This window comes from Phalacrocorax carbo, chromosome Z (assembly GCF_963921805.1).
Source record: "Phalacrocorax carbo chromosome Z, bPhaCar2.1, whole genome shotgun sequence".
NCBI classification, from domain to species: Eukaryota; Metazoa; Chordata; class Aves; order Suliformes; family Phalacrocoracidae; genus Phalacrocorax; species Phalacrocorax carbo.
Window position 1 is genome coordinate 51555925 of NC_087548.1, and position 221882 is coordinate 51777806.

At 39.8% G+C, this 221882-nt stretch overlaps 3 protein-coding genes across 8 annotated transcripts; all 3 read right to left on the bottom strand.

Moving 5' to 3' along the window:
• Positions 1-1223: 1223 nt before the first annotated feature.
• Positions 1224-43445, bottom strand: CTXN3 (cortexin 3). Its single transcript, XM_064438481.1, is given in 4 exon segments — positions 1224-5041; positions 5044-5240; positions 5242-5305; positions 40995-43445. Coding segments are annotated over 3 exon segments (324 nt in total). The 5' UTR covers positions 5298-5305; positions 40995-43445; the 3' UTR covers positions 1224-4970.
• Positions 43446-43803: 358 nt separating this feature from the next.
• On the bottom strand, positions 43804-81100 carry PRRC1 (proline rich coiled-coil 1). Of its 5 annotated transcripts, none has more exons than XM_064437809.1 (9): positions 81019-81100; positions 73535-73648; positions 69344-69730; positions 67913-68070; positions 64207-64309; positions 55757-55920; positions 54356-54459; positions 50127-50229; positions 43804-45627 (listed from the first exon to the last, which is right to left on the bottom strand). In XM_064437809.1, the coding sequence occupies exons 2-9, from the start codon at positions 73626-73628 to the stop codon at positions 45418-45420; spliced, it is 1323 nt and encodes a 440-aa protein (XP_064293879.1). In that variant the 5' UTR covers positions 73629-73648; positions 81019-81100; the 3' UTR covers positions 43804-45417. The 5 variants fall into 5 exon arrangements, with proteins under 5 accessions (XP_064293879.1, XP_064293881.1, XP_064293883.1 ...); XM_064437811.1 differs by lacking the exon at positions 81019-81100 and adding an exon at positions 80847-80907; XM_064437813.1 differs by lacking the exon at positions 81019-81100 and adding an exon at positions 80805-80824.
• A 7807-nt stretch (positions 81101-88907) lies between these two features.
• On the bottom strand, positions 88908-195193 carry MEGF10 (multiple EGF like domains 10). 2 transcript variants are annotated; one of them, XM_064438368.1, is made up of 26 exons: positions 195103-195193; positions 194606-194663; positions 169472-169603; positions 166592-166693; positions 165095-165195; positions 155017-155109; positions 140354-140600; positions 139650-139770; positions 137660-137796; positions 134015-134227; positions 127824-127998; positions 126842-126962; positions 124325-124488; positions 121064-121166; positions 111178-111324; positions 108806-108940; positions 108312-108440; positions 105126-105254; positions 103305-103433; positions 100641-100769; positions 99912-100148; positions 98476-98603; positions 98182-98305; positions 96191-96235; positions 94369-94575; positions 88908-93365 (listed from the first exon to the last, which is right to left on the bottom strand). In XM_064438368.1, the coding sequence occupies exons 3-26, from the start codon at positions 169585-169587 to the stop codon at positions 93205-93207; spliced, it is 3393 nt and encodes a 1130-aa protein (XP_064294438.1). In that variant the 5' UTR covers positions 169588-169603; positions 194606-194663; positions 195103-195193; the 3' UTR covers positions 88908-93204. The 2 variants fall into 2 exon arrangements, with proteins under 2 accessions (XP_064294438.1, XP_064294437.1); XM_064438367.1 differs by lacking the exon at positions 194606-194663.
• Between the last annotated feature and the right edge of the window lie 26689 nt (positions 195194-221882).

Sequence of the window (221882 nt, forward strand, 5' to 3'; positions counted from 1 at the left end):
GGATACTGTGACTAATGTCACAAGATTAAGGGCCTTTAGGTCTGCTTTGATTTACACTGGAGTCTGCAGTGATCACCAGAATCAGCCATGGAATTACAAAGATGAGAGGCTGGCATTATGTAGTTGTCTTTCTCCTGTCTCAGGCTGGGGGTTATTAGACATACTTCACTCTAAGATGTAATCCCGAGATGTTCTGACTCTGGCCTTTGTAATTTTTCTCCTCATATGGAACAGAGAATCCAAAAACTTTTTTTTTTTTTTTTGCCATGGCTTTATTGGGCGTAAAGCAATTTTCTGCTTAGATATAAGTCTCAGTATAACTTTTCTGTGTTTAAACTTCTAACACCAATTCTAAGAGGCAAGGTAGGATTTTAAAACAATGTATATAAAAGTAGAGAATCTCACTGAAAATCAAATCCATAAGATGGAAGTACAGTGTAGTTTAGGCACTAGTTATTAACTTGCTGGGACAGCAGCACTGCACCAAATCCCCCAGTTCCCTTGGAGATCTTGCACTGGTCTAAGCAGCAAGTTAGGTGCAGCTCCCCCACCACTGGTTCTCCCACAGTAGAAAACAGAGCTCATACAAAGCAGAAGTGTGATAGGACTTACTAAGTTTTACAGTTATTTAAGAAGTGAAGGATGCATTTATTACTAGCTTGCTGATGAGTGCACAGTGACCTCAACACGGGACAGAAGCCTGTGCTTCACAGATCCTGCCTTAGCACCGATAAGTCGTCTTTGTCTCTGCCTTGAAAAAGACCTTTCACTCCTCACTGCTCCTTCTAGGCCATGAAGATAACAATGCAGATATCTAAGTGTATGATGGGTTTGATTAGTTAGTGTGCCAAGAGGGAAAAAAGAAAAAATGCGATAGTGGCAGCTGTTTTTTTGGTGATGCTGACTGAAGAATAGGAGCCATGGCAGCCTCACACATCAATGCTGCAGAAATGGCACCAAATCTATGTATTAAAAAAAAAAGCCCAAAACTTTGCTGCAGAACTCCAGAAGCACTAAAACAGGATGTGAAATGTGGGAAACCAATAGCTTTATTTTTATGCAAATGACATCAGTATGAATAGACACTTGCTGTGTTTTACAGACTAAGCATATTTCAATAAACCAGGGCAAAAAAATATGAGATTTTGTGTTGGAGAAAATTTAGGTCATGGCCACAGAACCAGTCATGCTGTAGAGCAAAGGTTTTTGCCTTCTTTCCTGCAGTTCTTGGGGGTCATTGACCCGGGCAAGTTTGTTGATCTTTGCACCAAACGGAGTATAAATTCCTACCGGATAGTCTAAAGATCAGAACAGAGGTTGCAACTCCTAAGCTACACTTCTTGAAAGTGTCTCATGAGACCACATATTATATCTGTATCTCTAGTATCTCTCTGTAGAGCTACAGACCTGCAAAATCCCTGTGTACCCATCCCATTAGGCTCACAGGGTGACACATCAGGTGCCTCCAGGCCTTCTTCTGGGGGCATGTGTGGTAAAAGCTGACTGAGCTATGCTTCACAGACCACTTTGTCAAAATTAAGCATTACATGTTTGTTCAGAGAGTATTGCAGGCTGAACAAAAAGTAAAAATAAAACAAGTTTATGTTCCTATTTCCTCTTATTTACACAAAATTATCTTCTTGGAAAATTTAAAGTCCATGCAATTCTATAAACCCCATCTGTTGTGAGCAAGAAGGTATTTGCCCTGCTGCCAACTGCATCAGTTGATTGATGGGTTCTTTTTCTCTCCCACTGATCACAGCTGTACTGCTTCATCCCAGCTTCACCTACTTTTGAAAAAGAGCTTAGATCCTGCTAGAGGCATGGCAATGGCAGATGCATTTCACTGCAGGTCCAACAACATGTACAGATCCAGCAGTAACCCCTCCATGGCTCTTGCAGAGTGCACAGACCTGTGGGTTTCTGTGGAGGTATCAATCCTGACAGCTGAGCTACTTTAAAGGTAGTTCATGTCTGCACAAGCTGCACCCAAACCTCTGACTGCAGCGGAGAAGCAACATCGGGACTGTTCTCACAGACATGCACCCCAGACGTTGCTGAGAACAGAATCCCATCTCAGCTCCATGTTGTTAGGCCGGTGCTTTCATTTAAGGGTCATGACTGAGATATAAAAGTCTTGAAATCCTCATTGGAGTAATACAGCTTTATTCCCTGGTGTCTACCAGTAGAGAGTTTTATCTCTGTCTGTATTTGGCTTTATCTCTCCCCAGTAGCCCTTTGACTTAAACTCCTTGAGGTTAGATTGAACAAACTAACATAAATGTGGTATTTATTAAAAAATCACACATATTCCGTCTTTCTCCACAGTATGTAAGAGCATATTTCCTTAAATTATATCAAGAAATATTCATTCTAAAGAGTTTTTAAAGATTGCACAGGATTTTCTACAGAAACTGATATAATAAACAAAAGCCTATACCAGAGTGCTGCAGAGCTGCCTAAGCACAGCTGCATTAGCACACAGATGCTCCTTTTCTGGTCTCATTAATATTTCTGGTCATTCCACAGTGAATACATGTGCTTGTAAGGCACAGCGATGTGCCAGAGGCTACTTTGTGGACTGGAATAGTGGTCTTTCCATTCAAAGTCTGGTCTGGTTTCTCCAGGCAAAGGAAGAATAAACTATCATGAAACTGAATTGTCAGCATGTCTTCAGAAAAATTCTGTTAGACTTTGAGAGTGTGAAGGAAAACCTCTCTGCCACAGTGGGGGAACTGGTGTGAATTTCCTATCTTCACTATAGTCAATTTAGCAATATCCACAAATAGGCTGACTTAAAGTGACTGCCCAGCAGCACTAAATTCCCCTTAATAGACTGACTTATCCCAGTGGTTTACAAAAATATCTCCTTGGAATTCTTCCAAACATACCAGAGATGCTGGCCGGCTAAGTCTCCAAAATAGTCCTCAGTTAGCAACTTCCAAACTCCACACAAGGATCAAATGGCCTCGCTTGAACACTGTGCTACATTCCCTCGACCAGAGTCATCACCTCCCTCTTTAGGTGAGATTATGAGGAAAGTCTTTTTCTTTTAAAAGAAAATAAAATGTTTAGAGTCTTCAAACAAACATCCCCTGACACAGGAGAGAAATCCTAGGCCAGAGGGAGAAATGTCGTTACTGCAGCTTCACAAATATTGACAACGTGTTGCTTTAGGAAGCACTGCTGCAACAACAGGAACATTTCTTGTATGGGACACTGTTGTTACCTTTGGGAAACGATCTAAAAGCTTGACTTTGCTTTCATTTAGGTGGCCTGGCACTGATAGATACATAGCTAAAGCCAATACATCACGGCTTCTGGAGAGCACAGTTGTGTTCCCATCCCCTCCTGCCCACTCCATCCCGAAGGTTACCACCCCTGCAGCGAGCTGTGCTTGTATTTTGGCAGTGACAGATCACAGCCCAGCTTATTTCTGTGAACTCATCAGGGAGCTGTGTTTGGGCCTCTGGTTGCCCCCTGTGAACTGCGATAGCCAGCGTGTAGAGCCACGCCTCCTTCCACTGCCTCTGCTACAAATAGCTGCAACCTTTACCGATGGACAGGACAAGCAGTAAAGGGAAATAAATAGCTCTAAGTGCCACAGCTAGAGTCCGAGCGTCAGCTCGGATGAGTCAGCACAGCCCCAGCTGTACCAGCTACGGGGCTGGCTTTGTTTCTCCATTTACAGGCTGCAAGCCAAAGCACAGAGGAAAACTTCCCAACAGCTTGTCATTATTATAGTAAGAGTAAAATAGATAAATCTAAAGCTTTGTCAGAAAACAGGCAGCATGCACCTTCCCCTCCGCATTCCATGACATGTTTGAGAAGCCTGATAGCACTAGTACCTCTTCTGGGTTCAGGAGCATGGTCTTTTCCCTCCTGGCAGTACCTCAAATGTTGTTACCACTATAGTATTTCAATGCTGCTAAACAATGCCTTCAAACATCCACTTGGACTCTAAGTAGTTCTACTAAATTTTATGCAGTCTTTTAAATCTTTCTTTCCCTGATCAATAATGCAGATAGGTTTTTGTTTACATTGACTTCTAGGAATGGGGTTTCATTGTACAAATACGTTCAAAGACATTTACGGGTAAAGAGGGTGGTGGCTACTTATTGATTCTTAGAACCAATGTTTCAGTCATTCAACTGGAAACAAAACCAATGCAGTGTGACCTGCACACGAAATAAACAGACTGAGTGAATGCTGGAAATGCAGGGTTTGAAATACATGTAAGACTCAAATTTTTTTGCATAAGCTGTTGTGAGAACAATGCAAAAACCTATTTTAATAGAAATTAGTTTTGGCACAAAAAGACAAAGACAGGACAAAATCCTTACATATCTTATTCACAAAAAAGATTACAGTTAGTGATTTGTTAGTATTCTGTAGCTTAATCACTGCTTAATGTTAAGAAAGAGCATCTTATTGAATACCTAGGAAAACATTGAGGATTTTTTTTCTCCTGAAGTTTTCTAGCTCTTTCAGTCTTATCTTACAGTATGGGAAACTTCCTCACTTCAGAGCATGGGAGATAGGGTAAGAAGAGTCTTGTGGAGCTTGAAAAGTTAATTTACTACATACGGATCATAAAAACACATTCTCACCTCATTTTTAAGACACCTTCTTCCACAGACTCTTATTAATGATAAAAAGGCTATACAAGAAAAACATGCTCTGGTGTCTCTTAGCTGGTTATAAGAGATCACATACGCTACATATTTCAATGCATTCTGAAGAAAAGTTCTTCGGCAACCTTCACCTTTTCCCAGTGAGGAGATTCACTAAACTACTTTCAAAAATTTAAGTTGCTTTGGTATTTAATTAAAATAAAATTCATTGTGTGCATATTTGTATGTTACAACTCCTACAATACTTGCAAAAATGTAAATCAGAAACAAAATAAAGAGACATTCCAGGATTTTTCTTTATCAGAGTGCTAAGTAAGACTCCATAATTCTCAGTCTCTAAGCAAGAGCACAGTCAAACTGGCCTTTCTCCAGTCCATCAAGTCCATTAGTCCAGGCTGAGGTTGGATACTCTGGTAGGGGTTGAGCAGTATTCAGAAGCAGCGAACGATGAGGATTCCCAAGAAAATAAATAATAAAATCACAAAGGCAAATATTTTCTATTCCAGGGTCACGCTAGAATTTGGTGTCATGCTCCCAGAGGGCACCAAAGTGCCCGTGAATCTCTCTCCATCCAGCATCCAGAGAAGCTGAAATGAATAATCCCAGTTGCCTTCTTTTCATCATCAGTTTGCTGAGGTCAGAGTAGAAGCCATTTAGATGCATTCTGCTATCTGTTGGACAAGAGGGAAGCAACATTAACTGTGAATAGCTCTTTTGCTTGTTTACTGCAACACAACTTTCTCCTAATGGAGAAAATGAGATAGAAAAGAACTTGACAGCAGGTCTGCTTGCCTCTGTGTCATATATGAGAGACCTGTTAGAAATCCAGTACTGTTCTGCTGGCAGCTCAGAATCCAGACACCGATATTAGATGTCACTAGACCCTGAGCTGGCAGTAACCTCTACCTACATACCATATCACTGGGACTGGAGAAGGACATTTCTTTCCTGCAAGGGGGAAGATGAGGGGTTTAAGCACACTGCTCCAGTGGGTAGCCCACAGAAATGGCAAATTGCTTGCCTTGCTGCAGAACAGATGAACTGCAGTTGATGCTACCCTAAGTTGGGGGAGAGGGGTTTGAAAAAACAAATGTAATTATGGTTTTATATACAATGACCAAAAATATTTTGAGCTGGAATGGACCAAGATCCACTGCAGGCCAATCAAATGCACATGTCCCCATGATGGAAAGCAGAAACCATTCAAAGCCTACAACACTGCAGAATTTATAAATGAAAGGCATAAATAATATGTGCTTGAAATGAGAGAAGATTTAGGAAGGCAGCCTGAAGTCCAGCAGTAATTTACCTCAAAGCCAAATGTTTCCTCTTCTTACCTAAAATCAGAATCGGGCTTATAAACACAGTTAGCAAGAAAATGGTTTTTTTTAATGTCACTAGCTCTGACACATCAAGACAATTGCCAGGATTTGGGACTGAACTTGGCTGTTTCTACATAGCAGAGCATATGCTGTGCCACTGCCTGCCTGGCATGTCTGCTCCCTTGAATGTCTGTCTGGGTGTCTGCCTACCATCACTTCCTCCTCCCTTGCGCACTGGATTCTCCTTCCAGTGGGAGGGAATCACCGCTCGATGACATCGCATAGGCCTGGTCACTGGCACCATTGAAATTACCTGTAAAGTGTCCTCAGAAAAAGAAAAGCTTCAAAACTGGTTGAACGACAGCATTGTCTTAGCTGAACATGTAATGGTTTTGGTAAGAGGAAGGAAAAGAAATAGAACACAACGCAGTATATAGCGTGCACAGTGAAACATTCACATAATTATAACCACTTCATTGCTGGACTAGGGTCAGTAATGATCTATAAGCATGCCTCAGTAGCACCAGTTAATGGGTATAAGTAGATTAAGAAAGTGTCATACTGGAATAGTGCCAGGATTATTCTGAAAACTGCACCTTGAACAGCATAGAGAAAGTATTAAAGCAACAAAAATATTGGAACCGCAGGAACTGCATGGCTATTATTAAATGATTTAATTTATGATGGAAAGGATAGAAAGATAAAATTTTAACTCCCAGTATTTTGAAAGAGTGTCTCAGCTACTAGCTGATAGAAAAGTGCAGAGAACTGTCTAATAGAGCCAAAACTTTAGGAACTAGTTTAATAAAGCTGTCAGACTTTTTTTGGAGGCGTGAAACCTGGTGAAGGAAATAATTAATTCTGGCTATAAATAATCTTGTTATAAAAAAGAAACTTAAAAAATTTACTGACACAGAGTGTATCACTGTGGCAGTGATGCTACAATGAAGGCCAAAGGTAGTGATGCTCCCTTCTGAAAGACCTCTGGTAGTCTGACTTCAGAAAGCTCTTCAGCACATATATTATGTCATGGTTTTTAATGTTATTTAAGCATATGCCCTCAGCTATACACATATTATACACACTTAACAGTCTTTCCTAAAACTGCAGTCACACAATACACTAACTATGCTTGCGCTCACAGATCAGAGTGTTTTAGGAAAGGTTTTCCTGACATTTTCCTAGGCATTATCTGAATACAGTTAGCAACCGTGGGAGAAAATGCAGAAGATGGAAAATCTGTGACTGTCAGGAAAGATCAACTTTTGATATGCTGGTTTTAAATGTCAAACTTAGAATAGACAAAGGATTCTATGCATAGTATCTTTCCAGTTTTGAAGAAACTTGATTTTAAAAAGGTATGTGTGATTAGTGACTCAGTAATAGGCAAATGCAGTTCATTATTTTCCTTTTGGGATCAGAAGAGGCACCTAAGTGGGATAATAAAGACAATAGTTAGATATTAATTTTCATACCAGTGAGAACTATTGTCTGATTTTAGGAACATGTGAGATGTCTGATTATTTTACAGTTAGCAGCTTTTCACACTCAGAATCCTAATTTTTATGGTCTAGATTATACGCAGTAAAATACTAAGATGACACTGCAAAGCTGAAAGGAATGTATTTCCGAGGCTTTAGGCTTCAAGACAGCCTTCTGAGTGTGCTCATTACGCTGAACGATTACAAGCTTTTTGGGGCAGGCAGCTTGTTTGCACAGAAAGGCACAATACCTAGCATAACCACACCCTTTTCTGTCTTTGGGCTACTTCTTTTGCAAGCTAAAACTTAAACGAGATCATTAAACATTTCCTTTGTGACATAATGCTGTTTAACTATCCCCACTAATACAAGCACATGGGTGCTTGAAAGAAGAGGGTAACTAGGTAAAGGCATTAATTGGGTGGCTCCATAGAGATGAGTAATTAGGCTTGGAAGCACCTTGGCCACAGCAATGCGGGCTTCCACACTCCTGGCCTCTGGTCATTCACCTGGAGCGTCTGGTGCAAGGGAGTCCTGAGCCTCATACCTTCCTCCCTGTCCATCACTTTCTGTTTTGTCAGCAGAGCTCTGCTGGTGCTAGGCACCAGAGACTCTTTCCAACTGGAAGCATTCCCTATCTAGGAAACTATACAGACTGTACTTGGCAACATACCCTTAAGCTGTATTTTCTTGCATGAGAACCTCTGCACTCCTTGCAAGAGTTCCTCCAGCCTGGCCAAACTTCCATCCCACCGCAGTGGTACTGATCAAAGGCTAACAGGGAGCACAGAAGCCTGGAAGAGGGTGCTGAGGAGCTGAAAAAAAGAGGAAAAAAAGGCCCTGCCCCATGTCATGAAGGAGATTTCTGCTCAAGGATCCACCTCTAATGCAGATCCCAAGAGGCAAGAGATGAAAGCACAAGTGTGATGCACACTATAGGTATCCCCATTTCAGCACAAAGGTATCCATGCAGCCAAAATAAATAAATGGAAAATACAGACCATAACATGGGAAGTGGTCGAAACTAGATTATAGTGGTGATAACACAACCTGAATGCATTTCTTTTCAGCTTGTTCTAATCACTACGAGCTGAGCCAGGTTATAGCATGGGTGGAAAAGCCTCAAGGTTGTTTAAAAATCTGTTGATGTAACCAAGATCCCTCTAGAAGCAGACCTGCTTCTCTCCCTGTCCGCTCCCCCATCTCAGATAAATCGTAACTGATAGAACAAACAGATTATCCTTCATTTAAATGACTAGCCCTGATTTTTTTTTAAAATGCATAAATGCCCCCTTCAATTACTTTCTGTAATGGGTTCCTTGCAGATGTGTCTAATCCTTTGTTTAAAGAGTACACAGTTGCACATCATTCTATCCACATCAGGCTGTTATTATTTCTCCTTGCCAGTGTGCATGCATCCATTAGGGAGTTCAATTATAGCACTCCCTGAGGTGGTGCTTACAGTCTGAGATACTAAATTTATAAAGAAATAAAGAAACAGAGCAAAACCTGCATATCATTAGTGGCATTAAATTGACAGGTTAATCCTTGGCACATCCTAAGCCTTAATAGCCTTCATATAGTTTCAGGTGCCCACCTGCAGCCCAGTAGCTGAACTATGAGCATAGGGCCTAGTCAAATGCCACCAAAAGGTAACTTTTCTGGTTAAGCCAATAAGATTTTTAAGTTAAATTGTCATTGGATTAATTAGTTGATAGAGCTATCTACACATTCATATGAAAGATACAAATTTTCAGGTTTCTGAAAAGTTAAACTTGTTCAAAGCACCTTCGATTGATCTTCCTGTGCTTTCAGCATTTCATTCATTTCAAAGTTAACTTTAATTGAAAATTGCTGTATGTTAGAAGGATTTCCTTAGGGCTCACAGTTTAAAGCTTCTTCCTTTGAGAACAATAGGACTAATGGAGAGAATGGCTTTAAGAACTGCATCTCTAAGAACAATAGATTTACCATTACATTTGGCTTTGTTCTGTTGTTTGAACTGTGCCCTCTTTATTACCATGTACAATATAAACTGCATTTTGTATCAACACCCATACGTTTATATTGTTACCATGAAAGATTTGTATGTTGGTAAGTAGTCACAGCCAAAGAGACTGTAGGAAATTGCACTGCAGCTTGCCGAGGAGAATCTTACTTCTACCCATTTTGCCGATTTCTGTGTCCTACCTGTTCACAAACTTGCACATCATCCCACCCATGAAGCTGCAATATAGCATGAATACTCTGAGACACGGAGAAGCTCTGGAGCTGACATTCAGTTACCATAAATTATTCCAATACAGTCGGAGGTACACACAGATTAGTGTTGCTGGCCCTTCATCTTTCAAAATACTGAGGAAATAGTAACTCAAGACACTACTGAAGACATCTAGACTGAACTGTGACATACACAATCTATGTATGCATGGATTTAAAGCAAATATTTTATTTAAAAACATTAAAATTTGAACACCATATAGTGGCAGTGTCTGTTTCTTGCTATTTCTTGACAGATCATTCACTGCACAATGTTATGCGTAGCTCACATAAAACAAATAGAAAAGCCTCTGAAACAAGCAAGTTGGAAGGAGGAATCTGACTAGCAGAAAACTATTTGAGTCACAGGGGCTTGCAGCCTTGCTAACTAGACACAAGGCCAAATTTCCTGCTACTGCAGCTAGCTATACAGTTCTGCTGACATCTTGCCCACTTTCAATTTTGGCCCTGTGAAATTTGATTTATAAGAATTATAATTAATTTCTTAATTAATTAAGCAATAAATACATCAAGACATTAAACATCAAGATGTTTAAACACATTAAACAGGATATTTTCCTCTCTCTTATAAGTCAAAATCCAGGGACTTTCTTCTGCCCTTCTTGCTCACCTGATATTTACTGGTCTAATCTGTAAGGTCCTGTGCCTTCACTGGGCGCTTCACAACATATGCCTGATATGCAGGTATCCTATATTAGTGGAGCGATTGGTTTTCCATTATGAAATATCTCATGGAATGTAGCAAGCACACAGCTGTGCCAAGACCATGTGCATGATTTTCCTATACCACCCATACTAGTTTCACTGATTACTCACTTCCTTAGCTACAAAAACACATGGCAAGTTTCTTCAGGCTCAAACATCTGTACACAAACTATTTGAGCAAAGATAATTTCCATACACTCACAGCTCGGTTGCTGTGATTGACATTTAAACCTACCTTAAATAAACAAAACTTGATTACAAAATTACCAGGCTAACAAATTAAATTACAGGTGCCCTTCTCTTGTACCCAAATGTATCTTACGTTCCTTCATACTGTATCCTGTATTGTTGTTTGCTGCACAGTCTAAATGGATATATGAACAACGCCCTTTTCACCTATGCTTCATCCTTTTCTTACAAATTTGGTATCAAGCTGACATTGCCCCTCCTCTGCAGGCACATATCCTCATCATCTCTCAATAGCTTTTAAGGACAGATCTTTGTCTGCAAAAAGAGCCCCTTGGTGCACCATTCTGCTGTTGACGTTGTTAAAGCAAGTTGATGGAGTTAATTCTACCAATAAAACAATGCTAGAAAGGAATCTGTTGTTTTTTCTGTAGACCTCCTCCAATACCACGCACCTCATTTGTACTTAACCCACCATGGAATGTTTAAAATGCAAGCTTACCTTTAACATGTTAATGTGTACACATAGTATTTTGAATTCCTCTACATAAGCTGTGTCAGGATGATTTATATATAAAAAAGGTCAAAGTTATTCTAAAAGCTTGAATTACTCACTGCATTTGCTAAGTTGCTAGCTTTCTGAGATACTACTCGTGAAGATCTGATGATTTTCACAAATCTGGGAAACATCAATATATTTCACTATCCAGGAATCTGTGCAGTGGTTTCAAATATGCACCCAACAGAATATTTTCCTTCCTCTGTATACATTCTTCTTTTACTAAGAGGGTGTACAGATAGACAGGCACCAGTATTGCAACCCTTCTCCACAGTGAATATCTTAAATATATAGTAGTAATAAGATAGCCAAAAATGTTGAAGCTTTTAAAGCCAATAACATGGCTAATATCCTTATAGGCTGGATCCTACATGAATCAGCAAGTTGAAAATTTGTTGTCTTAACAGTCATAAATCCTTACCAAAAAACATTTGCAGCTCAAAAAGGCAAGAAATGGATTTTATACTACCCTTTCTGGCATCAGTAAAACATGAACTGTAGTATACCTTCCAGAAAGTAAACAGGGAATAAACAACAATATAATCAGTATACATTCATTTAATTACTGTTACTTTTAAGTCTAATACCAGTATTCCTGAACTGCTATGTAGGATATAATAAACAGTATTATCCAGGCATATGCAACATAAAGGTTATAACATTATTAAATAAATGAAGAAAATAATTAGACAATCAATTTCTGTGAAACAAATACCTTCATCTTGTCGAAAGGGAACAACCCATTTCCCACTGCAGCAGTTAGAGGTAATTACAAGTATCTTTAGTTTCCATTCTTCTGCACCTTTCTTGTATTTCTAAGCATAAAGGATCAGGGACTGCCAAAGAACTGGTGAATATCCAAGTTCAAAAACTGCCTTTTGAAGGCTTAAAATTTTACACAAGAAACCACAAACTCGAACGAGAATCCAACTTGGGTCTTAGAAGTAATTAGCTGACAATACTGTTGTTTTTTTGAAGTGAGGCTATAATTTCAGTTCTGCCTCAGTAACTCTTCAATGGATTCGGCTTGGCTGAGTACAGCAGTCGCCTCACAGCCTGTCTGAAACCATCTTCAGCAGAACACTAATATTCAAAAGGTGTACCAAAAAAACCCAAGCAAAAAAGCCACAGGGTATTCCCATACCTTTGCAAAATCAGACCTAGATTCTGCTAGTGTTTCTCTCTTCTCCTCTGTCGATTGTTGTCAGTAATCTGTCTTTTTAATGTCAGTTAACACTCCTTTTATCAGTCAATATGAATACTGATTACAATTTGTGATCTTTAGCCAAATACCTTAATCCCTTACACTTTTTTAGATGTGGTGGATTACATGAACACCAGTAATACAGTTTCTTTAGAAAATAAACTGACGTTGCAATGGGAGAGGACATAGTCAGTAACATTTACCGCATAACTTCTCGACTTATATCTAGGGATTTTTGCCCTGGGAGTTGTACTTGTCTCCACGTACTAAAGCTGTCCTTGATAGAGTTGCTTTTTGTTCTGAGGGAAAATATCTAACTAAAGCAAGAAGGTTCCTGTTTTCCTTTCCCATGAGAAAAATGAAGTTAGTTTTAGAATGTCAGTCAGATAGGCTGATTAAAAAACGTAAGTTGTTTTTTGGGGTTTTGTTGTTTGGTTTTATTGTTGTTTTTTTTTTCTGAGAGTTCCTACTTAAAATCAAGCAGACCCATACACATACACACACAGAGACCCCAAACCATTTTAGGGTGACAGAATGTCATTTGCTTTGATCTCTTACAGGGAACTTCAGTTTTCAGATATCCCATATTTTCATAGACCAAAAAAAGAATATGGGATATTATTCTCCTCTCATATTTCCTTCAGGCTTCTGGTATGGACAATAGATTTGAAGCTCACAAGAATTATCTTCCGTTCTCTGCCCCTTGAGGATTTTCCTGTGGAAGCATCCTTTATTATAAAACATTAACCCTGCCAACTGCATTGTGGTTGGCAGGGTCAATGTTGTGGAGCGTGGGACCATGGTTTTGTGCATGTAATAGGACAAAATACGCTTGCAAAGATGATGCAAAGCTGCCACCCAGATTACCACAATGCAGAGATGGTTGTTTTGTGGACTCCCATGCAGACAACCAGAGACATCCATGCACCCTGGGGGTGGTCTGTCTTAAACCCATTAACAGTCTGGCTTTTGATTCTTTATGCAACTATAAACAAACCTCCTTTTGCTGTCCCATGAAAACCTCCATGCAGGGCTCCCTCAGCACCTTGTCCTTTGCAGGATAAGCAGGTGACAAGGGCTATCCAGGGACCTAGGCTTGGCACACAAATATTTTATATGAGTGTGACTATTTCAGTTCCCAGCACGTTGCTTTGCAGAGTAGTTACACAAGTATACACCCACTAAGGTGTAGAACCATATATACCACCATCAATATCACACCACTGAGGTGTATAAACCACAATGCATATGCCATATGAATGTGTTACCCTCACATCAGGGTATACCTCTGCCTCTGCAGGAAAACATTTCAGGAAGGGATTTTCAGCTCCTTGTTCTCTTTTGCACACATGGACATAGGTCAGTCTGACACTGTGTTCTGCACCCTCTGAATCCCTCAGGACCTGTTCTTCTAGATGAGCTTCAAAAAGGGTGTCCTAGGGCCCCTTCCTATGCTTCCCTTAGTCCCTTCAGCATCTGTCATTCTATGACTCTAAAGAGCCAGCTTGTAATTTCCCTCTTTAATTCTTTGGGGATTTTCCACTTTCTGAAGCTGAACTCCACACAGCTAGATTTGATCCACCCCATTGCTATAGCAAGCAACTTCTGGAAGGATAACTGACAAAGTTTAGTAACCCTTTCTCATTTGGAAGATTAATTATAAGACTTGACAAAAGAGGCTGGACTACATTCCCAGAAGATTTCTGATATAGGGATTCCATAACATCAGACAGAAACTTTGTATTTTGCATTTAAGTTCTCTAAAATCACACAAAGCCTTACAGACTCAGTAGCACATTACTGCAGCAGTATGGGTCTGTGATCCAGGCAAGCTGGTGTGCCTTCTGGGGTGTATCTTTTTGTCATGAAGAAACTCCTCATCTCATACTTCTCTTTAAACAATTCTCATTGTGATACAAGTTGTCATCCACTCAGCTCCAAGACACCGAACAAGCCTGCAGGAAAGGAAGGAATGATTAATTTCTTAGAGGAAAACAGATCATAAGAGAGTGAACCTATAATCCAGCAACGAGGGAACTCCCACAGAAGGGGAGGTTTGCTCCTATCACTCTATACTCATTTTATACTAAGTAGCCATTGGATAAAAAAAAAACCCTAAATATCAGAAATAATCCTCAAAGCCACCTGGTTAACATATAAAAGCTGGACACTGCTGCCTCACTGTGAGAACTAGACCCCAGAGGAGTCATACACAGTGCTTTTTCTAGGATCCAGTCCCAATAAGGTTAAAGTAGGAGCCAGGAGTTAAGTGGAAAAGTCCTGGGGTATCTGACCAGGACGGTTAGAGAGGGAAGACAGGAGGACAGCCTAGTGAGTTCAAGCAGTTATTAGCCAGGGAGTGTTTTGTTTCAGAGTTAGGTTCCTATAGCCCCCTTAATATTGCTTTAGGCAGCTAAAGCTTTTGGGTGTCACTTTTGGGTTTAACAGGTGCTATAGGGTCAGTTCTTGTAGGCCTTGCAATGAGTGCATGATATCCTGGCTTCCAACCCCAGAGACTTCAAACTCTTACTTGCAAATTTTTACTTGATTTGGAAACAGTGTGATTTACATAAACCTTTGAAAAGAAATAATGTAAAATTCTGAAATAAAAATGAGAAATACATTGGTATTTCAGCTAATTTCCTACAGCAATCATTATGGGATGAATTTGTATCTCCAGCTATTTAATAGGAAAGTTCCTTTAGTGTTCTTCAAAGAAAGTTTTTCTCTGCCAATATCATTAAAATATTTTCCACAGCCTTGACTTGCTTTGCTATAAATTTGTGTTTCGCTCTTAACAACTTTTTGAAAAAGAAGACTTGAAAATAATTGTATTTAATATCTAGATGTGCTCCAGTTCCAAAATCTATATCGATTTCAAAAAGTGTAAATAAAGGCAGCCTTCCAGGCTTCAGGATGCGATCCTGAGATATTCACTGCGACTCTGGAGACACTCCTGCCAACTTTTCCATGTGGTTCTATTTTTGTCTACTCACAGACCTGTTACTTACTTTTTGGAGGTGGAGGTGGGGGCCCTGAACTGCTGCTTCCCACCCGCTGTACAAGTAGCGGTGTGCCACATACTCAGTTGCAGGCCCTCCACCACCATGCTTTCACAGAGAGGAAAAGACTGTGCAAATCTGGTTTTTTCTGCAGAGGTTGCTCTCCCAGTTGATATTACTGAGCTCTCCTAGCCCTCATAGCCAATGCCAAGACCTGACTTTCTGTGTCAGGCTGGCAGAGGTAAAGCGAGGGAGAAAGATTGCCGCTGACTCAGCAGCATTCGCATCCCAGCACAGCCTTCCTCTTCTCCCCTGGCAATGGGGGGTAGGCCAGGTGTATTTGGCCCACAGGTCACTAGTTAAGCTGCTTAACACACTGACACTTTTTGCCCCCTGCAGATGGCTTTAATTCCCACTAATATCTGGACGCATCTTCCCTGTGACACACGTTTGGCTGGAAGTACCAGCTGACTCTGGCAGGTGCTGTGAACATCCTGAACACAGGCACAGAGTCAGATCAGGCATCCTCAGAGAACATGGGGGGTTCCCATCCCCACTCTTCCTCCCAGGCCCTGCAGCACTACCACTGGCACTCCCTCACCTCCACCACAAAAGATATTTTGCAAAGTAAATCAGCTTGCTGTATGCATGACCTCTCTGATCAACTGCACTGCCTCTTCAGGGTAACTCCATTGCTTTTCTTGTTTTGTGCATGCATGGGGAAGCTTTCTTTGGCAGGCATGTGAAGGTTCATGGGTATCCTCCTTAACACAGGTCATTCAAAATAACAATGTAGTTTAGACATTTTCTGAGGGTAGTAGGCAAGCAACATCATAACTTCTCATTAGTAAAATTATCTGGAGCACACATGGCTTCCCTGTGGTAACCTCAGAAGGCAACCTTGATATGGCATGTCCTGTTTCCCTGCCTTGTGTGTTTAGCACACTTCTACACTGGAATTTCATTTCTGTCATCCAAATATTAGCCAGCATTTACCGTGGCAATTCCTTGAGCTCTCCCATATATGTGTGGTTTGGCAAACTAAAACTATTTTTGTGGAACCAAGTAAAACTGAAAATAAAAACCTGGAGCATTTCTAAAGGGTGCCCTCAGCCTAGACAGCAAGTATCTACCATTGCCAGGGCAAAGCAGGAAGGATAAAACGTCAGGGAGGGTAAAATATTCAGATGTCTGAAGGAACAGGCGTATTATAACTGAGATTTACTTTGGAGACTGTGTAGCTTCCCTGCTCTCCTGTCCTAACAAAAGTGCTTATTTCACATTTGCATCTACTGCTGTAAGCTTTAGCACCAACTGGTGCACAAACCAGTGAGCCTGGAATCCCAGGTTGGCCAGAGAAAGCCATGAGAGATTTTGTTTTGCATTCAGTGTAAATATCATCCATATTCTGATGGTCAATGCTGACATATGTTTATATGATCCTAATCTACAGAGACTTCTGTAATCTGGCTAAAATCAAGGTGAAAATAGCAAAAATCGGGGCAGGGAGGGCTGTTGTATTTGGAGAAGGGAGGGGAAAAGAGAACAAGGATAAGATGTGGGGTAACACCACCTTCTCTGAAGGTATCTAAAGCATCGGTATAATATAGATAGCTTTAAATCAAGCTCCCACATTCCTATTTGTGTGTTTTACTTTTATGCAGCTGTGCCCCATGGCGCACATTTCAGACTCCTCCTAAGCATCTCCATTACGGTTTTGCCACAAAAGCTGACAAACCCCATCCTCCTTCAAATTACTTGGAAGTTCAGATTGAGTCACTCACCAATGACAGACATCAAAGGCTGGCAGGAATGGGGATCAGCCACCACGGAGTGCAGTGTAATACCTATGAAGTACCATATGCCATCGTCTTAAACCAGAGGTGGCAATCAGAGCACTAACTCATTGTTCCCTAATACCTCAGAAGCTGTGTTTGCAAGTTATATCTCACTAACATAGATTTTTTTCCCCTTCATTTTTATTCTTTAGTGTGCACTGTAGCAACACCAAAAAAGAGCAAAATCCCTAATAGCATTTACATAATTCATCATAAGAGCCAAGATTTCAAAGTCAATTTCTTTGCATTTTCCTCTACTTCCCCATTTTGTTGTAATGCAGCCTAGATGTGACACCTAACAACATGACAGCACTTCTGCTGTCAAAACATAAAGGATTGTAAAAACTTCTACTTCCCTTCCTATAGTTGATTTATGCAAGCAGCTGTATAAAATTCGAATGGTGTCTCCACATAACAGAGTACTAGATAACTTGTGACTGGCAGCTCCAGAAAAACACTGATTTAAACTTACACCCTGCATGGACACAGCAGAATAAGAGACTGAATTAGGAAGCCTTCCAAAAGACATCGCTGCATTATATAGGAATTGTGATTTAGTATAATTCAGTTCAGTTATGTCACCCAAGGCAAATTTTATTATTAACTCATTAAAAAAAAGAGTAACATTACTGAACAGATTTTATTGTTCAAGAAATTATAAATGCTACCTGATAGTCCCATTCCCATTTTAAGGCTAGCTTGCCTTAAAATTAATCTCAGAATAAGATAAAGAGCTTTGGAATAACAAGCACGAAGAGATGTGTGAGAACTTAATGAGCAGGATGTGGGCTTTCTTGCTGTTTGATTTTGTCCTGATTTTCAATAACTTTGCAAAACTGAGGGCTACTGCTGAGAAGTGAGACAGGATTGTCTCAGCAGAGAGGTTGAGTGTACCGGTGATATAACTGCTGACCTTTAGAGCAATCTGGGATGATGAGTATGTTCTTCCCTTTCAAGAATCCTGCTTCCTTTAAAAAAGCTGCCCCTTTTCAGAATGATGTCAGCCTTTGAGAGTCTGTCATGAAAGGAAGAAGTAGATCTCTTAAATAAACCCATACAGTTAAAATTTCTATACAATGTGCTTGAGAATTCCAGCTGAGGAAGCTGGTAACGCCCAAGTGATTCTTATCCACTGTTTTGGTTAAATTAGGGCCTTAAAAGAATGAAAGTCATCCTGCTGGCTAATCCAGAAATGCCAAAGGTGACAGTCCTTTTTCAGTAGAAACCACAGAAGCTCCATAGGAATGTTTTACACACCCAGCAGTGCAACAGGTCACACTAATACTGCCAAAATGGAACTCCTTTTCCCACAGCTAAATGCTGTAATTGGTGTTATGTATTTGCATCAGAAAACAACAGAATATAATATCAGGTAATTTAAGTAAATGTTCATAAAAGCAGCTATTTAATGTAGAAGAAGAATACTTTCACAAAGGCTGCAAACAATACATTTCAAATGTGAGCATAATGATTTAATGTGACAAAAGATTAGTTATGCAATTCTCTTTTCCAAATAGCATAATAACTAGTATATTGTAATGCTACCTCTTACTGTCCTGTCTTGTGGGATTTATAATCCTCCAAAAATAAAATTAGTCTCCTTAATTAAAGCATGTAAGCCCACATAAAAAGGCACACACAGACAGACAACAGAACTATTTAACGCTGCAGTTAATTTACATTCAGGATATGTTCATATTTTTCATGATGGGGGCAACTGATTTAATTTCATTTTAAAAGGTGGTGGTAAAAAATGTAATGGGTTTCCTCTGAAAGGCCCTTAACTCATTAATTAAAATTAATCTGAAGGATTTGGCACAAAAGGTAGCATGCTCTTAAACTGTGACAAACAAGGAAAAAGTATGCCATGGCCTCAAATGTACATTGAAAAAGATATTTCAAAACCATGAAAGCTTCCCTATGTACTACTACATTTTTTCATGTCAACAAATTTGTCATTTACTGTAAATGACAAATGACAAAGTATATAGAAATATACTTACAAATTTATAACCTTTTACTTGAATCGTGTTATAACTGCTAATACATCCAAAAAACCCATCCTCATTCCTATTTTGAGAAGCAATTGGTTATATAGCCTTCACTTTGTTTAGGCTGGTATTTCAAAAATCAGCAATGAGCTCATATGACGCTATTTTTTCAGCCTTTTTCACTTTCTTTGAAACAGTAATGAAAAATTACCAAAATCACAAACAGAATCTAAGTTATTATAGACTGCTTTTGGACAGGCAGGAGTGAAAGGAAGTTAACCCTCCTTCTTTCCACTCCCTCCTATAATGTCATCCGTGTTGCCCATATCCCTTGGTACGTTCTTCCACTGCAGCCACCAGGCATGAGGAACTGATCACCTTTTCTCATGCGAAAATCTGTAGCCAGCTGTTTACCTCCCTACTTATACTGCAAGTATAAGTATTTCTCATGCCTGCATTCACAAAGCATTTATTTTTCCCATTTTCCATGACTGGATCTGGCATTTAAATGAGATAATTCTCTAGGGAAGGACAAATGTGGGAACTTAACAAACTTTCTTTTCTTTTAGGCTCCATTAAGTCAGTGTTTTCCTTCCCTTCTCCCTCTCTCTCTTTGAGAGAGACTTTTCACACTGCAGCAAAGTCAGTGTGTGAGCTACTGCCACAAAGGGGGGAACTCGCCCTCACCCCACCTTCCAGCCCTGAAGGCTGCCACCACTACCTTTGCATCAGACACAGCTGTGTCTGATGTATGCATACATATGTACAGCATAAATCAGGTGTGGAAAATCCATCTGGAGAATAAAAAAAAAGAAACAAAACAAAAATTGTTCTCATCAGATCAGTTAGCACCTCAAGAGAGATGGGCACGGGGAGGGCGGATCTGAAGACAGAGGAACAGGACTGCCTTTTCCAGCAGCAGCATATTATTAGATTGGCTTAGACGCAGCTTGAAATTGCATCCTAAGCCTTCCTGCAAAGCTGGGGAGGAAAAATGACTATGCAGTCATCCTCCTTAGAGACAGACAAAGGAAAAGATTAAAACAGATGGGGGGATCCATGGGTGTGCCACATCTGCGCTTACCTTGAGCAGCAGATATGCAGTAGGACTGTAATAGATCAAGATTGAGAGAGAGATGGTTAAAGATGGATCAGGGTGATTTCAGCAGTCTGCAGTTAGGCTGCACACATGAAGAGAGGTGAAAAGAAGCTGTAAGGAGGAGAAAGGGAGAAGCTGTAGGAAAGAAGGGGCTGAAGAGGGAGATTTGAAAGACAGTTAATTGCAAAACAATTATTTTAGTTAAGCACACATAAGAACAGGAGAGGATCTAATGACTGAGAAGAAGCGACAGGAGCCTTCTGAGTATCAGAATACTGGGGAAGAAGCCACAAGAAAACACAGCTAATAGGATGTGTGCATACATGCAAACAGAAATACACATTAAGGCGTTCAGGTTGTAATCATGCCATAAACTGAGGACATTTCTGCTTCAGGAGCAGAATTATTATGGCAAACTGCAAGACTCCCAGCCATCCATAGCCACACTTGTCTGTACTATTTGCACACTTGCTGTTAGCACAGCAGTCTAATTACCAACTGTGAAGTGCCCTGACCCTGGTGGAGCTGTCTGTACATCTCCTGTGATGGAGGAGAATAAGAAGATGGAAGCTCACCTTTTCCTAGAGGCACCATTTTTCTTATATTCTCACTGTAAAGTCACAAGTACAAAACTGAGGGGAAAACTCCAGTGCCAGAGTTTTGGGAGGTAGCTTCTCTATCACATACCTGTAGAGTGAAAAGTAGGATTGTGGTGTTTTAAAATTTAATATGATATGCTACATCTAAAGCCCCAGAAGGTTACTTTATCCATTTAAAGAAAAATAAAAGGAATATCCAAAGGTCTTCCTCATGTTCTCTACCCTTCTTAAATTACTTTAACAAGAAATGGAAACCATTTCATCTTGAAATAAGAAAGAAATTTTTTACAGTGAGAACCATCAATCACTGGAACAACCTCTCCAAGGGCATAATGGAGTCCCCATCACTGGAGGTTTTCAAGATGCAACTGGACAGGGTGCTGGATAATCTTATTGTTGCTCCCTTTCCAACAAAAAGTTGGACTAGATGAGATTTCAAGGTCTCTTCCCTCCTGGGCTATTCTGTGATTTTATAATGCTTTTGATACATCTGATATGTCAAAAAATAAAAACAAAGGAAGAAAGAGAAGGACGATAAGCCTTGTTCCAGGAGATCTCATTACACATCATAAACCTGCAAAAATGTCCACAATTTAAAAAAAAAACTTTTTCAATACTCTTAACTTGTTCTGAATAATCTTAACCACTGCATGATATAGTATCTTGAAAACCAACTTCCAGCATCTTGACCTTCAGCCTTGTAAAAGGCAGACTGCAGTCTCATTAAAGGCAGGCACAGGAATGGTTCTGGGGCAATTTCTAGCTGCAGCTTGCAGCAATGAATGCTGAAAATGCTACCAAAAGACTGTTTAATTGTCTTCATGAGCACAAGCATTTATCAGTAAAGCTTTCTGATGACATTAGATGTTTGCATCCCTTAAGGCTTTCCAGATGATAAAACCACATTTAACATGAATTGCACATAAACCTAAGAGATAAAGTAATATTGAAACAATTGTGAAGCTTATGAAAGAAGCTGGCTTAACAGAACTGGAGACTGCAAGCTTTCGTGTCTCAGGGTCTGCAGTGGTATGACAGTATGTCTCCCATGCTGCCTATCAAGGTAACTTTGCTCTGGTTTGGTGGGACCTCCAGTGGGGATGAAAAAAAGTTAATATTGATTCATTAACTCTAGTTCACTTCTTTATTGCCAGCAAACACCAAGACAAATGAGAAACTGTGCGAAATCCTATGTGACTTCAAATAGAGACCTCTTTTCTCATTTAAAAGAAAATATTAATTGGGCTACTTACTGTGTAGCTAATAGCATGAAACTCTCAGAAGCCAATACTGCTGATAACGCTAGTCAGCCAGTTTATTTGACAAATTTAGTCTTTTTTCTAACAGAAATGATTTGAAATTGTTCCTTTTGAAGGGGTGAGCAAGAACAACTCACAACTTAGCTATGCTTGGTCACATATCATAGCCTCTTCTCCCAGACTCAAAGCACATTAAGAGGCAGTGCTTTTCCCCTTCTCTGAGCAGTCTACATGCTCTGCGATCATCCCTTCAAGGGTTTTGCAACTGCTCATTCAAAACAACAATCCTATTAACCTTGCTTTCCATTTTCTCCCTATGCCCAGTCATTCTGAAAACGTATATGCATAGACCTCCATGTCTTGCCCTGCTATCCCCTGCCATCAAAGAAGCTTTGCCTGACACAGGTCCCATCAGCAGGCATTAACGAAGCTGCTGTCCTCTGCAGGGTTTAACCACTCTCAATTGCATCTACTTTTAGCAAACAGAGACACCTCAGCATCCTCTTAATCTATACCTATAGCAGAAAATCTGGGCAAAATAGTTGCACTTAAAGCATTTTCTTCAGGTTACCCTAGCTCAGTAGAGAGCAGCCATCCTGCAAAACAGCCTGTCTGCTTTTTGCTCATCAGTGCTGCATTTGCGTTTGTGAGGCAATGAAAGTGCCTTTGCAGCACTGACACTGCAGTTCACCTTGCAGTGATGCTTGAGCTTTTTCAGGGAAAGCTGAGGGAGCTAGTACAGCTACGGCACTGGTAGCACTTCACCTGAACTAAGACTCTCTGCTTTTTCAGCAAGCAAAACACACAAAAAACAACCTTGCTTTGCCACAGCTGCAACAACTGTAGATATTAGATACAGCTGCAAAACCATCTATTTCTGTTGTTTATCCTACTATGTTGCTTGTCCAAGTGTCTTTCATTTCAGTGACTTCTAAGTGCTCACATAAATATTTTGTCTTTGCCTTAAATTTTAATATCTTTAAGTTTCACCCTATTTGTCACAATGAGGGGGCATATTATTACATCCTCTTTGACTGTTTTTCAGTTCCAGTTCAGAAAAACCTGCTGTGCAGGTTTCTTGGCAGATTTGAACTATTTCATTTTTCTGCACATGACCATAGCAAAATGTTAAAGAGACAAGGCCTCTTCAATAAGAAGGGAAGGATACTCTATTTTGACAGGTATTTATAATGAGAAACTCTAAAAGTGTGTAAAAAAATAAAGCAAATTACTCTGAATGTACTTTTATTTCAGGAGAATTTTGTTTCCTCCAGAGAATTTTGATCCTGCAGATACTGCATTTTCCAGTGAAATGCACTTCTCTGCAAATTCTCAAAAAAGTTTTTATATTTTTTCACTAAAAATACCAAACTGACACCTTTAAAACACCAAAATAGGGATGCAAATCTCATTGTCCCATTCACAGCCTGTTCCTGTAATTGAAAACAAAACTAAACCAATCTCTTTTCAGTCCCATTATTTGAAGCCAACGTGAGATTTTCCTAAGGCAAAACCAATTACACCAAAATTATTCTGGCAGATGTTTGTCTATGATTCAACAAAGAATGCTGCTTCTCCTCCTCATTCATTTTGTGAGCCAGTTGTGTGCATTTGGATCCTGCTTGCCTGCTAGTTTTTGCATTTTGATGGCTAGAATCTTAATTTTTCTCAAAGTGGAAGCTGAAGTTCTCACATGGTCACACCTCAGTAGGAACTGGGCTTTAAGTGAAACATCAAACGACCATAGTAAAATTGCAGGAGTTGGCAGCATTGTCTTAGCTTGCTGAGAAAGAAAAGCAGGCAAGCTTTTGAGTAGCTAGAGGCTATCAAGTTAAGTTCTGGATCACACAGAGGGAAACCACACAACCTTGTTTTGAGATCCTCTCTTTTCACCTGAACCTAATTTGGCAGTCCTGGGGCTCAGTTGGTTTTCAGAAGAGCAGTATCATAGATCACTGTCATTGCTGTCCTTACGCATCAAGAAACACAGACACCATATTGTGAAACTTTTACACTGCTTCTTCAGATATAATTTTGTTTGGAAGTGCTTTGAACCCCACAGATGTCCTTTATAGTACACAGGCAAGCTTCACACAAATATTTAAACAAGAGCTGCGTACAACTTACCAAGAGTGACCAAATCTGTGACTGACTGACTTTAAGGTACAGTTGTAATGCTCTGATGAAAAAGTCTGTTTCTTCTGCTAAGATAGCCACTGGGCATCTGTGGATAGGTTCTCTGTTTTCCCAGTGACCTTATGACCAAAAGTAACATTTTAAAAGAAAACAACTTTTGGAGTCATCCAATATAATTTTGAAAATGTTCTTCCAGAAAAGTCCTATCTGTAAAGAAAATGTTGTAGTTTCCTGGGAGTTAGGGACAAAAAACCTAGTAAGGAATGCTAAGGCAGAACAAGACAACAATTGGATGCAGATCCTGCAGGACATATGTCAATCTTAAGCAGGTACCTGATAAAACTGTTTTTGCCCATAAGCGTATTGAAACTCACAGGCTCAAGTGTGACTACAATATAGTTGGAGACAACAATAAACTAGATATGGGCTTGAAGATGTGATGGAGAAAACGATGAAACTTTACACAGACATCCTCCCATCTGCAGACAACTGCTGATTCAGTACACAGCAATAAGCACTGAAGATAATTTTCAAGAGAAAACTGATCTCAAAGTAAAAAAAAAAAAAAAAAAAAAAGCAAAGCAGGGAAACAGGCTTGCTGCTTCCTTAAGAAAGGAGCAGCAACTTACAGAAAACTATGCATCAAGGGAGAAGAGAAAGGAAGCAAATCTTGACAAAACAGAGATTAGGGCTCAAGAAAAGAAGAACTGGGCAGGGAAAGGCTCAAGAGAGACCACAACACAGAACGGCCTTCTGACAAATGATGTTGTTAAAGCCCTGGCGCTAGGGAAGAATGTGACAAGCTTTTGTGTTGTGGAGGATGGACAAAGAAGAAAAGATTCATGTTCTCTCCAAGGGAAGTCATTCTCTCCTTGGAGGAAAACAACAAAATTAGGATAACAGAACAAAGGTCAATAGGTTGCTCTGTGTTTGGATCCTTGAGAAACGGTTGCTGGTAAGCTTTATCTTCTTAGGGATACACTCTACCTGAGTCCTTAAGTCACTTAAACTAAGCTGATGGATCTGGAAGAAGAACTAAGAAACCATCTAAATTTATTTCCTGTTTTCAGCTTATGCTCTTACCGAAGGCACATATAAGTACAATGGCCTTTTGTTGGCATAACATTTGGTGAGGAATAAAAGCAGATATTAGCCCTAGGAATAACTGGGCATGCCTGTTCTAGCAGCATTTCTTCTCCAGTCTGTATATGAAAGACAGTAAGAACACAAAAATCTGAAATACATTCATAAAATAAAACTAATAGGAGAGACAGAGCACAAAGATATTTGTGAAGAGAGAACAAGATGTCACATAAGACGGGAGAAAACTTGAGGACACAGGTCACTGAAATGGGCTTCAGTTTTAGAACAGAGGCCCCTCCTATGCACACAGGGAGAAATAAAATCTTCTGTCTGAAGCTGAGAATTGACTACCATGTGAAAGGAAAGACCTGGAAGTATGTATCTGATCACAGGATGAGTACCAGTGTTCTAGATAATGACTTAGAGCACTCAGATGAAGTTCTTGGTGTCCCTTTATATGGCTATCCATCTCTAGAGACCACAGATGAGCCTCTGAGTCCCATTAGCCCTTGCTGGTTATGGGTGAACCCAGCATCAAAAGATGGTTCAGATGTTTACCTGAATGACAAAATTAACCAATTAAATCTTTACTGACATCTGTGGGGAAAAATGTTATGCAAGCAATCAGAAAAAGCTGTGCAATAAGCCTTGTCAGTGATTTTTCATCATTTGCCACTTCCTCAGAAAGTCCATGAAGCTCTGGAAAAACACAAGATGACTGGAGGAAAACATGGTTCTAAATTAACACAGAAATGTAAGCAGAACTTTAGCATCAGGAGGGAGCCATCCTCTCTAGTTCCCATAGTCCATCCTAGGTGTCTCTGCTTAATAAACTAATTTGCCTGATTTTTCCAGTTTTACCTACAAAATTGGTTAATATTGAGATTGTAATTTTATTAGAAGTTAACATAAAATTTAAGATGAGATGCAGATTAGTACATTCTAATTTTATACTCATTATTGCAATCAATGAATGAGATATCAAAAATTCTGCAATGTGAACATGCTAAATACATATATTTTGGGGTTGCATATTGGTTCCTTTTATTTTAAAATTATGTTAAGACTATGTCATCATCATATGTCCCTATTTCAAAGTACCGGAATACTATTACTCCCTTATTTAACGTTTCTTGCCAGTACTTATATGAAGCCACGATACTCAATTTCTAATGACAAACTGTGGAGAAATATCCAAAAGGGAGTAGGACGACTTCTTTGTAAAATGGCTTCTGGGCTGACAGTGTGCATGACAGGGCATATACAGGTTTGTTAGTATAGATATATAACCAGCAGCAGAGTGAATCATTTAACTCATGGCACAAAATTCTACAAAACGAAAATTGATAACACAGTCTATCTCATTATGTATTTTGCTTACTTTTATTTTGGAAGATTGCTGTGAATTTTGAAGAGCATTTTTCTCCCAGAATTTCCCTCTGTGGAGAATTTCAGACTCATTCGTTTTCACCAAAGATTATTCCAGACAGCATGAAATTCTGACACTTGAAAAAATGCACTGGGGTAGGATGTGTGTCCCATCCTCCCTGCCGTTCCCCTCCTCTGCATGCCACCAAGGACACACGAAGAGATTTAAAAAAAAAACCACCCCAATTTGGCATGTATTGAAATTGTGTGTGTTGGACATGGGTGGTCCCTCTGGAGAGATCTGCTCTCAAGTGTGTGTTCACTGGCATTTTCCCGTAAGGATGGTGTTAGGAATACGGTTTCCTCACAACCGCTCTGGGATCAGGCAGCCTCTCAGTGTTTGTCTGGAATGGACAAGACCCGCGTGTTTCCTTGCCGGCTGTGCTTGGATCCAGGTGTTTCCTCTCGTTCAATGACTGTATTGTGACTGTTTGTTAACCATAACTTGTATTTCCACTGCAGTGACAGGATGGGAGTAAATGCTACAGATAGCGTCTGAAACGCTCATTTTTGTGTTGTTTCCCAAGAGTCCCAGTCCATACTGAAGGAAGTGGAAGTTTTGTATCAAAGTGTATGTTCCTGAGCAGGAATAGGCATGGGGTTAGTAGGAACAGAAAATAACCTGACATTTACTTTTTGATTAACAGAGAAATAATTAGCCTAGGCTGATGACTAAGCTCTGAATAACATTACCAGGTACATCTAGTCAAGTGAAATTAATGGGCTATCTGTAAGCTAAATGCACACTATTTATCTAAGTGTCTTTGCAAACAGCCACAACACCGACATCCTAAATAGACTTGCCTTTTCCCGTACGTATTTCTTAAAAATACTGAAGGCTGATGGTATTTTCATTTTCATCTAGTTCAAAATCTAATAAAGTCTCTGTTGTATAAGAGGAAAGAGTTTTGCAATTTTTTTTGTATATTATTTGACTTACAGGAGAAGCACTGTCAACCTAGAGAGGCTGATATTGGCATAGGAGTTTGGAGTCAGAGTTAGAAAAGAGAAAAGGGATACTGACAAATATGGCCAGTGGAAGTAATGGGCATGAATCTTACGTTCTACAGCCTCTATTTAAGATCTCCCAGTAAACAAGCATTATTTCCAGTATTTTCTCCAGAAGCCTGAAACAATGGGCTAAATACTCCGTTGTAGATTAGTTATGCTTCCCTGATTTTATATGCATTTAAACTACCTAAGGATCTACAAGGTGGTACTTCAGAGTGGCTTAAATCTGAAATATAGAGAGCTATTAAAAACAGCTGGTTTTAAATAATTTATTTAATTTAAAAATACCTGTCTACCACTGTTGATCCAGTGTTTTTTAATTTCTTTGGAACTACATGCTAAAAAATCCCCCCAAAAATAGAAAAAAATCCGAGAAGAAAAAAAAAGAAGCAAAAACATTTCTGAGGCCTTGAAAAGAGCTGAATGTTTCAATTAAAGAAAAATGTACAGAAGAAGATTCCCTCACAGAAGGAAGGATATGAGAGTGGGAGATTTACTGCAGATGGGAAGTTATATCATCTTGGGTGAATGATTTTTTTTATTTTTTTCATCAGAGTTTTTTTGTTTGTTTAGATATAAAGCAAAACTGACTAAAAAGCCTATTTTACTTTTTAAGACCTCCAAGGCAAGATTAAAACTACCTGCTCAAATAATTCCAGTATTTTAATGTCTCTTCTGGCCAAAACTTATTCTTTGAGCATTTCCAAACAATTTAAGAGGAACATTCAATCAGATTTTATTACATTCCCCTCAAACTGCAAGTGCACTTTTTACAAGTAGTTGACCCTGCTTCCAAGCTACAGGAGAGGACATAGATACCTCAGTGATCTTCAGGGTATTGTTTCAGGTGCAACACTTCCAGTGGGAAACAATTTTCTGAACACATCAAAATTTAGGCAGAAGTTACTGCACTGTTAACGTTAAAAGAAGCTAAATGTACTTTGTCATTACCATTAATGAGCTCTTGTGCTCAGATTCATGACTGACCAGGAGATCCCAGGTTTTTAAAGCATGGTTGGCATTTATTTGTCACATGCAGTCAGCTTATCTCCCTACTGCTGGCTAATGAAAGGAATATATTCCTCACAGGGCTAGACCCTGCAGTCCCCTGACATCCAGTGCCATCATGTGGAGACATTAACTGTTACTGTCTGGATGCCTGAGAGCATTGAGGAGATTTTGTCCAACGGCCCAGTGCTTTGGTTCTGTGGACACAGAGATCCTTAGACAGGATATTTGTGAATGACAGGTCTCCCAGATGTTTCTCTATCACTAGTGAACACCTAGGGACAAAGTAGTACATTCACTTGAAAACCTGTATTTGCAATAATGAAACCAACTTTAAAAAAACAGTTCACATTAGCAAGATGCTTGGCAATTAAGATCTTCCTTGGTTATAAGATCATCCTTAACACTAGGTATCTGTTCAGCTAGCTGCCACTTTTTCCCCCTAGGTTAAACTGCAGCAATCCTTTCCTAAACAAAGATGGAGTCTATTTTGCTCTAATCATCTAAAATGGTGTGAAAGCATCATCCTCTGGAGTTTACTGGGTACTACACTTTTCAGTGGCTTTCCTCAAGGATGAGCCTACAGAGTCCTTCCTCAAGAATTAAAAAAAATTGGGTTTATCTTTCATTCATATATATACACACACATATACATATGCACACATAAACACAGACACAAGAAAACGTTTAACCTCAGGCAGAATTTGGGGGAGATGCTGGTCTTCTTGTGGTCACCAGCCCTTTCGACTTTCCTGAGCCAGGATTTCAGCCTGTGTTGGTTCCAGAGTGAATGGTGGCCTAAAGACATCTCCATATGACAAGGTAGAAATAAAAGAGTAAAATAGTTTGTGCTGATTTCCAAATTGTCAGAAGTTTTAAGTTTTGAATAGTCAGGTGAAGGGCTAGAAAATACAGGTGACAAGTGTCCTATTAGCAAATGTCAGACACTGCAATGGACTGACTCTTTTTTTGGCCCATGTGCTTCCTGGCAAAGAACACACACATTTGGCTTTTGCATAGCAAGTCTTCTAGGGAGGTCAAAATGACCTGCAAACAAGCAACATACCAGTATTTCTTTAAAGTAGGTCCATTATGGGTTTTCTTGTCAGAATGCATTACTGAGAATAGCAAGAGCACATTAACTCTACTCAAGCTGATAGCCTGTGGTCTGCCTCTTTTCTATGGCTCAAACATTCAATTTGAAGATATAAACCAAAGAAAATGAGTGGTTATGTTTTATCAAGTGTCAAACGCCCAGAAAGTAGCCACACAATTTGCCACATGACTTTGGCAAGAGTTCTTTTAACTAAATAGGAGAATCAATTAGGGTCAAGTCTGTATGTTGGGAAAAACAAAACCTGAAATTCCTGCTGCAATGCTTTCTGCTCCACCAAAACACTGTGGAACACTGAAAGGCTGCTATGTAGAACATGCACAGAAACAAGCAGAAAAACAGTAATTCTACACTTGTCTTACTATATCTCTCCTCATATATGAAAGCATTAATAGTATCTCTCATGTCAGAAGTAATCATGTAAACAGGTTATCATCCCATTTAGCAGCATCTTAATGCATCCAGTGTGACCATCTTTCTTGCTGTGCCAAAACACTGTTTGTATGTCTGTGCTAGTCTGATTTAAGAGAAGAAAAGTAGAGGAAAGCCAGCTCTCCTTCCCACGTGCAGAGACTTTCCTTCACTTGGAGCCCAAGGCACCAGGCAAGGTTGTATGCTATAGTTTAGAACTGTGCTTGCAATGCAACCCCTTCTACACAGCTCTCACAGTCTAGGAGGAAAAAAAGCAAACCATTCAAATGAGAAGGTTGATTTGCTTTCTTTATACTTATGTATTTTTATATACTATAAACAATCTATAAAATATTTAATAATTGTTACGCATATATATGGTCATATATGTATATAAGTGTATGTATACATATGATGAAAGTAATAGAAACAACCAGACTTCCTGATGAGAATACAATTTCTGCTCTGTTTTACCCAAGCTTCTATATGTTGGGCAACTATAGCTTCTTCATCTGTGGGCCAGTTTAAACAAGGCCAGTAACTACAAGGTACCCAGGGTTGTGTCAGTGGTGAACAGATTAGGAGGATTCTTTGATGAAAAAGCATCAGTAAACTGGTCTTCAGGCAACATTTATATTAGTAAATAAGCAGAACCAAGGGAGAGGCTCAGCACGGCCCTGCAGAACGTTTAACCCGTAGCACACTCACAGGCATCACTGGCTTACGACATAGTGTGCTCTGCCTCATGAAGCCTGGCACGGTTTAAGTGTAGCACGAGTGCCAAAACAAGGAGGTATTTTGGATTGACCACTCTGTGGCCAGCGAAAGCACTGAAATGTTATTTTAGGGCTAAGCTTGAGAAACAGGCTTGTGCAGTGCAACCACAGAGGAAAGGATCCACAGCTGCAGTGCCACCCTCAGGCTATACGGTCCTGTGCTGAAACAAAACAATGCCAATGCACAGCACACCAGCTTCCCAGACAGGGATCCCTGACTAGTTTTCCTGCCATCTACCCTTCTCCCCCTGCCTCCCCTGTTCCAACAGCGGTTCTGTGGGTTTGAGTCTTGCACACGCAAAGGGGAGGCGTGTTACCAAACTTCAGGGGCAGTAAGATTAGGCAATATATACTTCTGCTCTGTTTCTCCTAGTCTGTCCCTGAGCTGGTTTCTCCCATCTAAAGTCACTTGACCCTTTTCCAATGCCCTCCCTCAGCCCTTTCATATTTCTTTCTTCCACCACAAACTCTCTTGTCAAGTCACCGAACTCAGACTGCTTGCCTGTGCTTAGTATCAGCCCTGCATGTATCCTATTTTTATTTGACACCATGCTTAATTTATTGTGATATCTCCTGAATGCCTGCTGATACTTTTTCTTTTAGCAGTCCTGTCTGATGGATCTATTTCCATAAACATTTATTTTAGTGATAATTTACCAGGCCTGGCCAGTATTTTCCTCTGCTTACTCAGCCAGTAACTGAGTACAAGACAAGCCTGTAATGATTGCAATTTAGGCCTGTTTAGGGAACTGGAACTACTGAAAATCAAGATCTGGATTTGCTGTGCAGCAGACTGACTCAAATTATTCCCCTCCACAATAAAAATGAGCGGAGCAGGATTGCCTCCTTGAGTTCATCCTCCAAAATCTCACTGAAAACAGGAACCACTTCTTTACTTGATCCTCCAGTAACACAGCTGCTTTCCAGTCCACTCTGAATCTCTACCCACAGTGCAACCTTGCAGGAATCTGAGATCCAAGGGTAACACAACATAGGGTGCAGGTTTTGGGGTGCAGATTTCTTCTTTTCTTAGTTGCTTTCTCACTATCTTGTCAGACAAGCAAGAAAAGGAATGCATGGAAAGCATCAGGCTATTTGGTATACAGCAGTAAAATCCAAATATTTCAGGTGTGGGGTACTTGACAGTAGCAGGCAAAAGGGTGAACATGAGAAAAGGAGAAAGCCAGGAGGCATTTGTTTTCAGACAAAACGAGAGAAATAAATAAGAGTACACCAGAGTATGTGGCCATGCAAATACAGACATTGCTCTGCAGACTGTGGTAGAGTCAAAAAAACCAAATACCTATTAACTTTTTAGTCACTCATAAATAAGAAATAGAATATAGGCTGGATTAATATCTGATTTCTAGTTTTTAAGAAAATTATGGAGAAATACTTGAAAATCCAATTTCTTAGTCAACCTCTTTAGAGTGACTTAGAGGATTTTGTTAGCAGTTCTCTTACAACATAAGATCACAACAGCCATACTGGGTCAGGCCAAAGATCCCTCCACTACGCATCCTACTTCTGATACTGGCCAGCAGCCGACTCTTCACCAAATAACACATGAACCACTCAGCACACAATTGTGCTCCTCATGTTAAGACCTTCCATTTTCTAGCAGATGTAGTTTAGAGATACAGTTGTCTCTGCATCTTTTTGATTAATGGCATTTTGTACTTCTCCATTAGTCCCTTTTTGAACCCATTTATAATTTTGGATTTACCAGGATTTAGTTCACAAAAGAGTATGTTTTATCTCTGCAGCTAATATGTACTGAAGTATATATAGTTGTTAATTCTGCTGGCTGCTTAGTCAAGCTGTAACTTGACGCAACAACAAAACCAAACCACAATTTGATGCTTTATCCATCCTTATTTTTTCAAGAATGATGTAACAGTCATTCAGAAAACACAAAAAATCAGGTTTTCTGCTTCTTTTTATGATAATTGAAATAAAGAATATGGTTCAAAAAACATCTAGATAAAGACCTACATGCATCTGCTCTGGAAATCCTCAGGTTTTATCTTCTTGCTTACTTGGCAGGTTTGAAGCATGGGAGCCAAACACCAGCAGATAATGGGTGTATATAGTACCAACTTTCCAAAAATGAGGTTTTGAAATCAAAGACATGTCTCAGACTAGAGCCCCGATGCATACCCCTCTGTGGCAGTTACTGCATGAACACTGCCCTCCTCTGTATGCAGTCACAACTCCTTAGCTGCATGTCCCGCTCTTACTCTTGCCAAGCGACAGTGGTTCCTTGCTATATAGGAAGACCTCCACAAGCAGCTGACAAAAAACCATCACACTGAAAAACAGCATCAGGACAATCTGAAGCTGTAAGCATCTGTCTGTAACTGTCAGATCAGCCCTCTTCACTGGTGTTAGATGCTGAAGGCAAAGGTAGAGGGCTGAAAGCATGCAGGTTTGACTGAATTGTTCTTCAAAGAGTAAGGGTAGAATGAAACATTGTCAAAGGCTGGAGGACTCAAGGTTCCTAACAGTATCCATGGAGAGGATGACAGCAGTAGGACTTCCCTAAAAGACAATAAAACTAGGTGAAGAGAACTAGAAGAAGAAATGAAGGTGAGGTAAGGGAGCTTCAGTGAATCAGACTAGGTTGAGGAGAAATTAACAGATAGAATAGGATGGCTAAAATAATACAACTCAGGAAACGAGAGTTAAAAACACAGCTGAACAACTCTGTCAGAAGCACAATTATTTTCTTCTTGTGCTTTGCTGCTTGTCAAAGATGTTTGCAGAGAACAAGAGTTTGACACTGTAAATAAAAGTAAACTACAGAAGTGTCCTGATTAAAAGAAAAAAAAAAACAACAAAGCCAACCCAAAAAAACCCAACAAAACCAGCAGTACTTAATTTTGAAACAGCATAACTAGTGTGAGAAAGCTAGGAGTCACAAAGACTATGTTCACATAAAATTCATATATATCACATGCTTTACATTATCTTTATGTTGAAGCTTTCATCAGCTGTGCTTGGAAAATAACACCAACACCCACCCCAAAGAAGCTGTTGTAAAATCTTCCATCCTGACTTTGGCTGGAGCAGAACATGGCAGATTTATGCAAGCATTCATGTTCAGTAGAGACACACCAGGTACACGCAAGCTGCACTGGCTGCAACCCCTGACACAGGGGTCTGGCACCTCTTGTGTTTTCCTTTGCCTTCTTGGCATTGGTATCCCTGGAGAGGATAACTACAGGACTGCTTTCAGAGCAGCTCATCTCCTTTTTTGAGTAGTACACAGAGGAAAATACACAGTGAGGAATTACACACCCAAAATTTAAAATGCCAAATGCTTTTAGCCCGGTACATGATATTTGCAACCCAAAAAATTCATATAGAAGTACAGCACCAAGGCTGTCATATGAAAACTGCTAAATGCATGCAAGAAGGAAGGAAGCGAACACAAGCACTTGCTCCATGGGAACATCCCACCACTAAAACATGGGCATAGTCAAACTGAAAGGGGTTTCTGTTGCATGTACAGTCATCTAGCTTGCTCAGCAAACAGCTCCACATCCCCTTAGGGGAACGTCAAACATTTCGATTCTTCCTTTTGTAACCTCTCATGAATATTATGTCTTCGCTGAATAAAGTAAGAGATAAAGAAATAAAACCTGCAGTGTGTTAGGGTACTTAGAAACATGGGGATGACTATGAATAAATACATAGACAGATACAGCTTCTCTTTGGACTGATACTTTTGCAAGCAACAGACACATACCTAGAGCGTGCAAAACCATATGGTGTTTATGACTGCTTACAGACAACTGTTATGTTTTCTGCCTCTGAGCTGTTTTCCTACAGTGCCTACTGCACCGAAGATGTGTAGAACATGCAATTTGCCAAGAAACATTTCACCCCCACTACACAAACTTAAGTGAGTAAATAAAGATAGGTACTGAAACTATATTATTGTAACTGTTTTATTCATACCGGTCTACTTGGAATTTGTTACAATCTCCTCTACAAGTAGCAATTTTCTGAGTAGGTCCTTTGAACGGCTTCAAAGAATTCAGCAGAAATATGCCTTTCTTTTAAAAACTAAATTTAAAGGTAATTAGGCAACTAATAGCAAGCTATACTGGCAAAGGCAGGATGTTCCGCTCAACTTGGTCCTGAAAACATGTCAACACTGACTGGAGACATATGCGGTTCAAAGTCGCTCACTTACTAATTTGGCTCTCAGTGGCGGTAAGATAACCTGCCCTCACAGATCCATGGGCTTTGTAGCACTTCAAAAATCCAAACCAAAACACCTTACCTCTAGTGATAATTTTCATTTTCACATGTATCAATTTAAGTTGAAATATTTTATGTCCTGTACTACTAAGTTGCATTGTCCAAGAAAATAAGCCCTGCAGATACAGAAGACTGTATCTATATAGGACAGAGAGAACTTACATTGTAATGCTTACAACCTTCTAAGTATTGGGATGTGCATTTTTATAAGTACTCTGAGATCCATAGGTGAAAAGAACCATGTGATGGTGTGACTAATGATTACAGTAACTCCCATTACATTAAAACCAAATACTCTTCAGACACCAGTTTGTTGATTTTCCTTTCGTTTTAAAATATTTTATATAAAAATAATGCAATATCTGCCTTGCATGTGCATAACTATACTCATTCATCCCAAAGCAACATCTCAAGTACACAACTGTTTGCAGGATAACCATTTGGCCTGTCTGGGATGACTTTCTAAAACCTGTTGCTCTGCAAGATACTGGTTTTTACCTCTTGTTGAATGGCACAGCTATTTCAGAATCACACTACTGGTCAAAATACTCTTCCTTACACACAGTAAAACTTCCTGCCCTTTTCCAAGAACTCATGGAACAATCACCACTTATTTGCAACAGTTGGTCCTGCGACTCTAAGAATTAGATCATGAAAATGATCCCTAAGTACTATGCGTTCATGTGTGGTCTACTGTAAAAGCAGGCAGAACAGCTGTCTGTTTGATAGTTAAGGAAAAAAAAAATCAGGGTGATTCTCACTCTGGTTAAATGCCATTCTTTTCACAGACTATCCCAAGCTGGTAAGTATAGCCAGTCAAGAGAGTCTAATTAAACCTGTATCTCTTGTCTACTCATTTTCTCACCAGAAGACACAATCCATTTTTAGTATACAATCAGGGCAACAGCTATACTCTTGTTACCACACTGAAAAGAAACAAGTATCCTGTTAGATGAGAAAAGTGTTTTCTTCCATTAGAAAACAGTCCTATAAAATTCAGAGCAGAATTGACTGAACTGCACAAGATGTAAGGTATGATCATACAGACACTGAAACTAAGTCTTTTCAAGTAAAAACTTCAAACTCAGATAATTTTTGATGCAATACAAGAGAAAACGGAGGGAGGAATTTAACTCAGTGGTTCAATGCATTGTTCACAACAAAGCTACCGCATTAGTTAAAGTTTGATCTTTATCAAATACATGCTGTTTGCATCCATCTGACAAAAACAGATAAAAAGAGTTTGAAAGTCTCAATGCATAATTTCTAGCACCAGATCTTTAAAAAAAGCCACCTTCACTCCTGTCACAGAGTATACTTTTACAGGAAGCATGTTTTTGTGATTAATCCAAAAATCCCCAGACATAACACAGAATTCTATGTAATTTTGCACTAAAGAAAGCCAACATAAACTTGGAAAACCAACTCATCTGCTCTCTCCTCTACTATATGAGGTACTTTCCTATTTTACAGGCAAGACTATGGCTATATTAACTCACACTTGTAGAACACAAAGATAGTAGGAAATAATTTCTCAACACAAAATATTTTAAATTTGTCTGCAACCTTTTTAGAGCTACACTTACTTTGATTCCATTATATGAAAAATCACCGCGTTAGCTGAGAAGCAGCGGATGAGTGGTTTTGGATCTGTTATTCCTCTGCAGCACTGTGTATTCACAATCTAATTGCCAGGCGATAGTCTGGCTGCTTTACAAAGTCAACTGGCTGGAATATCTAAAGCTTTGACAGAATTCTGCACAATGAGACAATAAATCAAACCGATTGGCATTTTTCCTTTTAGGAACTGTAGCTCCATACACCATTAGTTTTATGTGAATAGTTTTCCCTTAATTGTATAACTATGGATGGAACAGAGCCATAAAGTCAAAGCCAAATGGCTCCAAGATTCAGGACGTCCAAATGTGAGTTCTTGATAGATTACAGACAGACCTAATTGTTGAAGTTAAAAACCACGTTGGAAAATTAACCAAGTTTGAAGCTATTTTATTCTGGTTTTCAAGTCTGTTAACAACTTTTGATGGGATACAGAATGTTCTCATCTGCTACTCATTCCAGTGTCTGTTAACAGTAGGAAAGGACGAAAGGCTTTTTTTTTTTTAAGTTTGCTTTGTCAAAAATTATTAAATGTAATTGTAAACTAGACCCACAGAGTTCACTTTCAGAGTGAATGCTGTTCTGATGAACTCTTAGTTTCCATCTGCAAAGTCTACATCACATCATACTATTATGAAAAAATGCCAACTTTTATGAATAACCTTAAGAATTTTTACTATAATTCTCATTTTCACAGGTTTATACTTACAGAAGTTCTTCAAAAACCGCCCACTTGAAAAACACTCACTCTACCCTTTGCTGCATGCAAGGGTAAACATCAGAGGCAACCCGGAAACTTCATTAGACACAGATACTGAATCACAATTATGCTTTCTACTGCAAGACTTGCATGTATGTGTTGGTGTTCTTCTGAAGCCATCCAAAATCAGCAGTAGCAGGCACACCCAAGTTTCTTTAGAAGTATTTGGGAATTACACTGCATTCCCATCTGATTTTTCAGCTACCCTCTACCATTTCCTGCATCTAGGGCATTGAATAAAAGACAGCTAAGCTGCTATACCTTCTCCTCCATTACTCACTAGACAGTCCTACTTCTCTGGTACTCTCCTGACTGCTTTCACATCCTTTCATACTTCATTCTTTTCTTTGTCCTCTTCTGCACCTGCTCACTACCTTGCCTAAAATGAGCACCTGTCTAAAAAACAAGAAGGGCATTGGAAGGCATTTCTGAAAACCTTTTGTTAATGGAGAAAATTCTGGCAAGTATATGAGCGGTCATCGAGGCTGCTTTGTTTCTGATTTTGGATCGGGATGTTCCACCAAACTATATTCCCTGTTTCAGCAGGCCCCACATGCCCCATCCTTTCTTCACAGATGTTTATGGCAATTCTTGGGAGGGGCAGCTGGGTGAAAATTATCAGATTAGTTTCAACAAATGTGTGGGGAATTTTATAACTAAGATTTTTCTAACAGAGCTATGCCCTTGTGAATAGTGCTGTGATGAAAAAACTGAGGTGAGGCCCAGAGCAGTAACTTTCAACTCAGTCTAGCTGCAGCCAAAACAGAGCATGAGAGCTGCCCCAGGTAACTTCAGCTAGTGGTGAGTAGAGAGAGTTTATTCTGCTAGCAAATCACAGGGGAAGAAACCTCCACCGACAGGGCTGTAACACCTTAAGCCACTACAGCTGCTTTTAAAGTCTATGTCTGTCTAAGGTCACAGCATAAGAGCTGGGATAACTATATGCTTTCTAAGGCAGAAAGCTCTTCAGACTACTGACTCTGTGCAAATGAAGTCCAGAAAAAGAGTTTCATCAGAGCAAAGCAGTTTTTGCACACTTAAATTTCCAGTCCTTCTCTACTGATAACCCAGTCAGTCACACTCTCCTTCAAAATCCCCATTTGTGACGTCATGACTAAAATACATCTTACAGAGGGCATGCTAGCGTATTTGTTCTAGAAAGTACTTAGACAGTTATGCTTTTCAACTCCTTAAGGTAATAGTTATTCTCATTAATATGGCTGCTGCATCTTCAGTGAATCAGATCGCTTGCAACAGGACTGAATTTGACCCTGGCATGTATTTGCAGCACACATCTCATTTTAACCTTGGCTATTCTGTATTGTATATTCTTAGGGCAGGGCACCGTATCAAGATAAAGGTGGAAATGCAGCACACATAGCCACACTTTTGCCAACTGTAACTTTACACGAGTGTTTTTGCACTTTTACACTTTTATCTTTACATGCAAGTGTTTTGAAAAAGCAGTGCCAAGGGTTTCAAGTGCCAAAGTATCAGCAAGCCCAAAAGTACCCACAGCCCAAACACATCCCTGTGTTTTTCCTTCTGTTGTTATCTGCACTAACTAGAATAAAATTAGCACATACAAGATCATCTCTCCCGCCACCCAGGCACACTTTGTTTCACAGGTTATACCTGTAAACTGGCAGGCACTCGTTCCTCTTTTTGTGTATACTACTACTGAGACAAGTATCTGGCTTCTTTTTGCAAAGCTTTCAGCTTGGACCTCTGTTGGATAACTTTTAAGCAGGCTACAGGTATCTCCAAAAATATGGAGCATCCTTTTTTGTGCAGAATGGACATACTAACTATAGGACCAGAGCATTGGGAAAAAGAGATAAAACTAAGTCTAAGAACTTCACTCTCTTCTAAACACTCGTTTTTGATCCAGATGGGCAGGCAAACCGAGGGCTTGCAGCAAGCCTCTGAGAAACTTCCTTTCTCAGTTCTGGCCTCCCAGCTTTTTAGTCATGCAGTCAGGTCCAACTTTCACAATTCATTCATTCTGCTTCTGGCAGCCTCTCAGCCCACTGAAGTTTTCAGCCTCATCACCACATGGCAGTATTTGTGGAGACGTTCCTTAGCAGAGCCAGCCACCCTGTCACATTTTCTGCTTGGTTTCATTAAACATTATCCTCTTGTGGGGGGTTACTTGTGAAGTTGGACCAAATGGGTAGAGTACATTTATTTGAAAAAACTATAATCAGAATTTCCTAAGCACATTGACAATAAAAACTACCCAAAACTCCCACTACAAATGGGAAAGCTCAACAGCAGCCATAAGGAGTAACTTGTCACAGAAAATACGTGTGACAAAGTATGTCTTTTTAACAGGATGGCTGTTGACATAGTAGTTTTTCCCCTTCAAGAAAACCAATTAGAATAAAAACACGGGAAAAATAGCTTTAGCTTCTCTCTCATCTACTAAAATCTCACCTGCAGAAGCAAACAAATTCTTTAACGGACTCTTAGAGCTGGCATCACACATACACAATAAAGGAAATTCAGAGGCTTCTAAACTTGCCAGCAGGCACAAGCTCTCATTTCTTTGAACAATTTTGGTAAGTCCTGAAACTATTTTTCAGCCTCAGAATAAAAATCCAATATTCCTCCTGTACATAAAATCCTTGTACTGATTTTTCTGAAGACTGATCTGCCTCTTAATAGCCTATACAGATCTTCCTAAGTTCAACCTGAATTTATCACAGCTCTGCTAAATACTGCTTTCCGTAACAACAACTAAAATCTTGCCAATGTGCAAAGCACAAGTGAATTCCAACAGTCACATGTACAAAAGCAGTAAGTGTTGATGCTTAGGCATCAGCAGAGCTAATAAGCTACCTCCAACATTTTGAAGACTCTGCCTCAGTTTAAAGATCATGAAGATTTGCTTCAGTTTAATGCAAACTTGAAGAATTTGGCTGCATCTACCTGAAACACTCTTAAACATGGTAGTAGAACAGACAAATACATATTTTGACATGCACACAGGCATGTAAAGGTTTTTAATCAGGACATCTTTGTCAGAGTCACAGAATAGCAATTAGGCAGTGCTGAGAAGCACTGGTGCCATCATCTGTCACATTCAGCCCCAAGGAACTTAACTGACCACATGCTTGCAGTAAATGAAATTACAGGATCATTATAAAGATGTGCAGCAAAAACAATCAGTGCCACCAACACCATAGCAGAGCATGCAGTTATTACCACATTTTGGCTTACCTACAGATGCAGACCACCTCTCAGAGCTTGGTCTTCTGCTCTCTGCCAATTACGGTGCTTTTACATTTGACTGTAGTGAGGCAGGAGCTACAACAGAAGTCAGTCAGGCCAAATTATATTCTTTTTACAATGTTATTTATCGGCGTGTATTTCCTGCTGAGGCAAGTACCTCCAAAACGTCATGAGAGTACTGAACAAGCCCATGGTCATGGAAAAATTGCTTTCAGTACTGCTTGCTTCAAAAGGTACAGTAAACAAAACTAGAACAGCAATTCCAAATGTGGAAATCAAACACAGCAGTTAATATAGGTGGTCCCCCTTCCTTCTGGATGTGTCCCCAGGACCATTTTCAGCAGTCCCTGATATTCTCCATCTTCAAATGCGGGAGCTTTCCTGATCTTTTATGACACTCATATTTGGGCAAACTTATCTATCCATAAAGCAGCAGAAATGGCTTCTGCAGCTGCATCTACAGTGATGACTAGCATGTGAGAACTGTCTTTATATCTCCAAACGTGTTCTGATATATGTTTTTCTAAGTTGATTTCAATATAAATTTAACACAGGATGTCAGTGTCCTACCTGTTGAGCTTCCTTTCCTATTATTGCTCACAACATGACCTAGCAGATGATATAAAAGCTGAATGCTATCTTAATTTGCTCCAGAATACATCCACACCAACTGCAACTCAGACCCTGAAAAGGGTCTTCACTCAGTTTCAAATTTTATTAGCTTTCCAGAGCATACTGCAGGCATTTTTCCTTTCCTTGGCCCCTGAGGGAAGAAGCTGAGCTCCTGGCTTTCATGTGAAGATGCTATTGTTTTACACATAAGCAGGCTATGCTTAGTAAAGGGAGGGAACTAATCAAAAGTTACCAAGTTAAGCCATTTTAGTTCTTGAGTGAGCAGTCAAAACTACATCAAAAGACCTTCATCGAGCCAGAGATTTTGAACAGAGAAAGACCATTTCACTTTACCATGTCATATTCCAGCACCCAACCACAAGGAGAAAGTACACAGAGAGAAGAGTGGGCAGTTGCTCTCATTCTGGCATAAGGAAAGCAAATTTCTACAGGCAAATAGATACCTAAAATTTCTCTAAGGCAGGCCAGGGCAGCCTTGGAGTATGCCACATTAGTAGCCTCAAATGCTGGGCCAATGTCACCATAATGAACCATGTGCTGCAAAATGAGAAGCCGCCTACTGCCTTATCATTCTCATCACCTCTGAAAAACAGTGACGGCCAGGGCCAGGAAAGGGAGAACGAAAATGGAAATGCCCCTTCAGTTTTAATTTTAACCCATGCCAGAGCACATAAACCTACTGATGATTTCATGTCTTCTTCCTTTGCATCATGGAGTGTGTGGGAGATAACTTCCTGACGCAGCTGGTAAGCGAGCCAACCAGGGGAGGTGCCCCGCTGGACCTGCTCTTTACAAACAGAGAAGGCCTGATGGGTGATGTGGTGGTTGGAGGCTGTCTTGGGCTCAGCAACCATGACATGATAGAGTTCTTGATTCTTGGAGAAGTAAGAAAGAGGATCAGCAAAACCGCTACCCTGGACTTCAGAAGGGCAGACTTTGGATTGTTAAGGAGTCTGGTTAACGGAGTCCCTTGGGAGGCAGTCCTGAAGGGCAAAGGAGTCCAGGAAGGCTGGATGTTATTAAAGAAGGAAGTCTCAAAGGCGCAGGAGCAGGCCCTCCCCATGTGCCGTAAGTCGAGCAGGTGGGGGAGAAGACCGGCTTGGCTGAATAGGGAGCTTTGGCTGGAACTCAAGAAAAAAAGGAGAGGTTACTGCCTTTGGAAGAAGGGGCAGGTGACTCAGGAGGACTACAAGGATGTTGTGAGGTTATGCAGGGAAAAGATTAGGAAGGCAAAGGCCCAGCTGGAACTTAAACTGGCCGTCACCGTTAAAGATAACAAAAAATGTGTTTATAAATACATCAGTGACAAAAGGAGGGCCAGGGAGAATCTCCCTCCTTTGTTGGATGTGGAAGGTAACCTTGCCACAAAAGATGAGGAGAAGGCTGAGGTACTTAATGCTTTCTTTGCCTCAGTCTTTAATAGTCAGACTGGTCATCCTCGGGGTTGTCAGGCCCCTGTGCTGGGAAATTGAGATAGTATGCGGAAGGAAGTCCCAGTTGTTCACGAGGTGGCAGTCACCGACCCGCTCCTTCACCCAAGGATACTGAGGAAGCTGGCAGAGGAGCTCGCCAAGCCACTGTCCACCATTTATCAGCAGTCCTGGTCAACTGGGGAGGTCCCAGATGACTGGAAACTAGTGAATGTGACGCCCTCTACAAGAAGGGTCGAAGGAGGATCTGGGGAACTACAGGCCTGTCAGCCTGACCTCGGTGCCGGGAAATGTCATGGAGCAGATCCTCTTGGATGCCATTATACAGCACATGTGGGACAGCCAGGGGATCGGGCTCAGCCAGCATGGGTTTATGAAAGGGCGGTCCTGCCTCACTAACCTGGTCTCCTTCTATGATAAGGTGACCCACTTAGCGGATGAGAGGAAGGCTGCGGACATTGTCTACCTGGACTTTAGTAAGGCCTTTGACACTGTCTCCCACAGCATCCTCCTGGAGAAGCTGGCTGCTCACGGCTCGGACAAGAGCACTCTGGAGGTATTTAAATGAAGGGTAGATGAGGCGCTTGAGGATATGGTTTAGTGGTGGACTTGGCAGTGATAGGTTAGCGGTTGGACTCGATGATCTTAAGGGTCTTGATTCTATGATTCTATCGAGGATGCTGTAAGGAGGGGATAAAAGGGCAGCATTTAACATCTTATACACTGCAAACAAATTACAATAAAAGCAAAGATGCCTTTACTGAACAATGACAAATAGAAGCCTCTGTATCATCTTTTTAGTTTATGGTACAAAGAAGTGCTACCAATGAGAGACCTCAAGACTGCAAGAATGAGGTTCTCTTTGTTTTGGTGTTTTTTGTTGTGTTTGTTTTTTTTTTTCCAGGCAAGACAGGCATTTAAGTATGTGCCAAATTTGTAACAACCATGTAAAAATAATTTCAATAAACAGATGTTCATCAGCTATATTAAAAAATAAACGTTTAAAATAGTTACAATCCTCAAGGAAAAACATTTATTCAACTAATTTACAGAGTAAGCCAATTAAGGCAAAATATATTACTTGAAAATAGACAGGCTTTCACTGGGTTCAAATATGAGCTGGCTTAACAGTACATTGTATATAAAAGTGTCCTTAGAAAGCATCTAAGAAATGTAAAGGCAGAGCAATATAAGCTGAAAAACTGCTTCTTTAAGGCAAACAAAAAGTATTTGTTTATTCTTTGTTTCTTAAAAAAAGTATTATTACCAAAATATTTTCTTCACAATTCCTTCCATATTTCTAAATGAAGATTTAAGATTGTGTGAGCATGGATAGAGGGCATTTATAGCCATGAAAAAAAACAGACTCCACTGAAGACTTACATGAGAAACAGTGAGCTCATGACATTAAGGAGGGATTTAAGACTTTAAAATGTTTAGAAAACCCAGGACAGCAAAGCAAGTGATACACATCTTACCATTTTCTACATCAAATTGCTGAAAACCATAACTTGATAGAAGAAATTACATAAATCCATATAAAATATTAAGTTTGGAAGCACTGGAGTAAATGATGTTGTTGAAACTGCTGAGATAATTTCATGCATATGTGGTACCTGATCTAAAACTCAATGAAGCAACTTGAAATTTCTGTAGTGTTTTAATTACACATGAATTTCATTACTGTTACATCAAAAGAAAAAAAAGATGCAGCATGGAAAATGAGATTTCAAAATTATTTAGCAATTACTTCATCTAATGGGGCATGGATTTGTGCAATTCAGCAGCTCACTGTTATGTGTTTTAAAAACTACTCTGTGTCACTCCTGAGAACTTATGTACAGGCACCAAACCTATGAGGTGTTAAATACCACCTAAGCACAGGCCCCAAGAAAACCTCTAATACAGAAGGTAGTCTCTCTCGATTGAAATGCATATGTAATATACATGTTATGCATCAACATGTTTGTATTACTAATATAAGAGAAATAGCTAACCAATGAACCCCTTTAAAAAAGTATACTAACTGAAGTATCTCAGCAATGACTAGCAAGGTGTCAAATAATAGCACATTCCACTTTACAAACTGTAATGCTATTTGTCCCAGTTATAAATATACTTGTTCTGAATTCCTGTTTTGCGAATCATATTGGAAATCATATAGTAGTTAAAAATTGCAATTGCTCATTTCCACCATTGGAAATTACCTTCACTTCTTAAACAGTAAAATACAGTTTACAGTTAGATTACGAATCTGTGTTGAATCCACTGAGAATTAGAATATGTAGCTTTCTCTTCAATTCTAGAATCAAAACCAGTATTCCTTAGTGTCATGGGTCAGCCTTCCTTCAAACAGTCCTGGGTGGTAAGTGTTGCTTGTACATTCCTGCTAGAGCCTTAGCTGCACTGTAGATCATCTGTCGACGGGACATGCCAGTGAATACCATGTGCCAATCAGTCCTGTTGACGTTGAGTATACTCTTCTCAAGCACTTCGCCCACGGTCACCAACAGGCCTGACCATCTCAGATTGTAGTCCTGAGGAGTGAGACTCTTAGCCTGTGTAACATTTTGAGAAGGGATTATTGAAAGAGTTTGAAATGAGTAGTTTTGTTTCTATCTTCGCCACTACCAACTTCCATAAGTTATCATTCTTATATCAGTAGGACTACATGGCAAATTAAAGGGTATCAGAATCCAAATTTCAGACTCCTCCATAATTTGCCTGGTCAACTATACTTTTTGGATTTGGATGTATCGTGACCCAAATGACATCTGAAACATATAAAACTAAAATACGATGCTTAAGAGAGTAAAGACACTCTGCCACTACCAGGAAGTAGATCTCTCTTTTAAAGTAGCTCACAGATGGAATCAATAACTACACATATTTATACAATGACTCTTACCCTCCAAAGGTTTTAAAAACAGTTGACATGTCCGTCTGAAGTAGCCAAATACAAGAAGAAAGCTGAGCTTGGCAGAAATGAAGGACTGAGCTATATGCATGAGGGGTCACAGAGGGATTTCATACTGTAATTCCCTGAAGTTAAACAGAAGGGAAACAGTGGGGGAGGTACCACTGCATTTATCCGGTCTGATGCTCGTCCTAGGCAACCACCTGCAGCCACTGTCACATGCAATGAAGGTTAGAAGATTTTTAGCCTCAGTAAGGCGGCTCTTAGTATCACGCAGTTCTTCACAGCATTCCACATTGGGTCCAATTCTTCACACAGATTTTACTTTGACAAATATTTGAGCTAGTCTGTTTCCAGTGCATGTACAGCAAATCAAAGTCCATTAGTATGTGCTAGCCTTCCTAAAACTACTGTCTTGCAACAACAACAGCACATATAAGTTAGAATATGCAGTCTGGTCCAATAGCAAATCAACTTGTTATTATCAAGGGGTAGATAAAAGGCGGATTTCTTAAGCAAAGGAGCAGGAAATTTTCCTTATTAGCCCAAAGATATTGGCAGTAAGAAGTAGATAAGAAAGCACCTAGCTGCAAGTAGGGACTGAATACTGATTATGATGTCTCCACTATGATCCACAGTTGCACATAACTTCATAAATTAATTGATATTTTTTAATGCTATAAATCAGTAAAGTTCAAATAAAATTTTAAAAACCAGCCTTGCAGTAGTCTCCCGTCATCGTTGCAATTTCTGGCTCAGCAAAAGTTAAGATGACACCTGGTCTCTTAACAGAAAAAGGTTCTAAAAACAAGCCCTCAAATCCACCTTTTTACCTCCTCAAATCAAGCAATATTTAGTTAGGAACAGCCATGAATCTCATATTATGTGCTCAGAACACTCTATGCCATTGATAAAGACATTAACAAAAGAACATCTATTTTATGAAGACAGTTTTACTACTATTTCCAATATACAGAACAATAAAACACATAGCTAGCAAGAAGTTTGAGGAACGTAATTGCTTTTAGTTAAATCTTTTGTACTATGAATAATATTGCCTCTCCAACACATATTTCTTCTCTGTTCTTAGTCTGAAATACAACTATATAATTGCTGGGTTTTATCCTGTCATAAACTAGATTTTGCTTAAAGATATTGGACTGGTTTTATACAAATCTACATTTCTTGCACTCCCCTAAGAGAAACCCAGCCTGATTCTAGCAGACACATCATGGGAACAAAGGGAACAACTCTTACACCTACACAGCCAATAGCCCAATGATTCACGACCACTGAATCATAGAATCGTTAAGGTTGGAAAAAAGACCCTTAAGATCATCGAGTCCAACCGCTAACCTATCACTGCCAAGTCCACCATATCCTCAAGTGCCTCATCTACCCTTCTTTTAAATACCTCCAGGGATGGAGACTCCACCACCTCCCTGGGCAGCCTCTTCCAATGTTTGACAACCCTTTTGGTGTAGAAGTTTTTTCTAATGTCCAGCCTAAACTTCCCCTGGTGCAGCTTGAGGCCGTTTCCTGTCGTCCTATCGCTTCTTACCAGGGAGAAGAGTCCAACCCCCACCTCACTGCACCCACCTTTCAGGTAGTTGTAAAGAGTGATAAGGACTCCCCTCAGCCTTCTCTTCCCCAGGCTAAACCACCCCAGCTCCCTCAGCCGCTCCTCATAAGACTTGCTCTCTAGACCCTTCATCCAACTTTGCTGCCCTTCTTTGGACACACTCCAGCACCTTGACATCCTTCTTGTAGTGAGGGGCCCAACACTGAACACAGTACTCGAGGTGCAGCCTCACCAGTGCCAAGTACAAGGGCACTGTCACCTCCCTGCTCCTGCTGGCCACACTATTCCTGATACAAGCCAGGATGCCAATGGCCTTCTTGGCTGTCTGAGCACACTGCTGGCTCATGTTCAGCCGGCTGTCAGTCAACACCCCCAGGTCCTTTTCCTCCAGGCAGCTCTCCAGCCACTCCTCCCCAAGCCTGTAGCGTTGCGTGGGGTTGTTGTGACCCAAGTGCAGGACCCGGTACTGAGCCTTGTTGAATCTCATACCGTTGGCTCCGGCCCAACGATCCAGCCTGTCCAGGTCCCTCTGTAGGGCCTTCCTGCCCTCCAGCAGATTGACACTTCCACCCAGCTTAACTTAAAATATATAATTGCAAGACTAGGGAAAAAGGTTTGAAAAAAAGCCATAGTTTGCTGTTGATGTATATACAAGAGCAGTTTGCTTTAAATAAAATAGAATTTGAGCTATTTCAGGTTTAAAGGCTTACAGATTCACTGAATCTGTATTATACACCAAGCTATACACTAAATGGGTTGCATAAAAGTTAAAACAAGAACATTTTCTGCTATTTCAAGATAAACACTACTTTTCAAAGTTACAAAGTGTATTTACCTAGGAGAAAAAAAAATACTCAAGAACTTAAGCTATTAACTATATTTATATTTAAAAGCTATATTTATATTTAAAAACTATAGTTTTTAAATGACAACACAGAGAATATTCTGCAAAACAAAATTTAAAGACACCTATTGTGTATTATGTTAAAAAAAAATCACTTAGTTCGTATCAGTGCTCCATAGAGAATATGGTAATTATTTAAGTAGTGACTTCACATTGCTGTGCCTAGTTTCACAGCATCATAAAATGGTTTGGGTTGGAAACGACCTTTAAAGTTCATCTAGTCAATGAAGTTGTATCTGCTTAATTAACATTTTTTTCTTGAAGCTTCACATCTTTCTCCACTTTTTTTTGAAAAGCATTCTGGAAAACTATGGAGAGACAGCAATATTCCTCCTTTTGCGACTCAGCTTTTCAAAGTTGTAAGAACTCTTAAAAATAAGAACTAAAACCAATCCCACGAATGTTCACTCTATTGGAACTGGTACTAGGAAAAAAAGAAGTTACAGTAATTGTTTCCTCCGATCAAACCCCCAAAGTTTTGTTTTAAAATTCTACATGGAAACATTTATTTAAAAAGAATTTTCAGACCAGAGTTAACTAACATATGATTCACATCTGCTGTCAGGCAACATGCAGTGACTGGAGTTTGGAGTAATTTCCAGTGCGTGCCCAAAGAAATGTAAACAATCTCATGAAAAACTTCTATTGGTGGTATCTAAAAACTGCACAGTACTGCATTATTTTCAATGGGATGAACCATGATATTTCCAAGATTTAAATCTTTCCATTTCAGAAATTTTACATCCTTGTCAGAAAAGCACAGTCAGAAGAGGAAATCAGTCTTGCCTTTTAGGTGAGAGTTTATATGTTCCTGGCATAATTAAGCCCTAGCACAGATCTAAGGAAGGGGTATCCTTTATGTATTTATTAAGAATGAGTTTTCAAAATACTGATCAGTACAGTATGCTGTCTGTTTGCTGGTAATTAGCAACATAAATACCGAGGCTTTATGACCTTTATTAAAAGCTGAATGGTAAGAGGTCAATTTATGAACTTGGGCCTAAATGAAGTGTAAGGAACTTCACTGAATTTCTAATGTGTACATGTATGCACACAGACACTTCACTATTACATGGTTTTGTTGGCATTACCTGAAACTCCAATACACATGTGAAGTACCTTAAGGAAAGGAAACGAAGCCTTCGGATGGATAACAGTGCCTACTGCACTTCCTTGGCGCAGTTGCTTAGTGCATTACTTAAGCTGCAAAGACCTCCTTCCACACCTTATTTTATCTGTGTAAAGATTCATGAGGGTTAATTCTGAGTCACTGAACCAGAATGATGACAATATTTCAATGATTAAAGTTGTTTTTCCTTTTTGAGGGAGTACTTTGTGGTTAATTTCTTCTTGGTTAATATCTTCTTGTAATATTTTTCAGTTCGTTAATAGAAAAGTAAAACTAGTGCTTCCAAGTGCCATGTATTGCAGAATGAGATTCTTGATCAAGAACTGCTTTGCCACAAATGCCTGAAGATGTTTACATAATGCACAAACATGACTCACTCAATAAACAGCTTTTATCCCCATTTCATAAAGAAAAACGTTGAAGTGGAGCAACTGCCAGAAAGAACTGACATCATAAATGAAATTACAACTTAAGCCTTATGTCTCAACCAATAATCCAACATTGGTAAGAAAACTGAAAACTCACCTGCTGAACGTATTGCAAAGGCACTGGTGTTGCTTGGGTAAAAGCTTCCAGATGAATTCCATGAATTGGATCCTCAATAATCAGACATCCAATGTCAAACCACCTGCAATGACGTGCAAGTTACTTTACTTTTGAGTACTGAGTTTCACTCAACTGAAAAACATGTTGGCAGTTGAATTATGACCATTTTACAAACTACTAAAAAATGTAGTAATAATGTAATAATGAGTTTCATCAAAGTGTTTGGTTCCAATTGAACCAAACACACACCCACCATCAGTGAAGGAAGAGTTAGTATTTGACCTACTACAGGAGCTTGACCCCTACAAATCAATCGGCCCTGACGACATCCACCCAAGGGTGTTGAGAGAGCTTGCTGACATCATTGCGAGGCCACTCTCCATAATCCTTGAGAAGTCGTGGAGAACGGGGGATGTCCCAGACGACTGGAGGAAGGCAAATCTTACACCTATCTACAAGAAGGGCTCAAGGGAGGATCCAGGTAACTATAGGCCCATCAGCCTTACCTCAATCCCTGGGAAAGTTATGGAACAAATCCTCCTGAGGGCCATCACAAGTCAATTGAAGCACGTGATTGGGAAAAGCCAACACGGCTTCACTAAAGGCAGATTGTGCTTGACAAACCTGGTGGCCTTCTATGACAAAGTGACTTGCCTGGTTGACATGGGGCGGGCAGTGGACATTGTCTACCTGGACTTCTCCAAGGCCTTTGATACGGTCCCCATAGTCTCTTCCTGAAGAAATTGATGTGTTATGCCCTAGACAAGTGACCTGTGCAGTGGGTGGGGAACTGGCTGACAGGCCGCACGCGAAGGGTAGTGGTAAATAGCTCTTTCTCAAAGTGGCAACCTGTCACTAGCGGAGTCCCCCAGGGATCGATATTGGGCCCAATGTTATTCAACATCTTTATAAGTGATCTGGGTAACGGGATCAAGTGTAGCCTGATGAAGTTTGCTGATGACACCAAGTTGAGTGGGGAAGTAGACCCTCCAGAAGGGAGAGCTGCTCTGCAGGGAGATCTGGATAGCTGGAAGAGTGGGCCAACAAGAACCTTATGAAGTTCAGCAAGGACAAGTGTTAAGGTCATACACCTGGGAAAACATAATCCAGGAGTGCAGCACAGACTGGGATCCACCTGGCTGGAGAGCAGCTCTGTGGAAAGGGACCTGGGGGTCCTGGTGGACAGGAAGCTCAACATGAGCAAATAGTGTGCTGCTGTGGCCAAGGCGGCCAACAGGATGCTGGGTGGCATCAAAAAGGGCATCGCCAGCAGAGATAAAGAAGTCATTATCCCACTCTGCTCAGCGCTTGTCAGGCCACACCTGGAGTACTGTGTACAGTTCTGGTCTCTGCTATACAAAAAGGATGTGGACAGGCTGGAAGGGGTCCAGAGAAGGGCCACCAAGATGATCAAAGGACTGGGAAGCTGCCATATGAGGATAGGCTGGGAGAGCTGGGTTTGTTCAGCCTTGAGAAAAGGAGGCTCAGAGGGGATCTCATCACCATGTACCAATACTTAAGGGGTAGCTACAAAGAAGATGGAGACTCCCTTTTTACACAAAGTCACAAGGGGGAATGGACACAAGTTGCTCTTGGGGAGGTTCCGACTGGACACCACACGAAAATTTTTCACACTGAGGACAGTCAACCATTGGAATAATCTCCCCAGGGAACTGGTTGACATGGCCACGTTGGACACCTTCACAAGTCCTCTGGACAGGGTGCTGGGCCATCTTGTCTAGACTGTGCTCTTCCTAGAAAGGTTGGACTAGATGATCCTTGAGGTCCCTTCCCACCTGTGATTCTGTATTCTATTTTTCAAGTAAAATTTGCATATCAAGGTTTTTTGTATATAAAGGTATAGTGCATGTGCATGCATGTAAAATATGTAATATACATAAAAATATATAATACACCTGAATATTACAGATTGAAGAAACAAAGGCACCTGGTGGGGTGCACATGTGTGCAGATACATTTTTTTGGCCATATTTATTATGCTGCAGTTTTAATTCAATCTTTGAAAGAATGTTTCTCATTAAGATAAGCTTCCCTAATGATTGAAAAAAAAATCTATATATAATTCATGTTCTATATTCAGAAGATTTTTTTGGTGTGTTTAATCCTGTAAGACTAATTTAAATGATTTACTCAGAGAAACACTTCTGCACCTTTCAGAAAAGATGGTGCTTGCTATAGCAGACACAGTAAAGGCTATTGAAGCAGTATGCAAAATGGTTCTCTAGCTAGCTTGCAAAAACATTAAATCATTTCTCCCTATCAAACTAACACCACTGACATGATCCAAATAAGACCAAAGGCAATGCATCATCACTACCTCATTGTATTCAACTCCTACAACAGTTTTACAGTTGAGTTGCCATAGGAGAAACATACTCTAAGGAAAGCACAAACACAAAATCAAGCCAAGAATCATAAAAGATTTCAAGAGGAAAATTTTACTGTAGTTGCTGTTTCATATGTATTATACATTTGTCTACATATAAATTGTATTTTATTCTTTAAAGCATGTGAAGGAAGGATGTTGTGAAAAGAAATGCAAGACTCCAATTTTAAGAAATGACTGGCTGGGCCACATAAGTAAGAGTTTAGTGGAGCACAACAGGAAGAAGTACTTCACTTGCATCATATTAGTAGCAGGGAACAGAGCACTGGAATGGTCTGTGACAGAGGACTACTTCACTTCCAACTGTTGAGAAAACATCATGGTTAAAGATAATTTGCTCCCGATTAGGAAAGGAGTTAAGAGTCTGAAACGTAAAATACATAAAAAAAGAGTTTGTAACCTTTTCTGCAAATAGTATTCAGGACAGCTGAGAAGTTCAGCTGTGAGCAGTGACTGATCTGTTAAGTGATAGGTGCACAGCTCTTAGTATTGGTGGGTGGTTACTTGTAAACTCCTCTCCTTTGGACATGCCCAAGTATGGTAAACAATATCAGCAAAACACTGACCACATCCCCCATATTAGAACAGTAACAGCACAATGCTCACTTCAGAATACCAATTAATCAATTACTAGTACCACAACCTATCATTTCATTGCAGAAAAAAACAACGGCCAAAATCAGTTAAAACTGCTTTTATGAAAGCATGCAAGGAAGCTTTCAATGTTGCCTACTGAATAAAAATTAAAGTATGCATTAAGTTATTCTTTGTTTCTACTCTAACTAATTTCAAAGATCAAGACATTCTTGGGCTGTGTAACGTGCGGACAGAAGAGTTAGCATTCCTTTCAGTAACACTGCAGACCTGGGGGAGCTTTTCCATGTCAAGTAAGCAACATTTTCAGATTTAGGAATGAGTAAATTCATAGGACAAGAACAGCAATTATTTTGAAACAGAGATCTCACTGTCATAGATACTCCTTGGTGAAAATATGATAAAACATCTAAATCAGACTAGATGGAAATAATTACTAAACAAAAATTAAAACATTTCCTAATTCTATTTACTTTAGAAAATTCACCATCCATCTTCCACTAAGGATACTAAATGTACCTTTAGAGAAGGAGCAAGAGCAGAGTATGCATTAAAAAAAAAAAAAAAAAAATCAAAGCCCATCACATGAACAAAAATGCAAACATTAGGAAAAAAGTATCTAAGTTTACATTAAGAAAAACATGACATTGTCCTTAATGTTTTGGAAATCAATTATAAAGCTACTTCAAGAACTCTCAAAAAGCATCAAGTAGTAGCATATCTGAAAACACCATTATTATGTCTGTGAAGTGCAAATTAAATGCTGTAAGCACGTTCTCAGTGAAAGCAAAACAGATAACATTATCTGTTAAATAATATTACTACAAATACCAGAATACCTCCTGAAACTAATACAGTTGCAGAGAAAGATAGAGAATATGCACACAAAGTGAGCAAACTACTAGCCAAATTTCAACTTTTACAGCTCCTTAGTTTTGTCAGTTCAGTAAAAATTCATTGTGTTTTTATATTGTGAATCTTGAAAAACCTGACAAGGATTTTGGATATTAAAGTCTCAAGATGTCTGGACAAAAAGCTGATCATCATCAAAATCAAGTCTGCCAAAGCAATATTGAAGACACACTCTCTCCTTTCTTCTGCTCAGAGTGATACTACCCGCAACTCTACATAGGCCCTTTTGAGTCAACAAAGAATATTTCCTTCCCCTTCCCACCGCCCCTTCCAGGAATATATTTAAAGTTCTCACTTGTCAGGAAGCAGTTCCTCAATGAAGTTTTCTACTGATACAGCAGGCTGTTTTTCATGTATTACTCCTGTCCGACGCAAGCTGTCTATCCTTTCTTGGGCTCCCTAAACAGTAACAAAAGCTGTTAGACAACATTCTCTTTGAATCACCACATAATACAATGCTTACAGAAGAATGCAAAAAGAACTCTAAAACATACTTATGTTAAACAAAATATGACTTTGAAAAATTACTCTTATTTTAACATTAGAAAAACAAAAAACAAAACTCATGAAAAGGAATAATTGAATCCCAAACAGTAACAAAAACTGTGATAAAACTAATTAAATATTTATTATTTTTCCTTGAAAAAGACCTAGCTTAGCATACAAAGAATTCCTACACTGTAACTGTGCCAAATTTCACTATTAAAGCATCAGAATATATTCCTGTTACTCAAACTGACATTTTCGCAGCTTTAGATTTGTTGCATTTAGATCCTTTAAAAGCTTTAGACCAGCTGTGTCATACCAAGGGAGAGAATCTCTTTGTTGTGGTACCTATCCAGTTAAGATGTAGGAGTCATTTGCTCCAAACCTGTTATCACTCTGAGGTTGTAATAGAAATACTACTCCTATTACACGGCAGTAGCTAAACAGGTAACAGAACATATATATTCTCCTCCTTTACCTCAGTATAAAATTCTACTAGCTAATATATTGCTATGAGGATAGGCTTTGCTCAGCTGCGAACACTGCCACAGCAGTTAGGACAAAACACTTCCTTTTTAATTAGTAAATTATTTGCTTACATTTAAGAAACAGAATATGAAATAGTTGTTTCCAGGGTTTTTACTTACTGTCCAAGGAGGTGGTTGCACCTAGGTACACCTGACAAACACATACATTTTTAAAATCTCAAGAGACAACCCTAACCCTTCTTCTGGGCCAGCACAGCTGTTTGTAAGGCTGCACAGTGGATTCTTACTTCTGAAAGCAACATAGATCTGTTCAGAAAAATCCCTGACAAGTGTTGATCAAACTGTCTTTGATCTATAGAATGAAGGGGGAACGCAGTTTCAGTCTGTTTTATTTTCTAACATTCCCAACATGGTATGCTAGTAACAGACTAAGAAGAAATGCCTGATATACTTTGAAACTACAGTATTTTCACTATGTATGATAGATGTGATGGCAATAAAACTGACATAAATATACATTTCTTGTGAATGTGTTTGCAAAAAAAACCCCAAGAACTATTTCAATAAGAAGCTTTAAACTGATATAATGATCCAGATGGCAGTAAGAAGAAAAAAAAGGAAATTGAACTTCCCTTAATGGAAAATCAGAGTCTTCTGAGTGAATGTTTCTACACTCTCTCTTTGCACTGAAGGTACTTTAGTATTGTTATATATCAACTTACTTTTAAACCTGCAGCATAGCCCACAGGCTGTGGTGCAATGTTAGACTGCGCCGCCTCTCCAGTAACAACAGCCATTCCAAAGACTTCTTGAAAGGCATCTCGAATTGCTGCGACTTTCACCTCTTTATTAGAAGTAACCACTATGTCCAGTTCTCCCCCAGTTTCTGTAAAATATATATATATGCACACGTATTTTTTCTCATTCCCATTGTAAGCTAGTTCAAATACATTCTACATCTTAACAGTATGCTTCAGTTGGTCTTTCCTTTCGCAGGCACTGTACAAAAGTCCTTTCATGAAGCAGAAGTAACTTAAGTGAGGAAGCAAAAGTTAGATGAATAGCTAAGCGATTTGTGGATGAAAGGCAGACAACAGGAACTGACGGCTGTTCAGCACCTGAAAAAAAGCATACCACTCATTTAAGATGGCAATTCACAGATTTAGTAGAATAACTCCTGGTGTTCTCAGAAGTGGTAAGAAATGTTGGTGTGACACACAAACTCTTCCCTAAGAGAGAGACCAAGAACACAGATGAAGTTCATAAAATCCAGTGAACATCTGTCAAATTACATAAGCTTTAAAAGAAAGCCTTGCATTACTTTCTTGTTATCCTTGGCCTGTGAATTTGTGTCATTTTATTGCCCGTCTGCCTCCCCACAGCTTTATCCCATTTTTAGATATTAAATATCTAGGGAACCACAAAGTCCTAACTCTTTCTGAATGATTTCCATATGGCAGTATCTCCATAAAGAAGGATGAGTTTTCACAAAGCTTTTCTTAGAAAAAACAACGGAGTTCTCAAATTAAAAGAAATCTAAAGCTACCACAAAAGATTGATGAGCTCAATTATACATCAAATCTGTCTTTATCACAGCTGGATCATTTTTATTGTCAAAAAATTTGTGCAAAAACATCTCATAAAACTTGTCCCTGCTGTGACAAGTTTTCTTAAGAATAGCTTAAACTTTTTTCAAACACGGCATAGCACAGAGAAAGCTGCATAAGTAAATTGCATCAGGAAGTGTAAAGGACAGATTAATGGACAAAATGTCCAGGCACTAAAAGTAATAGGTATGGACATGCCTCTTGTCATCCTTAGTCCAATGGCTGTGGATGATGGAGGAGTACACGGAGAAAGGACTACAGAAGTCACCAGATCTATTGTCATTTACACACAGAATCAGAATACACATATAGGTTGGAAAAGACCTTTAAGATCATTGAGACCTACCGTAAACCAAACACTGCCAGTTCACCACTAAACCATGTCCCTAAGTACCACATCAAAATGTCTTTTAAATACCTCATGGGGCAGTGACTCCACCACTTCCCTGGGTAGCCTGTTCCAAAGCCTGACAACCCTTTCAGTGAAGTAATATTTCCTAGTATCCAGCCGAAACCTCCTCTGATGCAACTTGAATCCATTTCCTCGTGTCCTATCACCCGTTACTTGGGAGAAGAGACCAACACCCACCTCGCTACAACCTCCTTTCAGGTAGTTGTATAGAGAGCTATAAGGTGCCCCCTCAGCCTCCTCTTCTCCAGGATAAACACCACCAGTTCCCTCAGCTGCTCCTCATGAGAGCCTTCATCCAACTTCATTGTCCTTCTTTGGACACGCTCCAGCACCTCGATATCCTTCTTGTAGTGAGGGGCCCAAAACGAAACACAGGATTTGAGGAGCAGCCTCACCAGCGCCCAGTACAGGGGCATGATCACTCCCCTACTCCTGCTGGCCACACTATTCCTGATATATGCCAGGCTATTAGCCTTCTTGGCCACCTGGTCACACTGCTGGCTCATGTTCAGCTGGCTGTTGACCAACACACCCAGGTCCTTTTCCACTGGGCAGCTTCCCAGCCACTCCTCCCCAAACCTGCAGCATTGCATGGGATTGTTGTGACCCAACTGCAGGTCCTCAGACTTGGCCTTGTTGAAGATCATACAGCTGGCACTGGCCCATCGATCCACCCTGTCCAGATCCCTCTGCAGAGCCTTCCTACCCTCGAGCAGATCAACAGTCCCACACAACTTGGTGTCATCTGCAAATTTACTGAGGGTACACTCAATCCCCTTGTCCAGATCATTGATAAAGATATTAAACAGAACCAGCCTCAACACTGAGCCCTGGGGAACATCACTTGTGATGGGCCGCCAACTAGATTTAACTCCATTCACCACAACTCTTTTTGGGCCTGGCCATCCAGTCAGGTTTTCACGCAGCAAAGAGTACACCTGTCCAATCCATGAGCTGTTCTAGGAGAATGCTGTGGGAAGTGGGTGTCAAAGGCTTTACTAAAGTCTAAGTAGACAACAACCACAGCCTTTCTCTCATCTCCTAAGCAGGTCAGCTTGTCATAGAAGATGACCAGGTTAGTTAAGCAGGACCTGCTCTTCCTAAACCCATGCTGACTGGGCCTGATCACTTGGTTATCCTGTACCTGCCACGTGATGGCACTCATGATATGTTCCTTAATCTTCCCCAGCACCAAGGTCAGGCTGACTGGCTGGATCCTCCTTATAGCCCTTCTTGTAGATGTGCATCACGTTTGCCGATCTCCAGTCAACTGGGACCTCCCCAGTTAGCCAGGACTGCTGTTAAATGATGGCAAGTGGCTTGGTGAGCACCTCCACCAGTTCCTTCAGTACCCTTAGGATCTCATCCTGCCCCATAGACTCATGTGTGCCTGGGTGGTATAGCAGGTTGCTAACCATTTCCCCTTGGATTATGGGGGCTCCATTTTGTTCCCCGTCCCTGTCTTCCAGCTCAGGAGGTTGGCTACCCAAAGAACAACTGGTCTTACTATTAAAGATTGAGGCAAAAAAGGCATTAAGTACCTCAGCCTTCTCCTCATCCTTTGTCACTACATTTCCTCCAATATCTAATAAAGGCTGGAGATTCTTCTTAGCCCTCCTTTGCTGCTAATGTATTTATAGAAGTATTTTTTTTTGTCTTTTACAGCACTAGCCAGATTAAGCTCTAGCTGGGCTTTGGCCCTTCTAAATTTATCCTTGCATAACCTTGTTACACCTTTGCATTCCTCCTGACTTGCCTGCCCCTTCTTCCAAAGGTCATAAACTTATCTTTTTTTCTGAGTGCTAACCACAGCATGCTGTTCAGCCAGGCCAGTTGCCTTCCCTGCCCGCTTGTCTTTTGTCACATGAGGACAGCCTGCTCCTGTGCCTTTTAAGATGACCTCCTTGAAGAATGTCCATCCTTTCTGGACTCCTTTGCCCTTCGGGCCTGCCTCCCAGGGTTCTCTGTCAATCAGTCCTCTAAACAGGCTGAAGTCTGCCCTCCAGAAGTCCAAGGTGGCAGTTCTGCTGAACCCCCTCCTTACTTTTCTGAGAAGGGAAAACTCTTAGCATTTCATGGTCACTATGCCCAAGACAGCCTCCAACCACCACATCACCCACAAGTCCTCCTCTGTTTGTGAAAAACAGGTCCAGTGGGGCACCTCTGCTAGTTGGCTCACTTACCAGCCGTGTCAGGAAGTTATCTTCCACACACTCCAGAAACCTCCTAGACTGTTTCCTCTCCATTGTATTGTATTTCCAACAGACATCCAGTAGGTTGAAGTCCCCCACGAGGACAAAGGCTAGCGATTGTGAGGCTTCTTCCAGCTGCTTGTAGAATAATTAATCTGCCTCTTCATCCTGGCTGGGTGGTCTGTAACAGACTCCCACCATGATATCCATCTTGTTGGCCTTCCCCAATTCTCACCCATAAACACTCAACCCTATCATCACCATCATTAAGCTCTAGACAATTCAAATACTCCTTAATATACAAGAGCTACCAGACCGCCTCTCCTGCCTTGCCCATCCCTTCTGAAGGGTTTATAGCCATCCATTGCAGCCCTCCAGTTGTGAGAGTCATCCCACGATGCTTCCATGATGGCAACTCTATCAGTTTTCCTGCAGTAGAGTGGCTTCCAGCTCCTCCTCTTTGTTGCCCATGCTGTGTTCATTTGTGTAGAGGCACTTCACTGGGCTGTCATCCATGTCACCTTTTTATAGGAACACCCCTTGATTCCTTTGAGGTGTTTCACCGGTGTTCCCCTCTTGGCTCCTATTACCTCAGCAGCCCCTAGCTCATCTCTGTACAGCTTCAGCTGTGCTCCAGTGAACCCAGCACAACTCAAGAGACAGAGGCTGAATGCCCTCACTAGCATCCCATCCCTCTAACCCTGGTATGTCATCCCTCAGTGTGTCTCAGGCAAGCCTGATATTAACCCCATCCCCTTTCAAGTCAAAGCTCAGTCAGTGAGCCCTGCAAGCTCATGAGCAAAGACCCTCTTTCCCCTTTGAGAAAGGTGAATCCCATCAGACACCAGCAAGCCTGGTGCTGTGCCAACCCATCATCAAAAAAAACAAAACTGTGGCGATGACACCAGTCACAGAGCCATGTGTTAATAGGCTGGGTGCACCTGTTCCTTCCGGTGTCGCTACCATACATATCTCTTCTTGCTTCTGCTGAAGACAGAATATTGATCTAGATGAACCATTGGACTGGAGCATCTCTTCTATAAGGAAAGACTGACAGAGATGGGAATGTTCAGCCTGGAAAAAAAAGAAGCCTTAGGGGGATCTTATTGATGTGCACAAATATCTGAAGGGAAGCTGCAAAGAGGATGGAACCAGGTTTTTTCCAGTGGTGCCCAGTGACAGGACCAGGGGCAAGAGGCACAAGCTGAAACACAGGACGTTCCATATGAACATCTGGAAAAACTTCTTTACTGTGAGGGTGACTGACCACTGTCACAGGTTGCCCAGAGGGGTGGTGGCAGTCTCTATCCTTGGAGATATTCAAAAGCTGCCTTGACGCAGTCCTGGGCAATTGCCTCTAGGTGGCCCTGCTGAAGGAGAGGCATTGGACAAGATGACCTCCAGAGGTCCCTTGCAACCTACATCACTGTGATTCTGTGATCCAGCAGGGCATTTCTTATGACAACAGTAGCGAGCTAGTGAAAAAACAGCCTTTTAACTTGTAATTTCCCAGGCCTGCTGACTTTACAAAAACATGCTAAGTACCGCTTAAAAAAGAGCAGAGCCCACTGGTTTTGCTTCTAAACACTAACACTCCACCTAATTACACATGCTGACAAAGTCTGCAGTATTTATCCTGATGTAAGAAAAATTCCTCCATTGATAACAACAACACTGAAGCTTAAATTTTAAAGAAAAAACCAATCTGTTCTTTGGCTTGTATTACTTAGCAGACCTCAGTTACAGGAAACATCATCTTTTTATGAAGAATTGCCAGAGATATGCCAGACAGAACAGTAGTGAAACGTTCTATTTGGTTTTAAGGCTATTTTTAAACTTTTTGTTTATGAATTGTTTTACTGAATGGAATTGGATGTACACATCACTGAACTTTGGGCAATTGTTTTAAACACTTGGTAACAACAGGACTAAAAAAAAAAAAAAAATCATCGAGAGTATCTTTTTTCATTGACTCTTCCTTGACAGAAATGAAGTTAACATAAGTAAACAATTGCTTAAAATTGGCTGCAGGCTTTTGTGGAAGTTAGCCTTGTTTAAGTGCCCAGGGATAGAAAAACTCTTAAAGAGTTTTTAATGCAACTAAAAAATAACCCATAACATACCTAGTAAATTACTACATAGTGACTTCAGAATGCTAACTGTGCCCCATGTTTCTGTATTGCAACAGCAGATACAGATCATGTTCTTTTGCATTAAGGATCATCATATATCAAAAGCATATCTTTGATCCTCACAGATACTAAAGAAGGGTAAGAAAGACATAACATGCATTAAAAGAAAAAATTTATGACGAGATCTGTTGCTTACTATAGTAATATAGAAATATTAAAACCTAAAATATAAGAATTTTATATACCCTGGTAAATTCAGAGATACAGCTGTAACATTAAGTTAAGCTTCACTTAATTCACTTGAACATGAAATTTAGTTTTACCATCTGTATTATAAACTGAAATTTCAGTTCATGACATACAATTTAAGATACCCTGTTGTCTTCTGTTATAAAAGCATTAATGTTTATGCTTATAATGTGACCATTTCCTGTGCAGACAGAAATTTTCTATTCCAGGTGCTTGCCTCAGATGACAACTTCACAACGTGCCAGTTAAGAGAATTCAGCTCTTTTAAAGAGACTACAGAAATACTATTTGATCACATGATGAAAGAATTTTCAACAACCTTATCCAGAAGCTTTGGTCATTTCAGGCTTTGGTGTGAGGAATCTGAAATTTATTTGGAATTGCAGCAGTGGAGAACAGACAGAAGTGGGGCCACTTGTTGAAGACATGGCTTTTTTTTATCCCAGAAAATATTTCTAGAAGGAAGTATATACTAAATGTACAAACCTCTGCCCTATTTCCACAACCTGCAACTACAAAAAAAAAAGGTAATATATTAATGGCTAAGGTATATACAGATGCCTTCCCTTCCAACAGGACTTCAGAGAACTTAGAGTAAGCAAATTCAGTGGTTATCTCAAACTGAATCTTACAAGCAAAGCATTTTATTAGAATTATTGCCTCCTCTAGGTAATGTTTTTCTGTCCAATGAATATTGTGTCAAACTATCAAAACAGCCATTGGATACTGCCAGATCCTATTTTAAAATGGAGGGTCATGACTGCAATAGAAGCCTTAAATACAGTTTACCAAATTGTGCATAATCAACACTTACTGTAGCTTCGTATTGCATCCCACTACTCTTCTCGAATACTGGCTCAGTTGCTGGCTAGCCTTCTGTGCTGGCTTTGGCTGGGACAGAGTTAATTTTCTTCACAGTGGCTAGTATGGGGCTATGTTTTGGATTTGTTCTAAAACCAGTGTTGATAATGAAAAAATGTTTTAGTTGTTGCTGAGCAGTTCTTGCACTGGTCGAGGACCTTTCAGCTTCCCATGCTCTGCCAGATGCACAAGGAGCTGGGAAGGGACACAGGCAGGACAGCTGACCCCAACTGACCAATAAGATATTCCGTATCATATGATGTCATGCTCAGCATATAAAGCTTGGCAACAAAGAAGAAAGGAGAGGACATTTGGAGTGATGGCATTTGTCTTCCCAAGTAACTGTTACGCATGATAGAGCCTTGCTTTCCTGGAGATGGCTGAACACCTGCCTGCCCATGGGAAGGAGTGAATTAATTCCTTGTTTTGCTTTGCTTGTATGCACAGCTTTTGCTTTACTTATTAAACTGTTTTTATCTCAACCCGTGAGTTTTCTCACTTTTACTTTCCCCATCCCACCAGAAGTGAGTGAGTGGCTGTATGGTGCTTAACTGCCAGCTGGGGTTAAACCATGACACCTCCTCACTGATTTCATATCCTACTACCTCCTCACTAGTCAGCTGCTGTGATATTTTCCCCTAAATGTAAGACAATTTACTACTAATCAATAATTAGGTTTTCTTTCCCTTTTATGACACATATTTTCCACTGAATTAGTGAAATAGTGCAGCAATGCGGTTAGCTGAATCACAGAACAGGTCTAGCTGAAAAACAGCTCAGAAAAACAAAATTAAAAAACATTTTAACAGTTTCTTCTCAGCCTTGTCAGTTTCCTGACCACCCTCATCTACTACATGCAGAGAAAGGGCAGTACCAGACTGCTGAATGGCAAAAAAAAAAAAGCCAAAAAAACCAGCACTCTGGACAAATTACATCTTTTGTTTCCCCATTTTAGTGAAGTAGAAATCTCAGGTCAGTTATGTGTGACATGCAATGTACTCTAGTAAAACAAAAAATGGTGAATACCACAGTGCTTCTCCTTCCTATTAATTCTCAAGCTGTAATAGAAATGCTATGCTTTCTCTTCCAGGCTTAATGCTCAGCAATACTTCAGACTTCATTAGACCATTTCAGAGTTTTAACATTTCTACTAACTGATTCAGGAACTCCTTCAAGTTTGCTGAATTTCCTAAAAATAGTATAAATACTATTAGGCTAGGGAAGTGGAACATCTGAAAGTCAAAAGAAAGCCTCAAAAGCTATGGAAATACCTCTGTCCTATGCCTCTCTGAGTATGCCTACCTTTTGGCTTGTTTTAACTGATGCATGTGATCCAACAGAACACATACAGTGTCTTCTGAACTCAGTGCCCTAAGGCTTAAATAGAGACACAGTTGGGGAAAATAGTATGCAGCTTAGGGATTACAACCAAAGTCTCTTCACTTTTTTTTCTTTAACTTCCTCATCGTTTAGAATCTGAATTAAAGGGTATTACTATGCCACTGTCTGAACTACAGGAGAATACAAAATTCAAATTAATCTCAAGTCAGCCTCCAGAGTGAGTTTCACTCGGACAATACACTTGAGAAATCAGTACAGTATTGTGACTTTGAATTAGTACACTACATATACAAACTTTAAGTGCAAAAGTAGTGTGCCATTACATTGACCTCTCTAACATTTACATGTATTACTTAATAGTTTGTCACAAATACTTACTGATGTATGGAACCATGCCAGGATCCAGCGTTGTGATCATGGTCTCCACCGAATGCTTGGTTTTATCAAGAACAGACTTAACCATGGGATTCTCAGCTACACCCTGAATTTAAGCATAGAGATTTCCATATTATCATCTGTTTTCTTCCCAAGAAACTCAGAATGTTACAGTTAAAAACCAAACAAACAAAAAACAAATATTAAGCTGCTTTGTGTTTTCTTACCACATTTACACTTTGTAATGCCATTGTGTCTCACTCCCCAGCACAAATGCTACTGAACGTGACTATCAGCACATGACTTTTCAGTTACAACATAAAGGTCAAGTATTGTCTTTACCACCCTTTTCTCATTAATGCAGAAACAGCCCCACCACTGATGGTGGGCAACACACTTGATATAATCCTATTCTGGGACCAGAAGCCTTGAGCATTTAGCAAAGTTGTGGATTCTCAATGCTAATTATAGGTTACATCAAACTAGGTCGCTAGATTTAGACTGAGACAACTCAAGCTGAAGAGTATCTCTTTTCTAACCTTTTTAAAGACAATAGGATCTATTCTGAATCACCTATTATTAACTAATATTTCTAGAGCAATTGAGCTAAAATTCCTCAGTTTATAAATAGATTCTAAACATTGCCGGAAAAGTGTTCTACGTTCTCCAGCCAAATCATAGGTGGAGCTGCTGACAGACCTAAAAGTTCATAAAATATAAACACTGCCCTGTGTCTTGCAAATAGTCTTAATGAATGTCTGTATCTCATCAAAAGTTTATTTAAATTCACATAAGATCCCAGGGTGAAAGAAGAAAGATACCAATGCTGAATCATTGAGAGATAAAGCACTGGAAACTATTTTACAGAATTATTTTATAAAATTTCTTTAGTAAACACACTGCTTTCAGTCTAATATTAAAACTGCATATGTTTGTATTTGTTTCACTAAATGACAAGCATTACACAGGACAGCACTGTGCTTGCTCAATGCACCTACACAGTATTTCAGAAAACTGCAGAATCCAAGTAGTTTTAATTATCTCGGAACAATTTTTGCTCAGCAAAGCTTCTTTCCCATAAAACATAGAATGGGTTGGGTTGGGTTGGAAGGGACCTTAAAGGACACCTAGTTCCAATGCCGTGCCATATGCAGGGATAACTTCCACTAGATCAGGTTGCTCAAAGCCCCATCCAACCTTTGAATGCTTTCTGTTTCTTTGCAGAAAGCTTAATAAAGAAAAAAAGCACAAAACAAAAAACCCAACACACTCCTACAACGACTGAGAAATCGTATAGCTACTAATAATGATATCTTATCCCATGCCTCAAGCTGAAATAGTTCACTATTGGCTTCAGGTACCCTTCTCACCACTGTGCAGAACACTGAGCCTGACTGTAGAATTTGATAAAGAAAACAAAACAATCACTCACTCTAGCACAATTAAGCTTTTTCAAGCCAGAGCCCACTGTAGCCACTTGTTTCTCATTAATATAACGCAAGACTCTTCTGAACTGTAGCATTCTCTGAGTAACAAATATACTCTTGTGACTATTCATGTACCCACAGGATGCCATCAAGAACAGGGAAGTTTATATTCCTCCTTCAGCTCTCTCACAATTTGAAGTTTGTCTTTCTTTCAACAAAACTGAATTAGTGCTACGAGATCCTCAGAAACATTTTAAGTAGGAACTTCCAGTTCTAGCATCTTTCCAGTAATGCAAAGCCAAGAAGTACTCCTCCAATCAGCAGCCTAGCTGCCTAACTAACATGAAGTCATTATACATATCCTGCAGATAATCAGGCTCCTGAGCAGCAAGAAGTTGCTTCCACTACCAGTGGAAGATGCCTTTATGTTCATCAGCCTAGCACACGCAGGGAGAAATAATCCATGATTTTACACAAGTGCAAAATATGAAGTTATCACAGCACTGTGATCCATAATAGAGGTAAGTCTGGAATTTCTACTGAGTCAATTATAAGTCAACAGAAATCCAAATTGCTCAAACAGAGAATTTTCCATTTCAGCAAAGTGCAAACACAAATCTTTTGAAAATTCACATCCTGGACGGCTTCGTTGCTCAAACAGTCAAATAGGCAAGCTGTCAGGTGCAATGACTGCAATAATATCCAACTTTGCCTCTGATACATTATGTAGAAAGGTCCAATCCTGGAACTGTTACAAGACCACCCAGCCATCTTTGAGAGAGCAAAGGAACTGAAACAGATTCATTTGATTCTAGACGATTAATTTGTCAATTTTAGACTTCCATGGTCTTGAATACTATTTAGCTTGAAGGAAATCTGGATGAAAGGAGTGTGTTGTCTTAAGAACACTAGAGGAAAAAGGGAAGTTCAAACTACTTCAAGAATAGGAATAAAAATAACTGCTGCAATTACTGTATAAGCTCTTCAACAGGGAACCCAGGAGGCATTTCTGTAATAATTACCAGCCAGTCTCCCAGATTCTGGCTGATCTTTAATAAACAGAATTTGATGTGTGCTTACAAGGACTTGAGGGCCTCAGTGTCATTAATGATTCCTCATTCTTGCACCTATGAAATTCTTAAAAAGATGTCACTGAACACACAGAGCGCATACTTCAACCAAAATCTGCATATTATTATTGAAGTCACTGATACAGACCTTCTCCACAAATAGAAATAGGACACCTTTTGCATCCTAGAGGTATAAAGGCAAAAGTAATGTGAATGATATTGGCTTTTCAACTAATTCGCAACTGCAGACTCTGCTTCTTTCAAAAGGGCTACAGAATCATGTTACAAGAAAGATATCTTCTGAAACATTATCATCTATTGCAAATTTTAAGAGGAATATGATGACTGAGAGAAGGACATTATTACTTAAAGGAAGATGATGTGTTTTATGATCTTGAGAAAGTATCTCTCCTTGAAAAGAGCAGCATGACAACTCTGCTCTCACCGTACTGATGGAGGATTAATTTTGCTCTTTAAGACTATCATTGTCAGGACGCGTATTCCTTGAAGGCTCAGTATGCCACATTATACACAACTTTTTCTCCCAGCTTTTCATGCTCAAAATGGCTTGGAAGTCCCTCCAAAACTCTGCAATCCCATTGGGACACCAATCTTCTTCATTCTTCTTTTGCATTTTGTATGAGGTAGTACAGAAAATGTTGTTGGTCTTGCAGATGGTACAGCATTTGTGCACAGACCTTAGATCTTTTTGCCACAATCTTTATGATGCTACTTATATGTAGCATTTGTCACAGCTCCAAAAAGGTTACAGGCTAAAAAAAAAAAATCTACTAGTTGATGTTGCTGCTTATTTCATCTGTATAATAAGATCACAACAGAAGGAGTATCGGTTCTGCACTATATACTCCATGCCTTCTCGCTGTGAAGTAGAAGTCAGCTTTCAGGTCTTAAAAGAGGTTCTAAAACATCACCTGATTTAAAAACACATGACAGAACCTGTTAGGTATTAATATCTTCCCATCACAAGCACTAAAATTAACCTAGAACACCTACATTTGTGTAGTTCTCCCTCTTGTATACAGAGGAAGAGCAAATGCACAGTTTCAGCAAACACCACTATTAAAAACAGCCACCTTGCACATGAAGCCAAAGATGGTATTTTTAGCAACATGCATTTAAATAGTAACTGTTTTATTATAGTCAGTAAAAAACTGTAACTCCTCATGAAGGGTAACAGACAAAACCCCATACCTTTATAAACCCCCACAGTCCTCCAGCAGGTGCTCCACCTTGGGCAGTAGATACTCTGGGGTCTTCATGCTCCTCAGGGAAAGTGATTGCAGAACCAGTTCCAGAAGCCAAAGGTGATGAGAAAGTTGCTTGTTGAGTAATAGGATCTGCCAAAACACCTAGTAAAATGGCAAAATAAAACACAAGAGTTCATTTATTTTACTGCATTTAATTTCTTGTACTGTAGTAACACAATTGTTTAACAGGAAAATGAGCAGGAAGAATAGAAGAATACTGGGCTGATTCCCTTCATTTCTTGAAGGGCCCAGAACAATTCTGCTTGTTAAAGATTAGCAGATAGAACTACTGTAAATGAGTTCAACAATATCTGCTAATAGAACCAAGACTGCCTGTACATTATGTATAAAATTAAACAATGATTTTTTTTTTTCTTAGCAGGTTAGTTTAACAGTGGTGCTTTTTACTGTAATCACATTTTCATAATAAGCCCTCAGTAGAGGAAAAAGAGGAATGGGTGTTGCTCTCTGAACAAAGAGAGAGGAATGTTCTTGTGCAAAATAAAAGAGAGAAGTAGGAAATTTTCTAACCCTGAGTGCTGGAAATTAGAAGCAATAGAAAAAAGGAGCAAGCAAATGAATAGCTTTGCATATTTTAAAGTAAAACAAAAGAAACTCAAACAGCAGAGAATTTAAGCATGAGTCTTTGCCCCATTACTCAAGCTTCTTTTAACAGATTTTCCAATACTAGCCTTAATCAAGAGTTATTTTTAGACTGCACAACGGGTAGGTCTTTTTAGACATTTTCCTAATACAGACTGCTTAAAAGAGGTATCACCAATAATAGTAAGAGCCTGGCTCAATTGCAGTTGAAGAGCCAAGTTTCCATTCCACTAGCAGAAAATGACATCAGTTCAGCAACTACAGCAATTGCTTACATGGAAGGTATGTATTTTTAGCTGTCTTAATGTAATTTAGTGGCTGTAAACAAGAAAATAGAAGCTGGTGTCATGTGATGGACAGCTTATTACAGACAGCTTTTCAGAACAAAAATATGAAAATTATGAGATTACAGCCAAGACATCATATCAATCTGTAGAAATATAAAGGCTGAAGCTGACTCTCTGATCTAAACAAAAGACATGTATATATGTTTAGCTGGCCTTTCTCGAGCAAGTTAACAAAAAATAAAGCGCTCAAAGATTTTTCTGTGAGCCTGAACGCTAGTGGAACTCTACTAAAGAGGACACTCTGTCCTAGGCCATTACTGTATTTTAAAGGCTACTCTCCCTTCTTGAGTGCAGCTATGTTAATTAAGTGTACCTAGAATAATAAAGAAGCTGAGCTTGCAGGACTCTAGCAGGGTGGTGGAAAAAGCCACTCAGGAGATCCCTCACTGTCTCACAAACACAAAAGCATACAAGCAAAAAGTTACCTGTGACTGGAGGTGCAGAAAATGATGGCATCAGTGGGCTCTGTGGTGCTCGACCAGCATGACCTCTGGTAATATCATAGGTTGAAGACATGGAAAATCCCGAGATGGGGGGACCAGTGGGAGGTGCCGGAAGACCAGGGCCAGTAGTAGAGCTTAATGGATGAGGTGTAGAGAACTGGGACATGGGGGTACTAAAAGCTGAAGGGGCAACAGGAGGTGGGGCAGGAGCTACAGGTGGTGCAACAGTAGAAACCGTTGCAGAAGGCACAAGTGGAAGAGAAGCTGAAGTCATCATAGGAGGAGGAAGTGGAGACACTCCAGCTGGCAAGGGTGGCGAGTATGCACGAGAAGATGACAGGCTTGGTGTCACAAGGGGACTGGACAAAGCTAGGAAAAAAGAGAAGAAAGGCATTTTAGAAATGCTGAGCCTTAATCTCAGAGATTCAGTTAAATAATTTTTCAGATATTCTACAAATAAGTTTTGACCTGGTCTGCTTTTTTCCCCTCGAAGTGAATTTTAGTTCTGCTTCAGTTTGCACACAACACCAACTGTGCTCAATTTTCAGTGATAGTATCTTGTAAACCACATCTCTTTCTTGCATGACCGTATTAAGCTTAAAAATATAAGCCAACATTTGACTGCCCAATTTATAGCAGCTGAAGCCTGCTTCAGAAATTTCTAGCTAGTACTGCTCTTTCTGAGTGACTGCTTAATTAACAAGAATAATGATAATGCAGGAGTGCCCATCTTTAAGAATTACACTCGTAATACCTGGGAGGGTGGGACTTAGTTCAGAGGTATGGTTCTATGATATGGGCTGAACACCAGGCAGCCATCTCTCTTCCCTGGCACCCAGCCTCCTAATCCCTTTGCTTTCTCTGTTCTAGCCTGGCCCTCACCTCATCCTTGGATCTCTGCTCTCTAAACCATGTTTTGCTGCAAAATTAAGTCAGAAAACGAGAAATGACCATTTTTGATAGGACCAAGCTGTTGGATCATCTCAGGCATCTCACTGGCCTCAGCCTAAACATCAATGACACTCAGCTGATATGCCAAGTTGCACTAATGCAGTGGTCTCCAAATTTTATCATGCATACCGATCAGTAAAAAATTTTTGAACATGCACCCCCCAAAAATACATAAAATTTATAAATTATTTACATGTACCACTATACTAGTATATTATGCATATTATGAAACATACACAGCAGAATTTAAAAGGATGAGATGAAGGTGAATGAAAAAATCTAAAAATATTTTTACTTACAAATTTTTTCTGCTCTCACTGAAAATTGTATTAATATAATATAGTATGTTAACAATGGTTAACATACTATATAATACAATTCTTAATTTTTAGCATAAGTAATATGATTGAAGAAGCCTCATTATTTTTTAGATCTTGATTTAACACCTCATGATACAGCAATTTGAAGGTCTGCTTCTGTGTTCAGATTATTTAGATATTTGGCTTTAATGGCAGTCATAGCTAGAAAAGACACCTCAAAAATACATAGATCCAAATGGAAGAAGTACATTGTTGGCTGCATTTACTAAATTATGCTATTTGTTTTCTACTCCCACTTACCACTTTTGCAAAGGTTTTTCTTGAAATTCAGCTACCAATTCTCCATCTTCCCTGATGTCAATCAATTGCTCTTGCAACCTAATGAGAAGGTCTCGCACTTTGGTATTTTCAACAAATGGATTCAAAACCCACTAAAGCTCTTCACTGATGAGATTTCTGCACAGGTCAGGTCAGGAAGTTCTCTTTGCAAGTTTATGTGTACAGATCGGACAGTTTTTATATGTGACACTTGCATTATTTTGGACACATAATTGCATAATGATTGAAACATTTCCAAATGTCCATTTTCAAAATGCTCTCAAACCATGACTTTCTTACAAAAAGTAGTTTCTGCATCACTCCTTGTTAAAAATGCCACCTTCCTCTTGAAGGGACAAATTATGAGTGTATTTTTTTTTTTTAAGTATCTACTAGGTAGCACACTGCTGACAGTCTCTTGCCAACACAGCAAATGTCAAACCTGGGAGACTTGCCTTTTTGTAAAAGAAAAATGTTCATGTTACCTTTATGCTCAACAACTCTTTTAAACACCCTGCCACGTAACTGACAAAACTCTGTGCAATATAAAAAAATTTCATTGTTAGTCTATATCTCATTAAAAAGTATTGTTAAAAAAAAATCTACTATTTAAAGATCATTTTTGTAAAATTAACCACATCGATGATATCCTATAGAACTTTGTGCACTTCTGGCTCCAGTTTCTTTGCTGCAATAGATTACCTATGGATAAGGCAGTGAATAAATTTCATGTGTGGCAACATCTCTGTAACCTTATTCCAGGATCCATTTTTATCCTAGTTAAAGCAACTGCTCCATAAGTGGAGTCTGCACTTACAGTTTTAATAAAAACATTGCTTTTAAAGAAGTAACTTACTGTTGAGGATATATCTACTCTAGCACATCCCTCCTTTAGTGTTTGACAATAAAGTAGTTCTTCCTGTATTTTATTACTGAAACAGAATCTAGCAAAAACTACAAGCGGAGACATGTTAGGAACATCTGTACTTTCAGGCAACTGTACAGCAAGCCTCCCACACTGTGTAGTTTGTTATAATACTTGTTTCTTCAAATCTCCAGCAATGCTTTCTGTGTGTCCTCCAACAGTATTTGCTGCCAAATGCATTTTAGTTTGTCACCATATTGTTTTCCAAATTTCAGACATTTTTTTCAGGTCAGGAAGAACAAGTGTTTCCCTCACATACATCGCTTTTTGTCTTCACTATTAGGTAAGACTTCTACAACGAGGCATCTAAAGATTTATCATTAAGTTTACTGAAATTCTTTAAGTACCAGACTGAGTGCTGTATGACTTGAAACACTACCAAAAAAAGTAGTAAAGATTTTTTTTTCATGTTCTACTTAGTTTTTAGAAGTCTTGCTAATCACAGTGGCTTCACACTATCCTTAGCTGATATCTCAAGGCACAATACACACTTAGGGCAATGTTTATTGTTAACAATGGTGGATGTAAATTTACATTTCAAAGTCCTCTTGAAACTTTTGAATATTTTTTGTCAGGTTTTTCAGATCTGATTAGATTATTATGCATACTACAAGGTAAAAGTAATGGCAAAAAGTTCATACTAGGAGTCAGAGAAGTGTCAGCTCTTCCATTTTCTTGTTGTTTGCTTGTACTCGCATTATTAGCAATATTTTCAACCCGTGGTTTCTTTGCAGGAAATCTTTTTTAAGTAACTTGTCCATTCTGTGTTGGTTAGTATAGTTAAACTAGATAATATAATCCATAAATCCACTTAAGCGGGCACACAAACTGCAAGGTGTCATAATATGATGAAAGTGAGAAAACAAGTGAGAATGCCACTGTCAACCCCTTTCATTGTAGAACACACCCACTCTTCCTGCAGGACCAGTGAATGTCTGAAATATGGACCGAGTGAGAACACCAGTGTCATGCAGTTTATTAAATATTAGTAAAGCTTCATTTCTTTCTTATTTTTCAGATTACACATGAATGGAAGTTCTAATATTTTCTTCCTGTGCCCCAATGGATTGCCTTGCAAAACCCCTGGGGTAAGGGCACCCCACTTCAGAGTCCACTGCACTGGTGTGATTCAAGGTAACAATACCAGATGTATTAGTAATATCTTAAAAATCTTAATGCATGTAATAATCAGAAATTTAAGTATTCGGTATTCAGAATATGGCCTTATGATTCTTAAAAAATGACATAAAGCGCTTTGATTACCACCCACAATATTAAAAACCAAGTGATTATCCAAGTTTTCCACTATCCCCTACAAGAATGTAAATTTGTCTTGTTTTTAACTCCCTTCTATGCTGCTCATCTAACTGTGCACTGTAGTGGAAGGTATTATTTCCCTGTCCCCACATCCTTAAAAAAGTGTGCATCCACATGACTTCATAAAAAACTTTCAAGAATAAAGAAATGTTTACAATATTCTGTGTGTCAGATGCATATTAGATAAGAAGCACCCTTCCATGATTAAGGAACAACTTAAATTCTTCCAATTAGTCTGGAAAAGAGCACTGTAATTATGCTGATTGCTTTGTTTTAAAGCACAGCAATTCATCCAAAAAGACATGCATAAACGTGACCAAGTCGCTGAGGAAGTTTCTGTACCTAATGAGACAGGTGTAGCAGCAGCAGCAGCCCCTGCTGCACTTGGTGGGGGCGTACCAGGTGGAGTTGTCTCTATCCCACTCTCTTCCATCATTTTCCTTCAGCTACAAAAAGCTGTGAGAAAAAAAAAAATATCTTGAGAAATAAGGGAAAAAGATTCAAAATTAGAACATAAAGGCCACAACACAGCACAGCGTTTTACATTCCTGAACAGAGCACATAATTCAAATGCCAAGTCAGAAAAAAGAAAAAAATTGACTCATCTCAAGTACAGAATTATCCAGTATGTCTCATTTCTCCTGTATCTTCCCTTTATTTTTAGCACTGTGATAATACCTCAAACTCCAAGCCTCTTTCTAAAAACCTTACTGTGCATGGCCAGTTACTGCTTCCAATATAGACTGGTGGTACTTACATGAGTAATAATAGAGAAGTAATAACACATCACAAAACCCATATCCCACTGCACAAAAAACTTAACCACGGGGTAGTATTTTGCTGCCTTATTGAGCTGGAGTAAATCAAAATAGGATATGCTATTTTCAGAGCTGATGCATGACAAGATGCGAAACGTGGCAAGAGGCAAGGCAGAAGACCAAAGTCTCTCCCCTTCTGGCAGCCAAGAACCATGACTACCCAAGAACTTGTAGCCCTCTTGGGCTTAAGTACTTCAGCAGGTGCTCCTGAGCATCACACCTGAGCACAAGCACCTTGCTGAACGCCATGAACAGTGGCATAGCTGGCAATGACCCAGGAGTCCCAACTCTGTGACCTAAGGTCTAACCATGACCTTGTCTACCTTAAATCAGAAGTGTGTTCAGGTCAGCTAAATAAACCTACAGAAAAAAACAAATGAAACCAGTTTCAAAAAAAAAAACCACTTCCAACATGAATAAATTACACTGAAATTAATTCACGCTGAACAAGTTTCTGAGTACAGACAATTTCTGTAAAATCCAAATACTGTACTGCTCTGGTGACACTATCAGAAGCGAAAGTAATTGAAAACTTTAGTCTCCATTTTGAAGGCCAGATTATGTTGGAAGTACCTTTTAACATCTATATACTACCAAAGAAATATACTACTTCTGGAAAACTAAAGCTATATTTTTGTTTTTAAATCTTAATGTAAAAGGGCTTAGGAGAAGAAAAAGAGACAGGAAAAAATTAAGACTGTCATGAACATCTGGAGATTTTGTTTTTCAGTGCAGAGGCAGCTAACAAAAAAACGCTGCATCCTCTCAACTCTGGTAAAACAGACAGCAATGATTTGTACCGCTCCCTGAGGTAACAATTCTTAAGGAAATTTTAATGAAATAAAAATCCTATATAAAGTAAATATATGTATGAAAAATACACAGGTTCAAACATTTTCCACCATATCTACTACATCAGCAGCTATGAGGACTGCCAGCTTATTCCCTTCAACAATTTACAGAGGAAAAGGCTTAAACAATGTGTTCAGTAAAAATATCCATGCGTATATAAAAAGAGTTCCACTTACAAAAATACAAGGGGTTTCCTTTCTTTCAAAAAAAAAAATTCCCTCATCACCTTATTGTTGTTTTACATGTGTATACAACTCTGAAGTTTCATATGGAGGAAAAATTACTGTTATTACCAAATTGAAAAATCAAAAAAGTAGGATGTCAGTGTTAGTCTTGACAGGCTTACAAAGCGTCCCCAAAACAAATGAGAGCATCAAAATTACATAGGAGAAATTTTAGTCCCTCTGACAAACCAGTATGCCTTGTGTAAGTAATTCAAGATTAAATGTTTCAGCCCAGCCTCAGAAAGCAAGTAAATGTGATTCATGTGCAGAACGCTTCACGAAAACTTTTATGACAGCGGGATTTTAGGTTCTGAGTACATCTTCCACTCATTTTAAAGCTTTTCTTCAGATGGGATGAAAGGGTCAGTAATTGCCTGGTAGGGAACAGATGGTCCTTGCAGAATGAGTACTTATCATCCATTAGAAAGGAAGTACAGTGTCTTCCATTAAATTTCACTAAGCAGAAGAATTTGCAATAAGATTTTGTCTTTTAATAAAACTACAGTTTACATTCCCCCTCATAGAAGTATTTCTAAAGCCGTTCTTCTAATTTTACACTGCAAAGCAAGAAAGAATTTTCCATTGTGCAACTAAAATAATCACCAGCCAAAACCTCCTAGAAACATTTTATCAAGGCTTTTAATCTGCTGCTTGATTTCACCTAATGTCATGATTAAAAACTGCTGAGAGGTGCTTACTACTTAAAATAAATACTGTGGCCATGTAGAATGATGGAAAGTTCCGCAGAGCAGCTTTTCAAAAGCTCCATACAATGCTTTTTCAAAGCTTCACAGAGCTATTAAAGTGGGGAGGAAGGAACAACAAGCCCCAAGAAGTAACCTAACCAACATCTGGAAAGTCAGGAATTAGTAGAAATGCAAATAACTCTGTAGTTGCTTTTCTCTATTAACTTTACAATGAAAAAAAATGAAGCAAGCATTATAAAGAAACAGCAATCCCAAGCTTTCAAAAATTAGGAGTCAGTTGCTAAAATAAAAAAAAAAACCACCATGGAACTGCCTTAACATTGGAATTTTAAAAAAGCAACACAAAGATCAGTAGTTTCACATTTTCTCCTTTCACTTGTAAGCCTCTCTAGGAAAGCCAAGCATCTGCAAATCCAGCCTGGCCAGGAGATGGAAGCTTGAGAAGGGAATCGCACCAGTTGTAAGGCCAATTCCCACTCCCCCTCAGACTTTGCAAGTCCAGGAACACACCCCTAGCCAATGTGTCCCATTAAGCTGGATACCCTCAGAGTGATGCCCAGTCAGAAGCATACTGCTATCTGCCTTCTGTTATGGCTTAAAATTTTTTGTTTGATCCTAATACATCCTTTATCTTCCATATATTGTCCATGACAATCAACTGGGGTTTTGCCACCAGCTAGGGAAAAGACAACCTCTCCCTACCTTTTGCTAGAAGAATAGACAAATTCATTTGCTTACATAATGCACAGCCGCAATAGCCTCCCACAGTATTTTCCTCCCACTCTCAATTTTTTCCTTAACTCTTTTCCCATTCCATCTACCCACCCCCATACCAATTAGAGAACCCTGACACCTAAATGTTCCTATATTCTTTTCACTTTAGCTTACCCAACCACTCACACAACCATCGATCTTATTATGAAGTCCTGACCTGGCAGGGACTAACACAAAGCCTGCGCAAATAACACCTTTCCATACACTGAATTCTCAACATAAGCCAGTTGTAGTTTGCACGTCCTGCACGAAAAAGCATAAATAATTTTAAAAAATAAGGTTAAGGAGAAAGATAAGATATGGGAGGATGGAATACACAAAAGGAAAGGAAAGTAGAAAGTACAGTAAGTGCAACGAGAAGCTGCTAGCTCATCATGTTGAAAGAATCCAGGACTACATATAATTAAAACTGATCCTACAGGATATACATTTTAACCCTTGGATCTAAATGGCCTACCTGATGCCATTTACATGTGAGAAACTGGGAAGCATTAGGGTGGAAGAAGAACATAGTGAGGAAAAAAAGAAAGCAATCCACGGACTATAACAGTGTTCAGTGCTGAACAAAGTTTCCAATAATGGTTTCCAACTTCCCTTAGGGGAGTTACAGGGAAAAAGTTCCCCAGTACGATCAGCTTACAAATCCTTCATGACTGCTGGGTGTGGAACTGGACTGTCTTTTCAGTGATTAAAAAGAAGTAGTAATTCTACATAATCCAAGCCATAAACACATAATTGGCAGCAAGTAGTGCCTGAAAATTCATCCTAACATCTTAAGGAAGCAACTTTTGTGCCTTCTTGAAAACTAAAAACTTTTGAATTACTAAATTGAAGAGACAAAGGAGAAATGTGCAATTAGGTGAAAATAACAGCAGTACTGCCATCTAGTGATCTGTGATCAGAAATTGATTTCACAAATTTTACTAACTCACCACATTGAGCTACCAGAAAATATTGTCTTATGCTTACATGAAAGTAAAAAAGAAGGGATATGGAAAAGAGAAATACACAAAAACACAGAAAAAACACATTCCCAACAATCAGTCATCATTAAAATAACCCCTTTAAGTAGAAGCATGAGTTTTGTTGTTAGGCTTCCATCAATTATTTGGTTTTAAAAAAAAAAATCAGTACTAATGAAGATACTATAGGGATAATGTTAAACACCCACATTACACGAAGAAAACAGATTATAACCACAAGGTCTATCCCCAGGTGACTGGTAACTATATTTTACTGATTCTTACCAGCTGAATCTTATCTAGCAACCTCAAGCTGAATCTCAGTCATCAACCCAATTCCCAAACACAAGGTCAGTGCATATTGAAGGGAAAACCAGGCTAAAACTCCAACTGAAATTTTAACAGGTCTCATGTTAAAAGCAGGAATGAAATAATTTGATTTAGAGAACAAAAGGCTGAACTGGCAAATTGTTCATCTTTTGACTTAAATTTAATAGGAAGCAATTACATTTGCGCTGATATTTTGCGGTAATCTTAATGACATAACCATACTTCAACTATATTATTCAGGTTATTACTCTAAAATATAGAAATTCACAGTTAACGATAAATCTACCTACAAATGGACATTAGCAAATCTCACGTGGATAAAAAACATATTAGCTAGAAATCAGTCATACTTCAGAGTTTATGAGCCCATATTTTCAGTCACCCTTAATTAATCCCTTCTTGTATTTCAGTAGATATTGCTAATAAAAAACCCCCACAATATACTTAAGAACCCTAAGAGGCAAAACTATTCTCTAAACAGAGCCTAAAATGAAACAAAAACAGAGCTGGAATACTAAATTAAAATGCAGTTAAACTTCCCATCTTTAATCAGAACAGGTATAACTATTTTAAATTAAGTGTGTGGAACAGTACTGTTTACTCATATTGTTAATGGCTAAGCACAAGTTGACAACTGTCCGGAATAAGTAGCAGTCATTTATTTGACAAATCAGTTGTTTGGAGCCATTCCCAGTGCAAAAACCTCTTCAAATAAAATGCTACATCTTAGGTTGCATTAACTGATAGTCAGATTCACAGGCATACAGTTCTATTCAACATGAGAGAAGTCAAAGGGAAAAAAAGCCCAAGAACTCAAAGATGCAAACGAGAGAGATTAAAAACAGAATGACCAAGAAGAAAGCAAGAAAGAAAATTACAAAAGAAAAACCTTCAGCTACCAAAGATGGAGTGAAGCTGACATCGATCAAAATAAAACACTCATCATAAAAAATGAACAAACAGAACATCATAGAGTTGAACAGTTGGTATATTAAAGTTTCATCTGAAAATCTCCTCACATTGGTTTATTCCTTTCAGAAAGGACCAGCACAAAGTCAGGGATAAAACCTCCTTCAGACTCTCACCTGTTAGACACAGGCAGGTCCCAGAGAACACACAAAGCCTCACCGAAGCCAAACCAAGGGCACAGAGGGATCATTAGTTTAATCACCTGGTATTAAGTGACTTGTTCTAAAGGCCAAAGCCTTAAAGAGAGGTAATTAGGAAAGTGGGGGGTGAGCGTGTGTGTGTGTGTGTAAGACAAGACAACTCTCCTATACCTGGTTTATATTCATAGCATAAATAATCACAACACCCGTATCACTTTTTCACCTTTATAAAAAACCCAAAAGTCTCTTTACCAAGCATAATCCAGTATGCCTCAGACCTAACACAGTACCAAGATATGTCAAAACATCAGGCACACCAGAAGGGGTTGGCCTTGTCTCGAGACCACTGCAGATAGAGTTATCATAGTCCATTGATTCCATAAAAAATTGAAAGTTCCACTTTTCTAAAAGGCTCCTGATCTCTGAGAATTATTTTGTTTCCCACATTCTCGGTGCCACCTCCAGTTGCCAGGATTTGTTCCAGACCACACTCACCCTTACTATCAAATATTTGTTTTTAAATATCACAAAGCTTATATAGCTCCACGGACCACTTAGTCCCAGATCACTGATGACCACAGTTAGAGAACTAGTACCTGATCTAGTATACAATGTTAGATACGTCTAATAAAACCATCAAATAAACAGCTAAACAAAATTATGTACCAGTTTGCACTGATAGCTAGGATGTAATATAAATATGATGTGATGCAACAGCTCCAGCACTTTCACAGGTTTTTTCCCAAAAATAAATGTTTTTTCATGTGACAATAAAAATAAATCATCTAAATAAAGGGCAAATCACTTCAACAATGCCAGAGATAATAACTAATAAAACTCCTGAAGCGTTGCTTCTATCAGATACTAACACAGGTGAAGGATTCACACTGTCGATCACACTAATTCAAGCTGAAACCACACGGTTTTATTAGGACCAGCATTTCTATCCCCAGCTAGCAAGGCTGGAACATGCAGCCCCGAGGCCAGGCACCCAAAGTCTCCACACCGTGCCTGGAGGAAGCTTGGTCGCTCGGAGGGTGACTCAGAAAAGCAGAACAACATCCATGAGCGAGCACATACCGGGGCCAGCCGGCTGGAAAGCCTATGGAGTGCTGGTCCATGCCTGTGTTTGCAAAGGCACCAGTCACTGAGGCAGCAACGAGTCCTGCTGTAAGGGCTCTGATTTGCATTCACAGCCCACGACAAGACCCAAAGTGCGTTCCAGTCAGCACGGGGGACAGGAGCCGCTGCTGCCCTTTAGAAGGACAAGACGGTTCAGAACGAAAGAAATAAACCAGAGCGCTCACAGCAGGGCCGGGCCCCCGACTGCTCTTCGTGACCGTGCCGGCTGAGGGACCGGCGCCCTGCAGCCCCAGGTGTGCCGCCCGCGGGGGAAAGCGCCCCGCCGGCAGGTACCGGGGCGGCTCCCTCCCGGCGCTCAGCCCGGGGCCTCCTGGCACACGCGGGCCGCCAGAGCCAGGCGGAGCGCCGCGGATCCTGCCGGCCATCCCCGCCGCCGCCCCGGCCGGGAAGCACCTCAGCGCCACAGCCTCCCGCGCCGCCCCCCGCCCCAACCTCCGCACCTGCCCCAGCCGCTTCGGGCCCCAACGGCACCCAACGGCCGCAAGCGGCAGCGCCGAAAAGCCACTGCTGCGGGACGCCGCCGCCGCCGCCCGGCCTAGCGAAGCCCTCCAGCCACTCCCTCCCCACCGCCGGGGACGACGGGTGCCAACGCGTTCCCTCCGCCCGCCGCGACATGGCATGACAGGACACGACCCGACAGGTGGCCTCACTGAGCCCAACCGCCAGAGCCCGTCGCCGCCCGACCGCGCTCGCCTGGAGGGGAAGCCGCGCCCGCGGCTGCCCACAGGTACCCACCGGCTCCGCCGACTACAGCTCCCAGCAGCCGCAGCACCGCCGCGCCCCTCCACGCCCCACCCCGCCACGCCACGCCACGCCACGCCACGTCTCCGGCGGCGCTGCCCCAGCGACGGAGCGGGCCCCCCGCCCCTTCCACCGCCCCTTCCGCCGCCTTGCCGCCGCCGCCCACCTGGCCGCCCCTGGGTGCAGGGCAGCGACTCTTTCGACCCCGGCGGGGTCGCTGCTCCTTGCCCGCCGGTCGCTCCCGGCCCACAAAATGGCGGCGGCAGGAAGTGGGGCGACTCGCCTGCCACGTTCGCGGGCGGCCGCCGGCGGGGCGGGGCGCGGGCTTCGTATCCATTCCCCGCCTTCTCTACACCCGGTATTTGTGCGCCGTCTGAAGCGCACGACTGAGCGAGTGGCAGCAGTCCCTCTGCCGTCTTGGTCTGGCTACCTGGGGGACAAAGTGATGGACTTAAATTCTACAGCCTTAAGGAGCTGTAAAAAGTGCCATTAGGCACTCTTTCCTACATGTCTAATCGTGGTAATTGGTATTTTAGTTATATGTAACTACATATGTATTTATAACTATATATATATACGCTTGAGAGAGTCAACAGGACCTTCCAGTTTAGTGTCATCAGCAAACTTATTAATGGTGCATTCCACTCCTGCCTTCAAACAATCGATAAAAATATTGAATGGAACCGGCCCTGGAATTGAGCCCAGATGAACAGCACTGATGACTGTCCACCAGCCAGGTGTAGCCCCATTCACTATAACCTCTTGAGCCCTGCTGTTCAGCCAGTTCTTCACCCAGCACAGTGTGCACCTGCTTATCTCACAGCTGGGCAGCTTGTCCAGAAAGATGAGGTGAAGGACAGTGTCAAAAGCCTCCCTGAAATCCCGAAAAGCCACATCTGCTGCCTTCCCTTCACCTACTAAGCAGGTGACCTTATTAGAGAAGGGTATCAGATCAGTTCAACAGAGCTCTCCCTTTGTGAACCCATGTTGACTGTGCCTGCTCACTACATTGTCCCTGAAATACCTTTCAGTAGCACTGAGAAGGATCATCTCCATAATTTTTCCAGGTACTGCGGTTAGACTTAACAGGTCTGTAGGTCCCTGGGTCTTCCCTCATGCCCTTGTAAGCGGGACTAATGTGTGCCAGCTTCCAGGCAGGAGGGATCTCTCCAGATGTCACAGAATTACAGAATGGTAGGGGTTGGAAGGGACCTCTGGAGATCAACTTGTTCAACCCCCCTGCTTGAGCAGGTACACCCAGAGCAGGGGGCGCAGGAAAGCATCCAGGTGGGTTTTGAATGTCTCTAGGGAAGGAGGCTTCACAACTTCCCTGGGCAGCCTCTTCCAGTGCTCTGGCACCCTCACAGTACAGAAGTTTTTTTCTCATATTGAGGTGGAACTTCCTGTGTTCCAGCTTGCACCCATCATTGAGCACTACTGAAAAGAGCCTAGTCCCATCATCCTGACACCCGCCCTTTAGATATTTATAGGTATCGATGAAATCCCCCCTCAGTCTTCTCTTCTGCAGGCTGAACAAACCCAAGTCTCTCAGCCTTTCCTCATAAGGGAGATGCTCCAGTCCCCTGATCTTCTTCATAGCTCTCCGCTGGACTTTCTCAAGCAGTTCTGCGTCCTTCTTGAACCGGGGGGACCCAAAACTGGACACAGCACTCCAAATCCATTCTCACTAGGGCAGAGTAGAGGGGGAGGATAACCTCCCTCGATCTGCATTCAATCCTTTCAATGCAGCCCAGGATACCAATGGCTTCTTGGCCACAAGGGCACATTGCTGGCTCATGGTCAGCTTGTTGTCCACCAGCACGCCCAGGTCTTTCTCAACAGAGCCACTTTCCGGTATGTCAGCCCCCAGCCTGTACTGGTGCATGGGGTTGTTCGTCCCCAGGTGCAGGACCTTGCATTTGCTCTTGTTGAATTTCATCAGGTTCCCCTCACCCCAGCTCTCCAGCCTGTCCAGGCCTCGCTGGATGGCAGCACAGCCTTCCAGCATATCAGCCAGCTTGGTATCATCAGCGAACTTGCTGATGTTACACTCTATCCCATCATCCCAGTCATTGATGAATATATTAAATAGGACTGGACCCAGGACAGACCCCTGGGGAACACCACTAGTTACATGCCTCCATCCAGACTCTGCTCTGTTGATAACAGCCCTCTGAGTTCTGTTGTTGGGCCAGTTCTCTGTCCACCTCACTGTCCACTCATCCAACCCGCACTTCCTTAGCTTGTCTGTGAGGATGTTATGGGAGACAGTGTCAAATGGCTTACTGAAGTCAAGATAGACAACATCCACTGCTCTGTCTTTGTCGACCCAGCCAGTCATGCCATCATAGAAGGTTATCAGGTTGGCCAAGCATGGTCTTCCCTTGGTGAATCCATGTTGACTACTTCTGATAACCTTCTTGTCCTCTACATGCCTGGAGATGACCTCCAGAATGAACTGCTCCATCACCTTTCCAGGGATGGAGGTGAGGCTGACTGGCCTATAGTTTCCCAGGTCCTCCTTCTTGCCCTTTTTGAAGATTGGAGTGACATTTGCTTTCCTCCAGTCCTCGGGCACCTCTCCTGTCCTCCATGACCTTTCAAAGATGATGGAGAGTGGCTTGGCAACAACATCCGCCAGCTCATTCAGGACTTGTGGGTGCATCCCATTGGGGCCCGTGGATTTGTGAGGATCCAGTTTGCATAGGTGATCTCTGACCCAATCGTTCTCAACCAATAGTAAGTCTTTCGTTCTCCAGATGTCCAAGACCTGTGGTAGATGATAGAGAAGCATCCTGCTGTAACATCTGTACCTTCTTCAGTACTCTGGGATGAATCCCACTAGGCCCCATGGACTTGTGAACATTCAACAGATACAACTGACCCCTCATAATTTCAGGGTCCACAGATGGAAAGTCATGTTCCCACAGTCATGTTCCTCTAACTCAGAGGACCAGGTAGCCCAAGATCTATCATTAGTATTAAACACTGAGGCAAAAAAAGCATTGAATGCTTCCGCTTTTGCTGCACTCTATTTCCCAGGGGACCACCTTCATCAAGGATCAGCCCAATGTTTTCCTCCTCTTGCTGTTAACATACTTTAAAAGCCCTTTCTTATGCTCTGGTGCACACTGGCCAGTTTTAACTCAAGTTGAGCTTTGGCCTTACATGCCATTGGGACTTGGGTCTTTGGAGCCTGGCAGTAGCTCTTGGTGCCAAACCCAGCATCTGCTTTCTGCCCCTCCCCTCATCCTGCGTGGCTGGTCATGGAGGTGTGTAAGAGGAGAGCAAGATCCCCTGGGGAGCACGGAGAAGATACACTGCCATTGCTGCAGGGTTCACTCACAGCTGCGAGGAGCTGTGGTGGGGGGAGTTCTGCAGAAAGCCTGTGACGGGGAGGGCTGGGTGGTGGTGGTGAGGGGTGCTGGGGAACCGATGGAGCCTATGTGCCAAAGAGGGGTCCTTTCCAGGTGGGGGAGAAGAAATGCCAGTGCCAAGGCTGGAGCTGGAAGAGCAGGAAGAAAGCCTGTGCTTGAGGGCAGCAGCATGCCCACCTTTCTTAGCTTGTGTCCCCATAGCTCTTGACTGAGGGGAAAGAGGACCTGGCAAGGGGCAGGCAACACAACTCAATGGTGTTCAGATCAGTGCAAAGAGGCCCTTCAGGTCCATAGGACCAGGTCCTCTGGTGCTCAAATTGGGGAAAGGGGCCCTGCCAGAGCAGAGCCCCAAGACCCATGGCACTGTGCTCTGTGGAGAAATGTGCTCAGAGAACAAGGTCCAGCCCCATGATAGTGAAAGCAGGGCAACAAGGCTGTGTAAGACCAGAGGGAGAAGCCCCATGGCACTCTGCTAAGGACAAGGAGAGGAAGTGGTGGGCATAGCCCCAGGAAAAGGGGGAGAAAGCAGCATGGGTGGGGACAGCAATGCCACCTGCACTGGTAGTAACACTGAAGTTTTTTCTGCAGTATTGAAGCCTTTATTTTCTTTTTCTGTCTGACAATTACACTTAGAGGGCCCAGAGCCCTTAACAGCCAGCACATGCCCCAGCTGCTGGCCCAGCCCTGGTTTTGGCAGCTCCTGGGACCTCGTTCTAGTGCTGCCAGCGGGGGGGCCTCTTGGAGGGGGGAGAGGACTCCTGGGAGCTCCCCTGCGCCCTCCTCTTCGGGGGTCGCCGTGGCCTCCCAGGGGTGCCCTCACTGTCCTGGCTGGAAGTAGATGGATGTGCCACGGCTTCCTCGGGCCCCCGCTGGGGCTCTTCCTGCTCACTGGGGATGGGAATGGGGGCAGAGGGAGGTCTGCTGGGACCCCCACGAAGGGCAGCAGCTGAGGTGCTGGGGAGGTCATCCGTGTTGGCTCCTTCAGGGCTGTTGGAGGGGACCGGGCCAAGTGGGGGAGACCCAGCTTGGGAGGCAGAGGGGCCAGTGACAGCTGTGGTGCTGCCTTCCCACTCCTCGGCAGCACGACCATCCTCCAGGCCCAGCAGACGGCGGGCCTCCGCACTGCAGCATTGTACGACGACATCAATAATCCGGCGTACAAATGTCGCTGTGTGGTTTTGGAGGTAGGTCGACAGCAGCTGGACCAGTAGATATTCATCCAGCCCAAAGAAGACCAGGAGCGGCATGACTAGGTCCTCCACTATGGCTGCCTGTGCATGCTGGTTCCCAAAGATCACTCCCAGCTCCTGACGCACCCAAGGTAGAACAGAATGGAGGAGAGCTGGGTGGTCCTGGAAAAGGGATGCCCACCTGTTGGGCTCAATGCCACCCAGAGGAGCCCTGGGCACCAGCCCCACAGGCTGGTGTTCTGTTGTTGCAGGGCTGTGGGCAGCTGGATGGCCAGGAGCTCCTCCTGCTCGGCGGCCGACAACTGATGACACCATAGGTGCCATGACAACATGTTTCTTAAAGTAATTATCTGCCCTCTGCGAGTGCATGATGGAGCGGATCCTCCTCTTGCAGAGGGGGCACTCAGGCTTGCTCTTAGCCCACTTCACGATGCACAGGTAGCAGAATTGGTGGAGGCATGGCATCACGTAGCTGGGCTCCTCCCAGCTGTCCAGGCAGATGGGACAACGGTCCTCCAGCTCTGCAGCCATGCTCTCCACGAGCTGTGGTGGGCTGGGGGGAGCTGCAACGTTGAGGCACTCCCTCCCACTGACTCTGCAGCAGCAGGTATCACACTAGAAAAGGAAGAGTCCAGGGTCACTGGCTAGTGTGGGAAGGGGTTGACTAAATGCCCAGGTCCCTCCAGAAGGAAACCCTCCCAGCTCCCCACGGTGAGGTGTCCCATCCCTCCCAGCTCACCTTGCTGCCACAAGCACACCTCCTGCGTGCCCCAGTAGTGCCACCTGCACTGGTAGTAACACTGAGTCTGCCTCTGCTGTTCTGAGGCATTTATTTTCTGTTCCTGCCTGATAATTAGAGGGCCTGGAACCCTTGACAGCTGGTACCTGCCCCAGGTGCTGGCCCCGCCCTTGTTTAGGCAGCTCCTAGGGCCCCGTTCTAGTGCTGCCTGCAGGTGGACCTCTTGGAGAGCTGGGAGGAGTCTTGGGACCTCCCCTGGGCCCTCCTCTTCGGGGGTTGCCATGGCCTCCCAGGGGTGCAGTCACTGCCCCAGCTGGGAGTGGAGGGACCTGCCACAGCCTCCCCCCAGTCCTCCTGCCACTTCTCCTGTTCCCCATGGATGGGAACAGGGGCATTGTGGTGGCTGCTGGGCCCCCACAAAGAGCAGCAGCTGAGGTGCTGGGGCGCTCCTGCTCCTCCTGGTGGTCTTGCAGAGGCCTGGTGGAGGGGGCTGGGCCAGCAGCAGGAGATCCCTCTGGGAGGCAGAAGGATGAGGGGCATCCACAAGGCTGCCCTCCCGCTCCCCAGCAGCATGGCTGTCTTCCAGGCCCAGCAGCTGGTGAGCCTCCGTGCTGCAGCACTGCACAGCAACATTGATGAGCTGCTGTACGAATGTCGCCGCGCACTTCCTGAGTCTGTCCTGCAGCAGGTGAACCAGGGCCTCTTTGTTTAGCCCAAAAAGGTTCAGGACGCAGATAATAAGGTCCTCCAGCATGGCTGTGGTTGAAGGCTCTGCTGCAAAGATCAGCCCCAGCTGCTGTTGCAGCCAGGGCAGAAAGCATTGGAGGAGAGTTGGGTGGTCGCCGAAGAGTGATGCCCAGGTTTTGGGCTGGAGGCCACCCACTGGACCCCAGAGTGCTGAGTCCACCCCTAGTGGCCAGAGCGTTACAGGCTGGTGGGGGATGTGGGTGGCTGGTTGTCTTGGTGCTTCTCCTGTCTGGCGGGTGCCAGGCAATGCTGATGCCAACCCAGCTGCTCTGATGACCACCTCTTCAAAGTTATTGTCAGCCTGCACCGAGTGCACGATGGACTGCACTCTCCTCTTGCAGAGGGGGCACTTGGGCTTGCTCTCAGCCCACCGCACGATGCACGGGTAGCAGAACTGATGGAGGCACGGCATCACATAAGCATCATCATCCCAGCTGTCCAGGCATACTGGACAGCGGTCGCCTCGCTCCGTGGCCATGCCCTCCACGTGCTGCGGTGGGCTCTAGGGAGCTGGGGATGGTCAACACTCCCTCTCGCTGGCTCTGCAGCAGCAGGTGTCACGCTAGAAAAGGAAGAGAGGCCAGGGTCACTGGCTGGGGTGTGAAGCGGTGGCAGCAATGCCCAGATCTCTCCAGAAGGAAACCCTCTCAGCTCCCCACGGTGAGGTTTCCCCTGGTAGCTCACCTTGCTGCCACGAGCGCACCTCCTGCGTGCCCTGGCTGCCTGAACCTGGCAGGGCCGGGAACAATCCTCTGAGGGCTCTGGGGTCAGCCACAGAGAGCTGCAAGGAACAACTCCCCAGTGCAGACACCAGCACCGAGGCCTCACTCAGCACTCCAGCCTTGCGAACTGCTCAGCTGGAGTGTGGGCACCAGCCCCCTGTGTGCGACTCGGCGCCCGGGTAGAAGCAGCGAGGGACGCCTGGGCACAGTCCATCGCTAGGTGATGTCACAGCCCATCACCCAGTAACATCAGAACTTATTGCTTGGAATGTTACTGTCCATTGCTTGGGGATGTCACATTGGGTCATCCTGGCCCATGGTGCTCAGCCCGGCAGCGCTGCTGCCCTAGCAGACGTGTCTGGGGTTAAGCAACACCACTGCCCACTCCATCCCCCCATCTCTTGTCTTGCGCTTGGCATCGGTGTGTTACGCCAGCTGCCAAGGCCTGGGCTGTGTCTCCCCAGTGCCCTGTCTGGTTGCCCTAGGCATAGCAGGCGTCTGCAGGCACATGCACCAAGGGGGTTCACTTGGTAACACCTCGTGCCTCCCTGGCAGGCTGCAGGACAAGGTCCCACGGGCTCTCCCCACAGCCCACCACTGATGGCCAGCCCTCTGGGCTCCCCTGCTTCCTCCCACGGTGGGTCACAGGCAGCACTTGGTCAAGCCCTGGTGGGTTTTTCCCCTCATTCTCTCCTCCTCATCCAAATCATTCTATGTTTCTATGATTATATGATTAGTTCTTAATGTCAAATCTCTCATCCTTGACCAAACTGTGATAATAAAGAACAACTTCCCACACCATCTATATCTAGCCAGTGTTTCAGATTAGTCTTAGAGGGTCAGAGTTACAAACCAGAAATTACAATATGTTATCCCCTGAATGCCCTATTTGTACTTTTGTTACTGGCTTTTAAATGATTAATCCAAGGCTGTTATCCTATTGAAAAGGGGAAACGCCTTGGTTTTGGCAACTCAGCTCCCCATCTTTCTCAAAGTTAAAGCTTTAAGCATTCAAGAGATAGGCTTGAAAGAATTGCCCCGTTTACAGAATTAATTCCTGCATGAACAGACTAATCACAGAAGTTCAGCAGTTCAAAATCAGTCTTGATTTTCTGCAAAACATCTTGGAAACTACTTGCCTTCTATAAGAGAGAAAATAAAATACATTATTTAGTGGTCTAGCATGAGGAAGGATAACAATTTTGTATTTTCCATGCTATTTCAAGATCCATCCTAAGCAAATGAAAAACAAAAGAAAAAAATTCAAAGCATTTCCCAGCTTTCATTAGAAACTTTATTACATTAACCTACAGGTATGTGAAGTGAAATAAATGGTAGTGAAGGGCAGAATGATGAACATCAGTCATCTTTGGAAAATAGATATATTTTCACAACAAAACACTTTTTTGTTACAGCTAAGAAAAAAAGCCAGGCATACTTAATAGGTTTTCTTTAAAAATATATTACAGTTCAGTCATATCAAAGTGAAGTCTTATGGGCTAAAAAACTGAAGACAGAAGAGTTAGGTTCAGTGCTCTAGCACTAGTATAAGTATACCAAATGACAAGATGTTCTGCACAGTAATTCATAAACATGCACCCATTTGTTTTCAGTCATTCAAACTACTATATATACAATCTTTAATATAAAGCATTTTTGTCAAAATTAGCTCTATTCTTCAGTCTGGACTTTAGAGCTTCAGTATAAGGATTCTTATCTGGACACATATCTAATAAAAAATTCAGTTGTAGTAACAGTACTTGGAAAATTCAATGCATTTTAAATAACATATTCCCCACTTTTAATTTTGTTTTGTCCTAACTTCACTTCAGCTTGACTATGCAGATTGTCTCAGCAGAAAGTACGAATACAATGAAATCTTTCCCCTGTAATCTGCATGCGCATCTCAAATTAAAATTAATGGGGGTTTTCTGGGGAGATTAAGGTAAGGACAAATTTTATCTGTAACAGTGTGTTGTGATTAAAAATCTTTGATATAGTAAAAAGCCTTGAGGTTCATTATGCTTCTAAATGACCAGAATTAATATGCCTACATTATTTAAAACCTAAAGTTTATACTCACTAGTTACTTTAAAATTAGCTATTAACTTTGTGCAGCATTTTGCACTTTATTAAACTGATAACAAGTTGCTAGGGGGTAGCCATCTCAATTTTAAGTGCTATGTTTCTCATTATTGTAATGTGAATATATAGAGGTAAGGCATCTCTTTCCATTCCTGTCCGTGGTGAAGCCAATTCTCTGAGTAGACGGTATATGCTAGAATAATTATATCAATTTACTCATTAAATTCCCACCACAATTTAGTATGCATTTTCAGAAATATTTAAGTTCTCTAAAGAGCATACTGGGATCTACAAAAAGGGCTGTGTGACAGTCATGAGGACTGAGTTGGGTGTCTCTTAAATTGCCAGCAAAGTGTACTTCAGAGCAAGCCTCTCTAGTTATACAGGAGACAGCAGGATTGCTAATGCAAGTCCCATGTGCTTTTTTTCTCTGGAATGATACATGGTTATCATTTAACAAGAATGTATTACCCCTGAAGGCAATATGTTTTCTGAGTGTCTACCAACAATCATTCACTGGAGTAAATTCACAAGTCGTTTACTGACCTATATGTATTGCAAATCTGGCTCAGATATATGCAGACATTGCGTATGCTGACTACACAGCAGGAGTTTTACCCACATAAAGAAAGGCAGACTTTGGTTACAAGTATATTTAGAACATACACAATAGGCAAAATTATCTGAAACTCATCTGTTTTCATGAATATTTGGCTGAATATATCATTTGAGGATATGTGACATACTGGAAATTTTCAAACAAATATAATTTATTCAGCTCTTCAATTTTTCATAAAAAAAGAACTGTTTATATTATGGAGATTAATTTATCTACTGGTCTCCAAATTTCACACAGAGTAAGAAAATAAAATTTTGAGCTATCACAGTTGCTAAATACAGCATTTGCTATCAATGGCTTCAGAGAAGAAAGGTGTTATTTTTGAAGGCTGTTTCACAGAGTACAAATACATGTATATACCAGTAGGTCTCCATGTTATCAATATGCACACAAAGCCAATCAATACTTTGTCTTATGGAGGGATTAAATGGTAACTGTCTTTTGAAATCTTGTTGTTAATCTGTACTTGCAAAATCCAAAGATAATGGACATACAAGGAATGCCCAGGGAATTGCAAAACAGCCAGTGCTCATGGCCAGCGAGAACCAAGAATGTTACAGGGCACTTCATACATGCATATACATTCTTAGGCTGGGGCACATCCGCAACAATGTCTTCGGATGGAGATCTCTATCACCACTTCAGTGACAACAGATAAAAGCAAATTGTATTTCCATTTCAGCTTGGGTTCCTTTTAAAAAATTTTCCAAAAGTTGTTTCAGTTTTTCTTCCAGTTGATCCTCTGTTGCATTTAGTATTCCACATGCAACTAGTTGTGATTTTCTTAGGCATATATCAATGCTGTCATAATAGTGATGACTCTTTGGCTCAGACTGTAGCAGTCCAGATGTAAAGATAAAAACAGTCCGGGCGCTCACTGTGCTAAGCCAGACAGCACATACACCAAACTCTTGACCTATTGACTGCCCTTCACATCATTACAGTATATCACAGGTCTCATGTGCCAAAATGTGACCCCAACACAGAAAGAAGAGAGAACCAGTGCTTCCCATTAGGTGCCGTATGATGCAACCACCTGTATCCTTTCCCCATCAATCAGGAATATACCAACCCTTGGGACACGCTATCCACAAGAAGCTACAGAGTTATCGTCAGGTCAGGGTGGCAAAGCCTGCTGGGATTATGTTACAAGCATGTTAGCAGGTAGCATCACTGACATCAGCAGCAGCTGGAAGTAATACTGCTGCATCAGTTTTAGGTTTCTAAAGGTAACTTTCCACTGAAAGAGAACGTCCAGTCTATACCAGTCATTTTATTTTCAGGCTGACATGTTTGGGGGACAACTTTGCTTCAATGGATGGATACCTTGGCAAATTTAATTTCCACCAAATTGAGCAGTTTGTAACAGTCTGTTTTGGAGGGAGAGAAAGGAGCCTTTTAGAAAGATGGTCTCAATCCATATAGTCAACTGAATAAGCTAAATTTTAAAGAGGGACTGTTTTTTACTTTTATTCTGCATTCTTGTTATCCTTGACAAAAACACCTTGATATTTTCCCCAAGTAATTAATCAAGTTAAACTATTATGTGTTTGCTAACCGCCTCTGTTAGACATCAGTATGACATGAATTCTTACTTTAATCCTCTCCCTCTGCCCAGAGGTGACTTTAGCCAGACAAGATAAAGGCCAATTGGCAAAAATGCAAATGAAATGGACACACAGTAGAATATTTTTGCAGTTACAAGCTAGATCACTAGAAACACAGACACACAGTGTAAAAATGGAGACAGAAGTTAATGAAGAGTGGGGGGTACATGTGTCACATTATTAGCAATGCAAAAGACCAGCTTAAGCATGTGTTTCCCTACATCAACTATAAAAAAGAAAAGGTGCCTTTTTAGCAAGTATGCACAGAGATTGCTTAGTTATTTCTAAGAAAAAAAATCAGAACACTTTACTATTTTTGTCCTATATTACAGTCATTATTACTACCTGTTTATAAAATGTAAACCTTTCCTTGCAGTTAAGATTTACAGCAGTCATCACCTTTGTCCACTCCTTACATAATCAGTCCATGGTGACAAAAATAAAAACTGATTTAATTTACATATTTTATGAAGTAACTACTGATATGTTATGGATTATTAGTTTTGTGTGGCAGAAATAGTGGTCAGAACTGCAAAATATGGAGTTCAATGGTAGCAAAAGATTTGTCGAACTCTGGTGCTGGGTCTGGAGTACCAAGAGATACTGAGGCATCATAATGTTGATGTATGCAATGCTTTTATCTCCAACACTAGTCAAGCAAGGTATGCCCACCACCAGTAATGGACAAAAAAGTCTGATGATGGATTTCCCAGACAACTCAGTATTGTGCTTACTTATCCCCATCAGATCTTGTTTCGTAATATGTCTTGACTGAAGATCAAAATGGAAGGTAAAATTTGGCAAGGCAGTTTTTCTTCTACATAACTAGTGAATCAGATCACCTGTATGAAGTGGTATTTGGTAAATTGCACTGTCCTGGGAGTATTTCTACTCTGAAACATGACAAGCATGTCATGAAACATGACAAAGTCTATATTTAAAGTTGCTGAAATGGGATGTTATCAAAACTGATCTGCAAACTAATATTTTTAAGCCAGTATATTACAGTATAAATGTGTTGCATATCTGTTTCTATAAAATTTACTGCCATGAAAAAAAGAATGATCAGGATCCCCAGAGTGTGGCATTTGTCCATCTGTCACTTGTATACACAATAGAAACCCCATGTTGAGATTCTGTTTAATGTACAGCAATTGTCTGCCGGACAGATTAGGAGCCAAATATGATGGTAAGCTAGAGGAAGGAGCACAACCATGCCACTTTGCCCCTTGAGAGTCCTACTGTGCTACACATCAGCTTTTGAGGTCATTCACTGCTGACCTCCTTCATAGAGGATGTGGGGCTATCTCGAACTGGTAGCAAGTCATAATGACACGGAATATGGCTGTTTTTTGGAAGATCATAAGGATCCTGGCTGAAACGTCCGCTGCTGCTGAATGCTCCCTGGACAACACTCACTGTAGGTTCTGTGATAAAAGAGAGCACATACATTCAACACTAGAAGTGGTTAACAGAAAACAAACACTGTACTTCATTTCAATTTGCATCACAATATATCCTCTCCTTTGTGCTTCAATATAAAGATTCCTTGTCATGCTGAGTCCTGAAATGCAGGCGTAGAAACAAAGGTTGATGTTAAGGTGTTTGGCTTTACACCAAGTTACACCTGTGAGATTGCTTGCCATGCCATGAGTATATTTACTGACAGAAGCAATGAACCAGCATCTGTTCTTTCTGTGTGTGGAAACTAAAAATAAAAAGCCCAGATTTGGGGCTTTGGATCAAGATTTTATAAAACTCCTTAGAAACACAATGGGGATATTGATGGATTTCAGAGGAATCTCTAATTGGGGACAGAATTTGTCATGTGATTTTTACATGACAGAATTTGACATGACAGATTTTGACATGTGACATACAATTTATTCCAGTCCAGAGACCATTAGGATAACCACCATTCCACTGGACCCCAAAGTTTTCTGTATCTAATTAACTACAGTAATGCAGTAACTAGATAGGGCCCATATCAGTGAAATACTACATCTATGGGTGAAGACGCTGGTTTTTCTGATCAAGAGGAGGAAAGAGATGTTTTCTATCCCTCCCATACACTTACTCCAGCTGCATTCAGTACTTAACAGTGTAATGTAGAGTTCGATCATATTGCAATCGAATGCTAAGCTTATCTTATGCTGTCATTTAAAGGCTTTCAAAACAGGGAAATACAAGAGGTACCTCTGGGTTACAGAATAGAGCTGAAGGTATTTCAAACTCTGTTCTTGTGAATTACACCACTTTTCTCAAAAGAGTGAGGTTGTTTTTGTAGCTTTTGAGCAGAAAATAGAATCTGAATGCATCATCATTTTTTTCAGTGATTTTTCATGCGTTTTGATTAGACTGATTCAAAGGCAAAAGTCCCGTGCTCTTTGTTGTTAACCTTTGACACCTAGGAGTAGATTTTGCACTTACCAACTTCATAAACATTCTTATTGGCTGAAGCAGAGCCAGCGATCTCAGCATATGGGGAGTCCCTGCGTGCTGGTGACTTCATTTCAACATATCCGCATTCTGAACTTTTTGGTACAAGAGCTGGTGGGTCTTTTATAGTAGCATATGGGTTCTCAGAACTGCTTAATGAGCAATTACTTAAATTGTATTCCGAGTTCTTCACTAGATCTACAAAAAAAACCCAACATATTACTCTCTCAAGCATGCTACATACTATGGACATTGCTAACAAGCAGGGCATTCTTTATTTTTGAGTTCTAAAAAGTAACTTATAAAAGAATATTTAAATGGAAACCAGTCATAAAACTACAATTAATGAGAACACCTCTACTGCTATGCTCTTTTATGGGCTTGATCTTGCCATCAGCCAATTCCTGCTGCAAAGTCAGAGCACCTTCAATTCTGGTTAAAGTAGTGGCTAGCATTAAATACAGATAATGAGTAGAATCAGTTTTTAATATGCACTTCAGAATACTTTTTGCCTTTCCAAGAGCTGAACTAAGGACACTATTAAAATAAGTGATCTCAGATGTTCCTACTAGGAATGTCTGGGCAGATGGTAAGGTGACTTCTAAGGATGTCCTGTTTACTGAAAAGTTTGGGTATGCAGCCACACTAAAAGAGTAACCAGCTGCTTCTGTCAGGTGCACATAGGAAAGGAACCATCAGGTACCTTGTCATATCAGGGTTTAACTGAAGGACAGATAATTGTAGTTTAAGAGAAGACATATTTTCTTATGCTGGGAGGAGATTTTGTGGTATCCGTGTTACTTTGTTCTCTGTGTTGTTTTGTGATATGCTGTGTTATTTAAGCTTCAGAGCTGAGACAGTCTCAGCTTGTTCTCAACTCTGAATATCCAGCATAAGACTGACCTTGGTGAACCAGTCGGTGGATAGGTGCTCATAACTTTGTGACTCCTTTAAGATATTTTAAACTGGGGTTCCCCTAATCCTCCAAAACTAGGAAATGTCACGTTTAATAAATCACTCCGTAAAAAATAAATCACCTTAATTGTCCTGTATTATACGTAAGGTTACAAACCACCTGCTTTTTTCTGCATATTTAACTCATTATTCCTATGGACTTAGCTACATTTTTTGCATTGTTTGGATATCCAGGCATTCTAGACATCCTTGGCATACCTTAATCATACAACAAAAATAGTGACACACACGAGAATGGTCCAGTATAAAGTCTTATGAGAAAACTGGATAATTCAAAAGGTCAAAATACCATCACTATGCTGAACTTCTGAAGCTTTTCATTCCTCTCTATGTATTTGTATTTTGATATCTTTTCCAAAGGCCTGCAGTGTATGTGATGATGCACTGCAGATTTGTAGTCGTGCCGTCCTACATTGACCATGCCAGTCTCAAGAGGAATTGGCTCTCTTTTAAAGCCTTTCATTAGAGGCAGCGTTCTTCCTTACCTGGCTCACTAGGCTGAATTCAAGGGCCATCCCCCTTTGGCTGTTGAGAATAGAACCATTTTGTGACTCACGCGTTACAGAAATATTTGATGCATGTGGCACATAGGGGACTTAGAAAGGCTTGGGTTTTTTTGGGTTTTTTTGGTGTTTGTGGTTTTTCTTTTTAAAAAAATCCCTCCCCTCAAAAAGAAAAGAAAACCTACCAAACAAACTTCATGTATTGATCCAGTGTGTAGGAATTATTTAGTCCAAAATTATTTTATGTTCTCTTAACACAGAAACCAATGATAATTCAGAAGAGTAAACTGAATGTCTACGTCATTTCATCTAAATGCATCAGAAAATAGCCTCACCTTTCAGGGACTTTCCCAAATATCCCCTATCAAGTCCAAAAGCACCTGAGAAAAATTATATAAAAAGAGTAGTTTTAAAATCAAAGAAGAGTGATTAAATAACAGGTTCTAAAGCTTTAAAAACTGCTTTGGAACGAATTTCTACCTTAGCAGAGTGATTCTCTTATAAGCACTGTGAAAGTGACCAGTAGAGGGTTACAGAAGGATTGTTACTATTTCCTTGCACACTTTCAGTCAGTAGCTTCCTACTGTCTACTGTCTGCTACTAGAGGAGAGGTGGTTAAGGTCATAAGGGACCATTAGATTATCTAGTTTGACCTCACATACATCACAGACCATTACATTTCCCCCAGTTACTCTTGAATGAGCCTAATAACTGCTGTATGATTAAAGCGTATATTTTGTCTGGATAAACTATATCTACCAGAAAGGCATCCCACCTTGACCTGAAAATCTCAGGGTATGCAGAGTTCACTCCAATTCTTGGTACTTTGCTTCCAAAGCTAATCACTCCCATTGTGTTGTCCAAGGTCACTCTGCTCCTGTGCCTTGATGGGCGGGAATGGCCTAAACACCTGGCACCTAAGTCTACAGCTTTGCAATTACCCATTAGTAGCAGATTTCTCTCAATATAAATCCCAGTAGAAACATCAGCAATCACCAATGCCTGGCAACTGTTTTCAGAGACCTGGCACTTACCTGGTTACTAGTCTATTCAAATAGCTTTGATTGATATTATGGAATGCTAATTTTCTAATCAGATTGTGTTGTGGTACTATGCTAGAAGTCTTATAAAAGGCTAAAATAATTTTATCTCTACAATACCTCTGTTAACAAAATTCATAGTTTCCAAGAACAAAAACATGTTATCTGAGGCAACCTAAACTAATTAATTTTATTCCTACCCCATCTTTATTTATCAGATCTTATATCTTGTATTATGCTGTTTTTACCAAGACTAATACCCAGATCACTTGCTCAGAGTTATCCAAGTAATCCCATTTGATCTGCTAGAAAACAGGCATAATATCAGCATTCATCCAGTCCTCTAGAATCTCCCTGTTACTCAAGATCAACTGCAGTGTGTTAACCACAGCCAGTATCTGTCAGGAGCCTTAAGTGCTGGTACAAACTCTCTATGAAAATGTAAAGTTGAACATTGAGCATTATGACTGAAACCCTTTTCTAAAAAAAATTCCCAGATCTGAGCCTGAATTGAGGTTAGACCAAGGTTGGGGATGAGCAGGAAAAAAAAAATGCTGCACACTGTTGTTCTGAATCCCAGAATCTGATACTTATAAGGACCAGAAATGAAGGTAGTTAAATGATATAAATTATACTGGCACTGAGAGTCCCTTTTAAGGCTTTCACGGATCAGAGATATGGTCAGTGCAATCCAGCCTTTTTGGAATGTGTGAGATTGGGAAAGGATGAAAAGACAGTAAAAGATAGCATAAAGCAGGATAAAGCAACTCTCTTCTCAGGAATTTTTCTTCTTAAAGACAATGCTTTGTCTTTTACCAAACAGGAGGCTTACCTGGGAAAATGCTCCTAGCATTTATATCTGAAGCAGCTCAGATGATGAGAAACAACTTTTTAAAGCATTGATACCATTTGGTGGGGATTTAAAAAAAAACCAAAAGGATATATGCAACCTCTAATTTATTTACTAAGAATATGTAATTTTGCCAAAGCAGACCCTTATTGTACAATAGCCATTGTTTTATGAAACTAATTAGTAAGCAAATATTTTTATAAAAATAATATATTTTGCATATCATGTTTGCACTGGGCATCAGACTGATTAACTGTTCCTCACAAGAAGTCACTTTTTTATTTCTAACAGTACTGCCTTAAGGGAAGCCCATAACCCTGAACCTGACACACAGCCCGACAAGCCTGGCATTACCCTGAGTGGGGAGCCAGGAAATCATCCTTGCTTTCCAGTCCATCCTGAACACATTCACATTCTCCTCCTCCTTTTTTCTTACCAAGCTCATTGAGGTAGCCACCGTGTTTCCAGTCTGCAGGCAGTGTTCCTGTGTAGTCCATGACAGTGCCTCGTTTTCCAGGTTCCACATTTTTGAGGTTCACAAACAGCTGATTGTTTTTCGCCTATTTCAAAGAAAGATATGTAATAGAAACTGAAACTGATGGAAAGTTGCTGAATTTCCAGGTGATAATCAGAGAAAGCAAAAATAAACCAAATTTGAAACATTAGGGAACAAAGTAAAATTTACACAAAGGCTAATTTACACAGAGGCATCCAGGTTTTCAAGCTTTACCTTTGCCAGGGTCAGTCTGTCCATGTTGTTGACATGAGGCGGGGTAGTGCATTGCGTTAGAGTATGATAACTAGGGTTAGAGAAATAGTGACTGTTAGCATTTCCACCATTATTGTGGGGGATGGTTTCTGAAAGGAAAAAGAAAGGAAAATGAACAACTAAAAATAACATGGCATTTCTTTCTTAGGATAAGTTTTTGACAGTGCTTCACTCATTTCAGAATCTGATTTAGTGTTTCATGAAAAAACATCTAAAAATCTTGCATTCATCTGAAGAAATTGGAGATACAGAGCAGTAGCTGACTAGTCACGTCCTCACTTTCAGCAAAGAGCATTTCCAAGTGTCATTTGCTAACTTCTCTTTCTGTTGTGGTCCCTTACTCTCCTTTGCCTCTATAGGCATAGCATTGACTTAATTATAGACACTTTTACCATCAAGTTCACAGCAACATTTTCTGGACCTTCAAAAGCACCACCACCTTTGCTGAAACATCTTCCTTGACTCTGACAACTGTTTCTTATGGCTTCTTTACCTGCTGCCTTCCTTAACTGCTCTGTGCAAAAACAGCATTGACTGAAGTTTAATGTACCCATTGCATCCCAACTCACATGCACTTTCACAGGTCAAAAACTACTGTTTTGTTTCAGAAGCATTTCCTTCGTTCCTTCGTTTTGAACTCAAGCCACTCTGCTATCTGCCTCTTTACAGAATCAAGCCACAAATAGTGTGAAATCCTGATTTTCTACAGCTCAGCCAAGCTGTTGGCATTGAATTTAATGTCTCAGCAGAAACCAAATTTTGCCACAATTCAGTTTAAAAATAGGTACAGTGGAATAGAAATGCCCATACTCCACTGTTCAATGCAGAATAACAACTGAGGGTGCAAAATATTACACAGTAAAGCAAGGGATATGGTCACTTGTTCCTTACAATTGATATATTTTATTAGGGTAAGCCACATTCATCAAAAGCAGAGATCAAAAGACTATGATGCAGAAAAAAATAAGCATCTATATGTGCTGGGGCAGCATCCTGCTGAACTCAGGTGAACTCTCTCTGATAGCTGAAAGGGAGGCACACAAGTCTACCATCGGATCCCACTGGTCTTGTGTGCCAGTTCACCAGCACCACTGTCAGGGTGGCGTCAGGGGCTGATCTCCTGTGAAAGGCAGTTGAGGGCAGTGTCTCAGTCTTCCTCTTCCTAAAGAGGGAAACCCTCCCCTGCCTCTCCTTCCAGGAAGGCTTCCAAGGCAGAACTGTAGACACCCTTTTCAAAATTGAATATGTTCCTGCTCACAGTTGCTCTTGCTAATGCGAAAAGGTGAAACATGCACATTCAAGCCCTGTTGGGGGCAGATCTGAACCCCTTAGAGCTCAGCTAAGAAAGCACAAAGTCAAGAGACAGAGAAAAAAAACCTGTTCCAAATGTCACTTACCTGAAATGGTGTAATCTGCATTGATGACCCTCATAGCAGGGGTATAGGTCACTGCAGGCATATTTGTTTCTTTTCCTTTCTGCTTATGCCTGTAAATGACGAACAACACTAGCAGGAAAAGCACAACCAAAACAAGAATGATGATGCCTGCTATAGCCCCGATCTGGTAAGAATCAGCAGGGATGGCAGTACTGGTACGGCTTAAACTGTTCAAGTTTCCCACTATGATTACACCAGCTGAAATACAAGAAGAAATGAAAATATGCAGCATAAATTCAGAGGCTTATATGTCAGGAGCAGAAGACAGTATTTCACTTCTAAATCTTTCTGCTAATTTAACTGTATTTAATAATGCCAAAATAGAACTATGTCAGAAACCAATGTGAAGACAATCCTAGCCTTAAGTAAAAGCATTCATCTTCTTCACAGGAAGAGATATTTTTCATGGAGTTGAAAAAGTAAGACCATTCTTTAGGCAAAAGCACAGAGCAGGTAAAGTTCATGCTCTATCAGCAGCTTTGGACAGCACAGCACTGTAAAACATTTCATGCTATCTACACTTGAGTGCTTTGCTCCAATAAACTAGCACTGAGGCATCTAACACAAAATCTACAGAACATATATAATTTAATAGAACAGACTATTGAATGATACAGAGATGGCATTTAATAGGTTATTGCAAGTTTTATAGAAAACAATTACAATAATTTTATTGCATCTAGGCTCTACCTTGATCACATCTGGCCCCTTTCCAGCCTGGGCTGCAGTAACATGTTCCTGTGATGTGGTCACAGGTCGAGTTGTTCAGACAATCACATATCTGCCGGCATCCATACCCGTATGTACCTTGAGGACATTCTGCACAAAGTAAGTGCAAATAAAAATCAGACATAGTCAGTACTTCTGAAACCTTTTGTTGTTACAGATCTACAGCACCATACATGCTATCATCTGTTTTTAACCCCATACGTTTTTGTACATGGCCAGCAGATGGCAATGTGTTATTAGTGGTAGACCTCTATGGGAAAGATTTTAAGAGGACCTCTCTGTGCCTGTGTCTGGTGTGCTTGTGCACACAGGACAGGAGAAGGAAAAGAAGGAAATTGTATTCAGAAGTGACTTTCCATTACCTGTAATATTTCTGCCACTTAGGCAGAGAAATTAGGAAGGAAAAAAAAACCAAAAAGATTAAAAGGGTACAAGACAGTGAAGAAATGGACAAAATGTCAAAAAAGTGCCAGTTCTACACCAGATTGTCAGATCTCCCAGGTTACTCAGAACCCAATGCTTGAAAAATCATGTAGTCGTATGAGTGGAGCCAGACATCTGGCTGGTGTCATGTCATACAACAGATGTGCTGATGTGGTAAAGATCAAGAGATAAGGGCCATGAGAATGAGTCTAATATATATCACACATTTATGTAAAAATAAAACTGGTCCAAGGCTGTTTATAGCATACTTTGATACTGTAATGTATACATTGAGAAACTACCTACAGGAGAAAAATGCTAAATTATGAAGAATAAGTTAATTGGAAGAGTTTTATATTATTTTTTCTCTCCCAGAATGATTTGAATACAATAATTAATTACTGATGAAAGTGTCTCCTACCTCATGTAATTAGCATAGTAGAGAATTGTCCTACACTGATAAAATTATTTCCTTTATACTGCCACTTCTGTTACTGTGTGGTGCATTACAGTGTTGTAGTTCTGATGGTTTGAAGAAGCGTGTATTTCTTCACCTTCTTAGACTCAATTTTCTGAAATCTCTCAGGAGTTTTTTAACTATATTGATTTGTTTTTCTTTTTCTCTTTTTAAAATAATCTAACTCTTCTTTTATGTATTCCTAATTTAGAAGATAATGTAACACAATAGGTGCCAGAGAAATGTTCTTGCAGTCTTGATAAATCCAGACTCAAGTGGAATTTCATGCTTCTTCTCTTGGTTACAATCAGTAAAACAAGATTATAACTACTGCAGTCAATGGCTGGGCAAAAACCATCATGCCGTAATATATTTTGGCATTTTGAAATCTGAATTGGAATGAAAATTCAATTTTTAAAACTGATGTTCAAATTCAGAAATATCAAAACATTTAGTTTAATATCATTAAATCATTCTTATCAGATTGTAGGATAAAATATAAAATCTATAAAAGATAAGAAAAATTTGCCAATGCGTTCAAAATTATTTTGTGACATCATGACATCAAGAGAGGATCTTAAAAAGTTTATCTTTTCATAAACACTATTGCTCTTTTGAAGTGAAACACTGAATCATCGGAGCAGAATAAGAAAATTTAAATAGCTAATAGTTACATGTTTCCAGCTATTATTCCATTGAAATAAATATATTTCTCTAAACCATTCAGATTTTGTTGCAACTGTATTCTTCCTAGGGAAAAAAAAATCTACTTCCAAATTTTAAATGTTTCCGCCATAGATGTTGATTAGCCTTACAAACATAACTCCCATTGCAGCTGGGGCTAGACCCAGCGCCGTGGGAATAAAGTGTGTCAGTAGGGACAGTCACCTCCACTCCCTTCTGCTACAGTGCTGCCAGGTGTATCGCGTGCTATCCTGGCCGCTGCACAGCCCCTCAGATCCAGAGGCCCCCTAAATCAGTCCTGGCTCTAAGTAATATGTAGTGTCCCCCACACATCAAAAGCAAAGCCCTTTGCACGATGCTGGTGTCAAAGACAGGTTCAAACCTTCACAGTAGTAGGTTGAATGGATTGCTTTGCAGTGCAGTATCATGCATGAGGTGTGGAAGCACCACTCTGTAATGTTAGCAAAAGTTGGGCTAACCGTTCTGTGCTTATGGGCCTGATTACTCTCTTAATGCTGTACAACATTATTCTACCATTGATGTCAGCAGTGTTATTCTTGATTTTCTTGGGCACACATATGAAAACAAAATGCCATCTATTATGCTTTTATAGTCCAATTGTATTGTAAAACCACATTGCAAAGATTAATTTTGATGTGGTGCTTCTTATCTTTAGTTTTCTAAATATTAGTTTTCATTGTGCTAATTTTGTTAATGCTAATAACAATTACTTGGATTCATTTGTTACTTTTACATGAGAGAGTTGTTGGGATTTTTTAGCATTATGTCCAAAGCAACTAGAATACAGTAGTACAAATGTCTCTTACACATAGCTACAAATTGAAAGAAACAGTCATCACAATTGTAATCAGTCTTAGTAACTAATTTTGCAGGCTTTTATCTGTTTGGAAAAAGCCTAGGTCCAAATCCTGAAGCTCTTTCCCCATCAAAATTCCCACTGAAGCCAAGAGGTTGTATCACAACACTGGCCAAAACAACGGAGCATTGGCTCAGGGTTCGGTATTTGCTGTCAGGCACAAACAATTCCAGTCTCTACTCACTCTGCTCACAGTGCTTCCCCATGAACCCTGTGCGGCAGGTGCACTGCCCACTGATGTGGTCGCAGTCGGCTCCGTTCTGACATTGGCATATCAGTGCACAGTCCTTCCCATAAAACCCTAGGGGACATCCTGCAATACAAGGAGTGAGAGGGGAAAAGGAGTGAACCAACTGCTCTAGAAATAAAATGCACATATTCTGCTTAAGTATGTTATTGAGAAGTTATTTTTGTAGCCCCGCAACTGAACATGGCATTGCAGAAACACAATAGATCAAGACCTACCCTATAAGTGGTTTAAAATACATATTACATAAAAACTACATTAAAATGTGGCTGGGAAATTGTGCAGACAGCAGACGTTCAGAAGAAGGCAGCAAGAAGGGCTCCTCCAAGAAGGGGATTTAAGAACATATTTGAAGGAGGAGGAAGAGGGTAGTTTGTGAACCACAGCAAGGAGTCTGTTCAGTGATGAATGAACCTTTGGACATATTTTCTGCACAGTTGATGCTGAAGCATAAAAAAATTTTAAAAATAATAACATATTGTATCTCAGCTCCTCTCAAAGATACCATTACAGTATGAAGAAGACACATCACCGCAAAGAGATCATTATTCACCAGCAGGAAGCAAAATAACCATGATAGCTGACAGCTGAACCAGTATAGTGAATGTCTTCCAGAGCTGCATCCATATGGCCCTATAATGTATCTGTTATTTCCTTCCACTATGACATTATTCAGTTGAAAAAGGAGAGTTCTGATTTTACGAAAAAATGTGTATTTAAACATGGAACGCAAAACACAGTTAGCAGTCTTAATTTTCTTGATTTCAAAGATAACGGTTGTGCCCAGGTTACAGACAGTAGGGGTGCCTGGATTGAAGATAAACCAAATTGAAGCTATAATATGATAAAGATAAGAAGGTAACTTTATTAATATCTATCTCTAAAAAATGTTTATTTTTCAAACTTTGTATGAAAGTCTTACCTAGCATATAATAAGTGCTATATATACCTACACCCAGTCACTGCATTGCTTGTATTCTTATTTTAATGAAAAGCTCTTGGGAGAAAAAAATCAGTATTAATGTATTAATTACACAAAGAAAATTCCAAAACAAATGATAAGATTACAGTCTAGTGAAGTTAAGCTTCTAAGTTCTAAATAGCTTTTATAAAATAGCTTCTATGTCAGTGTTTGAATTACAGGTGCTGAGCTAGAGCTGTTGCTGCACTTGCCCCCAGGAGGTAGCAATGACAGACAGGAGATGTACTGTATGATCACTTTGCAGTGACGACACGCGCTGTGCCTCAGTAGACCACAGCCACAGCTAAGCTGGAAGATGTTCTTATGGCTTCAGTCAGCTCTGTTTTACCTTACAGTCTTGGTTTTTGGGTCCCTGCTGCTAGAGTACTTCTTGGGGAGGTTTCAGAGTTAGGTGGTACCATCACCCCACCATGGGGGGAATGCCTGCAGAGCTGACACTATCGCTGCTACGGACTGCAGCCATAACCACACATCTGCAGTGGTAGCATCTGAATGTCAGAGCCATTCATTCTGAGTCTGCACACAACAGACTCTTCCACAGGGATGCCCATCTGCAGCCGAAAGTTGTTCTCCTCTGAAGGAAGGAGCCTGAATGCAGTGGCCAGCACTCTGCTGGTGCTTATACAGGGACCTCCCCTGCAACATGGAGGAAATGCGTTGCATCTTCTGGATCCAAAAAGGTTCAGCAGCATGAGAAGAAATCCATGTGCAAAGATGCTGAAGGAAAATTCTGTCACTGATTTGTAGACTAAGAACAGATAACAAATATCACTTACTTTGTGTACAGTAAAGGCCAGTCCATCCAGGGGTACATTTGCACTCCCCATCGTAAGCACTGCAGTAAGCTCCATTATGGCAGTTGCATGTGTGGATGCAGTTTGGTCCCCAGTGGGAAGGTGGGCAAGCTAAAACAGAGCAATTAATTAATCTCAAATGACAAAGATCCTTGATATCCATGAATAGAGCTGCTTACATATGAGCGCTGCTTTGTTTGGGGTTTGTTGTTCTTCTTTTAAATGCATTTTTTGGGCTGCTCCATTGTGAGCAAATAGCCACAGATTATATTTTTTTTCTTTTTGGGTAACTAAGGAACCATTTTACTCTAGATAAAAAGTGCTGAAAAAAGATTAAATGCGTGAAAGAATCCAGTGATACACACTTGATACTCAGTAACTAGGACACTCATACCAGTTTTCTTACAGAGAAAGCCATGAAAGTTTCCTTTCTTAATTTATTTTTTAATCTGCAAACAGCTCAATTGAGCACAGTCAAGGGGATAAGCCTCAAAAGTGAAGGAGAACAGAGAAGGCTGAAACACATCTCATAGCCTATAGCTTTAGAGCCAATAATAAGCTTACTTCTTGTATTTCCACTGTTAGCGTCTACATAATTGCCTAAACATGGTGCATATAATCAGGACTGTACCTTAATCAAGTTAACTCAGTTGCTTCCGTGGGTCCATTAATCAATATAATATTTCTAAAACCAAGTACTCATTTTTCACTCACTATTATATTGACACATTATGAGACAGAATTTTACTGACTGCTTTGAAAAATGTCATGGTGAATGAATTTGATACTATGTGCTGCCATTAGGATAGTGAAGCGGTTCCAAAATGCTTACTATTCAGAGAGAGCAAAAGATAATTTTCTTCATATCAGAATATCACTAAGTGCAGAGGGTACTCTAAAAATATGCCTGTTCCATTGATTAGGATTCACATCTTGAAGTTTTTATTTGTTTCTTTAGCAAGAGATGCATAACTTAGAGAATGGTTTTGTGGAAGTACAACATGAGTATTTCATAGGAGAAAAGAAACAGTTCAGACACAGAAGCCTTAGCTTTATTCCTGTGAAAGTTTAAAAAGGCTGATAATTCCTTATTGTTGTGTACTGCTCATTGTCCAGAGCCCTGTCTGAGAGCAATAAAAACTCTTGAAGCCTTTAAGTATTTGCATAATGACTCATCTATGTGTGGGCTGTATTTTTGCAAAGTGTTATCTTTGCCCAAATTTCATTCCATAAAGAAATACCCTACGTTGTACTGGGAAAAAAAGGTAGTAAATTTGGTTTTTGTTATTTCCACTTAAGTTGAGCCTTATAATGATTTTTATTATTGTTTTTTGTTTGAAATTAGTGGTCAACTAAGAAGGAATGTAAATCACATACAGATGAAAGGTTAGAAGTTTCAAAAAGGTCGCTAGTTCCAAAAGAAATTAATGGAATCATTATTTTCCATGTGAACGAAAGGCCTTTATACAAAGCAAATAAACTTCCTCTGTCACGGTCCATGAGCACAGCCTCAATAGACACTTCCATTCATATTGCTGGCACCATTTTCTTGTTATTGATTCAGTGAGTAAGTCCCTCCTCCTCCTAAATACCCCTATTCTGCTACTCTTCCAACTACCTACTTATTTTACCATAAAAACAGGGACCTTTGTTGCTACTGGCTTCCACAGGAATAGGCCCAAGATTTATTTTGGTATCATATTGAGCTGTGCATGCTAATCACTTCGCAGAATTTAGCCAGCAAAGGTTTTTTTCCAAAATGACCAGATGTTACATCACACTGGTACAGAGCGAGTTAGCCTGGACCAGTCAAACCGTAAATTATGCAAACCAATGAGGCATGTTATTAGGAAATGCACCTCTCTGGAAACCCCAGCACAATGTCTTCTGAATTTTGACATATCAGGGTCTGGTACAGCTTCTTTTATTCATAAAAATGGGTTGACTGAAATTTTGGCATGCATGTGTTTCAGACTGTGTGGATTTTGGTACCTTATGGAATTGGATATGCTTCTTGTGAGAATTTTGCTTCAGATATTTCTTTCCTGTCATTACTAATTTGCATAGACCCAGCAAAGCATCTAAAGAATGCCTAATTATTTAACAAAGTAACTCCTTGAAACATAATAAAATTAGGGCCTTTTTAAATCCTTTTTAAAATCAGTTCTTTTTAAATCAGTTGCAGTCTTCAGAGTTTAGCATACCAAGACAATACTCATCGAGCAAGGTAGAATGACACTAAAAATGTGTAACCATGAAACATTCATAAAAGGAGGAAAGAGAACAATCCGTCAAAAAGTTATAAGCACTTGAAAAAAGTCATAGTGAAGATTTTTTTAACAAACTGTTCAAATGTTTAACAGGAATAAGGGTAGTCTTGCAGCAGAGGACTAACTCGTGTCTGAGAAGATCTTGGCTTTGTTCTGAGCCTTGCCAGTAGTTCTCTGTGCAACCGTAGCATGAAAAACCACCCTGTATTTCAGTGCCTGAGCTCCTTATTTTTAAAATAACACCTCTGTTATTCATAAGACTGTCGTGAGGATACAAGACCTGGGATGCTCATAACACTATTGTGATAACACTAAATAGTTACAGACAAGCAAAGAGGTCAAGAGCCCTCTCTGCAATGCAAGATTCATCAAGTCACAGACTTTTTCATGCTGGCAGAGACCTCTAGCATCACCTAGTCCAACATCCTACTCACAGAATCTTCAATGATGATAATTTCAGTGCCTCTTCCAGGCTGGAGACTTGAGAGCCTCTCTGGACAGTTGCTGTGCATGGCCACTCTCACAGTAAGACTGTTTTTTCTTGTATCTAGTAAAAGTCACCCTTGCTGCAACCTGTGAGCATTGCCTGTTGTCTTTTCACAGTGTCCTTCTGAAACAAGTCTGATCTAGCTTCTCTACAACTCTTCTTTGGGCAGTGGAAGACTGAAGTTGATCTCTCCTGTCATAAACTCCAGCCCAATTATTAGAAAAATTATAGTGCAAATGTGTTACTGATAGTGCCAATGAAATGCAGAAAAGTTTAGGATCTCTTCAATATATACCATGAAGTCCTCATTTCTGACTGAGACAGTGTTTCTTTACCAAAAAGTAGAGAATTTAAATAGCTGAACCCTGATTAGTTGTTTTAAAAATAAAGGGAAACAAAGCTGACACTTACGCTGAGAGCAGTCACTACCGATCCAGCCAGGGTAACACTGACAGGATCTATCAATAGGATTACATGTTCCATTATTGGTGCAGGTGCATATTCCAATGCAGTTCTTCCCAAATCTGCCACTGGGACATACTGAAAACAAGTTGTCAGAATTAGAACTCTTTAGTAATCAGAACAAGGTTGTATTTTCTTTATTTCAAGAGAAAGCAACTAATATTTGGATCAAGAAACATATTGCTTAGTATAGTGCTAAAGTAAGGCATTATAAATTCTGGTAAGCCCATTATAAATACTCATTATACAGATAAGAATACAGCGGGTTTCATACTTAAGGATCAAATGTTCAAACAGCTTAAACCTGCTTAAGATTCCTAATTTATAAACCGCATATACTACAACAGAAACTATTCTTGGTTTTATAGTTTCCAAGTGATGGAATGAAAATTATTACAGTGCTTGGTCTCTGCATCCCATAGAGTCTTTATTACAACGTGTACCTTCATTACAGAGGGCTCCTGTAAATCCAGGTAAGCAGTCACATAAGCCAGTAATATGGTGGCAGGGACCACTGCTGTGTACACACTGGGGGCATGTCTGGCTGCAGCGGTGTCCATAAAACCCAGGGGAACAAACTGGAATCAGAAAATAAAAACTGTCATTGCTTCCCGCATTTTCTATACAGCTGTGAAGTACTCTTCAGTGCACTTGTTCCTGACTTTGAATTAGCTCTTCTTTTTAAATACACAAGAGTTACAATGGTGGTTGTTATTATTCATACAGTTCAATGCTTTACACTCACAAAAGGAGATTTGCTTGTCTTCCTCAAGGGTTTACTATATTCCAGTTAGTAATGACTTAGCTGACATTCCATCACTTGTGAGGCCACACTGTACTTGGGTTATGTTTGAAATGCATAGATACTTTATGTATTATACATATATGGCTTTATACTATATGTCTGCTACAAGATTAACATCTTTTAAAGCATATTTGAAGCAAAATAATTTAAAAAAAGAGAGTGGACCATTTCATCTGTAGATGAGTTGGGTCACCTTGATTTCTTCAGTGTTTCCTAACTTGAAATACAAATAGCCATTACTTCACTGAGACAAACGTACAAATGCTTTCCAGTCATCCTTTCATTTAGGTGCTCACTGTACTCATTACATGGTACAGACAGCTATGCATCACCTAACTTTTAGAGAACCTGTGACCAGAAATGCATAGTCCACTTAATTCTCATGCTAAAGGCACTAGTTTCTTTAAAGAAAAAAAAATAAAGGAAATAAAACGGGGGGGGGGGGGGGAAAGGCTGTCACATAAAATGTCCTTCTTTGTTGCTCTAATCCCCTTTGGCATTTATTTCATGATAAGTTAGAATATTAGGTAATGCATCAAGAGAAATACCTGCTGCACAGCAGCAATTAGCACTGATGAAAACTAACTTGGAATCTTTTCAATATTTTAATTTCATTCAAGATTCAGTCTTTTAATTATAATCTTGATACAAGCTATGTGGCCAGATCTCTCTGGAGAGATTAACTTTTCCAAGTGAAACAGTGCCAAAAGGTCTTCCTGTTTACTGAAAAGGCACTTTCTGACTGGGATCCAAATTATTTGTATGACCTTTGTCTTCCTGGCCTCCAGACTGTGCATCAGCGAGGGGCTCTGAGAGCCATGGGACTGGAAGCCCCTTGTCCAGGTTATAGGCACAGTTCCAAAACACAGGGAACATTTTTACATGTAGTGTTATGCTTAGTCTGCCTTTGAATTAACTGATTAACTGCGAGGCCTTTAGAGATTAGATAGTGAGAATAATTACTGCACTTAGTTAGAAATGCTTAAGGAATACTACTGCCACAGTCGTATGGGATTTAGTAGTGCCATAGGCAATCACATTCTTCAGTTTAAAATCTTGCCATTCCTGGATTGTTAGGCCTTCATCCTTTCCCGGTTCTGCTGCCACCTTCTAGTGATCATTTCATGTCGCCTCCTGCCTTTTAAACCTCTTTTGGAGGACCCAGTAGCATCTCTGCATTACACCACCTGCTTCTTGACCCTGTTTCTGGGAGACCTCCTCTGAAAACAGGGCCTCCCTCCAAGTGCTGAGGACTCACTGCACTCTTCCCAGAACACCTTTCCCTCACAGCTTCAACAATCCAAACTGAAGACAGCTAGGCTGCTGACAAACTGTGATGAATCTTCTTGGGAGGGTAGATATTTTGCACATCATCTCATTTTTGCTTCGCTGTCTCTGGTACGATTTGCCTCAGTTTATCTGCATCTCACTTCTTGTAACATTTAAATTTTACAGAGATGAATTTTTCAAATGTAACTATGGGTACCTATGATATCCTCTACTTACTGTAAGGACTGATCCCACTAGCCATTTTTTGCTACTTCAAAATTAGCGTTAAAAAAAAAGCAATAATTCAGCCAATTATTCCTGCCAGACTCAATGGGAAGCTAAAGTTTCTAGCATCTGCAAACCATGCATGTTTTATTTACCTACCAAAATGTGCAGTACAAAATTAATGTTCACCAATCACATTTGGAAATGCTTGCCTTTGTAATGGAATCCCCTACTAAATTTGTTTCTTAGAAAGTCATGTGCATAACAATGTCACGGCACAGATAGTAAATAAAAGTAAAGTTGTACCATAACAAGAAGAGAACTACTATTTAGAAACTTTTATTGATTTCAGATACCACTTATTTCTGTATATTCATATATTTTGACAAAATGTCCAATCAAGAAGTGTTTCATAGTACTTCATGATACAGTTAACATAGCATTATGGTATTATATAATATTTTCCAAGTAAGGGAGAGAGAAACAGAGATTTTAAAGCATTTATTCTGTCCTTACTTCTCTGACAAGTGGTGCCTCTGTATCCTGGTGCACACTCACAGATCCCATCATCTGGAGAGCAGGATGCTCCATTTTTGCAGTAACACGACAATGAGCAATTTGGACCCCACTGTCCCTCAGCACACACGCTGTCACAGTGAATGCCTGCAACCATAAATAAACAAGACTGTCAGGCTTTGTAAAGAATTCATATGTGTAGTTAATTTAAACCTTTGGTCTTCAGAGGACTCATCTTTAAAATGCAGTTCACAAAACCTGTTTATGAAAATATCACTGACATCAAGAAAACAGAACAAGGTAAACTTGCATCTCTGCTCCTGCCTTTCCCCAGGACAGTGTATTTCTTTCATATTCCCGTTTTGATGAGATGTACGTAAGGGCTGATCCTGAGTTCTGTAACAGGAAAGCACTTCCGCAGATTTACATGAAACTTAAGAGCTCCATGGGATGCTACCTCCAGGCTTCCTGCCTGCCAGTAGTTTAAGATCCACAAAGATGAATGCAAACAGCTCAATAGTATAAAGAGTTCCATAATTTTCCAAGACCTTTATACATATAAAAATCTAAAAAGGTCTTTTATTCCTCTCACTTTCACTACTGGTATAAATGAAGAGAACTGGAAGTAGATAGTAATGCAAATGCAGCAAAATAATGGGTTTTGCTTCCTCCATAATGCCTGTTTCAAAACAGCAAAAGCTTATTTTCAAATTTTATGTTAGGGAAATGCATGACAAAAGGTATTGCAGAAACTTTTTCTTCTGAATGTAAAAATTCTTAAGGTCTGACATAATTTTGTGTAATAATGGGGTGCAGGACACAGAGTGATTTCTAATTAGTGGTGAGCTGATTACTGTTAAGCCTCATACCAAATGGAAAAAATGTAGCACACACAAAGGGTTTCCAAACACACCATGTGAGCATTCCAAAATGCTTAGCTGCAACAGTGTTAAGGATGCTGGTCAGTCAGTGCTTTGTCTAACCATTTTTGGCATAAAATTGATTATAAAATGGCCACAGCCTCAACCCCTATATAAAAATCATAATAGAAACCACTACTTATAATCATCCAATCATGGGATGGTTTTTTTCTTTGCAGTGCAGCAACATTAAATATAACTTTCCTGTTTGTTTTTTCCACTATCTGCTTTTAAAAAGCACGCTGCATGCTGAATGCCAGCAGGAACCACTGTGGAACTCAGACCGTATTGTGTCTACAGTACTTTGCATTAACAATTAAGTATTATTGTAGCGCCTCTACTGAATGAAGCCCTTCGCTAAAGGAAAAGTGGAGTGAATCCAACCACAAGCATGTCTTGCTTTGTAAGTATTTCCAGAAAAATATGCCACAGGTTCACTGGCTGCCAGAGTCCTAAAAAAGCAAAACAGTTTCACATGTGACAAGAAAAAAATCTTTTAACTTAGAAGAGCAAAACCTACTGTTTGTAACAAGACTGAAAAACAATTACAGTTTACTGATAGACCATACTCAGAGGTGATTCCCCAACCCCCACAGCAGGTGCCCTGAAAAGCTGCCTACACCCAAAGACTAACTATCTAATTAGAGGAGAGGTGAAACTCCACACTTTCAAATTGTTTGTTTCTCTGCAAAGCAATCAACAGATTGAATAATCAAATATGTGGTTCAACAGATTGCACCAACTAACGCCAGCAAGAGAGAACACACTTGCCTTTTAGAATCCAGATGCTAACCAGCAGCAGGCAGTACACAGGCCACCTAAAAGCCCTCATTGTACAATGATTTCTGGTTAATATTGACCTAAAACAAATATATTGTCAGAAAATGAAAGGCTTCTTATATAATTACTTTTTCATTTTTGCCTGCATGGGCAATGTCATTCTCCTATCTTCATCTACATTTGAGAAGCAGTGTAGACTTGCTTCTCAGTAGCCTGGGTCAACTTTTTCATTAACTGTATTTGTGGATAAATAGATAAAAGAGAGTGGTTTGATTTTGAGAGATGCTAATGCACATGAGCAGGATGAGATCACAGCATTTTTTTCAGAAACAAGACCACTTCTTTCAGATGCATAAAATTGCGCTGCTTGAGGTTCACAGATTTGAGAACTCGGATTTATAAGTCTGTGAAAGCACAAGCAGACACATGCAGAGCATTTCAGAATGGAGCCTGGCATTCTGTTCACGTGAATGTTGTCTGTCATATCACACATAGCTTCACTCAGCAAACCCTGCTAGAGAAAAAACATTTTTCACGTAGTCTTAATGGGTTTCAGTGGTGTTCAGTATACAATGGTCACTATTAACAAGTCAGCGGTTGCCAAGAGTTACCATAGTGCATTATCTGCGATTATGTAGACCAGTGACATACAATAACACCAGGCTCAATTATATCGTCTTGATCTGTGCACAGAGGATGCTTTATGACAGCATGGTGTCAAAGGGCGATACTGGGCACACTGGGATAGAAAAGACAATGGGACCCATGCTTACGATACTTAAAAGAGTCAACAACTACCATTAAAAATGAAAAAAGAAAAAGTTCTTCCAGTAACATCAGGAAAAATTATCCATTAAGGAAACTGAAAAAATTACCTTCTTTTTCCCACTTTCCACCCTTATGAGAGGATGCAGTCAGGTGAAGGATATCCCTCTACTTACCAAAGAAACAGTGTACCCTCCATATCACTGAATAATAATTATGACAATATAACATACTGAAAGAGCACTGAATATTACTATAGAAGGAATTTTATTATATTCACTATTGGCCATAAGAAAAACCAATTTCACCCCTCTGTGTGTGTCAAGAACGAATGTAGCAAAGCAGAAATACTAATTCATTTAGTGATTCAATGCATCTCTACTTACACAAACAGTTTTAAATCTCACTCACTGTTTTTAGATAAGTTCATACAGCAGTTAAAAATGAGAAACTGAGTTTCACATCTTAGAGCTGTAAAAATCAAATATGTGTGTTTCTGAGAAAGAATAGGTTAGAGATATTAAAAGGATTAAAAAATTAAAAAATAATTTTCCAGACTCGGATGCTTTATATGAAATTTCAGCCAGGAAAGCTACGCTTTTAAAGAAAAGCTAGACATTTGTGAGGAAAAAGAAACGTTTTTACTAGAACTGACAAAGCAAGATTTCACTCAGCTTTTACAACAATATCAACAGCATACTGGCTTATGATTAGCACAATTTCAAGCAAGTATTAATCTCTTATGCAATAAAATTGTTTTTTATAAGTTTTCATGCTGATTTTGGTACTGATAACGATATCTGCGAGGAAATGTTTTTGCCAGAGCTATGGACAAAGAGCTCTTTGATGGCCTTCACAAGTTGCTAGGCAATAGCTGAATGGTCATGATAAACTTCAGCTAAGCTGCTCTGAAGAAATGCTCATGCATTTAATGCCCAGTGCTTTATGCTGGGGGCCTCACATCTAAATCAGCATTCCCCCAGCATTCGTAATTGCATGAATGAAGTAAATAATTCTTTAGGGATACCAGTGTTTCTGCAGTCATGCTAGCAGAGTGTTTACATACTCCCTATGCTATACTTTAAAGTTGAGATTCAATGATCCATCCAAGTCAGATCAATGGAGAGCTAATTTGTTTTAGCATTCATAGGGGAAAAAATTACCAATTATTTCTTATGATCTTCCCAGACAAATTTATTATTGGACTAAGTGCTTATTATATTTCCATTAGACTGATAAAAAGTTATCCAGACTTCAAAAATAATTATTTTTTTTCATAAGGAACATGTGTTTGCTCTACAATTTATCTTCATGACACATGGAATTTTCCAGTATAGCCTCTCAGAATTAAAACCTGTTTGTATACTAGTGTACCTCCCATCTGTCAGAGATAAACTGGATATACACAACCTAAACAAGAAAAGGATCAAGCCCTCAAAACTTGGGGAAATCTTGGTGTCATTAGAGCTAATGCTACACTTCCATTGTGGTCCAAGATCTCTTCCTTCATGTTTGAGAGAAACAAACACTAGATCACTTCTGTTCAAGGAAGCTGAGACTTCTGATGGTGCCAAATGCTTCCCTACTTCTCTGTCAAATGAGTAGCCCAAAGGAAAGGGAGAAACAGCACAGGGAAGTGGTGAAAAACTTCATAGGCACTGTTCAGAAGTACCTTCATTGTCTTTAAGGGAAAAGAAGTACGTTGCTCTCTAGCTGAAGATAGCCAGAAGACTAAATAAAAGTGTATTATATTAAGGAGCCAATAAAAGGATCACAGATTTTTTTGCTAGAATTTCAGACTGCTGCTCTTCACTGCAGCAGCAGGAGAGTTTGTGCCTGTGAGTTTTGGTAGGAACACAGCTACAGAAGCTTATCAACAAAAACAGTGCTGTATCAGAGTTTGAAGGCAAATTTTAGTGGAAGAATCACTTTTGAGATATCCCAATATCTTTCTGAAGGCCTTACTGTTGCTATGTACTGTCACCCACTCCAGTGGTGCTCCTCTTTATATCTACCACATTTTAGGTAGCCACAAGAAAATTATACTTCTTTTCTTACCTTCTTGATAGCTAGAAAATAAATGTACTTAATCTACTGATTTAAAGTTTTTCTTCTAAGAGTGGTATTGCTTCCACATAAAGATCCACCACAATGCATAGGTAATAGAGATATAGACACAATGAAGTCCAGGTGCAGGGTAGGCCAACCCTCGTACTGAAGAATTCGTCTCCCTATGTTTGGAACATAAGTATGCTGGTTTTTTATCATGACACTGTGCCCACATACAGTTTCATTTTGTGGCACACTGAATAGTCCTCACGACGGGACCTTGTGCTTCAGGAGGCCAGGGGAAACCAGCCGCGATACAGGGAAACCCAGGTTCTTGCAAGAGATTCTCAGCTTGGGTGCACCAGAGTACCAGCACCACACATGCTGTTCTATCAGCAGCTCATTTCTCAGTCTTAAGGTGAGGGAGACCCATGAGAGTCTTCGTTCATGCCTTTTATTCTTCTATGTAGGAGGGAAAAAAATGCATACACATTAAACACTAAGGAGCAACGGAGAGTTCTAGTTTGTGCTTCCCAGTGGACCTGGTTATTTGCATCAGTGGGGAAGGTGTCAGATGACAGTCCTCCCCCTTATAATCCAGCAACAAATGTGCCTCTTAGAAATAATGTCAGGACCACATGGAAAGATACAGCACTTCCTCACAGAAACAACACATCTGGTGATGGGCCATCTGACTAGCATCAGCAGGTGTCCTGCACAGCAAAAAGTCACCAACACCCTATCTGCTCTAGCATATGGATGAATACTATGCACACTGGTGAAATGTAGGCTGATATTACTGCATCTGTCTTTTCCATAAACCAATGCTATTGTTTTGGTACGGATAGCAGACGAGTGGTATTTCATAATCCCTGGCACTACATGACCTTTAAATTGATTTTAAGAATAACAAATGTCATATCAGTATGACATGACATTTCTGCACAAACAGAAAGGTCCAGTAGAACTGCACCCAAGAAAGCACAACAGTAATGTGTTATCAGTAACACCCACATTACTGTAATATAGTAATAAAAAAACCTGCCTAGAGGAAAACCTTTGCCCTTTTTGCAACAGTAATGCAAAACCTCAGTTTGCAAGAATATGAATTCTCTAATCTTTTAGGCAATTTGGAAATAAACATATTTTGACAGCTGCTTGCAGAACAGATAAGATTAAGGGATGAAATTAACAGTTACCATGGTGCTTGCTGGATTGTGGTCTTTGAGAAAAGCTGTAGAGGTGGCTCTTTAATGGAAGTTAACTTAGAGTTTTGGTATAAATTATTAGAAGAATTAATTATCATTACCTATTGGGGGAGTACATTTTCTGCATCTTTTTTGTGCTTTCTGTTTTAATGGTTCTTACTCTTTTCCACTGTCTAGCTATTGCGCTCCCTCCAAATGAAGAAAAGTTATTTATAAGATACAGTGAAAATGTCAAGGGACGAGAGCGTTTGGGGCAGACATCATCCACTGTGTGGGCGGATGTTTCTCGTCTGTGCCATCCTGTCATGTGGCTCCTGGAACGTGATGGAATGGTCAGATTGCCAGGAAAAAAACATCACCCTTAACTCTTGCTTTTCTAAGCAGAACAAAGCTGCTGTATAGGGAGCACTGGGTGTAAACTACAGAGAGGGTAGGATTTCTAACAGGAGTCCTATAAACAAATTCACTTTTGTTTAGGATGAAAAATCTAACTGTTCTCCTAGGCAACAGAACCTAAATTAAAAACAGAAACCCTAAATTAAAACAGAACATAATTAAAACAAATTTTAATGATTTCCCGAGTTTTATAACAGCTCATGACAATGCAATAGTCAATAACTGAACTTGCACTTGCATTCATAACTAGGACCTCAGAAGCAAAAGATAATACATTGGCCATGTTCAAAAATAAAGAAAAAACTGCTTAAAAATCCTAAACCATCTAGCATCTTGTTGTTGACCCGATGATCAGCTGCAGCTATATCTTCAGGCTAAAGCAAAGGGTAGCATGTTAGCTAGGCTGCCCTTTGGTGTACAACAAAAGCACCTGTGCCCACTTTAGCAGCTTGGAGCACCCTCACTGCCCAAGGAAACATGCGCTGTACTGGGCCAGTGACCGCCCCCTCCCCACACAGCGCATTTGCTGCTCCCCAGTGTTATGGTACAACTGTGTCATCCAGCAAGGGAAAAACCTTCCACCCTTCATTTATTTTTGCAAAGTTATATAAACTATTCCCTCTGATGAAATTCCCTGGGGAAAGTGTAGACAACTGCTCTGTTCACAGAGCTGAGAAAAATATTAGGTCTAAAATATCTTTTTGGAAACTTTATATAATTTTGGTGGCATAAAAACATTTTGGGAAGATCTCCTTGGATTCATTAATTTATTCTTGTAAAAGAAACAATTTCACAAGTTCACAATTTTAAGCTTCTTCAAATGTATTTATTTTTTAACACTACCCTCCCAGTGTTTTTCAAACAACTAAATCCTTCATTTGGGATAGATAAGCATTAGACTGATCCAAAATCAGTTTCTCCTTCTCTTTGTTTTTTTTCTAGTGGGTGATACTAACCATCAAAACCAAGTAATGGTTACTTTAACAAATCTAACAGAAAAAGTTTAAGCTACTCTAACATAATCTGTTGCATTTTAGTGCCTTCCTGTATTTTCACAAATCCTCCATCTGCTTCCCCACCTATTAGGCATACAAATATGCATACAACCTCCCTTCTTAATCCTACAACTTAATCCTATTCTGCAATGTAACACTACAGTACAGCTATGTGAGAACCTGTTTCTGAAGTATTCTTTCCTTTTTTTAATCATTCTAAATATAAATACCTACACAAAGACCAGATTCCTCATGGCTATTGCTCTGACATGTGAAGTGTGGGAGGAAGATTTTTCCAGACACTGAGTATAAAACAAGCTATGCCATTTATGTCATACCCTGTGTCTAGACATCACCAACATGTTGAAACTAGTCTGTTACACACGCTGTTGTGATGACATCATCCAGGGACAGATACTCAGTTTTACCTATAATCTTGCATGAAGTCTCTTTTCAGTGAAATATTTTTGCTTGCTAAATATGAAGATAAAATATGATTTCACTAAAGGCAAAAATGTTGCCTCCTTTTCAATACCTGAGTTCAAGCACAGTCAAGGTTTGTGCTGTGCTTGAAGCCTTTGTCACAACCCAGGGTAGTTATATCACACTGACTAGGTAATTTTTATAACCTGTCATAGAGAGTTGCTAGAATTTTAGTATGGCCTTTCAAAACTACCTATTTTAATCTGGCTTCATTCATTAACATACTTTTGGTATCTGATGATGTGTCTCAGTTCTACAAAACTCATGAGGTTTATTTTGAGCAGTACATCTGGAACTTGTGAACAGCTCTAACTGCCTACACCATGGTTGCTCAAGATCAGCAACTGTGCACATGTTTTTAATGTGGGTATTCTTTGCTTAATGCATGTATTAATTTAAGAAATCATATTTTGAGCAGATCCAAATACAAGTTCAAGAAAGTGTGTCCAAACACACACACAATTACCTGAAACTGCCTGAAACCAAGAACAGTCATCAAGGGCCATTAACGTCATAACAACATATGCACATATGCACATATTTTGTCTCACAAAATAGTAATAGATGGCATAATGCTAATAGTATTTTTTGATAATTCGCTCAAATAACTTGAATTATTTTTGGATTCTTGTGGTAGTCATTTCCCAGAGGTATCTGAGTGACTGACGGTAGGTCACACTGCAGCTTGTGGGAAGAGAATAAAACCAACAAACTCCTGGTTCAGTTAGGCAAGCACTGGCTCTGGAAGCCTCTCTCTTTCACACTGAAAAGGGTAACAACAGGGAGACCCAACAGTGAGACAGGTCTTCTCAAAGAACTTGGTAGAAGCTTAGTATATAGACAAATTGCACAAATAAGAAATGGGTTTGGTCTTCCAAAGCAAAGCAGGAGTCCTTCCTGCCCGTGTCTGTATGCCCTACAGATTTTGACTTCCTACCCCCCAATAATCATAAAACTTGCAATCATCTGAACAGGAGGTAGAAAAAACACCAGGTAAGCTGTGATCAACTGCAGCTTATCAACCTGAACTGCAGACATTGTATTACATACTGTGAACAAAATGCCTGTGATCCATCTACAGAGCTCGAAAAAGAAAGCGCATATAAAAATAAAAGTTTGGGAAAAAACGCAGTAAAGACTGTATCTGAGGAAGTCGCAAGCTCTACACAAACTTTTGTGAGCACCATGATTTTCTAAACTTTCAAATAAGTGACTTGATGCAGATTGTCTGCTCACCTCCATCTACTATGGTCTGGAAGCACCAGAGGAAAAAGAAAACATTTATATAATGAAAGTGCAGGTCTATTAGGAAAAGTATTAACTTATAAACAAGTGAGTGGATAATAAACAACAAATAATACTAGGTTACATCTGAAATCACAAAACCCCCTCCTTTCTTTTCATGCCAGAAACATGTTTTTTTCATTTAAGATATGTTTTTCATTCTGACTTCTCATTATTAAATGGAAGGAGTCCATACAGATGGGTGACAGGAAATCTGACCTTTGCCACACTAGAGTATCACAGTGACACAAAGTCCAGAAGATTCCCAAGAGGGGCAAACTTAGTGTCAATTAATCTTTATTGAAGATGGAACAGTTTTCCCAACACTTAGAGCTTAGAAATCTATGTGAGAACTAAAACTGCCTCCTAGAGTTAAAGGAAACATTTCATGATAGCTTGCCCTTCTGCATAGTTTCATCATGTTTTCAAAAAGTCTTGCTTTCCACAAACAAGAGAGTGAAACAACAGTGTCAAACACAAGTTTTGATGATAATTAAATATATATAGTTCTTAAAACCACAATGCAAATGCTGGAGAAACTTTGTGGAAAAAGTGCAACAATTTTCATACAGAACAAAATACATGCAGAGAAACTTAATTTTTTCAAAAGTTTGAGAAACTCAAATGGCAGCACGACTCCTGGATGATTTATCCTCTTTTTGGCTGCCTGAGCAAAGCTTCCTGAGTTCTTGGATGTGGCACTTTACCTACCAAAGCTGCCAGCACAACCTTGAATATTTATAGTTATTCACCACTTTCATAAGGAATCATACTGTGGAGACACCCAAGTTCTAAGATTTTCCCTTCTATTCCCAGTTTTCTGTGGATACCATGCTTGACAAAGTTTCCATGCCTATGAATCACAGAAAGGATACAGCAGCCACAGAAATGGCCCTTTTCTCCTTCCAGCCCTGCATACTCCTCCTCTACCCACAAAACCAAAAGGCAAGACCAAGTCCCACCACAGTGGGACTCTCATTGTCTTTCATGACGGTCTCTTTCGTACCTGACCATCCCGGTAGACAGCGACAGTAACCCGTGGTGGGATGACAACCATCCGCATGGCTGCAGTCACAGCGTTCAGCACAATCCATACCATATGTGCCGTCCTGTGGCAACAACAACAAAAAAAACAACCCAGAGATGACTACAACACAGAGTTGGAGGAGAACAAGTTCTGATCAGCCCTGCGTCAAAAAGCAACCGCAGGTCTCTCCTGAACCATAATCTGCTTTCTTAATATAAAAAGCTTCTGGCTTTTGCAACATTTTAGTGTCCTATATTTGTGTTCTTTAATTTAAGAGGGGAAGATAACGAATTAATTAAATCCTCTTGAAAAATCCCAGACTAATGGACCTGGAAACAGTGATTCATAACACAGTAACCCACACTGTCAGAGACTGTCATGAAAGCTTTCTTGTACTGTCCCTCTAATTTCCCTCACAGATGAGTTCCTACTCCAGGACCTGGGGTCCCTCGATGGGAAAGCAATTCAGACTCCTTTCTTCCTCAGACCCTGAGCTTTCTATGTATTGGTCAAAAAGGTTACCACATAAAGCCACAATTTCTAAAAATGAATAGTAAAGCATTAGATTAAAGTATATCTTCAGTGTGAAGTTTATTGTACAAACAATGCAAACTGTATAACTTTATTTTGATTAAAAATCCTTCCCTCTGAACTACAGTAAATAGTGTGTTAAAAAGAAAAGCTCTTTTTAACAGAGATAATACACAAAACAAAATTTTTTTTTGGCAATTAACATTTTTTGAACCGAGAGAGATTAAAGTTACAAGTTGAACACCCTTCCTGGTGCATTCAGCTGTGCCAAAAGAGCAGAGCTGATTTTCATGGAATTACATCTAAACGTTTGAATTTTGCCTTTTCTGCTTCTTCTGTAGAATATGGCACATACATTTTGGAGTAATTCCATACAAAATCAATCTGAGAAACTGAAAAGAGCAAAATGTTTACAATTGCATTCTTAAAACAAGGCCACAACAACAGTAAGTTAATCTTACAGAAAAAGTGTCAAAACCAAATTTTAAAAAATTGAAAAAAAGCCAGTATAATTTAAGGTAATGCTTCTGGGGTTACCCAGAGAAAAGGCAAAAAAGGAAAAAACATGTCAGGTGTAAAACCCAATCATTTAAATTCAAGGCTGAAAATTGGTCTCAGTTACATTAAAAACTAGAATAAAACCTATATGAAAATTGATCTGCTGTTCTTTGATGTTCATGCCTACATTTTTAGTGAGTTCTACAGGATTTAGCTATTCAATTCCTGGTCTTTCAAGTCTAAAGTAGAACAAAATCTTACATTACTAGAGTATGAGGAGCCTTTTGCTCATCTCAACAATACTTCTTTATATAGAGAAAAAGAAAAGATTAACCATTTCCTTTGCATATAATCAGATTTGGAAAGAAAGTAAATCCTCAAATATATTGTTGAAAGTGGTATTTTTAGTCTGCTATGTATTTGGACTGAAGTCCAAACTTCAGTCAAATCTTGAGCAAGAATTTGGGCGGTAGTATTAATTTTTGGAAGTTATTGAAACAAATTTAAATACATTTATTTAAATAAGGTAATTCTTCTCAAAGAAAAAAAATCAGACTACACTGGACATATTTTAATTCATTTTCTGTTTATTCTCCTGCTCTGGAATTTTGAGGCAGAGTATGCATCTGAAATATGGAAATGCTTATGGACATCATTTGACACTGACACAGAGAGATAGAGAGCAAGACAATGAGCATGGGCATGCTAAATTATCTGGTATAGAAATGCTTTTAGGCATTATTTTGCTAAATTTGGAACAGTGAAGCAAATGCCATGAAACAATACCTATCTTTTTTAATAAGTCAGTTTTGGAAGAGCTAATGGAGCTTGGGAGATCTCATCATCCTTCAGAATCAGACACTAAGTGATAAACAAAGCTGCTTTAGAAAATTAGTCTTCTGATGGAGATGCATTGTTGGAAACACTGCATAAACATGCACAGATGGTACTCTAATCAGCTTTCCAGAATATTTTAGGATTTGTTTGCCACTTTACTCACTATATCAATGTATGCTATACTTAATCTTAAAACCAGAAACAACCCAAAAAAAATCACTGAACTGAGAGCAGTTCAACAAAACAAATTTTTCATTCAAAACAAAGGTGTGGTTTCCAGTCTTACGTTGTAGTTCAGCTACTCCTATCATATTACTGCTCAGTAGAGCTTGTCTAAACTGACAGAAGCTTGAATGTAATATGGGAGGGGAATTTACAAGGTTTATGTTCAGCTCGGGTAATTCCTTTACAATTGTATTAAACCAACAATCTGCTCTGCAGATAGTATTGCAAAAGTGAAGAAAAGACAGTGGACAGGAAAAGGAGAGCAGCAAGAAGTTTATTTTAAAAATGAAGTTTGTTAAAAATTTCCCAGAAAATTGAAGTCCATCATTAGAAAAGATGGACTCTGGAAACCCCCATTTTTCATAAAATATTTCATTTTCTGTGTATGAATTGTAATTGAAACCAGTTACATAATAAAACAAATCCATTTTTAATTTTACTGATTTTTAGATTTTGAAATTATATACTTTTATGGATTCCCCAGCCCATGGATTACAAGATGGAACAGAATTGCTGAGGAGCACGCCTTTGTCAACACAATGATTTCTAATTTTGAAGTTCTCAAGGTCTGGGAGATAGTGGGAGTCAGAGCCCCAACAGAAAGGCAAAGACCTGTCATGGGACTGGGAGTAAGAATGCCTTCTCATGTCTGACTGAGAAGGAATGAAAGTTCTTCATTCATACAGTACCATAGATTTAAGCTAATTTAATTAAAATTGTGTTGTTTGAATGTGGAATATATTTTTGGTACATTTTTTCGCTCATAATTTTTACTTAAAGTAGTTTAACAGAAGGAGTTTGGATAGCATTTTATGCTGATAGGGAGAAAATTTGGTTCTGTGTTTTTCAACAAATTCTAAAAGAGCTGGTGAAAAGTTTGAGGTTTAAAGTGTGAAACCAAAAAAAATGTTCATCTGTGCATCTTCATTTCTGTAGTCATTTTTTTTGTTGCTTTGGTGTGCTGCGCGGCAGAGTTCTTCCAGAATAATTGTTTGTGCACGTCCCTGATCTTGAACCCTGTTGTGTTTGGGCTGTCAGGTGCAGTGCTTCTTAGGGACTTATTCCCATGAAGTCAGAAGAATGACAGGAGCATGCCCCTGCTCTCAGCATTATCCTACAGTGCAAAATCCAGTGAAATTATTGAACTACCTGGCAAGGAAGTTCGCATTTTTCTCCTCTCCAGCCTGGGGCACAGGTACAGGTCCCATCCAGAGCATTGCAAGCCCCTCCATTAAGACACTGACAAGTTAGGTTACAGCCAAGTCCCCAGGTACCACTGGGACAATTTATTGAGCAATCAACACCATGCCAACCTGCCGAAAATAAGAATTAAAGTGACAAATTAATTGGGTTTCCCCCCATTCCTCTCTGAGGACCTGTTTCCCTCTGCCTACCATGTGGCATCTCTCGAGATGCGCAATACCAGGGTAACGTTAACTACAAGCTAGTTATCAGCAGTTTCAGCTGAGGACTTGTCCAGGTTTGAGCAAAGGTGCTCAAGGGCACCTTGTAACATCTGTGCACAGCACACATTTGCAGATGGGTGCCAACATACAAAAGCAATTGATGGGAGATCTGGAATGGAAACAGAGACACCTTGAAATTTCACTGAGAAGCACTAAACTATACTGAAAGTTTTAAGGCATAGCCTGAGGAAAAAAAGGAACACTTTCCCTAGACTTAAGCTGCTGCTGTCATAGTTCTTCCACCAGCATTCAATACAGACAGTTCTGCAATATAGTTTTAACAGACATCTTAAGACACACAAAAAAAGAGAAAACAGAAAATTAGTGCATCAGTTGGATTTCTCCAAGGATACATAGAAGACCTTTTAGATTTTTTTCTGTACTTCTTTCCAAATACAAAAAAGAATGTAATGGAAAATGGTTCTAAAATGCAGCGTTCACCAGTGATTATGCCTGATAGCAACGATTCACAGACTGCACACTGGATAGACAGAAATATAAATAGGTTTTTAAAAATGTGCTCATCTATTGAATACAAGAGAAATGGCGTGAGCCAGTCATACGTTATCATCAGCAATGACATAAGCCAAGTTTCTAATTTTGTACCTTGTTTACAGTAAGTGAAGGGAAAAATAATTCTGCACGGAGCCTAATCAATAGACTATGCGAAACACATGTATTGAAATAAAGCTGCCTCGTGCCCTGGATTGCTAACTTTGAATTTAGGGGTCATTTCAGGAAAAAAAATGTTATGCTACACTAGCTAGAAAATTGAGCCACTTTTGCTCAAGTCTCTTCCCAGGACTTATAGACCTCCTTCATTTATATGACAAGTATCTGGGTTTAGCTGAATTTCACCAGCAGCCCTTTTCATTATAGTATGGCTAAAACTGCACGATGCGCAAGATCGTGCATGGCTCAAGGAATTGGTTTTTTCTCCTCACAACCTAGCTACTTAGCAGTAGCTACTCAGCTGCTTTAACAGAGTCAGATCAGCTCTACTGTCCCTGGCAAAAGCAGAAGCTGGAAAACGTCCACATTTTACTACACAACTGATTTAGTTGTATTGGTCCCTGACAAATTTAGTCATTATTTGTCCAGGTAACTCTAACATTTCTCCCCCACTCTCAACGTTGGTGTATTTTTAGAAAAATTTTAGACTGTGGTTGTCTACAATGCAGGCTGGGCACAGGATTTGCCTTGGAGTATTGAACAGCCTGCCCCTTTTCTCAGCAATCCAGCATCACAGCTGAGGGACACTGGACTTCAAATCCTTCCTCACAGCAGAATTAAAAAAGAGAACAGGTGTATTGCAAGAGCAGATTTTTAAGTGGAGTTTAGTAGTATATTTTGGGTTGAACTGGAATACCATGTGGACCTGTAGACCTTTATATGGCAAAAGATCTCTGCAGAACCAGCACTGGAGGATGTCTGAGATATCTTTATTCCAGCCAAAGGCATGTGCTACTGGGAGATGGAGAGGTGGGCAGGCACGTACAGTTTCTGGTGGAGGTATACTGGCCATCAAAATTACTGTTGGGAGGAGGGAGCCAGGCAGAGGGGTTGAGGAGCGTGAGTCTGCTCACACTAATACTGGGAGATTCAGAAAGTTTCTTGCAGAAGAGAACAGTACAGTGCACAGGCTGGGAAGGGGATCAGGCAAGGTTTTGTCAGAGAATTGCTGAGGAAAAGGATATTTGAACAGAAAAAATTGCCAGTAGATATCAACATCAGTGCTAAACTGGCAGGAAGAAGTCTGTGCCTCTGTGATGCTGAGGGGGGCAAGGGTGGCAGTCAGATGTGTTGCTCACCCAGACTGAACGGAAACAGCGCTACGTATTTTGACTAGGAAGGCTTCCATCAGATAAACGGCATACCAGTAGTCCTTTTAGCAGACCATAGCATTGCCACAAGAGAGAAGTGGTGGCCCATCTCAGAGTAAAACACTAGTCATTCACCCAGCCAGAGTACACAGACAACCGAAAACTGCATCGAGGAAACACAAACAATGTATGCACACTCTTCTCTGAGCAGATGTTTTCCTAGATTTTGTCTCCCAGAGCAGCAGAAGCATAAACTATCTGGTGGTATGGCCTTCAAGGTGGTCTGCTTTTCATCGAGTTTCTTTCTTCTCTACTGCAAAGACTCAATTTCATTTTATGATTACAGAAAAAGAGAATTAATCTGAAGAGACCCTTACCTGCTTTGCAGGCACAAGAACCATCCACTGGTGAACAGATGGCTTCGTTTTTGCAGTTGCACACAGACGAACAGTTTACTCCATATGTCCCCGGAAGACAAGGAGTACCACAAGCAGCACCCTGAATTATACAAAAATAAGAGTCTAAAAACTACTTGAGGAAGTTCAGACAATACAACTAATAAATGACCTAGAGTGACTCAGGTGCTCGAAAGCCAGAAAACATACAGCCTGTGACTGTCCTAGGCTGTCACTAAGTTATCCTGAATTTAAGGGAAAGGGATTCCTTCGTGCTTCTTAGGTCTACAGTAAGCATTACTTTTCTATTAGTTGTTGTGAGAGCTCAGGTCACATAGCTAACAGCACGTGGTTAGATCAAGGGACAGTATTTTCAGTAATAAAGAAGCCATTTATTAAACCAAAACACAGTTAAGACAGCAATTTAATGGAATATAATGTGGATATGTAAAATATTTCCAAGAATTAATTTGCCTGAAGTTTTCATAGTTATTATTCATAGAAGAACGGTCATGCTGTAAAATGTTTTCTGTCTTAGATTAGCATCCAATGCACAGATAACACCAAACGTGTAAAAGCTGCAGAATAATCTATCCTGAACTGTAAAAACAGATGTATTTGTCTAGAGTTTCTCTGGATGGAGCACTAGGAGGTAGTTCAACAAGACAATGACTCAAATCTATCCTTCCTCTCTTTACTTACACCTCAACAGCATACCCTCATTCTTACCGTCTTATAAAGCAACTAACTTTTCTTTCTTAGAATGGCTCCATTTCAGTTCCGAGAACCAATCACAAATTTTGTGTTTTCAGGATCTTATCATATAATACACCCAGTGGTACCTAAGTATCCTTACCTCTATTTTACTGTGGTAGAGAAAGGACACTCTGGCATCTTGAAGAATTTGGCACTTAACTAAAGGCAGTGGAGTCAAAAATGGACTGTGAAAGTGAGACTTATTTACCTTAAATCCAGGGGCACAGGTGCATTTTCCAGTCACACTATCGCAGTCAGCACCATTTTGGCAGCTGCAGATCTGCTGACACGACTCGCCATAGAATCCTGGGGAACATGTCTCGTTGCAGTACAGCCCCGACCAGCCAGGCTTGCAGGAGCATTCCCCAGACATAGGGTGACAGCTGCCAAGAGGGGATGAAAGGATAAATAATTCAGGACTAAATGTGACATCAAATTTTTTTTTCCAGAGAACAAAATGCTGTTATAGATAGGTTGCATAAAGGATCTTGCATGCTATGCATAGAGGTGGTTTTATTCCCTAAACCACAAAGCAAAGGGTTCTGTATATGTATAAAGATGCATGCCAATTAAGGTAAGAAATGTAACATCATACAACATACAGACATGTTGTGAGGACATGGAAAGAAAAGGAGAGGTATTGTTTTTCTGTAGTTAGTTGAAAAGAAACCTATGTGAAACACAATTTTTACCATAAAATAGATATTCGTGGTTACAAGTATTAAGTTGGTGAAATCATTACATTCCCAAAAATGTGTCAGGTTTCCACTCCAAGTATAATAGGATCATTTTCATATCACTGCCCAAACTCAGCAGCATCTTGTCTGAGAAATATGATGCTTTGGTAAAATAGCATGGCATCCAACACAAAATAACAACACAGCACCCAATGAGTAGCAAAGCACAGTCTTTTCTTTAAATTGTTGGTTGAAAAAAAGACAACTGGTATCTTACCGGGAATGATACAAAATGATTTGCATTGGGCAGAAGTCAGTTATGCCATCAAAGCAGTGACCTTTTAGAGAGTATCTCCCCTATGTTGGCCATACCTGGTGGCAGACCAGCTGTCCCTACCTGGAACAGCAGTTTCATTGAAGGACCAGTAAGACAGCTGTTGCCTCATAACAAATGGACATCATCAGCTGTGCAAAGATATATGTGCTGGAAAAGTGGACACAATGGGGTACTCTGTAGCACTCTGGCAGACAAAGCACTTGCTTAATTCTCACCAAAGGAAAGCCTTAATATCCAAATCCAATATATTTACAATGGGGAGACTGTTTAAAGATATTTGCCTGCCACTGATTGAAGTGAAGTTCCTTTAAGTGTGCTAGCAAAAAAATGTGCCTTCGTCCAGACGCATTAAATGACCCATGACAAGAGCCTGATTTTGCAAGACTTGCTGACTCCTTGTGTGTGGGTGTGTTTGAAACAGTATTTTTCTGATCATTTAAAAGTTTGAAAAAATACCTACTGCACTTTTAAGTGCTATAACATAGCAACAATATTATTTGAAAAAGTTGCAACCTAACAAAGGAATACAATATTAGTTACAACTGCTCTTGGGCTTGAGGGCTACTCTTGTCAAACCGAGAATTATAGAATCATAGAATCATAAAGATTGGAAAAGACCTCTAAGATCATCAAGAGTTTCCTATTGCCACATACAACCAACAACATACTGCTGATCAAGGAAAGGATGAATTATAAAGGTTGGAATTTCATTATGCATTCTGCTCTCTATATATTATTGCATACATTGTGACATCATAAGGATTTGGTAGTCTGGAAGATATTAGATCTCTTTGACAGTATTAAGCTGGTTTACATAAAGTGAGAGGAAAGGTCTTTTCAACTAAATGATATATACAGAAATGGTTCAAAACTCATGGTGTTCATAGTCAACAGTCCTGGTTATTTGCTCAGTTGTAAGTATACCTACCATGAAATAAGTTGAAATGGAACTATTCTCGTATAAAATACATGCAAAATTATGAAAACACATGATTCAGCAAGATAATCAGATGTGTCCCCTATTCCTAACTTCCTGTAGGTACCCAGTGGCATTTTGGATCCAGTTCCGATGTTTCTTATTAGTGGAATAATACAGGGCAGGGGATGTGAAAAGATTTTCAAGCAACAACTGAATAGACATTAGAATATGAGTTAGAATATATTCATAACATTAAATTAGTAATACTGTCACTTTAAGACATAAATCCCAATGTTGTTTGGGTTTTTTTCCTTTCAGGGGAGGAGAAGACCACACGCATGAGTGTGCATTGGGTATGAAGCAGAGGCATTGATATTCTGTGCCCCCCAGTGAGTGTTACTCAGGCATACTTGCACATATATTGATTGACACCAAAATTAGTATTCCATAATTTGTAATTAGATGTAGGAAGCTGGAGCACTTCTGAAGCTTTTTGATGGGTTCTCATGCAGTTAGCTTAATTGGCAATAAGATTTATATATTACGATAGAGAAATAAAGAGCTGTTGAGAGATACTGCCAGTACATCCGCTTTTATTCCTGGTCTTTTGTACATGCTTTCTGGAAAAACAACCCTCCTCTGCATAGACACAAAAAAAAATACTTGTGGGTAGTTGATATTACATATCTGAAGGACTTAAATGAACTTAATGATTTTCATATGGTTTATATAGGTGTTTCACTACCACAATATCCAACTAAATTCTGTAGCACCATATGCAATATATAATTTCCATTAAAAGCTCCTGTACATGTACATACAAATCCATTAGAAAAATGCAACGTTGCGGGGTGCCCTAATCTTGACTTTAAAAACACACGCAGACTATATGAACTAAGCATGTGTCACACCATAAAATTCCATTCAATCCTATGTATGTATCTCAAATAAAGCATGAGACAAAAGAAACCCCATAAGAGTTCATGTAGTGCATAAACCCTCATTCCAGCCTGATCTATACCAAATTAGTTGGTGATATAGAATGACCTCAGCTCAGATCTTCCCTACAGGTATGAAGCAGTGGGGAAAGATCACCAGACAAAGCTTACAAGAAAAAAAAACAAACATGGACATCTCAAATTTAGCTTTGAGATAAACCTGAAGCCCGTGCATATGCTATAACACAGGTGTAACAAATTTCCTTTGTAAACCTTCTAGATAAATATGCAGCTACAGTCTGCCCATTTTACATTTTCTGAATGATCACCAGGTGTCACTTAAGTAAAGGCATGACAAAACCCAGTCTAAAAGTGGTTTAGGCTAGAAGAACATTCCTGTACGAAATGAAGTGACAATGTTGGCAAAGGCAGATCAAGGTCGTTTTCTCTCATTCCTGCAACTGGATCTTCAGAATGACAAGTGTCTGTAAGCCCCACAAACTGTGGATGGAAGTGGCAGGGACACATGGGTCTGCTCATACCAGCTGCTGTTGTACCCCACTGAGGAAGCATGGTTTCTGTGGTCTTAGTCTCAGCCAGCAGGCGCTTACTCTAGTTTTTTTCCTAACTGTCAAGTGAAAGAGAAAAATCAATAGTGTCACCTAGTTACGGAGAATAGAGGTCTGTGTCTGATTTGCATTCTAGCTGAAATCCTTTCATATATATCAAAAGATGCAATAGAGAAGAACCATGTGTGAAAAAACTCTTGGCACAAGAGGGGTGTTACCTGCTGCTGTCTCTGGACCCCTCAAAAAGAACAAAATATCACAAGTATATCTATATCTAAGCCTTTTCAAACCATTTAGTAAAAGGCTGCTGGTAGTACTAAGAACAAGGATGGGCTTGCCTTTCATTCCCAGGAGCTGGCATCAACCAACAACAGCAGTGAAATCCCCTGTAGCTTAGCCTACCCAAAGTGCAAATTATTAATTATTGCCAAAGCTGTTTTGAGGCAATTGCCTCCAATCATAGAACAGTAATAGAAATATGTATACATTTTTGAACTATGTTGTATCATAAAGATTTTTGTATCTGTAAGTATTTGAAGAAAATAGCTAGACACATACTTGTATACTGCAACTTATGTACACTTATTTTACCTCAATTATTTTTTGGTGCTAAGTATTTTTTTAATTAACCTTTGGCTCATTTCCATATCTATGAATACTAAGAAAGTAAGTAATAACCCAAGGCTCTAAACCTACCAAAAGCTCCTCTTCAAGGGTATATAAACTAGTGGTCATACCCAGATGAAAAAAGCTTTTATGATATCGAGGCCCTTAGAAGTCCTAACAGAATCCTAGACCTACAGACACACTAAGTGTATTTGAAGAAGGAATTGTACCCCTTTTTTCATGCCCTGGGATCATTGGTTGTTACATTGCTGCTAAATGGGTTAGTGTTATGAAGTTCCTTTGGCTACAGCCACCCCAAATAGGTTGATAAATAAGGGATGAGGAGATTCCCTCATGTGCTTAAAAAGTTGTCTCCTGGCTGATTGATATTTAGGAAGAGAAGACGACAGCCAGACACAACTGCCTTCTCAAAAGACTCTCAGAACTGTAAAGTGTCCACAGGGAGTTTTGTCTTCTATACCATTACTCAGACGCCCTATGATTTCTGTTACTTGGTGGTCTTAATCACTCACTGACCCAGGTGGAAGGAATCTATCTATGAAAAATACACTTGTGAAGTCATGAAAATCTTTTGTTTTCCTCACAGATCATTATGCCCTTGCAAATACGCTCCTGCACCTACAGGGCTGTTAAGTGCCTTCTGATGTGTCATACAGAGGGGAAGATGTTCAAAAAAAGGCCAGCCATATGCTGCTGTTTACATGTGAACATTTGTGATCTGATTTGACCACAAGCTGTCTTCCAGCAGTATAAATGAAGGAACAGCTGTGTAGAACATGAATCAGAAGTAATCCCTGTAATATCAGAAATACTATACGGTGTAATGTGTTCCTGTCAAACAAGGCTGCTACAACAGTCTGCAGAAAAATTTTCAGGAAAGCAGCTAACCGTAGTTCATAATACAACAGTAACAGTATTTGGTCTACTAGCATGAATTTAGAGCTAGATAGGTCAGCATTATGGTGCCATTTATTCTTGAACGCATTGACCAAAGAATGAATTGCTCGATTTTATGTCAAAACCAGTTTTTTTTTTTCAAAAGGCATTTCAAGTAAATGGCATAAACAGAGAAGTGCAAGCACACAACTGTAAAAGCATATGAATGGAGAGGGAAAAGAATTTCCTTTGCTGTCACATGGTTTGTTAATGAAAGGTGTGTTGAACAACTCAGACAATCTGTGAAGTAATTTTTCACAGAGGCCTAACAGAATAGGTATTTCCATGTATGCACTTGAGGGCTTTAACATCTCTGCTAAAATCTGACTGAAGGCTTTTGTTTTATCTCTGGGGAAAAGTGCATCTTATATACAACATACAGCAGCATAGTTTCTGCAAATTTCTTTCATGGCTATTTTCAAAAACAAAAATTTAGATTATTCTCACAAACCTCACCTAAGGTACTGGTTGGTAATGCAATTAAGCGTAAGTGAATGCACAGTGACCAAATATTTCCATCAGAGGAACTGTGTTTTGTAAGAAGAGAAAGCTGTCCAGAACCGTTCTATAAATATGTTGTCTTGCCTCAACTGACAACTGACATTCCTCCCTCACAGCTGAAAGTTTGTCTCCAAACAGCTAGTTTTAAGATTTTTCATAACAATATGCTGAAACACTATGAAATCTACAAAGACACACAAAACTCAGAAAACCAGGACTCATTACCACCTGAATAAGGAGAGATGGTGAAAGGTAAGCCAATTGGAAAACTATTTACATTTGATTTCCAGGGATCAGGTTTTACATGTTTTTCTAGAAGAATCATTTAAATAACAAAAAAATATGTATTTTAGAAACCTAGATTTACAATTGGTAAGGCTTCAGATATTTTGTATTAAAATACTCACCTACACCAACACGTATATATGCATACTGAGAGAGAGAAATGGATTCTCCTTTCATGCCTGACTCATAAGACTGTACATCCATTGATTTCAATTCACTTATTTCTCATCTACAGTACACCAGAATATGCAAGGGACATATGATGTATACTGACTTTATACAGTGAACAATATAATGATTTATTCATGTGGTAAATATAGACAAAGGTCACACATTGTCTTAACATTTATTTCATGGGTCAGAAACCAAATGCAGCCATGAATATTAAGACCAAATATAGCTGCAACCACTAAAAATCAGAAGCTTTTTTTGGTTGATGTTTTCTTTACTTGATATGGTTCGAGAATACCAAATACTCTTTACAAGTCTCTAGCTGCTTTGGTTTGCATGGAAGTACTAGAAAAATCAGGACATATTTATTTTCAGATTATATTTGGATTTCTATATTCTAGATAGAAAACAAAGACATGCTAAAGGTTGTAAATCCTACCTCCAGGTGTTCAGCATGTGGCAGGGACACTTTTTATCACACTTAAGACCATAAATTCCCTCAGGGCAAAGCCTTGTTTCACAGTGCTCTCCAGTGTATCCTGGTTCACAGAGACAGGCACCACTAATATGGTAACATTTCCCACCATTCATACACTTGCAGGTCTCAGCACACCGCACTCCGTAAGTCCCCACTGGACACTCATCTTGGCACCTGTGAGGAAAAAAAAAAGAATTAGTTTTATTTCCCATAAACACAGCTTTGGAGATTTAAGGGAAATATGGTTTATGAGGAATCCCTTATACTGGACTAAGAGACCTCTTAAGTAGAGCAGAAATTTATATAACTTTGTATGTAAAAGTGCCTGTCTCTCTGGTTTCTTTTGCTGCTCAGCTAGACAGGCTTAAAAACAATGGCTCTGAAACTTCCTTGGAAAAGGTCTCCCTTCTCTCCAACAATGGAGACAACATGCATGCACAGACCACTGCACTTCACATCCGCAACCAGAACAAAACCAAACCCTCTCAAATCAGACCTGAAGTATGAAGGAAAAAATTTTCAGGTATTCTGTTTCAAAAGCCATCCATCTGTAACTTTTTAAAGTGATCTAGATTCTCCACTTAGCAATAGTGCGAACAGCCAGCAGACACCCGTGCCCCTGCAGACGCTCAGACCAGGAAGTTCCCTGGCAATCAGACTCAGCAGTCTTTGACAAGAATATTCTCTAACTGTGTTTCCAAACACATGTTGTTTCCAGAATACTTTTCCTTTCAGAATTTCACTCTAAACCTCCTTTTTTTTTCCTTGATTTTGCCCTTCAAAAATTCATAGGATGACATGGAAAAATCTTCAGGAACCCACACCCCTTCTTTTCACCTGACTTTTCTAATAGATGAAAGTGAAAATTAGTGAAGACTTGGGTTTAACCTATATAGGAGAATAGCAATGATTTTTATTGCTCCTTAAGGAAAATATACCCTAATAAAATTCTTCACCAAACTTTTCCTTTCCATTCACAGGGCTTTTAGAAGATAGCTACTTTAGCTAACAGTCTTATTTCCTTAATGTTTTACCTATGAAAGGCATTGTTTAACCTAAAGATCAGACTGTATGTTTATCTGTTCAGCCTGACTACCAAAAGACAATTTTCAGTATCCTGCTTCTAACACTTGCAACTCATTTACTAATGAGTTTCTGGATAGCAATTTCATTTGATGATGTTTTTAAGAGATACAATATGAGTTTGACATTTTCAGCTTTAACTTCTCTGTGTTTTATAACTGAATTGTTAAGGTTCGGAATGCCAGTACTATTACAGCATTACTAAAGGCTCCATCACTAAGTGCACTTAAAATATTTTATTGTAGGTATGAAAGCAGACCTCTCAGCTCAACAGGTTTATGCCTCAGAGCCAATGATGACAATATTTCATAGTTTATGTGCCAGGGAAAATCCCCATATTTTTCAATATAAGCATCCTATAAACCATGAATTAGATTGTCATAGACAAAAAGACAAAACAGCTAAATCCCAAAGCTTCAGGGCCAGAACATGCTGACACTGGAGTCCTGAGGTGTGCTGTAAACTCACCAGGTGATATCAGGCACATAACAAACTCTGCAATTTGAGTACCTGTAAGTTTTACCAAGTTTCAGACTGTACAAAAATAATACTTGATAATACATCACATTATTAATGGTTTTATGAGCTTATAACCTGCTCGTTTCCCCATTCCTATAAAATAATTTCCTTGGTGCTATTTTTACATTTTTCTTATAACTTGGCTCTTTTTTTTGTAACTCTTTTGTATGATTGGTGGTTTATTACAGGAGAATTTCAAAGAGACAAAATACAGGCGCTACAAAATGTAACAGAATTTAGCAGAGCCCTCTGACTGAGGTAAAATGGGTATGCATCTTCATTTCATGCTTCTGCAGTATTTGCCTTAATCAGGAATTTCAAGGTATTTGTAACTCCACCCTGACTGAAGCCAGCAATAAAACCCCCTTTCCTTCATTGGTGTATCATAATAATAGAGCTAATAACTCTATTTAAATGTTTCCTAATAAAGTTATACAAATAGAGCTGAGAATTAATTTTCTACAAATGACAGTCAGGAATCCCAGCCAAATTAGACAAAATTTAACATTGCAATTTTTTTCATTTTAATTGCATCTTCATCAGCTTCTGAAAGACCCGCTTCCACTTCATGGTGAGGAGCGGTATCAATCAAAAAGTATTAGGCAGAACAATTATTAAAGGTAGTTTAAACTAGATTCCTTTTTGTTAACTCAGATCACCCAGAAACCATTACATGCTCTAGGAGTCCTCTTTTTCTTGCTGTATGAACAAGTTCCAGGAGCCACCACCACACTGAAATCCCAGACAAATACTGTTGAAGTTACATGCAGCAGTGAAGAATAGTTTAGCACTTTTAAAAATCATCATTTTTGTTGCTGGTATGTATGTGCTAGCTCAGCCAATGCCCACACAGTTCTTGTAACATTTCCCTCCCTTGCCAGTCCACTGACATGAAATAATAACCAGGTCTACAACCTTGCTTCTGACACATTCCTGCCCTTGGAAAATCTTGAAAAACAAAAGACTTGCAAATACAGCCTGTTTTGCAGAAAAAGAGGGAGCTCAGACTTGTAAAAGTGATCAAAATAATACAGCCTTTAAGGCATTTCAGATTAAAGTCAGTTTTAAATTCCAAGACAAGAAATTTAATTGCTTTTGGAAACACCAGCGTAGTGCAGTGCGTAGACTCTCATATGGGTACTTCTTTGATTTCCCTGCTGATTTGTCTGTGTCTCTTTAAATGCCTCTACCACCTTCTGCACTGCTTCTTCACAGACACAAATTTATTTTTGGCATCCAAATGGCTCTGGACTAATTGTTTCTTTTCTTCATGAGTTTTTTTTTCCCTTAATGTCTGGCATGGCTCTCCCCATGTCCTGTGAACAGTTGCATGGGAAGTACATATGGTTATAATACCTACTATTGTTGGCAGACATTCCCTGGACTGACCCCAATGATTAAGCTGCTGCTGACTTCAGCAAATGAGTTGTGTGCTGTTTAAAATATACGTGGAAAAAACACTTCTTTCATCACTTTCCACTGCCTTCAAAAATGATGTCTTGCTATATTATCTTTCCAATCTACCAAAGACAATTTTTAACAATCAAGTCAGAAAATACAGAAGCTTCACTCCTTCATTTGAATGAAACACTTTGGCAGACACCTCTCCAGCTTGCTCACTTTGAAGAGGAACCAAATGAGCCTCCCTTGCTACTGTGCCTGCCAAACAACTGCACAAAACCGAGAGCTTCCCTCCTCACCCCTTCACCATATCCCAAACTGCATCATTCCGCAAGCTACTCAAGTGAAGACCTGCAACACGCTGCCAGACCATGGGCCACAGCAGGAAAATCCTGAAATCAAGGAGTTCCTCACAGAAGGACAATCACATAGGCACTTTTAATTTGTGAACCAGCATCAGCTAAGTGACATTGCAAACATTTCATAAGACTCTTTTAACTGTATGACAGATGTTTTCATTCTGCTTTCTAACAGCTACTTAACTTTCTGTCAGAGTAGACCCCTTGCAGGTTCAGCTGTCTAGCAAACACAAGTTTTCCTTACCGTTCCCCTGTGTAACCTGGGCTGCAATGGCATTGACCTATCGCTGAGTCACAGGTCCCTCCATTGTGGCACTGGCACTCCTGAGAACAGTTTTTCCCATAACGACCCTCAGGACAAGGCTGACCACAGACCATGCCCTGCGTGTGTAAAAAAAGAAATCTTAATGTTAGATTTATGATTACAGCTTGAATGGACAAAGAAGAAAGGTCTGTAACGAAGGAAGACCAAGGAGATCCCATGTCACTCGTCTAGAGCTGATCTTTCAAATGCCGGACTCTTCTCTAGCTTTAAACACAGGGCATATTTCAGCACTGGAGGAATAATCTTCTTGGATTTCCCGTTTGGAAGCCAAAGTTAATGAAAAAACCACTATCTCTAAACAACAGTGAAAACACTTAGACATTTAAGACCAATTGATGTCAAGCTCTTCCCAATTTATTTATCAGGAGTAGCATATATGAAGACGTCTGGAAATGCCCTCCAGTGAGTAGTGGTGTGGAAATCAGTAATTGCTGTAATGCCCCAATCATACTACTTTATGATAAGTTGTTTTTTTCTGATGAAAAGAAAAGCTTTTTGTAATTTCATTGAAAGCAGCATATCTTAAAAGCTTAGGTAGGATGTCTGCTTCTCTTCAATGGGTTTTGAATTTCTATGGTGTTATTTACGTCCTTGGAATTAATTACACCTGTGTAGTGAGGGGAGCATCAGATCTTAAGACTTTTAAGAAGCCACTTCAAGAAAAACGTACTTACAGGCATTTAATCAGACAAAAGACATGCAGGTATTTCAGCTAACATAAGATACTGCAGAATTTATACCTGGCTATTTTAAACCTTCCTTACTCAAAAAGCAAAAAAGGTTATACTGACAAAATTGTGTTTCACAGAAATGAAAAATCTAAAACTAACAGAGTTATGCTTAAATAACTACTTGGAATGGTAAAATAGTCAAGGGGCTAAACAGTAATGTAGTACTTAAGACACACACTAGCAAAAAATTTCTGTCACTGCTTCATCTGCTATCTAATTTTTCATCAGCTGTACTTAGGCAGATTAAGGGAGTAAAGAATTTATGCAAACATTTGTATTCTATGACCAATAATTTAGTTCCTCTAACATGAAGTGGAATAAAAGGTAAAAATGGCCATAATACAAGTTTTATATTGAGGTGAGTGATGCTATTCAAACACACAGAGATGATAATTTGTAAAACTGACTTCTGCCAGAGCTTTTCTCAACATAATATCTCAATTATCACAAGATAATTAAAAGTTCAGTAAATGAGGCTTTTCACCCAAAATGGGCATTTAAATAGAAAACATTATTAACAAATACTATTGATAAATATTATCTACAAATGTATTTAAAGAAATTATTCAGGCTTTGATCACTTTCCAGACTTTTGATTATCTTCCAGCTCCATTATTTACCAACTCAGAGTTGGCAGCCTGGTAGTAGGGGAGGCTACTTGCAGCTCGGAGGTCAATTCTTCTTTCCCTACCCACTGACAAAAGGATAGAAAGTCTAAAGATAAAGTTCTGATGTCCCATTTCTATCACCAACATTTAACACAATATCTAAAGGTTTGGGGGTTTTGCCATGCATGCTACACATATGAAAACAGGAACAAAACCCACTGCTAAACATCTAATAGTGTCACCTACCTATAATATCAAATTATATCTAGAAATGCACGACTTCCAGGCAAGATCTAAAGGATGTTGCTTCGAGACAGTACGATTCGTGCCTTTTGCTTCCCAAAATCTGATATAGTTAAAAAGGCAGTGCAGAGCTGGAGGATTTTCAGTAACAGATGGGTTTGCAAGTATTTTATTCCAGTCCCTTATGCTGAAATACGTTTCTCATTACTCCTGGCTACAAGCAGACTGCATTTGCTATCCTCATTTGCTACCCTTTTCTGAGGCTGCCCAAAACCTACAAATAAGGAAGTTTTATGGGGTTGTCTTGATTTCAGAAAGTGCTTTTACCATCCATCCTGGTGGGCAGGCACACTCCCCAGTGACGTGGTGACAGACGCCTCCATTCTGGCACGGGCACCTCTCCTCACACTGTGGCCCATGCTTCCCGGGGGGACAGAGGTCCTCGCAGCTAGGGAGGTGGTGGTACACAACAGAGACAACTGTTACTTCGGCACACACTCCAGTCTCCAGCCACCTCCTTTTTAATGCTATTGTTAACTTTTTTGGCCAAAAGTATGAAACAGAAATGCATCCAACGTAAAGAGACACGCACTGAATACTGTGCAGCATCCATGCAACAAATCTGAGGAGACAGACCTGGCACTCTAGGAATTATTTCTTCCTAAAGATATTTCTTTCTACACTGATTGGTTCTCATTCATTGTTACTGACAAAGCTCAAAATCATCCTGGAATGACAAAGCCAAATAACTCCAAGTTTCAATGAGATTTTCCAAACTTGTAGCCAAACCGTTTCCATAGTGTTCATGAAGAAGTTCATGTTGCTACTTTTTGTGGCTTTTACTTAGTAGTCCAGATCAAGAGGTCTTTTTCTCAGCTACACATCTGAATGTACACTGCAACATGGTTTGCCCAGCTGCTTCTTAGCCCGCTTCCCTGCATTATACAGCAGCCAGAACAACAGCATAGTGTTAAAAGCTAATCTAAACTTAATTGCTCATTAGCACTATAAATAATATACCCGCTGCTTACAAGGCACCAGTGTATCCAGGAGGACATCTGCACTCTCCAGTCACGTGGTCGCAGGTAGCTCCATTTTGGCACTGGCATTTTTGATGGCAATCATTTCCATACGTCCCTTGATCGCAGCGTTCCTCGCAGCGCCAGCCTTTGAAACCTGATGCACAGTGGCAGGCTCCAGTGATGGGGTTGCACAAGGCTCCATTTTTGCACTGGCAGCGGCTACTGCAGTGAGGTCCCCAGTGGTCACTGTCACATGCTGAAGGGGTAGAAGGAAAACTTTACAGCAATTTTATAACAGCTCATGTTACAGCACTGAAGATCCTATGAGTCAACTGTGAAAAAAAAAAAAGTTATAAAATTGAAGCAGTTATATTGTACATCCTCAGTTCTCTTTGGTCCTCAGGGATCTAGGCAGACAGACAGAACTTAATTTCTGCAAAAATTACTTTCTTAAGCATAAAAGCAAACACTTTAAAATGTGAAGCTGCAAAGTAAATGCAAGTTTTAGTCTCTTCACTGCCAAAACTCTTCATTATGACTGTCTACCATCAAATAACAGTTATAGTTGCATTGAGCTTCCATTTCCACAGAGAAGTCTTGCTAAATTAAAAAAGTAAAAAAATGTAGTCTAAATCCATAAACAACTGTGTGAATCCCACAAGGAAGTTGCAAAGCTTGCTCAACATACATTTATGATATTTTCAAATGCAGAAGTTCCTCCTTGTTTACATATTTGCAAATATTCCCTTTTCAATCTTGCAATATACTGATATGGCAAAAGAGAACACGAAGTATTTCACAAAGTAATAGAAATTAATGATTATATGGTTAAACTTCACCTGGATGTTACAAATTTGGTATTCCAAACTGCCTTCACAATCATTCAAATGCATCTTTTCTTCTCTGCCCTAATGCAGCCCATTAAAATCCTATCAGCAAACCACTCAAACATTATTTCAGCATCAAAAGAAAAAACTTCAACGTTAAGGAAGAAATTTTTCTTAAGTGAGAAACACAGGAGTTCTGTAAAGAGCCAGAAGACTAAGGTCACACAGGGTTCAACAGAAATGTGCTAATCATATGGTCAAATGATCTGATTTTATTTTTATGTTCTGTTGATAACAGCAGTACAATGGGAAAACCTCAACTGCAGCGACTGGAAGCCCAGGCTCTCCTCTTGGAGACTGACAACCATTGTTCTCCCAGTCTTCTCCTGGGGCAAAAAAAGCCAGGCAGAGAACAGGCATATTTTCCTAGACTAATGCAAAGTAATTCAAGAATCCTCCTCAGGGCAGGAATTATTCAGCTATAGGATCTGTTCAGTCAGGCTACACAAATAGAAAGGGATTAGGGTCTTTTAAAAAAAATTTACTCAAGACTGTTTTTTTCCAGGAGAGGTTACTAGAACATGCACCCATAATGGAGACATGAGCACCGACACACACTAAAATACAGAGGAACAGAAAGTATAGTATGTATTATAAACACCCAGCATCAAACTGACAGAACAACTGTCCGTCTTATTATTGGCCTCTCTCTGAAGGTGTGTGGGTTTTGCTCTGGACTATACTACAACACGCTGCTGTCTACAGAACACAGCATCTCACAAGTTGTCTTTCCCCATTATAACTCACATTCATTCAGAACCACTGTATGTTTATTTTCAACATGTCTGCACAGAATAGAAAGTGTAATCCTCATGCTTAACGAGTCCTCAAACTGTTGTCAGGATACTAGCTATTCTGGGAGATATATATATGTATGGGTGGTTAGACGTCTGAGACAGCCACATGTTCTGCCATGATTGAGCAGACACCCTACGTTATTTTTTTTCCTTAACACATTAGTCTGGATTTAGATAACAGTCTTCCTCCTCCTCCCAGATAAAGTAGACAATTTCAATTTCAGCCATTCCTCATGGAATAATAAAAAATTAAAAAAAAAAATATTAAAAAATCCCCGTCCTTGCACACCTAACAAACAGAAGAATTCAGAGTCACCACCAGACCATGACTATTCCAGTACAAAGCCCAGTCAGGGATTAATGTGGCCTAAACACACTCTAGATATAAAGACGTGACAGATAAGAGCAGGCTTACGCTTGGTTGATAAGCTTGAGCTTGTGTTCTTTCACCAATAGCTGGAAATGGGGTATTTGGTGCAGTGCAACAACATTCATATAGCTGCTTGAAGACTCAGTGTAATGAGTCTCAGAGCCACAGAGACCAGAAACACCTACTACCACGCATCTGCTATTGCATCCAATACCCAGGCACCAAGACTGCCTTGCTAGAAATCGCTTCACTTGTGAAGCGGAGGAGGCCTTGTACTCCCTCTGCTCTTTTTACAATCCCATGCCCAGTCTGTCTCTAGTATGCACCCCTCTGTCTCCTGGAGATTTACTGACATCCAAGCTGAACGTGCTGTCTGTGAACTTGAACCTTTCTCAACTATTTTACTGTAAGAGCATGTACTGCACGGTACATAACAATTTATTAGTTTCCTGGCGTGATCTTCTCATTATGTTTGCAGGAAATCATTAAAGTAAAAAGCATCATAAGGCTGCTAATAGGATTTCCAGTCTCACGACCATTCTCCTGGCAAAAGCCAGGTCAGTAACAAATATTGACTATGCAATTTTTCTCTACAGCACAATGGTGAAGCATACCACCAGGACAATGGTAGCCCTACCGTAGTATGAATACACAGCAGCCCTTTACACAAGGGTCTGCCACTAGCTTACCATCTATCTGTGAGTTATGGGCAGAACTGTGGAGAAATTTCCAGGATTAATGGGAATAAATAATAGTTTTGAATGAGATGGATAAATCACATATTTTACCTCTATGTCCCCTGACTGATAATCAATAATGTTCCCTGTAAGAAATTAAAGTGATTTGTCAGAAACCGATGCTCAGTTTACTATTAAAAAAGAAGAGGGCAAAGGGTAGAAATGTCTCCTGCAGTGAGTGAGTTTACTTTATTTTTAATTAGTTTTGGAGGCTAAATTTACCAAGTGTAACACCAAACAATTTCTGCCGCTTCCTAGTATTCACGCACTAAGAAAGCAGGGCTCGAAGTCACACAGCTGCTAATCTGGTGGAATGGCACAGTCTTTGAGTTAATGACTATCGTCAGGTTACAGACTGTCAGCTGGAGTTTAATCAGAATGGCTGCTCCGACTGTCCTGACTGTGCCAAGGTCACAGGCACACGTGCATATGCAAACACTGTACGCATGCACACACAGAAGTGTCAGCTACTGGCTTCTGAACAGATTTGGAGCTGTAAATCATCTGTCTCAGCACAGGGTATATGTGAAAGGGAAGCAAAGTATAGAGACAAGAGACCATGCTCAGAATGCTTTCAACTCAAGGATGATGCATGCCAGCCCCAATAACCCCTGGAATCAGTCTGAATCCTGCAGAAATGCAAAACCCAGTCAGTAAGCCAGGGTTAACTTTCTGTATTGACCACACAGAACTAGCCTAATGCTGCTCTATTTTACGCAGACCACCTTCCTTACAAAAGCTGTTCTCCTTCCCCTTTTCACATATATTATATTCACCTTCAGGTTTTTCTGTTTTAAACAGAACCCCCAGCTAGCTGTACTGGCTCCCTATCAGCTTTCATAATAGAATCACAGGGTCCTTTCTGCCCCCACACTACACTGTAGTGGAAAGAAGAAAATAAAAGTAAATGTTTAAGAAACACCATGGTATTATTGCCACTTCTTTTTGTGATTTTTCTTTTTATATATTCTGTTCACCTGGGAATATTTTTGTTACCACATCACATGTTGTGTACATCATCTAATGCTACAGGACAGAGAACTTTTTCTCGGAAGGCTACTCAGTGACAGCAAAAGTTTTGCTTTGGGAATAAGGGCACAGCATGGTATAAAACCTCATTTAAAATGAGCAAGTATGGTATGAAACTTTAAGACCAAACAGGTTTACTGTCATAAAGAAATGCTTGCTAAAACCAAGTCCCAAACAACAACTTTAGAAACATAAAGAAGCTCAAGGATTCAACAGTGAAAAAAATCACCTTCAAGAAGAAACTGAAATCTGTGATGCAAATTGCTCTCATTTTGCGGGCTTCTGTAGCATCTTTGAAGATTTAAAGTTCTATATTTCCTAGTCTAATAACTTTAATGCACATTGTTATTATGCTGGGCTAGATGTGGTTTTATGCAAATGGTTTCTGTGAGCAGCTGGTGATTTGCAAATTGGGATGGAGGGAGTCCTGATATTTTAGAGCGCAAGATATGAATTTTTGTAATAATCTGAAGTACATTTGAAGAATTTAGTAACTCCTTTATTACTCCTTATAAACAAAGACATTTATAATTAAATGTGGTCACATACTTGTAAGGGTTTTTTCTCCTTTTTTTTTTCTGTTGATTTCATCAAAAGGCAACTAAAAGAAAAGTGTAAATGAGACCAAGTTTACTCCTGACAAACCCACCTTGATCACCTACAATTCTGTACTTCTTTAAAGAATAGCCTATAATGAGAACAAAATAAGGTTATCAAATCAAGTCAAAGAGCATTTCAGAAGAAAAACCTGCTTAGAAACTTTGACTTTCAACTATCTTTTAAGTATGCTACAGTTTCCTTTATAACGTGATATTCAAGCCAGCCAATGTTTATTGCAATGTGTTGGGTTTTTTTAAGATCTTTCTTCTCTATTTGTCTTTCCTTTTTGCTAAGAGGGAGGTGAAAGTGAAGAATCACAGCGAAACTAAGATTTACTTTTCTTGCTATCACTTTTCATAGCTGTCTTATATTTAGCATCAAGACAACAGAATGAGATTTTATTCTGGCTTACATATATCTCTGCAACACACTGTATGTTTCTGCAGATATGTACCATTGTCACCAAAACAGAAGAGATTCTTACCGCAGCATTAGGCTTATGTATTTTTATGGTCTTTTAAAAAAACTGAAAACAAAATTCCCTACCACAGACAGCAGAAACAGAGTGAATGCTCCCTCACATTGAATGCCATATTGTGAAGTACAAATTTAAAATAAGCAAACAGTGGCAAATATGCAGAATTCCTATCTCTCTGTCTCCTCAAAACACCAACATAATTTCTTCAGATAGGTTCAAGGAGCCATAGCCTTTAGTAAGTGAAAGGGGATTTTCCTTGCTGCAGCACGTAAAACAAACTGAAGCTGCCTGTAACTTCAACATCATCTTTGACCAACCTTTCTAGGTTGTCACATCAGCAATAAGTCTAAATCTTTGTGCCTTCCTTTGCATCCCTTCTTTGACTCCCAGGTTTCTATTGCCTTGTCCATACTTTCATGGCCTTTACAGTCTATCCCTCATCTATCATTTCTCATTCAGTATCCAAATATCAAACCCCACATTTGCATTGCCCATGACATTAGCCCCTTTGCATTTTCAGACTCTCTTCCTTGTTTCTTTTCAAGTTGCCTCTACAACTTAACACAGCTCTCCATACCCCAAGCTATAGAACTGCCATGATGTCCTCCTCTACATATCTGCTTTCTAACGTCTCCTTCCTGTGAAGTCCACAAAAAGTTAATGTGCCAGCTGTGTCAAAACCACTACCTGCCATGGTCATTTGTCAGTGTTTGTTTCCTTCCTCATCTCCTACGTGTTCCCAGCTTTGCGTTATCTCTTTTCTTTTCCTTCAACCACAGATTTTCTGGGGCAGAGGCCTGTTCTGTATTTTCACTTGCAGAAGGACTCCACAAATCCCCAGCAGGAAGAGCCATGATGTCCATCAAGAACCAAGAATGAACATCACCTACAATTAAAAGTACACCAACTGTAACATGCCCTGTTTAAAAAATATTTCAGTTTTTTGGAACAGAGGATATTAATAAGAAAAGAGTAACACTTCCAGGAGGGCCCGCAAGCGACTTGCATTTCAGGGAGTAACCACCACTAACAGCCAAGCATACCTGGTGTAACTAAATAGGCCAATATTGAGGAAACTTCAATTTATCCAAAAGAGGGGCCACCGACAATCTTGTTATCATAAATTGCCGTAAAGCCTTCCAGAGTTTAGCATTTGGAAGAATGATTCTTCCTTCTGTTCCAGAAGCAAGAAACATGCTTGTCTTAAAATGAATATACATTAGTGGAACCAATACTTTCGATATCTAACTGGCAGTAAGTAGAATCTGGCGAATCTCAGTAAGAATTTCACAGCAAAACAGAATAACTTTTTATGAAGGCAGCATTTGAATTCATAGGTGAAAGGAGCCATTCACCTCAACTCTTTCTCATGACCTTACTCAGGAAACACACCCAGGACAACTCCTCCATTTTCTCCATCAACCACAAATGCCCATCTAACTTTCAAGTGTCAACAGACGGGAAATTTAGTTCTAATTTATGTGTTAGATAATGTTGAATTTTGCATACCTGAAACTGTGTTTAGCACTTTCCCCAAGGAGAGTGCCAGAATTACAATATGAAGGCTTGCAAAGACATCGGGTACACCACACTCCAGATTAAAATTTTGTCAGAAAACTGGATTGATGTCCTTCTTGAACAGGAAAAAAGGCATTTAACTTAACATGACAACAGTCAAATAGGTCGTATATTACACTAAGGCATCACGTACCTCTGGTCTATGCAAAACTAAACTTGGATAATGCTTTACGGATCCTCAATTGCTCTTAGCTGATAAGGACGCAAAAAGTCATAGCCACGTATATGGTTAATCATCTTCATTTATGAGTGTGTTTGTATTCAGAACAACATTCATTGATTCCGTAAGCAAAAACCATGACAAAAATATGAATGTTGTCACTAATCTAAATCTACATCATCCTTACTGGAAAGTTTAGAGAGCATTCTTGAAACTACTGTCTGCTATTATGATTTGGTTAGCTGCAGATCTAAACTGATGGTGTTCATTTCCCTCAGGATATTCCTGCAGGATAGGAAACAGATATAAAATCTCCCAACTGGAATTTGAACCAAACAAAAGTAAATTCCTACTGATTCTGAAATCTATAAATACTCAAGTGTGTTCAAAATTGGACAAGATGCATTAAGCCCCTAGGTGTGTAAACCTGTATGTCAGCCTGGATTGCAAGACAGTAAATGTGGAACATGGCAAAGAGAAATTTCAGAGACGAGTTGAAAAAGACAGAAAACAAAGACAGCTTTTCCAAAAAGTAGAACAAAAACACCTTTTAGAAAACCTTCAAAGTCTTATTTAACAAAAATATTAGATTATTACCCATGTATTTTTTCATATGCTCTGTTCTAGTCACCTTGGGATGTTATGAAAATACATGCACATGCGTATCAGAAAATAAATCTCTTTCCTTTAGAGAATCGCTCAGAATAATTATAAAATATCAATGCCTTTTAGTAAAAGACTTATTTTACCTACATCCCAGGCACAGAAATGCATAGTACTGGGGTTTTTTTCAGAATGCACTTTCTATTAAATCTGGATTTTCCTTGAGTCTTTTGTTTCTATCTGATTTCATTTGTTATACTGTAGGCTTTTTACCCTCTGGCATATTTTTCATTCTTACTTTTGTTTTGTATATAAGAAAGGATTTTTATTCAAAATGCTAAGCTTTAATTTAATTTAGGGATTTTTCTTTTTACTTTGTAAAAGCCTTTTGATCCGTGAAGTGGAAGAACAATGAAAATGTGTTTTTCAGATCCTATAAAAGACTGGAACTATATGCCTTTCACATGCCATAAATTTCAGAAGACTCTTTAAAGTGCTTTGGACATCAGAACATAAGGTTGGATAATTGCTAAGGAAAACACACACAGACAGCTCTTGGTGTTTATTTTATCTTGCTATTGAGATAAAACCTGTTAAAAATAATCACTATTTTAGGAGAATTCATAAAATTATAAGAATCTGATTGTACTGTACAAAATGGACTGTTGTCCATGATTCTAATTTTGCACAGATCTCCTTGTATGACCCTGAATTAGCCTTTTTCCTTTTTTGCCATGACTTGAAGGTAATCTTCATTTTTAGTTAGCAAAAAATGTTATCCTTCACATCCTTAAAAACCTGGTAAGTGAGCCACTGACAATACATAAGTCTGACAATATATATGGCAGATTGTAATTAAAGCAATACTAAAAATACTTTTGCACTGTTACTAGAAAAAAATTCACACAGATATTATTCAAGAAATCAACTTAGGTAAACACCACAAAAATACTGAGTTTATGAAATGGTGAAAAGCAGAAATGAAAATCATCTCTGATCCAGAAAATGTTTACAAATCAATAAAACTATCACCATTTACTGCAATGCCTTCCTTCAGTAAATCTCAACATAAGTAAATCTAATAACTCAGTTTTGCAGAAAATATATTTTTGTTTCTGCTTTTGCTTAAAGGTTGGAACTGTAATTCAGCAAAACACTGAAGCATGTCCATAAATTCTATTAATTTCCCTAGAACTTCAAAACCAAAATGCTTTATAGGACAGAAATTATATTAAACATAAGAATAATATAATTTCAAATACATCATTGTACTGAACTCTAGAAAAACAGAGCTGCTGTGTAGCCCTGGGAATTTTGATATCACCTGCCACAGTGACACTGTAGTGACTCTGTCAACAGAGTCATGATGGCAACTTCCATTAATCCTGTTTTGTCTCTTTGTACCTGATCTAACTTGCTGGTGGGTTAGTTTCTCAACCCGAAGATATTCAGCCTTGTTAGTGGAGAAAATAAAGAGTTCAGCTGGAAAAACTGAGGAGAAGTCAGTTAGCGGAATTACAGAAGTAATAATCACAGAAAAATTAAGGGTAGTGAAGAGCATGGGGAAGACACATCTAATAAGAAAAGGTTAAATTTAAGACTGCTAATAACTGGCTATCACTTTTGCTGACAGGATGCATCTGCGCATGTGGCCATTTGGGAGCCGGGGCACAGGGCAGTTCTGCTTTACTTGAATGAGCTATTTCTCTGCATTTTACATAAAAGCAAACAGCTCTCTATCTGGATGCTCCGCAGTTTCACTTTTGTGTTTAGCAGTTTCTCAGTTCTGGGAATCAAGCCTTTCTGGTGAAAGCACATGGTTAAAACCAGTAACTATTTCTACAGCCTGTTGAATGGCTTGGAAACCTTACGGATGAGCTAGCTCTCTAAGTGTATCTTGCAAGCTCTGCTAGTCAAAATGCTTTCAACAAACAAAACAGAAAGCAATGCCTTGGTCAGAGAAGCTCAATTCAAGATTCACAAGCTGTGCCATCAGAGCGTACAAGACGCTCCCAGGCACCTTGCCTGGTACCCACACCAAAGGGGCTGTTTCATTTGGGGTGCAAGTGTGTCTGTGGAAAACAGTCACACATCCACCTCTGCAGGGTTAATAGAAATTATAAGCTCCACTGAGAAACTGGCAGTGCTCGTAACTCACGTGAGTTTCTCACAAAAACTATGCCAAGGGATCCAGTTTCTGCCATATTCTGCATCTGCCAAGCCCCATGAAGAAAACAGTGAAATTTTGATGGAATCTGTGAACTTTACAAACACCCATGACAGTAGAGGAAATCTGACAGCAGCAGAGCTACTGGACCTTAAAAGTTTCCTTAACAAGTGAATTTAAAGGTAAGAAGACATCTCTCTGAGATGCCAGCTTTAAACACTCAGCTTAATGTATTACGGAAAAAGCCAGTTCTCTTCTCATGTTTTATAAAACCCTGGAGCCAAATTATGCCTTACTGCCACTTGTTTTATCCCCAGGCCCTCAGACTGTAGTCCCAATGAAATTCTATTAATCACCAGCAGAATCAAATTACAAATTAAAATCCAGTGATTCAAACAAATCTCAGATTACTTAAATACACTAGAAAGAGAAAATGGTTATTCACATTTCCACAAACAATCCTAACATACTTGTCATAAACCAAAACCATGTCATTCCCTTTCTTCTTTACTACTCAGGCCAGCTGGGAGATCATGAAGGCTATAACCTTTGCAAATGAGTCTGTGTAATATTGATTTTGGCCTTTTGCCTCTGCTCCAGTTTATTCGGAAAGTGTCCTATTGATTTGGAAGGAATTATTTGTGGACTACTAGGCATGAGAAAAAAAACAAAGTGAATGTCCTGATTGCTTAGTGGGGCTCCATGTTAGGCTGCATGTGCATCTATCTTGCACACACATTCAAAACTGACAATCAGGTCCATATATTATGTATTACAGCAAATACTGTTGCCAGAGTGTGAGCAGAAAACAGGCAGAAAGTATACCTACAAATGTAAAACATGGTTTCATCATCTCCAAACATCTAGACAGCCAACTATCAGTATGCGTAGCAACTTTTACAGAAGGCTGCTTTATATACAACCTGTAGTCAAAAACACAATGTGTAACAACCCAATCTGACACATACAAATTAAAAATTTGGTATAAACAATAATCCAGTTTGGGAGGGATAGGTTGTGTTGGTTTGTTTTTCAATAAAATCTATTTGTTTACATTTTTAATCTACAAACAAACCTATCTTTACCACTGTGTCCTTTTTTCTAAATGTTGTCCTTGTCCTCAGCCCAGAACCAATCAACTTAATACTCCTGAAGTTCACAAACATTTCTTCAAAGGCGTGCTGACTGCGTGCTGGTGCTGTTCCGCTCACTTGAAGGGATAGATTCAACACGTCTCCTGTCCACACATTTATCATTGACCTGACTACTGTGTTCAGTCAATAAATCTTTATTAGAATCACTTGTTTCGCATGACTATCATCTCTCCTGCTAGAATGGAAGTGTTCTGCAAATGAGTGATCTCTCAATCCAAGTCGTATTTCTTTTCAGATATATGTTTGTTATCCGCATCTCACTCACCACCTCCCACAGAAATTCACTGCAAGCAAACACTGCCTAAAGTCTAAGCAGTATATTTCACAGTATATTTCCTTTAACTAAAAAAAAAAAGGTCTGGAAGAAAAATACGTCTTACATGGCTAATGTTCCCCAAGGAGATATTATATAATTAGCCAAATTCTGAGACCACGACTCAGGTGTTACTCACAGAAGAATATGTCTAATCCTGTTTTCCTCTCAAGTGGGATGTAAGGTTTTCAGAAAGGCAGAAGATATGATGAAGAGGAGAGTTATGGGTTGGGCTAGAATTAAGCATTGAAAGAGGACAGCCTCAGTAGTCTAGCTGAATCCTTATCCTTCTTCTCCCTAAACTGACAGCACCCACTGACATAGGTTATTAGGAATTGGATACGACTTGTCACAAAAAGGAAGTAATGGTCGATACAAAAGGAATGGGAGTCTTCTAAAAATCTGAGTCGCTAGAAAGGTTATTAGACTGTAGCACACAGTGGTATGTAGAGATAGGGGAGGAGGATTGCTGATTCAGCTTTTACTGCACAGTGCGTGAATTTAGTCCATGCAATTACTCTCTCATTTTTGGAGAGAACATTATGGTGTTTAGGAAGCACTTGTCTGCAATTACCACCCAGAAAGCCACTGTCACATAGAAGCCGTGGCATATGGTTGAAAAAAATTATTTTAAACATGCTGGGTAAATACAACCGAGAAACAACACATAAAATCAGGCTGGGGGTTGGCAGATGGACAGATGCTGCAATAGGACTAACTCTTGTCAGATACTTACAGATGAAATTCCTTTGTAAGGAGAATAATCAATCCTAACAGAGAAAGGAAAGTAGTTTGGAAGAAAAAGTTTAGTTCTGCAGTTTTACAAAAAGTTTAGGCACAACAGTTGCTTCTGACATGTTTGTGTCCATGAAAATGAAGAGATTACTAAAGCTGGAAGTTTGCCTAATATCCAGCACTTTGAGAATAATCTTTCCCTTACAGTCACAGCATTTTATCTGGTCTTCAGTAACCATTAAATCCCTGAGCGTCTGCCTTACAAGAATACTGGCCTGCCTTGTAATTATTGCTCCTTCTCCGCTATTCAGATAAATAGTTACAGAGTTAAAATATTTATATGATGGACATTATTACAGTATGCCAATTTGCATGTATTTTTCTTGAATTAATATCTTGCCTTATCAACAAAATTATTATTAAAAAAGCACATATCTTTATTTTATCTTATTGTGCCTTTCTGTTGCTAAAACTAATCAAGTTGGGGATCATGCAGAAAATACACTTAAAAGCAAAATACGAGAATCTCCTATGTAGGGCACACAACAATAAAACAGTGCCATAGAGCCAAAACCCTGTGATTTACTGTCTTTCCAACACAATTCACTGCTCTTCAATTCAATTTGATCTGCGCTGTAGCTCTCAGACACAGGGATAAGGAAATCACACGCAGCTTGCAGCAAACCGCAGCACTTAAACTCAGAAGGACAATCTGGTGAAAGTAACATTTTCTTAAGTTTGTCTGCATGGAATGGGATAAATTCCAAAACAAATGTCCCTGTAGCACGTGCACAAAAATATCCTCTTCCTTAGCCAACCCCTTTCTCCTAGGATTACACTAGTGATCCAAAACAAAATTTGTCAGTTCCAGTTAGTTTTAACACCAGGCAGAACCTTTTAAAGAATCCCCAACCTCTCCAGAGATCACGCTGTCAAAGGTACATGAACAAAGGCTCTTTCAGCTTTGGCCTGTTGCGTACGCACACCAGAAAGTATTCTTGCTATTGAGGCTGCAGTGACAAGCTATCAAAGGCAACTGACTGAGGAAGAAGCAGAGGAAAAGAGCTGCACATGTATTCAAAATGAATTATACCAGACAGGTAAGAGAAATGGACTCCAGAAAATCCTGTGAGAGGAAGGATTATTTCCAAAGACAGATTTAGAGGTTCCTGTCTCATCTAAAGTGCCCTTTCAGTGGGTTTTGAACGTCAAAATCTCAATAAATAACCATGTCTCCCCATTCTACATTGTCTAGTGATACATGTTTCTTCTGCATGTTGATTAGTTACAGAAGAGCTTGAAACATAAGGCTTTCAGAAAGAACGATAACATTTTTTTGACAATTTTTTTTACAATTTCTAATTCAACACATTAGATTAAGATCAGTATTACAGTAACATTGCATTGCTAACCCTTTCAGTTTTACGCCTTACACAAAACTTGGTATTTCCTTAGAGCTGTTTATGAAAAGAATCACATGTAAGTATATATGAAGACCATACAACAAATGTAATAATTTTTAAATGGTTACTTTCTTCCTCATGTAATTTATTATTAATTTTTTTTATTCACTCCCTCTCAAATTTCACAAAATATGCTGCCTGAACAACAGATCAGTTCCAGTTGAAGAATCACTATAGCACTTGGTTGCAAATAAAAGAACATTTCCCTGTTTTTGTTAAGCAGAAAAAAATGAGGGTGAAAATACAACCATATTATTTTTGTCCTGCTGCTGAACTAGGTTTTTCACAGTTGTTATTTTTACAGGAATCCCATACTAAGTAAACAAGCAGCATAATATCTTTGCAAGACATCAAGCTCTGGTTTAAGAATTTGAATTTTATATGGTCTGTGAAATTTAAATTATAAACAATTTTTTTAATTGTTGACTAAAACACGTTCAAGTGAACAGTCACTAGCAGTGACCCACTTTGAATTTGATTGTAATGAAGTATATGGTTGTAATGTTAGCCTAAACATTACATTTCCAAAGGGCTTACAAAGGGGAACAGAAAGAGGGAATAAATAAAAAATTATAATTAATAAAATAAAATTATAATTAATCAAAAATTCAATAATTACTCTGAGAAACTCTATTTCAGGCAAAGGGAAGAAAAAAGGAACAACTCATGGTCTGCACAAACAATTACCTTTGACAGAGGAAGGGGTAGTGCACAAACCCACCAGCCATGCCACAGAGGGGTTTCTGCCCTCTGTCCAGACCTTATTGCCATATTGCAGCCTGCAGTGCCTGGTTTTACACTCAAAGAGTCTAGAAAACAGCAGTGACTAAAAAGGTCATGAACTGGTATGATTTTACTACTTCACTTTGTGGTTTTGACATTTTGCTATGTTCTTGCATCAAGTGTGTGATGGCCTTGATCTTCATAATTTCTTTATTAAGCATGACCACCTGCTCACTGGGTTGCATGTGACTGCACCCACATGCCAAGCAGGAAAGGTGCCAACCTGCTGCTGTCTCCTGCTGTGTGTGTCCTCGAGACTCCTCTTTTGCTCTCCCTGCTTCCCACGCACTCTCATGGCAAAGAGGAAGGAGGCAAAAGTTGGAGAAATGGGACTAGTAAGTGACAGTAAAATGGAAAGAGACTGAGCAGACAGGGAGCAACTAATAATGCAACAGGGGAACACAGTGAAGGGAAAAAAGGACAGGGTAGTGGCAGAGTGAAAAAGGAGGTTAGGGTTGCGAGGAAGGCTTTGCTTATAGCTTTTAAATGTGACTTTGCACCATCATTCTTTATGCATTAGGAAAATAAAAAAAAATCAGATATTTTCTTATAGCTAAAATATAATTTTATCTATTTTACTCCAGGTACTAAGTTCTGTATTTTTTGACATGTTTCTGAGCACAAAATAGCTCATGACATTTAGTGCTGCTACAGGGTAATACTGTTTGCAAGTAAATGAAGAAAAATCAGGTCATGCAGAGTATCCTGATAACTCAGAACAAGCCTCTGACCAGAAAGCAGGAGATAATAATCTGCCTAAAAGAGAGGACAACACCATGGAAAGAGCATGAGACAGGCAGAAGCAGGTGAAAACTCACCACTGGAGCAGTTGGGTCCTCCCCAGCCAGGCTCACACTGACAGGTGTTCGGAGCAATACAACGACCATGGACACATTTATCAGCACAATGAGCTGTCAGAGAACGAAATTAAAAAAGAATTAAAGAAGAACTCCTAGCACTGGGAAAAATATTCTAAACTTATTTCTCATCCAGATCTTTCATGTTTCAAATGGCTTTTAAAAGCAAAACAAACATTAGTGTCTTAATGTTTGACGCATCTCTTCAAAATGAACCTCTTACTTCCTTCTCTTCTATTTCTCCTAAGTTTGAAGGCTCCACCTAAAACCATGTTGGTGCTACTCAAATATTTTTGCATTTAACAAACTGAAAATTGCCCACGTTTAATGACAAAAGAGTCATAGTATGGTACAGGTTGGAAACCCGTCTGGACATGGTCCTGGGCAAGAGGCTTTCAGTGGCCCTGCCTGAGCAAGGAAGTTGGACAAAATTACTTCCACAGGTCCTGTCCAACCTCAACCATCCTGTGATTCTCTGAAGCAAACTCTCATGCCAAGAAAAATAGGTGAACTTCTGCATGCATAAAAGCAGGAATTTATCTTGCAACAGCATGGATAAAATATGATCTGCAAAACATCAGTATTTTAATACTGATTTTTCTGAATGGTTGCACAGTTCAAATGAAGCACAACAGAACAGTGATGATTATTAAAGTAAGGCACGAGATACAAACCCTACAAATCACTCAAACCTTTATTCTAAATGCTAAGCAGAGCTGCTTGACATTTTCTTGAGTTTTTTTTAATGACTTGCAAGCACATGTTTCTACAGTAAAGGCTTAGTTTGAAATAGAGCTTTTATTTTAAACTTTTAACAGAAACTTGAAATGGCTTCGATGTAACTGACTCAGAATACAATACACTCAAGAGGAAGAACCTGCAACCAGCAACAGTTGGCTGGCATGATATTCAACACATAATAGCCTTAACTTTCCAAAATATATACACTGTAATACATTCCTTCCAGTCTGAGCAAAAATAAAACTTAAAAAATGTGCACAGGATGAGAATTTACTTTGTACCAACAGTTCCAGAGAAACTACGACAGGAATGCGATCAGTAACCAATGAACGCAAGGTGAACAATGGGAAAAAGACAAAGTTGGTGTTACAAGAAGTTTAATGGGACTGCATGTGAATCATTTCAGTTCTGAGTGGATTGAAAATGTTCTACAGTAATTAGAAAAAATACTTGCAAAATGTCCTGGTTTTTTCCTAATTAAATATGGTGAAGCACCATGGGCATCTTTGTATTTTGTGTGGCCAAGAAAACTGAAAGCCATACAGATAAACCATATATATTATTAAAATCTTTAGTTATCTGGGGTCCAAGCCATTAATTGCATATTTTTACAGCCTTTAATTTTCATTCATAACTTTTATTTCTGATAAGCTGCTTTTCAGATGTGCATTAAAATTATCTTCATTAGAAACCAACTAGGAGAATATGAATTTTTTAATGTTAGATGATACAAAATATTAATACAAAGCTATTTCATTGTTCTCTATTTATTTATTATGAAAAGAATGACTTAAATAATACATCAGAAATTTCTTCCATTAGTCTTATATCCAGCCACGAATTACTCATATCTTTGAAGATACTTGCCTGGGAAGCACTGCCTTGGGCACTGAAGTTCTCCCTAAACCAAATATGTAAAAAAATCTTACCAGTAAACCATAAGACAACAGACAGTAGCTGTACACATACCCATCTCTGTACGTGCACATGTATGAATGACTTAGTGAATACCAATATACTCAATCCAAATTACTCAGCACTAAGGCCAAATACAATAGAACAACATTCCATTACATACTCTGTAAGACAGATGGAAAAAAATACAAAAATCAAAATTTTGTGAGAAACTGGACCCAGTGAGAGGTACAGAAGCAGCTCTTTGAGCATCTCCTTGCAATGCCCCTCACGCCACGCTGAGCACATAGGTAGCTCCTACAATCCCTGTGTAACAGCACACCCTATGGCACCATGCAAATAATCCTCAGTTACTTCCAGTAATAAAACAGAATTCTCTTAGAACAAATGCACAAGAGATGAAACTTTGGGTCAGAGCGTTAACAATGCAAAGTCATCTCACAAACTACAGCTGTATTCTTTTCTTAGCCACAACAGCATAAATCAACAGGAGCTTCTCTTCAGCCACTGAAATGGTGTTTCAGTTTTCCAGTAGTAGAACACAAATCAAACAAGTCTTCAAAACAGGCTACCCTTACTAAGTCTCTGTAGAAGCCATCTATAAGTAACAATGTCGGGGGTTTTGACAGCCAAAATTCTGCTGACTCTTATGACAAAGAAATATGGGATGAGGACCTCTGAAGGAAGTTATATTATATAAATATTGCTGTTTCCAAACAATTTAAATTCAGATAAATTAAAATTATATATGTTTGTGTATATATATGGCATACAAATACACAAATTTCCTTCTCAAAGAAGGGGTACGTGTAATTCTTTACTTTGAAGAAGCTAAATTAAAGCCAAGAATGTTTCAAAAAATGTTTAAGACATACAAAAGAATTAAGGATATCCAGTATTTCCTTTTTTTCTTAAGTTTCTTAATGCCCCAAAATGTATCCTGTCAAAGAATTATTTCTTTCTACACTCTGGATATACATAAAAACCTATTTTGTAACCAAAGAAATTGTTCTCTAGACACCTTATGGGCTAACTGATTCTTGTCAACTGAATCCTAGTTAACACCCCTAAGAGACAGCATCTGTAAAAATCTGTTTGCACTGAGCATGGGGATAAGAGAACCCAAATTTACTACAGGACCTACAAAAAAGTGTAAGGTGAGGACAACATGAAAAACACTAGAACAAGCTGAAAAGACATGAATCACATCAGGGACAGTGAAACTATTTCCTCTTGATTTTCTATGGAATTTTTGGACATGATGTAAGAAAACACTTACATGGAAGAGCAGGCAAAAAACTTAACATGAAGCCTTTTTGATACTGAGCAGTGTAAAGAAGCACCAAAAATTCCCTGGCAGCAGTAAATTGCATAAGTCATATCTTCTTCTTTTGTAAGGAAAAAATCAATTACCATATGAAAAGCAGCCTGAGCTTACTCTTGCATATTTCCTTTTACGTCTTATTTCCCCTTTTCTTCTGTGTCTTATTGTTTCCTTCAAAATCACCTCTAAACTCTTGCCTTGTCCAACTTACAGATCTATTTCAGCGGATCATATCCTTTCATTTTCTTAAAAAAATAAAAGGTACATTTGCTCTTTCTGATTATAGAGTATCAGCCAGCTTGAATTATCTATAAAATACCTGCTGCTGCATGTACAACTGCCCGCAGCAGCCCTTTCCACACCACAGCAGGAGCTGCCCCGTCCCCTGGACACAAGTCCATCAGGCTGCTTGAGCTCTGTTCCCACCTCAGTTGCAGGCACTGGTACTTCTGTAACCAGCTGAATGAACATGCCCCACTGAGGAAGCTCAGCAAAGTGAATCAATGTGAAAAGACATGTGTAACCCACCCCGGCCATGGACACCATTATTACAGCAAGCTGAAAGCGATGTGAGGCAAGGGCAGGGCTTGGCCAACATGCTCACAGCATGCCTTCGCCCCACAGCTTCGGGAGGGGAGCTCACACCAGGGGGATTAAGCCAGTCATACTAGAAGCATAGAATGTATAATACAATTTTAGGCTGCCACTTCAAAACACTGATCACGTGTCTTGTACTGATATCCATGAAGAGAGGGAGATGGTGCTCCAGCTCCAGAGAAGATTGCAATTCAAACGCCTACTTATATGCTAATGGGCTCCAGCATACCCCCTGTGGTGCTCTTGCAGATTGCTCCTACATTGCTGTACCTACTTCAAGTATCACAGCTGAGTGGAGTAACTCCTGTGCCTCATGTGACTTCCACTTCTGAACTAGAGCATATATGAAGAGTGGAACATCGAAATTTCTAAATGGCATTTTATGAATCTGCTCTCTGTGATTAAGAAAGTGACATTAAGTTATTTCATTATAAGTCACCATAGACAGCATTTAGACAGTTGTGCATTGCATTATCTGTTGTTAAAAGAAGATACAGAAGAATTTCCAGTAATAGCATTTGGAAAAAAGATATTTTTATCTTTGATGAAAGTTTATGCATGCATTTTAGGATCTGTTGCTTTTTCATTTTGAAAAGCCAGGCATAAATTAATTAACATAAACAAACCTTGAAATGTTTTGGCTGTAATTATGCACATAAGTAAATGACCAGGAGAATCAACTATGATTCTGCAATTAAGACTTCCATCATTTAAACATATTAATCACATCATCAAATTAGTAGATACCTGAAATCATAACTGATTTAATGATATTTCATATCTGAATTCTGTTAAAGCTCGTATCTACTTTACAAAGAATTCATATTAGGATGACTGGAGTAATACCTGAACTGGGCCTGCTTTTGGATTTTAAGTAGATCTGCATATTATTTCTTTCAGATAAATGACTTCCAACAGAAGAAGTCATACTACATGCCTGACTGTGCTTCATATTTAGCATTTCTGCTAATACAACTCTATCCTGATTTGGATACCTAGTCTGTGAAAAGAGAAAACTGAAGAAATATATGCATTTAAAAAAAAAAATACCCACACACCAAAAAAAAAAACCAAAACAACCAACCTTTTTAGCTGTTAAATTTCTCAAAATTTTATGAATTAAATCTGAATGCACAAATCATTTTAGGCTCTTCTACATATTCCATAAGTTTTAACTTCAACTTCCTTAGATTAATTGCATTTATCATGCAAACTAAAATTCAAATATCTTTTAAACTACATTACAGATGTGTTTTTTTCAAATAAATTCTCCACTTCCATACTCTATGCTAGAACATATCCTTTGGTTAATCCTTTTTTTCCTGTGCTTGATGACTAGTTTTTATTAAAGTGTGTGATATCCAGTTATGCATTAACACAGATGGTTTATTTTCTATTTCATGTTCAGATGAAATTCAACGGGCATAATTCCTCTTTAATGTTCTTAGAAATGTGCATCACTGTCAAAAACTGTATGTGAAGTTAATGTTCAAGCTACCAAAATGCTACTAGGTAGTATCAATCTACAAGATTGACATGCATCTACAATGCATGCGTGCCCATATACAAGAAAGGTACCAAAAGACATCTCAGAGTCTTTGAATTCTTCCATTTCAGAAACATGCTAGAAATTGACTTTGTAAATGTCTTTGCACTTTTTGTAAAAACTTCTCAGTCTGTAGCTCAGCCTAGCATCCATATGTCTCCAGGGATTGCCACTGATATTAGGAGATTAATGACAGTAAACTATTTGGAATAAATAAGAGACTAAATCAATCACTTAACCTGGTATGGACTTTCTAAGGTCAGGAGAACTTAACAGAATTATTCCAGCTTTGTATCTGCATATAAACTGCATTAAGATCACCTCAGAACATCCATCAGATCTAAACATTAATTATATGCACTGTAATTTTTAAGAGCAAAAATTAATTATCCCCCAAGCTCCAGTAGCCCACTCTTCTGCAGAGATACTGGCAATAGTGAAGACAGAAGTCAGAAATCTGCACATCATTCATATCATTTATTAACAGGAATTATCTGAGGAGGGCACAAACCAGGAAAATACTGGAAGTGCTAACAGATACCTTGATGCTTATAAAACAGTCCAAGTACTGACCCCTATAATTTTGGAATTAAAATTAAAATACCATTTTTTACCCACCTGAAGACAAACCCAAACAGCACAACTAATAAAGCACAACTTAATTTTTCTATTCAGCATGACTGAACACTGCTTGCCATAATATAGTCAATCTGCAAGAGAATACATCTATACTGGCCAAAACTTACACTAAAAAAATATGTCGATTATAATATTTATTAACATCATTTAAAACTTCCCTAGGAGGTTCCCTGAAAAGCTTCCAAGGGCTGCAGATGGAGGCTTCTGATGACTTCTGATGCCATTTTGTTGCTTACCAATAGAGATATAAATGCAGCATCATTTTGCCTACCTTTCCAATGTTTCTGAGTTTGTTATCTGAGTTGCTTAAGAGACTTTTTTTTTTAACTTATGATGGCTGTCGTAGAGTGGTCTTTTCCATTAAACTCTTAACAGATATCTACTTCTACTGTGACGGTCTTCTTACCAATGGCATAGTCAAAAAAAGAGGATGCTAAAGATATGTGTCAGAGTTTGGGAAATTTAAATTAAAAATAAGTGTTGTACTGTAGAGAAGAACAAACAAAACAAAAATTTCCATATGAGTGATAAAAAAGGCCTGTTGTATATTTCCCATATATATTCCACATATATATGTATTCCAAATATATATATATATTTACATACACACACTCTTGAGTCCAAAGACAGAACACAATAGGAATTTTCATCAAAAAGTGAAAATGTAACACAAGTTTCAGGTATTGAAAGTTTTCAGGAACAAGCATGGAAGTTAGAATCACAATTCCTCAGAAATCTTGTATCCTAAGATTAATTCAAATTCATCTGTTCAGGCTGGACTCCAAACAACATTAAAAAACCCCGCTTAAATTTCAGCCAGTGCTTTTCTTTGGCTGTTGGTCATTCTTTGCCTTTGCAAATACAACATTTACAGACTTCAGCAACATGAGGCTGGCACATTCTTGCAATTTTTAATGCAGTGACAAACAACTCTCTTCCCACTACAGGCAGTGAAGTGGCACTACCACTAGTAAGTACTACCTCTAGGAGAATAGTGACTGGTGACTATTCACATTGTAGATTCCTAATTATTATTTTTAAAAGGAAGTCACAAGATTTCAATTCATCACTGTATGCACCGCAGTGTTGAGTCATACCAAAATTATCTACCAGTAGAATTTTCTAATTGGGCTTTCTAAATTGAGAAGTCAAATAAAGGGACAAACAAACAACATCAACAGCACCACAATCTTTTAGCCTTTTAGAAGCATCCTACATCCTCTACTAAGTAAAAAATCATCCACACTGCATGGAAAATAAAACTACCCTACTGGAAATGCTGTACGCATTGTGGAGCACCAACAGCCTGAAAGAAGATATCCACAACACTTCAAATGGCTTTGATTCCCTTCTATCTTTGCATATAAAAACAGGGGGAAGTGCATGTGTGTTTCTCAGTGTGGTTGCCATTTTCTTGAAGATTTTGTGTTCGCTTTCCATTGTGATATTTCTGCTGTGATGACATAGGAGAAAAGTCCTCCCCGTATCACTATCTCTTACCATTTGATGTCAGCTGACAGCATCACACTTGCAAACTCGGTGACTAGTATTATCACAGTGTACGCAGGCATTATCTACTATAGTATGTACAAGTTCACCACAAAGAAAGCTGGTCGAAACAATGGAAAGCATGAAATATTAGCCACCTTTTATTAACTACTGAGCTCCTCCTTTGCCCTGAATCCTTAGCTTCAGTTGAAGATCATGAGCACAGAAGGTCTCTCAATGCCTTCCAGGGTCAACCATTACAGAATCAAATAAATGCAAAGTTAGCTCCACTGAAGGATCTTTATTTTTAAGTAATTTGAAGTCTAAGGAATTCCAAAATTGCTCCAAAAGTCAGAGCAGATATGTCCTGAATATCAGCATTTGGCTTCTTTTTATGTAAAACAGTAAAAAATTAGCACATTCAACATGATTTGAATTTACTAGGTTCTGAGTATCAATATGTTAATATAGAATGAATTTACTACATATACTATTGCTATGTAAAAGCTGTGGTCACACAAAAGATTCATCATCACACTCCTCACATGATCAGTCAAACTGCTGTATACTTCAAAAAGTATACTTCTTAATAAAAAAATAAATATGGTCATTCATATCATCTGTATAATAACTAAATATAGTTAGAAATTGGTTCTTATAAATCTAATACATACACCCTAAAAACAAAAAAGGTTAAAAAATTGCCAATCTGATCACAGGTGGATCCATTTTTTAAAAAAGTTTAATTCTAAATATATCATTTTGACCTTGCTTTTTCATGTGCAGAAAACACTTTAAATCAAAGATCTTACTGCTGTGTTTACAAGTTCCAGGAAGTGCTGTAAAACAAAAATATAAATGAGAATAGTGTGATGTGTTATGACATTCACAGGGTATAATTTTCCAGGGATACAAATAAATCCTGTCGGTCAATTCCAGTATGCACCTCACAACAAGCAGAAAGGCAGAAATTAAGAAACTGTTTTGCATTTGTATTGAATAAATAAATTTAACATACATATTGACATTTGTTTTCAGACTCTCATTTGTCAGTAAAGACCAAAGGCTTATCCACCGCACTGCTGTCTCCTAAACTGGCTTGCAAAAGCCAGTGGCAATGACAAATCTCTTGTTATCTGTTATTTCACAGAACATTCTCCTGGACAAGCTTCTCAATACCTTGACTGCTATGCCTCACCACTGTCATAGCTGTAAAGCAGACAACAAAGCAATGAACATATCTCCATTTTTCTCATTTCAGCTGAGAAAATATACCAGGTAAAGTGATGTGCCTTAGAGAGTTAGGCTGGAAACATGCCGTTACAGAGCCAGCCTTTCATACATGCCTTGGTCCAGGTCCTGTTCCAGGGTGGTGGGACCGTGCTGGCAGGCTCCCCACGCAGACCAGCTGAGTTGGGGTTTGACTTGGGGATGTGACATGAGCTTCATATGAGAGAAGCCAAAGCAGCCACCAAAACAGTTTACACACTGTGGCTTTCCCAATAAGCTGGACTTTTCACTTTTTCCACTTGGCAAGGCTGGCAATCAGTTGCCGGTTCAGAAACCGGGCAGCAAGACCAAGGGCAGCCCCACTGTCCAGAGGCTCCAGCCCCTTGCCTGTCTGTTCTTACAGGGCCCCATATATCCAGAAAAAACTCAACTAAACTGCCTCCGTCCCTCTGATATTGTTCATTAAGGTTCTGCAGGTTTTTTAAATCTTATTATTAGAAGAGCAGAAGCAAAGCCAAGGAATGGATATGGCTGTTTTCCACTGTAATGCATGCCCTTTCTGTCTCCTAAAATTAATAAAACCATATGTGTAGGTCAACATCACAAATGACATCACAGAAAAAAGATTGCCCCTGGTGAGCCCAGTTTTTCAGGAAGATGAAAAGATAAAGAGATTTGGTTCCCTGGCTTCTGGAAAACTTACCATTGCAGTCCATGCTGCACATGTGCATTCACAGGGACAAATAATATTAAATACCATTGAATTAATTTCATTTTTAGCCCTACACATTTGCCCATCTCCAAGAATATGCTATCCTTTACAATTGCTTGCCTACCACAAGTTTCCTGCTGTCAGTCCTACTGACATGAGCATCTAGCTACCCCACCCACCATGACTTTGAACAACCCTATGTTAAACAACCAACCATAAACCTCCAGGGCTCTAGATTAACACCTCCTCTATTTTCATTCTGCTTTTCTACTATGCTCTTGAATGAATACCATTTTAAGAATCAGACCTTCCTAGGTCTGCACAAGGCCATACAAGAGAGAAAGAGAGCTAAGCCAAGGCCACTGCCAAGCTCTGGACACGGTTCTTCCCCCTGCAGACTTAGGAAGATGTGGAGGCAGGCATGTGCCACATGAAAAGGCAATGCTGCTGACTTTGAACGGTTGTTACAGATCTCTGTCTGCAAGAAAGTCTAAGCACGGGGATCAGCTGGGGCCCACACTAAAGAGAAAAGCCCTATATTTCCTTCCTGGTTTTGAAGCTCGTGTTTATTCACTGTGTTGGAAAATGCACTGACACTTGTGCTGTGCATTTTCCATATGATCATTAGTTAGAATCACATCAAAGCTGGTTACTTAGGCATCTGAGATCCAATTATCCTGTCATTTGCATATGCAGAACACCAATTGACTTCAACGAGAGCTGCACGTGCACCACTGAATAACTGAGCCCCCATAACTCAGCTTCCACAAGTCGCCCATCAAAGAGGAGTCAAACCAGCATTGTGAGAAATGTATGGAATTTCAAAGCAAAGAGAAGTTAAACTTACGGACACACATTTCCCTGCTTTCATAAAATCCAGGGCAGCACTGGGATTTGCGCCGGTACATCGTTTTTTCACCATGTCTGTAGGCAGTACGGTAGCTGATCCTAAAGAAAAGAATGAATGGTTGTTACGTACAATTAATGGTTCAGAAACAAAACAATATATATTCTTACACATTTTAAAAAACATTCAGGTATCAGTAAGAGGAGAGGAAAAAAAGCTTGAGGGGACCTTTATTTATCTGTTGCTGAGTTCAAGAGCCCTACTGGTTCCCCAACAAGCCTGGCAGCAGGGAAAAGAAGTTAAGGATTTTGGCTACTCAACTAATATGCAAACCAGAGCATCACTGCCTTTGCCATTAGCATCCCCTAAGGAGGCTAAAGGCTGGCGTACAAATCAGTGTGCTTGATCATTACAGCTATCAGTTTCCAAGGGAAAGACTTCCGAGGATCACTCTCCCAAGGGTAAGTCAGCTTTCTATGGGCAGAGATGTCATGAGAAGAGAAGTTCTGGTTCAGGCAAGAGATAGGAGGGCTCAAGGGAGAGCTCGGACCTTGTGGTCCTCTGCACATCTCTTGGCAGGGGGGTGGCTGAGTTTTGCCGAAGCAGCCCTGCAGGGCAGTGGTGAGCAACACACAGAGAAATCAGCACATAAACCCATCAAGAGCTGCAGAAAAAACAGCTTCCTTCTGACATGAGCAAGTAATACTTATCAAAAGCAGGCTCTCCTACCACTCTCTCATCTCTGCTCCTCACTGTTCATATATCTCCCCTGCCCCAGCTCTCCTGGCTGCTGACCACATACTCCACAAAGCAGTAAACACAACCCCACCACACCTGAGACAGTCTGTACTCCCAGCAAAGAACAGCTCATACATAAATGGTGTCATAGGTAAACAAAGTGTAATCTCTCTTTGAATTCAGTATCTGTTTTTTTATGTACTACACCAATCTGTCTCTTCCAACTGCTGTGTGCCAGGGAGCCCTTCCCATGTATGAACTGCTGATGGTTCATACTTATGGGCATATTCCTCTGAGGAAAATGCTTTTTACAGCTGTCACCAGTTTTTAATCATTCAACCCTTGTTACTTTCTACAAGCACAAGGAGTTTCCTTTAATAAAACTCTTTATTTTCCTTTCAAGTAGTGTACACTTTCCCCTGAACATAAGGTTGCAACGAACAAGGTGTCTCTCATGACATTTCTGAACAAATACATCTCGCAGGGTCTGGGGAATTTAATCTGGTGCATTGCACACTTTTTCCCAACCTGTTCTTTTTCTGTTAGCACTCCATGGGATGATACACCCCAACTGGCTAATAAAACATATATGACATTTCTTGGACAAGCATTTTCCAGTTGACACAGACCACAGCAGTTAGAAAGACTAGTCACTATAGCTAAAATATCCCACATATCATGCTTGATTTTGACAGACACAAAATCTTTACAAATATCTACAATATCAGCAGTCTTACAACATTAACAATTATACATCACCTGTGTCGTGTGCACTTAAACCAATTTAGGATGTCAGTACAACTGGTGTAATAAATTTGATCAAAAGGATGTGGATATGACTCTTGCACTGTAACTGAATAACTGGGGAGGGAGAGAGAGAGAAGGAAGACAGGTTATCAAGCAAGTCCTTTATAGTACAGTCTGATTTAAGTAAATGTTTTACAGAGTCCTAGTATAGAAAGGAATAGTATTTAAAAATACTCACATGCAACAAAAATTCTCAGAAAATTCAAGTTTAAGTAAGACATGAACCAGCTAACTTTATAAAACAAAAGATAACAACTGAAAGGTTTTCCTTCCACCAAGCAAAGAAGAATACATATGTGGAGACCCATCATGTCTCTACTGTGGAATACATTTGATGAAGTAGTGCTACTAGACATTAAAGAAAAGCAATATAAGCCTAAATTTAAAAAAGAGCTAAAACACCTGTGTCCCAAATGAGCAGCAAATTGAAGTAGTATGTGTAGTATGTATTCTCTTGTGGCAGTAAACTTTTACTAACATTACTGAATAGCCAGAAAACTAGTTAAGAGCCACAAAACAAGGTTACTTCTGCTACCATACAAAATGGAAAAATCTCTCTGGATTTTCTGATTATTTTTTTTTTAAACTGTAGCTGTATCCATAGCAAAGTATCTTCTTTGGTAGCGGAAAGGTCTGCCACTGTATTTAGATACTAAGTGGGTGTTAGCACAGAAATACACCTAAGTAATAATTACTGAGAAAATGACATAACAATTATGCCATCAAACAGTCTATTCAGCAATCAGAAATTACAAAATATTAAAGTCCATACCTTATTTTGTTTACTGGCTAATTTTTAGCAGAGAACTTTTTTTTTTATTTCAGAAATACTATACTGAAGTCCTATTATTATTTTCTGCCAAATTATACCCACAGTGTCCCAGAAATAAATCTATGCTTTGAAGTCCAGAGCCTCCAGAGCTGTCAGCAGGGCAAGAGCAACAGAGTCGTGATGCAAAAGAGGGAAAAAAATGAATCATCTTAGAAAACTCTTCAGCAGGCTGTTTGTGCTGGCAGTCAGTCAGTCCTTGATGGCGCAAAGGGGTTAGGAATACAGGAATGCATGGCAAGTTCCGGCAGCAGGACTAATTCCCAGGACCAGCCAAAACACTTACTAAGTATGTAGCCCATCAGGCTTTCACGGACTTTCACTCACGCCCTCTTTGAACGCTCAGCCCCTATTGCAGGGTAACAGCCATAATCTCCTCTTCCTACTATCATCACCTATATTACGGGAAAACACATCCAGACCCACTCACTCCAACCGCCCCGAATTCACTGCCGGTTTTTCCTACGTCCATATGATGGTAAGCAACCCTAATCCACACAGCTGTCTGACCTAGCCTGACAAAATACTGGTGGGGTGCCGACGCTTGCCTGAGGCTCTGTGCTCTTTGTTCGAGGCAAGGCACACTCTACCCCTTCCTGCTGTGATCGCGGTTCATTTGTAAAGACCATTTTATTACTGGCTCGAGTAGATTTATTTAAAGCATATAGCATTGCCAGTGACAGCAACAGTAAAGAGCTTGTATCTGGGGTTTTACTCTTTCATACTTAGGTACCTTTGTTGCCCGCTCTGAGCAACAGTGTGAATGTTTCTGTAAGTTTACTGGGAGTTCCTCCCCATTTCTCAGACTCAGCAGAAGTAGTAAACAACTTCATGCAACAAAATGGGTGTGCCTGCTAGATATATTTTTCTTTCTGTGGACTTTGATTAGTTTGTTTGAAAATACATTATGCAATGTAAATAAGTTATATTTGGGGGTTTTTCCCCATGTTGCTTTCGCTATGTTGTAGCTTCCCTCAAAACCACTTTTATGTATAAAAACAATAAATGAAGCATACACAGTATAAAGCAGTATCCAGTAACATCATAGACATGTGCCTGTATACTGTAAACAGGTATTTAGTATGATAATTACTTCATATACACGTTGTTGCATAAGCCAAATTGTACACAACAGTAGGCACAAAGACTCTAAATGCATCACATGAAGCTCAGCTAACTTCGTGGGGAAAGTCCTTAAGTGACAAGTTTCGATTTTCTTTGTAAAAATTCAACCATAACAACTGCAAATAAATGTACAACGGCTTAGCAGCACTCCCAGTGATTAACATAAAACACAGTTTACCTTAAATGCAGGAAATACTGATGTCCACAAGTGAATAGTTAGACTGTCTCAGGGACAAGGTGATCAATCATGGACATAACAATAATGAGACTATAAGGCTTGGTTTCACGACTATAACCTTTACACAAGAAAAAAAGTACAGCAAATGCTTGTGGCTCAACCCCTCCTACCCATTGTGGCATTCTCCTTCCAATTAACATGAAACTGGGTGAAGGAACAAACCAACTAAATTGATTAATTTATTTCTGTATGTTACAAATTTCTGAATCTCATCAAAAAATTAAACAACAAATCTTAATTCAGATTCTGTGAATGTTGAATAAGAACAAATCAGCATAATCAAATTTGGCCAAACTCCAATATGGTTAATTACATTTTGCATATGTAAAAGCTTCTTGTCACTTAAATTGATAAAAGCTATTTTTATTCACTTCTTGTACCCAGATGGTTGTGTAACGTTGCTGGTGCCACTGTAGGGTTTTTTGCATCCTAACCCCTTGTGCAAAGATGACTGCATTTCAGCCCAGTGTGAAATAGTCTTTTACTTATCCGTGAACTTACCTTCCCCATGCAGTAATGCAAAATTTTTTCCCAGTTCATTACTTAACTAAAAGCTTTAAATCTTTTAAAATGTGCCAAGTAAAACAAAAAAATATTACAATCAGAATTTACATCCTGTGTTTTCCAGAAGAAATATTACCTTTCCCAGTGGCTACAAACATTGGGATCTTCCAGATTCAAAGATAATGTTGTCCCCATCCAATGGTACAGGAGTATGACAGGGAAGCCAAAAAAGGAGTTCAAGTGAAGAACCATCTTTCAAAAAAGGTGGCTGTAAGAAAAAAAAAATTTATAATACTTTATCAATATTGACCCATATATAATCAATATATATGATATAAAGCAAAAGGTACTTCAAGAAACACACACTGCTTGCCTAACAGCAGCAATATCGTGCCCATATTGGAAGAAGAACCCAAATGCAGTAGTTTCACCCGAGTGGCAGGGCAGTCAGCTAGTGAACAAACTACATTTTAGAGGTCCCACTGTCCCATCAAACTGCAGGCAGCTAGGCTCAGTCTGTTAGTGATGGTTTGTCCACACCAAATGACAGAGCTGCAATTTAAAATAAAGGCCAGCATTTGCTCAAGACCACAGAGTAGAAAGGTTCAGCTGGTGACTGTCAGAAAACCTGCACATCACTTACTCACAGGAGGGGTTTGTACTACTCCATTCATTGCCAGCAGCACCCCCAATTCCTGCAGCCTACAGACCTCGTAAAAGCCCAGGTGCCACCCCATCTCAAGCAGCATCTTTCGTAAAAAGCTCTTCCCCAAAATTGCACACTGACTTCATTACATGGCCTCCCTAAAGATGCCTGAGCACCCGGGACCCAGGCCAGCAAGGGGGGTGATGCCTGGGGTCTGCTTGGGAAAAGCTGTGCCCTATGACCTGGGCACTACCTCGTCCTGGGTATCTCCATTAACTGCCTTCCTACAGGGCCCAGGGAACAGCATCATGTGGAGAGATGCAATTCAGAAGAACAAAAAGCAGTATAAAGCTGTTCTGCAGGACTCGGTGTGGTACTGGTTTTTTTTAATGCATATATAAAGGAAATTTCATATTTGCGTGAATACTCCTCATCAGTTCTTCAAGATGCTAAACAACATTATTGGAAGGTGCGATGTGAGCTCAGGACTTGTAAAAAATGGCACAGTGCTTTTACTAACATATAATTTTCATGCAAACAAATTAATCAGGGGAAGGGTTTAAATTACTTTGCTTTACATTGTTAACAGACAGCCTCATTCTGCATCGTTACTGCTCTTTAAAGTTGAATTCCCAATATAGTTTGTGAAAATATCCCCTCCTCCACCAGTCATACAATTCCCAAATAGAATAAATATTCTGCTCATAAAAAAGTTACTGTAATAACACAAAAATCTAAAAGATTATCCTAATGCTTTGACTAGGTCTACCTTTGTTTTCAAGCAAATTATTTTAATTTGCATACCAAAACACTTTTAATCCAACCTGCTATTAATCCAACAGTGCCAGAATGAATGCTGATAATAGGTAATTTGTCATGACTTAAGCTACTGCATTTCCCTTTCAGTGAACATTTGACCTTATATCCTCATTTTCCCACAAATTTTAATACTATGTAGCTACAGAGATCACCAAGCAAATGAGATCTTTGAGTCTAATCTGTAGTATAGTAAGAAAATAATTTCTAGTAAATATGTTTGTTTTGAAATAATACAAATATTTGTAACAAAGTATATTAATCAGAAATAGAAATTTCTTACTTTAAATATTATGGAACAGAATAAAGCAAACCACAGCAATAACTTTATTTTAAAAGAAAAAGTCCACTAGGCGATGAAAAAAAACCAAACTTCACAAAACCTTCTTCAGAAGTCTAAATAAAAAAGCTCACAGAAAGGAAATATTATATTTAAAATATCTGAGGATCCAGAGATGATCCCATTTTGCTAAACCCCTCTTGAAAAATCAGGGCTGCAGAAAGACATTTAATGGTCTGTAACTGTTTCTCTGCATGCACACTGCATAGCAGTGCAATATGCAATTGCTTAAAAAGCAGTAAAATCAGCTGTATTTTCAGCTAATAATTTCAACAAAGTGGTGATTTCCCTCATCAAAAATAGTCACTTTGATTATGCAGGCTGCAAACTGTATTTCCTTTTTTTCTTTTATTATTCTCAACTTCAGTAACTTTCCTTTTGGATACATTTAACAAATTAAAAAAAAAAACCATTTGCATGAACCCCCTAGTGTAAAACTTGATTGCATTCCAGATCTTTTGCTTAATTATTAGGGAAAATCAAAACAGAAAATCAGTACAACTGATTAGCATTGCTAAAGTGTTTATATTAGCAATAAAAAATGTAGATGACTCATTTAACTCTGTAGACTCTGTCTACAGTCTGCACTGAGATACCCTGTTCAGAGATTCACTTTTCCTGTTATATATTGCTTAAATTATCTCACCCAATAATGCATCAATATCTCCACCATCTACATATACATAGTACCTGTGGTTTAAGTACTGAAAATGTTCATGTTGGAGAGCACCTTCTCTATGCAAATTAGTGATTAGTAAACGTATGAAAGAGTAAATAACTCATGCTAAAACAGAAAGCTCTTCTGACCTCCTGCAGCACATTGTATAATTTATGTTCCTGAGCCATAAACAGGAATTTTGCTATCAGGCATTGAGCTTTCTACTGTGAGTAGCACCCTTGCCCCCTACGAAAAAGAACTTCGAAGATGCAAATGGTTGTTCCCAAAACGCTCTCCAATACCAGCAACACATTTGCATGTACAGGGAAGAGAAAAAACTTCATATTGAAGTTAGCAAAATACTTTTTCCAATCATTTTGTTTGTTAACCAGCACATACGACTCTCTCAGTGCAGGTGAAGCCTCTGACTTCACAACCTGACTGACCACGCAACAAATCTAACCTAGCCCGTGCCATTGTACTGCCAGGTCTCCCTTCCACTAAAGTACATGACAGAACACGTATGTCTCAACAGAACACTAAAATCTGATTGCCCCTTAGCATTTTTTATACTATGTGAGGCAAAAACTTTAGCTGACAAAGCTGCATCTTTACTCTCATTGTGACACGATCTTTTAGCAGGTCCTGTGCAACATGAGGTCTGTTTAGCTCAGAGACTTCTCTGTTTCCCTGGACTTTAATACGGTCCCTTGATTCAAAAACACTAACAGGAAAGCAATGCAGCTGCATGAAGCAACTGTAGCCTACTCCCCTAAGTTTCTGTAATCTAATTAAGGAAATTTAGCTCATTATATGTTTATTATATCAAAGGAAGATATTAATAGTCGTCAATAATAGTCATATTAAAAAATTAATCTGATCATCCCAAGGCATGTTATAATTACTAACAAGCTCATTTTAAAATGGTGTTAACAGGTGTAAAGGTATCCCAAAAATATACTCCCAGAAATTACAGGTACTCCTCTAAAATACATTTTAATGTGAGCAACTATATGAACTACATTTGTCTCTCTAGTAAGCAGATGAAAAAGCCTGTATGTGCACCACATAAACACAGACAGTTAAACATTACTACCCATCATCTGAGATTTGTAGGCACTTTCTCTGCTACTACCAACTGTGTTGACAGTTTTGTCCACATTTTGCTTTGGTTTGGGGTTTTTTCCCTATAGAGTTCAGGATCTAAACCAGAGAAAGAATAGATAACTGGGAAAAGCAAACAAATGCTTGTCCTTTATGCCATGAAAACTGAGACATGATTACAAATTATCCCTTCACCTATCCAGAGCAGAGCCACAAGCAAAACTCAGGGCACAGGTCTCCCTCAGATTTGTCTTAACAAAAAGTAAATAAATACAAGAGGAACGTAAAAGAAGTGAAGGTTGCTCAAGGCTGCAAACAAGTATTCTTTGGTCAGCAAAATCAAGCGCGGCGGTGAATTAAGCAGGATTAGAACTGCATGAGCAACAGAGAATAGTATGATACAGTTGCTAACATGACATAATGGACCCAAGACCAAGGGAAACGCTGATGTAGCTTTCTCATTACTGTTGCAAAAGCATTTTTACCACTGCAACATAAAAATTTCAGCAGGAACATGCCATTTAGTTAGAAGAAAAACTCCAGAATAGTAAGAGCTTTTCGTACTCTATCACGGTATCTCTAAGGTTTTACAGCGCTCATTTCTGGCTTTCTGCAGTGATACAACAAAGGTATGTCGAATGGTTCTTTGGGCTGTGATCCCATGGGCTGTTCTTATTTACGCTTACATGTCATTAACCTGCATGTACAGCAAATGCTATTTTAAAAAAATCTTCATTCTGTCTATCATAGTTAAACTTCCAAACTGAATTGTAAACCACACAGGCATTATTGCAGAGTCCCTCGTGGGTGCCTCTGCCTTCATGCTCTCCAGAGCATGACAAAGCCGGCACCCATAACAGACTTAGTGACCACTACCTGTAACTGGAAATCACGGCTCCAGATAAGATAAAGATTTTCTGCTGAAGAACTGTTTGGTCTTTCACTTCCTATGCAGTGTTTTTCATAACATTATACTCTCCTCACTCCTGAGGTTCAGCTCCTCTACCAGGGGCACAATTTGTTTATAAAATCACCTCTTACACTACTGATGTAAGGCAAAGCAAAATTTGAACTGACCTAATCTTGTCAATGATGATTAGTCCCATGTTAACTTCTGTGAAAAAATCTGATTGCTTTTATTGATTACATTAGAGAATTAACAGATGAAGAACAGAAGGCATTTTTTCCTTTGGAAATCAGTCTATCAGTTTGATGCTGTGTCACATGAAACCTAACTCATAAACCAAATGCAAATTAACCTGAATAGAAGAGTTGTCACACAGCCCCTAGACCGGCTGAAGACGTACAACCACAGCAAATGTAAACAAAGTGACAGGTCTTTTCTTGAATCCTCAAAATATGTCACTCCAAAGGTATCATCACCAGTTAGGGGAGCTCAGAAGAGATCAACGTGCAACCCATCAGGCAAGGCTGAGACTCTGCCTAACAGAAAATGTGTGGGATCTAGAGAGTTAATATGGAATTTGCTAAATGATAACCCAAATTGAATGACCCTATCACACCCCCCATGATCAGAGATTACAGGGGCTCTTCCTGATGCAGCTTAATCAAATCTGACCCTCTTAGCTCGTGCTTCTTTAGTTTTAAACCTCCCTGCTCATCCAAACATGTGCTAACTGACAGGTATGGCCTTAGCCATGCACTCACTGACAACCTGACCCTGCTGGATGAATTTGCTAAATATATGACTAGCCATATATTGGTTGTACTGTACCAACTGCATTGTACAAACTGTACAAACCCAATCACTAAGCCCTGCTTCAAACCACAGTATTAAGTTCTATATTTCATACCCTAGCACTCAAAAGTAACAGCCCTTCCAGCCTTCCTCTTCACACATTTATTCTTCTGCAAGACTTTTCACTCCCGAGGTCCCTCTGGGGGTGCCAGCCACTGATGCCAAGTAAGACAAGTTTGGGCCTTCAGGCCAATGCCACCACACCCCAGGCTTCCCTTCTCAAATGCTAGCAGGTCTTGCATGAAGAAGAGAGTACCCCTAAGTCACTCAAAAATGGTTATACCACAAACAAAGTCTCAAATTTGAGTAGTATCTGAGATTAAAAGTGAAATAAACTGACACATTTGAAGAATCCAAAGGTGTTTAAGATGAAACAAGGGCATGAAATGGAAATAAAATTAATTTAGACTTGTGCCTGAAGATTTGCCAAATAAGAGGCTAAGTGTGCTGGAACAAGTCTCCTTTATGGGGACAAATATACTGCTACTTTTTTCAAGTGCCATGTTATTATGAAAAAGAAATCATTAATTAATTGCCATTTTTCTTCAGTTAATAGATTGGATTATTTTAATTATCAGAGATTTCTAGGCAAAGGAGGTTTATGTAATCATAATGTTTATGTATACATTCTGATCTCATGCCCAGTAACTTCCAAATCCATTAGTCATTTAAACTGGAGTTAATACAGGCGAAGAAGTCTTGAACTGTCAAGTTCTAGAGAAGCCACTGTTAACCCACAAGTCTGGAGGAGACCAGGTTTTATTTGCCCACAAGTCATGGAAACACCTGTTTTGAAAGCTATAGTATCATGATCCTTTAAGCTATGTTATAATTTCACAGGCTACATATCTGTACCAGTCCTGCTAAATATAAAAGTAATAATACATTAGCTGATCTTAAATAATAGAGAGCACCTGTTAAAGTGTGTTTTGGAGTAGGCACCTTCTACTTAAACACAGAAACTTTCAGGTGGAAACCTGAAACCTGGAGAGGTTGGGCACTGTCACACCGCACATTGTTTTGTGTGTCAAACAATCCCTTGGAATGCAATTATAAGGACAGTTCGGTTTCCAGAATTAAATAAGGTAATTAGTAACAGTGGAGAAACCAGGAATCTTTAACTGTCATCAAACATCTAGCCTTATACTAGCAATGCTACCCAGTTCCATGGCACGGCCCCAGATGGCTGGACCCTCCATAGCACTGCATGCCCCATCATCGTGCTCCAGTACAGACCCAAAAGCACAGTGCTATTCCATCACCAGCATATACTGGGTCCTCAGGGACTCCATATTTCCCCGCAAGTCAGTCAGCAGTGTCTTTTACAAGATTTGCTCTTACTGTAAAAGATCACTTGAGAGCTTCCCTAGGATCTCCTGGCGTTTTGAAAAGCAAGACTCTTTTTGGCCCACCAACTTCACTTACTGCCGTGAACACTCTCAACGTACAGTGAGAGTTTCCACAGCCACTAAGCTGGCAGGGATGATATATCCATTTATCAGTCCTCTTCTCCCTCAGATCAGTATTAAAAGGAGAGGGAAAGAAAGTTCAGTAGAAGTCAAGTTTGCATGAGGCAAGGAGGCATGGTAAAGACAGATGCCAGCATGCCAGATCCTTTGCAGACTCATTATTATTCCTCTGAGGCAAGCTGCCAGACATCACAAGCATGGGGTCACTTCACTGGAGCTGCCATTGTCCAGTAAATCAGAGCACTGTTCATGTTGAAAGAGTTTTTTTTTTTCCAGGCAGATAAGTATAGGTCTTGAACATACAAACTTCTGATCATTAAGGTTACCTACAGCACATGGTACTGTATGCTTAAAGATTATTCATATGGGAAGTTAAGAGGATGAATTGTTAACAAAAATCTTTTGACTAAATGTGCTCTCTGGTTATTTTTCACCCAGATTAAAAGTTACCAAATAAAGACAGTTAAAGCTGTCTAGAATCCAAACCAAAGTATCTGAAAAACACACTTTTAGAAGATGAAATAGCACCTAGAACATAGACCCTGATACACTTGTTTTTACACAAGACACTAAGTGAACCATATAAAACTATGTCAGGTAAGTACACATTAACTGCTACTGGTCTGGGTATTAGTAAGCAATAATATATTGCTTTAACTTCAGGCTTTCGTGAAAAAAAAAATTAAAAAAAAAGGAAAATTCCTCAAGATGCTTAATGCTCCTTCTTCCCAAGCCAAATAATAAAACAAGAGTAAGCGATGGACAGAGAAGCTATATGTGGGATGAGGAAGGACAAACAAAAGGAAATTGTTTCTAAAAAGAATTTATAATAAAGCAATTTTGTAAACACAGACCACTGAAAATCTTCAGAGGGTGTGTCTGTACTGTTGATGGTAGCGTTGCCTCAGGTTTGTATTTTTGGGTAAATGGCAACAGGCAGCTTGTCACCAAGTGATGACTTGGGACCAAGAGTAGTTCCCCCTTCAACACACAGGGAAGGGCACACAGGAGCCCTCAACCATTTTTTTCTCTTAAGCATGTGTAGATCCTCAGTGGTCGCTGTTTCCCAGCTGACTGCGGGTTTGTGGGTGAGCTATTGCAGCTGTTTGTTGCCTACACTCTCCAGGCAGGACTTCAAGGCCTTCCTCCTCCCCTTCCAGCCCCTCTCCACAGCTGCGGATTGCCCCAAGGCTGGCCAGCTGCCCCCACAGAAGCCACAGGCCACGTTTTGGAAGAAAACTGTGGTGGGATGCAGAGACATGCAGGAGCCAGGGGCTGGCTGGTGATGTCACCTGTCTGGGACGAGGGTACTGATGCAGGGACCAGCAGCTTTCAGTCCATCCACAGATGGCACCTATCACAGTTAACAGTCAGTTAACAACAGTGAAAGCAAATAATGTATTTTAAGAGAGGCTATACTATATAGGGCTTGATACAAATGTTATATCCACACAGACTTCCTTTCCCCCCTCTTTCCCTTTTCTTCTTTTAATCAAATAATGCATTCCTTGCTGGACTTTCAGTCTGTAAATTAATCCCAGGGCTATTTTACCAGTACAGGTGAAGGCTAGAAGGTTAAGAGTAAAAACGGCTGAATGCATGTGTTTAGGTAAAGTTATTTCTCATGTTAGATGTTAGTGGCATGTGTGAAAGCTCTGTTTATTACAGAATAACATGATAAGAAGCCTGTATCGAATTTTTAGCATCACCAGACATCTGATATTTTTTTTTTTTTTCTAATGGGAATCATAAGAAAGGATATTGTATTCATGGATGCAATTGTGAAAATTTTGAGGTTGCTGACAAGTTGCCTGGGACAATCCTGTGGTTGCCTAAATACACCGATGCTCTGGTTCCACTGCTGCAGAAATCCTCATTCACAGTTTTACCCTCTCTTGACCATAGCTTTTGTGACCCCTTTTTTCCTATTATCTCAAGTACCAGGCTTCCGGACACTGTGTCACTTCCAGTTTATTGCCAGCTTATAAAGGAGTACAATTACAGGACTCAGACAATTCCTTTAGCTTCCAATGCAATTTAGGATCCATTTCAAAAGTGCCCACCTTCCTTCAAAAGTCTTCAGCTTTCTTGTTTCAGTCGTCTTCAGAGACCATGTCTGTTTCTCTCCTTCCCCCATTACATGCACGTTCTCTTTTTCCACACACATTTCCATCATACATTAGATTCTTCCCTTTCCCAGACAGAGCCTCTGTTACCACTGGCACAATTCTTCAGTCTGTGGCTCCCCACACTTGTCACAGCCTTTCACTGGACCCTTTCATTACAAAAATCAGACATATGAACACCCTCATTTGTTTCTATCTTCTAGTTGCTAACAAGTTGTTATAATTTTTTAACAAGTTTGTTGGTAACACATTTATCAATATTTTTCATTTATCAATATTTTTCATTTATCTTTGTAAATTATCCAAGGAAATGCCATTTTGCACATAATGCTCTACAGAGGATAAAGTTGTCACTCCAGTTAGCTCTTGTTTTCATGATTTAGACTGAGCATTTCACTCCTGTAAATCCTTATCACAGTACTTTGTTGCAGACTTCAATTTTCAAATGATCTGCTTTTTAAACAAAAAAAAAAGTTAACTCTGATGCCATCTCATTTTAACAGCTTCTGAACATTTCAATGAATTACTTATCAGCTTTTCTTTTCCACTTCCAGCAATCTAGTTCAAAGCATGTACGATCCATTGCACAAGCCTCCCGTGCCCTTCCCTGCCACACCCCACCCAAGTAAATCCAAAACATTCTGGTAGAAGAATGGGGAACCCAGAAGTGTTTCTTTTGACACTTCATTCATTCAATTCTTCTGTCTTTTATTTTGGTGTTTGCCAAGGTTAGAACGGATGTAGTACTCCTGCATTCTTTCCTCATAGGGGAAAATGGAAGATCATAATGCAAAACCAAAAGAGACTGGTTAATTCTAGTTGTTTGTTGTATTTTTTTTTAAATAAAATTAAAAGGACAAAACCTATTCCCACTGAAGTCAAAGGGGATTCTTCCCTGAAGGGCTTTCAGTGATACTGCAATATAACCTGATGAGACTATCTGTTAGAGTGAGCAACATGTAAAACTCTGGGTTTCACAGCAGTCTGGCTCAATAACACTGAGATATCCTTTCAGTGCATCTTTTGGAGCTGCTACTAGCTGGAATAAATGGAAGGAGCTCTATAGCCCAACATGTGCAAGCCAGACCCATTTTCACACCTACTCATTTCATTTCTCACCCATCTCACTGTCTCTTTCCACTACAGTTCATTTACTACTGCTCAAGGCTCTAACAAGATGCCATCAAGTCATCCTACTGTGTCCATTTATACTGGTGGCAGCTGTATATCATTGTTACTGCTGCAGGAGAACTGGGGCAAGACTTAAATTTTATTCTAACTGTACACCTTTCATAATGCTAGTAAGCATATGCAGCTATGGAAACAGTGCTTATATCTGTAAGCCTTTGCCCTGATCTTTACTTACTGTCTTGTTTGATTTGCATTGCTCCTTGATGTTACAGGGTGACAATTTTGTCTCATTATCACATCTGTGGCCTGTAATATCTACAGATATAATACGAACAACAGGTTAAGAAGTAGCTGAACATTTAAGACATCTAAACTCTACACTACATTCTTTCTTGAAAATATTACAAACTTAAAACCAGGTTTGCAGTTGTGTCATTTTAGTGCTTAGTCTCCGTATCTGTCAGCAGAGAACAAAAAAATATTCCTGGAGGGAAATCCAGACTGACATGTGCCAATGGTGCCTGCAGGTTTTCCCTCTTTCATGTGTTTGCGCGTGTATGCGTGCATGTGCGCACGCGCACCTGCACATTGGTGCAGATATACATGTGCAGGTAAATGTACACAGACGCAGACAGATTCAGCATGTTCCTAGATAAATAGTTGAAGCTGTAAGAAAAGACGCTGTGCTTTAGTGAATAAATTAATACCTGTAAGAAATAAAACTGCTACCAACACTCACGATGGACAGTAAAAACCATGTTCTTTCCAACAATGACAAAGTAAACAACTTCGTATTTTATGCATAAAACCACTTTGATACTAAAAGAGTAATTTCATATCAAAGTTTCCAGTTCTGATTTTTATCCGTTTCCGTTTTCTCTTGTCATAATTTTTAAGACACCTCAAATCATTAGATTTCTAAATTAATGTATTTTAGTGATGAATTTGGGCACTTTTAAAGAGTACCCAGTACATCATTAAAATAAACTAATGCAGGCAAGTGACTTAGAAGCTCTAACAATCAAAAGAATACTTTTTTGGTTGTAATTAATATCTTTTTTCAAGATAATTTCTCTTATTAAAATATGTTAATTTACTTTGGTTACAGGTTATCTGAAACCTTCCTAAATGTCTGCTGCTAATTCCAGCTGGAGGCAATGTAACTTGAACCTAGAAGAATCAAGACCACATTTTTATTAACTTGAGGACAAGGCCCTAAATCCTTCAAATGTTATCCTTCAGGACACATGTTGCTTTCTTTAAACATGTACCTTGTTGCAGTATGTGTTGTAAAAGGACAGCAGTAGCACGAGAACATATCTGTCATTACAAAAATGGTCTATTCATAGCATTGTCTGACAAAGCACCTTTAGTAACAAGGCACCCTATTCAGAGATCTAATTTTTGCAGACATTTATATGCCAAATTAAAAAAAAATCTCTGTGATGGTGGGTTTAATGAGGTACTTTGTTATTCTCTGTAATAAAAATTAAAAGAGAGAGACAGAATTCTTCAGCTTAATTGCCACATCTGTTATTAGGCACTTTACTGTGATTGACTGGAGTGTATGTGTCAGAGACTGTGCCAGAAAACAGGCAAACTTTGTAAGCAGACTTATAACTTACAGCCCAACTGGCATTAGCAGCATCTCTTACAACTTCTACTGCCACACAGTTAAAACTACAGGAACATTGGCCTTGGTTCAGTCATTCATTAAAAATAAAAACAAGTATTGCAAATTGGAGGGGGGTGGGGGGAAGGGTGCTAAAGGGAAATTAAAAGCATTCACTGTTTTCATAAGGAAAGGCGGTGGTCATCCGAATGTGTGAATGAGCCATCTCTCATTAACAGATGAGACACATACGCAATCCAGAGTTTGGAAGCTGCACAGGACGAAATCTCACATTCAGTAGTACATCTGCAGCTTTATTTTCCTAGCAGACAAGCAATCATCTGGGAGGGCAGTGAAAAACAGCACAGCATTTGCAGGGCCACTGGACGATCACAGTGAGGGAGCTTCTGGGAAGACCGAAAATGGAATGGATGCTCTCCTTTGATCTGTGTGGAAATTTGGGATGAAACCGGAACTCGCTCATGAAACTGCTTGCTCTTTCTGAAATCCAGTGCAGCCCAACAGTTCAACACTGCCAGCATTTGCCAGGTCGCCTCACTGGCTGCAGCAGGGACACTCCAGGCAGCTTAGCAGGGCACTTTGTGCAGAGGCAGCAAACCTGACTGCAGCGCCCTGACGGCAGACAGTGCAAAGAAGTAGGGGAAAGTAAAACCCATATAAGAGGGAGAGATCAGAGGATCTACACCAAGGGATCCTGTGTTATTGGGAGGAAGCACATCCCTCCTCCTGCCCATGGGCATATGCTGCGTGATGCTGACGACTGACTTTTGATGACTAAAGACTGAGATTCACAGTCACAACACCTGGTGAAAACTCCATGCTTGGACTGGCCAATAACTGCTATTACACTGGTTTTACTACCAGCTGATCTTCCATTGGCTCTAAAAACTAAGCTCTTAACATCTACCAGTCCTGACATAGCAAAATTACTCTGGGCTTACACACACCTTCTCCCTCGACTAACTGCTTATTTCCAATTTCACACAGGCTTTCCACTAGGAGCACAGAAATGTATGTTGCTATTGTTAGCGAGGAAGACAGACAGGCCAGCTGCCATATTGCTTAAAATTACTACTTTTCATTCATTTCATCCAGTAAGGAGCAAACGATTACTTGACCTTCCTTACCAATTTTCTGCGTTGCTCTAGAGAGTGCAGAGAAAGGTAGGAATGTGTAGAAGAGCAATGAAAACTGTACCGATACCCATTGCATCCACTCCTGAAAGGCAGAAGGATGCCCTTGTGTTGAAAGCTAAAGCTAAAGCAAAGCTGTCTACCACAGGCTGGAGCAAGTGACAGGCGCTTCATCTGACCCAACCTATCAGCTGCACAGTGAACTAATCCATCAATAAATCTTTCTTCTCTCTGGAGGGCAGATTGGGACACTCTAATTCCCTTCCTTCAGGGGAGCAAGTGACCATTTTTTGGAAAGAGCCTCCCCCAGTGAGTGAGATGAGCCAGGGCAGATGCTCTCTGTCACTGTCTGAAGGTCTTTGTTGTGCTCTCAGGAGTCCAAGGCTACTCCACGCTGCAAGGGGTTCCAGCAAGTTTCCATGTGGCGCTTTATCTCTGGGGTCTCCTTCCTCTCATGTGCCTTTTGCAAATACCTTATCTCCCTCAACCTCTTTAATTTAGCAAAAGATAGGATTCACCTACTTAAGCACACTTACTTTTCAGTATATGTAACGTAATAATCTCACAGATAGTATTTTTATCAACATAATGTCCTATAAGATCTACAAAACTTTAAGACCATAAGGCTTTTTTTATTTTCTTAAGGCTACTCTTAATAACCACACTATATATGGAAAGTATTTAGACTCCTGTCTTAATGTTTTATCTCATTTCATAAAACAAATTAACAGCAGAGCTGAAAACAGAATTCAAGTCTGCTAGTCTCCGTTTTCAGCCCACCCTCAGGACCCATGCCACCAGTTCAATACTTTGCCACAGCAGCAATAACTTGCACATTGTGCTTACAGTGCTTACCATGGGTGCGCATCAGAATAATGAAATACATACTTTTGGGTCTTAGACACTCACAGAGATATCACCTCACACAATATCACAAATGACAGAGTTTTTAACAGATTTGGGTCACCTCTGAAGAGGCCAATAACGCCCTTGTCTCTGTCTGCTTTTCTAATTCTTTATTTTTCCCACTGGTATTCTTGTTGTAAACTGCAATGAAGAAAAACACACCTATATGCCTAAGAGAAAATGTCAATGTACTAAAACTTTTATATTTCCCTGGAGATAGGGAATACAACAGAATGCAGGGAAAGTTTTGGAGGCATAGTGAGAGACTCCCACAGGAGAAGAGGAGGAAGCTTAAAGTACACCATAGAATGCAGCCTCCAGAGACGTTTCTGAATGCCACTAGGCATTTTTGGGTGACTGGAATGGGTTTCTACTTCATTCCAAAAACTTCCTACAGAAGACCAAGAGGCAGCAACCTCAGACTTTTTTTACATCTCCTCTCACTGCCAGATGAGAAAAAGCATTTCCTCCCCACATCCCAGCACTACTCTGGCAAACCAAACCAAACAAAGCAAGAATCTATTTTCTGAGGCTGATCCACTATCAAAATGAAAATCGACTGGTAAAAGGGTGTGGTACACACAGAAAAGTTGACAGCCTGAAAAGACACAAAAAAATTCTTCTGTATTTTAGAGGCACAGACCAGAACCCCAAGTCACTGCATCCTTTGAGGTTCACTTACCATGAACACACATCCTGGCTGTCATTATTCATACATCATGCAAATCATGCTAACTGGCATAAAGTAATGTTCAGCAAGAAAGAGTGGAGCATATCTTAGAAGTATAATAAAGTTGTAGAGGAACAATATTGTCCCAGAGGTGAGATTAAGTCTCCCAGCAATCTGAAATGGGTTATGGAGATGGAAAAATCTACCAACAGCAGTAGGGATACTTAAAGCAAGGAAGTATCTCTCTTGCTGTGTTTTTGTTTCATTTTTCAACAACTACTCACCCAGTCTTCTTGTTCAATAATTTAAAAACCAGTATTTCGGGGGGTTCAAAGGTTAAACAACTTCCACAGAACTAATGAAACTCACTTCTATCCAGTACCATCTTCATTCTTGAAGTGGTGAAGCCCTGTGGCATACCTGCATGGCAGTATTTGCAACATGTAGTGCCTTTAATCCAAAACAGCCCTAAAGCATGAAGGGCAGTAATGTTGCTATGCGTTCTCGGCAGAGTCCATTACAGAGCTGGCAATTTAGCTTTTTTCTAAAAGAAAATTTAATAATCTACTAAAGGAGGCCAGTTTTTCTGGCTTTGGTGGAGGCAGCTTTGGGGTATCTGGACAACAGAGACGTCTGTGTTCACAGATCCTACAATGCATTACCCAGGCGATGCGCAAGGGATCCGTCTTCATGCTCCTCACCTCAGTTACTCTGAAGGTCCACTGATTTCACTTGAGTTATTCCTGATTTACTCAATGCAAGTAGGAAAATTGTGCCCTCAGCCTCTGTTCTCTAACACCTTTTAAAGAAATGAAACTAGCTAAAATTAATTAAAAAAAAAAAAGGCACATTCTTTGCACACAGCTAAAATCTTCATTAAATCTACCTCTCAATTTAAAATACACATTTCAATGTCACTGGCAGGTACACTTCAGAAACAGTTGTTATTTACAATATCAGTCTGGGGAAGGAAAAAAAAAAAAACCCAGAAAAAAAGATTAAAAGATCAAATTACTCCTCACTTCCAAACAAGCCCGGCCACAGCTGTACATCAGCTTCCGAGCAACTGCTCCACAAACATACAACAGGGCTTCTGTCTTCCCACAGGGTTTGCTCGGGTCACCCGCATGTGGCGTGGATTAAAGCAGCACTAAAGTTCCATTACAGAGCAGGCGGAGCCGCGAGTTATACGCACAAGCCGGCGGTGTGGCTGGTGAATGCCGCCTGGTGCGCTGCCCAAGGGGTCTCCCCCAGCGGCGGGGGGAGCCCACGCACAGCTCTTCCACCGTCCACGGCCAGGGCAGACAAAAAGGGCCCAAACAGTTGTTCTGCTTTTACATTTTCACTGTTTAAGCAGCATGAAGTCTGAGGGAAGGAGGCAAGCGTGTTAAGAGGGGGATTTGTAGGCAAAAAGAGGCTAGTGAAGAGACCATGATTTTCGTGGTGGCAGAGCAATGGAGTCAAGCAGCCTGTGCAAATTGTGACATTTTCTTTAGAAACACCATTGTCAAAACTGGAGACCAGAGGGAGGCGCAGCCCCCCCATGGCAAACACGTGAGTACGCAGTGCAGAGGCTCCCTGTATGGGGTGCCTCTGCAACCTGCCGGAAAGGGAGAGCTCATGCCTCAGCGCCTGGGTTGGCTACAGCCAGAGCACCCAAGCCCACACAAAGCCCATACCCTGGACAAGGTTTCAGACCTCAGTCCTCTGCATGGGAGGGGAAGGAGATGGTCTTAGCAGGGCTGTTGAACTTGGTAGACCACCAGCCTTCCTGCACCTCAGCAGGCAAGCGAAGCAGCCAGCAGGGCCAAGGAGGTGGGCTTTTTGCTCGATAAAATGACATTGAGAAACTGCACAGCATTATGTATTTTTTCTTTCTTATGGGTCATGCCAGGAAGACAACACCAGCCCAAATCAGTGGCAGCAATCATCCAGCCATAGATGCCCAGGTCTTCGTCATGGCAGGAGAAAAACCAGCATCTTAATTGGCATTCTTATGCATAAAAAGCAATCGTGTGGTTAATCAGAATCCACTAATATAAAAAACCAAATAATAATAATAATAACAATAATAATAATAATAATATAATGCACTGCAGCCAGTGAAACACTTCTCAGCTGCAGTATATCAGAAACTCCCACCAAAGGGCAAAGCAACACCAGCCTGAGGGAGTAACGGTACCAGGCTTTTTTTCTGCCTCTCTTCCACAGTCTCCTGCCAGCATATGGCCAATGAGGACAGGTATTAATTATTTAACTGCTTCACCTTTGCTGCTTTGAGGAATGAGGCCTTTGTATGGGAGAAGAGGGTGTGAAGTTGCAGCAGAGGACATAGAGTCCGTGATGGAAGAGCCACCCAGGGTTTGTAGATATTCACCTGCTCACTCATAAAGCACTTGGGAACTCACAAAGCATGTGAGTAACAGCCTGGAAGTAGCATCATAAAATTAGAGGAAAATACGACAAAGGTACAAGTGGGACTTCCATTTAGGAGTTCACAAAAACTGGTTAGACTTAGATGTCTGTTTATTCCTATTACACTTATCTAGATTTTCTATGAAAGAAACACCTCTCTAGAGAGGATATAAACTAAGACTGGTTGAACAGAACTGATAAATCTCCTTCCCATCTTTCCAGGAAATCTTCTGGAGGTGTTTAGATTCCTGAAAGACTCCTAGTTGCATCATAAAAAACAAAATTTCATAAGTTTCCAAGTCACTGAAATCAGTAATTTGGATACTTCCAATGCACCAGAAAATATCTAAGGGATGGGAGAACCTGACAACATCAAACAGGACCATCAGAGCTTACATCATGAAAGACAGCAACACCTATACCAAAATGTACATAGCAGGCAAGAATCACACTGCACCATCTCTTCCTTAAGTCCTACCCATAATTTTTAAAATACATACATGTCCCTGTCTTCTGTGGTCCCAAAACCAAACATGTTTTTGTGTAGGATGTTCATAGTGACATGAAAATCTAAGAGATTCTTACGCACAAAAAAAGTAATTATATGGGTAATTAAAATCCACTGCTGTCATAAGGCTGTGCAGTGGCCTACAGACATCCTTTAATGGCTGCACATCCAGAGATCACATGCATCCTTTCTACAGTGCTTGCAAGAGAAAAGGAAATCCTAATTTCTACACAGGCTGGCACCCTTCTAACACAGTTTAAAAAAATTATTAGGTACCAATCGTTTTCTTGAGGACTGAAAAAAAAAAACAAAAAAAACACAAACAAAAAAAAAATAAAAAACCAACAAAACAGCCTGTCTAGCCCAGCTTTACCCTCAGCAATCATTTATTCACCCGACTTACTCTGACAGATCACTGAATTTCTTAGACCAACAGCTCAGTTTCCCTCTGACTCCAGCTGGACTGTATCATCAGTATTTCTTTCTGTTTAAAAGATTTACTAAAGCATGTAAGGTAAACCCTGGGGGAGAAAGCTGGTCAAGAGTCTAATTATGCCAACCTTGCTCCCCAAACCAAACACCTCCTGGTTTTTTTTCCCCCCAGAGCAGTGAGACTCTTCAAGCATACTAAAGTTGAAGAAAAAAGCAACAACCACCAAAAAAACATCCAAGTGTCAGGCCAAAAGTGGCTGGGATTTTTAATTACTTGTACAATTCAGACAAAATCATTAAGCTCTCTAGTTTTGATCCTCAACCACAAGCAACTTGGCATAAAAAGGAATTTGTGAGCAAAAGCGCCAAGTTCATACAGAGCCCACTACAACTCCCAGGCGTCATGTTTTTGGAGGCCAGGGTGCAGGCGCAAAAATCATCAGCTCTTCAGGCACTTGTTTATTTAAATAGAGCTACGAATATATGGTGCTTCTTGATTTATCGTTTGTGCCCCAAATGCAAAATACAGCCTTACCCTCTTTAGATTAATTCTTGATGACACAAAACTCTTAATATAGGCATAAGTAATTTTGGTTATCATCTCTCTCAAGAGTAAAGACACAAAACCCTCTAAAGAAAAGCCTAATGACAGAGAACTGAATAAATAAAAAGATGAATTATTTAATACTACTCTGTCACCTGTTGCAAAAATGCTTTCTGTTCCTCTTTGCACTTCAAAAGTTTCTCTAAAGTAAAACATTCACTGGAAAAGTGTAAACAAAGTAGGAAAAACATGTCACTATAAACAAAACACATCTGCAGAATAGGAAATAATTTTATATTTTGAATTTATTTATTCAGAAAGCATAACAGTCAGAGCAAAATGAAAAAACATATTTGAACCTTACATGAAATTAAAGAAATTGAACTCATGGTGCTTTGTTTCTATACCAGTACCAATACAACAACAAATGGGCAAAGACTGCTGCGTAAATTATGTTTTTCCCTTAAGCTAGGTGTTTAAGAGCAAATACCATTCAAAAGCAAACACTATTTTAATAAGGTCCTCAATCAGAAAAGAGAAAGGAAGTGAGGGAAAGAGAGGGAAAGGGGAGAAAAGGAAAAGTAAAAATGGGGAAAAAAAGAAAAATGGGGAAAAAAAGAAAAATGGGGAAAAAAAGAAAAATGGGGAAAAAAAGAAAAATGGGGAAAAAGTAACATTCAGCAGTAGCTAGAAAATGAGGCCAAAGTGCCTTTGCCAGGTGTGAGCACCAGTGACTCTGTTCATCATCAGGTGCCATCTCCTGTGCACTGGAGAAGAAAATCGAGCCCTCAGGCCTGCAAAGGTGAAACAGTTGTTTTTAAACAAACACATTTCTAATTGAAGAGCTTTCCACTCCAGCTGCTGTATCATATTTTTCAAGGAGATTTACAATGGCTGACGCAAGTGTGCTGCGTTTGGGGCCAAGATTGCTACAGCTTACAAGTTGTCAGGGACATTTCTTCATGTATCGAGTGCTCCGATCCTTGCCGGTGATCTTGAACCCTTTGAAGAGGGTTTATAAGTCACCAAAGAAATGCTTCCCACAAACACACATACGCATTACTTGTGCCTAAGTTCCAGTGATCATAACGTGTGTGTGATGACAGACCAGGGCAGTCCAAAATATTCTAAAAACTTTAGAGGAAATTAAAACTCAGTTATACATGCTCAAAAGCGCACTGTAGGACGCCATCTTGTAGCATGGACCAAAGGAACTGGAAGATCTACTTGGTCTGTTGATACACGCTGTCTTATTCCCACCATGTCTGTCCTCAGTGCTGTGTTAATTGTTTTTTGCCGATTCCTGACAGCAACTTCCAAAAACCATAAACAAATCAATTATGTCATTTAGTACTTACAACTTAACCGGTCCTTAGTGCACACACACCCACACACACACATACGTCTTTTATTTCTCTTTTAACACACAAGTGCTTCCAGCGTATTCACGTTCTCGGGGTGACCAAGCTTAGTCTGAGTACTGGCTTTGGGAGGATCTGATGCCAGCCAGCCGTGCATAATGGCCTCTTTGTCTGGCTGTCACATGAACAGCATTGTGTTACAATCATTGTCACTCTGGGCTTAAACTGCAAGGCATGCTTTCTCACAAAACATTAACTTTGGGGGTTCTTTTTGGCAGAGCCCTGTGATCGAAACTCTCTCGCTCCTCCAGTTAATCAGTTCTGCAATGCTGAAACTGTAAAAGTCAAGATTCAAAAGCTCTCATCCAGATCAACTGATTCTGAAACTTCTCCACAGGCCACGGGAAGAAAGGGGCAAGTAACATAAAATAGCCATAGTCTAAATCACTATGCATGAATCAACACCAGACTCAAGTGTTGAGGAACACAGTTAATGAAAAATAGACTGCCATAGTACAAAAGGTCTGAATGAATCCAGTCATAGTGAAAACATAGAAATGAGTTTGATTTAGTTGCAGTATGTGAGGTCAGAAGGATACCACCACAGTAGCAGGATGCCCCTAAAATGCAGTTTAGGAGACGACAAGCACAGCATTGCAGCTGCAAATTCCTACCTTTTGTTCCACCAGCGAACAACCTCACTGTTACCTGTGTCTACAATGCAAGGCAGATGCACCCTGTAGCCCTGATCTTTAGATATGAATTATGACGGTCAAAACTGCATGTCAAAACGAGACTGCAGCATACAGCTTCCTCCAACACAAGCTGGCCCCCCATGGGAAACCCCAACGCACAGGCAGAGCTGGAGCTGGGGAGCTCTCAGGCAGCTCCCATATCCCGGGGCTGGTACCGCTGCAGAGTGACTGCAGAGCGCATGCGGTGTGTGGCACTGCCAGATTCACTGCGAGCCATGGATGAGGATCTCATCATGACTTCTCCTAAGCCCTTCAACAGCACAGTATTTTGTTTTGTTACAAATAACAGTTGGGGACCGGAAAAACCTCAAGTCAAAGTTATCTCCACCTTGAGTATTTTTCTCCTGTACTTCAGAAAAATGTCTGGAAGATAAAATCAACACATTTCCACAAGACAAAAATGAGCAATGTGCCAGGTGGCAATGTTACTACTTTCTATGTAAATCCTTTAAATTCACCAAGACCCCAAAAAAAGTCCTGAAAAGCAGATAAACAAGATTTCTATATATGAGAAACTTCAAAAGATGCTGTGAACATGATGAACTCATTGAGACTCTGCACAGATGTCTTTGTTTTCATTAATGAAAAATATTCTCACAGGGCTAAGACCAAAATATGTTAAGAAGGATATCCTCCTACCCTTACTGTGTCTCTGAATCATTCTGTGCTGCATATATTTGTCTCATACGCTTGCCTATAGAATAAAACACTACTCACTTTTATGAGGGCTTGCAGGATCTACCCCTGAAGGAGATAAGTGCGATGGCAGCAAGAACTCATAGCATAATGCTTGCAATGTACAGAAAATTTTACAAAGCAATGGCTTCTTTCCAAAAGAAATGGGAGTGTGCATGGAACAAGCTACCAGCTTGCTTTTGTTTTCCATTCAGTTCGTTTCATGTTCCTTTGCAGTCCATCAAAGTAACATACCTTCTGCTAAGTTCCAGTGTTGTATTCCACCCTGCTACTGCTCATAGACATGTCAGTCACCCTAAACACACATTATTGCTCTCTTGATAATTTTTCTTTCTTGAGCAGCCTTGACCAGCCCTCCCTCTTCTCTACAACCTCCACCATTGTTTTGAGCACACCCTCCCAGACCAGCACTGCCCATGAGAGACACCACCAGGCTGGGTCACGGCCCCCAGGTCTCATGCCTGGTCAACTTCACACACACCACAAAACCTTGCTGGGGGTATTCCCTTGTCCAGCCTGACAAATCCACCTTCTGCATTGCCCTAACGTCGTGACTTCTGCAATCCTCCCCTTGCCTTTCATGGCCTATTTCCATGCCCAACATGTCTCGTACTTAACAAGATGCTGACCCCTTCTTTGGGAGGGCCATGGTCCCAGCCCTCCTGCTGTTTCAAGAAGTACTTGTACACTGCTTCTTATTTGAAGACTCTCACCTGAAAAAACTACCATTAACCCCTTTAAACATTTTAAATTTCTGTTATTTTTGTTGAATAATAATATGACTGTGGCTTGACAATTTTTTTCATTATTTCATTGTCCTTCCTTTTTTCCTAATTGAGTTTTGTCTTAAATTTTAGATTATAAAAGCCAAGATAATTTTTACTATTGGTTTTGTGCTGTTGTGCTCCTGTGACCAGAGTGGCGGGATAACAGAGCCATACAACCTACAGCTGTTAGTGCTAGTGTTTATGTTTTAAATATAAGACACATTAATATGAAGTCTTCATATTCAAGTTTCCTCCCAAGAGTTAACTTGCATCTCTTTGTGGTCAACGAAAATAATTTGGTAGGCTTAGAAGAGCGTTCTTTTACAGCAGCAGAAAAAAAGATTATGTTTCTTTCATGGGGTCACACAGCAAGTCAGTGTCAAAAGTTAAAATTATGCTTTCTGCTTCCCAATCTATATTCTTCCGTTGTCTTGCACATCAAAAGAGCTCAGAATTAGTACCTCATTGCTGACTATGGACTAATTTCTCTGACAATCAGATACAAAACAGATAACACATGAAGAGCTGGCTGTCTACATTTTAAGATGTAGTGTGTATATCTAAATGTGTATATCCAAAGGCATGAACCACAAATCCTTACACAAGCAAAACATCAACTAAAGACCAGACAGTCTGAATGGGTTAATTAACAAGAATGCTGACACAATCAATAAAGCTATTCTATCAAAGCCAATCCCTCCCCAGAATACTCCTCCTATTTTTCTGACAGATGGCTTTAGATGATACATACTCTTTCCAGAAGAAAAACATTTGGAATATCAAGACACAGATTCTTCTCATCAATGAAAAAATAATGCAGTTATATCTAAGTTCTTGATAGGCTGATTCTAGCATATGTTTCAAATCTTCAAAGGGGAATACAAGTACCAATTACAGGGAAACTCATCACTTAGTATTAAAAATCAGGGTCAAATTCCATAGCTGACAATCAGTTGGTAACATAACTACTATATAGTAAAACCTGGTGCCATTGGCATCATTCATCAAGGGAGACACTGCTTCATGGGAATAAGGATGTAGGAACTTTGACTATAATTCCACTACTCCACATCTAAAGAAAGGCTTCTTCTAGATTTTTACTGCTCTGTTCCATTTAAAAAATTAATATTCTGGATGACATCCATGTTACAGTATTCTCTGTGAAAGAATAAACATATCTTTTTTTTGACTAAAACTGTAGCACATATGCAAAGAATATATTTATTTTTTTCCTTCCTCAAAACCCACTTACTTTCCCTAATGAGAAATGAAAATGCCTAGACAAGAAAAAGTTATGTCTCTACATACCAGGTGCAAAACTCCTGCCAAATAATCTGAATATAAATTCAAGGGATCCTTACCAGCTGCAGTCAAAAGCCCACTCCAAACTCTGTTAGGTGTTAATCAAACTTAAGTATGTTAGTGCACGATTCCCGTGTTCTCTGCATAGATGTGTTAACTGCTTTCATTAAACTTCATTTGCTTCCCTAGCTGTATGTCCCCATACAGCAGAATATACCCTATGTTTGTAAAAACGTGGTTATGAGAGTGGCCGAAGGAGCGTTCACTTACTCAAACTCTTCACCTGCAGTGCAGGAACAGCTCATTTAACACTGCAACCCCTGGAGAGGTCCTCCCGGTGCCCATGCTGTGAGGACACAACCCCACACCTCCAGTCGCAATTTAAGTGTTGGCATTAGCTACACATATTTTAGCTAGAGCAGCTAAGTGGTAAAACGTATGGTATACAAAGGGCTAAAGCATCATGCTCTCAAGGCAAAGGCACTACGGTTTCTGTCTCCTGGGGCTGTCTGTGGGGAGTCAAAACTGGCGTGCACAGCCCTGCCCCTGGAGAACAGTGCCAACAGTGGACTGTTTCACCACCTGATACTCAAAATGGGAACTCTGATAAGTGATTTTCACGGAAATCAAATGGATACCAGCTTACTTCCCACAGGTCACTCAGCAGTCAGCAGCTGAGTTTTTTTTTGCAAGACATGGATTGTAATCAGTGAGCGAGACACAGAAAATTCATTGCCAGTCCTGCGAACTGCTCGTCTTCTAGCAGAGACATGTAACACTCCAGGCTTAAAACTGCACCATGTTAAGAAGCCAAATGCAAAGCCAAACCATCTCCACAGCATATTAACAATCAGTACTAGCATGATGCAACTGATCCACCTCTTGTGGGAGTGATACGCATTTAGATTTGATTGTATGACAAGGCCACATGGAGATTAGTTGTCTGCGTAATAAAAATCAAATCAATTTTACTAGATGAGGTCCCATGTTTTGATGCTGTGCAGGTGCATGAGTTATATGAGCAAACAAGTAGAAACTTGGGCATAAATTAACTTGTTTGTCCAGCTTATTAAAAGTCTGGAGCGCACCTGCCCAGCTGGCCTTTCTAACTTGAGAGAGAAAATGAAAATAGGCTTCCTAATACCATTTCATTTGCAGGGCCATTGAGTAGCAACCGATACAGATAATTTGGCCACCCAGGCTGTTATTTTCTTAAATTCTGTCTCCAGCTCAGGCAGTTGCACGCCCCTCTGCACTTCAAGAAGAACGCACATACCTAATTACATATGCTTTCCTCCTGGTATTGTGTTATTGGGCACAAATGCCATTTAGGGGTGTTGACAAGGAAACTGAAGCCTGAAGCCAGCTTTACGTTTCAGTCTCACATCAGACATGCTGCTCAGTCAAAACATCTAAGACTTTTCAGCATAGGTCTGAAGCTTATCTTCTGGGAAACAAATGTTACTCTCCAGACTTGACTTCTTTTTTTTTTGTGTTCTTCCAAGTTGCTGGATAAAAACGTTTTTCCTAAATAGAGTCATTATGTTAATCTGCTTTTCAAACTGCTGCTGCCAAAGCTCAGTTACAAACCTGAGAAAGTATGCCATGAAACATCTACACTACCGACGGCATGTTCCAAGCTGAGGCTTTAAACTCGCTTTATAATCAAAAGTTGGTACTTGAGAAAAACTTCAGAGCTGTAAACGATTCCAGGAAAATCATGCCTGCTTGGACTACACTGAAATACTGAATGACTGGCAGCAACATTTAAGTAATTTTTAAGATTACCAAAAAGCCCTGCATTCCCAGCTCATTCTAGGAAAAGCAGCTGCTTATTTTTCCTAATTGATTTGTGCCTACATTTCCAGATCGAGCCTACTTCTTGGCTGAAACACAAAACAGGAAATGTTTACACTACTATGACTGTCGCCAAAAGAAAATCTGTACAGGATACCACACAACTGAGAATTTCACTAGGCAGCTTCTGCTGAAAGACGTATGCTGGAACAAAGTCAAGTTATTAAACAGATGTGCGTTTTCACATGCAGGTCATGCTTATCTACATATATACACAAACATCCCTCTATCTCAGTACGTACTCTCGTTCCAGTCTCTGCTTAGGACTGCCAAAAGCTTTCCGTGAAAACGAACGGTGGCCTTTAAAAAAAAAAAAAAAAAAAAGATCTTTTCGCCCAAATCCTCCGCCCTGCGGATAGCCTGAGCTGCCTGGCCCCGGCTCCGGACCGCCAGCGCGGGTTGCGAGCCGGGGAGAGCCCGCTGATGCCGCCCGCCGCAGCCCCAGCGCCGCCCCGCCGCCGGGCCACCCACCCCCGCGACGACGCGGGGAGACACGCGCGGGCGCCTGGCTGCTCCCCGCCGCGGCCCCCGGGGCTCCTTTGCCGAGGGCAGCCCCTGGCCCGCCCGGTTCCGCTCCGCTCCGGGGGCGATGCCGCCTCGCCTCGCCACCCCGCTCCTCCCCGGGGGCGCCGCCCGACCCGGGGTGCCCCCGCATCCGCGCCCGGCACCGCGGCCTCCCGGAGCCGCACCTGCGGGGCGGGACGGACGGGACGGGACGGACAGACGGGTCCCTGCCTACCTGTCCTGCGGGCGCCCTCCCCGTCCGATCGGGTGCCGGGAGCCACGGGCTGCCGCCGCCGCCGCTGCGCCGAGCGAGGTGCGGTGTGTGCTGCGGGGCCAGCGGGGAGCAGCCCCTCCTCCTCCTCCTCGTCCTCGTCCTCCTCCTCCTCCTCCTCCTCCTCCTCCTCACCCGGCCCGTCCCGTCCCCGCCCCTGGCCCCGGCCCCCGAGCAGCGGCGTGTAGCCGCGACGGACAGACACACAGACAGTCAGGCAGGTAGACGGCCACTTAACCCCTTACACGCTTTTCGGGTTGGTGTCGCCCGCGGGGCGCTCCCCGCCGCGGATGTTGCCTCCCCCCCCCCCCAAAAAAAAAACCCAAACCAAACAAAACCAAAAAACCCCAAACAAAAAAAAAACCCAAACCAGCCTCTCTCCAGCCACTTGCAGGCAAAGTGAAAGCTACATGGGCGCCTCAGAGGTCATTTTGTTCAGCCCGGTGAAAAGTGGGTACCTGCCCAGCAGGTGACCGAGGAATAAAACTGAGCTCCGCCAGAAGACCCAGATCCACAGAAGAACAAACGTCATCTGCTCCCCTCCGCTGCTGATTGAGAAAGGAAGGACACCATTACTTTTCCACTACTGTATTTAAGTGGAGATACCTGCTATTCCCCAGATATTCCAGGTAAATCAGACCTGTGAGCCTGCTTCGTGACTCGAGTTGCAGCATGGAGCACGGAAAGGAAAATGTTTCGCAAAACTCAGCAACCGCGACTTGTGGCTTTATACAAAAGAGAGCCCAAAAGACTCGCAAATATCGTCCCACCCCCACATGCACACACCCTTTTATCACAGCCTTTGCACGAGAAACAAACGTTAGGTTGTTTTAAATGTGACAAGCAGTCATAAATCACAGTAGCTAATCTACCAAATTGGCTTTTGCAAGGAGAAGCCTGCCTTGCGTAACTGGTATTATTTTGGCTATAGATGGAATTTCGCTTTTTGTACTTCACGTACTAAGAAGTTGTGCCACTGAAGCATCCTTTTCCTTGCAGAAGAGCGGGTGGGTTTTATCGCTGCTGACGGCTCAGGCTGGGGTGCGAAAGCAGCGCCCCGTTTGCGGGCAGGGCAGGGCAGGGCAGGCGACGGCCAGGGAAGAGCTGGGGCTGGGTGTGCTGGAAAGCAGAGACACCTGCTGTTGCTGCAGGCGTCGGGGCGCTCAGAAACTCGTTCAAGCAGAGGTCGGCAGCTACACAGCCAGAATAGCTGTAATACTCTCTCTAGATGGTATCTTCGATTTACGGGAAAAAAAAAAAAAAAAGCGATGACCCAAATTTTTTTGTCACATGCATTCCTGATCGTTGTATCTAAACCTATGAGAATTAATGGCAGTTTTGGTCTGATCTCAAGCCTAAAAGATTTTTAAAAAACCCACTAAGGAATAGCACTAAGATGGAAAATACAAAAAAAAAAACTTATATTTTTCAAGCTGATGTAAATTTAGCATCCTAATTATAGCCAAGTTTTTTAAGGTGATCCAGAACGAAATGTTAATTGTCTGCATAAGGAGTTGATCTAGCTACCTGAAGATGACCAGTGTCAGTTGTATACTTGTTACTTAAATTTGGTTTACTTCATTATCCTTCATGGGAGCCTGTATCTGTTTGCCCCTTCTCAATGTATGTGCCTTAAGATTTGTTAGTGTTTTAAAACACTACGGTTTCTCCAAAGTGGTAAGTTTGTAATTTAGCTGCACATCACTATTCCTCCAGTTTTGGTATCAGAAAGATATATGCATTCTCAGATTCCCAGTTAACATAAAAAATGAAGTTATGCCAACTGTGTGTTACTCCTTTTTGACATCTCTTACAACTTGAAGAACTTCCTGTTTCTTTTAATCATTTGTTCATCTGTAACGTATGCATATAAACATGAAATAGTAAGAAAATATATTTTTCATTCTCTTTTGCACTAAGAACCACATTCTTTTGTGAATTGTCTCATCTTCCTTAAGGGAAGTTGTAGAAGAATAAGGAACTACATTTTAAGAATATGGTCCTAAGTGCTCATTTGAAGATAATTTTCTGTGTAGCTCATTTGTCATGGCAATACAAATAGCAGGTAGAAAATGAACAACCTCAGCAATAAATAGATGCAAAGAGAAGATGTTACACTTATTAACTGGATCGCCTTTGATAGGAAGTTCCTTCTTTCCTTCTTTTTTAAAACACTGTTCAGTGAATATGCTCAAAACCAATCTGAAATAAAATTCAAGTGTCTCTATGAAAAAATTATGAACCTGTAGAGGATCAACCATCATACTAAAATATAGTTGTCCCTCAAAGTTAAGCATCAAGTTAAGCTAGTCATCATTGCAAAGGGCAATTAAGCTTGCCTGTAGTAAGGCACATGTTTTGGGATGGGGCGAACTGGCCTCTGAAGATGTTTGTCCATCACTACTGACTATAGCCATGACTTAGATTAAATACCTTAACTTTCAGACTGCAACAGGTGGCATGAGATGAAAGCTCCCCTCTATTGCTGTGCTAAGCTGAAATAAGCATAAAATATGCATGTATATAAACAGCACAGAAAGTGTTATCTACAGATATACCTATGCAGTATTTTCCACTGCTGTTTACCCCTTTGCCAGCCAAATTATTTGATCTGAAAATAGCGACGTGGAAATATGTAACATGACTGATCCAGCCCATACACAGAAACACAATGGCATTAGAACACAAAATTTTCACTCACAGCCCAGCTCGTGTCTACAATTTCGCAGCGCCAGGATATCAGGATGAGATATTCCTTCCAGAAAGTGAGGTATGAAGGACAGAAGTGGTGTGACGACAAGTTACAAGTCATTTCATCATTCTCTAACTTTGAGGGGATGGGAACACAGAGTAACACTTCTGCATTCCCTGACGGCCTCACACATGCACTGTTTTTCAGTGATAAGAAGAGTGCTGTTTGCTTTCAAATTGCAATTGCAGGGAAGAGGAAAAGTGAAAAGGGGATCACAGAAATCAGGATGGCTCTTCTTATTTGTGCTTTGGTCTTCAGAGGGCAAAGATGAAATGAAGGGGTGATTGTAGGCTGGCCTTGTACTTGGAAGCAAAAGGTTCTGGGGAGTGGAGACAGGAGAGTGTAGAACAAAAGTAAAAAAAGAAAGGAAGCAAATGGGGAAAAAAATACAAAGATAGTAAGGAGAAAAAGCCAAAATATTAAACAGAATGAGGAAGGAGAAAGGAATAAGCAAAATAATATGAAAGAGATGATGCAAGAATGTCAGCTTCTTCAAAGACATCGTGCATTTCAAGATAGGCAGCATTTTTAACCATTCCTTATAATTTTATAACAAAAGTATTTTGGGCCTAATTCTGGGCATGAGCACTGGTGGTAATGCTGCTATGATATGTGATAATGATGTGATATCAGAGAGAAACAGGACAAATTAAAAATTGCTGACTCTCCATTTCTTTTTGGTGTAAATTTGGGGACATACCATGACAGGTTTTTAAATAAATCTGTAAGTGAAAAAAATGATGAAAACTTAGGTATGAAAATGGAATGATATATGATTTGAAGACACAGACAAAAAAGAAAGACATTCAGTATTGGAATTCTTATTTTTTCAGCTGTGTAAGAGTTAAAATACGTTTTCTGTTTACCTCTGAAAACAATCTTTCTTCACTCTACAGTAGTGACCTGGGACACTATCACATAGAAAAAAATACCTGCTGTGTCCATCAGACAACTACTTAACATGCCAGGCACAACCAAATATGTACAGCAGACACAAGCAGTCTTATAAGGTCATCTCATCAAAAGAAGTTAAACTGAAGTAAGGTATAACTTACAGTATTGGCTTTTGGAGGTGTACAGCATTTTCTATATACAAAAATTATCTTCACATTGCAATGACCCTCTTCAGAAAAATAACAGTGTCGCCACGCTTGTGTTCTTTGAAGTAATGTATCGGGAAAATCCAGGATTGTTTATCCTACTTGCAATAAAAACGCAAACAAAAAAAGCTTAAATATCATCCTCCAAAATGACTCTTTAGTCTTTTATAACACTATTTATCTGAGAACATCCAGCTTCTTGCAAGCATTAATTCAGTAAGTGTTGAGATAGTTACATTTCTCATATACATTGGTAAACTGAGGCTCAGAGTGGCTGACTGACAGAGCTTTAAACATGGCTTAGATGTTTTGAATCATGGTTCCCTACTTTCCAGTACCAGATAACACCTTTAAACTGCTCCAAATGTAACTTTTTCCCCAGAACTCGGAACTAGTTAGTCTTATGCTCTGAAAACTCAGGATGAAACAAGTTTCCTTGTGTCTTTCTCAGTAAACCTGAAGTTTTTACACACTGATAGAAAAGAACAGCTGTAACAGCATCTTCAATCTTACCAACAGACACATGCCCTGTTTAAATAAACAGCAGCACAATAGCAATGCTTCTTCTTTTTTAAAATAAGATTTTGTTCTGTAACTTCCCAGTATGCAGAGATCATAATGCCCGGGGGAGGTATTATACCCCATTCGGAAGCAACACCATTCAGGGACACTTCTACATTGCAGCAGTTCCATCCCCAGTATGCTCCCCACAAGCTGTTCCTTTCCTTATCTTCTCACCATCTCTCTGCTACTGACTTTATAAAAGAAGAGCACTGAACGGTTCAGATCACTCTCACAACAGGATAAAGCCTTTCCACCAGTTTACTACAGCTCAGAATAGAGGGTAGAGGCTGGTGACACAAGCCAAAAAGTGATTTCTTCATACCACTTCAAAACATGGTCAAGCCGACATGGCAGGCGACAAGCAAGGGCACTCTAACATAGTATTGCATTTATCTCCTGTAAGAGGCAGGCAGTGACAGAATAATCTGAACAGCTAATCCGAACAGCTCGCATCACCTCTGTTAACAATGCATCAGGTCTTTCACCTTTAGCAAAAATGTTAAACTTTTCTGGGTTTCTTTTTTTCCATCTCAGTCTAAAAGCACTCACTACCACTTAAAAATCAAAGCAACACTTAAGAATATGCAATGTGCAACGTAATAAACTTTCCCTACTTTGAATGATGATACAGCTCCAAAGTGTTCAGATCAGCCAAGGATGTAGTTCTGCTGTAGCACAACAGATCTACAGCTTACCTAAGAAAGAGTTTTACAGCAGTGTTTACAGTTGTACAAAAACTATTTTTAATGCAACATCTGTGATAAAAAAGAAGTTGATATGACTTCCTGTTGATTTGCTAGTGTCTGAAATCTATTTAATGCAAAAGCACGTGTTCAGTTTCATCCTAGTTCAGTATTCCCATAAAACATACTAAAAGACGTGTACTCATTTTTGGAAGCTGAGCATCTTTTAACATATTTGATGTGTTATTTTTCTGTGCTAGATTTTAAACCAGTGTCTGCTGTGTAGAACACTCAAGTGAATGTAAGTACAGAAGGCTTGTGTAAGAAAGAAACTATTGCTAGTTTGTGCAACCAACGCAGTTATGCCCTTTGGAGCAATTAGGCTATAAATAGCACACAGTCACTGACATTATCAATGAGATGTACCACATGTTCATGTGTACTGTTGAAAGTAAACCTATCATATCTTCTTCATGTAATAGCTGGTATTATGCTTGCAGTGTAACAGAAATCACTATCTATAAGGTCCAAGTGTTCACTAGAATTTGATTTTAGGTCATAGGAACCCAAGATTATATATATTTTTTTATATATATATGTGCATATATAAAATATTGTTTTATATATCATTATAAATAAATATTATTTATTAAATTATATATTAATACATGTGCGATATTTCTGCAAAGAATCTATCTCCCCATCAATGCAGCATCCATGGATTTAAAATATGCTCTTCAATTCAGAGTCCTGATACAGAAAAGGAATACAAAACAGTACCACTTTCAATGAAATAGCTACTTAAACACTAGCTAATCACATACAGAAAAGAAAACAACACACAACAAAAACTTCAATAACTTCTTTTGTAATCTACTATTTTGAACCCCCTCACTTCAAAAGTTTGGCTCTTCTTAATTAAAATACCTTTTTTTTTAAGATGGTGTCATGCAAATTAACAGACCTCTGAGCAGAAATAAATACAATAGATTATGATCTTTGAGAAAATAAAAATACTTATTTTTTAATTTCACAGTTTCCCAATACCACTTCTTAAAAATAGTTTTTCACCCCATTACAAGTAAATTTTGGTGCTTTGAAAAACATAGCCCAAAATCTGTCATTGCACTAGGGTCTGATAACCTGCCTCTTCAAATTCTTGAAGGTTGCTAATAAAGACTCCAAATTCCATTTCTGGGAAAATGCTTGCTTTTCTGCAGCAATAATTGTAGGTTTTCAGACTGATACATTACCCCTGAATGAAAAATAATATATGTAAAAGTCAACCATACCAAGACACCACTCCAATCCAAAAAGGTAATTTTCATTTGCATGGTGACAACAGTTGAACCTCTGCTCTCTGTACTTAGAATCATAGAATCATTTAGGTTGGAAAAGACCCTTAAAATCATTGAGTCCAGCTGTATAGAAATAATTATATGTTGCCTGCCCAGTTACAAACCAGGGACCTTTTGCATGCAAGGAAAAAAATACAAACACTACACTGCAGAATCTGTCCTTTTGTACTTGCATACATACTCCGGGAGAAGTGCCTATAGTCAAAACAGTCATGGCATACAATTTTATTTATTCAATGTCTAGTGTAAAACTAAAATTTCTCCTGTTCAAATATTAGATCCTATGTTTATGAAGGGTATATATTTGTATATTTGTTTAAGGTAACAGAAATAAGCTCTATAATTTTCAAAGAGTTTGCTAACGTGCCTCTCTTAGACACACCTTTCAATACAGAATATTAAGTTAGTGTTACCATACTTGCATTTAGATCCCACACCAAGGGAAAAAAAAAACCATTCATATCAATGAAGACCCTTATCTGAAGTTAGATCTGATTTGTGTAAGCAACATTTAAACACTTATATTTGTTTCACTACGTAAAAGCAAATGGTTTTCTTGAACTCACAAGAAGATACAGAGTTTCTCTTGCAGGTTTTAGTACCTTATAAGAACATAACATTAAATTTTCCAGTTCATTGTGACCTCTTGATAAGGTAGATCTCATTTGCGTATGGAAGTAAAGGAAACTGAGATTTGGTAGCAGAGGTATTAACATAAAAATCCTAATACACAATTCCGCTACAAAAACCCTGAGGTTGGTATATTGAGTAATTTAACATTAAAAAGAACTCAGAAAATAGGCAAATGAAGCAAACCCATATGTAAACTGGCTGTTAAGAATTTCTTCAGTTTATGTTCTTTTTTTTTTATCTAATCTGTTTTACAGAAAACTAAAATAAAAATAATAAATTATACCATTTTAGAGAAATTCATCCTAAGAGTTTGCAGCACAAAATTAAGATGTTCAGAGCTTCATAAAACTAAGTGCAGTTTAAATCAATCACACCTCTTATATGCAGCAAACAGAAGAAAAGCGTCACTCAATTAGGTCCACAGTCTCTGGAGCGCTATGTGCTGCCTGGAGCTGAGTGCTGCCCTACTAGCTTGCATTGCGAATCATCAGAGATGCCTCGTATGTTTACTCGGAGTCTACATATAACAGATTCTGTAGCATTTAAAAGAGCGGAGGGTTTAATGAACCCTCCTTAAAGATTTGGTGCTTTCTTATTTACTTCTTTAAGAAAATTGTGGTTTAGGATTACTTCTTTCAATTTGCTAGTTTATCTTAAACAGTTTATTAGTCTTCCTCACTAAGGGGATATTCTTCAAAGTTAATGCAAGCTGTATTAGCAGTTACATTTGCTGGCAGAGCTGGGAATTTGAAAGACTAAAAAAGCCTGCCAGGCTAGAAAAAACAAAAGTGGGAAATACTGCCATATTCATTCCAAGGTAATTCAGTAGCCTGAAGTTCAGTTGTACGCCACTGGTTATTTGCTACTGACACTTTGCTTTATCTCAAGTCCTGAATGCTCATTGCATTATGGAGTTGTTCATTTCCAATTTTTTCACATGGTGGACATCTGGAAGTGTGGTCCACTGCCCTGAGCGCAGCATACCAGGGATGGTTGTATTGCAAAGCCTGCGAAGAAAACTTGTAGCATGCAAATGTCGCATGCAACTCTGAGATATTGCAGATGTGTCTGTGTTTAGCACAGCTCTCCTCTACTGCTGCACACATTGATAGCTAAGGGGAGAGAAATCAATAAGGCAATTATATTTGCAGCTATGCAGTCTTGATAGCAAAATCCCTATGCTGTTGTGGGCAATAGATCAGGCACAGAAGCTTCAGTGTGTGTCAGACCAAACACAGCAGCTCAGTATGCATTTATAGCATTATTAATTACCTTTGGGTTTCATTTATGGGGTTTTTTTTTTCCTTTTATTTTTTATGAGGTAGTCTACCCTCACATCCCACTGGAAACTAGGTTACAACCTTTGCTTTCTTGCACATAATAAAGCAGAAATGACAAATTATTTTTACACCTCAGCATTTGAAAGATGCAGAAGCTGATGTGGTGCCTGTTATTGTGTGGTCCATCAGTCATGTTATAGATCCACAACCAGAAAAGACGTAATACAGTAGGAGGGGAGCACTTGCATGGTTGCACTTTATTCTATAGTTCACTGCACTGTCTCCAGAATGATTGCAGACACTCCCGATGTTATAATGCATTTAAGTACACATATCAAGCAAAGTAAATGGAAACCACAAGTCTTAGGGGCAAAGGGGAGTGTTTCTGTACATTTTTCAAGGAAAAAAGAGTCAAGGCTATTGTGCAGTTTTAGGTACTTTGAGAGAAAATGTCACTTCATACCCAACACTGCAATCAAAAGCATCTAACAGAGGTAATAATGTCAGCACAAGTATCTGTGTGTTGATGTTTAAGTTCAGGTGGCCTGCACTGAAAGCCAAACTTTAAACTGAGATTGTTCTCCTCTGCCTTTACAGTGCACAGTTAGGAGTGCAGTGATTGACAGCCAGAGATGACACTCATGCAACAGGGACACTATCTCCACACTTCCTCCTGGCCACACTCTCAATGACAGTTTAGAGGAGGCTAACATAAGACTATTCAGGGTACGTCTGAACATCTTTAAGTGTTGTATAGATGTAAAGCAGCCTATGCACATCAGTGTAGAGCTTTGCAAAGGGCACCATCTGCAATGGGATATATTTGTCTAAGCAGAGCATCTGATGGAAATGAAAATTGTTAGTGTGCAAGAATCTGCCCAGACCTACACTGGATATGTATGCATAGTCCTGAACTGAAAAAAATGTTCCTTGATCCCTGCCCCTTGCTAGGGGACCAAGCAAGGCAACAAGCATAAGCTGAGTCTAGGGTCAAGCACTTGTAACAGCACTTGACTGGTATGGATGCCAGGAGTGCCCATGTACTCCAAGACTCATTTTGTCATGGCCTTTTCCATAATGTTACCAGAAGGATTACCAAAAATTACAATTTTAAAAGTTACCTCATGTCATAGAGTCATAGAATCATTAAGGTTGGAAAAGACCTCTAGGATCATCAAGTCCAACTGTCAATGCAACACCACAAAGCCTCCTAAACCATGTCCCAAAGTGCCACACCTTCGGGGATGGTGACTCCACCACCTCTCTGGGCAGCCCGTTCCAATGCCTGACAAACCTTTCAGTAGGAAATTTTTTCTAATATCTGACTTAAACCTTCCCTGATGCAGCCTGAGGCCATTTCCTCTCAACTTGTTGCTAGTTACTTGGGAGAAGAGACCAACACCCACCTCACTACAACCTCTTTTCAGGTAGTTGTAGAGAGCGATAAGGTCTCCCCTCAGCCTCCTCTTCTCCAGGCTAAACAACCCCAGTTCCCTCAACCTCTCCTTGTAAGGCTTGCTCTCCAGACCCTTCACCAGCTTTGTTGCCCTTCTCTGGACACACTCCAGCACCTCGATGTCCTTCTGGTAGTGAGGGGCCCAAAACTGAACACAGGATTCAAGATGCGGCCTCACCAGTGCAGAATACAGGGGCACTGTCACCTCCCTGCTCCTCCTGGCCACACTCTTCCTGATACAAACCAGGATGCAGTTGGTCTTCTTGGCCACCTGGGCACACTGCTGACTCATGTTCAGCTGGTGTCAACAAGCACTCCCAAGTCCTTATCTGCTGGGCAGCTTCCCAGCCACTCTTCTGCAAGCCTGTAGTGTTTCATAGGGTTGTTGTGGCCCAAGTGCGGGTCCCAGTAGTTGGTCTTGTTGAACGTCATACAGTTAGCCTTGGCCCATCAACTGAGCCTGTCCAGACCTTTCTGTAGACCCTTCCTACCCTCATGCAGATTGACACTCCCGCCCAACTTGGTGTTATCTGCAAACTTGCTGACAGTGTACTCAGTCCCCTCATCCAGATAACTGGTAAAGACATTAAACAGGACTGGGCCCAAAACTGAGTCTTGGGGGACACCGCTCATGACCGGTCGCCAGCTGAATTTAGCTCTGTTCACCAAAACACTCTCAGCTCAGCCATCCAGCCATGTCCTGGTCCTTTGGGCTGCATAGCTTCCATAACACACTTTGAAGCAGATATACCCATCTCATGCAGAAGTCTGGGTGAAAAAAAAGGTATTTGAGAGCAAGAATTCTTTTTTTGAAAGACATTTCTTTAGCATTTCGATACCTACAGAAAAAGGATACTTATACAGCTTTACTCTCTGCAAAAGTTTATGAACAGAATGTTACTACTGATAAAGAAATATATTTATGCTTATTAAACTTGTTATGGTGAAGCAGGAACGAGTCTATTGATAAAATTATACTCTGTTAAGCAGCTATTTACATTTGACTTTTACAAAAAGCATTTTTCCCTCTTGAAATTTCTGAGATATAGTCTTCTATTGAGTAAAGTTCTTGTGGAAAGATTTTTTAAATTATGACAAGACTTTTCCAAGCTACCAGAGTCTAAGGTGTTTTATTTTCCTCCTTCAGAAAAGTTTTTTGTGCCACATAGTGTCTAAAAAGAAAAGCTGCTTCTGCCTAAAACATTTCCGTGTTTTACAAGACCAGAGTTTCTGATGAAACCTCCATCTCTTTCATTCAATTCATTGTTAGCTTTCCTAAAACCGGACGTTCAAACTTGAATGATGAGCTGCTCTCCACAAACTAGTATTTGCAAGTATATAGGCTTCTTCCAGTTATAAGGTATGCAACCCATTACAGCAGTACATATTTTTACAACCAAATTGGTGGGATGGTGGTACTTTACATAGCTCGGTATTTTTTTCCATATAATAACATGTTCAAAACATAGCTGAGATAACGAAGGAAGCAAAATTAATACTTCTGCCGTTTTGTTATTAAACAGGAAATTTCCAGAGAGAACATCTAAGACAGAGTAAAGTGTATAGTATTATTTCTATTAAAAAATACTTGAAGGTTAGAAAGCTGCTGTTAGGTTTATGGAATGGAGATATAGATATATATAGATATAGATATAGATATATAAAATCAGATTAACATAAAATGATATGGGTTTTTTTTTCAGAAAGTAGGTTTATATGTTAGACAGTTTAAGAATTTTAATTTAAGTTTTCAAAAGTTTTTGCAATAACTTAGCCAGTCTCTCAGCTAAATAACCCTTGCCTGTTGCACAGCACAGGAAGCTGTACATACTTGTATGTGGTAAAATATCTTTTAACATGAAGCACAACACATACCTTGTAAAAAAAGCATATATCCTGCATACTATATTTTGAATATTTAAATCTTTTTTTTTAAATTTTCACTATCTCCTTTGTTATTTTAAATTAAATACAAGCAGATTTGTCCTAAAAACCTCTCTATACAATTTAAATAATTTTCAGACTTTTGTTAACGTTCAAAGGACCTAATTATAGAAGGTATTGGACTGCTAACAACTCCAACACAACTACAGACAGGATGTAGCACAGTTACTGAAATGTCATACTGACAGATTTCAGACATGTTTTCTTCTAATGTGTCAAAATTATTACTTCTGTTCTGCATTAGAACTTAAATGGATAATTGATTGCAAATGTAGTTGTGAAATGTACTTATGTTTATTTCAGAGGCCAAAATCATACCTTCCTTTCACAAATCCACTTGAAAATGCAATATTTTCTGAAGATCTCTTCATTAAATTTCCTGCTATATAGTGGTATCATTCTAAAGGATTTGGTTCCTAAGCCTTTGACAGAATATCTAACAGCTCAAACTGAAAGACATTATTGGCATCATTGAGTATTGATAATATGCACCCATTAGTACTACTGATAACAACACTAAGTAGCTATTAATACAAAAACATGCCAGTTAACTTCTCATTAGGGCAAATTCCCCACTGAGCTCTACAACGATGTAGCTAACCTGCTAGGTATTCAGTGCAGTCAGTTGAAAGCAAGCTCAGGTGTCTCTACTGTGTTGCTGTGTTTTTTCTGCATGGAAGGATAATTGGATAGATAGCTGTCAAAAATGAAAAACAAAATAAAGGGATTTTCTTTCCTCTCATTCGTGCGCATATACACCCACCAACTCATTTTGCCTGCCCTCTTCCCTTTTGTTTTCTTACATTTGCCTGTCAAGTTGCTCTGGGATTTCTTGCTTCAGTACTGTTGCCTCCATCCCAGCCACAACCAGACTGTCAAGTGCTCACTCTGAAACTGCAGTTCTCATCTGAATGTATCTGAGAAACAGAGTCAGCTAGCAGAGGCTACTTGGTTGTTGTTTCAACATCTAAGGCAAACCCCTGAAATATTCGTGCAAAATTAGCATGCATGGGATGTGGCATATGAAATAAGCACCTCTGGTATTACCAACACATCAATGCAGCAACCCACAGGTACTAAGGGAAGTGTTTCACAGGCTGGTCTGTTTTTGGGGAGCATGCCCTAGTTAAGCCCTGCTTTCATCTATATAACCAAAATTCTACACAAACTCAGTCCAGCTAAGATCCTTTATACTTCTCTGGGTGCTTTAGGTGTACCTTACTTATCAAGAAACACTGCTTACTGTTTATGTTGCATGGTCAAGATCAGGATTTATAAGTCTGTGTTACTGGAACAAAATCCATTACCTGGGACTTCTGTTGTTTGAGCCCTGCTAAGCATGAAAAACCTGCTGGCCAGCAAAACAGAACATCATCAAAGTTTCCATTTCTTTCCAAGTACAGCACCAATCTCTGGAATGATTTATTAATAGAGGTATATAATTACACAGACTGTGAAAAAAAACTGTAGTGATTTTAGGGTTGGTTTACAAAGAATAAATAAAACAATAGAGTAATAGTGCTAACAACGGCATCCTTTGTTATGTCACTACCTCACTTTTGTTACAGGTGTGCCAGGACTTTGTCAAAATGCAATGAGTGACAGTGACACTCAAAGGTGTCACAGAGCCCCCCACCCCAACCCTCATCCCAGGGGCCAGATGCACAGGGGCACAGTAGATGTAATACCGGAAGGTGCTTGGAATACTGTCTCATTGCTAAGAGTGTTTTGCACTAGCAGAAAGAGGGGTAACACAGGGCCTCCAGAAATTACTAGCAGGGGCCTTATTTCAGAACTGAATTGAAATAATACATGTTAGGTTTCTGTATATCAGGAGACTAGGTTGGCAAAGCCCTACCTGAGGCACTACTCGAGGTCCAGGTCATTGTCATCCATATTGTTGCGTACATACATGCCTGCATAAGAGCTCAGAGATGGATTCATAGCTTTCTGTGAATAATGAAAAAAAGTAGACACAAAGTAGTGAAGAGTAACAGCAAAGGATGGAAGCTATTGGGTTTTAATATCTTCTTGAAGATGGAGTCATATTCTTGCCCCAAATGCACTCTCTCGTGTCAAGGTTTCTAAAACAAAATCCGCTATCTTTCATAAGCTAAAATAAATTATTTATTTTCATTTGCATTGTAATAATAACCAGCATGCATCAAAGAGATTTACTGTAGGATTTTAAATGTTGCAAAGCAAAGACAAGCACAAGCCACAGGGTGCCGCTATTCTCACTGTCAAATAACCAACATTATCTGCGTTTTACTTGCCCAATAAATTTAGGACAATAAGAAAAGTTGTAATGATACCTAGAAATGCAGTTAGAAGAGCTGAGGGGTGATTTTGCATCTTGATGACTCTCCTTGAGGAATTACGAGGAATGTTACAATTGCGACCAAACCCATTAAAACAAGGAATGAAATTCAGCATCAACAGAACGACAGTACAGCAGTACAATGCCGAGATAGAGCCAGACAAATTCCAAACAATCCTTTATTTCTTTCCACTCCATCATCACACAAAATTGTGATCAGATGATTTAGTCTACAGCACAATTAGTTTGTACTGTATTTAAACAGGCTCTTAACATTTTGGGGCTGATCTCCCAATATCATGGTGCTCCACCTGTTATGGTATTGTGCAGAGACTTCTCCTTGATTTAAAATCTGTTTTGTTCCTCAGCTGCAAATGCCTTCTGGCAGTCTTGTCCTTCTGTACCTGTGAAGTATTTGAGGTTAAGTAGCTAATAGCTCTTTCCAGTGCTTGCTTCAAGAAAAACTGGTCTGCACTGATTGGTTTAAAATCTATAATGAAATGGCCTTGGCAGAGATTAGCTCTCCTTGATCAATAGAGATTATTGATTCATTTCCTTTGTAAGGAAAGTTACAAGTACCTTGTTAAGGAAATTATAATGCTTCACCGTTGCTTCTTGTAGTAACCCCAGAGTGATGAAGTGCTTGCTGAAATGTATGCTGACTTTGAAATAGCTTGCAGTGATAACTCTCAGGAATAACAGATTCTCCTGGTTTTTAGTAGCTAACTTGCTGAGGAAAATGTCATTCCTTCTCCATCAACTGCTGCAGAAACATGGCAAAGAGAAGACTGTCCTGCTTCAGCTCACTGTAGCACGAGCTAAAATCCAAACTTTTTGGATTTATTAATTTCTGTTGCTTACACTTCTCATCTTAGTTCTCAGCTAAGAAGTGGAACCTACCTCCTATACCTTTTTCTGAGGTCCTAAAACATAAAAGGAAACCAGTCATCAGCACCCCCTCATGGCAATGCAAAACCAACAGCAAAGCTAAATAAAAAATTACATATCAGCTAACTTTATTACAGGTAGAACACTGCAAAATTTATTTCCAAAATACCTGCTAGGAAGAGTCATGGAGTGCAGCAGAGAGAGATTAGCTGGGTTAAAATATAGCAAAACCATCTGTGTAGGATTTGGTATTAAAAAATTAAAGGGTGGTAAACACTAGAATAAGTATTGAAGTATAAACAGATAAAATTATTTTAATTTTGTACTCATTCCCATATAAATATATAATCATCTTCTTTACAAACTTCCCACCTGTCTGAGCAGCTACACATGAATATCATTAAGGGAGACTGTGCCTTAATTGCATTCAGTATAATACAGTGTTTCCCATATCATCCTATAAAGTTACCCGGACCTCCAAACCTATTAGGTAAATGTTAGAGTACTACTACTACTAATAGCATAAATAGTAATAACCCATCAGAGATTCTATGTACACACCATTTCACAATTGAAAGTAATCAGGGATGGAAATCAGTCACTGTGTGAAAAATGTTACACCACTGAACCAGAATGCTTACTATGTTGGCAGACAAGATCAAAATACCACTAGGAAAGGGTGGACTGTCATTTATTTATTAGGTTTTTCTTAGTGTACATGGTATGATATTCAGCAGATTTATCATTTAGCTTCACAAGGGGAAGTTTTCATAGCCCTTAACGGCTATGAAGGAGCTTAAGCTCACTGAAAGGGTGTATATGGTAATCATTACCATAAAGTTATCATCATATAACACACACACACAAAAAAATCCCAAAACCCCACAAAAAGAAACCAGCAAAAAACCAACCCTGTGGAAAAAAAATCTGACTGTTCCCAGAATGGCCTAATTTAAAGGGATCTGGTTCTCAGACAAACTGTTTAATGCTTTGTGGAAATCACTCTTGGAAATCTCCAGTAGCTCCATGGAATTCAGGAATTCTTTGCTGTGACATTGCAAGTTTTCTTCAAATTCATCGGTAATACTTATTTTTTTTAAAATCAGTAATGAATAATGATTGATTAATCGTAACATGAGATATCCACAGGCCCCTCATGAACATCAGGTAGGTCAATGCAGTGAGTGCAATTACTGAAGATTGTGTTTGAATGAAAAGATTGCAGAAAAGTTGGGAATAAAGTAAAACTCACTACTATGTTTTCCTGAATATATGTTAAAGCCTTATGATGTCAAAACATTTTTAGGTATAACTTTCTATGTAACATTTTCAAAAGGAAGAGGCATTGGATAGTTCATCAAGTTTGCAAATGCATTTAAACTTTCACTTCTGCTTAGGCTACTATACACTATTTTAGCAAGGATGCAAATGAAAATCTGCTGATAAAATGTCAGGGTGAGAATGCTCAATTGAAGGGAAAACTTTAACAACTCTGAGACAGCTCCAAACTCCTGCTACAATGCCTATAACAGAGTCAAGTACACAATTAATTTATGTCTCAGGAACAGATCATTTTATCTTTTATTTTGAAATTAATTTTCACCAGATAGTCTGCATCACAGAATGACTTGCAAGTAGATGTGATATATTTAAAAAAAAAACATTGTAGAGCCCTGTACAAATTCTGAAGTTGTCATAAGTAGGTCCTGCAAGTTGCAATAAGAAAATTGTTTATTGTCTCTATAGTCGCCATTTGAAGACTTTGTTTAGAAGCACTTTCATGCAAATAGTTTAATGTTAGCAGAAGAATAAAGCAACACAGTACCATATCTTCTCTGATATGCAGTGTTAGAGCAGTATTCATGGGACCAATTAGTAAGTCAAAGCTCAGGCTTCCCTCAGCTGCTCTAAAGAGAAGACAGCAAATGGCTAAAGACACTTCAGACACAAATAACAGCGCACAAAAGACTTGTTCAAGGAGTTGGAGTTTTGCAGACAGAACAACTTCTTTCACAAAATAGTTTTCAGAACTCTTCCTATTTCTGTTTACATAGCTATGGATTTGATATTTTTTACATAAAGCCTAGACTTCCCATTTTCTTTTAATGTGTCAGCTGGTCTACTTTGTTGTTTAGATTGAACTCTTCATGCAAGAGACCCTGCATTTAAGTTTGTTTGAAACACTACAATTTGTTTCAAGTATTTTCTACAAATTTAAATAATGGTTTCCAGTGATCTGGTTGGACTTGTGATTTTAAGGATTAAAAATATGGATTCAAAGACTTTCAAGATAATTTCATTGCCAACTATTTAATTGTTCAGTTTTTCCAACATTGTTAATTTATAACCGAAGAAAATGTCTGCAAGTCTGATGTCATTCTTTATCCATGCTAGCACACTGTAGTTATGATTAAACCTAAGATTAAAAGTGCCTGAAAATTTATATGGCTTTATGAAAACTCAACAAATACAAGAAACATTTGGAAGCTCATTACAGTGAAAAACTGGTAATTAAAATGAAATATTACACCTGCAAAAATTTGTTTGCTTGTTTCAAAGTCTTTGATGAATGTATAGTGCCTGGTTGAAGAACCATAAGCACATTTTAAAAGAATCAGACCTGTATTGGTTACAGCCTTTGAATCATGGTGTGCTTTTCTGTTCTGACAAACTAGAAGTCCTTGAACGGATAATTATATACAAAGTCTTGAGGCTCAATTTTACCTCCTGATGAGCAATCCACTTAGGTGAAGCCAAAGGAACATCACAGCATATCTTCCAAATCAAAACTGAACTTCCTTGAAACATAAGGAAAACTTTTTAAAAGAGACCCTGAATGCCTCATCTCACTCACACCAATTTAATTTAATTTTCAGAGCAAAGAAAGTTACTACAACAAATTACTAACAGTGCACTTCAAGTTTACAATCACAACCATAAATCCATATTTGTTATTTCATCTGTTATTTCATTTCCTTGATCAGTAATATTGTGCTGACCATATAAGCCATGGAGCTCCTTTTCTGTGTAGGCTGACTCACCAAATCCCTATCTATGCAGCCCCACTGAAGCCAAAGTAAGAGTTATGCATTTCCTTTTAAAACTTTCTGCCTGTACTGCTCGGAAAAAGCTAGCTTGTCCTTTGCATTGCAGGACTAAAGCTAAGTTACTTAATTATCCTTCCCTACTTAGAAATCTTTTTACCTCATTCAGAACAACTCATTCAATATCTTTCCCTCTCTTTCTCTCACCAAAAATAAATAGAATGCAACACACCATACAGGAATAAAGTATCACAATATAACTGCAAGAAGCCGCTGCAGGTGTTCTAAGGAATCAGTTTTGTTGAATATGTACTGTATTATATAGATGCCTGTGCAGTATGCAGTCACATTCCAGCTGTGCTTAGCATCATACAGAGGTACCAAGAAGATAGACATAATTTTTCTTGAAGGTACAGGCTGCTTGAAAGCAGGGTCCTCTATTTTTCTTGGATAAGAAACAACAGTTGAAGGAAGTGGAAGAAAACCACAGAAAATGAGGGCACACATATCAATAGTACAGGCACCAACTGACTACATGTTATGTATCCAGTTAGTTTCTGAAATAATGAAAAAATCTGTCTGAAACACAAATAGGCTGTTCTGTAGGCAGTCTATTGAACCGCATCCCTGTGTTGAGCAAAGTTGAGAAACTGACTGCTCTGAGAACATTACACTGTCAATGCATGGATGTCTCTAGTGGCTGTCAGTGTACAACAGATAATATTATTCATATTAACATTACTGTAGCATTTTTGGAGACCTAATCAAGAGTCAAGGCTGACTCATATAGATGCAACATATTAAGGATAGTTGCTACAGAGATCTAACCTAAGCATAAGGCAAGAGATAAATATGGATAGTGGGAGAAGCTTGAACAATTAGTATGACTAAACAGGCCATCACTGCAGCAAACTGAATATATATATATAAAAAAATATTAAATTATATTAAAATTCAGATATGAAAGGTAAGCTTTGAGGGCTGTGTAAGTAAGGAGAATACTTGTATTTGATATGACAGAGAGTAAGAGTCATGGGCTGAATGAAACTAGACAGGTGACATGATGAAAACAGGCTAAGGAAATTTTATTTACATTGAGAATAGATGCATTAGAAGCAAGACTGCATCCTTCCTCTTCTCAAGGACAAAGAAAGGCTTTGCAGCAACCAAGTCATAAATTGGGATCCCAGACAAGGATCTTAGCTGCATAAATAAATAGGAACCACCATGGGTTAGATACGTTATTTGACAAAATCTACATAGACCAGAGAAGTAACAACTGAAAGAGAGGTCTGAGTTGAAGAGTTTTCCCAGTTATCAGCCTAATACACACTACGGTGATATTCCACAGGAACAGAGAAAAAAAGGTGGCAATGGAGAACCCAGAAGGAGATTAAAGTTGTTTTACTCCTGCAGGGCTAACAACTAAAACAGAAAGGAAAAAAAAAGGACTTAACCAGCTACATTTTCATGTGGACAGTATAGAGAGGTCTGGAATAAAGAATTTCACTTTAAAAGAGTAGTGAATCTGTGTTTCAGTATTCGATCACTCACAGAGAAACAAGGTGTTGAGAAAGAAAGCTGAGAAAGGTGAATACTGTGGGACCCTCCCTCCTTTACCTATCTTCAACTCACTAACACATGCACACATGCATGAACACACAAGCTGATCAGGAGTGGAAAAGCCCAATGCTGACGGAGTGATTAGAAAACAATAAATTCTTTCTCCCATTCTCCCTTTTGCCTACTGAAAAACACACAGTCTTGCCAAATCTTACTTTTGGACAAAATATTGACTTTTGGATAGAAAGGACAAAATGCTTACTCTGAGTATATGTATGCTGTCTTTTAAAGTTGTAACATCTCCAGTTAAACCTAAAGTTCAAAGAAAGTACTGAATGGTGTCACAGAAATACTGTGAAATTAAGTCAAACAGAAAGAATATGGGTGGTTTATATATCTGCATTGATTAGGAATAGAACAAAAAGCTCATATTTAATAGCACCTGTGCACAAATTACCAGTGAATTGTTTTAATTGGGCAATACTGTTGAAATAAAGCTGCTATCCTTTCTGGTTATTTATTTTATGAAGCCCCCAGGGCAGCTGATAAAGCACGATGAGAACGTTTATATCAGTAGCAATAATCAGGTGTCACCATTGATGTCACCTTACAACTTTTCTGCCATCGGATCATAATTACAGCAACACCCAAGGAATGAGTTAGCCCATCATGTGTCTCTCTGTAGTATCAGGGGCAGTACTGACCTGCACGTGAGGGAGATACCCATTATTAGAAATTTAGCCTTGAATACAATTTGAGATCAAACCCACTCAGTGATCCATGCAGCATACTGCAACTGATTTTGCTGCTGGCAGACCAAATCCTTGAGATGTCTAGACCATGAAGATCATATAGCTTAACACATTTTTGGTAACACAAGCTTTACACAGAACATCAGAGCCCTCATCTATGAAAAAATCATAGTAACATCATTGTTCAACCATATTACATTATAATGATGGGCATAAAACCAACAGCCTTTTCATCATTTCATTAGGACCTGAGGGAATGGCACAAAGATGTGCCAGGGGAGGTTTGGGTTGGATATTAGGAAAAGGTTCTCCCCCCAGAGGGTGGTGGAGCACTGGAACAGGCTCCCCAGGGAGGTAGTCATGGCACCAAGCCTGACGCTATTCAAGAAGCACTTGGACAATGCCCTCAGAAACATGGTGTGAATTTGGGGTTGTCCTGTGCAGAGACAGGAATTGGACTCCATTACCCTGGTGGGTCCCTTCCAATGCAGGACATTCTATGATTCTATGATCTTGGCAATCCAGTTCTTTTAAATACACAAGGAATTCATCTGTCCATACAGCTGTTGCCAAAGTCAAGAAGTAGAGTAAACTAGAACGTGCTGAACTCATGCTAGGTCTGCTACAGGAGAATGCTACAAGAGCCAACCAGCATGTTTAAAGCTTGTCTGGGCATCCTCAGGCTAAGGAAACTATTGCTGTGCAGACATCCCAAAAGACAGACACCTTCATGAACCTTGAAGCTATCTTCTTCCTTTCTAGTCTCCCCTGCCTGACAACAATAGATCAATGGTCCCCCAGATTTCTGCAAAAACGCCTGTGGATCATCACCCTGGGATCTTGGCATGCTAAAAGCTGCTGAAAAAAACCCAGATTTTATAGAGGAAAGTCCAGGTAAAGGGCCCGGCAAGGAATGATGAATACATGGTCCCATGCCTTTAGGTACCTACTTAAGAACTGAACAGTAAATGCACAGTGTAACTGTTCTCATGCCTTGGAATCGTCCTACTCAGGAGACAAGCTCTATACGGATTTTGAAGTTGCACACTTTTCCCTTTGTTCGTCTTTCATCTTACTGTTGAAAGGAAAAACTTTATCACACAAATTATGCTTGACACATCCGTAGACTTGGAAGCCCCTTCTGCAGTTGAACCACTATGAATAAATGTGGTTTATTCCCATTACTTCACCTGAAAACAAACATGTTCTCTTTTTCAGACAAAGTGGTTCCTTGCGCAGTCCCTAGCTTATGTGCTCACCTGCACATACCTAGCACTATTCATAAACATCCTGGAAGCTGCTTTCCACAGAAAAATTGAAGGGTGTGAGCTAACAAGAAAATGCCTCACATGGAGTCAGCATGTGTGGGGCTGGCACAGAGTTGTGGCTCCACAGTGCAGACAAGACTGAGTGACGAGTCGACAAAGTAAATGTCAAAGGGCTTGGGGAGGGGATGTTTGTTTCTTTCTTTGTTCAGTCTCGACAAGCATAAATGGAAGAGTGAGGGCACATGCATCCCCTCCTCAGAATCATGATCCTGAGACTCCTATGACAGCTGCATGGCATCTTATTTAGTACTGCAGATTGTATGACTCTATTTTTGTTAGAAAACAGGAATGTAAATGAATGGGATTACCCAACAATTAAAATGAAGTACACATAGGATGAGTGTTTTGCTGTATCAGAATTAAACTCCATGTTGGTCCTCTATGTCTTGCAAATTTAAGTTTGAGATTGGTTTTAAATTTGTTTTAAATTTATTTTAAATCAACACAAAACACAACACTGCTGTTAATAACTGGCAAAAAACACTTATCTAAGAAGTCCACAGCATCAAAGGGGATGCGTTACAACACAGATTATGCTACTAGTGAGGCAATTATTTACTGTGTAGCAAAGGAGGAATCAGTACTAAGAAACAAAATATCCCTGAAAAAAAAAATGTCAATAGAAGAATTTGTATGTTACATACCACTTTTAATCAGGTAGTTAGATTTAAAATAATTATTATTTCAACTGTAAAGCCACTGCTTTACTTTTTTTACTTAGATGGAATTCAAAATAGGGAGGAATTTTAACACTTTCTGATATTTCTTATTAGCTTTTTAGCAGAGGGACAGAATATGACTTCCTTGTGCTTGATTATAAAGTGATCAGTTGGGAATAACAGCAAAAATCAGTCTTTGCATGATAGTAACTATATTTTGTGTGAATTTGAAAGAAACGTGTTAATAGTGTAAAGATATTAGGAAAAGATCATGTCTTTTAGAAACCTGCATTATGAGAGAGGAAATAAAAGCAACACATTTTACAATAGATAGTACCTTATTACTTAATACATTATTACACAATACATCATTATCCTGACAAAAAAACCCTGTTTCTTCTTCATTTGATAGCTGAGAAGATGCCAGAGTCTCACATTCAGTCTTTTTTTCTCATTTTCTTTCAAATTGCAAATGTTTTTTCAAGTGATGAGTGTTGCAGTATGATACAAGGAGACACTCTGTTTGCCTTAAGAGGTAAATCCATATAAAACAAAGGAAGATATTTGCAGGAAAAAAATATGAATGTACAGGAGTAAAATGAAACCTCCACTCTTCACTTTATAATGCCAAACTACTACTTGTTCACATGCCACTTACGTGCAGCCAAAGGCATAGTATGTGATGGGATAATTTTGGTTAGAAAAATGACTGCTGAGACCTTCTCATAATTTACTGAAGACACATGGACCAAAATTATAAACATTATTTCACTATCCTGTTATTCTTCAACTACATGATCTTGGAGATGAGGGGAGTAGGACATTTACAATGACCATTTATCAGAGCAGCCTAAACATTTATTTGAAGATAAGAGCTAGTGCTTATCCTACAAAAACTTCCATCTTCCTACAAATACTTTCCACTGGGCTAAAATTTATGTAAAGGCAATGTTACGATTAAAAAGACTACTAAATGCAACCATATTAACTCTTTTTAACACTGAAGACAAATATTCCACAACTATTTTCTGTGCTGCACGCAAAGGACTGCTATGACCCAAAACTTTTTAAAGATAAGGGAAAACATAACATTGATTTCCAGAGGGCTCTAGCTTAGCCTGTAAGCAAGTGTTCTGTTGGTGCTCAGTAAACTAACATGCAGATATCATAACAGTCATCACAGTGATGTTCCAACAGAAATTATTAGATATAAAAATAAAGTCTAAGCATTGTCCAAAACACTATTATGCAATGTGTAATTTATATGTCGCTACATCTAATGTTCAGATGATCCGTGGGCTAACAGACAGTGAAAGTCCATAGGCAGGCAGTCCTCTGATTTTCATTTATGTAGGTCATTTAGGCAAATGAAAATGCTCTTCAACTGACGTGCATCACTTAAAGAGGCACACTGTGGTTTTTTATTATATTCCTCAAGGTACTTTGCCTTTGGCTAAGACCTCTAAGAGCTATCCCTTGCAGTTACACCATATTGCAAGAATTTACTGTAATCACAAAATCACAGAATCACAGAATGGTAGGGGTTGGAAGGGACCTCTGGAGATCATCCTGTCCAACCCCCCTGCTTGAGCAGGTGCACCTACAGCAAGGGGCACAGGAATGCATCCAGGCAGGTTTTTAATGTCTCCAGGGAAGGAGACGCCACAACCTCCCTGGGCAGCCTGCTCCACTGCTCTGGCACCCTCACAGGAAAGAAGCTTTTTCTCATATTTAAGTGGAACTTCCTGTGTTCCAACTTATCCCCATTGCCCCTTGGCCTGTCACTGGACACCATTGAAAAGAGCCTAGTCCCATCATCCTGACACCCACCCTTTAGATATTTATAGGTACTGATGAAATTCCCCCTCAGTCTTCTCTTCTGCAGGCTGAACAAACCCAAGTCTCTCAGCCTTTCCTCATAAGGGAGATGCTCCAGTCCCCTGATCTTCTTCATAGCTCTCCGCTGGACTTTCTCAAGCAGTTCTGCGTCCTTCTTGAACCGGGGGGACGCAAAACCGGACACAGCACTCCAAATCCATTCTCACTAGGGCAGAGTAGAGGGGGAGGATAACCTCCCTCAATCTGCATTCAATCCTTTCAATGCAGCCCAGGATACCGATGGCCTTCTTGGCCACAAGGGCACATTGCTGGCTCATGGTCAGCTTGTTGTCCACCAGCACTCCCAGGTCCTTCTCAACAGAGCCACTTTCTGGTATGTCAGCCCCCAGCCTGTACTGGTGCATGGGGTTGTTCCTCCCCAGGTGCGGGACCTTGCACTTGCTCTTGTTGAATTTCATCAGGTTCCCCTCAGCCCAGCTCTCCAGCCTCTCCAGGTGTCTGGATGGCAGCACAGCCTTCTGGTGTACCAGCCACTCCTCCCAGCTTGGTATCATCAGCGAATTTGCTGAGGTTACACTCTATCCAATCATCCCAGTCATTGATGAATATATTAAATAGGACTGGACCCAGGACAGACCCCTGGGGAACACCACTAGTTACATGCCTCCATCCAGACTCTGCTCTGTTGATAACAGCCCTCTGAGTTCTGTTGTTGGGCCAGTTCTCTGTCCACCTCACTGTCCACTCATCCAACCCACACTTCCTTAGCTTGTCTGTGAGGATGCTATGGGAGACAGTGTTGAATGCCTTACTGAAGTCAAGATAGACAACATCCACTGCTCTGCCTTTGTCGACCCAGCCAGTCATGCCGTCATAGAAGGTTATCAGGTTGGCCAAGCATGGTCTTCCCTTGGTGAATCCATGTTGACTACTCCTGATAACCTTATTGTCCTCTACATGCCTGGAGATGACCTCCAGAATGATCTGCTCCATCACCTTTCCAGGGATGGAGGTGAGGCCTATAGTTTCCCAGGTCCTCCTTCTTGCCCTTTTTCAAGACTGGAGTGACATTTGCTTTCCTCCAGTCCTCGGGCACCTCTCCTGTCCTCCATGACCTTTCAAAGATGATGGAGAGTGGCTTGGCAAGAACATCCGCCAGCTCATTCAGGACTTGTGGGTGCATCCCATTGGGGGCCCGTGGATTTGCGAGGATCCAGTTTGCATAGGTGATCTCTGACCCAATCCTCCTCAACAAAGGGGAAGCCCTCCTTTCTCCAGATTTTTTCTCTCTCCTCTAGGGGCTGAGATGCCTGAGGGCCAGCCTTAGCAGTAAAGGCAGCATTCAGTAACTCCGCCTTCCCGGCATCCTGCGACACCAGGGCCCTTCCTTGTTCAGCCGTGGGCCAACTGTATCTTCAGTCTTCCTTTTACTGCTGATGTATGTAAAGAAGCCCTGCTTCTTATCTTTGACATCCCTCACCAGATTTTGTTGCAAGTGGGCCCTGGCCCTTCCTCATCGCATCTCTGCATACCTGACAACATTCCTATATTCCCCAGTTAGCCAGACTGCTGATAAATGACGGAAAGTGGCTTGGTGAGCACTTCTGCCCACTCCCTCAGTACCCTTGGGTGGATCTGATCTGGCCCCAGAGACCTGTGTGTGCCTAGGTGCTGTAGCAAGTCACTAACCATTTCCCCTTGGATTGTGGGAGCTTCATTCTGCTCTCTGTCCCTGTCTTCCAGCTCAAGGGGGCTGGGTACCCAGAGAACATCTGGTCTTACTATTAAAGACTGGGGCAAAGAAGGCATTAAGAACCTCAGCCTTCTCCTCATCCTTTGTCCCTATGTTTCCACCCACATCCAATGAAGTATTGAGATTCTCCTAGCCCTCCTTTCCTTTAGTTGTTAAGGTATTTGCAGAAGCATTTTTTATTGTCTTTTACTGCAGTAGACAAATTAAGCTCTGGCTGGGTTTGGCCCTTCTAAATTTATCCCTGCATAATCTTACAACATGCGTGCACCTGTGCCAGGGCTAATGCCCTCATCATGCTTTATCTATCACAATCAGTTTAAGGATGGTAAGGAGCTAGAAAGTGTCCATAGGAGGGCACCAAAGCTGGTGAAAGGGCTGGAAGGCATGTACTATGAGGGGCGACTAAGGACTCTGGGTTTGTCTAGTTTGGAGAAAGGGGGCTGAGGGATGGCCTCATCGCTCCTGCAGCTTCCTGAGGAGGGGAAATGGAGAGGGAGCTGCTGGTCTCATCTCCCTGGGTTCCGTGAAAGGACGCATAGGAATGGTTCAAAGCTGCCTCAGGGGAGGTTCAGACTTGATGTTAGAAGAATTTCTCTACCAAGAGGATGGTCAAACAATGGAACAGGCTTCCTAGAGAGGTGGTTGATACCCCGTGCCTGTCAGTGGCTTAAAAAGAGGCATTTGGACAATGCCCTTCATAATAGGCTTTAACTTGGTCAGCCCTGGGAGTGGCCAGGCAGTCAGACTAGGTGATTGGTTTAGGTCACTTCCAACTGCAAGCTTTTCTTTTTCTTTTTCTTTTTCTTTTTCTTTTTCTTTTTCTTTTTC

Excerpts from the sequence above, each read along its gene's own strand:
- MEGF10 (XM_064438367.1), bottom strand. The coding sequence starts at position 169,587 with ATGGTTCTTCACTTGAACTCCTTTTTTGGCTTCCCTGTCATACTCCTG. Across the intron at positions 105,255-108,311 it reads CGGTAGTGACTGCTCTCAGC|CTTGCCCACCTTCCCACTGG; the intron begins GTAAGTGTCAGC and ends GCTCTGTTTTAG. Across the intron at positions 103,434-105,125 it reads TGGCCTTTACTGTACACAAA|GATGTCCCCTAGGGTTTTAT; the intron begins GTAAGTGATATT and ends CTTGTATTGCAG.
- PRRC1 (XM_064437809.1), bottom strand. The coding sequence starts at position 73,628 with ATGATGGAAGAGAGTGGGATAGAGACAACTCCACCTGGTACGCCCCCA. Across the intron at positions 68,071-69,343 it reads TTCTGCACCTCCAGTCACAG|GTGTTTTGGCAGATCCTATT; the intron begins GTAACTTTTTGC and ends CCATTTTACTAG. Across the intron at positions 54,460-55,756 it reads GCTATGCTGCAGGTTTAAAA|GGAGCCCAAGAAAGGATAGA; the intron begins GTAAGTTGATAT and ends GTTACTGTTTAG.